Consider the following 284,334-nt stretch of genomic DNA (forward strand, 5'->3'; position numbering starts at 1 on the left):
TTGGCTGGATATAGAGTTCCAGGTTAGATACCATTTCCCCCCAGAATTTTGAAAGTATTGTTTCCTTGTCTTCTGGCTTCTGGGGTTGCTATTGAGAAGTCCACCATCATTCTGATAGTCAGCTCTTGGAATGAAACCTATTCTCTCTGTTTGTCTGTCAATCTCTCCAAGTTTATAGGCACAGCAGTGTGCCTTGATGTGGATCTCTTTTCATCCTCCAGAATGGAAAGTGTGGACACGAGAATTCCCTGTCCTGACCCTACACTTCAGAGAGCCCTCCAGTCATGCTTTCTCCCATAGGATGAAGTGTCTACTGGCGACTCAGAGCCCATGACCTGATAGCAGCCTGGGTGCATACCTGGAAACGCGCACTATGGAAACGCCCATAGTGCTCAAAGTCCATTGCCAGGACCCACGCAGGCATCTTCTCTAGATCTGTCCTGGGGACAGAGCACACTGCAACTTGTTCACAATGTTATGCCTATGAAGTGACCAAGAAGCAGCTTTAACAGAAATGTATTTTGGAAATATTTTCTTCCAGTACATTACTTGCTTTTCTATTTTCTTTATGGTGTCTTTTGAAGAACAAAAGATTTGCATTTTAATGAAGTCCAATTAATCATTTTTTAATTTTATGTATTGCACTATTGTTGTCATATGTAAGAACTCTGACTAATCCAAGATAGCAAAGATTTTCTCCTGTTTTTCTTCTAAAAGTTTTATTGAATTTATGTGTTTTTGCTTTTTTTGTAAAAAATAAAATTCCTTTATTGGGTAAAATATAGCCACTTAAAATTTTGAAAAACTAAATTTATTTTAAAATACTTTGGAGTGGGGAGGAGAAACCAATATAGGATGACATTGTGAATAAGTGTTAAACTAGGTAATAGGTGAGTAGGAATTCATTATACCTTTTGTAGGTATGGGATTATGTGAACCGTGAACTTCCAGATTTAGAAAAGGCAGAGGAACCAGAGATCAAATTGCCAACATCTGCTGGATCATCGAAAAAGCAAGAGAGTTCCAGAAAAACATCTATTTCTGCTTTATTGACTATGCCAAGCCTTTGACTGTGTGGATCACAATAAACTGTGGAAAATTCTGAGAGAGATGGGAATACCAGACCCCCTGACCTGCCTCTTGAGAAATCTGTGTGCAGGTCAGGAAGGAACTGGACATGGAACAACAGACTGATTCCAAATAGGAAAAGGAGTATGTCAAGGCTGTATATTGTCACCCCGCTTATTTAACTTATATGCAGAGTATATCATGAGAAACACTGGGCTGGATGAAGCATAAGCTGGAATCAAGATTGCCGGGAGAAATATCAATAACCTCAGATATGCAGATGACATCACCTTTATGGCAGAAAGTGAAGAAGAATTAAAAAGCCTCTTGATGAAAGTGAAAGAGGAGAGTGAAAAAGTTGGGTTAAAGCTCAACATTAAAAAAACTAAGATCATGGCATCTGGTTCCATCACTTCATGGCAAATAGTTGGGGAAACAGTGTCAGACTTTATTTTTTGGGGCTCCAAAATCACTGTCAATGGTGACTGCAGCCATGAAATTAAAAGATGCTTACTCCTTGGAAAGAAGGTTATGACCAACCTAGACAGCATATTAAAAAGCAGAGACATTACTTTGTCAACAAAGGTCCGTCTTGTCAAGGCTGTGGTTTTTCCAGTGGTCATGTATGGATGTGAGAGGCGGATTATAAAGAAAGCTGAGTGCTGAAGAATTGATGCTTTTGAACTGTGGTGTTGGAGAAGACTCTTGAGAGTCCCTTGGACTGCAAGGAGATCCAACCAGTCCATCCTAAAGGAGATCAGTCCTGAATATTCATTGAAAGGACTGATGCTGAAACTCCAATACTTTGGCCACCTGATGTGAAGAACTGACTCATTGGAAAAGACCCTGATGCTGGGAAAGATTGAAGGCAGGAGGAGCAGGGGACAACAGAGGGTGAGATTGTTGGATGGCATCACTGATGTGATGGACATGAGTTTGAGCAAGCTCTGGGAGTTGGTGATGGACGGGAAGCCTGGCGTGCTGCAAAGGGTGTCACATGAGAGTCAGACTCGACTGAGCGACTGAACTGAACTGAGCATGCACACACATACATATTGGACAGAGGAGGTGGTAAGCTACAGTCCATGAGGTTGCAAAAGAATAGGACACAACTTGGCGACTAAGCAAAAACAACAACAGCAACAACAATACATATACCCATTCTTTTTCAGATTCTTTTCCCATGTAAGTTATTACAGAGTATTGAGTAGAGTTCCCTGCTACACAGTAGGTCCTTGTTGATTATCTATTTTATACATTGAATTTGAATTGAAAGTACGTACTCAGACAGATACTGCTGCAGCTTAGTTGCTTTAATTGTGTCCGACTCTGTGCGACTCTATGGACTGTAGCCCGCCAGGCTCCTCTGTCCATGGAATTCTCCAGGCAAGGATAGTGGAGTGGGTTGCCGTGCCCTCCTCCAGGAGTTCTTCCCAACCCAAGGATCGAACCCAGATCTCCTGCATTGCAGGCGGATTCTTTACCATCTGAGCCATGAGGGTGTATATGTTAATCCCAACCTCCTGATTTATCCCTCCCTGTCCATCCTCTTTGATAACCGTAAGTTGTTTTATAAATCTGTGAATCTGTTTCTATTTTGTAAATAAGTTCATTTGTATCATTTTTTAGTTCCCACAAATAAATGATGTCATATGATATTTACCTCCCTCTGTATGACTTACTTCACTTAGTATGATAATCTCTGACCACTTTTGCCTTTTCATTAGTGTTTATTAGTTCATTGACATATGATGTAATTATTTCAATGGTTAGATTTAGGTATAACATTTTACCATTTGTTTTAGTTTGCCCTTTCTCTTTTTGTTCCAGTATTTCTCCTTTCCTGCCTCTTTTTGTAGTAACTGAATATTTTAATGATACCTCTGGGTGGTATTTCTTTAGTAAATTCTCTGGGGATTGCACTGTGCCTCCTTAAGTTTTCCCAGTGTACTTAAGAGTGAATGCCATGCTGCTGCTCTGCAAATGTAGAAACCCTGTGACTGTACAGGTCCATTTTTCATTCCCTACCCCCATCCTGTATGCTTTAGTTTTCATGTTTGCTATATCTGCACCCATTGTAAACCTCACAATCAATACAACCCTTTAAATTTTGCTTCAAATAGTTACATGTGTTTTAACAGAATTAAGAGGGAAAATATTCTTTTCTATTTCCCCACATGTGTATACCATTATCAATATCATTCATTTCTTTCTGAAAATTCAGTTTTCCAGGAGATACAGTTACTCCTTAGTCAGAAGACTTTTCTTTAGCAATTCCATGGCAAAGTTTTGCCAGCAATATATGCTCTGAAGATTTTCACTGAATTTTCACTGAGTACAGAATTGGGGGTTGATAGATTCCTTTCTTCCCTCTTGATCTAAAGATGGCATTCTCTTGTCCTCTGGCCTCCACTGTTTCTAATAAGAAGTCAGTATCATCCGTTCACGGCTCGTCTATGGCTTCCTTTGCCTCTGAAGTCAGTGTCTTCCAGATCCTTGTTGCGCTATATCTATTGTGTCACTTTTTCTTTGTCTGCTTTCCAGACTCTCTCTTTATCTTTGATTTTTAACAGTTTGACTATGAAGTGCCTGAATGTAGTTTTCTTTGTACTTGTCTAGCTTAGGTTCTCCTGACTTTTTTCAATCTGTGAGTATGTCACCAAATATAGGAAAATTCCATTCATTATTTCTTCAAAAAATTTTTCTGTCCATTCTCTTTCCTCTCCTAAGACCCCAGTTACTCATGTTAGATTGTGTGATCTTGTCCCACAAGTTACTGGAGTCATTTTTTTCATGCTTGTTTTTTCTCTCTAAGCTTCAGTTTGGGTAGTTTTGTTACCCTGTCTTCTGGTTCACTCATCTTTTCTTCTACAGTGTTTCATCTGCTCTCAAGTCCATCAAATTAATTTTTAGTTAAATTATGTTTTTCTAGAATTTCCATTTGGTTCTTTTTATTAGTTTCTGTACCTGTCCTCTGTCCTGAGACATACTGTATTCTCAATGTGTGTTTATCTATCTATCTATCTATCTATCTATCTATCTATCTATCTTTATATGCAGTTTGTCCTTGAGAACAATTATTTTATGGACTGAATTGTGCCCGTAATTCACGTATTATAGCTCTAACTCCCAGCTCTGACTGTTTAGAGACAGAACCTTTAAAGAGGTAATTAAGGTTAAATGCACTCATCTCACATGCTAGCAAAGTAATGCTCAAAATTCTCCAGAACAGTATGTGAACTGAGAACTTCCAGATGTTCGAGCTGGATTTAGAAAAGGCAGAGGAACCAGAGATCAAATTGCCACCATCCACTGGGCCATAGAAAAAGCAAGAAAATTGCAGAAGAACGTCTACTTCTGCTTCATTGACTATGCTAAAGCCTTTGACTGTGCAGATCACAACAAACTGTGGAAAATTCTTCAAGAGATGGGAATATCAGACCACCTTACCTGCCTTCTGAGAAACCTGTATGCAGGTCAAGAAGCAACAATTAGGACTGGACATGGAACAATGGACTGGTTCCAGATTGGGGAAGGAGTTTGTCAAGGCTGTATATTGTCACCCTACTTATTTAACTTATATGTGGAGTACATCATGAGAAATGCCAGGCTGGGTGAAGCACAAGCTGGAATCAAGATGGCCAGAAGAAACATCAATAACCTCAGATATGCAGATGACACCACCCTTATGACAGAAAGTGAAGAGGAGCTAAAGAGCCTCTTGATGAATGTGAAAGAGGAGAGTGAAAACGCTGGCTTAAAACCCAACATTCAAAAAACTACGGTCTTGGCATCCGGTCCCATTACTTCATGGCAAATAGATGGGGAAACAATGGAAACAGCAAGAGACTTTATTTTCTTGGGCTCCAAAATCACTGCAGATGGTGACTTCAGCCACGAAGTTGAAAGACACTTGCTCCTTGGAAGAAAAGCCATGACCAACCTAGACAGCATATTAAAAAGCAGAGACATTACTTTGCTGACAAAGGTCTATCTAGTCAAAGCTATGGTTTTTCCAGTAGTCATGTATGGATGTGAGAGTTGGTCCATAAAGAATGCTGAATGCTGAAGAATTGGTGCTTTTGAGCTGTGGTGTTGGAGAAGACTCTTGAGAGTCCCCTGGACTGCAAAGGGGTCAAACCAGTCAACCCTAAAGGAAATCAGTCCTGAGTATTCGTTAGAAGGACTGATGCTGAAGCTGAAACTCCAATACTTTGGCCACCTGATGTAAAGAATTAATTGACTCATTAGAAAAGACTGTGATGCTGGGAAAGATTGAAGGTGGGAGAAGAGGACGACAGATGACAAGATGGTTGGATGGCATCACCGACTCGATGGACAGGAGTTTGAGCAAGCTCCGGGAGATGATGAAGGACAGGGAGGCCTGGTGTGCTGCAGTTCATGGGGTCGCAAAGAGTTGGACACGAATTAGCGACTGAACAACAACAAGTTTGAATGAAGTCATAATGGTTAGCTGCTAAGCCCATAGGATTGGAGTTCTTATGAGAAAAGAAAGAGAAATCAGGTACGTGCATGGACAGGGGAAAGGACTTATGCGGCCATAGCAAAGATGAAGCAACTATCCACAAGCCAGAGAAACCAACCCCATGGCACCTTGATCTTGGACTTCCAGAATCTGGAATTGTGAGAAAGTGAATTTCATTAGGTAAACCATCTAGTCTGTGGTATTTGTTACAGCAGCCCTAAATGTCCAATGCAAGTTATAATAATTGTTGTAGCATCCTTGTCTGTTAATTCTAATGTCTTGGGGTCAGCCTCCATTGATTATCTTTTCTCTTGAAAGTGGGTCACATTTTCCTATGTTTTTGTATGTCTAATAATGTTGAGCTGTGAATGATATATTGCAGAGACTCTGAATCCCATTATCTTCCTCTGAACAGTGTTTTTATTAAGCCAACATTTAACTTGGCTGGATTCTGTTTGCAAATTCTGTCTTCCCCATAGTGGGCAGCAGCTGAAACCTCAGGTCAGTTCTTTTAGCCTTCACTTGGTGCCAATGCATGCATTGTTTATGAGTCAGCCAAAGGTTTGAGCAGTTTATACACAGAATTTGGAGCACTCCATCTCTTTCTGTTCTTTCCAGGTTTTCTCTCCTTCCTTTCTAGCAGCTACGCTTGTCACAAATCGTCCTCTGTTTCTTCAGCCCAGTAAAGCTATGAGTTTTCTATTGGAATTTTAGCCATCTGGAATGGTGGTTACTGCAGCCTCCCCTCAGGCTAGAAACCATAAAAAATGAGAAGTAGCTAATGCAGTTCCATTCTTTCAAGTGTTGATGCCCCTCCAGTATTGCTTTTGGTTTCCTTCCAGAGCCTTTAAGTAGGTGCTTTTTTCAGTGTTTGGTCCAGAATTTGCAGTAGTGTTGTGCAGAAGGGTTGATCCAACAGGGGCTCCTTGCCCATACCTGAGTAGAAGTCCTAAATATCACTGGAATCAGTCCAAGTGTCTCCACTTCCTTTGCCTGAGTCTTAAGCTACCATTGCAAGAAGACTAAAGCAGTGACTCCGAAACTAGTTTCTCCTAATACTTTCTCCCCATTAAGCTCATTCTCCACATGCTTAGAGCACTTCCGTAGGTTGACCTTGGATCCCCTGTTCCTGCTCTCTCTACCTCCTGGGTGTTGTATCCACTTCTGTCTTCAGTGGCTGTCTCTGTGCTAATAACTCCTGAATGTGAACCTCTGGTCGAGTGTCTCTTAATGAATGCGTCCTTTTGTTTATGTCAGCGGATCCTTTAACCTATCATGCTCTTAGAGGACATCATTATTTCATGTCTTAAAAACTAGTTTTCTTGGGTTCCCTTTCACAATGAATGCCTTCACTATCCACTCATTTTCCCAAATGAGAGATCTAGAAACCATTCTTTTTTTTTTTTAATTAATTAATATTTTTTTGGCTGCACTGGGTCTTCGTTGTGTGCAGGCTTTCTCTAATTGCAGTGAGCCAGGGCTACTCTTCGTTGTGGTGAGTGGGTTTCAGTAGTTGTGGTGCACAGGCTTAGGTGACCCACGGCATGTGGAATCTTCCCCCACCAGGGGTCGAATCTGTGTCCCCTGCATTGGCAGATGGATTTTTCACCACTGGACCACCGGGGAAGTCCTGGGAACTGTTCTTGGTCCCCTTACCTTCGTACTTAATCTCCAAAATTTCTTGGTATTTATCTCCTAAACCTCTCTCAACACTGCCTATTTTCTCCATCTTCATTTCCACTGTTGCCACAGTCTCTAGCCTGGGTTCTCAGCAAGTGTCTCCTAACTGGCCTTCCTACTTCTCCTCTTGTCACTCCCATCCCTTCTACACAGCAGTGGCCAGAGCGACATTTTCGTGCTACTAAAGGCAATGGCACCCCACTCCAGTACTCTTGCCTGGCAAATCCCATGGGTGGAGGAGCCTGGTAGGCTGCAGTCCATGGGGTCGCTAAGAGTCAGACACGACCAAGCGACTTCACTTTCTCTTTTCACCTTCATGCATTGGAGAAGGAAATGGCAACCCACTCCAGTATTCTTGCCTGGAGAATCCCAGGGACGGGGGAGCCTGGTGGGCTGCCATCTATGGGGTCGCACAGAGTCGGACATGACTGAAGCGACTTAGCAGCAGGAGCAGTTGCCCTTAGTTTTCCATATACATTTTTGAATTTTTATTTATTTATTTTTGGCTGTGCTGGTCTTTTGTTGCTACACGGACTTTTCTTTCGTGTGGCAAGCGGGAGCTACACTAGTTGCAGTGTGCAGGCTTTTCACAGTGGTGGCTTCTCTTGTTGCAGAGCACGGGCTCTGGGGCACGTGGGCTTCACAGCTGTGGCGTGTGGCTCAGTAGTTGTGACTCTCAGGCTCTACAGCACAGGCTCAGTAGTTGTGGCACATGGGCTTAGTTGCTTTGCACATGTGGGATCTTCCTGGACCAGGGGTTGAACCTGTGTCTTCTGCATTGGGAGGTGGATTCTTTACCACTGAGCCACCAGGGAAGCCCTCTATAAACATTTTTTACACAGCTTGTAAGTTCCCTTTTAAAAATCTTGCTGGGGTTGCATTGAATCCATAGATCAATTGGGGGAAAATTGACATATTAGCAATATTGAGTATTCTGGCTTATTCTATTAAGTTTGCTATAACAAAAAAAAAATCACAGATTGAGTGGCTTATAAACAGCAGAAATTTATTTCTCACAGTTTTAGAGGCTCGAAGTCTGAGATCAGGGTGCCAGCATGGTTGAGCAAGGGCCCTCTTTCAGTTGCAGGCTTCTCATTGTATCCTCACATAAAGAAAGGGGTGAGGGAACTCTCTGGGGTCTCTTTTATAAGGACACTAATCCCATTTATGAGGTCTCCACCCTCATGACCTATTCACCTCCAAAGACCCCATCTCCTAATACTATCACATTAGGATTTCAACATATAAATTTTAGAGGGATAACAGTCAGATCGTAGCAATCTCTCTCCTCATTTATTTAGGTTTTTAATTTTTTCAGAAGTGTGGTATGGTTTATAAGGTATGGGCCTTGCACATTGTTTTTGTTAAATTTATTCCTAAATATTTCATATTTTAATGCTATTTTAAATATTATTGCTAGACTTCCCTGATGGTCCAGTGGTTAAGAGTCCTCCTTCCAGGGCAGGGGACTCCAATTTGATCCCTGGTTGGGGAGCTGAGATTCCACATGCTGCAGCAGCTAAGCCTGCTCCCTCCAATGAAGACCCAGCTCAGCCAATAAAAAAAAGTTGAAGTCCAAATTATTCATAAGTGCTTTAACTACTGTAGTTTAACTTAAAACATAAACGTTATCATTCATTAATATCAATTTCCAGTTTTTTGTTAATGCTATTGAGTTTTTTGGTATTTTTTTGCTATTGAGTTTCATATATTGACCTTATATCCTGTAACCTTAATAGACTCACACATTAGTTCTATTATTTCTTCTAGATTCCTTAGGATTCTGTGTAGAAGCAATTATGTCATCTCTGAATAGTTTTACTTCTTTCTTTAAGAAGTGAAGTTTGCATTTCATTTCCCGTCCATGTTTTACTGTGCTGGATAGGACCTCCGTTAACTCTTATATAAGATGGGTGAATATGGACATCTTTGCCTTGTTTCTAATCTAAGAAGGAGATAACTCAATCTTTCACCACTGAACATGATATTAGCTGTAGGTTTTCTGTAGTTGTCTTTTATGGGATTGAGGAAGTTCCACTTCTTTTTTAAAGTTTTTTTTTTTAAATGAATGTATGTAATCCCTTCTTGTTTTGAAGGAGTGCTTTTCTACTGATTTGCTAGTTCAGTTATTCTTTTTATATATATAATTTTATTTATTTACTTTTGGCTGTGCTGGGTCTTCGTTGCTGCGAAGGCTTTTCTCTCATTGGAGTGAGCAGGGGCTACTCTCTAGTTGTGGTGTGCGGGCTTCTCATTGCAGTGGTTTCTCTGGTTGCGGAGCACGATTTCTAGGGCATGAGAGCTTCAGTAATTGCAGTGCATGGGCTCAGTGGTTGCATATCCTGGTCTCTAGAGCACAGGCTCAATAGTTGTGGCTTGTGGGCTTAGTTGCTCTGCAGCATGTGGGATCTTCCCAGATCAGGGATCGAACCCATGTCTCCTGAATGGCAGACAGATTCTTTACCACTGAGCCATCAGGGAAGCCCGTGCAAGTTCTACTTCTACTTCAGTGTTCTAGTTTGCTGAGAGTTCTTTTTCTTTTGTTTTAGAAAAAGATGATGACTAGGTATTGAATTTTGTAAAAAAAAAATTTTTTTTCTGCATCAAAAGAGATGGTCAGGAGGTTTTTCTTTTGTAGTCAGTGTATGAGTGTCCTGGAACTGCCATAACAAATTACTGCAGGCTTGGGGGCTTAAAACAACAGAAATTTGTTCTCTCACAGCTCCGAAGACCACAAGTCTGGAATCAAAATGTCAGCAAGGCTACACTCCCTCCAAATGGTCTCGGGAAGCTTCTGTTCTTTGGTTCTTCCAGCTTCTGGTGGCCCTGGTGTCCCTTGGCTTGTAGCCATGTCAATCAATTCCCTTATGTCTTTGTCTCCTCTTATGTGTCTCAAATATCCCTCTGCCTTTCTCTCTGTCTCTTTTTAAGATTCATTTATTTATTTACTTATTTTTGGCAATTCTGGGTCTTCATTGTTGTGCTCGAACTTCCTCTAGTTGCAGTGAGCAGGGGCTGCTCTTCAGTACAGTGGGCAGGCTTCTCATTGCAGTGGCTTCTCTTGTTGCACAACACAGGTTGTAGGTGCATGGGCTTCAGTACTTGGAGGCAAGGGGGCTCAGTAATTGTGGCTCCTGGGCTCTAGAGTACTGGCTCAGTAGTTGTGGCACACGGAGCTTAGTTGTTCCACAGCATATGGGAATTTGCTGGACCAGGGATCAAATCCATGACCCCTTCATTGGCAGGCAAATTCTCAACCACTAGACCACCAGGGAAGTTTCTCATGGTTCAGATGGTGAAGAATCTGCCTGCCAGTGAAGAAGACACAGTAGATGTGGGTTCAGTCCCTGGGTTGGGAAGATCCCCTGAAGGAGGAAATGGCAACCTGCTCCAGTATTCTTGCCTGGAGAATTCCATAGACAGAGGAGCCTGGTGGGCTACAATCCATGGGGCCATGAAGAGTCAGACACGACCGAGTGACTAACACAGACCACCAGGGAAGCTCTCTTCTGCCTTTGTCTTATAAGGAGACTGGTCACTGGATTTAGGGACTACCCAAATAATCCAGAGTTATCTCCTCATTTCAGGTTCCTTAACTTAATCACATCTGCAAAGACCCTTCTTCTAAATAACATCACCTTTACAGATCCTAGGAATTTGACATGACACCCTTTAGGGACTCTTTCTAGGCCCACCACAGTCAGCTAATATGTTAATTGCCATGACTGATTTTCACATGTTAAACCTGGCATTCCCCACTTGTCATGATGTATTAAATTGCTTTTTGTGTCTATGTTCATAACTAATATTGATCTGCAAACTTTTTTGGTAATCTTGCCTGATATTGGTGTAGAGGAATGAAGACCTCATGAAATGAAATGACTTCCTCTTCTATTTTCTGGAAAACCTTGGGGACAATTCATTTTTTCCTTTAAATGTTTGGTCAAATTCATGAGTAAAGCCACCAGGACCTGAAATGGTTTTTGTTGGAAGGTCTTAAACTACAAATCTAATTCATTGACATTAAGTTAAATTAAATTTCAGAAATTAAATCCATTTCACCTTGAGTGACCTTTGGTAGTTTGTGTCCATTCCTTCTAAGTTTCTGGTCTTGTTGCTGTAAAGTTTTTCATAATATTCTTTTATTATTCCTCCCACCAGGCTATGTTTGGTTTCTCCTCTTTAATTCCTGATATTGGACATTTTAATTTTTTCTAGAAGTTTATCAATTTTATTGATATTTTCAAAGAACCAGCTTTTGGTGTTATTGATTTTCTCAGTTGCATTTCTATTTTCTTTCATTGATTTCCACTCTTTATTTTATTTTCTTCTTTCTGCTTATTTTGGTCTTAATTTTCTCTTTTGTTTCCAGTTTCTAAGCTTGTAAACTTATTTCATTGATTTGGAAGCTTTTTTCTCGTTTCTAATGTAAGCACTTAATGCTGAAAGTTTTTCTAAGCACTATCGTAAGTACATTCCACACATTTTGATATGTTATGACTTTATTTTCACTCACTGCAAAGTATTGCCAATGTCCCTGTTATTTCTTCTTTGAAGCAATAGGTTATTTAAGATCGTGTTACTTAATTTACAAACATTTGGTTATTTTCCAGATATCTTTTTCTTATTCAATATTTATTTCTAATTTCAATGATGGTCAGGAAACACTGTATACGATTGAAATTCTCTTATTCTTCTTCAAACTAGTTTTATGACCCAGAATGGATGAGTACATTGCCAAGATGTTCGGCCATTCAGAAATCATCACCAGCATGAAGTTCACCTGCGACTGATCACAGTGTCCGGAGACAATTGCATCTTCGTCCAGCATGTGGGCCGCGAGATCACCAGCTGCTTGAAGCAGCACTTGCTGGAGATCAACCCCCAGGAGCAGCAGCAGTAGAACACAAAGGATAGGAAGGGGAACAGCTGGCCCAGGCAGGAAACCAATACCCAGGCCTGAGATGTGCTTCCTGAGCCCTGGAGAGCAGATGGGGAATGAGGCAGACGAAGAGTGTGAACCCGAAGAGGTGCTGAAGATGCCGTCGAAAGAGAGCTTGGGTCCAGATCTTCAGTGCCTGCTGATCAACGGCATGCTGCCACTCTGGGCAAGGCAGCTGGTGAGTCTGCCTGGAAAGCGGGACACCGAGGGGCTAACACAGTATGGTGCCCTTCTCCATGCCCCTTGTTTTTCTGGGAACCCTTTCCCCTTGACATCTCTGCTTTCCTTGGAGAACCCCCGTCCTGCTTCCAGTCTCTGTTTTACAGCCTTTCGTTCATCCCACATGTATTTACTGCATGCCTACCCTGTGCTTTTGACGCTATTCATGGGGTTCTCAAGGCAAGAATACTGAAGTGGTTCTCCTTCCCTTCTCCAGTGGGCCATGTTTTGTCAAAGCTTTCCACCATGACTCATCTAATTTGGGCTAGAAGTGTTTCCCTGGTAGCTCAGTGGTAAAGAACCTGCCTGCCAATGCAGGAGACTTGGGTTCAGTCCCTGGGTTGGTAAGATCCCCTGAAGGAGGAAATGGCAACCCACTCCAGGATTCTTGCCAGGAAAATCCCTAGGACAGAGGAACCTGGCGGGCTACAGTCCTTGAGGTCACAAGAGTGAGACACAGCTTACAACAACAAATGGACTATCTGGGTGAATGTTTCATGGGTGTTTTAAAACAGCACGTGTTCTACAGATGTTAGGTACGTGTTCTGTAAGTGTTATTTTAGTCAAGTTTGTTGGCCATGGTATTTAAGTCTATATCTACATTGAGCCTCTGCTTGCTCTGTCAATTACTGGCAAAAGTATGTTGAAATCTCCAAGTCTAACTGGATTTTTCTATCTATTTTTCCAGGTCTGTCAATTTTTTGAATTCATATGTTTTGAAGCTATTCTATAAGATGCATATACTTTTAGTTTTATTATATGCTTTTAATTAATTGATATTATCACTGTAAAATGTTCTTCTTTATCCCTGGTAGTATTCCTGGTTCTGAAACCTACTTTGTCTGATATTAATATAGTCACTCTAGGTTTTCTTTTTTGAAAATGTATTTATCGAAGTATAGTTGATTTGTAATGTTGTGTTAGTTTCTGCTGTACAGCAAAATGATTGTTATATATATGTATATATATCCTTTTTCATATTCTTTCCATTATAAGATTATAATGGATTATAATGGTTATTATAAGATATTTACTTTAGCTTTTCTTTTGATTAGTGTTTACATGCTATTTTCCCATCCTGTTATTTTTAATTATCTTTATCTTTATAACTAAAATATAATTAGAAATTTGAAAGAAAATTTAAAATTTGTAGTAGCACATAGTCTTATCTTGTCTTTTCACCCAATATAATGATTTTTTCCCTGTTAATTGGGGGTGTTTAGGCCATTTACATTAATATAGTTTTTAATATGGAGCAGGAATTAATAAAATAGAAAGCAAAGAACCAAGAAGTAGATAAAACACCAAACAAAAATTGGTTTTATAAAAAAATTAAGTTGACAAAACTCTTGTGAGACCGATTAATACACAAAAAATAGAGAAAATACAAATAAACATAATATTAGATTTTTTCTTAAAAAAGAGAGCTTTCTGAAAAACTTCATACCCATATGCTAAAAAACAGGTAAAACGGGCAATTTTGAAAAATAAGTTTATATGTGTATTAACTTATAACCTTAATATTTGATTCAGTAGTTAAAATTCTATCCATAAAAAATCAAAACCAACAAACACACATAAAGTTTGTCATATAGGTGAATTGTACTGAACACTCAAGGAATGAATGTATCCTATCTTATACAAACTATTCTCATACAAACTATGAAGCAAACTATTCCAAGAAGAAAAAATGAAGGAGAGCAGTTCAAATAATTCTATGAGACAAGAACAATTTGAATAGAAGAAATTACTAACCAATCTGATTTATAAGATTCAATGCAAAATCCTAAATAAATATTAACAAACCAAGTCCAATAATGTATTAAAAATGATAACAACAACAAAAATATGATAACAACAGAGAAACAAAATCAGATTATGATCATGTAAGGTTTATTTGGGAATAGAATGGAGGTTTTTTAAACTTTTATTTATTTATGGCTGTGCTGGATCTTTGATGCTATGTGCAGGCTTTCTCTAGTTGTGGCCGGTAGGAGCTGCTCTGTAGGTGCGGTGCATGGGCTTCTCATCGCAGTGGCTTCTCTTGTTGTGGAACATGGGCCCTAGGGTGCACGGGCTTCAGTAGTTGCGGCTTGAGGTCTCTAGAGCTTGGGCTCAGTAGTTGCAGGGCATGGGCTTAGTTCCTCTGAGATACATGGGATCTTCCCAGACCAGGGATTGAACCTGGGTCACCTCCTCCAGGGCAGTCCCAGAATAAAGGTTTAACATTAGAAAATCTGCTTGTGTGTTTCACAGCATTAACAGATAAAAGAAGAAAATGTGTATTAATCTCAAATTCAGAAAAACTGTTTGATAAAATTCATCACTCATTTGAATAACCCTCAGTAAATAAAGATGAGGAGAGCAGTCACTTTAACCTGAGAAAGCATCTACTGAAACCTAGATGAGTATGCTAAGATCCAAGTCCTAATGTTCTCCTGCAAACTGGTTCACTTTCAGCTCTCTCCATCTCAGTTAACAGCAGCTCTGGCCCTCCAGTTGCTCAGAATAAAATTGAGAGTCATCTTTAACCCCTGTCTTTTTCATTCACCCTGCTCCTAATTCACCAGGATGCCTGGTTGGCCTTCAGAATACATCTAGAATCCAATTACTTTCACCATATCCACTGTTAGTACTAGACAGACCACTAACACCTAGCTGAAGTGTCCTTCCTGGAATTCTTACTTCCAAGTTTGCCCCTTCGACACTCCCATTTCTATTTTCAGCGCAACATACAGAGAGATCCTTTAAAACACACACACACACAACAGTTCACTCATTTAAAATGTGCAATTCAATGGCCTTTAGTGTATTCACACAACTGTGCATCTATTATTACAGTTAATTTTAGAAGATTTTCATTATCCCAGAAGAAATCTGTATCCCTAAGCCAATAATTCCCCAGCCTTCACAAAAGATCCCCTGGAGAAGGGAATGGTTTCCCACTCCAGTATTCTTGGGGCTTCCCTGGTGATTCAGATAGTAAAGAATCTACCTGCAATGTGGGAGACCTGGGTTTGATCCCTGGGTCGGGAAGGGAATGGCTACCCACTCCAGTATTCTCACCTGGAGAATTCCATGGACAGAGGAGGCTGGCTGGTTACAATCCATGCGGTTGCAAAGAGTCAGACATGACTGAGCAACCGATACTTATTATTTTCAAGCCAATTATCGCCAGTTCTCCAGCCCCCAAAGCTACTGATCCACTTTCTGTCTCTATAGGTTTGTGTATTCTGGACATTTTGTATAAACCGAATCATACAATACATGGTGCTCTGTGATCAGCTTCTTTCACTTAGCACATTGTTTTCAAAGTTGATCTGCTCTGTAGCATGTATTTTATTCCTTTTATACTTGAATAATATTATGTTGTATGAATAGACCACATATTTTTGGTGGGCATTTCCACTTTTTGGCTGTTATAATGCTGCTGTGAACATTTATGTACATGTATAGATATGTATTTTTATTTGTCTTGATTATACACATATACCTAGGAGTAGAATTAGTGGGTCAAGGGGGAACTCTCTGTTTAAGCTTTTGAGGAACTGCCAGACTGTTCCAGAGTGGCTGCATAATTTTACATGTTCATCAACAGTGTATGAAGGTTCAATTTCTAATCATCCTCACCAGCACTTGTTATTGTCTGTTTGTCTTATTCCAGCCATCCTAGTGGGTGTGGAGTGGTATCTCATTGTAATTTGATTTGCCTTTCCCTGATGGCTAATGAAGCTCAGCATCTTTTTATGTGCTTATTGGCTTATTGGCCAGTTATACATGCTCTTTTCTGAAAAATTTGTCAATTTAGATCCTTTGCCCACTTCTAAATTGAACTTTTCATCTTTTAAAAACATTTTATTAATTATTTTTGGCTTCTCTGCGTTTTCATTGCTGTGTGTGGGCTTTCTCTAGTTGCAGCAAGCAGGGGCTACTCTCTAGTTGTTGCACACAGCCTTCTCATTGTGGTGGCGTCTCTTGTTGTGGAGGATGGACTGTAGAGTACTTGGGCTTCAGTAGTTGTGGTGCGTGGGCTTAGTTGCTCCACAGCATGTGGAATCTTACCCAACCAGGGATCAAACCCATGTACCCCTACAGTAGCAGGCAGCTTCTTAATCACTGGACTACCAGGGAAGTCCTGGATATATTTCTGAGGGAGAGCTTACAGGATTTTTAAAAATTAAGTTGCATATAAAGTGAGAGAAAAAGAAGACTCAAGAATTACTCCACATTTTTTGGCCTAAGAATCTGGGAAAATTGAGTTGCAATCAACCAAAAAGACATTGGGTGGAATAAGTATTGTCAGGAGGCACATTTGGGACTATGTTAATTTTGAGATATCTTTCTGGCCTCTTTCCGGAGTTCAGTTTGGAAGGCATGGGCATTCAGTCATGGGTATTTCCCTTTCTTGTTCTGACTTCCTTCACTCAGGAGATAATGTCTAGGTCCATCCATGTTGCTGCAAATGACATTACTTCCTTCTTTTTTATGGCTGAGTGGTATGCCATTGTGTGTATGCACCACATCATCTTTATCCATTCATCTCTCGATGGACATCTAGGTTGTTTCCATGTCTTGGCTATTGTCAATAAATTTCCAGTATATATATCTTCTCAAAGTATAGTTTTATCTGGATATGTGCCCCAGAGTGGGGCTGTACGATCACATGAAAACTATTTTTCGTTTTTTGAGGAAACTCTCTACTGTTTTCCATAGTGGCTGTACCAATTTACATTCATATCAATAGTATAAGAAATTGCTATTTTCTCCACATCCTCTCTAGCATTTGTTATTTGTAGACTTTTTAATGTTGGCCATTCTGACTGGTGTGAGATGGTACCTCGTTATAGTTCTGATTTGCATTTCTCTAATAATTGGCATCCATCATGTTAACTTACACTTGTCCCCACACTGACACTCTGGATCCTCCTTAACCTACCTTATTACTTTTCTGCATAGTGTTTATCATCTTCCAACATATGTTGGAACTATGTTGTGCAACTACATAGTGTGCTGCAACTAAGACCCAGCACAGCCACATAAATAAGTAAAAAAAAAGAAATCCACGTTGTGTTTCTTGCAGAGCTTTGTAGAGTCTGGGTTTTGTAGCATACCCCAGTGTTGTATGACATGTTCCTCTGTCCTCTAGTTTGCTTGCTAATTGTCAATAAAAAATCCAGTGTTTTTAATGGTCCTGGAAAAACTTAGCTTAAAATTCACCTAGAAGAGTAAGTTCAGTCGCTCAGTTGTGTCCGACTCTCTTCGACCCCATGGACTGCAGGTTGCCAGGCTTCCCTGTCCATCACCAACTCCCAGAGCCTACTCAAACTCATGTCCATTGAGTCAGTGATGCCATCCAACCATCTCATGCTCTGTCGCCCCCTTCTCCTCCTGCCCTCAGTCTTTCCCAGCATCAGGCTCTTTTCCAATGAGTCAGTTCTTCTCATCAGGTGGCCAAAGTTTTGGAGTTTCAGCTTCAACATCAGTCCTTCCAGTGAATACTCAGGACTGATTTCCCTTAGGATGGACTGGTTGGATCTCCTTGCAGTCCAAGGGACTCTCAAGAGTCTTCTCTAATACTACAGGTCAAAAGTCTAGAACAGTAAAGGGCTAAGAATAGGCAAGACAGGTTTGAAAAGGAAGAGTTGGCGGAACTCCCCTTACTCTAAATTAGAAACTGTAGTAGAGGTGGGGGAATCCTTTCATTTGACCTCTGAACAGCTCAGGGGGTTAGAAGCCCCAGAGAACTCCTTTACCCCTTCTACCATGTGTGAACAGAGCAAGAAGACAGCCATCTATGAATCGGGAAGCAGGCTCTCACCAGACACCAAAACCACTGTCACCTTGATCTTGGACTTCCAGCCTCCAGAACTATGAGAAAAAAATTTCTGTTGTTCATAAATCATTCAGTCTATGGTATTTTGTTCTAGCAGCCTGAATGGAGTGAGGAGTAAGGCAGAGCAGGATCTTGAGTTATTTGTAAACTTTATATTATTCACAACAGCCAGAATGTGGAAGCATCTTAGACAACCATCAGTGGATGAGTGGATACGTAAAGTGTGGAGTTAAATATATAAGTGGTGTGGTGGTTGTCATTTAGTCCTTAAGTCGTGTCAGACTTGTCACCCCGTGGACTGTAGCCCACCAGGCTCCTCTGTCCATGGGACTTCCCAGACGAGAATACTTGATTGGGTTGCCATTTCCATCTCCAGGGGTTCTTCCTGACCCAGGGATCGAACCCGCGTCTCCTGCACTGCAGACAGTCTCCTGCATTGCAGGTGGAGTCTTTACTGCTGAGTCTCCAGGGAAGCCTGATACATAAATACAATGGAATATTATTCAGCCTCAAAAAGGAAAGAATTCCTGACACCTGCTACAACATGCAGATGAACCTTGGAGTGGAATGATGGTTGCCAGGGGCTGGAAGATCAGGGAATGGGGAGTTATTGTTTAATGAATACAATTTCAGTTTGAGAGGCTAAAAGACTTGGATGCACAAGTCATATTTGGATGAACCATATTAATTTGTTGGGGGCGGTGAAGGGATCAGAAACTGTCAGGTATTGACAATTTCACTTGGTTCAACTGAGTAAAAATACTCAGTAAAAATACATCTTGACAACTTCCCTATCAGTCCAGTGGATAAGACGCTGCGCTCCCAAGGCAGGGGGCACAGGTTCCCACAGGAGAACTAGTATCCCATATGCCACATCAGTTCAGTTCAGTTCAATTCAGTTCGGTCGCTCAGCCGTGTCTGACTGTTTGCGACCCCATGGATCGAAGCACGCCAGGCCTCCGTGTCCATCACCATCTCCCGGAGTTCACTCAAACTCAAGTCCATCGAGTCGGTGATGCCATCCAGCCATCTCATCCTCTGTCGTCCCCTTCTCCTCTTGTCCCCAATCCCTCCCAGCATCAGAGTCTTTTCCAATGAGTCAACTCTTCTCATGAGGTGGCCAAAGTACTGGAGTTTCAGCTTTAGCATCATTCCTTCCAAAGAACACCCTAGGGCTGATCTCCTTCAGAATGGACTGGTTGGATCTTCTTGCAGTCCAAGGGACTCTCAAGAGTCTTCTCCAACACCACAGTTCAAAAGCATCAATTCTTCGGTGCTCAGCTTTCTTCACAGTCCAACTCTCACATCCATACATGACCACTGGAAAAACAATAGCCTTGACTAGATGGACCTTTGTTGGCGAAGTAATGTCTCTGCTTTTTTTCACATAGCATGGCCAAAAATCCCCCCAAAACACATCTCATGTGGTAACCATATACACCAACTTCAAGAAAGTGGTGGCTTTGGGGGAGAGAGGAAATGGGGGCTTTAGTTCTGTGTCTGACATGTGATTCCTTATATAAATAAGTAAAATAAAGGTCTGAAGCTGATGTGGTAAAATGTTAATAGTGCCTACCTTAACAACATAGACAGGAATATCCATGCATTATTTTTTGTAACTTCTTTGATAATTTTCATTGAATAAAAATTAAAGTGGTGAATGGGAGAAGTGAGTCAGGTCAGTGTAGACAACTGGGCCCAGCATCTTGACTGGGAGTGGAGGAGAAGGGGCAGAGTCAGGGCTGGTTGCAAAGACTGTACATTCATGGAGGAGCAGAAGCCCCTGGGGGAGGCAGGGATTAAAGGTTCAGGAAAGGGAACAGTGGGAAGCCACCCTAAGACCTCCAGAAGAGAGTCAGGACCCATTCCCGGGAAGCGGGGCACATGCGGCGGAGCTGGAGTAGAGACAAGTTTGTTGCCTCTCTTTGGGGCCCACTGAGCATGAGTGTCCGCTGGGGTCCGAGGCAGGAGCCCGAGTCGCACATTCCTCAGTTCTCCTTCATGAACATCCTCTCTCTCCACTCCAGCCTGTGAATCTGGGTCTCTGTCTTTTTCCCTCTGAGTTCACCCCGCAGCCCCTAATTGGGAAATCCAGCCCCACCCCCGGACCTTTTCCCTTGGTGCCACCACACAGATCCCCTTTGCACTGTCCCAACTGGCCGGTGACTTTTGTTCTTTTGCTGGGAGCACCTGCCTCCCTCTGTCTTTCCTTGTCTCTCTTCCTTCTTCCCAAACGAGGCTGTTAACCAGCTTGGTTGAGACAGAGGTCATGTACCCTGTGATTCACCCAAAGTGTAGATTGCAGTGGTTTTCAGTTCTGAGTTGTGAACCACCATCATCATCAACTTTGGAGCATTTTCATAACCCTAACACAAACCCCGTATTTTTGGCCACCATTCACTGTCTCCCCCTCTCCCCAGCAATCCCCCACAACAGCTAATCTACTTTCTGTGTCTATGGATTTACCTATTCTGGACATTTGAATAAGTGGAATCATACAATATACAGTCTTTTGATGACTGTCTTCTTTCACTGAGCATCGCTTTCTTGAGGTCCGTCCATCTTGTAGCTGTGTCCATACTGAATTCCTTGTGTGGCTGAATAATACTCCATTGTGTGGCTATAACACATTACATTTATCCATTCATCAGTTGATTAATGTGAATGAACTTTTCCCAGGTAAACCTCTCCTGATCTGTTTCTACCTCTTGCTCCTCTCCTGGGCCCTGAAGCATCCTGTAAATGGGGATTCCTTGGTGACATGGCCTCTGAGACTGGAGAGAGCAGGCAGGCTCATGTCTGCAACCTTATGGAGCCCCTTAGTGACTGAGTGGCTCTCCTCTGGGCCTTATTCCCTCCTCTGTAAAAAGAGGACAGTGATGTTTCCATCCAGGGTTGTGCGAAGTGCTGATCTGAGTGGAGCATATGGCAGGGCGGCCTGGGATACAGAAGACACTCAACACTGCTGGGTCCCTTTTGTCTGTGTCAACCTTGATCCCGGGCTAAGGTGGGCAGGCGGGAGCCATACTTCCTCCCGTGCTGTTCCCCCACCCATGTCTGAATGCTGTGTTCTTTGACAAGAGTCAAACTAAGGGGAGAAGACGTAGAAAGGAAAGAAACAGCAGATATCAGGAAATACGAGAGGAATGGAACAAAAGGATACAAGTGAGACAGAAAAAGGGCTGTAGAGCAGGTATGTTTCAGGGCTGGGAGGCCAGAACATGGGGTTTGAAGACCTGTGTTTCAGGCTCAGGCCTGATACGTCCAGGTCACTTACCTGAGTCTTAGGGACAAGTGCCCTCCATTTCCCCCTCTGGGAGTGCGAGGATGGCACAAGCTCATGTGCCCACTGTTGTGTAAACCATTTACCCAGGAATTCTAAGGGCCTGGAGGTATTCCTACTGACCCAAGCAGGCCCTGGCTGAGGCCTCTAAGTGACCTGACATGTTGTCCCCTCTGTGGGGAAATGGCCTGGAGCTGCTTCAGGCTGGAATCCAACCTTCTCAGTGTCCTTGAGACCTCTAGGCCTCAGGGGAGCCTGACACTGTTCATTCATTCATTCATCAAATTTTACAAACCTGCCTCCTGCAGGGCACTGTGCTGTGAAGACCTGGCCTTCTTCCTCACAGGGCTCCCAGACTTGTGGTGAGAGGGACACACAGGCACATTCAGATACAGGCTGCTGCTGTCCCCTGTGTTACTCTGTGACTCTAAACACCTCCTGCCTTCTTATGCAGTGACTTCTTGAATGTTTGTTTCTGATTTCCAGGACTTGCTGTTTGGCCTCTTTGAATAGATAGGGATTTCTTTCTGTATTCTTTGCCCAAGAAGTTAGTGCAGTGGCAATGCCCTCAGGAGATTCTCAAGGGATATTTGATAAACAAAAACAGGAAGGATAAAAAATGAGCATGTGTGTGGTATACCTTCACAGAAGTATGGCACAAGTGCTGTGGGAGCTCTAAACTGGGCTGGGAGGGCTTCCTGGAGCAGGTGATATTTGAACCAGGTCTTGGCATTAGTTAGTTTGCCAGGTATATGTATTCTCAGCACAGGGAACAGCGGTTGCAAAAGTATGAAGAGGTCTGAGTGGTAAGAACTTCCTAGTGCTTGTGTGGGTGTGGGGGAAGTAAGGATGGAGTGAGGCATGGATAATGGAAGAGGGATGCAAAGGGGGGCAGTCAAGATTTTGAACAATATACATAAACAGAAAAAAGTAGAAAGATCATTCAGTCTTTTTATTTTTTTAGTTGAGGTATAGTTGCTTTACTATGTTGTATTAGTTTTTGCGGGTACAGGAAAGTGAGATCACTCAGTCTTGACACTTGAAGACCATCACAGACACTATATAAGCTGTTTCTTTGAAGCAGTTTTTTTCTCTTTCCAAGAAGTTAACTCTGGTGCTGAATGGGGAGAAATATAGTTTTCAAGGGATGCTTAGTGGGGAGATGCCATTGGAGCCGGGGAGTGGGAGGAAGAGCGGTTTGCCCAGGTAAAGGACCTGGGAGGCAGGTTGCTCGGTGGGTGGAGAGGGAGGGAGGAGTCGGCGCTGACTCACAGAATTCTGGCTTAGGGAACAGGTTGCTGGTGATACCTTTCAGATAAGGGCTTCGGATGAAGCGCTGGCAAGTTTTGAGAAGCAGATAAAAAGAACCGAGATGTGTGAACACCTCAGATTTTTGTGGAACCATCCTGTGGGGAGTGGCCAGGCGGGCCGATCCCCCTGGGACTCCACACCTGTCTGGAGCACCTGAGGGTTCCAGGAGGTTGTCGGGGGACGGCGAGGGTAGCGCACCAAGGCCGTCGAGGCCCTAAGCCCTGATGTAATGGGGCCTTCTGGGCCTGGGACAGGCTGAGCGCGCCCGGCTGGAGGACAGCGCTCACCACCTCGAGGCAGGTTGAGGGTGTCGCACCTGGCGCCCCCGGGGCATCGGGCTGCGGAACAGGGTCTCAGAAGCCTGGCGACACCCCTCACATTTCGTGGGGGCGTTCGAATTCCGGCCCCGCCACTTCCTGCCTCAGTTTCCCCACTGCACCCGCTCGCAGGCGAACCAGAGGGCAATGTGTAACCTGCAGAGGCCACGACACATCTCTGGCATCCGGCGAGGGGAAGTGGCCAGGCCTAGTCGCGGGGCAGCGGGGAGAGAAGCCGGGACCGAGCAGAGTCGCCCTGCGGGACAGGCGGGCCCTGTCAGAGCCGACTCCACGCCCAGGGGCCCGGCTTGAGGCCAGGCCGCAGCTAGAGCTCTCACCGCCCAGTCGCCGTCAGAACAAAAGTGGCGGCGGTGCCGGCACCCGGCGCCCCGCAGGCCCGGCCCTCGCCCGGCAGCCCGGCAGCCCCTCCGCCCGGCGGCACGACGCAAGGCAACCGCGCCTTCGGCCCTTTCCGTCCGAGCGCGCTCGGCTCTTTCCGCCGCGGCCGGCGCAGGTGGAGGGGGCGGGGCGGGGGCCGTGCGTAGTGACGCCGCGGGGGGGTGACGCACCGGCGTGCCCCGCCCCCTCCCCCTCCCCGTTCAGGCTCTGGAAAGAGAAGAAAAAAAACTTTCTTTTTTTTTTAATTGAGGAATCAACAGCCGCCATCTTGTCGCGGACCCGACCGGGGCTTCGAGCGCGATCTACTCGGCCCCGCCGGTCCCGGGCCCCACAACCGCCCGCGCACCCCGCTCCGCCCGGCCGGCCCGCTCCGCCCGGCCCTCGGCGCCCGCTCCGGCGGCCCCGCTCGCCTCTCGGCTCGGCCTCCCGGAGCCGCGGCGGCGGCGGCGGCGGCGGCGGCAGCGGCGGCGGCGGCGGCGGCGGCGGAACGGGGGGTGGGGGGGCCGCGGCGGCGGCGGCGGCGGCCCCGCTTCGCGCATTGTTTTTCCTTACGGCGGCGGCGGCGGGCCGCGGGCGGGGAGCGGAGCCCGGAGCCCCCCGGTAGTCGGGCCGCGAGCGAATTAATTAAGTGGGGCGCGGGGGGGGGGGGAGCGAGGCGGCGGCGCGGCGGCGGCACCATGTTCCCGGGGACTGCCTGAGCCGCCCGGCCGGGCGCTGTCGCTGCCAGCCGGGCCCGGGGGGGCCGCCGGGCCGCCGGGGCGCCCCCGCCGCGGAGTGTCGCGCTCGGGAGGCGGGCAGGGGATGAGGGGGCCGCGGCCGGCGGCGGCGGCGGCGGCGGCCGGGGGCGGGCGGTGAGCGCTGCGGGGCGCTGTTGCTGTGGCTGAGATTTGGCCGCCGCCTCCCCCACCCGGCCCTGCGCCCTCCCTCTCCCTCGGCGCTCGCTCGCGGCTCGCGCTCGCTCCTCTCCCCTCGCAGCCGGCCGGGGCCGGCGCCGACCCCAGCCCCGGAGCCCTCGCCGACCCGGCCGCCCGCGCTCGGGGCTGTTTTCGCGAGCAGGTGAAAATGGCCGAGAACTTGCTGGACGGACCGCCCAACCCCAAACGAGCCAAACTCAGCTCGCCCGGCTTCTCGGCGAATGACAGCACAGGTGAGAAGGGGGCCGGGCGGGGGCCGGGGCCCCGGGGGTTGCTTGTCAGCCCCATCCGGAGGTGAGTGCCCCCGGGAGACCCCAACTCGGCTGCGGGCTGTGCGGGGCCCGCGGAGCGAAGGCCCGCGCAGCCCCTTCCCCCGGACCCCCGCCGCCGAGGGGGAAGTTTGTGGGAAGACTGTCATGGGGCCCGAGTGGGGCGGCACATGCCCGGTGCGCTTGGATCGCCCGGAGCTGGAGAGCCCTCCTCGCCGGGAGACCGAGTGGTACTTCCAGGGAGGAAAAGTAAAGTGGAGCGTGTGTATTCTGCGTGGTGATTCCGTCTGCCTCCCACTGCCGCCGTGTGTCCGTCCACACAAGCGTGGCTGGCTGGAGAGATGACAGCGGAGGGTACGCTGGCTAGTGAGAGAAGGAAATAGTGCTGCCGAAAGGAATTCCGAAGTGTTTTCTGAATCGGTAACATATACACAAGGCTGCGACCAGAGGACTTTCCTAACAGCAGCCAGCCTGTGAGTTACCACTTACAAGTTACTTGGAATGTGCTTCCTGGGAAAATGCTTAGTGCTATTTTGAAAACTCTTGTCGCTGGTCACCTAAACCATTCCATTTTTCGCAACGCAGAACTTCTTAGCAAGATGTCATAAAAGTTGCTGTGGAGTGTTAATTTCACGTGTATAACTTCGGAAGAAAGTTAAACAGCAGATTCATCTGGGCTGCAGTCTCCAGGGGAGCTTGTGTTCTTACAATGTACACATATATATGTATATATATAAATTATGTTCAGGAATGTAGGAATTACCATTAAAATTTATTTTTATCAGAATATTGAGAAAATCGTTTAAACAGCTTGTCTGGAGACTTTCCTCGGTACTCCTATCAGTTACCTAAGAGAAGTAGTTTAGTTTTCTGTAGGTTTAATGATTCTGGGTTCTTCTGGGCTGGTTCACGGTAGCGTTATGTACTAGTTGTGTTTCCTCTTTCAGAGCTGTCCTTTGCAGTAAAACACAAACTTGTGCTCTGCTGCCCATGATTTGATTCCCAGCGCTGCTTGCATTTCTCCACTACGGTCTTGCAGTAGCAGCATCTGAAAATCAGTTTATAATGAATGGGTCCAAATTGAATTATATTGCTGCAGCAGTGCCTTCAGATTTGCAGTAGACACAGCTGTTCAGCTTGTGCAAATATTTCTTTGACTGACCACTAGTGTTTTTCTACTAGTGGTCTAAATATCTCTCCTGTTGAGACAAAACTTTGTGGCTGCAGTTTTAATACAATGCCTAGACTATTATTTAATGTGGAAGTGACAGAAACAATCAAAAACAAAAAAACATATCAGTCATGAGATTCTTGTCTGGTTGAAATAAATTTGTTAAGCAGTGGAGAGGAATGAGTAAGTCTGGTGGGTGATTTTAAGTCACTAATAATACTCTATTTAAAAGCTGATAAAAATTGAGTTTGATGTTAATTTTTTAAATCGGCTTATCTGAAGTGAGAGATGTGGAAACAGGCAAGAGTTAAATGCTCTGATTTCACTCCATGAAAATACTATGATTTTACTGCAGAATAGATCTTTGCTTCATTAATCTTGACATATTTGAGTGAAAAATCTTTGAACATACGAAATGTAGATCTTACCAGACAAGTTCGGCCTTGAAGCTTGTCCTCTGAAACTGGTAACTTTTGAATGGCTTTGTAGCTTTGCTATTGTTAAATGAGGTTATTTTAGATTTTGTTTTATAAAGAGGGACAAATTGGTAACATGATACTTTTAACAGAGAGGCTTGTTGCACTGTATACTTTCAGCTGTTTCCAGGATGGTGCACAGTGGATTGGCCTTTGGGGCAGTTCTGTTCCAGGATGGTTAGATACTTAATGTGCTGCTAATCACAACAGAGTTTTATCAAAAAGGATTTTCTACTCTTGACCACTTTTTCCCCTTATTTGACCCTTGTAAGGCGCGGAGGCTCTTTTGTGAATGTGGAACCAAAAAGTCAGTTTTTAATGACTCTGTTTAAATAATCCAGAGAATAAATTCACCATTATATTTATGTTGGGCCCTTGGTTGCATATTCGTCACCGTCACATTGTTGTGAAATGGTCCGTTAGTGTGGGGGCCATGGAAGGGATCACCGTTGAACATGTTAAACAAGGTGTAACTTTGTCTCCCATAATTGCTAGTCTAAAATAGAGATTTTAAGGACATATATTAAAGCAAATAAAGGACTAAAGGAATTACATTACACACACAGAGTGGAAGCATTTGAATAGATGGAAAAGCAGGGAGAGACCTGGCAATAACATTCTGAGAGACTCAGCGTCATTTTAGTGAGGGGATGTGTGTATGTGGTTTCTGGGATGAAGTTCGGCCAGGCAGAGCAAGGTGTGTTCCCTGCTCGTGATAAAATTTGAGGGAGAGGTGCTCCGAATGGGAAGAGCTGAAGGGTTAGGCGAAGCAGGAGGTGGCCTTGGTGGCCTGAGAAGCAGGAGGGACTCGGACGGTCATGATCCAGTGTGTGTCTCTGGGGACTGGCCTGTGGAGCCATCCTGTCCGTTAGCTGAGTCTGATGGGTAGGCCCTGGGCCCCGAGCATAGTACACCTGATGCTGGGGAGCTGACCAGCTAGGATGCTGCCTGCAGGGCCCTTGCAGTCCAGCTGGGGGAGTGTGGATGTGCACAGGGTCCAGAAGTAGCCTTTTCTTGTTTTACATTGAGGATGTAGATGCTTTTTCACAATTATCATCTTCATTTACTTGGCACCCTTTATAAGCAGTGGGACTTTGTGTTGCCAGTATATAGTTTGTTGTGTGTTTTGGAAATTTTTGTGTTTAATATTTCCAAATTAAAACAGCGTATTACTGTCTTGCAGCAGCAGGGATTCATCATTTAACAGTATGGAAGAAAAATACCTAGGCAAGCAGTAGAGGTTTTTTTTTTTTGGTCAGCTTTATTGAGGCCAAATATACATTCAACAAATCTACTATAAAAGTTTTGTAGAACTGCCTTCTGAAAGTTGAATAGGTATATTTCATCTCGTGCTATATATGTGTTGCTCGTGTGTATTAGTTGCTCAATCATGTATGACTCTTTGTGACCCCATGTATGGTAGCCTGCCAGGCTCCTCTGTCCATGGAATTCTCTAGGCAAGAATACTGGAGAGGGTTGCCATTTCCTACTCCAGTAAATGTCCCTAAGCAGTTGTGGTTATATTGTATACTGTGAAACCCTTTAAATGCAATAGAAAACTGTATTTAAAGATACTTGGTGTAAATACCATTACCAACCAAAATGCCTTTTACAGCAAAATGATGACCTTTTAGGTTTACATCTCAAGAGTTCTTTTCTCCCCATCACTTCAGTTTGATCCTCAACAGCATCCTGTCAGGTGGGAAGGGAAAGTACTGTTTCTGCCAATTCCAGGTGAGAAACCAGACTTGAGAGAGGTGATCTACTGAAAGTAATGCAAAGGGTGAAAGCCAGAACCTAACCTAGATCTTTAAAGTCTGTATATTCATCTTATGAATCTGCATCCAGAAACAGAATTTCCTTGAATCATGAACTCAGGAGACTACATACTTGGCAAGTTTCAGTAGCATAACTCCAGCAAGTGGGGAAAGTTTGTCAGCAGCTTTACGGGGATGTGGGGGGGGGGGGGGGGCGGGGGTTGGGAGTGGGCAAGCAAGAGTATGCTCCCCTGCAGGGGTATGGGCTCCCACTTCCCTCTGTTCTGGCCCTGCAGGATGTTATCCAGGGTGTACACAGTCTCACCTGTTTATTGCAGTGGATAATTGAGGACCAGTCTCAAGTTATTTCATCTGTTTACTACGTGCCATCTAAATAGGAGCTGTGAGTTTTTGTAGAGACTTCTAGGGCTAGGACTTTTCATGTCTTTGTTTAGCTTTTACTTGGTAGAAAAGTAGGGATTCTTGGATAACTGAGAGGGATGAGGACAGTGGCCACATTTGAAGTTGCTTGTGTGTGGGGGGGTGGTAAGTATGAATCCCACCAGGGGAGTTGTCACAGTAGAGCAAAAGATTGGGAATCATCCCTGTTTAACGCTTGAATTTGATTGTGTGATTCTCCAACGTGGTTGAGAATGACTTGTAAAGGGACTTAGGCTTAATCCTATAGTCAGAAGTTAATGCTTGCATTGTTAGCCTGTGTTTTTACAACTTCTGACTTGTGCCATTGTCGTTGTGTGACAAAGTATGTGATTACTTGGGGCTATGTAAGTGCCGACTTTGTGTTTTCACTTAATGTGTTTGAAGACAAAATAGTTAAAAATTATTTTGCCAAAGCATGCCTTCCTTCCCTTGTTAAGATGAAATGTTCCTTACTGTGAGCTGTTCAATATGAGGAAGGCTTGCTTTCAGCCAGGTTAGTTGTTGGTGTATCCTTAGTCAGGACAGCATTTCTTTATCTCATTCAAACCAGCTCTTCGGTATATTCCAGGGACACGTAAGGAAGTGTTGCTCAAGAGCAGATTGGTGCTCAGGAGAAATTGGGCATGGCTGAGGCTCTTGCCTGCAGACTTCTCCGCAGCCTTCGTGTGCTCCGGGCTCTGAGCTTTGGAGGGGCTGCAGCATCATTCCCAAGTGCGTGGGTTACAGACCTTTTCTGTAGAGGGTCAGAGGACAGAATTTTGGCTCCGCAGGCCACGTGGTCTTTGCCACAGCTGCTCACTCAGTGCTGCCACTTCAACATGCAAGTGGCTCTGGGTGGTATCCACGGATATGCCAGGAAACTAGTAAAACTCTGGTTTCAGAAACCGGCAGCCAGGGGTTTGGGCTTGAGGCTGCAGTTTGTGACTCCGAGGTGATGCGAGACTGGTGCTCTGAGGATCTTCAGTTTCCTCAGGTGTGGAATAGAACAAGCATCCCCTTCCCCAGGGGCTGGGTGAGATGACGTGTGAGAGGTGCCCGGCGACAGTGCTGTCTGGACCGGGGGAAGCGGGTGCACTTTGTAGCCACGTTTGCTGGTGGTTCTGGAAGCAGTAGCCCCATGCATGCGCCCACACAGGACACCAGTGGGCAGGTCTGTTGTAGTGAAGCATATAGCCAGAAATTCTTCCATCAGCACTATTGATTTTTTTGCCTCCATTTTCAACTATTTTTTAATAGGAACACGATGGCCATGAAATTTTAAAACTGCCAGAAACTTAAGCAGTGTGGTATGTTCTGAAAATTCTTACTAATTTTGAAGCATATGTCATGGACTGTTGAGGCAGCCAGCGTGTGAATCTGTTTATTTAGTGTGTGTATCACACTTCCATCTGAGGTGCCCCTTATGCCATAAGTGTACAGAGGATCTGGGTGATGCCTTCTAGTAGCTTAGAACTGTGTTGATGAAGAGAAGACTAAGAAACAGAACTTGAGAAAAGAATGTGAAATGCAGTTAGATGCCCAAATGCACAACTCAGAAAGGGCAATTGAAGGAAGCTTCCCTTATTCACCTGCTTTTTACTGAGTGCCCCTTGTGCAGAAGCCCAGGGCTGGGTGTCCGGGTGAGGGTGGCACCAGAGGCAGGCCCTTGGTGTTCTTTTCTTTGATGCCCGCACCCTGGGAAGTCTGCTGGTTTTCTACACTTTCTGTGTGCTGGGAAAAGCGCTCTGGCTACTCAGAGAATTTCATCTCTATGGGTGTGATCTTGGCCCATGGCCTGCACCTAAGTCCTTTCAGGTTGTCCCAGCTGGTCTCTCAGATGCCCTCAGGCTCCTGGCCATGCCCTCTTGATTTTCAGCACGTGTGCCCAGTGTCCCCTGAGCCCTTCCCCTAGTGGCACGGCCCTCATCAGAAGACTGTCCCATATACCTGGGGGGCTCTCAGGATCTGGAGTGGTGTCTACAGCTCCTGCACAAACTGGGGAGCAGGGGGTTGAGGGGTGCCACACTTTCCCCGTCCAGTCTAGGCTTAGCTTTCAGGAATTGTCATGTCACAGCAAGGCATCGATGCAGGGTGTCCACACTTACACCAGTGCCTGTTGGGGACACTGGTGACTTTCCGTGGGGCTGTGATTGCCAACAGGGGTGCTGGGGAAGAGCCATGTGCAGGGGTTGCCCAGCTCAAGCTTTGACTTGAAGAGTTGTGAATCAGAGATTGGAGTGGGGGGTGGTTCTTTAGGAAAGGCATGGAAGTAAGCAAAAGTGGCTTTTTTTTCCATGTTCTTAGACAATACACAGAATGACTGCTGCTGATTTAGAAAATCTGCCTTTAGGGTGTTTTCTTGTTCTAAATTTGGGAATTAAGGCTATTTTTGAGCTCTATGTCTAAAAGTCAAATTCCTGTCTTTTAAAACCTTACCCTTAGAAAGACTTGGATATCATCCCATGTGACAGTTTCCCCCGTGTTTCATTTCCATTAATCAAAAGAATGTTTAGTTGAACTATCTCTAAGAATAGTAAAATCTAATGCTGAAGAAATTTTCACTTGGTTAAATCTGACTTTCCTATTTCTAGATGTCCCATCTGCTGCTGTTTGACAGTCTCTTAATTTGCCAGTCTTTCTAATACACCTGTGCCTTAGTTTATGTAGTAGATGTTTTTTAATAGTTGTAGCTGTTAACGGGGTTGTACAATTCTGTTGTGAAGTAAAATCTTTATATAGTTCAAAAGCTTCCTTTTGCACTGCCCCCCAAATATTTTGAATTTTTTTAAAATCAAAACTGTACCACCTGGACATGTTTTAATTTTGTGGTTAGAATACCCAGTGAAATCACAAGAAAAATAAGCTACTATTCTTTATAATAGCCTGTAGAGTGAGGCTTGGGCCATATTTGAATAACGTGGATTTTGGTGGATTTATCAACAAACTGCATGATAACACTCAGGAACTATAGAAATATATCAAATAATTGGGGTTTGCTTTGACAATTATGGGCTATATGAGTTTGACCCCTATTTCTTTGCGTTGATTGCTGAGGAAGGCTTTCTTGTCTCCTTGCTATTCTTTGGAACTCTGCATTTGGGATGAGTATATCTTTCCTTTTCTCCTTTGCCTTTAGCGTCTTTTCTTGTCTCAGCTATTTGTAAGGCCTCTTCAGACAACCATTTTGCCTTTCTGCATTTCTTTTTCTTGGGGATGGTCTTGATTACTGCGTCCTGTATAATGTCACTAACCTCTGTCCATAGTTCTTCATGCACTTTATCAGATCTAATTCCTTGAATCTATTTGTCACTTCTACTGTATAATTGTAAGGGACTTGATTTAGGTCGTACCTGAATGGTCTACTGGTTTTCCCTGCTTTCTTCAACTTAAATCTGAGTTTTGCAATAAGGAGTTTATGATCTGAGCCAGAGGAAAACAGTAGAATGGGAAAGACTAGAGATCCCTTCAAGAAAATGTGAGATACCAAGAGAACATTTCATGCAAAGATGGGTACAATAAAGGACAGAAATGGTATGGACCTAACAGAAGCAGAAGATATTAAGAAAAGGTGGCAAGAATGCACAGAAGAACTATACAAAAAGATCTTAATGACCCAGATAACCATGATGGTGTGATCACTCACCTAGAGCCAGATGTCCCGGAGTCCGAAATCAAGTGAGTCTTGACTTGAAGTGTCACTATGAACAATGCTAGTGGAGGTGATGGAATTCCAGCTGAACTATTTCAGTCCTAAAAGATGATGCTGTTAAAGTGCTGCACTCAATATGCCAGCAAATTGGAAAACTCAGCAGTGACCACAGGACTGGAAAAGGTCAGTTTTCATTTCAATCCCAAAGAAAGGTAATGCCAAAGAATGTTCAAGCTACCACACAATTGAACTCATCTCACGCTAGCAAAGTAATGCTCAAAATTCTCCAAGTTAGGCTTCAACAGTACGTGAACTGAGAATTTCCAGATGTTCATGCTGGATTTAGAAAAGGCAAAGGAACCAGAGATCAAATTGCCAACATCCTTTGGCTCGTAGAAAAACCAAGAGAGTTCCAGAAAAACGTCTACTTCTACTTTGACTATGCCAAAGCCTTTGACTTTGTGCATTGCAGCAAACTGGAAAATCCTTAAAGAGATGGGAATGCCAGACCACCTGACCTGTCTCCCGAGAAACCAGCATGTAGGTCAAGAAGCAACAGTTAGAACCAGACATGGAACAATGGACTGGTTCCAAATTGGAAAAGGAGTACATCAAGGCTATATATTGTCATCCTGCTTATCTAACTTATATGCAGAGTACACTGTGTGAAATGCCAGGCTGGATGAAGCACAAGCTGGAATCAAGATTGCTGGGAGAAACATCAATAACCTCAGATATGCAGATGATACCACCCTTATGGCAGAAAGCAAAGAGGAACTGAACTTCTCAATGAAAGTGAAAGAGGAGAGTGAAAAGTTTGGCTTAAAATTCACCATTCCAAAAACTAAGATCATGGCATCCAGTCCCATCACTTCATGGCAAACAGGTGGGGAAATGATGGAAACAGTCAGAGACTTTATTTTCTTGGGCTCCAAAATCACTGCAAATGGTGACAGCAGCCATGAAATTAAAAGATGCTTGCTCCTTGAAAGAAAAGCTATGACCATTCTAGACATCATATTAAAAAGCAGAGACATTACTTTGCCGACAAAGATCCATATTGTCAAACCTCTAGTATTTCCAGTAGTCATGTATGGATGTGAGATTTGGACCATAAAGAAAGCTGAGCACTGAAGAATTGATGCTTTTGAACTGTGGTGTCGGAGAATACTCTTGAGAGTCCCCTGCAAGGTGATCAAGCCAGTCCATCCTAAAGGAAGTCAGTCCTGAATATTCATTGGAAGGACTGAAGCTGAAGCTCCAATTCTTTGGCCATCTGATGCAAAGAACTGACTCATTGGAAAAGACCCTGATGCTGGGAAAGATTGAAGGTAGGAAGGATGACAGAGGATGAGATGGTTGGGTGGCAGCACCAACTTAATGGACATGGCTTTGAACAAGCTCTGGGAGTTGGTGATGGACAGGAAGCCTGGTTTGCTGCAATCCATGGGGTCGCAAAGAGTTGGACACAACTGAGTGACTGAACTGAACTGAACTGAGTTTGACCCAGTTCCTATGGATTAAAATATTTTGAGTGTTTGTCACTTGATTAAAAGTAGAACCTTCTAACCATGACTCAGAGTTGAAGGAAATGTCAGAGCTTTTTATACTGGGAGGCAGGCAGTGTGGTAGTGAGGAAGGAGCTTGGCTTCCACTCAGTGGACACTGGACCTCAGTATGCAGCTCTTAAGCTCTTTGACTTGGACCAATGACTGTACATTAGAACTTGGTTGGGGAGGATGGATCTCATGTCTAAAAGGGAGTCTTTCCCCCTAAAATTTTGCATTTCTTCTCAGTTTGATTAGCTTTGCATATTGGGCTCCTGTGGGCTTCCCAGATCGTGCAGTGGTAGAGAATCCACTTGCCAGTGCTGGAGATGCAACAGACGTGGGTTCGATCCCTGGGTCAGAAAAATCCTCTGGAGTAGGAAATGGCAACCCGCTCCAGAATTCTTGCCTGGAAAAATCCCACAGACAGGAGCTTGGCCAGCTACAGTCCAGTCCTTGGGGTTACAAAGAATCAGCCCTGAGTTAGCGCACACAGAGACAAACAGACAGACACACATACACGCATGGTTCCTGTGGTTCCTGTCATTTAGCCAGTTGTAGTGGCCCTTACTATTGTATCATTGTATGGGAAAGTACTAGATTAATTTTCCTCCTGGGCTGGTGAGGACAGGCTGATGTAGGTGAGGGGTCTGACCCAGAACCAGATCCGTGGACGTCCTCGCTGAGCACACAGAAGATGCCGCCGCTGCCGGTTCCCGTAGAGCACGAGGGCCAGCGCGGCCTCCACCCCTGCTGGCGGAGGAGTGAGTGAGAGCTGAGATTGAAGTCCCAGGACATGGGTGCGAGCGTGACACATTTCACTCAGTCTGTGTTCGTAGTTTAAAATTGTTCTTTATTGGAAAATTGAAGTTTAAATGCAACTGTTTTTCTAGTATTGCTTCAGAACAGGGACTTGACTTAAGTTAGGACTTGCAGGGAAAGAAAAGTGAGCACAGAGAAACTATATAAATGGTCTTTCTTTTTTAGAAAACAGAGTTAGGGGAGAAAGCGTCCTTTGAGTCACTATCCAGTTTAGTCAGGCTGATTGGTTGAAAGAAATATCAGTGAAATCTAATTTCCTCTTTGATTCAGCAGCCACTGATCTTGAAAGCGGTGGATTCAGCCGCTTGCTGTTTTGTGGAGTTTTCTGTTCCTGCAGATTCTGTAATAGGAAGTGACTTCAGTGGAGTTTACTGTTTTTTCCATTCTAGATTTTTGTTGTTGTTCTTGTTTAGTTGCCGAGTTGAGTCTGACTCTGCGACCCCATGGACTGTAGCCCACCAGGCTCCTCTGTCCATGGGATTTCCCAGGCAAGAATACTGGAGAGGATTACTATTTCCTCCTCCAGGGGATCTTCCCACCCCAGGGATTGAACCTGAGTGTCCTGTATTGGTAGGCAGGTTTTTACAAACTCTGAGCCACCCACATATTTTAGGTATGGCAGTTTATGGGTTTTGCTAGTAAAGATTGCCCCATGGTGGACAGAGAATTTTTCTCCCTAATTGGTGTTCATCTTTACATTGGATCTTTTTTGAATTTTATTTAGTTGTAATTTTTATTGGAAATAACAAAAGAGGCATGAAGCATCGGTAGCTTGTCTGTGCCGTTTTGGTCGTGCCTGTACTGCTGTTGGGATTGTTTTTTGTTTGAAGAGCAGAACCCACCCAGAGTTGAACTTCTCTTTTAAAAATCTCTGAGAAAATCATATTGAAAGATCAACTCATTGTTTTAGCTCACAGTGATGACTTTTTCAATCTGAAAGTTGAAGGAAAAGCTGGTTCCTTCTCAACAGTAAGAGTGGTTTTGGACATTTCCTTTGTTGGAAACACTATAGAGTTCTCGTGCTGGGAAGTCCTGTTGAACTTTCACTGCCAGTGGCCACCTTCTAGACCCACACCCCCAGGACTGGGTCCACTGGACTCTTGTGGCTAGTGAGTGCTTAGACTGTTAGTAGTGTGACTCGGGAATGACATCTTTATTTTTATTCAATTGTAATTAATGTAGATGTTAATAGCCACGTGCATCTATTGGCTGCTGCATCAGACAGCACAGCCCAAAGTCATGTTTGTTGTTGTTTAGTTGCTGAGTTGTGTCCAACTCTTTTGCGACCCCATGGACTGTAGCCCGTGGGCCCCTCTGTCCATGGCATTTTCCAGGCAAGAATACTGGAGGGGTTGCCATCTCCTTCTCCGGGGGATCTTCCCAACCTAGGGATCAACCCCGCATCTCCTGCATTGGCAGGCAGATTGACTTACCTCATTTGCTTAGAGTGTTCTTTAAGATATAAGCCTGAAGGCCAAGTCCCTCTAAAGGGACCAACTTTTAAAGATGGAAAACATTTTTAAAAATACACTTTGGTTTAGATTCCAGATTTTTCACTCATGTAGAAAGTATTCTAGTGTGAGTCAGCCCTGGAAATCTAGGGGACACGGTGGGCCCAGGGTCTGCCTTCGCAGAAGGCAGCTCTGTCAGCGGCGACTGAGCGCCTTGGAAAGGAGGCCCCGATTGGGGCATAGCAGAGGCTGTTCGGAAGGGTCCTGGTAGGCCTTCTGGAGGAGCTAACCAAGACCTGAGGATGAATAAGACATGAGAGGTACTATTCCAGGCATAGGGGACAGCATAAATAGCAAGTGTGGTGGTCTGGAGGTATACACTTCTGAGCAAGTAGTTTTTGCAAGAGCCAGTTTTGTTTTTGTTTTACATTCAATAAATTGCCACTTGGAGGCAGTGTGGTCTTGCCTCTGAGAGGGGGAGACTGCTGGTGTCGTTCGACCCTGGTGGGCCTGGGCTCCAGTCTCAACTGTGCCCCTCTTTATTCTTTTATTCAACAAATATCAAAATGCTTATATAATTCACATTATCTATGTGTGCTTATTATGTGTGGACACTGCTTGGCTGTGGTTATATCATTGTTGCCCCGTCTTCTTGGACCTCAGAGGGTAGTGGTGTGGTCAGGCAGTCCAGCAGCCCTACCAGTGCCTGTCTTAATTGCAGACTGAAAGCAGTGTCGTGATGGGAAAGAGCCAGGTGTTCCTGGCTGGCTGGTCAGGGAAACTCCTTAGAGGAAGGGCACTGGAGCTTGTTGCAGGACAGACTATCGGGGGAGTCAGGCTGGGCACCTGAAGGCAAGGTCACCTCGTGGGAAGCCTGCAGTGTTGGCCCAGGGAATCCAGACTGTCCATTTGGGGCTTAAAAAGTAATTCAGAGTTTTAGAAACCCATCACATTCAGGGTGATTGGAGGAAGTGACTGTGACTTGTTCTCCAGGAGGCTCAATCATCTTTTTCCAGGTGTATTTTCCATCCAAGTTCATATGTGCAGTGACAGCTGACAGTTGCCTTCTCACTCCCCAAACTGTATTTGTGGGAGCAGGAAAAAGACCCTATGAACAGCAAGCTAAGAATCACAGTTGACCCTTGAACAGTGCCGGGCGTCGGAGTGCCAACCCTTCCTGCAGTCAAAAATCCATATAAAACTTGCCTCTATACCAGTTCCTTCACTGTGTCTCCCTAACGCGGGTCCTCCATACACATGATTCTGCATCCTCAGATTCAACCAACCACTGTGCAGTGATGTAGTCTTTACTGTTGGAAAAAAATCTTTGTGTTAAGTGGGCCCGTGCAGTTCAAGCCCTTGTTCAAGGGTCAACTGTAGTGTTCTTATTCAAGGTATTAGGAAATTTTTATACACACAGGAGGTTTTTGTTTAAAAAGTGTTTTGTTGTTGTGTTTTTTAAATTCTTTTGACTGGGTGACATATTCATAGTGTTCCAAAAAGTACAAAAGGCTGTTTAGTGAAAAGCCTTCCTCTCCTTTTTCCAAAATCACCAGTTACCCTCCCCATAGGCAACTAGTGTTTCTTGTATGTCATGCAGGAGATACACTGTGTATGTAAGCACAAGCTTCCTCTGCTTACTCCTTTTTCCCACAGTGACACATGGCTATGTTGATCCAGTCTAGGTGCATTTCAGACTGATGAATATCTCAGAGCTGTTAGAAGTATTAATAATTGAAGAGCAGGCATCATTGTAAAAATCCCTTTTTTTTAAAATGTTAAAATGTTTTGGCGCTGTACTTAAACAACACAATGATTTTTGTATTTGTGCTATACTTTATAAATACGAAGAATCGAAGTTTTAAAAATTAATCTCGTCTCAAAGGGTATTGGAGGTTTTGTTGCTATCATCATGTTGCACATCACGTGACCCTGATTGACACCAAAGTTCTGTTTTATGGTTTTTTCCCCAGTTTCTGGAAAAAATTCTTTAAACCTGTGGTTTTTATTAACCACCTTACTAGTTGACATACACATACCTGTAGCTTAACACAACCTACTTCTGCACCAAATAGATAAAGTAAAAATCAGTCTCTGGCTTGGTAGGACTTCTGAGAATATTCATATTCACTCCAGACGTTTCTGTTAATTTAGTCAGTTAGTCTAGATATTGCGGAATCTTAACGGTGACACAGTTGTCCTTCAGAAGAGGAGGAGCTGAGCTCTCTGCCATCACACATCTGGTGAGGGAAATTGATAGGTATTTAAGATGGAAGATAAATTTCAGAATTGTTAAATAGGATGGAGAACAGAAATGATAATTAGACCCTTTTTAGGGGTAGAAAGATATACTAACGCGTGCATAGAATATTCTCAGAAGGAAATCCCTGGAAATTGTTTTTCTTAGGTGTGGGAGTCCTCCACTTTCACTGTATATTCTTCCAAATATATATATTTTTAATTTTAAAGCATAAATATATTGTTTTTAAAATGAAAAACTAGTTTAAAAGTAAGTCAAACCCACAGCAAAACATCTTTAGTATTTGTGGTTGGAAGAATCTGTGAAATGGGGAGAACTCTAATTCCCTCTTGTAACTGGTTAATCCCTCTTGTAAAACCTTTAGATCTGTAGCAGGAATGATTTGAACAGAGTGTAAACGAACTTAGAAGTGTTGTCCAGGGATGGGAAAATATAATTGTGTTTTAGTGTGGTGTCCAGGCATCACTTCCTTTGTCACAAGCTCTGATTTCAGCAGAATCCTTTTGTTAGAGATATTTTCATGGATGTGCTTGAAGCTGCAAGACCTGACAGCCAACTAGTGTTTCTTCGAGTATCCTGAAATAAGGTCACCTTTCCCAGCATGAGCAGTGCATTTTTACTACTGCATTCGGTACAAAACATTATATGTAGATTATCACGTTTCTTTAGAGAAAAGATAGTAGTTTTGAAAAGTCCTTCTTTAAAGTACTTTTTAGTTTTCTGCCTTTCAAACTCATTTGAATGCTAAAAATATTTTAAATATTGAACCCATTTCTGATTTCATCCTCAAACTGGAAACACTTCCAAGTGGAACCAGGAGCATCTGGAAGCATTCCAGGTGTTATCACCTGGGCTGAAGCTAATCGCCTGGGTCTGGACACCCCAGGGGCTGCCTAAAAACGTCAATTTCTTTAATTAAACGGCTAGTTCACTCACACTCTTCAAAACCCGACACAACTCTGTCAAGTGAGAGCCTCCCCCGGTCCCCTCGGTGGTTTCCTCAGGGGTGGTTTCTTCAAGCAGAGAGCGTGTTTGCAGCTCCCTTGCCCCTGTCCTGCCTTTGTCCTCTTACTGGAAGCTGCACCCTGTCCACATGGTTGCCTGCCTGTACACAGCCACACGTGGAGAGCTTCCCTACTCTCCCTTTCTGCAGTTGCTTGGTTCCCGTTGTGTGAGAGGAGCTGTGATTGGTTCAGTCTGTTCCCCACTGGTGGATGGTCGGGTGTCCAGTCTTATCAGTGCCGTAATGAATAGGTCTCCTCAGCTACATGTATCTGTGTAGAACCGATTCCTCAAAGTGGAATTAATGATGGAAAGGAAGGTGCGTTTGTAATTTTGAGTGAATCATCCAATTGTCCTCCAAGAGTTTGTATGTTGGTGGAGCCTTAAAGCTTTAAAAGCAGCACACTCAAACACAGTGTAGACATAATTGGGTATTTTGTGTATGTTATTAATATAGTTGATAAATACTCAAGTTATTCTTCAGCTTGTGATTCCGTATCATTTTGTACCTCTCAGTCGTTTGTGATTTATCTGTAATTTTATGGCATACCCTTTTTTTCCCCTTAAGACAATTTTTTAACACACTTTCAGGTTCAGAGCAAAACTGAGGGGAAGGTTGTATAGAGATTTCCCACATATGCTCCCTCCCCTTACCCATGTATAATCTTCTCATTATCCACATCCCCCACCAGACTGTACACTTGGTGTGATTGATGAACCTTGTTGATACATGATAATTATCCCGAGTCTGTAGTTTACTTTAGTGTTCACTCTTGACTTGGTACATTCTATGTGTTTGGACGAAGGTGCAATGGCATGTATCCATCATTAGAGTACCATGCAGCGGTTTTTCACTGCCCTAAAAATCCCCTGGGCCTCCCTGGCGGTTTAGTGGTAAAGAGTCTGCCCATAGTGCAGGAGATGCAGGTTCGATCCCTGGGTCAGGAAGATCCCCAGGGAGAGGGAATGGTAGGGACATCGCATGCTAGAGGAGCCTGGCAGGCTCCAGCCCATGGAGTCACTTAGCGACTGAACAACAGCAGATCCCCTGTGTCCGTCTAATTTTCCCCCCACCAAAAAAGCAAACTCCCGGCAATCACTGATTATTGTTACTGCCTCCATAGTTTTGCCTTTTCCAGAATGTCATATAGTTGAAATCATGTAGTATGTAGTCTTTCAGATGGTATTCTTTCATTTAGTAACATGCTTTTCAGCTTCCTCCATGCCTTTTCATGGCCTGATAATTCACTTTTTTTTTAGAACTGAATAATATTCCATTGTCTGGATGTTGGTGTACTTTTTAGACTAAATGCATTCATTTCTCTCCTAGCCCACACACACTTCCATATGTTGTACACTGACAGCTCTAAGTTCAGAATAAGGCTGTTCTTCTTTCTCCTGACATGGGACTGCTGCCTACCAGCTGCAGTTCCCAGCATTTGGGCCAGGGGACCCGTTTCTGGCTGGCTGCTTGCTTGTACGTACTCCGTGGCCGGTAGTCTGAGGTGGCCCAGCCCCTGAGGTTAGGGGTTGCTCCTGCAGAGCCCGAATCCTCGCTCTGCCCCACATCCTCCTCCTCTCGGACTTTTAACTAGGTTGCCAGCACTGCCCTTCTCTGCCGGGATGCTGGAGAATAGTGAGCCCCTTTCTACAGGCCAAGCTGTCTGGTCCCCATTCCAGGGCTGCTGGTGGTTGATGGTTGGTCTGATGGTGGCTGTACCTTCTGACAGTACCTTCTTGCCCACCTTTGTCCCAGGAAGGCTTTTCTCCTCTCCTCAGGGCTGAAGGAGACACAGACCTCATTTAGGAAACTGTAAATTGTCCTAAACTGTCTGGGAAATGGCACTCCCCCTTCCCTGGGGCTTCTGAGGGAATCAAATGAGGTCAGAGGCTGGCTGCAAGTCCAGGACTCTCCTGATTTAGGGTCCAGTGTGACAGAGAGCTTCCACTCAGTATAATCTTATAATCCTTTCATACAAGTCTGTGGTGAACTTGGCCATCCCTGCCTGGAAGGAAGGCCTGAGAGCAGGGACTTGCTCCCCTGAGGAAGGCCTGGGAGGAGGAGGATCACCTGGCCAAGCCCACTTTGGCTCTTGGGCAGATAGTGATCTTGAGGAACGGCATTTTTGTTGTTGTTGTTGTTCAATATAAAATCATTGTTCAGAATAAAGTAAAACCTTATTTTTACTAATTTATGTATTTGCATTAAATATTGAAGCCTGAATCATAGATGATTTTAGAAATAATTTGCTTTTAATTATTTCCTAATAGTTACTGTAACCAAAAAAAAAAAAAGCAGGGGTTACATTAGATGTCTTTTAAGAGTGTGACTAAATGGCTGAAGTTTATTTGTAATGGCATAAATGCCAATAAAATCGTGCTTTTTTCTCTTTTCCTTTAGATTAAAAAAAAATTTATTTCTCCATTGTTGGAAAGTTGTTCCTTTATTTATTTGCATAATCTTTAAGAATTTTTGAAGCAATATGAGCATTAAATATAGTAGAATTGTCAGATTATTAGGGCGTTACCATACAGAAGAGTCAGTTGGTAGCACAAACTCTGTGCCAGGCGTAGGTGCCAGGTCCTTGCTGTGCATGCACCGTTCAGTCTTCATAGCAACTGTGGAAGATGGGGCAGTGACAGTAATAATAGTGACTAATATTTATTGAGCCCTCACTGCATGTCAGGCTAAGTGCTGTGTACACAGTGTATGACTTAATTCCTTCTCCAGTGATCCTAGAGGCAGGTACAGTTTTCCTTTCCAGCTTAGAGCTAAGGAAGCACACAGAGCGAGGAGGCCGGACCTGAAGGAGACTCTGGCTGGGTGCTTCCCTCGCTGCCCCAGACCGTGCCCCCTCTGTTGTTGGTGTCTGATTAGCAGTATATGAATAAATGCACTGACGAGGCCTTGAATGGTCTCCAGGTCATCTAAGACTGAAAACCCTGTGAAAAGGTCTAACATTCTGTGGATGCCTCTTCTTTAGATGTGAGCTTTTTCAGGATGCATTGCCCTTTTTGGATCAAGGTGATTTTTCTCTTTATTTTAATCCAGTTTTGACTCAGGAATTAAAATTCTTTTTGTAAAAATTTCCAAGGTTGATGAATAAAGATGCTCAGCTTTTGAAAGATTTAAGAGATGATTTAATAAAGCCGAAGAGAATCTAGAGAATTCTGAAAAGACTTTAAAGAAAGCAGACCTTTTTCATGGGACAAAAGGGCTGCAGAGAGAAATAGGGGTAAATGGGGAAGAGAAAATATCCTTGGGAGGGGAGTTTCATGCTCAGAAGTAGAGAAGCACGTATACAAAGCAGCGTCTAAACTCTTGGGTAGTTTATTTCCAATACCACCATCTCATCTCCATTATGCTTTTTAATCTTTTCATCACCGGTAGGATAGAGGATCATTGATGCCAAGATGTAGCCAGAGAGGGAAATAGACTTGGCTGGTTTTCTGGAAGATAGGCAGCAGGAAGAAGGTGTAAAGAGGAGGATGAGCAAAATAATGTAACATTTCAAGAAAATTCATTGTTGAATTTTGTTCTTTTTGTTTCTGTTTTAGGAAAATAGTAATAAATGTTAAAATTACTGCTTGCCCTCTTCGGCTAGACAAAGTAACTTGTTAACATTGATACTGTGTATCATCTGTAGCTCAGGCACTCTTCTCGGGCCTGCGGCGCTCTCTTTCAGCTTGCAGTTAGCTGTTCGGGCTCCGCTGCTAAGCATGGGGTGGTAGGCACTGGCCGCTGACCTAATCCCTGTGTTTGTGGCGTTCACAGCCTCATGAGTTGTAACAAGAAGGTGATAGTACGATTTTAAGATTCACCCATTATGTCTGTAGACTGTGGAAGAGTTCATACTTCTGGCCAGTACAGAGTGTAATAAACTGGTTTGTACACATTTTGAGAGAAAAATCAGTTCTGCCGTTGTGGAGGATCTGGGGTTCTGAATGCAATTCAACAAAAATAAGGTATTATGACAGAAAGAGGAGAATTCAGAAAACCTGAGGGAAGAAGTGTCTTCTAGATGGTTTCTTTAATTAGCTGATGCATTTGAAACAATTCCTTTCAAACAAAACTTTTCAGATGTTGCTGGCTGGAAAGATTGAGTCAGTCACCTGCCAGGTATTTGATTTTGTAAAATGAAAAGCCTTTTCCAGTGCCTCTGATAGTAGATCATTCCTTAAGGTGAAATGCTGCCTTCTGGTCGTGATGCATCGGAATGGGTCTTGCGTCATGGGGGGGTGGGTCAGTGTTTGGTGTGACTGTCCCCAGACTGAGGTCTCTGTGGTCCTGCGTGGTGAAGCCCTCCCGCTCCCGAGGCGTCGGGTCTGCTCAGCTCTCCTTCCTGAGCCGCTGCCACGGGCGCCGCAGCCTCGCCAGGTGTGGTGGAGCCTGAGCGCCCACAGCTGCTTTTCCCAGGTCAGTTTAGCTGAGAGGCACAGGGGAGCTTGGACCTGGTGGAGATGGGGAGGGAAGAGGTTCAGCCCTTCACCCCTCCTTCTCCCAGTGCCTTCCAGCCACAAATGAAGAGTCGTTTGTGGAGGTTGACTCCCCAAAGTGTGTATGTTCTATCTTGAGTTCCTTGGTGCAGCTGGAAAGTCCCGAGGGGGCGAGAATTCCTGCTCCCGGCTGTGGCTGCGGAAACAGTGTCTGCTGTTGGCTGTGTGACGGGACTCATCTTCTGCTGAGGGTGACCCTGGAAAGCAGGTTGATCCCGAATCTCTTGCAGCCTCAGCTTTGCCCTCTCCTGGGCCCATCCTGTGCTGATATGGTGTAGAGACATGAACTTCCTGGGATTGGAAGTGGTGGTGCTCAGTCTTGAATTTTTGGAACTTCCGATGATTCAGACTGGTGTTTGCCCAACCTGTATGTGGGGACACTGGGTGTGTGGAAATCACAGCTGTGTTGTGTTGCAACAGCCTCCTGCTTCGCTCTCCTGTGTCATGTTTTGTTTTGAACTAGAGAACAGGGAAGAGTAATGGTGAGGAAAGTATGATGGTGTGAGTGTGGATATGCCTTCCACAAGCACTGCACACCCCCTTCTGTCTGTTACAGAGCCTGTACATCGTGTATGTGGCTGTTAGCATGTTCATACATGTTTGGACTGGGCAGGTGAGGACGCAGCAGAGTCAGTCAACCTTTCCTGCACCCAGACAGCTGTGAGACGTGCTTGTGCTGAAACAGGATGAGAAAGTGTGGCAGACCAATAAAAACCAAAACCAGAAACGAGGCATAGACATAACACCTGCCACAGCCATAGAAAGTGCAGGTGCCCTGGGACTAGAGCAAGACAGAACCAGAAAAGAAAATGCATCAGTTTGAGAGTGGCAGCATGTGGTGAACTTTTAAAGGTAAGGAAGTTTTTGTGCAGGATGGTGTTAAGATAACTGGTGTCAGTGGACATAACTGGCGTCAGTGGCAAAGCGCCCCTTTGCAGCTCTCAGCGCGTAGCCCTGGGATACCATTGTCCCTGTTTCACAGTTGAGGGAATTAAGACGCAGAGATTAAGCTGTTTGCCCAGGGACACGGGGCTGATTGACTCAGCCAGGATTTGAACTCCTGTGCTCTGCCTGCGAGTGTTCTTTCTGCATTCCCATTTCCGACTCCCACTTCCTACGCTGGACTAGGGACCCTGTTGTTGACCTTGCTGCGGTTATCTGTTCTTCTGAATTTACCTACCATTGTCCTGGCCTGCTCACCCTCTCCTAGAAAAGTGCTTTGGGACTCTTGGAAGAATCAGTCGGGAGCATCCGCAGGCTATTCCAAACTTGGAATGTACAGTATTTGTAGCTCACTTCCTTCTTCTGGTCTCTAGTGCTTGACACTACATCCCCTCCTGGCAGGTAAGAAGGAAACCTTATGTCTGTCATAAGTGGCTTCCATTGTCTTTGTTTAAATGAGTTTCATTTTCTTGTTCATAGATTAAGAAACATTGCATTAAACATATGCACACACTCGATTTTTCTAAAATAGTGGTCAGTAGAAATGTGTATAAATGTGGAAGGCAATAAATACAAATGTTAGTTATATTAGAGGGTTGTTCTCATTTATTTCTACTATATTTCATGTGGTCTTTGTGTCTGGAGACCTTGGTGAATCTCCAGGTTAAGGACAACACAGTGGCATGAAAGCTGTGAAATGGAACCCCCAAAGCCACGTGGAAGCACAGGAGCTTGGAGGTCGCCTGTGGGAAGCCGTGGTCAGTGGTTCTCTTTGCTGTCTTGTCTTCTGTATCCAGAAATCCTGTTGTCGCTTCGTAATTAAGTGTCCTTGAGCCTGAGGAAGCAACCCCACACTTGGGGCACTCTACAGAACAACTAACCTACCCTCTTCAAAAATCTCAGAGTTATGAAAGACAAAGTCTAGACGTCATTTCTAGAATAAAGGTGAAGACAGAGACATGACAACCTAAATGTGTTGGGATCTTGAAATGGGTGGTTTTTTTTTTTTTTAATTGTTTTGCATTGTGTTTTTTTCTTCTTTTTCTGAAATGGATTTTGCAACAGGAAAAAGAAATGTGATAAAGGACATTTTGGGAACAACTGGCCAGATCTGAATAAGGGCAATCAGTATTAAGTGCCATATCAATGTTAAGTTTCCTGAATTTGTCACCTGCCCTGCGCTTGTGTAAAGGGTGTTCTTGGGGGCACGCAGTAAAGTACTCGGGAGGAAAGGCGAGGCTCGTGCTGTCTGCAGCTGCTCTAGAGGTTCTGCAAAGCAGAGTGTATGTGCAAGGAGTGTCTAGTCCCTCACAGTCAGGCAGGATGAACTAAATATGTGTTCGAGGTGGCCTATGAGGCATGCACGTATGGTGAACTCAGGAGGTTGAAAAGGGACTGGTTGGTTTTGTAGGAGGAGTCTCCGTAGTTACTGCTTGATGTGAAGGAGGGCTTGGATGTGAGGTTTTCTAGACTGAGAGAAAGTGCATGCAGAGGAGAAAGCGTGCTGATGCAGGTGCTGGCTTGTGGTATTGTGGCTGGGAGGTCGGGTGCCCCAGCAGGTGTTGAGGAGAGTGAAGGAGTTTGAACTTCATCCGTAGACATGATGAAGATACCAAGATGCCTTTAGCTGCAAGTCTCCTTAGACTGTAGCTGGAATGGCTTCAGTGATAGGAGTGTATTTTCTCTCCTTACAGGAAGTCTGAAGATGGTGGGGGTGGGGGATGGTTCCAGGATCGCTGTGTTAGCCTAGAGATGGCTTCATGGACCTGGGTGCTTGTGTTTGCCCTGCAGCCATCCTTAGCGCACGAGCCCTGTCTCCTTTCCTGGCTGAAGAGCGTTGCTGCAGTTCCAGAATGAAATCTAGTGAAAAGCGGGAGGTCATCTTCTGAGCATATCTCCAGAATGCCTTGGCCCACTTGCCTTCCGTTTCCATAGCTGGGACTGTGTCACTTGCCACGGGGAAGGTGGTCTGGTGGCTTTTGCTCCTTGGACTGGAATGTGTTGCCCTTCCTGAAAGGAACATCCCAGGCAGCCCGCTGAGGAGCTGGTTGGGGAAGACAGTCACAAGAGTCTGCACCTTGGAGAAAAAGGTTTTCAATTTTCTAAAAGTGGTTGGTGGCAGGAGGAGTGGCTTGTTAAATTTTATAAGAAGCCGCATGCACACGTCACCCCCCGTTTTACCCGTGCACCTATTTTTGGCAGGTTACTTTCCAGCCACTGCCCACATGCACGCACTTTGGTTCTAATCTTACTCTGTGTGCCATTCTGCATACAGTTTTCATTTGCATGTTTTTATATAACACAAACATTTTCCTATATTTGTAGAGTCTTCATATGTTAATGGATGTATAATGTTCTCCTGTTTCTATTGTACAGCAGCTTATTAAACCTCTATTATTGGATGATAGTAATAATAATATCTGAGGGATCCCCTGGTGGCTCAGCAGTAAAGAATTCGCCTGTAGTGCAGGAGCCACAGGAGCCGTGGGTTCGATTCCTGAGTCAGGAAGATCCCCAGGAGGAGAGCATGGCAACCCACTCCAGTATTCTTGCCTGGAGAATCCCATGGACAGAGGGGCCTGGTGGGCTACAGTCCATGGGGTCACAGAGTCAGACATGACTGAAGCGACTTAGGAAGCACACACAGAGAGCCAATACTTTCTGAACCCTTAGCACCCACAGGCACTGTTTAAGTGATCTACATGTATTAATTCATATAGCCCTCACAGCAAACCTTCAGAGGTGTAGTAGCCATTATCACTCCCCTTTTCTAGATGAGGAACTGAGGCACAGAAAGCCTACGTGACTTAACCAAGGTCACACAGCTGGTAAGTGGGGAGCAGGAGGCAGAGCCGGCATCCAGATACTGGCCCTCTGGGTCTTGAGCTCTGATAACCAGTAGGTTAAACTGCTTCTGAGTATAGTCTGTGTTTATATTGATGTTACAGATAATCCCACGGTGACTGTATTTCTGCACATCTTGTCCTTTGCACTTGCACACATGGCCAGGTTGTTGTTATTTGAACAGTGCGTGGTTAGTGAAGGACTGGGGATGACATATATAGGCCACATAAGAGAAGTGTTACTTTGAGAGGGACTGGAAAAAAGGAGTTGCTATAATTTTCATGTTTGATTACTGAAGGATGCTCTCTTCTGTTTACTGTTTTATCTTCCTTTGTGATACTTACGTGCTTGTATATCCGTTGCACATTTATTCCTGGGAGGTGTGCTTTCCATCTTTATATAAGATTTACTTTAACCCTTTCTGTATAATTCAAGTACTTTTTAAGCTCCTATTTTCTTTTACTTTTAATTCTTCTTAATTTCTGTGTATATCTTTATTTCCTGCGGCTTTAGCACTTTGAGGAATCTCATTTTCGGTTAAGGCTAGTTTTTTTTTTTTTTTTAATAACTTACTTCTTATATATATTCACTTAAGGCTAGGCTTTAATTTTCTCAAATTGCTGTTGGTCTAACCTGATGCCCAGTTACTGTTTTACACACATACATTCTTGAAGCATTTTAACATAATTAAGCAAACTCGTTAAATTTCCATTGTATTCCTTTAAATTGTATTTGCTTTACCCCACACTCTTTATTGTTGTAGAATATAGGATAGAATCTATCGTTTTAGATAGCCTTTGTCTCATCTCTGTTTAACTTTCCCTTCTTCAGAGTTTGAAAAATATTTTTCTGTTTTATTTTCCCAAATGAACTTTCAGATCATTTTGACATTACTTGTAAGGCATGTGAGTGTTCCATGTTAAGTGCCCCTTTAGGTTAAGCTGGTAGTAACGTATGACAGTTGGAGAGAGATTGTGGTTGCTTAGTTTCTCATTTCTGATTCTGTTTCATTTCTAGATTTTGGATCATTGTTTGACTTGGAAAATGATCTTCCCGATGAGTTGATCCCCAATGGAGGAGAATTAAGCCTTTTAAACAGTGGGAACCTCGTTCCAGATGCTGCTTCCAAACATAAACAACTGTCCGAGCTCCTGCGAGGCGGCAGCAGCTCCAGCATCAACCCGGGAATAGGCAATGTGAGTGCCAGCAGCCCCGCGCAACAAGGCCTCGGCGGCCAGGCCCAGGGGCAGCCCAGCAGTGCCAACATGGCCAGTCTGGGTGCCATGGGCAAGAGCCCTCTGAACCAGGGAGATTCTTCGGCCCCCAGCCTGCCCAAGCAGGCAGCCAGCACCTCCGGGCCCACTCCTCCTGCTTCCCAAGCACTGAATCCGCAAGCACAAAAGCAAGTGGGGCTGGTAACCAGCAGCCCTGCCACGTCGCAGACGGGACCTGGGATCTGCATGAACGCAAACTTCAACCAGACCCATCCAGGCCTCCTCAATAGTAACTCTGGCCACAGTTTAATGAATCAGGCCCAGCAAGGACAGGCGCAGGTCATGAATGGATCTCTTGGGGCTGCTGGCCGAGGAAGGGGAGCTGGGATGCCATACCCTAGTCCGGCCATGCAGGGGGCCACGAGCAGTGTGCTGGCTGAGACGTTGACCCAAGTTTCACCGCAAATGGCCAGTCACGCGGGGCTGAGCACCGCACAGGCCGGAGGCATGAGCAAGGTAAGCGAGCGTCAGTGCTCTGCAGGTGTCCTGCTAACCAGGGGAACATTCCTGCCCCTGCTTCTCGAAAGGGATGGGTTTGGTGTTCCGTGTCCTTTCCCCAGCATATGGATCCCTGCCGTGTCTTTAAGGTGGAAACTGTTGAAGAAGCCAGCGGTAGGTTAGCCTGCACGTCAGATGGTTGAGAACACAGAGAGGGAGTTGGGGCCAAGGGCCAGTTTTTAGCCTCTAAGACAAACGTGTGGAGATGGGACCACGTGGTTGAGAGGCAACTTCGCGGGGAGTTGGCCTTCTGTGGCGTCAGTGGGCCCGGCAGAGGCACTCTGCCGTCGCCTCCCGCCGCCAGCCAGGGCAGTCCTCTTCATGCCTTTCCTGTGTTACAGCCAGCTGGCCTAGTGTCTTTTGCCAGCCTCTGTTTTACCAGTGAGGAAGCTGGGTTCCAAGCTGGTTAGCTCCTGCTGGGCTTAAGAGGGAGAGGTGGCATGGTAGAGCCAGGGCCAGTATGGGGCTTCGGGTCCCAGAGGAGACTCAGAGCAAGGGTTCTCCAGGTGGGCTCCCAGGCAAGTGGCGTTAGCACCACCTGGAGCCTGTAAGGCACTCAGAGCTGCTGACTTGGGGGTGTGATGGCTGTGCAGTGTAGAGCTCTGCTCCTGAGAAGGGCCATGCAGCTGGTGTGCAGTGTAGGAACTGAACGTGGAGAGCAGGGAAGGCAGATGCCAAGGTGGAGAGAGACCACTGGGAAAATGAGAGCGGACAAGGGACAGAGGATGCGGGCTGCCGTAGTGGCTTAGACGGTAAAGAATCCGCCTGCAGTGCAGGAGACCTGGGTTCAATCCCTGGGTAGGGAAGATCCCCTGGAGGAGGAAATGGCAACTCACTGCAGTATTCTTGTCTGGAGAATCCCGTGGACAGAGGAGCTTGGTGGGCTACAGTCCATGGGGTCGCAAAGAGTCTGACATGACTGAGCGACTGATACTTTCACTTTAAAGGGACAGAGCACGGCTGACCCACCCGATGCTGACCCCGGGACGCGCTAAGGAGGCCAGGTGCTCCCCCCAGTGCCCCTGTGTTAGGCGGTGTTTGGTGCAGCAGGTTCCAGAACAGCAGAACTGTTTGAATTGGATGAATCCCAGATAAGGGAGAGGGAGAGGCCAGGCCGAGCAGTTTCCCCCTGAGGTTCATGCCGGCACTAGGTGAACCGTGTGACTGGCTTGGCTGAGAAGAGGATTTTTTTTAACTGAAGAAGTAAAAGTGAAGAAATTCTAAACATTCAAATTTCATTTATCTCTTTTGAAGTGTTATTAAGGGAAAATGTGAACTCAAATTTTTGTTGTCCCTGGTGTTTAAAGAGGGGTCTGTGTGTGCATGCACATTTTAGAGTTGAATTGAGAAGAGATTTCTTTGGGTTTAGGCTTCATGGGTAGGTTTGATGTTTGTTCCTTCCTGATTCACTGGTCATTCTGTTCCACATGCCCAGTTACGAAAAGGTATTTTGGAAAATTTAAGTCACACACAAAAATAAACAGGGCTCCTGAGTAATCTTAGAACTTATCGAGGAGTTTTCTTTAAAATGTGTATTATCTGTCCACATTTGCCACATTAGATAACTAAAAGAGAATTTTAAAAGACGAATGTTCATTAATCACTGTAGTAATGTCAGATGTCACAGAGCCTCTTGTAAGAGGATGAGAGCAAAAAAGGCAAATAATTGTCTTAGTGTTTTATGAAAATAGTTTTGACCCCTGAAAGGACCTGAGTCCCTTGACCGCATTTGGAGAGCCATTGATTGTGTGTGTGTGTGTTCATGTATTCCTAAAAGTTGGACTTGGCATACCTGGGCAGAGTACACTGTCACATGTACATAAGTGATTTCCTTGGTCATCAGTGTCCACTAGATACTCAGTTTTCCTGTGGTTGCATGTGTCGTGATTTGTTACTACAGAGTCCCCTCCCCCTGAATTGAATAACCTATCTTTTACTCAGTTGCTGTGGCTCTTAAGAAGCTGTTAATCTCTAGAATTCTTACAGTTTATTTGTTGACACATCTGGCTGTTGTGCTTGTTGTTTGTTCTGGGAGTTTCCTGCAGTCTGGGCATTGCCGATCATGTCTCCCTCGCTCCATGTTCTCCATCTGCCCAGCGTTTTCATTCCTTTGTACAGCGTGATCTGTCTCTATACAGCAGTGAGTGTTCAGTGTGAGGACGGTAAGCCACATGACTGTTGTGGCACAGCCATCTCCCATCGCAAAGAGGCTGATGGCGAAGAAGGGGTGGGAGGTGGTTGAAAGTTGTCGTGGCCTTTGGCTGGGACAGAAGAACTAGCAGCGGTGGACAAGAGCAAGAGACGCGTTCATTTTAAGCTGGATGAGATTCTAGATGCACAGAGGGAAAAAGAAACTTTTTAAAAGGTAATTTTGTTAAAAAAAATTATTGGTGTGAAGGATATGCAGATTTCCTATAAAATAATGTAAATGGTAAAAAGAGCAGCCCCTCTTCTGCTTACAGGTAACTGCTTCTGTACAGATATATTAACACAGGTCCTTTTTTAATATACGAAATGGAGCCAGACCACGAGATGAGCACCTTGCTGTTTTAGGTAACAATAGACCATGAAATGCCTTTCCATGCCAGTGGGCACAGATTTTTCTTGTTTTCCTACTGATAGCAAGGTGGTGTATTTTATGATGCACCATAGTTTGTGTGCCCTGATGAGCATTTGGATTCTTCCTAACATCCCATTAGTCCAGGCTGCGCTGCAGCGACTGTCCTCGTGTGGGCATACCCACATGCACTGTGAGGGACATTCTGAAAAGTGAAGTTACTGGGTCAAAGACTTTGTTAACAGTTTTGTTTTTAGAAAGTAATCATGCGTATGGTTTAAACAACTAAGTCAAATTTTTTTAAAAATCAGCGTTAAGGATAAGAACTTAAAAGTTAGTCTCCCTTAATTTTTGACCTTTGGTTCTCCCAGATTCTCTCACCAAAGGCAGCTACTATTTCTTATCTGTCCTGCCAGAGATGGTTTGTATATATACAGGCACAGAGAGGGTGTGTGTGTGTGTATCACTTCTAAATATAGTATAGTATAACCTCTCCCCTCCCCTGTGCCCCCATCGCATACATGTGTGTGCACGCATCCTTTCTGCCCCTAAGCAGTGCAGGTAGGAAGTTGTTGCACGTTAGATGGAGCTTTCAGTTCTTCTCATGCGGTATGGCAGGGGCCCTGATTTGGCTGTATGCCCCAATAGCTGTATGTTTTGATGCTATACGTTTGAGTCTTGATTTGTGTATATATCTTTGTATAGCTGGATGTATCTGCTGGAGAGATTTGGGGGGTGAAATTTCTGGATTAAAGGATATTGACATTTTTAATAAGCATAGATATTTAAGCACAGATCCTCTCCAAAAACATGCAGATTACCCCCTAACCAACAGCAGATGAGTCCCTGTGCCTCAAATTCTCACCAGCACTGATACCTTTTTTTTTTTTTAACTGATTTGCCGTTGCCTTAGGCACAATGTCTTGTCATAAATTCATGGGCCTTTCTATTTTGCTGTTGCTCATATTCTCTGTCAGTTTTTCTGTTGTCTTATTTCCCATTTTTTCTTGTTGGTTTGTACTCTTAATATTTTTGCATATTAAAAGCTAAAATCTAAAGACAAAAAATTAGAAGCAAAAAGCATATAAAGTGAGATGACAGAAGCAAAATCAAGCATAGTGTGTGTGAAAGTCGCTCAGTTGTGTTCAACTCTTTGTGACCCCATGGCTTATACAGTTCGTGGAATTCTCTAGGCCAGAATACTGGAGTGGGTAGCCTTTCCCTCCTCTCCAAAGGATCTTCCCAACCCAGGGATCGAACCCAGGTCTCCTACATTGCAGGCAGATTCTTTACCAGCTGAGCCACCAGGGAAGCCCAAGAATACTGGAGTGGGTAGGGTATCCATTCTCCAGTGGATCTTCCCGAGCCAGGAATTGAACCGGGGTCTCCTGCATTGCAGGTAGATTGTTTACCAACTGAGCTATCAGAGAAGCCCTAAAAATATGAAGTGACTCATTTTTTTTTTTCTGAAAGTATAATTTTTTTTTAAAGCTAAAGTCTTTAAACCTGCCTCTTGAGAAATCTGTATGCAGGTCAGGAAGCAACAGTTAGAACTGGACATGGAACAACAGACTGGTTCCAAATAGGAAAAGGAGTACGTCAAGGCTGTATATTGTCACCCTGCTTATTTAACTCCTATGCAGAGTACATCATGAGAAACGCTGGACTGGAAGAAACACAAGCTGGAATCAAGATTGCCGGGAGAAATATCAATAACGTCAGATATGCAGATGACACCACCCTTATGGCAGAAAGTGAAGAGGAGCTAAAAATAAAAAGCCTCTTGATGAAAGTGAAAGAGGAGAGTGAAAAAGTTGGCTTAAAGCTCAACGTTCAGAAAACGAGATCATGGCATCTGGTCCCATCACTTCATGGGAAATAGATGGGGAAACAGTGGAAACAGTGTCAGACTTTATTTTGGGGGGCTCCGAAATCACTGCAGATGGTGACTGCAGCCATGAAGTTAAAAGACGCTTACTCCTTGGAAGAAAAGTTATGACCAACCTAGATAGCATATTCAAAAGCAGAGGCATTACTTTGCCGACTAAGGTCCATCTAGTCAAGGCTATGGTTTTTCCAGTAGTCATGAGTGGATGTGAGAGTTGGACTGTGAAGAAAGCTGAGTGCAGAAGAAGTGATGCTTTTGAACTGTGGTGTTGGAGAAGACTCTTGAGAGTCCCTTGGACTGCAAGGAGATCCAACCAGTCCATTCTGAGGGAGATCAACCCTGGGATTTCTTTGGAAGGAGTGATGCTAAAGCTGAAGCTCCAGTACTTTGGCCACCTCATGCGAAGAGTTGACTCATTGGAAAAGACTCTGATGCTGGGAGGGATTGGGGGCAGGAGGAGAAGGGGACGACCCAGGATGAGATGGCTGGATGGCATCATGGACTCGATGGACATGAGTCTGAGTGAACTCCGGGAGATGGTGATGGACAGGGAGGCCTGGCGTGCTGCGATTCATGGGATCACAAAGAGTCGGACACGACTGAGCGACTGAACTGAACTGAACTGAAAGTCTTTTAATGAGGGAACATGTTTCCCCCTTTTTTACTTTCCAGAATGGCCACATAGTTCTGAGTTTTTACCAAATGGACGTTTTCAGTTTTTATAGAAACAAATTTATCTGTGTTTTCCTTTATGTCTTTTGGGTTTTATGTCATGTTTGGAAATTTGTTTCTATTCTAAAATGGAGTATTATATATTTTTTCCCCTTATACTTTGGATCTTTAACCTGGAATTCATTTTGGCTTGAGTTTCTATATTAATAGAAATCTAACTTTGTATACATTTTTCCAAATTAGTTAGCCCAGTGCATTTATTTAGTATTACTAATCTGTCTTTTTTCTGAGTTGTCTTACCCTGTTCATGCAAGCTTTGTCTTTCATGTCTTTTCATGAGTCTTATGTTGCTCAGAAGCATACGATAGTTTTCTTTATATAAGTAATACACCTTTTTTTTTATTCTAAGTTAGTTTCTGGATGTATTCATGGGTTTATCCTTGCTTTTGAACATGAGTTCTATTTCATTACTTAATTGACTGTTGTTTTGATATAGAAAAGATGTTAACATATATATGTCACTTAAGTCATCTGGCCACTTGATGGAATTCTCTTGTTCTAATACTTTTTCAGGTGATTCTCTTAGGTTTTTCCTGGTAGACAGTTATCTTTGGCATTATTGGTACTTTTGTCTTCTCCTTGGCAGTATTTCTACCAGTGTTTATGCTCTTGGGCATCCCTGTCTTGTCTCTGATTTAAATAGAGATGTATTTGGTGTTTTATTATGAAGTGTAGCGTGAGCTTTGGTTTTCAGCCTTTTTAAATTGGGACATAATCTATTCCTCATTTGTTGGATGTTGGATTTTATCAGAGTCCCTCTTGACATCTATAATTATTAGATGTGATTTTTTTTTCTCCTTTGTTTTATTTATGTGGCAAATTATCTCAGATTTCTTACTGTCCAGTTGAACCACCTCTGTAATTGTGAAATTAAGTTAATATTTTGCTGGATTTTATTGGCTAGCATTCATTTAGAATTTTTGCTTCTCACTAATCAATAGTGAGATTGATCCCTGATTGTTTTTTGTGTGTTTTGTCAGGTTTTCGTATCAGAGTTATGTTAAATTGCTCAGAGTTTGGAAGCTGTTCATATCTGTTCTCTGAAACAGTTTGGAATTTAAATGATCGGTTCCTTGAAGAACTGAGAAGCTTCATCTGTACAAAAGCTATATGGGCCTGAAGTTTTTTCCTTAGAGGGTGACTTAAGATCTTTGACAATACTCCATTAGACTCTTGGTCTCAAGTCAGTATCTTTTTGTTTTAGAAAAATTTAAGTTTGTTTTTATTCTGAGGAAAAACTCAAAGCATTTAACTTCTACCCTTCATTAAAAATAAAAAGTGGGTACTATTCCCATTTTGCAGATTAGAAATAGAGGCACACAGAATGGAGAGGAGAAACTATTTAAATCACATCATTCTTTGTTAACATTATTGGCATGTTGTTGAAATGGCTTGTATTTTCTTTTTTAAATGTTTTCTTTAAGAGTCACACAAAATTAGGAATGAGAAAGTGGAAATAATCACAAACATCATAAAGGGCTTCCCTTGTGGCTCAGCTGGTAAAGAATCTACCTGCAATGCAGGAGACCTGGGTTCGATCCCTGGGTTTGATCTCCAGCCTTCCCCTGGAGAAGGGAAAGGCTACCCACTCCAGTATTCTGGCCTGGAGAATTCCATGGACTGTATAGTCAGTCCATTAGGGTCACAAAGAGTCGGACACGGCCGAGTGACTTTCACTATCACTATCATCCAGGCTTCGTGGGATCCTATCCTGGCTGTGCTGGGTGATCGTGGGGAGTTACTCAGCGCCCCTCTGCTCCCTCCTCTCTGTGTGCCTCCGTTTCAACAATAGGCAACCTCGTGTGTTACCTTTTTGGTAGCGTGCTCTACTTTTCTGCAGAGAATCAAAACTTGTCTTTTAGGAGGAGAGCAAAAAATATATTTAAAGTGGGGATTGGAAGCTATATGCAAGTTCTCTTGCCTGGAGGTGTTGTTGCCGTGTAGAGAGGTGGCAGAGGAAGCAGACACTGGTAGGAAGAGGTAGGTATTGTGGAGTATCTGGGCAAGGGGTCCAGAGTCTGTCCAGTTCCAAGGCTGTTAAGTGCTTTTGCAGCCTCGGAAATCTGTTCAGTCCTTTCTTATAAGTAATGTAGAAGAAATAAGGGACCAAGATAGTTTGTATGGTAAGCCCTCTTCACAAAGGGTTGGATTAGGACTTGTTTTTGATAAAGTTCTTGGAATATTCGTCTTATTTTAGAAAGTAGTCAGAAAACAGGGGCCTGGCTTTCCTTAGAGCTGTGCTATAGGTGAAGGTTTTGATTTAGATCTAGACTCCCTGGTCAGTCAGCCAGCATTTTGGTTAGATAGGATAAAGCGGTGGTCTCACACTTGGCGTCCAGCACAGTCACTTCGGGCTTGCTAACCCAGCATGCTGGGGCTCCCCAGAGTTCCTTCTTCAGTAGGTTTGGGGTGGGGCCAGCTCCCAGGTGACCGTAGTTGGTGCTGGTAGGGGACTGCACTCCGAGAACTGCTGTGGGATGGATTAGCAGCATGTTGTCACTAAGGGAGGAGTGGGGCCAAATTGGTCATTGGGAATGAGTGACCCACCTTCTCTATTTGGAATGATGACTGAAAATTTCTCACATTTAGTAGCAAGAGAAATAATCCTGTACATTTGTCTGATGCTTTTCTCTTTTTCATGTTATTTCTTTTTACTATCATCTCATCTGATCCTCGGAGAAGGCAGTGGCACCCCACTCCAGTACTCTTGCCTGGAAAATCCCATGGACGCAGGAGCCTGGTAGGCTGCAGTCCATGGGGTTGCTAAGAGTCGGACACGACTGAGCAACTTCACTTTCACACATTGGAGAAGGAAATGGCAACCCACTCCAGTGTTCTTGCCTGGAGAATCCCAGGGACGAGGGAGCCTGGTGGGCTGCTGTCCATGGGGTCGCGCAGAGTCAGACATGACTGAAGCGTCTTAGCAGCAGCAGCAGCAGCATCTGATCCTTGGTAGCAAATAAGGACATTTTTTTGTTAAGTAAATCCTAATTTTGCCTTTTTTAAAAAGATCACAGTGGAAGTAAATGGTGAGTTTATAGAACAAAAGGACTGAAAGCTTAGAAATACTCCAGTGAGCTGTGGTATGATTATAGAGCTATTGTAGGCACAGGTTTTGGTAAAAATCTTCAGCAGTCTTCTACTGGTTCAGTCATCTTATCATGACTTTCACGGAGAATATGTGAGTCAGGATGTGCTGAACTTCCCATGATACGTATGCATGAATTTATTTATAAAAACTTTTAAATGAGATGGTATATATGTTGGTCATGGCTTTGCAGAGAGTCCTGGCCTGCTGCTGCTTCTGTCCTCGCTGTTGTCTCACCTTCATCTTCAGTGGTGGTCCAGCCTGCCTCCCCACATGGAGTGCAGCTGAGTGCTTGCGAGCAGAGGTTGGAATCTGGACTTGCTGCATCACTAATTATTAGCCGTGGGAAAATCATGTAATCACTCTGGGTCTTAATTGTTTGTCTTTTAAATGAGCATAATAGTAATATCTGCCTTTGAGAATTGTGTAGATTAAAAGAGGATAGTAATATCTATCTCAGAATTGTTATGCTGATTAAATGAGGTGGGGTATGTATAGTTCTTGGTGTCTGGGTTTACTGAAAACTTGCAGAGAAGACTGGGTTAGTTAGCTGGCCAGATGCTTTCTTACCTAAAAGATTTGAGATAATTAACATTTGAAGTGATGAGAGTGCTTTTCTGCTGTTTTCAGAGAATTATTTTTTAATTAAAAACAAATAGTTGATTGAACAAAAATTGTAGGTCTAGAGAAAGAAAACACTGCCAATAATCCTATCACCCACTTCATAATTGGTATTAACTTTTTGATGTTTTCCCTAGCAGTCTTTTATCCATAATTACTTACATCTTTTTAAAATCGAAGTTGGAGTTACCTTTCTTTTTTTCAGTTAACTTTATAACATTATTTTCTGTAGCACAAACTGAATGTTTTGCAGAATAGCAACATTGAGTTCTTTGATTTGATAGGTCTCTAGGGTGACTACTTGGAAGAGCATACTGGTAAGAAAAACCAATCAACCTTACTACTTTCTAACTAGAGGTCAACAATTAGGATCTGGGGTTAGAGACCTACATGTATTAATTTTAAAAATACTTACTGTTTTACTTTTATTATTTTTAAAAGTACAATTTGCGTAGAGTGAAATGCACAAGATCTGAAGTGTTAACAGTTTAATTTGTCAAGACTCACGCTGATGTTATCCATACCCCTATCCCAATTCAGGGCGAATCATTAGCCAAAAAGTCCCTTGGTATTCCTCCCTTTTCCTGTTCTCGCCACCCATTTCTTTCACCATGGATGAGTTTTACCTGTTCTCAGACTTTATATAAATGGAATTTGGTAGTGTGGTGTTTGTTTTTGGTGAGGCTTCTTTTTTGCTCAGAGTGTTTTTGAGATTCATCCATGTTGTTGCCTGAATTCAATAGTTCTTTTTACTGTTAGTGTTCCACTGTGTGAATATACCATGACTGCTTATCTAGTTTCCTATTCATGGACATTGTGGTGGTTTCCAGTTTGAAGCTGTTAAGAATAAAGCTTCTGTGAACGCTTTTGTATAAGTCTTTGTGTGGACATATAAGTTTTCATTTCTCTTGGTTAAATAACTAGAGATGGAATTGACTGGATAAAGAGGGGTCTGTTTCTGGACTCTAGTCCAGGAGTCAGCAAATTTGTAGCCCATGGGCCAAATTTGGCCCATAACCTAAGAATGGTTTTTTTATTTCTAAAGCCTTGATTAAAAAAACAAACAACTAAAGAAAAGAATGAGGGATGGAACCCGTTGGTTACCTGCTAAGACTACACTATGTACTAACGACTTTTACAGAACGTCTGTCTGCCGCCCCTCTTCTGGTCTCCTTATGGCTGCGCTGGGTCTTTGTGGCTGCATGCTTTCTCTAGTTGCGACACAGAGGGGCTGCTCTCTAGCTGCAGTGTGGGGGCCTCGCACTGCAGCCGCCTCTGCTGTTGCGGAGCACGGGCTTTTGCGCTTGTGGGCCTCAGTAGTTGCAGCATGTGGGCTCAGTAGTTAGGGCGCATGGGCTTAGTTGCTCCATAGCGTGTGGGATCTTCCTGGGTCAGGGATCAAATCCTTATTCCTGCATTGGCAGGTGGGTTCTTTACCACTGAGCCAGCAAGGAAGCCCTGGTCTGTTTATTTCTTTAGCTTTATAGTAAGTATTAAAAACAAATTGTTTTATTTCTCATTTTCATTTGTTTGATGTCTAGATTTTGTCTAGATTGTTTCACTTGTTTGTTGCTAATATAGAGAAATAGAATTGATTTTTCTTTATTAACATTATATCCTGTAACTTTTCTTGACTTACTTGTTAGCTCTACTTATGTGGTAGATGCCTTAGAATTTTCTAGGTCACGTTGTCTTTGAAAAATAAAGAATTTTACTTCTTCCTTTCTAATTGGTGTGCTTTTTATCTTTTTGGCTTCACTGCTCTGCCTGAGACCTTCAGTACAGTGTTTAATGAAAGTGTTGAGAGCATGCACCCCCTGTCTTATTCTTGATCTGTGGAGGAAAACAGTCTTCCATTAAGTATGGTGTTAGTGGTAGGCTTTTAAAGATCCCCTTAGTCGAGGTGTTGCTGAGCCTTTTTATCGTAGATGATTGTTGAATTTCATCAAATATTTTCCTGCATCTGTTGAGAGGATCAGGGGGCTTTTCTTCATTCTGTTAATGTGGTGAAGTGCATCTTTCTGAATGTTGAACCAATCTTACATTCCTGAGATAACCTCCCTCAATTGTGATATGTTACCCATTTTATGTACTGTTGGATCTTATTTATTAAAATATTGTCTTAGGATTTATGCTTCTATGTTCATGAGGGATATGGGTCTGTAATTTTCTTAGAGTATCTCCTGATTTGCTTTGGTATCAAGGCGATGCTCTTTTGTTCTCTCTTCCTTACTTTTCTATGAGAGGTTAGTATTGTTTCTTTAAATATTTAATAAAATTCACCAGTGAGACCATCTGGGTCTGGAGTTTTCCTTGTGAGAAGATTTCAAATTATGATTTGATTAATTTAATAGGTATAGATTATTCTAATTTTTCATTTCTTCTTGTGTTAATTTTTTTTCAAGGAATTTATCCATTTCATCTCAGGTCTTAAATTTATTTAGCAGTGAAGTACTCATGCTGCTAAGTCACTTCAGTCGTGTCCGACTCTGTATGATCCTATAGACGGCAGCCCACCAGGCTTCCCCGTCCCTGGGATTCTCTAGGCAAGAACACTGGAGTGGGTTGCCATTTCCTTCTCCATGCATGAAAGTGAAAAGTGAAAGGGAAGTCGCTCAGTCACGACCCCATAGACTGCAGCCTACCAGGCTCCTCCATCCATGGGATTTTCCAGGCAAGAGTACTGGAATTGGGTGTCGTTGCCTTCTCCGAAGTATTTATAATATTCCCCTAATTTCCTTTTAATGGCTGTAGAATCTGTAATAATGTCCAGTGTCTCCTCTTTCAGTCTGATATGTTTATGTTTCTCTCATTTTCCCCTGATGAGTCTGGAGAGGAATTGTCAACTTGATTGATATTCTCAGACACCCAACTTTTGACTTGTCAATATTCTTTTCTATGTCATTGATTCTCTTTATTTTCTTTCTTCTGCTTTGGACTTTTTTTTGCTCTTTATAACTTCTTGGGGTAGGTGCTTAGATCCTTGATTTTAGACCTTTCAATATTAACATTTGAGCAATAAATTTCATTCTAAATTTGCTTTACACTGCATTTGATCAATTTTGATAGAGTTTTATCATTTAGTTTAAATATGTTAATATTTTACTTGTGATTTCTTCAACTCATATTTTTTATGTAGAAGTGTGTTGCTTAATTTTCAAATATTTGAGATTTTTGCAGATACTATTTTGTTACTGATTTCTTATTCCATTATGGTCAGAGAAGGTGCTGAATATGATTTTTGTCCTTTGAAATCTCCTGAGGCTTGTGCTATGGCCCAGCATATGGTCTGTCTTGATGAATGTTCTGCATATGCTTGAAAAGAATATGCAGTTGTAGGGTGTAGCATTTGTAAATGTCAGTTAGAGTAAGTTGATTGTGTTCAAATCAGCTACATCTTTACTGATTTAAGTTAATATACATTTTGGATTATTATGGCTTCCTGATAAGTTGAGTTTTGTATCATTCTCAATGTTTCTCTTTATTTCTGTTTTGTCTCATTAACACAGCTTCTCTCATTCTTACTAACATCTGCAAAGGATGCCTTCTTTACCCTTTTGTCCATGTCTTTGAAGTGTGTCTTTTGTAAAGAACATGTAGTCAGAACTTGTTTTTAATTTATTCTGACAGTCTTTGTCTTTAAGTGGAAGGTTTAGTTTATTTACATGAGATGTTGATATAGTTAGACTTAGGTTGATATCTTGCCATTTGTTTTCTCTTTGTCCCTTCTGCATTTAGTTCTTTTTTTCCCTCTCTCTTTGTTCCTTTCCTGCTCTCCTTTTGAAGGCTAATTCCAACATCTTTGTTATCTCTGTGTTTGCGGTCTTTTTGTTCGTTTTTTAAAAATATATAATTCCCGGTGATGGGTCATATTTTCCTGCCTCTTTGCATGTTTAGTTATTTTTGATTATGTAGTAGACATGGTGGATATGTTGTTGAGTAAGAGTTTTGTTGTCTTTCTTTAGAGAGTGTTGGGTTTGTTCTGGGAGACATTTGACTCTGCCCTTCGTATTCCTCTTGGGTGCTTTTCCTTCAGTGCAAATAATTTAGGAATGATTTGATTCTAAAGCCCAGCCGTTAACATATCTCAGACTTGAACATATCTTTGGGCAGGGCTTCCTAAACTTTATAAGGATTTGCAGATCACCTGGGGATCTTATTAAGGTGCACATTCTGCTTTGGGAGGTCTTGGGAGTGGGGTACTGTGAGTCTGCTTTTCTTACCAGCTTTGGGAGGGTCAGGTGGTGTGGCTGTGCCATCTAGGCACTGGGATATCTCTCCGTCTTGATGGTATAAGCACAAATAGGGTGTGTAATGGGTGCCCATTGGTGACCAAATATAGCACATTTCAGAAGTTATCTTTCATTTCTTTCCTTGTTTAGTGCATAAAGTTAGGAAGTACTAAACTTAACATTCTTTGTGTAAATGGGTCCAAAGCAAGACTTCAAGGATCGACTTCTCCAAAATGTTTCTGCAATATTTTGGAAAGAGTTGCATTTACTGTAGACAGTAATTTGCTGTCCATCTGTCACCAAGTTAAAACATTTAGGGTTTTTATGTTGATTACTGTGTAATACTTCTGGCATTTTCAGAAGTATATAATGACTATAACATAAAATTGCAGTATGATCCTTTTATGAAGAAGGATAACAGTTACTGTGTTTACTCTTTTTTGAACTATAGTCAGAGAAGAGCAGGCAAGGAATGACGTTTCTGGGGCACCGGTTATACTGGACTCTGTTCTAGGTGTCTTTGCAGCGTAATCTTGATTCTTCTCATGTTTAATAATCCTGTGAGGTACATGCCATATCCATTTTGCACATGGAATAAAATATTCTGAGCCACTTTTCTGTCTCCCAGGAAATTATTCAAGATGACACATGTTAGAAAGTGGCAGACTTTGACTTACAACCCATCCATGTCTGACTCCAAAGTCTGCATTTTTTCTTCACCATTTTTTCTGTGATATACTAGGATTCAAAATAAGGTGAGAAAGTGCATAATACCCAATTTTCTGTATATGAATCAGATTTGACCCCCATCTATAAGATTTATAGAATAGATAACTTGGAGAGTGAGTCTGATTTCCCAGGAGTACTTTTTGTTGTACAAAAGGATTTGCTATTTACATCCTTTTAGAAACACACCCATGTGTACTGTACTGTGAGCCTTCCCTGTGGTCTGATTGGGCTGTAGCTCTTAATCTGATATAGTAATTCAGCCAAGCAAGATTGGCAAGACCCATAACAAAGTTGATTTTTCTTGCTAGTGAAAATTTTTTACCTCCCATGTGGGAGGCCAGCATGGTTATAATCACTTTTAATGTGATATTTTGAAGTCATCTTGCCTTTAAAAAAAATGTTTTAAATAATACTGCTACTATGGCAAAGAAAGGTTTATTTTTTTTATTTTCTGGGTTTTCAAATTTTCAGAACACACCAAAGAATGATAGAATCAATATGTTTCTGTTAGAATTAGCATGTTTATATTTATCAGATTTTTTCTTCACAGTCTTTTTTTTTATTTCACTTTCTAAAAAATTTCTTTTTATGTTGGCTATACCACGAGGCTTGCAGGATCTTAGTTCCCCAACCAGGGACCAGACCTGCGCCCATGGCAGTGAACCACCGGAGAATTCCCTTTTCATTTTTAAAGTAGACATTTTTTAAAAACAGATTTAGATTTGTAGAAGAACTGGAAGATGGTTTTACGGATTCATATACCTCTTCCTCTCCCCATTTCATTTTCTCCTGTTATAACATTTGTGTATTTGTTACAACTAATGAGCCAATATTGATAACAAAATCCATACAGATTTCCTTAATTTTCCCCAATGTCCTTCTTTCTTAAGGATTCGACACCACATTAGTTACGTCTCCTTAGGCTCCTCTTGGCTAGGACATTTTCTCCGTCCTTCCTTGTTTTTGATTATTTTGACAGTTTTGAGGAGGACTGGTAGGGTATATTTAGAATTTCCCATTGTGATATAGTTGGGGTTTTAGACTCACGATGTTGGGGAAGGAAGATCATAAAGTGCCATTCTCATCACTTCACGGCAAAGGTGCATACTGTCGCCATGGCTGACCACAGGGCTGTGTGGCTCGCCTGGACTGGGTCGTGGCTCCGTTGTGCTGGGCCATCCCCCCTCGCATGTAGCCAGTCGTCTTGGAAAGAAATCACCGTGCCCAGCCCACACTTAAGGAGTGGGGTTGGCCTCTACCTCCTTTATGGGGGGTGGGGCACATCTGTCTGTGTAACTTGTTTGGAATGCTCCTGCATGGGAGGTTTGTCTCTTCTTCATAGGTTTTTTTTTTTTAATAAATAAAATAAAATCTAACATTAAAAATCTACATGTCTTATGTATGTTATACATGGCACACTATACATATTCATCTCATTTTTCAAAAACTTGATATTATTAAAATTGATAATATAGATTTCATTCATTTATTTTAAATATCTGTCCATGCGACTTTTACAATTCTTCCTTAAATTTTTTGTATTATAGTTTTTCTGTATTGTTTGTGCAGGTTTTTGAACTTTGTGCAGGTGTAACACTTTGAAAACTTTGTCTTTTACAGGTACTTGAAGCAGTGGGTAGAGTTGAATCTGAGATACAAGAAATATTTGTTTTAGTAATTTTTAAAATGAAGATTACTCACAAATGGAGTTTTCCCCCAAGCATTTTTTATTTTTCTTTGCTCATGTTTATGACACTTGGTAAAATGAACTCTGTGCGTGCAAACATTCCTTTTCCTCCCTTTGGTTTTGTGCTGATGAATGAGTACCCTTCTTGACTATTTTAAAGAACGAGTGTCCAGAGTGCTCCAAACACACCAGGTCAGAGCTATCGGTTGATTGTTGATGACATTTTCTGTTCAGGAGGTGTAGGTAATTAATAGTGGATTATAATTCCAAAGTCATAGTTCTGAGTTAGTACACTTGTGCCCAGTATTATATATTTTAGTGGAGGAATGTGGCGCTTGGGTTTGTAGCTTTTGGTGAATGGCGTATTGCAGTGGTGGTTTTGTTATTTACTTGGTGGAAACTTCATATCCTCAGTAACAAGCTATTTCATTCGTGTTTTTCTGCCAAGTTTTTGAAGAATGAACTGGGAGACAAGCCATCTAAAGTCCTAGAGTAAGAGATAGATGATACTGAGAAATGCCAACTTCAGACATGATATTGGAATCACTGACTTTAAATTGTTAACAGTTATGGTGCATGCCCGCCTGTTTTCAGTATTGTAGAAAATCTATTCACTTTAGAGAATCCTGTCTGAGGTTAGAGATTTTCTGTGCTCTATTTTTGGAAAGAGATATTAAAGCCACCTCAAAATTGCACAGTGCTTTGTGGTTTTCAGCACATTTTCCTCTGCACTATTCCATTTGAGTCAGAAACAGGAAGTCTGGGCAGCCCTGTGTGCCTAGTGTACAGGGACCATGGTCTCAGTGGTGGGCGGCCATGCCGATAGGGCCACGGGGAAGCGCTGGGTGTGGTGATAAGGGCCAGACCGGGGGAGGTTTGGAGTCTTGTTTTCTCCCCAGAGAACTTGGCACATTTTGCTTGAAGATTGACTATAGAATGGGAGGTGCTGGCCAGCTTGGCAGTTGTCGGTGTGGCTGCACCTCGGCAAAGCTACTGCTGCACGTGGGTTCATTGAAGGAAAGCTGTGGGGTGGGAGTGGCTGGAAGCTGCGTGGCCGTGACTCTCGGGTCAGTCTGTCTGGATCTGACTGGAGACGTCACAGCAGTTTCCATTCCAGTCTATCATGTTGCAGGGCTGCTCTTGAGAGACAGAGCTTACCTCTTATAAGTAATTATCAGCATTAATAACCAGCTTACTTCTGTTCTTCCCAGTCTTGATGTTCCTTTTAATTAATACCTGGATTTGTCAGTCAGCTCCCAGCCAGATGGCTGATCATCTAGTCCGATCATTGTGGGTGTTTGAGTGGAGAGACTTTGAAACTGCGAGAGTAAGTCCTCTGTGGTGGATACCGGGGAATGTCTTACCGTGTTCTCGTTCGTGGTGCTGATCCTGAACCGCAGCCACCACTGATGAACATTAGTGGTTACTGTTCAGCCCGCTTCTCGGGGCCCATCTAAGTTGGCCCACCTGAGCTGTTTGTCTACCCGCCACCTCCCTCCCCAGACTCCATTTAGCAGCTGGAGTGGATGCCACCTGCTGGCAGCGCACACGTGTTTCCTTGTAGCTTGTGTCTCTTGTCTTGGGCTCGAGAGGACGTGGCCCCGCATGCTCTGCACCGCCACCAGCCTGCACTGTCCCCTTGTAGAAGGTGCTGATAGATGTCATTCTCATAAGTGATGAGCATGTCTATCACCACCACCTTTCACTTCCACTGTGCCGAAGGTCAGAGCATCATTCCAGGAGCTTTGAGCTCAGAGGCAGATGGGCATCAGTGAGAGTGGGCAGGTGTGATAGATGCTGGACCAGCTCCTTGCTCGGAAGGTTTGCTCCCTAAACAGGCACTCTCCACTGTCAGTGCATCTCACTGTCGAAATCTGGGAGCCAGACACGTTCTGCTGAGTCTCTCGTGATCCTTTCTCTTGCCTGCTGCTCTCCAGAGCTCAGGTGCCAGGTGGAGTCAGAGGAAATGGTGTTCCTTGCTGCCTGGACCAGAGTGCAGAGAACAGGAGTTCTTTGTGCCTTTGTTGAATCAAGAGTCACTCACGCAGTTTCCAAGTTGATAAACATTAGCAACTGGAGCAGCGCACAGTGTGTTGCATCCTGATTGGCTGTCAGCTGCATTTGCTTCTCTTTTCCCTCCTCCCAGCCGTTCTTGCCAATGGGAGTGTAGATGTCTGAGTGGCTGAGCCTCATTCAGGCTTTTTTATGGTCACATGTATAATACATTAGAGCAAAGTGTGACAACCTACAGCCATGTTACAACTGTGGTGGATTTAATTTAAATTCCCACCCAGGAGTAATCTCTGGCAGTCATAATCAGTTTGATCTACCTAGTTTTATTCAGTGTCTGGTGACAGGTTAAAATTAATATTTTAAATACAGCTGTGCAGCCCATCAGTGGGTCATATTATTGTGAGCAGTCAGAATGTTTGCGTAGAGAATGACTTAAACACAACTTTTCCTCCTTAGATAAAATAATGCTTTGTGGAGAGAATTTCAATAATATAGAAAATGTTTAAAAAATAAAAACCACCTCTAAACTCTTCATTAAATATTTTGGTGTTCTCTTTCATGCTCTGCATGTATCTGTGTGCATGTGTTATGGGGATTATATGTTTTTATCCTTTTTTTTTTTTGAACCTAATGTACAAGGGCCATTTTCCCCTTGTCAGTAAAGGGTGAGTTTTATAGTAAAAGAACTCTTTTACCTTAAATGCCACCGCCACTGCTTTACACTGATTTTGCACTTTGCCTTTGCGAGAGCTCTCACACAAGTTTCTCTAGGAGTGAGGTGCAGAATGTGGAGCGTTGCGGCGCCTCTGTGTGTCCTCGGAGCTGTGTGTGCCAGTGCGTGACCAAGAGCACACCGCTGTACCCAGTGTGCTTTCATCAGGAATTGACACAGCTCGGACTTTGGTTAGAAGTAGAGCCACATGTGTTTGAAACGATGACGTGTCTTTGAGTGTGTTTTATGGCTTGAGATTTATGGTGTTTAATAAGCTGGGCAGGACTTGACTTCATCCCCTTCGTTCCTCCTCTTGCAGCCGAGGAGGCCCCAGAGAACACTGGGCTCGTGTCCTCCCCTGCCTCCTGGGACTCTCCTCCTGCCCCGCCGGGAAGCTCAGAGCCTGCCTGTTTCCAGAGCTGGTTCAGTTTTCCTGCCTTGGTGGAGAGGAAGAGCAGAATTCTGTGAAATGTCAGCTTTCTTTCTCTTTCAGATTCTACTGGAAGTAATCATGGGGTCTGGTCCCCTGCAGTTTTCTTTGCATATTCGGTCCCATCTAAGTTACCTCTCCTTCCCCTGAATTCCCTTGTTACCTGTGTGAGCTTTCTCCTTGTTCCTCTGTTGTCTCCCGTCTGCTGTGTTTCTTCATTCTTCGGGTAGTTTGTAAATCCACGGAGGAGGGTTCTTCTTGGCCTAATAGAAGAGTTCTCCCCATAGAGGGTTGGGGCAAGGTTTATTGAAAGCTTGGCATTCTCTTCTGTTGTGCTGTAGCTTAGCTGCAGTGTAAATTAAAATTCATCTTTATACACGTTCATTCTTTATAAAATATAGTGCTTTGTTCTCATGTTTTTCCCTTTTCTCTCCTACTCTTTTATCATCTTTTCCTCTTTCCTCCTCTTTCTCCATAACCACTGTGGGCTGGGCTTGGTTTTGATTCACAAAGAGGCTGCTTTCCCACCTTAAGAAAATATTAGGACTTGAAGAATTAGGAGAAGTGACCAATTTTGAGTTTCATCGCCCTCATCTTGTCTTGGTGGTACTTCCTGTAACACAGTCTGGGAGATGGTGTGAAGGATGCGAAGCTGTGGAAAGCCTGGCGTCTGTGGCAGGAGTGCCCTGCAGAATCCAGTCTCCTGGACAGGCCACTGGCCACCCCACAGGGACCATGGCCTCAGTGAGATCCTCCCAGGCCAGGGGCCGCACTTGGCCACGCAGACTCCGAATCTCCAGCTTCCTGTCCCCGTCGATAGCTGGGCCTCCCAGGATGTGGATATCAAGACGATTCAGCGTTGCTTTTGTCTGTCTGTTCTGGTGCACCGGGTCTCTGGCTGCCTGCGGGCCCTCTCCAGGTGCAGTCGTGGGCTTCTCACTGCGGTGCCGGGGCTTGTTGCAGAGCACTGGGGTGGCTTCAGTAGTTGGGGCTCACGGGCTTAGTCGCTCTGTGACATGTGGAATCTTTCTGGGTCAGAGATCAAACCCGTGTCCCCTCCATTGGCAGGTGAATTCTTAACCACTGGACCACCAGGGAAGTTCCACACTGATCTTTTAAAACCAGAAGGGTCACTGGTTTTAGGATCCCAGGGAACTCTAAAGATCACCAAGTGGCCATCTAAATGCTTCGTGTCTTGTGGCTGAGGAGAACTGAAACTTGGAGGGAACAAGAGTCTCAGTCACACAGCTGATGAGAGGCAGATTCAGGATTGGCCCCCCTGACCTTGGCCTGGTGCTCTGCTTGTGAATTAGTGCAGACTGCACCCTAGAGAGCTGGTGTCTACCTGTAGTGACCTCTGAGGGATACCAACACTATTAGGGCATTTTTATTGCTAGATGTTTCTGGAACAATTGGGCAAACACAAGTGAGGCCACCTGAGGCCTTGGTGGTGATCTGCTGTCCTGTCATCTTCCCTTTAGGAGCTTCCATGTTCTTTCTAAGTCACACTCTGCTCACACACCATCCAAGGGCAGTACCATGAGCGTCAGTACGTACTTCTTTCCACCCGTTTTCCAGTTGCAGTTTATTAGTCTAAGGGGAGTCTTCAGACCTGGGGGGCTGTGTGTTTCCCTGAATACTTTTAAAGCTGGAGGCGTCATGAGAGTTGAGTTCAGCAAGGTGATTTCTCCCATGCTCAGGGTCTTCCACCCAGTTCTCTCACTCCAGGTGACTCTGCACAGCCAGGTGATGGCTTTGGTGTTGCGACCCATTGCGTATTCTCTTACTCTTTATTTGCCAGGTCGAGGTACTGGAGGGATTCCAAGAGCGAGCGGGTGATAGCAGACAACTGAATACAGCCGTGTCTTCCATGGAAACTGTTTTTCTTGGCTCTCTCCCAACACTGTCAGGTTGCCAAGAGAAAATGCATTTGGCTTTACAAACGATATGGCCAAACTCTGGGTTAGTCCTGGGTTGTTTGGTTTGTTTTTTGTTGTTTCATTTCTTTGGTCATGGAAAAGAATGAATACTTCTGGCTCTTAAATTATTTGGCATATTTTTGCTCATGGCATACCAAATTGTGTTTTTACACACTTTATATGAATTTGTGGTTTTATGTGTAGAGCAACGTGTGAAGAAAGATGCTAAAAACTTCAGGTTAATAAACCTGTCAGGTTAGGTCGGAGCCACATCAAAGGGAGCGTTCCTCGCTTTGTCGTGGCCAGCTTATGAGCAGGCGCCACTTCAGTCTCTTTTTTGTGGGAATGTTCTTTCTTACTCAGTTCTTCTATGTTTTGATTTAAACTTCAACCCAGGAACATTAGTCTAGGGTATTTTGACTGTATATTGTTTCTGCTTAAAATCTATTTTAAGTTCAAAGTGAACATTCTAACTTATTTTTTGCTGGCAAACAATCTAGAATGAAAACTGAAAATTTTGTGATTTGCTAGGACAGTTAGAACACAGTTGTCTGTTAAAAGCGTATCTACAACTAGTAACTGCACAAGATTTGTTTTTGTCACAAGTTTATTTCATGTTTCTCTGAAAATGTCTCATCATCAAATGCCAGTAGTCCCAGCTGGCTTCTCCCTCTGATCCTGCGTGTTTGAACCACTCTTCACTATCATGCATTCTCTGAAAAACGTTCATTGGTTTTATTAGTATTATGCATCTGGTGTAAAATAATTCCCCCCGGAGCCAAGTTGTAACACACCAGCCAACACCTACAGCACCTGCTGTACATGTCAGTCACTCTTCTTGTGCTTCGTGTATGTGAGCCCACTTAATTCTAACACGACTCTAAGTGGAGGCAGCACCTCCTCTTATCTCCATTTTACAGACGATAAAACTCGGGCACAGAGATGCTTAAGTAAATTATCCAAGGTCACACGCCAGCAAGTGGCAGGGCCACCCTCAGACCAGGTAAATATCCCCAGCGTCCACAGACTTAACCACAGTGCCTTACTGCCTCTCAGAGTGAAGTCTTGTTTGTGGCTGTGTTCCAGTAAAACGTTTGTTTGTTTTTTCAAAAATAGGCTTTGAGCTACTCTGGCCCTGGGGCCGTGGTTGCTGACGCCTGGTCTTCGTGGACTGAGCCTGTCTCTGTCCAGCGGTGCCCAGAGCTCGAGGCTGGCAGTGTGAGTCCGGGTGGCTCTGTGGGAGCAGGGGGTGACCCGTCTCTGCCGGGGGCGGGGCCTCGGGGCGGGGTGGACGAGCCTCTGGCAAGTTCTCCAGTGACTTGCTGTGTTCCTGAGCTCTCTGGGCCACCCTTTCCTCATCCACAAAGTGTAAGTTTTAACTAGATTCTCTCTGAGGCCTTCCAGCTGACAGTTTTAACCTGTCCTTTTGTCCCTCCTAAAGTTATCACTGAAGGCTGTATTTTGTTTTCTTTTTCCTGATCAGCGTCAGTTACACACACACACACACATGCACACAGATGCACACACATGCGCGTGCAGTACTTCCTCTGATCTTTCTGCTATGTAGTGTGGTTTTCAGTATGTATCAAGGTGTGAGGAAGAATTCAGCTTTTGAAAAAACGTGTTTAATGGGCTCATCAAAACCACATCAGACTCAGTATCGGCTGCCGGCTGACGTGCTGGTGGGGCCATGAAGAGAAGCCTGCTTCTGGCTGTCCTGCCCCTCTCCTGGACATCCTCCCTGTTACCATCTTTCTTGATGCGCTCAGCTGGTCACCCAGTGTGTCCCCATCAAGCTGTTAGCTCCTAAATGGTTGTGATCTGATCCTTCCTGTGCGTGTGTGTTGCAGGAGGCCGTTTGGAGACGGAGACTGGGGAGAGTTCCTTTGTGAGGGTGGTGGTTCTGTGAGTGGTTGATGTCTCTGGACAGGAGTCTGTTCCTGGGAAAGTCCGTGTACGGCGGGGGTGTGTGAAGTCTGGGGGGAGCTTGTCCTCCCGTGAGACTCCGGGAGCTGCCTTTCCCAGGGCAGGTGTCCTTTTACTTTAGGGGATCTTAGGACCCCTTTTGAGAACCTAATGGTGGATCTTTTCTTTCAGAAACGTATATCACACAAAATGTGTACAAGCACGGCCGCCCTAGTACCCCTCCCCGCATCGACTGCCCGGCGGGCTCCGGCCTGCCCTCTCGTGCCCGGGGAGTTCGGGTGGCCAGTTGCAGGGAGGGGGTGCTGCACTGTGAGGTGGCCCTGGCTGCAGGGAAAGAGTTTCTCCGTTCCCATTCCCTCCAAAGGGGTGGGAACACTGGCTTGCTGCTGTGGTGGAGACTCTGCTGGGGAGGAGCCTGCGTGACCACGGTTCCTCCCGCCTCACGCCTGAGTGAGTTCTCTGGTGTTCAATTACTACCTTACTTGATTCCCGGAGTGAGGGCAGCAGCAGAGATTGGGTTAGTGTAGTGTGTGGAGAGCATCTCCTTGTGCTCTGGGAGCTCACAGCTTGTGTTCTTATCAATAATGTTGGTAGTTGTCATAGTCTGACACAAATAGAGGATGAAAATATTTGTTCCCACACTGAGGTCAGCAGAGGAGGCCGTTGGCAGCCAGAGGGGACTGTGGGCGCTGATGGACCAGGGTTGCAGAGCGCTGGTGGGAGGCTCTGGGCTGGAGCCTGGCTGAGGCCTTACACCAAAGCAAGGGGTTTGCTGGCCTAGGGCGTGCAAGCGCAGAGTGCTGTTGCACAGCCAGGCTGGGGTGCTGTCGCGGGGCACAAAACTGTGTTCATCCTGTAAGACCAGCTTCGAGTGTGTGCTCTCTTTGTGCTCAACCTTTCAGCACAGGCCAGTGAGTCTGTTGCAGCCAGTAGCTGAGATCCTCATGTTGACTGTTTGAAAGACAGAAAGGAGCCTGTTCTGCCTCCTCGAGTGCCCCCTGAACCCAGGGGTGACCCTCATCTGTGCCTGGCTGCGGTGACTGGGTCACAGTGCTTTGACCACACCTCCCCGCCGTCGCCCCCGCCCTCGGTGTTGATGTTGGGGGTTCTGTTATTCCGGGCCGGGCTGCAGGATGTAGTGGTCTCTTGGATGTTCGTTTATTTGGGTTCTCTCCCCAAATACTAATCAAGTACCCACTATGTACTGGGGCCCATGGACACAGAGCAGACATAGATTCCAGGAAGGCAAGACATTTCATCCTGGTTTTGTGCCAAAGACAGATTTAGTCTAGATTGTCATAAATATTATCATGACAAGTAATTGCACGGAGCTGTGTCCTATTATAAATCTTCCCAGTGTGTCTGCACCCTGTGTCTGTCAGAATGGAGAGAGCACGTCTGCTCTGTCCTGCTTCTGGGGTAGCGGTCACTCACCTGTTGGGCCAGCAACTCAGAACTTGAGCTGTTTTTGACTGATGGACCAGGCGCCGTCACCAGAATTGGCGGCCGACACTGTCTTTGTTTTGCATGCTGTGTGTGCAGGCGGTGTTCAGGTTTGCTGAACTGAGCCCTGAAGACCGGCTTCCTCATCTGGTCTCGTGCTTCAGAGCCCTGCCATCTAGGGCGGGCACAGGCGCCAGTGCTGACACCACTTTTGGGGGGCAGGTTTGGGGGTTGTCTTCCTGGTACACATGGCTGTAGTTTATGTGTCTTTATTCTCTTGGTGAAGTGATAAACAGCTAGGAAGTAGGTTCTCAAATGATTGATAGATAAACTTGATCATAGGAATGCTTTTTCATGGGAAACTTGGTAGACTTATAAAGCAGTATTTAATTTAGATTTCATTCTGGGAGAAATTGTCTTTTTCCAGTACTTACTATAGTTAACTTTTCCTATTTTCTAAGATTCAACTTGAATTAAACGTTTAAAAGGGCTCTGGAAGAATAGAGTGAAAGGGTATTTTAACATGTATGGGCTGTTGCTGAAGGAGGCAGAATATAAATACTATTGTATAGGCTTTAATTTGTTCATATATAAATTGCACCATTAACTGAACAGTTGCCTGTTTCTGCCGTTCTACTTTTTGAATTTTATTGAGAAGACTATGTGCTGGTTTTGGAGCAGCCTTAACCAAAAATCTGATAAACTTCAGTTGAAAATAAAGTAAAGTTTACTAAGTTGCTATCAAGTAACTGTTGGGAAATTAAAAGAAATATGTAGATTTTATTGATTGGAGTTAGACAAACATCTTGATTTATACAGTTTCATCGTGAGTGTGGGTGCTAAAAAAACCTGTGGTGACTAGACTTGGGAATGTTCAATCTGATCAAAGGAGAGTAGATACAGACAGGAAATCAAAAATCTGGAAATCTCTGGACATGAAAGGGGTTACTCAGAACTGCAGGCTAGGACTGGAGAGCAACGTTCCAGTTCTCCCAGGCTCTGCCAGGAGATAGCTAGGACCAGGAGGCCTGCTTGGCCGAAGGCTGGGGGGACTGTTAAAGGACTGTCCTTGCCTGCCCTCTGTTAGCTCTGATGTTGAAGAGGGTCTGGCCTGGACCAGGGAGCTGAGGTTGACCTTGGAGCCTGATCCCGTGGGTAGCCAGGACTCACTTTGGTTCATCTTTGGAGTGTGGTGTCATGAGGGTGGGATTTTCCCCTATTTTTAAAACGCATCTTCTCTGTGAGCTGGCCATTCCTTACCTGAAATCTCTGATCCTTGACTTCACCTTGGTTCTTGCCCCATGAGGGTAGAACCCACGTTGAGAGGTTTCCTTCGCTATGGGATGGCCAAGAAGAAAAAGTGAGAACAAATTTCCTGATGAAGCCTGTCAGAGTTCACAGCACTGGTGCTTTGCCTCAGCGACTCACCAGGCAAGTAGTAGCCAACCGAGCAGACCACATATCTACCAGGTGTTCACCCTGGCAAGGTGTGCGTGTGAACACCGTGCAGATATTTGCAGCACCTTAGATGTTTTTGACAAGCCTGATGACCTTTGAACCACATGGGCCCCCTCTGGCAGCTCGTGGGCCTCCTGGCATTCACTTTTCGCTCTGCGCTGAAGGACCTGTCTGGGACAGTTGGATCTGTGCAGGGACAGATGCCTTTACTTCGCCCCCCCCTCCCCCCCCAGCTCTGCCCATTCTGGCTCATCAGTACCAGAAACTTCAAAAGAACATTGATTTTTCTTGTTTATCAGATTGGTGGTTACGAGAAGCGAGCTCCATGCATGCAGGGAAATTGCACTCTGAACCAGGCTTGGCTCACAGCAGCACCCAGTAAACGCTGGCTGGCTGTGGGCAGAGATTCATGGAGGGCGAATAGATAACACGTCTCCCGACATACTTGGTCCTAAATAGAGAAATTTCAGATGAAATTTAGGAAATGGAAATTACAGCTACTTTTTCCACAAATTCTTGGGGCTCTGAGAACAGTGCAATAAAACAGCAATTCAGACCTTTTGGCAGTCTAATGGTTAAGAATCCACCTGCCAGTGCAGGGGACGTGGATTCGATCCCTGGTCCAGGAAGGTCCCCCATGCCTCGGGGCAACTAAGCCTGTGGGCCACAGCTACTGAGCCTGTGCTCCACAGCAAGAGAAGCCACTGCAATGAGAAGTCCCTCACTGCAGCTGGAGGGCAGCCCCCACGCACCACAACTGGAGAAAACCTGTGAGCAGCAGCAAAGACTAAGTGCACCCAAAATAAATAAATGTTTTTTAAAGCAGAAATTCTACAAGAAATGATGATTATGTAGCCTTAGTTTAGTGTAACGCTTCCCGAAAATACAGGGTTTTGGTTCAGTTCTTCTTCATTTTAGATAACAACTGCAGGAACCTAGCTGAAAATCAGAAATGTCCTTTATGTTAAAAAAAAAAGTTTGTATGTTAAATCTCTCCTTGATTAAGTCATGTGAATTTAAAGTGGAATCTCCTTGTGGGCTTTGTGGAGCATTTGTTTTTACTTCAGTTTACTCAAGTTGACTTTGAGTTTTAGTTGTTCAAATTCGTTTCAGTTTACTCAAAGCAAATAGGGCAAAAATGGTAGCTAGGATGTGTTTATGTTCAAAAAATGAGAGTATCAGCTGTGAGGGTACGTGTGGAAACCACCAGTACCTATGAAAATGCCAGACAAGATCTTTTTGGTTACAGTCATTTGGTTTTGTGTTTTTCTGTGGATATTTCAGCAGAAAAGCCTCAATTGTGTTGAGCATCTATTTGTTTGCAACCTAGAATTTTAGAGCCGAAAGAAATAATGCAGTTGCCTTGTGCGAGACGCTCATCTCTGAGGTGAGGGAAAGGAAGGAACCTAAGTTAGCCTGTGTGAACGGGCTGGTGCTGCAGTCACCACGTGAGGTTGGTGGAGAGAACTGAGCTGTGATTTCTTGAATGGAAACTTTCCCCTAGGGAAGGGGGGGTGGTCTTCTCTTCGGGGGACTCCTGCCTCCCCGTTGCTAAACCTCAGATGCACCAGGACCCCAGAAAAGTAGAACAGGCAGTAGGGAGCAGATGGGCTGTTGCAGCTTCGTGAGAGAGCAAAGACGGGCAGGCTAGGAAAGCCCGTCTCTCAGTAATGCGTCTCTGCTGCTGCTGCTCCAGGGGGCAGCTGAGCAGCAGCGCCTCCCGTGGTGACTCACACATGTGGAGGTTGGAGCTGAGGGGTCCTGGTTGTGGCCTCTTGACTGCAGGGGACCCCCCCGAGGGGGTTGCTGACCCCCTCCCTGAGGCATAGGTGGAATCTATCCTCCCCACTCTTGGCTTTGTCTACTATTTAGATTATTTTATTTCACTGCCAGTGCAGGAGACATAGGTTTGATCCCTGGATCGGGAAGATCCCCTGGAGAAGGGAATGGCTACCCACTCCGCTATTCTTACCTGGGAAGCCCCATGGACAGAGGAGGCTGGCGCGCTACAGTCCTTGGGATTGCAAAGAATTGGACATGGCTTACCGACTAATAAGACTTTATAATGGAAAACTCCAAATAGGTACAATATTAGAAGGGCTAGTATAACAACCCCCCCGCACCTGTCCCTGGGTGAGGAGTCACCAGTATTTGTCCAGTCACTCTCTAGGAACACTACCTCTTGCTTCGCAAGGTTATTTTAAAGCAAACCCCAGACATTATATCGTTTCTTTGTCAGTATTTCTACTGTGCATTTTGAACTGATGGAAACTTAAATCTGATTGAGGGAGGTGGTAGCTGAAAGAAGCTACTTACAGAGTAATTAAGGATTAAGCCGAAGGAGCTACCCTTTGTCAGTGACTCGAAAAGGTTTTGTTTCCACATGATCTTTTGACTGTCAGTGCCTCAGTCAGCATGGGGGCACGGAGAGGGAGTCAGGCTTAGGGGTGAGGGTAGAAGAGCATGGGCTCTGGGGTGATGTTTAGGAGGAGGGAGCAGACGGGATGCTGGGAGCGGCTTTGCTTGTCTTCTGTCTTTAGGCTGTAGCCGTTTGAGCAAGTTGCTCTGTTCATAATGCTAACTGTGAACCTTGAGAATGCACCTTTAATTTATAATTGAAATGAAGGTTCAAAAGGGAAGTAATGATTTTTGCTTCAGTGGGTCACAGTGAACGTTTCTGAGACCCTTCCTTTCATAAGTGGTCATGTCAGGACTGCTGATGTTGCTCTTTCTGTTTCAGATGGGAATGACTGGTAACACAAGTCCATTTGGACAACCCTTTAGTCAAACTGGAGGGCAGCAGATGGGAGCCCCTGGAGTGAACCCCCAGCTGCCGAGCAAGCAGAGCATGGTCAACAGCTTGCCTCCCTTTGCCGCAGACATCAAGAACGCTTCAGTCACCAACGTGCCAAACATGGTGAGTCGCCCTTGGTCTCAGACTGTGGATCTCCAGTGGGCGCTTCGGTGTGTGGATTCTTATCGTGCGACAGTGAAGATCTAAATCTTAGAAGTGTGTTGTGGGTGATAGGAAAATACACACACGTATTTCCTGTGTGTGTGCTGTCTCCGTGAGTTTAATTTTCTATGATGAGCTGCCCGTAAGGGGCTACTAAAGATGATTCAGCTGGTCCCCCGTGGTCCCTACCAGGAGGGAGGGGTTCATGAGTCACTTTGACTTTCCTCCAGAGTCACCCTCTCATTCAATAGGAGAGCTGAGAGAATGGGGAACATGGGCTTTTTTGCCTTTTTTACACTTCCTGTCTGTCAGAGGTTGAGGCTGTCAGTAGAAGCCCATCAATTTGTGTCACAGTCAAATGAAGGACATTTATCTCAGAGAACTGTGCCTTGTCTTGAGACGTGTGTGTGCTGTCTGACTTGACAGATGGCTTCACGTGTCTTCATTCTCCCTGAGATTTCCTGCGTATAAAATAGAAACTGTCCTTGTAACTCTTGATCTCACTAACCCAGGGATCAGTGGGAAACAGCTCCTTTGTGCTGCAAGATGGAATCGCTTGAGGTCCAGCCACTCACGGGAAGTGTGTTCTTCTGTCGGACCTCACTGTGCACACGTGGCCGCTGCGCCTCTGATGTGCCTTTGCTGCGGGGTCAGGGCCTGCAGCAGCCACTCTCCCTTCCCTGGGCTAGCCCCGGGGCTGCCAGCCACGCTGCTATGCGGAGCCATCTGGGCTGACTCAGAAGAAAGCTGGGGGTTATATTCAGAAAAGGTGGTTCTTTGTCTTCTGATTTTTTAAAAACTTTAATTTGAAGTATTTGTTGTCAAGATATCCCAGAGAATTCCTCTATCACTATCACCTGCTTCCCTGGATGTTAGCATCTTCTGTAACTTGGGACAATTTGCCAGAACTAAGTACTTACAGTACTTAGGAGTCTGGAGGTTGTTGGAAGCAGAAAGAGCTAGGTCTCTTTCTCTTTTAGATAAAAATCAGGAAGTGGAGTGATACCGAGGTGTCCTCATCAGGTTTGCTCTGTTTGCCACATTCTCACATCTTAAAACAAGAGAGAGGAAGAGTGATGAGGCTTGTCCTCAAGCTGCTCCGAGTTCCGCCCGCTTCTCCTTGTCGGCATCCCTGTGACTCTCCTGGGTCTGCTTCTCTCCCTCCAGTAACTGTGTGTGGCCAGGATGGCTCTGTTCGCAGCCAGGCAGATCCAGAACTTAAGGCAGAGCCCACTGCTTCTTCCACGCCCCCACCCCCACCCCCCACCCCCCAGCCCCGCTCTCCCTGGCCTTGCCTTCCGCAGTCCTCACTGGGGGACAGTCGTGTGGACTTCAGTGCTGCTGATTGTCCCCTGGGTTTGCTCAGGAACCTGGAGCACATTTTGGCTTCGGGAGTAAAAGCGTTAGCTTTTCACAGACATCCTGTGTTTTTCGTCTGGGAAACTGGGACCCAACTTTTTCCTCCCTTTTCTTCTTTAAAATTTTCTCCAGCCCCACTTTTTCACCCTCTGTCCTTCACGCACAGTCTCGTGGCAGAAACCCTTCCCTGTGGTCCTCTGCCCAGCTCTGCGGCTCCAGGGACTGAATTCCCGGGACTGGTGCGCTGATCAAGGGCAGGGTCAGACCAGACGGGAAAGAAGCTTCTCTCTCCACCTGCGCATGGCCTGGAGCTCTGAGCTGTGGAAGGGCTTCTGTCTGCTGGCACTTCAGAGGTTTCTCCGTTGCGTGGGCCGTGCTGTATGTTGTGGGATACTTAGCAGGATCCCTGGCCTTCACCACTCAGTGCTCCCAGCCCTCCCCTGTTCCCTTCCTTTCCCTGCCTAACCCCCACCACCCTCAGCCAGCCCCAGTTGAAAGCCCCTGCCCTGGAGAACGGTTAGGGGAGGCAGTAGTGATAAAATCTCATCCTTCTGTCTGTGAAGCGAACAAATGAGACCAGCTCTTCCCCCCACCCCAGCCCGCTCCTTGGGCCCCTCTGGACAGCATGGTGAACTGGGGCAGCGCCTTGGTCTGTGCCAGCCTAGCCACTGCTTTCCCACGGGGACCTGGGTGGACCCGGGAAGTGACGCACAGCTGTTGTCTTCGGAGTAAGGTCCTCAGACGTTCACCCATGAGGCGCCAGAGCTTTGCCAGCATGTATGTCTGAAGCCTCGGCCTTCGCGTTGTTGGGTGCGCACAGGTGCTGGCGGGGACCGTCAGAGGAGCAGGGCGCCAGGGCGTGTCACTTGCCTGGTATCCAGGTGCTTTCTCACCGTGTGTTCTATGTTACTCTTTCACAGCCTCTTGAAAGACATCATTCACCTCCCATTGTACAGATGAGGAGGCTGAGGGTTTGACTGAGTTTATTCAGGGCTTGTAGCCTGTTGTCTGCAAGGGCCAGAACTCTTTCAGTGGTCCTAGCCCTCATGTTTTAGGGGCTCTGAGCTCTTTGGGGGTGTTTATATCACTTACATCCGTTCCTCAAAACATATTTGGTGGTCTTCCTTGAACTTTCTAAATTGTATCCAGCCTGTTGGAGCTCAGAGATTGTTGTCTGCAGGAAGGAAGCAGTTACCAAAGACTTAGGTCTCTTTAGTTTAAAAAAAAAAATAGAAAAATTTGCACCTTGAATGTACTTGTGGTTTTTGTCATGCTTTGGAGTGACCTTGTAAAACCCAGCGAGGCTCTGTGTGCCGCCTGGGTGAGTTCGGGCCTGTGACTCCAGCTCACCTGGTGCCTTGGGTGAGCTCTCTGTGGAGCCATTGAGGCACTCGGTCTTTGGCCAAGGGGCTCGTGCCTGTCTCCTCTCCATCACTGGGGGTGCAGAGGAAGCCAGGGGTGCAGACAGTCCTTCAATTTGCTGCTTTTGTTGAGCACCTTTTCTGAGCCCAGGTGTATCTGGAATGTGGCTGTGAGTGATGTAGAGCTCGCCCCCATGGAATTGCGGGGGTGGGGGGCAGCGGTGGTGATGGAAAACAAATAATCAAAGACAGACTGCCCAAGCAGGTCTGAGTAGCACACAGAGGTTGAGGTTGACACGGGGACCTCCTTAGGTGGAACCATCAGAGAGAGAGCTGCACCAAGAATGGGGTTTAAGGGCAAGTTCGGGAGGGTGAGCAGAAGCCATGGAGACCCCAGGGCTCTGGAAGAGCATGGATTGTATGGGAGCCAGCGGAAGTCCAAGGAAGGATGAGGGGGAAGTGGTGTGAGGTGAGTACTGGGGGCTCAGCTGGAGCGATCTCAGGGAGGCTGTGGGTGGCAGTGGCCGCTGCAGTGGTCCAGGCTAGAAGAGACAGGTCACAGTAGGGACAGGGGAGCAGACAAGAGTCTCCACTAGAGTGGGGTCACCACGAGAGATGACTTGGTGGGTGGTAGGGCCATTTACAGGGCTAGCAGAGGAGCAGGCTGGGAAGAGGGTGACGACAGAGAGGGCACTCGCAATTCCACCGTAGACCTTTTCCTCTTGAGATGCTTGTGAGACGTCCAGGTGAGGAGGCCAGGCAAGTGGACGGACATCCAAGTAGGGTGGCCACTGTCCGGGGGGGCTGGCGATGTCCCTGAAGGTGGGAGAGGAGACTGAGAGGGGATGGTGACTGTTGGGGTGGTGAGCGAGGTGAGGGCCGAAGATCGCCAGGGGAGTGTGCAGGTAGATGTGTGGGTGGTCAGGGAGCATGCCGGCTGTGCGGCCAGTAGTCATGGAAACCTGTGACTCACCAGGCTCTGAGGTCTCCCTCTGGGATGTGCTGCCTGGAGCTCCAAAGGGCACAGAGCTCCCCTTGCAGATGGGGTCCTTGTTGAGGGCATCCATATCGCCAGGACAGCATTCAAGAGCAAATGCCACATCTCCCTAAATTTTCACATGGATTTCATTGCAGCTCTGTCTTTCGGCCATTTTATTTGTAATTTCTTAACTTTCTACAGATTTTTGAAGTTGTTAGAATTTTTACCATATTATTACACTGTATTTCATGATTTTAAGATCCACTCCCCCACCCCCCCCAACCCCGCCACATTGTAGCATCTTTGAAATCAGGATGTTTTTTAGAAATAGTCAAGTTTTAGGTCTAATAAGACTCAGTATGTATGCTATTGTTTATAATGTGAATTAAAAAGAGTTACAACTGTTAAATATATGCGTTCACTATCCAGTTTTCTAGGATTGCTCACATGGATGTAAGAATTTCAAAATAATATGAATTTTACTGATGAAGAAGAGTGATTTTGGTGGGGGCATAGGTTGGATTGTCTTCCTGTAGCCTGGCTTGAAGGTCCACATGGGCTGTCTCAAAGGAGAGGTTTGTCCGGGCCGAGCGGAGTTGTCCCAGGGCAGTCCTCTGGAAGCGGGGGCCACCTGACCCCTCAGTGACATTGCCTTTCTTGCCATTTTCACCTGAAAAGGTCATAACAGAGCATGGGAGCGTTAGCAGGAAGGGGGTGGAATTCGGGTATCAGCTGGAACTGGATTGTCCATTCTGCTGTTTGCTGACCTGTGGGGTGTGGGGTTGTTTTGAAGGGGCCCCGTTTCAGGTGGGGCACCCCTGGGTTTATCTCACCTGAGAAGGTTTGGTGACCAGAGGGCCCCCATCGTCAGTTTCTCTCTGGAGTCTGCTCTGGGCGCCCCACTGTGGTCTCCCACAGGGTTATTTCTAAACAGGAAGTTCATGTGTGTTGGGGTTTTTTGTTGTTGTTTTGAGAAAAACTAAGAACTGTATTATGGAGGATTTGCCATTCCGAACTTGTGGCGGAGGAGGGACTTCCCTGGTCGCCCAGTGGCTGACTCTGTTCCTGCTGCAGGGGCCCCGGGTTCAGTCCCCATCAGGGAACTAGATCCCACATGTGGCAACAAAGACTGAAGACTTCGTGTCACACAACTAAGACCTGGCACAACCAAATAAATTAATTGATTTTAAAGACAGAGTTGTAGTGAAGGAAAATAATCAGGAGTGCTGCTCATTTAACACATTATTGCTTGGGGGATTTTTACAGAAACTCACACCTAGGGTCAGCAATTTGTTACGTAAGTGAATGTTGAAATGTCTCTGGTCAATAAAGTTCAGATAACAAAAAACGAATTAATACATCTCTGGTCAGTAAGTTGTTAAAATTGCTCACAAAAGGAAAAATAAAGTACCTCATGGGAGTGGTGTTAGTTCTTGTGTCAGAGAATTGGAACCTGAAGGCTCTGGACAGGCCCCCCAGGCAGCTGCTGGTTCAGGTCTCTGAAGTGGGGGAGGGTTACTGAGCAGGCTGCTCCGTGCGGAGGAGGGTCCGGCTGGAGTGAGCTGGGGGCAGCGCCGCTGGCAGCTCATGGTGATGCGCCATCAGCTCTGGCCCTTCCGGGACAAGCTATGTGTCTTGGAGTTGGTTGTCTGCTTCACAGTGAGTCAGCGGACCCACTGCATCAGAGTGACTGGCCGCTGGGCTGCCCTATGTCCTTCTAGTTCGGAATCTCTTAGAGGACGGGGGAGGAATCTTTTTGTCTCTCACTGTTATTTGTGAGACTTTTCGCTTTTGTCTTTCTCAGTTTTCCAGTGTGTGCCACCTACTTCCCTCTAAGACGGTTCAGGATAATTGCCAGGTAGATGGACTTGGTCTTCCTCTTGTGGTGGGACTACACTCCTCCAGTGACTCTGGTGTAGATTAGGCTTCCAGAGACTCTGTCCCCTGCGGTGTCAGGGACCTGATGCCCAAATGCCCACTGGGAGTGGCCTGCTTTGTTAGTCTTTGTGTCCACTTCAGCACTTCGGAAACCTTCACTCTCTCCCTCCCCCTTTTTGTCTTATTTTCTCATCATTTTCCATCTTCCATATCCAGTTTCCAGTCACTGAGGAATCAAGACTTGAACTGATTGAACTTCATGAACCCAAGCGTCTCTCCCTGTCGTCGTCTTTGGCTCATCCTAGTTTTAGCTGCCCTTTAAATGCGCGTGTGTGTAAAGCATTGTCTGTAGTTCCTTGTCCTTCACACGCATGGGTCTAAAATCACTGGCACTCTGGTGTTTCCCTCCACCCTAGGCCTAGGGAGAGAGCTTCCAGCACTCTCATCCTTCACTGGAATGACAAGTGAGTAGTCTCGTCAGCTCTTCACTGTGAGAGCAGTTTCTGTTGAAAATCACTCTGTGGCCATGAATTATGCCTCAGTAATTGAACTGGAATACAAGGGACAGTGTTGGGAAGTAAGTGCTTCCCTCTCACTATAAGTCCTCCAAGTGTTCTTGTAATTTTAGGCATTTACCTTTCTTATTCTCATCACCTCCACCTCTAACTTGAAGATGAGAAGATGAGTTTATGGGCCTTTGGAGAATAATTTTTAATCTAAAATTCTTACCAGCACCTATATAAATCCTTTCTACTATTTAAACTCATCCTTTTTTGTTTTGGCAATAAATATTAGCCTGGGAAACATAGTCTTAAGTCCAAAATATGATGTGTTGCAAATATAAAAAAAGCTGTAAATTGAGAAATAATTTATGGTATTCTTTGATAGTAGAGACCAGCTGTATTGGTTGTACTGGTATTGGAAGTACTCAATCAGGATCATTTAACTGGGTTTCCCTGGTGGTCCAGTGGTCGGAACCTGCCTGCCACTGCAGGGGACACAGGTTTGATCCCTGGTTTGGGAAGAGACCACATGCCGCGGAGCCCCTACACCCCTGTGCCACAGCTGCCGAGCCTGTGCGCTTAGAGCCGCAACAGGAGAAGCCGCTGCAGTGAGAAGCTCCCACACTGCAGCTAGAGAGTAGCCCCAGCTCTCCACACCAGAGGAAGCCTGCACGCAGCCACAAAGACCGGGTGGAGCTAAAAAAAATCATTTAACTTCTTCCCAAGACTAGTTTCCATTAACCATGTCTTTTCTAGAGCCTAATTAGCATAGCCTTTTCTTCAATGAAGCTTTCTAGGTAAAACAGCATAAATTATCTCCAGAGACATTCAGGTCTTTGACTTCATGTAAAGTAGAGACTTAGTAGGCAGGTTCTTCGTGTCTAAACAAGTTGTGCCCAGTACACACACTGGTGTCAGAATTTCTGCCTGCCCGGTAGCAGCAAATACAGGGACTGTACCAGGAGTTCTGGAAAATGAAGTGACTGTTTTAGGAAGAACTCAGTAGATACCTTAAATGATTATACCTATATATAAATTTTTTTTTAATTTAATATTTTTTTTAAGAGGTAGAACTCAGTAGGCAGCACATTTAATGGGTCTGGAAGGAGACAGTCGCAGCTACCAAAGATGTGAGCGCAGTGTCTGTCTGAAGAGTCACAGCTGACTTGGTGTGGCCCCAACTTCCCAAACTTCTTTGCACCTTTTCCACAATTATCTGAAATGGTGCTTAGGCTTAAGCCACCAAAAGCTAATTTGTCTGTCAAATGATTAATTTGCCAAGTTATCAAAAACTTACTGTAATAAATGTTCTTAAAGAATATGTTCATATAGATGGGTGGTCAAGAAGATGATTCCTTGAAAGTTGTGCGTGCTGAGTCGATTCAGCCATGTCTGCTTCTTTGCAGCCTTATGGGCTGTAGCCCCCAGGCTCCTCTGTCCACGGGGTTCTCCAGGCAAGAACTGGACTGGGCTTCTGTGCCCTCCTCCAGGGGCTCTTCCCAGCCCAGGGATCGAACCCCCATCCCTTGTGTCTACCTGCACTGGCAGGCAGATTCTTTACCCCTTGAGCCACCTGGGAAGCCAGCTGTTAGTAGATGGGTAATTCTCGTGGACTGGTTGTACAGTAACGGGGCCTGATGCCCGTAAGACCTCGTAAATCAGTTGAGACGTGTGGATCTGGTTGGCCTGTCCCCTTGGCTGTTGGAGCAGATCCAGCAGCTTTTACCCTCGAGGTTTCTTTGCACAGGTGTACTTGACCACGCAGCCCCCGAGACAGATCGACTCTCCAGGTGGACAGGAGTGACGCTGGGGCAGGGCAGAGAGTAGGTCTGTCCAGTTGCCTGTCCTGTGCTCTCTCGCCCATGAGTTTTCTTTCTTGAGTTAGCCGTTTTTTCCACTGTGAAATCAGTGTTTCTGATTTGGAAGATTGCTTAGAAATCATTCTGGTCCACCTTGATCATTTTTAGTTGTTTCTTTATTGAATTTAAATCTTAAATTGCTAGGTAATCTTATTTTTAAAAAATCAGCAGACACCAAACAAAAAGAAGACACAGAAACATTATTCTATCTAAATAACTGTTCTGTTTCTTACCAGTTGATTTTTATCATCTCAGGTGATTATCGCTTCTTCCTGGTTTGATAGCTGAAAACATTTAATGAGCATTTTCTCTATTTTATGACTGCAAAGCTTTGTGTAACCAGCTGTTCTAGGGTCCTTCTGGGGGAATCAGAACAAGCAGATATTGCAGAACAACCCTCTGTCCCACCTGGGGTTCGCTTTGGTGTCATTTCCTGCCTTTTAAGTGGAGACTGGGGAGAAGTAAAGTTTCCAGGTGGGTCAGGGGAGGATGTCAGAGAAGTAGGGGTCTGGACTGCATTCGTTACGTGGAAGGTCTGGGCCAGGCTGATCTGAACGGTTGTCTGTGGGAACCCAGCCCTGCAGATGGGGGACGATGGCATGTGGTCAGAGGAAGCACTTTCGTTCACCGTTCTGACTTGTCACTTTCTGCTTCTTACTGTTTGCAGAGTCCTTTGCAGACATTGTAATCTATTCTTGGATATGTCATGAAAAATAACTTCTTTTTCTAGAAAGAATCCAGGATAAACTTTACACATACTCCTTGTGCACATCTGTGATCCTGTTCTTAGGATAAAGGGCATTTAAAAAAAATGAGGTTGGTGCTGATTACTCAGACCTATGTAGCAATGACAGATCTAGTAAAATACAGCAAGCTCCTTTACAATTAAGAAATACACCAGAATAAACGTAAAATGTTTGCCTTTCAAGGCCGTTTAATGGACAGGGGTTTAAATAACGGTTGAGTTATGATGCCAGCAAGATACGTGCAAAGAACAAAAGATCTAGCAATGAGATGGGGTGAGTGGGCTGTGCTCTCCAGAGCCCTTGGGTTGTACACTTTATGTTCACCTGCTCTTACTCATGGTTCAGAATGTTGACGGTCAGGGGGTCGTGATGGCAACACTGTGACTCCTGTTCCCCGGTAACCTTCCCCTTCCACCGTTAGGAACTGCATGTGAGCTGATGGGAGTTACCAAAATGTATTGCATGAATTGTAAAGCTTGTGATGGATACTGTTGTATTGCCTTCCAACAAAAGCCAGGAAGCAGGTCACTAGTATCCCATGATGCTCCCAAGGCTGGGGGTTATCATTCGGTCCTTTGACAGGAGGAGATAGTGTCCAGTTATTGTGATTTGCATTTCTTGATTACTAGTAAGAAGGAAAGTATGTGTGTTTAGTATGTGTTTGTTTCTCAAGTTGTTTAGTTCCTGTCCTTGGCCAGTTTTTCTTTATAAAAAAACTTAATTTATTTATTTTAATTGGGGGCTAATTACTTCTCAGGATTGTGGTGGTTTTTGTCATACACTGACATGAATCAGCTGCAGGTGTGTGTGTCCCCCACCCAAAGCCCCCTCCCACCTCCCTCAGGTTTTCTTCTACATTCTCTTCAAATGCTTTATGAGGCAAGGTGGGCAGCCGTCTGACAAGGCGAGTGCAGAAGAGTAAGGAGGTGGGAACTCCCCCCGGTCCACCACCGCCCATGCGCTGCACGGGCCTGCGTTAGGCCTCCCTGGGCTGGGGGTGGGCATTAAGTGAGCTGCTGCTTGTTGGGCACCCAGCACTGAGTCCTTGAGAAGTGGAGACTGAGGACTGACACCGGCACTGTCTGCTTTGGCTCGTGTGTGTCGCGTGGTCTGCCTAGTTTGTTGGTCGCTGTTAACGGCGGTCTGGCCCAGGCGCACTCATGGTACTCATGACTGCCGCTGCATGAGAATCACCTGTGAGTGTCTCTCCTAAATGTTTCTTTTTATTGTAACTGTAAAGTGCATCCGTGTTCATTTTGGAAAACCTTTAAGAAGTATAAAGCTGTTGTAAGGAAGCCTCCTCTGTGGAACTTGAATACAAACGCCTCTGCCCCCACCGCCCCTCCAACCCCCATCTTGTGAACGTAGTCTCTGGGAGGCATGAGTGGGGAATCTGTATTTGAAGAGGTTATACTGGGGGCTAGTTAGGAACCACTGCTTTATATATTTTTATGAAGGCCTGTACCACTTTGTAGGACTTTTACAGTTTTTTTTTAATATTTAATTGTTCATTGTTTTCTACTGATTCTTCTGATTTTCCTCTCAAAGTGGGATTTTTTTTCTTGTTTGTTATAAAAATAGTAGACATTTCTTGTAAAACATTCAAACAATGCATGAAGTTGATAAGGAAAAGCTGAATGACTTTACGGTACTATTTTAATAGCTTTCTTCTGTACCCTGATATGTTCCATTTAACTTCACTGGCAGCGTGAGGGTCTGCGTTATTTCTGGGGTCTGTGTGCGTGTTGTGGCCATGCTGGGTCTCCGTTGCTGTGCGGGCTTTCTCTGGTTACAGCAGGCAGGTGGGTCTCCGTTGCTGTGCGGGCTTTCTCTGGTTGCAGCAGGCAGCTGGGTCTCCGTTGCTGTGCGGGCTTTCTCTGGTTGCAGCAGGCAGCTGGGTCTCCGTTGCTGTGCGGGCTTTCTCTGGTTGCAGCAGGCAGGTGCTGCTCTCTGGTTGTGGCGTGTGGGCTTCTAAGTGCAGCGGCTTCCCTTGTTGCAGATCACGGGCTCTCGGGCAAGCGGGCTCAGTAGTTGTGGGGCATGGGCCTAGTTGCCCCAGATAACAGTGATTCTATCTCACAATGCTTGGTGGGTCAAGGATTTGGTTGGGGGTTGGCTCCAGGCCTTTGTATTCCATGTGGCTTTGACTAGGCTGTCCTCAGGTCCCCCTTACTTTTCATGCCTGCATCTGATTTCATGAGGTCTGTAGCCATAATTTTTCTTAATTGGTCTGTCTTTTCTAGACATTTAGGGAAATTTCCGGTATTCGGTAATTTAATCAAATTGTCTGTCTTTGTACACAGATTTTAGCACACTAGTTCGGCTACTTCCCTAATAATAAATTGTAAGATGTAGAACCACTGGATCAAAAGGAATGGACATTTTTCGTTTTTTTATCGTGGTCATATTGATAAGTGAAAGATGCTTCTTCGTTCTAATTTCGTTTCTTTGATAATTCGTGAGATAGAAGTCATTTTAAAACAGCTCTATTGATATATGATTGCTCTCCCGTGCAGTTCCCTTCTTTAAAGCACACAGTTCAGTGGCATTTAGTGTTTTGTGCCGCCATCACCAACCATGTTCAAATTTAGGACATTTTCTTGTTTCAAAAAGAAAGTCTGTACCGTTAGCAAGTTCCTCCCATTTCCCCAAGATCTTCAGCCGGATGCAGCCACTGATCTCTTTTCTGCCCCTGTGGATCTTCCTGTTCTGGAGATTTCATCGAAATGGAATTATACAGTATGTGGTTGTTTGTGACTGGTGTTTTCACTTCGCACAATGTTTTTGAAGTTCATTCATGTTGTAGCATGTACTGTACTTCCTTTTTTGTGGTTGGGTTATATCCTTTTTTTGATATACCATGTTTTTCCAATCTCTACTGGATGCCCATTTAAGTTGGTTCCATTTTTTGGCTATTAGGAATCTTGCTGCTGCAAACATTAGTGGCCATGTGTTTGTGTGAACCTATGTTTTCAGCTCTCTTGGGTGTATGCTTCAGAGAATTGCTGGTCCAGATGGTAACTCCAGGTTTAACCTTTTGAGGAACTGCCAGAGTGTTTTCCCAAGTGGCTGCACCCGTTCACACACACTCCAGTAGAATGTGAGAGAGAGCAGGTTCTTCTCCATCAGCACTTGTTACTGTCCGTTTTTAAACTGTAGCTATGCGGCAGGTGTAAAGCAGTACTTCACTGTGGTTCTGATGATAGTTAATGGTATCGAGTGCTTTTTCATGGATTTCAAGTTTCAGTAAACATACCAGTTTTTTCATGCATTTCTCTGTATATCTTCTTTGGGAAAATGTCTCTTCGTATACTTTGTCCATTTAAAAAAATTAGGTTCCTTTTTTTTTTTTAAATCATCGAGTTTTAAGAGTACTTTGAGTGTTTTAGATATAAGTCCCTTATCACATCTGTGATTTGCAGATGTTTTTTCCCATTCTTTGGGTTGTCTTTCACTTTCTTGATGGTGTCTTTTGAAGCTTAACAGCTTTTAATTTTAATGTGGTCTAGTTTATTTTTTTCATTACCATGGTTTCTGCTTTTGGTTATATACCTAAGAATCTATGGCAAGATAGAGTCCTCCTTCATTTTTACCGTTTTCCAAAATATTCTTAGTTATTGCAAAAAATAAAGTTGCCTAAAATTATAAAGTACTTTTGGGGGAATTTGCAAATTTTGTTCTGTATGTTTAAATGGAGGTTCTTGTCTAAGCATTTTTCTTTTAATTCTCTTCTCCCGCCTGGACAGTGGGGACTGAGCTGGGAAGTTGGTAGAATCCGAAGGCTGCTTCTGACAGATTTTTGCAGAAGTTCATACAGCTCTTCCTTCTTATTGAGTACCAGCCTCAGAGAGAAGGAAATTAAATTTGCCCCACGTTTGTAAGCACTTTGCAACCTGGACTAGCCTCATGCAAGCCCGTGGAGTTACATGGGGAAGGCTAACCCAGGGACACGAGACTTGTCTGCTTCATGTTGCTGATGACTCAGCTTCATCCTCCAGTTTGTTTTTGAGATGTGTAAACAGTGTGTAGACTTACTAAATAGCTGCATGTAGATGGAGAATAGACCAAGACTTGAACATGCTGTATTTCCACATGTTGAGGTTTCAACATACCATCAAATACAGTTCAAAATGTGTGCTTGAGAACATCACAGATGAGAAACAATGTGTTAATTTTTAATGACTTTAAAAGTCTTTTATAATTTAATCCTAAGATTGAGACTTTTTTTAACCAGGTTTTTATATGATACCTCTTTTTACGTTTGTTTATTTTGTATGTAGTATTTCTGTATTTTAAGAAATGACAGGAGGACAACTGGCTTGATTCTTCTAGACATCAGTATTGTGAGAAAGTAAAGGCAGGGGAGGGTAGCAGGAGACGAAGAACCTTAAAGACGGTAACCAGGTGGAGGGTGTGGGCCTGAAATGGGTCCTGATCTGTGCACACCAATTCTAAAAGACTGTTTGGAGACAAGTTGAGAAACTTGTGTATGGACTACATGTTAGAAGATATTAAAGAATCCTTCATTTGGTTATATGTGATAATGGTATCTTTTCCTTTCTACTTTTCCACTTGTTTGAAATTTTTTTGTAAATGCAAAAGAGACCTAACCAGGTATCATCTTACATTTCCCATATTCTTCTGTTCTTGTTGATTTTCGCTTGGACTTTGTAGTCCATGGAAATGAGCTAATCGATGCAGAATCGTTTAATGTAGGTACTGAATGCTGCAGAGGGCATAGTCACAGGCTGTTTGTTTATTGGAGCCTTATTTTAAAGTGTCAGAAAAAAGAGGAGTGGCTACAGTGTATGCCCAGTCATTGGAGTTTGGATAAATGAATGTACAGCCACATGTTCACTACACATCATGCTACAACTTGCTGGTACGGGGCAGAACCTAGAATAAATACCAGTTCAGTTCAGTTCAGTTCAGTTGCTCAGTTGTGTCCGACTGTTTGCGACCCCATGAATCGCAGCACGCCAGGCCTCCCTGTTCATCACGATCTCCTAGAATTCACTCAGACTTATGTCCATCGAGTCCGTGATGCCATCCAGCCATCTCATCCTCTGTTGTCCTCTTCTCCTCCTGCCCCCAATCCCTCCCAGCATCAGAGTCTTTTCCAATGAGTCAACTCTTCGCATGAGGTGGCCAAAGTACTGGAGTTTCAGCTTTAGCATCATTCCTTCCAAAGAAATCCCAGGGCTGATCTCCTTCAGGATGGACTGGTTGGATCTTCTTGCAGTCCAAGGGACTCTCAAGAGTCTTCTCCAACACCACAGTTCAAAAGCATCACTTCTTCGGCTCTCAGCCTTCTTCACAGTCCAACTCTCACATCCATACATAACCACTGGAAAAACCATAGCCTTGACTAGACGGACCTTAGTCGGCAAAGTAATGTCTCTGCTTTTGAATATGCTGTCTAGGTTGGTCATAACTTTTCTTCCAAGGAGTAAGTGTCTTTTAATTTCATGGCTGCAGTCACCATCTGCAGTGATTTTGGAGCCCCCAAAAATAAAGTCTGACACTGTTTCCACTGTTACCCCATCTATTTCCCATGAAGTGATGGGGCCGGATGCCATGATCTTTGTTTTCTGAATGTTGAGCTTTAAGCCAACTTTTTCACTCTCCTCTTTCACTTTCATCAAGAGGCTTTTTAGCTCCTCTTCACTTTCTGCCATAAGGGTGGTGTCATCTGCATATCTGAGGTTATTGATATTTCTCCCAGGAGTCTTGATTCCAGCTTGTGTTTCTTCCAGTCCAGCGTTTCTCATGATGTACTCTGCATGTAAGTTAAATAAGCAGGGTGACAATATACAGCCTTGACGTACTCCTTTTCCTATTTGGAACCAGTCTGTTTTTCCATGTCCAGTTCTAACTGTTGCTTCCTGACCTGCATACAGATTTCTCAAGAGGCAGGTCAGGTGGTCTGGTATTCCCATCTCTTTCAGAATTTTCCACAGTTTATTGTGATCCACACAGTCAAAGGCTTTGGCATAGTCAATAAAGCAGAAATAGATGTTTTTCTGGAACTCTCTTGCTTTTTCCATGATCCAGCGGATGTTAGCAATTTGATCTCTGGTTCCTCTGCCTTTTCTAAAACCAGCTTGAACATCAGGGAGTTCACGGTTCACATATTGCTGAAGCCTGGCTCGGAGAATTTTGAGCATTACTTTACTAGCATGTAAGATGAGTGCAATTGTGCGGCAATTTGAGCATTCTTTGGCATTGCCTTTCTTTGGGATTGGAATGAAAACTGACCTTTTCCAGTCCTGTGGCTACTGCTGAGTTTTCCAAATTTGCTGGCATATTGAGTGCAGCACTTTCACAGCATCATCTTTCAGGATTTGAAACAGCTCCACTGGAATTCCATCACCTCCACTAGCTTTGTTCGTAGTGATGCTTTCTAAGGCCCACTTGACTTCACTTTCCAAGATGTCTGGCTCTAGATTAGTGATCACATCACCATGATTATCTGGGTCGTGAAGATCTTTTTTGTACAGTTCTTCCATGTATTCTTGCCACCTCTTCTTAATATCTTCTGCTTCTGTTAAATCCATACCATTTCTGTCCTTTATCAAGCCCGTCTTTGCATGAAATGTTCCCTTGGTATCTCTAATTTTCTTGAAGAGATCTCTAGTCTTTCCCATTCTGTTGTTTTCCTCTATTTCTTTGCATTGATTGCTGAAGAAGGCTTTCTCATTTCTTGCTATTCTTTGGAACTCTGCATTCAGATGCTTATCTTTCCTTTTCTCCTTTGCTTTTTGCCTCTCTTCTTTTTACAGCTGTTTGAAAGGCCTCCCCAGACAGCCATTTTGCTTTTTTGCATTTCTTTTCCATGAGGATGGTCTTCATCCCTGTCTCCTGTACAGTGTCATGAACCTCATTCCATAGTTCATCAGGCAGTCTGTCTATCAGATCTAGGCCCTTAAATCTATTTCTCACTTCCACTCTATAATCATAAGGGATTTGATTTAGGTCATACCTGAATGGTCTAGCGATTTTCCCTACTTTCTTCAATTTAAGTCTGAATTTGGCAATAAGGAATTCATGATCTGAGCCACAGTCAGCTCCCGGTCTTGTTGACTGTATAGAGCTTCTCCATCTTTGGCTGCAGAGAATATAATCAATCTGATTTCGGTGTTGACCATCTGATGATGTCCATGTATAGAGTTTTCTCTTGTGTTGGAAGAGTTTTCTCTTGTGTTGCTATGACCAGTGTGTTTTCTTGGCAAAACTCTATTAGTCTTTGCCCTGCTTCATTCTGGATTCCAAGGCCAAATTTTCCTGTTACTCCAGGTGTTTCTTGACTTCCTATTTTTGCATTCCATTCCCCTATAATGAAAAGGACATCTTTTTGGGGTGTTAGTTCTAAAAGGTCTTGTAGGTCTTCATAAAACCGTTCAACTTCAGCTTCTTCAGCGTTACTGGTTGGGGCATAGACTTAGATAACTGTGATATTGAATGGTTTGCCTTGGAGACAAACAGAGATGATTCTGTCGTTTTTGAGATTGCATCCAAGTGCTGCATTTCGGACTCTTCTGTTGACCATGATGGCTACTCCATTTCTTCTGAGGGATTCCTGCCCGCAGTAGTAGATATAATGGTCATCTGAGTTAAATTCACCCATTCCAGTCCATTTTAGTTCGCTGATTTCTAGAATGTCGACGTTCACCCTTGCCATCTCTTGTTTGACCACTTCCAATTTGCCTTGATTCATGGACCTGACATTCCAGGTTCCTATGCAGTATTGCTCTTTACAGCATCGGACCTTGCTTCTATCACCAGTCACATCCACAACTGGGTATTGTTTTTGCTTTGGCTCCATCCCTTCATTCTTTCTGGAGTTATTTCTCCACTGATCTCCAGTAGCATATTGGGCACCTAATGACCTGGGAAGTTCCTCTTTTGGTATCCTATCATTTTGCCTTTTCATACTGTTCATGGGGTTCTCAAGGCAAGAATACTGAAGTGGCTTGCCATTCCCTTCTCCAGAATAAATACCAAGCCAAATTTATATAAATAAAACTATTGGTCAAGGTTCATACATACAAAAATGACTGGGAGGAGAAAAACCTGTCTGCACTTCCGCAGTGGACTCCTGGCTCTCAGGATTGCAGGTGTTAAGTATTTCCTTAGTTCTTTTGCTTTCCACATTTTTATAATCGCGGAAATAGACAGAAGGGAAAGAGGCTGTTTTCCCTCAGGCGTTAAGTGCTTCTCCACTCAGTACACTCAGCCTCTTGGCTTGAATTTTGCGTTTGTTTTCGTTCCTGATTAGGGTTCTAGGAGTTGTGCTCTTGAGTGAAGCCAGGTAGCTTTTCTACATAGTTATTTTATGAGTTCTCATCAAGGTAAAGCCAAAACACAAAACACTCTTTTTACAGTGAACTTTGGTTTATAAAGAAATATGTTTTTACTTGGTGTTCTCCTAGTTGCAAATGTATATAGTTTTGATTCTTCATTTGAAAAATCAGAGCTGTATTGTACTTGGTGGGAGGCACTAGGTGTTGTAAAATGAAGTCAGAAGTGTGACTTAATCAGAGCAATAGATCAGAAAATCCCTGAAATATGGATTATATTGTTGCATGTTAGGAACATTACATTTCTCTTATTTCAAAGTTTCTTTAGTAAATTTCTGAAAAATATTGGTAGTTGGTAAAAAGTAAGAAGTTCTACAGGTCCCCTTTCCCGTGTTCTTTGCAGTTAAGAGGTATGGCTGATCTGGCCTACTATTTTGAAAGGATGAAAGTAACTAAGCTCTATTTCTGTATCTTTAGCAGATCATCAAATACCTAGAAAAAATATTGTCTGATGTCTGAGTGAAAATTTTAATGGAATGCAAAGCATTAGTGATTGTACAGGATGGTTGTATTCAAGATAAATGCTGTCTTAATCTTTTAGAAGTAATGAATGCTGCAGGTGTTGTCCTTCCAGTCAGAAGACTAGAAATCTGCAGGGTGGCTTTGATTTCTCTACTCCGTCAGATCTTCTCAGTGGGTTGGAATTGGTCAGGCCTTGGCGATCTTTTTATTAGGTTGAATCCTATGGAATTGCCAACGTTTGGTCATTTGGCTTAGAGAAACAATAGTTTCATATGGTTCAACCTAATATAACAGCGTTTTCTGCACTTGTATGTATTGTAGCGTGATAAATTGCCAGTGAATTAAAAGAACCTCACCAGCTGCATTCTCACTGTGGCCTAAACTATCACTCAGCTTTACCCTTAGTTTGAAAAAATAGTTAATGAACATGAATTGGAACTCTGAAAGCTTATTAAAATGTTTGTGTTAATTTGTTTTATTTTAGTCTCAGATGCAAACATCAGTGGGAATTGTACCCACACAGGCAATTGCAACGGGCCCCACTGCAGATCCTGAAAAACGCAAACTGATACAGCAGCAGCTGGTCCTACTGCTTCACGCTCATAAATGTCAGAGGCGAGAACAAGCCAACGGAGAGGTCCGGGCCTGCTCACTCCCACATTGTCGAACCATGAAAAACGTCTTGAATCACATGACGCATTGTCAGGCTGGGAAGGCTTGTCAAGGTAAGTGCTGTTTGCTCAGGTCCTGGTGGCAGAGCCAAGGGTGGACTTGTCTGGTATTCTCTGGCACCTCTCCTGTTGATAAGGTTCCCACCTCCCATGTCCCCATGTGCTGACCAGTCAAATGCCTCTAGACGCTCACCTGCGCAGGAGAAAGGCGGTGTGGTTCTACAACGTTCCGTGAACTTTCGCTGGTGGGGCTGTGCCCTGCATTCGTTCTTTGCTGCATTCCTCTGTCACGGAAGACCTGTGTCCCCTCTTGAGCACTCCTTCGCCACACATGTCTAGATCAAGCTCTCTTTTTCACAGTGTAGTGCGCACACCTGCCTGTGCCTGCCTTTCCCCAAGCCTAGAGCATCTGTCTTGCAGTCATTTTGTGCGCCCAGCCGCCAGGGCCGCTACTTCGCCCTTCCGCCCTTCTGTCTTGGCTCATCGGGCTCCCGGCCCGGTTGTCCTGGGGACCTGTGTGTACTGCCCACCCCTGCCACCTCCTTCCTTCCTCTCCAGAGGGGAGAACCATGCACACACGTGTCCCCTCTCTGGTCTTCACACAGACACCCCAGTTCTCCTGAAGAAGCCTCCCTTCACTAATGGTTCTGCTTCCCTTTAATCTTTATCCTCTTTCTGTCTCTTCTCACTTGTGCTCCTAACCTTGGGGAGAGTCTCCCTGATCTCCCTGCTTCCCCTTGTGACACTCCTGAGTCCCGGGTGTAACCCTGTCCTGATGGAGAAGCAGAGGAGGGTCGTGCTGGACCTTTAGGAAGAAGTGGAAGCGAAGATAGAGACAGAGGGACCGGCCGCAGCTGCCGTCTCCAGTGCTCTGAGAAGTGCCCGGGCCCCCACAGGGTCTCCACAGACCTCTCATTTACTTCACTATGTTTCTTCAACTCTAGTGTTTAGACGGTTTCATCCTTGAGCATTATTAAACATAATGTAAACTCTTTATTGTAAATAGTGACATTACAGAATTATTATTTGTTCTGCCTTTCATTCCACTTGTGTGGTATTTCAGGCCAAGTAGTTTTGTTTTGTTTTTCATTTGTGGGCTGAACCTTGTTCACCATCATTCATAACATTGCTTCTCTGGAAAGTTTTTGTTTGGAATTCTCAGTAGTCGACTTACAAACTACCTGGAAAGCAGCCTGTTTGTAAGTTGAGGACTGCCTGCACCGTGCTGCAGTTACACTTGTGATCATTTTTTATGGAAGCTGGCCTTATAATGTAGGTGTAATTGAAAGCGTGACGATTTGGATAGAAAAATAACATCTCGTTGTTTTTCTGGTCATAGTTGCCCATTGTGCATCTTCACGACAAATCATCTCTCATTGGAAGAACTGCACACGACATGACTGTCCTGTTTGCCTCCCTTTGAAAAATGCCAGTGACAAGCGAAACCAACAAAGTAAGTGAGCACTGGGGGTAGAGAAGCTTGGCGATAAGACACAGAGAACACAGAGGAATAGGCAGGAAGCAGGGCAGAAGCTAGTCGCCACACCGCATAGTGGGAGCTGGGGCGCCAGGGCGGAAGCCGAGGGGGAAGCTCAGCGCAGCCAGCACTCGGGCGCCCCACCTGCGCGGGGTGCGGTCACTTTGGAGTCCCCGCCCCGCCCCCAGTGCTGGAATCCCCTGCCCCACCCACCCTGGACTCGGCCACAGCAGAGCAGTGAGCGCAGAAGAGGGATGTCACCTGGATCAGAGAGGCGAGAGCTGACGGGATGGCTCTCTGAGCTTCTTGACAGATAGTCAGGATTTGTCACTGTAATGGCAGTGACTTTGGGGTGAGGGGTGGAATAGACTGGACACTTTCTGAAATCACTCTAAAGTAGTTTTGAGTACGCTTTGTTCTAGAAGAGTCAGTCAGGCTGTGTTGGTGTGAAATTCCACGTGCAGGTGTTGTGGAGGCGATGCGGTTCCCAGACCTAGCTGTGTAACTGACAGTTCATTCAGCGCAGATGGAGGGCCTCTGCACCAGGACTGCCACGCCCCAATTGCTGCCCTCGCTTCGCCATCTTTCCATTGGTCTGTGTGCCCTTAGCGGGTGGTTAGGCAGTGCCTCCATAGGAGGCTTTGTGTGGCTCCCGGGGACGCCCATGGGCATCGGAGCAGGGAAAGGATGAGCGTCTCTCCCTGATGTTAAGTCCCTTCTGGTCATTTTCGAGGTCCAGCTGTGCTCTCAGGGTGTGTCTCTTGGTATGGACAGGTAGGCCGTGCCCTTGGCTCTTGTGTGCTCGTGGGCTGGAGCTGCCCTCGGAACTCCAGCACCGTCTGCATCTTCGCCGCCGCATCTGGGCCATCTCACCCCACCCGCCCTGCTTGTGGTTACCTGTCCATTACTCTCGTTCTTCTTGGGCAGACCTGTTGCTGCCTCAGAACACGTGTGCTGCTTTTCTTTCTGCTTGTTTCCAAATGGCACTGGGAAAGGTGCTTGAGCCCGCTAGGTCCCACTCCCTCCCGAGCGCCCCCAGCACCCCACACACAGGGGTGTCCGTGGCCCAGGAAAGCGGGCCAGGGCCACGGGCGATCCTCCCTCCCTTGCTCCCCAGTGGAAGCAGTCATACTAAGTTTCCTTTAAAAGTCACTTTCTTAAGTCAGTTAAATTATACTTTTATTAAGCAAAAAATGAATTAATACACAATTTTCTAGGACATTTCTTACATAAAGTGAGGATCTAGGAATCTGTGTCTTCTAGAAGCAGATATTTGAGACAACAGTTCTAGTGGACTACAGTCTGAGTTTCTTCCAAGTTAGTGTAAAATGTTTTATTTTTTACTAACACGTTGTGATGGTTACAGTTTCTTATGTTTTAGGATGTGTTTCAGTTGTAGTGTTTTTAAGTGTCAAAATATTTATTGTCGAGTTTGTGGTTGTAACAGTATTCATTCCATGAATAATGAATTAGGATAGTGTTCTTAACCTTTAATTTGGGACTGTAATTTTCTGAGATCCTTTGGTTTTTAATATGTATTGCCATGACAGTTGTAAACTTTTGAGATTTCTCTTTTTAAGAAACACTTTGTGTGGTTTTTATTTAAAAAAAAAAAGAAATGAGTGTGGGGTTTTTTTCTAGCATCTTTATAACTGCCTGCTTGTTGTAATGATTGATCCAGAGTGAGCCCTCAGAAGTGGTAAACCACAGTGTTTCTCCCAGTCATAACGTAAGGTGTTGTCAGGGTGATTTCACAATATAAAGTTATGGGGCGTGTATAGACGAACTCGTGCAAGGTTGTAGCAAATTTTCATGAAAGAAATGAAAGTGGGGTATTTTAGTGTGTATTTTGTGTGTTTGTATATGTGTTTGTTTCTGATGCTTCTCAAGTTAGGTTTCTGCTCTGAGTGTGTTCCTTGGTTCCAGCACTATGGTTTTGCGAGGACAAGGAGTTTGATAGGATGAGTGAGAAAGTTGCAGCAGTGTCTTCTCTGTAAACGTTTGTTGCTGTTCCTCCTCTCTCGAAGCAAACTGTGCCCATCGTGTGTGAAATGGGCTGTAGCAACAGTGGGGAAGCATGGCTCTGCCCTTCCAGCAGCTGATGGACTCTGCCCAGTTGCCCCTTACACAGCTCAGGATGAGGGCTCCAGTCCTTCCGCACAGTCAGAGCGCCACAGCCCTCTCAGCACATGGGCAGCTTGGTTCCTCCACGTCCACAGCTTCGAGCAATGTGGACAATGTGTGGCTGTTGTATTTACTGTTGGAAAATGTCTGTGTAAGCGGACCCATGCTGTTGAAACCTGTCTTGTTTAAGGGTCAGCTGTACGTTGAAAATGATGACAGTGGCATCAGTCTGGGACTTCTTGCTGGTCCAGCGGTGAGGACCCTGCACTTCCCCTGTAAGGGGTACAGGTTTGATCCATGGTTCAAAGAGCACATGAGGTTCATGAGGTACGTGGTTCATGAGGGCACAGTAAGATCCCTCATGCTGCGGGGTGCAGCCAGAAGTGAAAACTGAAGCGACAGTGGTGTCAGTCAGAGGAGTGAGGTAGAGTCAGTGGTGTCGCCAGTCCTGGGCGGGAGGGTCAATGTGCGTAGGAGGTGGGGCTGGGCAAAGCCCAGCTTCAGTTAAGTGACAAGGGAAGAACTTTCTAGACAGCAAGGCTGACATGCCTGCAAGGGGACACCTCTGATTGCACTCAGAGATTCCTATGCAAGTGAGGTTTGTAAGTGGGTGGTCAGGACCCCCAGGGATCATCTGAGACCCACCTGTGTCCACCGAGGCTGTGCTGTCCAGGCGGGTTTTCCCACAGATGCTCGCCATGCCTGCTGCACACACCCTGCTTCTCTAACTCCTCCCGTTGATGTCTCTACTGAGATAGCCTGCCCAGGCCACCTGTGGAGCCTACCCAGGGGCCACTGAAAGGAAACCCAGACTGCTGTGGCCTGTGTGGAGGAGATTACGTGTAATTTTTCCCACAAGTTATTGTCCAGAGATTCTGCAGTCACTGATCCTGCATTTTCAGCCTTTATAGAGATCGTCAGGTTTTATTGACTAATGAGGAAGTTGCAGGGTGTGTATCTAGCGTCAGTCTTGGCACCTGACTCCCAGACCTGTGCAAGGTGGCTGTGGCGGCACAGACCGGATTCCCTGTCTGAGTTCATGTTGCCTCCTCAGGGGGTTTTGCTGCTCCGCATATGGTCCTCAGCCCAACTGCAGGCGCACCCCCTTGTTGCTTGTTAGAAACGCAGAGACTTGGACCTTCCCCAAGGCTTATTGTGTTATTAGACTGCATCTTAACAAATTCCGCGTGTTTGCCGCTCTGGACGCCTCGTAGGACGGAGCGTCAGTCCTGGAGCTCTTGAGATAGTGCGTGCCCTGCTCTGGGCACCCACAGGTTTCCCAGCTCAGAGCAAAAGGACTGACAGAATGGGTGCTGCAGGATCAGCCCGGGGCCACCCCAGCCTGCCCACTGCCTGCGGCTGCCTGGGCCTCCACTGGCGTCTCAGTCAGCCTCCCCAGACCCATGGCTTGAATACCTCTGCTGGCTTGCCACTCACTACTTGGCCCTGCTCTGTGATCCAGCTTTGCTGCTGCTGCTGCTAAGTCACTTCAGTTGTGTCCAACTCTGTGCGACCCCATAGACGGCAGCCCACCAGGCTCCCCCATCCCTGGGATTCTCCAGGCAAGAACACTGGAGTGGGCTGCTAGTTGCTTCTCCAATGCATAAAAGTGAAGTCGCTTGGTTGTGTCCGACTCGTAGTGACCCCATGGGCTGCAGCCTACCAGGCTCCTCTGTCCCTGGGATTTTCCAGACAGGAGTACTGGAGTGGGTTGCCATTGCCTTCTCCAGTGATCCAGCTTGAGGCCCCTCTGATTGTTTGAGTTGCCTGCCTTCACGGTATTGAGTCCTGCTTAAAACATGCCCCCCCCAGATGCCTACTTGGTGCTCCACAGGCACTCGCAGGCTAGGCACCTGCTTCACCTCCAGGCTTTCCAGAGACCACCAGTGTCTCTGTGACAGCCCGCAGCGGGGGCGGGGGGTGGGGGTAGTGAGGCCGCCTGTAGCTCAAGTACCAGACAGCCCCTGGTGATAGCCTTCACTGGAGGCGCTTTGTCCTCGCTCTTCCGGGCAGTGCCAGGTTGCCAGTTCTGAGCTGTTTGGCTTCTGAGGACACCTGCTGCAGGGTGTGCGTTCTTGCTTGATGGTGGCTGTGATGGGGGCTTGGCCCTTGGTTTGGGTGTCCCTCTGCCCTGGTACACGGGCCTGGGACACCCTGTGCTGTGGGAGCAGCTCTGCAGAGACGTCCACAGTCCTGAGCAGACTTGAGCTTGACTCTCTTGGTGGAAATCCAGGTGATGACCAAGTAGTGGCTGCTTTGCCTGCCTCATGGTGTCCCCTACCAACCTGACAAAGTTTTGGAATTCAGCGTGTCCATTTTTGTTGGCTTTCCAAATTGAGCGCAGTTTTATTGAGACTAGTTGGGGGCTGGAACTTGTGGTGAGCCGCGTGTTGCACAGCAGCAGTGGCTAGTGTGTGTGGAGCCTGCCCATGGGCCAGTCTCTGTGCCCACGGGGGCGTGAGTCCTGGACAGAGCCAGCTGTGAAACCCAGCCCTTTTCTGTCCTTAATAGCTGCAGCAGAAGGGGAGCGGGAGCACTCTGGAGAGTGCTGACTGATGCTCGGGGAGAGGGGCCACGCTGTACTGAGATGCAGTAAGACACTGTGGCGGGATATTACGAGCATTGATTGTGTGTGAAACGTAGCCTTAAGCTCTGAGAAAGGAAACAAGATGTAAAAATGGTAAAAAGAACAAGAAGTGTTGGTATCTAGAGGTAAATATTGGGAGTTCCCTGCGATCCAGTGCTTAGGACTTGGCACTTTCACTGCAAGGGCCTGGGACTAAGATCCCTTAAGCCATGCAGCATGGCCAAAATAAACAAAGAGGTAAGTATCAATAATGTGTAAAATTGATTCATGCAGCAGGCTGTATTCTCAATGACACCAGATACGTGGAGCGTTGCTGTCTTAGCACTCCTCACGTTTTTGCTCAGTGCTGCGGTGCTGGGAGGACGCCTGCTCCGTGACTGCAGCTTGAGGCGAGCGCCCTGGTGGGAGGAGAGTTCTGTGAGGCACACGCAGGTCCTGCTGCAGGGAACATGCAGGGAAGAGGAGATGGTCTTGATCGTCTTGATCAGAGACCGCTGTCTCTGATACAGAACCCAGGGCTGCAGCCTTTCATTATTGGATAGGGATGTTGCTCTCCCAGCAGACCCTGAGCTCCATGAGCGCAGACTGCTCGCTTCTGTCCTGTTGTCTGTCTGTCGTGGAGTCTGTGCTTGGAAGTGAGGGAGGGAGCAAGTGCAGGAGTCGCAGGTGTCCAGAGAGGAGCAGAGGCCCGGAGGCCACGGGGAGAGCTTGGGGGTTCAGGGAAGGCCAGCTGCTGCCCGGACGCCAGCAGGGTGTTTACGGAAAGCAGAGGCATCTTGAGCTTGTAGGACTTAGAGTTTGTGGTGGCTTTCACCAGGTAACTCCCCTTCCAGCCATCTGCCCCGTAGGAAATGCCTGCGTTCCTTGTCCCTGAAGCATAGATGTTATCTCATAGCTGGATTTGGACTCAGATTGGGCCATGCCTGTTTGTCAGAGACCTTTTTATTTGTTTGTATTTTGTTTTCCTTGTCTCTAAATTAGTTAGAAATGTCAAGTACCAAATGCTTGTCTTCAGATAGATATGTTTTCTTTTAAAGTAAAAAAAAAACACAGTAATGTGTACTTTAAGACATAAATGCTTTTAACACACACAAAAATTACATTGACCAAGTCAGCAGCTTCCATGAGAGGAGGAAGTCCGTAAGTAGTCCATAAGTGGCCTTGAGCTTGGGAGTGGCCCTCCTCCTGGGATGGGGAATTTGGGGTAAAAGGATGGCATTTGGGGAAGTGTGGACATGAGTGGATTTTAGTAGAAAGAAATCATTGTTGAGGCACTGCTATTGCGTCTTCACCCAAAACCCAAAGCCTTGTACACCTTGTTTCTTTAAATTCCTCTCTCTCCGCAGTTGATCAGTATGCAAGTCAATGTAGGCCTAGGTCTGTTCCTCCTTACACTGCAGAGTAATAGAAAAACAAGTCATCTTAGCATTGTCACTTTCCTTTTTCCACTGTACTTCTTTTAGACGAGTCAGCATGTCAGTTTCAGTAGTACAATGGCATGTGTTTAAAGTTTCGTGGAGTATTAACTATTAGGAAAAATACCTTTAAAAATATTATACATGACTTATTTAAGAGCTACATACTTGTCATAAAATGTACCTTGGAAATTGCTTTTCATTTATAATAATGAGGTGCTTGGTGTGTATAATTGTGTCTAATGAGCGTTAATGAGTTTGAGATCTGAATATTCATATTAGAAAAGTTAAATAGTATGGAATATGTAATTATCAAGGGCTTTTTTTTAAAACACATTTTGGTTTCATTAAGTTACTCAGATAAGTGTTTGAGTTGTTTATGTTATAATTGTGCTGATGGTGATGTGAGGATATTATTATTACAGTAATGGTCTGAATTTTAAAGAAAAATTTTGTGATAGTGTTTTATGTCTCAAAGATCTTATGTTATAGTATCAGTTTTATAACCTGCTGTTTATGACATGACTCTGAAGTTTGGGGAAGTTGGAAAGAAAGGAACTGTTAAAAATAAGAATCAATGGTATGATGCAGAACTTCTGCCATATGTTGAATCGATTAGGACATTTGGACGATGGACAGACAGACGGACAGATGGGTATTTGGGTCTTCTCTGTTAACTTTGAAGCCCTTGGGAATGGAGCTCTTTATGTTGCTACAGATTTTCCTCAGTCAGGCACGGTATTTCTTGAACAGCTTCACATAGCAGAGAGCTTAGCATCGTGCCCTCCCACGTAGGAAACTCGGAGCAGAGAAAGGCGTGGTGTTGCCTGGTCACTGTACGTCACGGGTTCAAGGAAATGCAGTTTTGTTTTTTGGAAGATTGTGTCAGAGATCGTAATTAAGTTACTGTTACTTGATACCTTTAGTAATTAAGATATTAATTAGGTTAATAAGTAACAGAACTGACCAACTAGGCGTCTCCTCTGCTCCTCCTCCTCTTCCTCCTCTGTGCCTGTGCACTGAGCAGTGAGGGACCCCGAGGAGCAGCAGCAGGAGGGGCTTCTTAGCTCGCCTCAGTGGAGGCTGATGACCCCCAAAGAATGTATGTTTTCCCATGTTTGCTGTTTCCCCAGAACAGACTTCTTATGAGGCTCTACATTTAATACACGCTGACCTTGATTGTGTGATCGCTGATTTTCTGGTCCGTTGTTTTCTAACATAGAAGCTTGAATTCTCTTCAGATTTTTGTTCTTCAGGTGCCGCTGTGCAGATGAAATTAATAGAACGGGCTCCTTCTGTCTGCACAGTTCCTTTCTTGGTAGCGGGGTTCCAGTGCTTCATGATATACATAGGTGGTCTTCTGATAAAATTTTACTTGTTTTTCAGTCGTTTTTAACTCACTTGTAGACTTTTCCCTTTTACTTATCTCTTGTGTTTGTTTGTTCTTATAGCCATCCTGGGGTCTCCAGCTAGTGGAATTCAAAACACCATTGGTTCTGTTGGCACCGGCCAACAGAATGCCACTTCTTTAAGTAACCCAAATCCGATAGACCCCAGCTCCATGCAACGAGCGTATGCTGCTCTTGGACTCCCCTACCTGAACCAGCCCCAGACGCAGCTGCAGCCTCAGGTTCCTGGCCAGCAACCAGCACAGCCTCAAACTCACCAGCAGATGAGGAGTCTCAACCCCCTGGGTAGGTGAAGGGACTCTCGAGAACTTCCTTGTGCAAATGCAGTGTCGGGAATGACTAGCCTTCTGGAGCCAAGGGCTATTTTCAGCTACTGTTTTTACTTTAAATTCAAATTTTAAATTTAAATATATATATATATATATATATATAATAAAATTCAAATATATATATTATGGTGAATGGTGTCTTTTAAATGATTAAAATAAAAAAATTCCGGGAAAAGGCTAAAGTGTCAGGTACACTGAAGATGTTACAGGCTTGTAAGATGAATCACATTTGCAAATGAACCAACATTTTTGTCACTTGTGTCTGGATAGTTTTCATAAAGGGCATTTCACATGGCTCAGAATGCAAAATCTCACAGGTTGGGATTAGGGCAGTACCACTTGTCTTGACTCTGCAGCTCCTAGCATTTCTTGGTTGTGGACTACGTGTGACTAGAGCCGACCAGTTTGAATCCAGACAGGGTAACAGGGATCTCAGAACAGGGTTGCTGTGGTGGTTTGGTTCTTTTCCTAATAAAGTATTTTCACTTTAAAGATACTTCATCTGTTGCGTGTTGGGAAAAAGTTGCCTTAATGCATCTCTGACTCCTGCTGGCTAGAAGACTGGGTTGGAGTCTTGAAATGTCCCTTCCAGTCTGACACCACTTCTGTTGGTGGTATAATCTGGGACAAGACTGTTAACCTGCATCCCACCTTTCTCTTACTTTGGAACGAATACTGTAGACAAATTGACCTTTTGTCTTCTTCATGTGAAGTTAATTTCTATGATTTTTATCTTCTGATATGCAAAACAAAAAGATGAAGAAGTGTATGTGACGGGAATGAAGCCAGAATCAAAACCGAAGCTGCAGATGGATCATTTCTGATTTTTTTCCACAGCCGCCAAGCATTCATGCTGCCAGCCAGCCTCCGTAGAAATGCTCTTCTTTGGTTTTCAAGTGCGATGGGAAGCAATTGAATTTATACAATTTGACCACCATTATTGAAAATATAACTCCCAGAGTTCCTGCCATAGCATTTATTATTATGAGTCATAAGAATAATTTTCATAAGAATCATTTCTTTATATGTGACTTATCTGTTATTAGGACTTTGAGGTGTATAATTTAGGAGCTGGTTGATTCCTTTTCTTTTTGTCTTTCAGGAAATAACCCAATGAACATTCCAGCAGGAGGAATAACAACAGATCAGCAGCCACCAAACTTGATTTCAGAATCAGCTCTTCCAACTTCCCTTGGGGCTACAAAGTAAGACCCTTGTTTTGTTTGGCTCCTGTCTGAGTGACAGTCACATGTTAAAGTGGGCTGGGAACCACATAGAACTCTGGTTCTTTCTAAAGTGTAGGACTGTTTCCCTCCCTCCCTTCTCTCTCCCTTTCCCCTCCCTCCCTCCCTCTTTCTTTCTTTCTAACAGATAACAAAGTTTAAAGTCACATATGGTTGAAGACCCTTAGTTGGATGAATGGCATGTGAGTCACTTTTCTAGTTGGATGACCTGTTCTTCCTCTCCCCTCAGCCCCCTGATGAATGATGGCTCAAACTCTGGGAACATTGGCACCCTTAGCACTATACCTGCAGCAGCACCTCCTTCCAGCACTGGCGTTCGGAAAAGCTGGCATGAACATGTCACCCAGGACCTGCGGAGCCATCTAGTGCATAAACTGTACGTGGCCCTCTCGCCTGTTACTCACATGTGATGGAAGCACTTTGTGACTGATGGCAGTGTGATAGTTTTGCAGTTTCCTGGGTATCTGATTTAACTCCCAGGTGTTCTTTTGTGTCCCAGGTGATCATACCCTTGCAACTGAAGGGAGTCACGTGCTTGTTTAGGGAGGCTGGAGGATCCCAGATTCTGAGTGCCCAGTGGATCCTGGAAAGGAATATGAACTTTGACCCATGTCACAGGGGCAGGCCTGTTTTCTAAACTCTCAGTGCACGGGGAGCTGGGACTCACTCAGAAGCTTGTCTTATTTTATGGCTCAAGGCTATAGTTGTGGGGAGCCCTGAGAATTGCAGGAATTTGGGCCTAGTAAGTACGGATGGCTTCACAATATCATCATACAATTAACATGGGAAATTAATAGTTGATTTCTCCAGCAATTTAAGTTAAATGAAGGTGACGTTAATCAACTCGATTCCGATGGAGTTTTCTTTTTTATCTCCTTCATTATTTTAATCAAAAATTTTTGTACTTAGTAATTTAAAGATTAGGAATTCAAAATCATATTATTCTTGAGTTGGTCAAGCACTTATTGTTAATAGCAAAATATTGTTGTGTTTGATTTGTGGATAAATTGGCAGATCAGCATTGTCTCCAGAGAGTGACTGCGCATGAACTAGGCAAGAGATTGGGGGTCTCTCAGCAATGTACTGTGCCCAGAGGTAGATGGCGGTTTCTTCTCTTCCCTGGTCACGTCTGAAATGGCAGGATGTTGACATTGTACTAAAAGTAGGTTGAGAGTACGTGCTGTCCTTTCAGTGTGCAAGCCATCTTCCCGACACCTGACCCTGCAGCCCTGAAGGATCGCCGCATGGAGAACCTGGTGGCCTACGCTAAGAAAGTGGAAGGGGACATGTACGAGTCTGCCAACAGCAGGGTGGGTCAGCGTTCGCGTTCCAGCCGCGTGGCCCCCGGGCGACCTGTGACTGCAGGTCTGGACGTGGGGAGGAGGGGGGCTTCCATCAGCCTGCTGGTCTCCTCGCCTGAGGACACTGACCAGGGAGATGTCCCAGTTAAGACTTGAGGTCCTCCCTGCATACCTCTCTTGGTTTGTAACTGCAAAATCTTAAAGTGTTCCCACTACAGGGGTAAATGAGATATATGAAGTTTTTCTAATCTGTGGGTATACTTTATAGTGGAGTGTTGTTATACTATGTTGTCACCTGTGTCAGTGAGTATGCAAGAAGAGGTTGAGCTGTGGAATGAACTGTCATGAGGACTTAGGACCCCCTGACTGTTAAGTCACATAGCATCCCTGGGCTTTGGTTTATGAGTTAGAAGTGCTGAATACTTTACCCAGTGTAAATAATTTTAATTTAAAAGTTCATTAGTTTGTTAGACCCTACAAAACCAGATTGAATGTTGCTGCTTTTTAGGATGAATACTATCACTTACTAGCAGAGAAAATCTACAAGATTCAAAAAGAGCTAGAAGAAAAGCGGAGATCGCGTTTACACAAACAAGGCATCTTGGGTAACCAGCCAGCCTTACCAGCCCCCGGGACACAGCCCCCTGGAATACCCCAGGCGCAGCCTGTGAGACCTCCAAGTAAGACTGCATGTCCCGCCCCTGGTCTGTTCCCTCTGTGTCTTTCTGCATTTGGTGTGTGTTTCTCAGCACACAGAATTACATTCCCAGGAAACCTGTTGCTTTGAAAGCATGTGGTAGTGGCTGTGTGCTGTGGTGGCCTATGTTTAGACGTTGAGTCTCACAGAAAGGCCCTTTAAAGGGTGTGCTGGCATCAGAGTGCACAGCACTTTTGGATCTGCTCTTTTCTTTAAATCTAAAGGATTATTTTAAGTAACCTCCTTTTTTTTTCTGCCATTGTAGATGGGCCCATGCCTCTGCCAGTGAATCGTATGCAGGTTTCTCAAGGTATTTAACTGTTGTTGTAAATCATATTTTAGCTTAACATTCTGCCACACAAAGTTTATTGGTTTGTCCTCTTCCCTGTGTATTTCTTTCTCTCCATTTTTCCTTCAGTTTTTCTTTTCTAATTGCTTCCCCCACCCCCCCTACCCCAGTGATGAGCATGGTGCATGTCCACAGGTAGTGTGAACATCTGTTTCATTTGGAAGTTTGGAGATCACAGCAAAGCTCTCCAAGGAGATCAGAAGTAGGAGTTCACTTTTTTTTTTTGATGGACAAGAGGAAACATTTCTCTTGGAAGAGTCTCAAAAAAAAAAAAGCATTGTAGGAGGGGGAAAGAAGCATTTCTGAGCATTTGTAAGTAGGGTGTCAGGCCTATCCTAAAGCCCGAGCACCCTGATTAGGGGGGTGGGAGGGACGGGTGAGGCTGCTCTGGGCTAATGAGCACAGGCGCCATGCCTACCAGGCTGACCGAGGAGGGCCTGTGCTCCTGGCAACTAGTCTGAGCAGCTTCCAGAGGTTCTTTCTCAAGTTGAGAGTCTTTGGTCGTGGTTGAAGCAGTCATTTGAGTTTGGGGGTGAGGGTCATTTCAGAGCTTTTACAGCTCTTGGCAGGTTGAGACCTGAACAGTAGGATGTTTCTGCTGATTGTGAAATGAGATGGTGATATTATCCAGCAGATTCCAAAGCAGGGCCTTGCTGCTGTGTGTGGAGTAGTTCAGGGAGAGAGTGGTCATTCTAACAGCTGTGGTGATCGTCCTTCACACCACACCAGACCTGGTAGAGCTGCTGATGATACTGCGAAGGAAAGTTTTCAGGGACTTGTTCAGATGAACCAGATGTGAAGAGTGAAAGAAATCAAGAAGGCAGAGAAATTGAGCCTTCGGAGGGACAGGGTACTGTATCAGGGACAGGGTGGATGAGTCTGCTGCTTCGGGGTCTGAGAAGGGGGCTGTTGAGCAGAGTGTGGACGGAGGAGCCTTTGAAGGAAGCGCTTGCATGCCCCTGTCAGCGGCACGTCCAGGTCTGTGGAGAGGAACTTGTTACGGTGCCGCTTCTTCATGCATCTTTTTCGCTTGCTCAGTAAAATCTCCTCTTGTCAATAAAACCCTTCAGAAGAGCAGGGCCCTTTGTTCTGTGGGCTTCCTGGAAAGTCCTGGTTACTCAGGGGGACATTTCTCACTGGTGCTGAGGGGACCGGTACTCTTTGATGCCCTCTCCTGCTCCACAGTTAAGGCAGTGCCTCAGGATTCTGTTCACGGCCACAGGACTGGGCTAAGTCCTGAGACTTACTAAAGCAGCATTTACATTGAGCTCAGAGTTCGCAGAGAATTGTGGGAAATTACAGGCAGAGAGGCTCCGTGGCCCAGAGTGGGGTAGCGGCTGGGGAGGGTTGCAGTTCGCGGTGTGGCACCCCTGGGAAGGCCAAGGCAGCCATGAAAGTGAGATCTTTCCAGTCGGCAGAGAGGAGGCTGAAGCTGAGAACCGCCAGCCCTTGGGCACTTTCTAAATGCTTAATGTCCTTGCAAAATTAAAGCCAAGTTTTGAGTCTTATCCCAGATTCTAACAATAAATGTAAGCCCAGCCAAAGAGCTGGAGGGCCTGGGGTGATGGGAGCGGGCTTCCTGCCGGGAGTCAGGTGGTCCAGAAGGTTCTGAGGGGCTGGCTCAGAGGGGTGCCCTGGCCTCAGCAGACCTCCTCCATGCGTGGTGGGTGCTCCTTCCCACCGCCCCGCCCACCCATCTGCCCCGTCACTCGGACCCTGGGATGCTCTGGTGCCGAGTGCTGCCTGGGCTTCAGCTGCTCGCAGCTTCCCTGACGCGCTGCCTTCCTCTCCTCTCGCTGCCCTGCCTGCTCCCCACCCACCGCCTCACCACCCCACGGTGGTGCCGTTGTTCCTGGATCTGAGCAGTCTGTTGCTCAGCCATCTTTTCTGATTGACTGGTCTCCTTTCAGTTGTGTATGTAGTGTGTGTGTTCCATCTTATTTGGCTTCAAGTTTCTCTAGCAGATCGTCATTCTGTTTTCCTGTGGGTGCTTTTCCTAATGAACTGTTGTGGGTGCGTTTACAGGGATGAATTCATTTAACCCAATATCCTTGGGGAACGTACAGTTGCCACAAGCGCCCATGGGACCGCGTGCGGCATCCCCCATGAACCACTCTGTCCCGATGAACAGCATGGGCTCTGTTCCAGGGGTAAGTGCGTGTCCTCCGCTCAGCTGTGCTGAGACGGGCTTGCTGCAACAGGACAGTTCTCCCACGGGAGCTTGGAGGTTGGGAATCCTGTGGCGCTTGTTCCTTTGGATTGTGTTGTGCTTTGGCAACTCCATCTCGTCCTTTGGTCCTTATTACTATAAGCATTATTTGACCGTCACTTATTTTTACTGAAATGAGAGATTCCTTGGCACCTGTGACTTTGTGAGAAGATGGGAGTTCTGGGGATGTGTGACAGAATGAGAGGAAAGGTGTCAGCATCCGCTGGCTCTCAGAGCGCCCTCTCCTGAGGCTGCTTTCTAAACTAGTCCGAGAACTCCTAAAAGGCATATGTGAACTTTACACTATGGCATGCTGTTGATTTCTGTTCAGAGGACTGTGTGGAGCTGGCTCATTAGAGACCTGCGTGGAAAAGTGTGCAGAATGCCTGGGAGCCGGGAGGTCTTAGTGCGTGGGGGGGGGGGGTCCCCTCATGTGACGGGGGGAGTTGAGGATTCCCCTCTCTTTCTATTCACCCTGGAGACACAGGCCCTGCAGCCCTCTAAACGCAGTGGCTCACACTGTCTTGTAGATGGCCATTTCTCCGTCCCGAATGCCTCAGCCTCCGAACATGATGGGCGCGCACGCCAACAGCATGATGGCCCAGGCGCCTGCACAGAGCCAGTTCCTCCCGCAGAGCCAGTTCCCGTCGTCCAGCGGGGCGCTGAGTGTGAGCAGCGTGGGCATGGGGCAGCCGGCGGCGCAGGCTGGTGTTCCACAGGTACTGTCCATCGTTTTAGTTGTCATTTTCTTAATTTTTGTTTGTATATTTTAAATTCTAAGCTTCACATGTGATCCTGCGAGACGCTGGTTTTTGAAGAGGGAGGGAGGAAAAATCCCTTGAGTTCACGCTTATTGATTCAGCACCTGTTGGTCTAAACTGCCCAGGCGAAGTCCAGCTAACTGGGCCATTTGAGTAGTTCCCTTCTTGTTGAGTGTGTTTTCACTCATTCAATATAACGCTGGCGGGGACTGTTTTCCACTCACCTTACTGCCTTTCCCCGACTTCTATTAACTGTTGGAGTGCATCAGATTGCTGCTGTGTACAAATGTACACATATTTAAAACAGACCAACTGTTCTCCTGAGAGGTCAGATTCATTATTTAACTTAACATGAATAACATTGAATAAGAGGCAGTGACTACACTAGATTCACTAGGTAAATACTTATTAATTAATTGTTTTTTAAAATTTTATTTGTTATTATTTATGTTTGGCTTGCTGAGTCTTCCTTGCTGCGTGCGGGCTTTCTCTAGTTGCAGTGAGCGGAAGTTACTGTCGGCGCAGTGCCCAGGCTTCTCACCGGGGCGGCTTCTCTTGTGGAGCATGGCCTCTAGGCTTGAGGGTTTCAGTAGTTGTGGCGCGCAGGCCTAGTTGCCCCACGACATGTGGAATCTTCCCCGACCAGGGATAGAACCTGTGCCCTCTGCACTGGCAGTTGGATTCTTAACCACTGGGCCACCAGGGAAGCCTGATGCCTATTAATTAATTCTTAATTTGCATAAATTTTATTTCTCTAGCAAAGAGGTCGACAGGTTCGTCCTGTAGATATTTTCAGCTTGGTGGACTGTGGGGGAACTGCTCTGCTCCACTGTTGTGACACAGAGGCAGTCATAGACATGTGCATTCACACGTGAGTGAATGGAGAGGCTGCTGGCCAATAAAGCTTTATTGACAGAGACCAGCAGCTAGCTGGGTTTGGCCCTGGGCCCTGTGTGGTTGGCAGATCCCTGCTCTAGATTCAGAGTAGCTTTTTAGTTGGCCCACAGGTAATTCTGAAGCATGTCCCTAGTTGAGAACTACCATACTTAAACATTTCAGTGTTTGAGTAACTCATTTTTTTATAAAAGACAAATACCTTTTCCAGTGGTCTTAGCTGTTGGTGGATATTATGGAACATGAGCTAGTAACTGGAGTGTATGTGTGTTTGTTTAAGCCAGAGATTTCTACACTTATGTAAATCAAAGTCTGATTACTACAAAAGCAGGTTACTATAAGTGTGCAGGTCAATGACATGGTACAAGCGGAACGTTCCCATGTAGTCAGCAGACCTCATCTGGAAACCGTGTCAGGTTCTCATATATTTAATTCTTTATGTCTGCTGCCACATTGTCAGACGGAGGGGAGAACAGTTTTAACTCTCTCTTTTCCTTCTGCCTGTCAGGGGCAGGTGCCGGGGGCTGCTCTTCCCAACCCCCTGAACATGCTTGGGCCCCAGGCCAGCCAGCTGCCTTGCCCACCAGTGACACAGCCGCCGCTGCATCAGACCCCGCCTCCCGCCTCCACGGCCGCTGGCATGCCGTCTCTGCAGCACCCAGCAGCTCCCGGGGTGACACCCCCCCAGCCAGCAGCGCCTACCCAGCCATCAACTCCCGCGTCGTCTTCCGGGCAAACTCCCACCCCGACTCCCGGCTCCGTGCCCAGCGCCAGCCAGACGCAGAGTACTCCTACGGTCCAGGCAGCTGCCCAGGCCCAGGTGACCCCGCAGCCTCAGACCCCAGTGCAGCCTCCATCGGTGGCCACCCCGCAGTCATCGCAGCAGCAGCCGACACCCGTGCACACGCAGCCCCCCGGCACCCCGGTGAGCCCCTCGGCCTGCGGCCGTCTGCCCACAGAGTTGCAGATGAGAACTTGCCCCTGAACAATTGGTCGTGAAGCACCACAGGTCTTGGTGCAGCTGCACAGCATGTGTGTCTGCAACCTGATGGAGCTGTAACAGGCTGTATGTTCGTTCCAGAATGGGCTCTGGAGGCCAAGTTTGGCAGGACATGACTTGTGATTATCTTCCCAGTTAAACCAGCTTATAGAAATCAGCAACTGAAAGAGCTCGTACATGGGTCCTCTGTAGAATATTTGAACTATCCATAGCAACATCACCTGTCACAGGTGGTGATCCCTGAGGTTTAGTTGTCTTGAGGGTTTGGTAAACAAGTCAGGTTTTTAATTGTACGTACTTTGACCTTATCCGTCAGCCTTGTTTTCCAGCTGGAAGCTCGCTCTTTTTCATGACAAAATGGCACAGCCAGGTTAGCACTTCTGTGGCTCAGATCTCCCCACTCCTCCGGGGAGGTGGCAGTGGCAGGGTCACAGCACATCCTGTGTCCCAGTCCTGTGCTCTGCTGTGGCAGCCGGCCGGGCCCCCCAACGTGGGGCCATCCCCACCCACCCCAGGGGCCCGAGGCTACTGTTTCTCACCGAGCCATGGTATCTGTTTTCTTACCAGCCTAACTTAAAAACTTCCTTCCCCCTGAAATGCATTAACTTTATTTGTGGGGACTGAGGATATTTATTTATAAAATGTCAAAATTAATCCCAAGATGAGTCCCAAGATGACACTTTTTATTTTTCCATAGGGAGTGTTCTTCTTGTTTCTTATTTTATATTATCTCTGAATAAGGTCCCTTTATAATGTTATGTTTTGTTTGTTTACTTAAAACTCTTATCAGGTAAATCTTTGAAAACTTGAGAGTTTTTTTGGAGATTTCATCTCTTAATGTTTGTTTACTCCTCTACCACTGTTCCTGCAGTTAACAGGCTAGTTATACACTCTTGTTCCAAGTGAAGTGAAGTCGCTCAGTCATGTCCAACTCTTTGCGACTGCATGGACTGTAGCCTACCAGGTGCCTCCGTCCATGGGATTTTCCAGGCAAGAACACTGGAGTGGGTTGCTATTTCCTTCTCCAGGAGATCTTCCCAGCCCAGGGACTAAACCTGGAGCTTCCTTTGTGGCTCAGCTGGTAAAGAATCCGCCTGCAATGCGGGAGACCTGGGTTTGATCCCTGGGTTGGGAAGATCCCCTGGAGACAGAAAGGCTACCCACTCCAGTATTCTGGCCTGCAGAATTCCATGGATTGTATAGTCCATGGGGTCTCAGAGTCGGACGTGACTGAGCAACTTTCACTTCACTTCACTCCCAAATTGTAGATAGACGCTTTACCGTCTGAGCCACCAGGGAAGTCCATATAGGTACCTTACTCCCCTTCTGACAGTGTATATACACATATTTATTATTCATCCTTTTAACAAAACCATTAGTATCATTGTTGGAAAGAATTGAATTTAAAATAGGTTCTCTGACTTATGTAGAAAATTCCCAGAAGATAATTTTCTATCATAGTGTAGAAAGCTTCTGCTCTCGCATCTCTGCATTGTTGGCAAGAAGTCAGTTGTGTCTCTGCCTGATGACTTCTCTGGAACTCTTCCTTTAACTCTTGCATTCTTCAGTTCTCTCAAATAGGGGTGCCTATTAGGTTAGTATTGAGAAAGATTAACATGGATCTGTGTTGGGTGAGCAACAGGGTTTAAGATCATCTGTGTTGTTTACAAAGATAAGTGATTTTGGTTTCCCCACAGCTTTCCCAGACAGCAGCAAGCATTGATAACAGGGTCCCCACTCCATCCTCAGTGGCCAGCGCCGAAACCAACTCCCAGCAGCCAGGCCCCGAGGTGCCACTCCTGGAGATGAAGGCCGAGATCAAGACTGAGGACACAGAGCCTGATGCTGGGGAGCCCAAGGGAGAGCCCGGGGCTGCGGTAGGTGCCTTTCCTGGACATGGGTGGATGTGCTGCACACGGAGGCGCCAACACATGCCGTGTTTCACTACCCCACTCAGTTATGGTTCACGTGCAGAAGAGATTAGAAACAGATTGGTTGTTTATTTTTAGACATTAGGTATGGGTTTATTTTTATTTTGCCAGAAGTGAAGAGCACTGGCTTATATTTTAAATGTTTAAATCATCCAACAACTCTTTCATTGCTGTTCCTCATTCATTTATAATTCTCCAGAGGCAGGCTGCTCACGGGGTGTGTTCTTTTACTAATTAACCTGTGGCAGAAGTTGAAAACTGGCAGACCGTGGGCTGAACTCAGCCTATAAATGTATTTTGTTTGGCCCACACAGTATTTTTAAAATGGGAAATTACAAATAATACTCTAGACTTCTGGCTTTTCTTGAAAAATGAGGAGCTTTGCCAGCACTGTGTGGCAGCAGAGCAGTCTGGGTGGGAGCTCCAGCGTGTTGCTCAGGCGGGTCACAGCCGCTCCAGTTTGCGGAGTGCCCCCCTGCTCCCCACTGCCTCCCTCCACGCTTCCTGCTGTTCTCGTGGGCTTCATCTGCCAGGCCTCTGAGCAGTTGGACTTTCCATCCTTCCCGCAGTTTTCGAGGGAATTCTTGTTCCAAACTAGAAATACACATAAAACTACTGAAGAGGTAGTGGTATATGCAGTGTGTGTTTTTAAGCCTGTAATGCACTGGCACTGTATTAAAGTGACTCCCAGGCATTCAACCTCTCCTTGTGGGAGAGAGAGAATGATCGATGTAGCTCTGACTCGGGGAGGTTTTAACAAGCCTGTAGAGACTTTAAGGGCCTTCCGATAAGGCTGGGTGATAACAAAAGTCTCTCATAGTCATGTATCTGTGTCTGTGACTCTGTTTTTCCCAAGATGATGGAGGAGGACTTACAAGGATCTTCTCAAGTTAAAGAAGAAACAGACCCAACAGAGCAGAAGTCAGAACCAATGGAAGTGGATGAAAAGAAAACTGAAGTGAAGGTCGAAGCTAAAGAGGAAGAAGAGGGCAGCACCAATGGCACAGCCTCTCAGTCCACGTCCCCTTCGCAGCCTCGCAAGAAAAGTAGGTCATGTTCTCGGGGACTTACGTGGTGCTGCTTTTCCATCATGTTAGGAGTGCATTATGTGGATGCAAAGCTAAAGCAAAAAAAGAATTCCATCCCTTCCTGTTGCCCTTCTTACTGGCCATTCCCCCAGTTTTAGAAATGGTGACAGCTGGACTCGAGGGCACCGGCCCACAGGGTCTGTGCTAGGGCTCTGAGGGGCAGCCCACACCCAGCCTCTCCAAGGTGGTGCTGGCTTTACTTGGCATGCCGTGGACACCCACTGATGGGCTCCAGTGATAAGGTGACCAGGAGCTTAATGTTGGAGAGTTACTACCATGGCACCACATGGGCCATTAAGTTTGTAGGTTTCTGCTGGTGCAGATGGAACTGAATCCAGAGTCGGGCTGGGAGCACAGAACCAGTGACCAGTGCAGCGGGAGGAGGGCGGCAGAGAAGGGAAAATGCTGGAGTTCTGAGTAAGCAGGCTGAGCCAGGCTCATGGTGGAGGTCAGATAGAATCCATCTGAGATGTGTCCAAAGTAGGGAGGAGGAAACAGTGTCAGAAAATTGTCAGGTGACAGAAATGTGAGACGAGGCTCAGTGGTTCAGGGGTGCAGGTGATGCATTTAGGAATGATGCCAGAAAAACTCAGAGGCTGATGCTGTACAGTCCTGCTGCCCTGGGACCCTGGGGATCACAGAGGACAGTAAGCCTCGGGCTTGTGGTCTCAGACCTCTTTACACTCCTAAAAATTGACCATCGCAGAGAAGTTATTGTTTGTATGGATCATCTATCACTTCTACTCTGCTGGATGTCTTTTTAAACATTTATTTAAAAGTGAATCTGTTTCATGGCACCCATAAGTAACACACTTCTGTGAAAAATAACTTCCACAACAAAAATAATTGGAATGGTGACATTGTTTTTCACAATTTTGTTTCTCGGAGAATTAAGTGAACACAGCTGGACTCTCATATCTACCTGTCCCTTCACTGTTGTATTCTGTTGTTTGAAGGACATGGAGAAAATCCAGCCCCACTCAGATAAGTAGCTGATAGACAAGAGTATTTTAATATTTAATAGCCTTTTCAGGTACTTGTAGATAATTCTTTCTTGATACTACACCAAAATTCAACAAGTAGAAGCTTCTTAAAGGCTGCTTGCAGTGTGAAGTCTGAATCCATAGCCTGGAATTTCTCGTGCTCCACAATTTTTCTGTTTTGTACTCAGACTGGCTCTTTTGCCATTGTATGACTTTTTTTTTTAAGCATGATCCTTTGGTCATTTGGGAATTTGGCTCATCTTCCAAATGTTGGCATACTTTATTATGTGATATTTTTTAAAAATCACATTTATTAATATCACTGTGACTCACTTTAAAAAGTCTTGTAAACTTTGACAAGCTGTCAAGCTTGTGTAGCAGATACAAGTTTTTCAAAAATTCTAATTTTTTGATGAAAGTCCAAATTTTATCATTGGTAGCAAATAGCATCAGTTGTCCTGGAAGTAACTGGTGTACTTTGTTCATTTTTGAGAAAATGTCTGTCATGTATCCAGATCTGAGTAACCATAGCTTGTCTGTCAGCCATTCTCTCTAGTTTTGTGTGTTTGTGAGAAATTGCAGTTACTTCAGCTCTTAGCTCAGCACTTAGACGAGTGCTTTCTCTGAAGACAACGACTGCCTGCGGCAGAAATGCTTTCTGACAGCTTCCCGGTTTGTCACGCAGAATAAAAGAATATGTAGCCAAGGGCTGAGACTTAATGAAAGTAAGGCTTTTTGCTCCTTCATCAAGGACATTTGTTAAGTGCAGATGGCATTTAACCTGTGTATGCAAGACAGCCCTGAAGAGCGCATGGCCACTGAGTCAAGTTTGGAGCTGCAGCCTGGTCATGTTGCCGCGCTGGTGTCCACGGTATTCCCTGTTGCTCTTGCCCTTTCTGTGCATATGTCAACACACAGTGCAAAAAGCGAATGATGACCTAGTGTTACCAGGAAATATCATGAATTGGATTTCACACACCCTAGAAAACCCCTCAGACAGTGCTAGAACTTTCTGCAATGATGGAAGTGCCATATGTCTCCCCTCTCTGTAACCTACCTCTGCCTCTGAGGTGGAACCAGCTGTGTGTGGCTCCTCAGCACTTGAAGTGTGACAGGTGTGCCTGAGGAAGTGGGTTTTTTACTTTATCTAATATTAATTCATATCCATTCAGGTAGCCGCACAGGCTGGTGCGGTCCCCATAGACAGCACGGGGATCCCCAAGTCATCCGTGGGCCATGCTGTGGACACTGCTGATGTGGCCCCTCTGGTTGTCTGGAGAAGGTTTCAAGCCAGAGAAGTGCAGTGACTTGCTCATGGGACACCGCACTGGTCGGTGGCAGGAACTTGTTTCAAGTACAGCTCCTGACTGCTACCTCCACTCATTTGGAGTCTTGTCACATCAATGTAGTGGTTAAAGACAGGAGTTAGAAATGACTTTTCCTTGCCATAGGTTTTAAATGTTCAGTGAATGAATGAGCAGTTGTCCAGAGTGAGACACGTGTAAGCGCTGTAAGAGATCAACTCCGGAAGCCCAGCAGGTCTGGGGCAGTGCGTCGGCAAACCGTCCGGGCTGCCAGGGAGGGCGTGTTTTGGACTGTGTACGTCATTGGGTTTTTGTGGCAGCTGCCGGTGCCTGCCTTGTGCGGGGAAGGCAGCCACAGACACACATGCACAGATGAGCATGGCTGTGTTCCGATAAAGCTTTCTTTTGGAAGACTAAACAGTGATTTTGTGTAATTCACGTATCATGAAATATTATTCTTTTTTTCCCTAACCATTAAAAAACTTAAAAACTATTCTCAGTTCCCAGGCCCATACAAAGGCAGGCAGCTGGCCAGATTTAGCCTGTGGGTCATGGTTTGCTAACCCCTGATTTAGAAGAATGAAGAAGCTATTGATTAACTAAAGAATTGTTTTCTTATAAAGAGTTATTCAAAGAAAACCAAGCTCTGTAAAAGCAGACTGGAAGAAAAAGGGTTAGCTGAGGGCAGGGTTTGCCTGTGTTTCACAGCTCCACGGGGCACACCTGCTCTGGACATGGCTTTGCGCCTGCAGGGGAATGTCTCTACTGGGTGACCCCGGTGCTCACTGACCGCCAGGCAATCTGCAGCGCAGGGGGCCAATCAGGACACCTGGGCAGTCCCTGCTGTGGTGGCAGTAAGCCCTCTAGAAACTTCCCAGCCAGTGCCTGTTTCTCTCGTTGTACTCAATACAATTTTTACGGTATTTTAGTCTGATTTATAAATTTACAACTTACCATGCATCCGTTCTAGAAAATACTTTCAAAATCCAAAAAACTATAAAGTAGAAACCTCCTATCACTTAGGACCTGAGCCATCAGAACCCGTCGCAGTATTTGCCTCTCTCTGATGATTGGGCTGTGCACTGGAATGTGTGCTAGCGAGGGTCTTAAGACACTCACTGCCTTCACGGTTCCCGCACCCTTGGAGTTCACGAGGGGCTTGTGTGAATGAATGGCAGCCAGTGTTTATGCTTACGTCGGTGACACCACGGAGTGTAGTAGGAAGTGAGTGGGCCTGGAGCTTGGAAACGTGGTTATTGATTGCTACATGTGCAAGGCGGCAATAGAGAACTTTTGGGGAGAATGCATATTTTTGTAGCTTCCTTATGTTGTACGTTTGTTGGTGAGGTTGTAACAAAACCATCTGTCTCAGGTGGTCTGAGTTTATTTCCGCCCAGGACAGAGAAGTTTCTTCTGAAGAGAAAAGGCCCATTCTGGTGAAAACGGCTCTGTTTCCACACATTTGATCGGTGAGGCAGATTTGGAAGTTAGCTTCAATTTTTTTCTGTTCCAACAGAATTTGGCATTGGAAATCTTTTGTTGAGCAAGCAGACTTCTCAGTGTGGTAGTTTTGCCTCGTGATGTGGATGCAGTTTTAAAAACCTTAGTGTGACTGTGTTCTCAGAACCCTTGCATGGTAGCTTGAGAAAGTGCTCACGGCCAGGAGGAAGGTGACTTGGGCCTTCTCAGAAGCAGCCCAGCTTCCATTGAAAAGCTCTGCAGGAGGAGTCTGGATGCCTTGTCAACAGTGTCGTTTCCTGTGTTTTCTAACTGCAGTCTTCAAGCCGGAGGAGTTGCGCCAGGCTCTGATGCCAACCCTGGAAGCTCTGTACCGACAGGATCCAGAGTCCCTACCTTTTCGGCAGCCTGTGGATCCCCAGCTCCTGGGAATTCCAGTAAGTGGATGTCGTGAAAACACTGTGGCTTTTCCAGTGTGCTTCAGGAGCATCCATGACACTTGCTTAATCTCTCTAAATTGAGTAGAGTAAGATTTTTTTCCCCTGAATGTAAAGAAATTAGTTCTTTGTCAAAATAGTAATGTACTTTTGTCTTACTAACTGAAATGTGTGTGTTCCCCCACCCCATTCCATTAAGCCCCAGGGTCATGGGGGGATGTGGGGAGATGGGGAAGCCCAGCCTGGGGCATGCAGCCTCTGTTGCCTTGCTTTACTTGTGGCTAAGACTTTGTCCACAAGAGTGGGTTTAAAGAATTGGTGGTGAAAGTCCCTTATAAACCACATGGGCCTCTCACTTTGGTATCCCTGGGTGCTCTTGCAAAGGCCGTGGTGAACAAATAGGTTCTATTTAGCCTTATTACTGTTTTTGTGTTTGTCTTGTTTCATTTTGCTTGCTAGGACCAAAAGTAAATCTCTAGAAAAACATACTGTCTGATAAATATGCTCACCGTTTTAATTCAGTCGATCAAAATCTTATTTTTAAAATCTGACACTAAAGGACATCTTTTATTAAAGTATTCATTTAATCTTTTTTTCTTTAAATTTGCTTTTGAAGTAATATGATCGCACTTAGAAATAGTAACTACCATCATAGAGTAAAACCAGAGGAAGGTCAGGAGTTGCTCTCTTTTTGGTCACTCGTTAGGTTACACTGGTACTTCCTGCTGTTTTAAGGTAAAGCTGCCAGATGAGGCTTACATTTGGGGTTTGGGATCAGCTAGACTGAGACCCTTTTGTCTTTCAGGATTACTTTGACATTGTGAAGAATCCCATGGACCTTTCCACCATCAAGCGGAAGCTGGATACAGGGCAGTACCAGGAACCCTGGCAGTATGTAGACGACGTCTGGCTCATGTTCAACAATGCCTGGCTCTACAATCGGAAGACGTCCCGGGTCTACAAGTTCTGCAGCAAACTCGCAGAGGTCTTTGAGCAGGAGATTGATCCCGTCATGCAGTCCCTTGGATACTGCTGTGGACGCAAGGTACGGTTGGAATATTTTTGAATTCAGCCAAAGAGGATGTTATGAGGATATGATGGACTCGATACTTGGGCCACACCTGTATATTGAGAAGGACCCAGATGGAGTCCAGTCTATTGTAAAACAGTTGCTTGTCTGAAGCTAGAAGTGTTTATGGGTCAAACATTCCTGGCTGCCCTGGTGTCCATTCATCTATCTGTAATAAATGTCCCTTAGACACTAATTCTGTCCCATTTTATCCAAAAATATCTTCAAAATTAACAAGAATCATTAAAAGACTACTCAGTGTACTAACAACTAATTTACTAGCTAAATCTAGTTCTCCATATCAGACAGAGCATTACATGACAGTAAATGCATTTATTTTTAATATTTTCTCCTTTGTTTTTGCAGTATGAGTTTTCCCCACAGACTCTGTGCTGCTACGGGAAGCAGCTGTGTACAATTCCTCGAGATGCTGCCTACTACAGCTATCAGAATAGGTAAGCACTGAGCAGTTTTCTGAATTACGGGACAAAAAGAAGGTCTTAGGGCAAGGCACGCTCATCTGATTGCAGCTTGCTTACATTATTTATTTCTTGAAGTTTCAGTGAAATAGGCCGAAGTTACATTGCTTCTCTCTTCCCAGTCACTCAGTTAGGCCCAGGGTCTCTTAACTTAAAAGCATGCTTGTATAGTATAGAATTTCAACTCAAAGCTGCTTGCTGCACTCTTTGGATTAGGAACATTCATTAAGCCATAATGTCACCATATGAGAAAGAATTGGAGTTGAAGTTAACTCTAATAAAGGTTGATGGGCCTTTTTCAAGATACTAATAAAGTTGAAGCCTTGTATTTTATCAGTCTGACTGTAAATATTTGCCTAGGTAAATTGACCTGCACAGGCTGATGGAAAGACTTGTGTTTATGCTGATTCATTAAAGAATTGAGTTTATGAATGACTCCCTGTCAGGAGGTGGCCTTTTCAGGGCTTAGTGAGTGACAGGGATGCTTGAGAAATCTTGGTCCTTCTCTTGAAATGTGGAGATGGCCAAAGAGTAGATCTCTTGTCTTAAGTAGAAGGAGAATGAAAATAATTTTTGTTGTTGATCCCCTTACCTAAATATGGCTTCCTGGTTTGGGGACTTGTCTTGAAAATTAAGCTCCGAGGTATCCATGGCTCTAAGTATCCATAGCACGAGGGCATCCTGCCTTGAAACGGGTGGTATTTCTTGGTCATATTCAGTTACCTTGCCTCCATTTCATGAACTGACAACTGAATTCTTTATGTGACCAAGATGAAGCTTCGTGCCTGTTCTTTGTCTTTAGGTTCAGGTATTAAATGTCAGCTTTTGGGTCTGATGTTTGATTATTTTTATCTTACTTGCTTGTAGTAATTGCATATGTTCTAACACTTCAGAGAAGATAAGTACAAGGCTTTTTATTTACTCAAGGGTACGTGCAGAGGCCTGAATGATTTGGAAGTTATTTTTCTTCTAATTACATTTTTTAAAATTATTCTTTAAAAAAATATGTAGGGAATTCCCTGGCAGTCCAGTGGTTAGGATTCAGGGCTTTCACTGTGGTGGCCTAGGTTCAATCCTTGGTCAGGAAACTAAGGTCCTACAAGCCGCATGGCACAGCTGGGAAAAAAAAAAAGGTTAAAATTTTAAAAATCTCACCATATTTAAGTTCATTAACAGCTCCCATCAAAATGCTGTTGGGGGGAAAAAAAAAAACTGTTGACCTAAAAATATCTTAAGACAAGATTTCTAAGCCTAGTCTGGCTCACTTATCCCAGTGAGATGCTGGTTCCAGGAAAAGATGTGAGTCCCCAACAGGCATCTCTAGCAGAAGTGCTGCTGACACAGCTGTCCTGATGAAAATATTTCAACATTTGGAATTTAATTTCTGCTTTAGCATGCTCTTCTATCCCTGGAAGCATTTTAATACTAAAAGTTTGAAATGATATCATAGCCTTCGTAGTGGAGTCTCTCACCAGTGTCAAGTGTTGTTTTGGGAGTTCTGGCCCCTCCTTTTACAGTTTTAGCCCAAAGACCTTTGGCATAGCCCAGAACCTGCTTGTTGATGGTGTGGGCACAGTAACACCCCCATTTGACACCCTTAGCTGTCAGTCTCCAATGAGACAATGAGTAGGAACTCACTTTGGGAACTGATAGGTGCCAGACAAAGCAAAGTCATGAAATTTTAAGGAAATAGGTTAAAATGAACTCTGAAAAATGCCCCCACTAATTAAGTCCAGAAGGAAAAGCAGACAGCAGAGTACTTAACCACCATCTCTCCAGTTTGGGGCCTTTTCCTTGTGGGCTTCACTGTTCCTGGGTCCTTTGGCCCCCACCTTTGCTGAGTTGCACAGACTTTGGCCATATTTAAGTGGAGAGCAGTTGTAGTTCAATAGGACAGATAGCATCAGCGTCCACTACTGCCCCCTCAGAGGGCGGTGTTGATAGAAGGATTCTTTTGAAAGTTTTGAAATGTCCAGTTAGATTTCTGTGTAGGATTTAATTTTACTGAACAAAAGTGATGTCTTTTCCTTAAGAGTAGAAACATAAATAAAGGAGTTCTTTTTTACATAAAAGACATTTTAAGAGTGTGAGCATACCACTCCTCAGCTGAATCTCACAAGGTGTGCTTCCTGGAATACGGAAATGGAAGCGACACCGTGTTGTGAGTCTGAAAGCAGTGGTCTAGTTCTGTGATGGACATTTCAACTGCTTCCATTTTTATTCTTAGCCTTGACTGTTTAAGAGAATGCTGTGGTGTTCTTTTGAATAATTGTTTTGGCGTTTATAGTTCTAAACTATTGGGCACTTAGAATAGGAAATTCTATGAACCGTTTAAACAAGTGAAACTAATTTATAAGCTAGTGTATGGTTACATTTTCACTTGTTGCCATACTTCGAAATTTTTCAAGTAAGTCATGTTGGGAAAACCATTCTATAGATTTTTCCAGTTATTACTGATAGAGGAGAATAGATATCTATTATCCCAGTTATTTGTGTATACTTATATGGTACTTAAAACAATCTGCATTTGAAAATTTACTCCATACATTCAGTTACCCTTACCGATGAACTGTGCAGTGACACTTGCCAACTTTAGGTACCCAGATGTACATCGTCATCAGATCCTGTGAGGCATTTCTCCTTTACAGTTCCATATTCATCAAACTGCTTCCTTCATGTCAGGCAGAAAGTCATCTAGGCTTTTACGGCTGGAAAGAACCATTATGTATTTCCAGGGTAAATAAAGATGGGGCAGGCTGGCATTAACATCTGCCACCTGCTGATTCCCGAAGTGGCTCCTACCTGCTGGACCAGATGGGTGGCTGTGCCCCCTCTGTGGGCTGTCGTCATCTCAGAAGGGTGCTCCAGGGAGGCCCAGGCCCTTCCCCTGTCCTCGCCCCGTCCACCTGAGGAAGTTTGATTCTCCAGCATCTCCACCCTGGCTCTTGGACAGGCACTCTGTCCCTTCCAGTTTCTGACCCGGAGGTTCTTAGGGAAGGGAGTTAGTTATACGCAGACAGCGTAGGTTTCTGCAGCCACCCGGGGGCTGCCATTCAGCCACCCGTGCTCTGTTCTGGGCCAGTTTCCTCCAGTGGAAATTATGGGTTTATGATTCCTGTTCTGTAGATGTTGCTAGGTGTCATGTCCTGCTTGAATAAAAGCAGTGAGTTGTCCAGGATTTTAAAACCATTTAGACTCACGTGTAATTATTGTGGCAATTTCATTTCAAAATGTGTTCAATAGTCCTCTTCAAGCTAGCCCACAATGGCCGGATGTTTGCTCATAAAGAATTGGAACACTCATTCATTTTAAAAGGGTTGCAGTTTGGCTTTGAAGAGATAACATTGTTGCATATTGTTCTGATTGCTGCTTAATTGGTTTACAGTATCTATACTTTAATTCTTTCTTGCCAGTTACGATCATGCCCTCCTACACATAAAAATTCCTTTTATTACATGATTTCAAGGCTCTGTAAAAATATTTACAAAGTAGTGAATAGCCAGAATATTACTATAGTTCATTCAGGGAAAGAGATACGAGATACATAGTTTTTGAAAACAGCAGTGTTAGTCTATTTATTCCTGGTCAGTTTTTAATCTTGGCAGACTTTGTTAATTGAATTAGTTCTGAATAAACTGGTCCGAGCAGGAAACTCCCAGTTGCTACACACAGTGAATCTGTCATGTTCATCAACAGTCTGAAAAATTGGATAATCTTGAAATGCGTGCATGCTAAAGTTTTATACTTTTAATTCATTGTATGTGTTTAGTCAGTGAAATATGGCAGACAACAATGCTCACTCAATGTGTTTAATTAAGGTTAGGATTAGAACTTGTGGGGATCTGTTTTAGTGGTAATGGAGACAAACTGGCCAGGCAGTGGCCTGAACCTCAGTCATTTGTAGCTACACGTGTGTGTGCGTGTGCGCATGTGTGGCTGTGTGTGTGGCTGCAAGCTGCTACATCTCCTCCTACCTGTGTGGTTCCATGTGGCGCTCCAGTCTCGTCACAGTGTCTTTAACACTAATCCTCTTGGCATCTTGTAGATGTACTTTTGAGCACTAAAACCGCATCTTATTGTGCTGCCATTGCTACCATATATTCATCCTTTTTGCTTGTGCAGTTCACCTCATTCGGCTTGTTTACTTCTGCGGTATTCCTCTGTGCCCATCTTGTTTTTTGCAGCATCACATGCATTTTTGTTGATTTCTCATTTGTGTCCTTTCCAAACATTTTTAATAGTTTTTATTTAAACTAATCTTATTTGGTACCTTGAGCCCAGGCTCTATGTTATAAGAAATTCGGGTGATGGATAATTTCTCAAATGCAGATTGTGCTTTAAAGATTAACTTTAAATTTGCTTAACTTGGATTGTTCCCAAGTCAGAGCAATCATTGAGTATCTCAGATTGATGAATGATTGGTTCCAGTACCAAAAAGTTTAAAGTCAAAGCATAGAATTGAATTTTAAGATTGTTCATGGATTTACATATATTGTATTGCTTATACAATATATCATAGTTTGTTCTCTGTATATTCTTACTGATAAATGGCTGGAAAGTCTTTGACCCCGATTGCATTTCTGTTAAGTGTTTGTCTAGAGTATGGATTTGGTTTCATTTCTATTGTAACTCAATTAACTAAGTGAGTAACATGAGAAAAATAACAGGAGAAAATTAAAACCAGTTCTGGGTGCTCAGCATTTTCATACCTTTAAAGATCTGGCTTAATATCGGAAATAAAATCTATGAATTGCTGTCAAGCATAAATTTCCCATTTTGAAAAATAAAACTATTTCAGTTTAAATTGCTCTTTTAAGGACTTTTGTCAGACTGTTTTGTTCAAGGTAAATTTTTTCCATCTCAAACCCTGGAGTTACATTTGGTTTTCTCTAAGTAAGAACAAAATCCAAACTCCTAAATGTAGGCTCCTTGCAATTCTAGTATTACCAGTTCCTTGAAAATATTTGCATTTTGGAGCTGAATGAGCCCGTTGTTAGTGATGATGGCCTGGGATGTATGCAATGAGACCGAATGCTAATCAATGCTTTGCCTTGGCTTTCTGCTCTGTGTTGTCTTGGTGTTTGCGTCTTACCTTTATGTCTGTGCTATTTGTTCCCTCCCCTGTTCTCTAATCCTGCCCTTCCCCACCTGCCCCTGTTCCTTTCATTGTCCTCACTGACCCATCAATCAACCAACAACGCCCCCCCTTCGTCGTGGTGATCTGCCCTGCTCTGATTGGTGGCTTCGTTGCTTGGGTGGCTGTGTGTTATGATGGACCAGTTCACCCAAGTATGGCCTTCTTGCTGACAGGTATCACTTCTGTGAGAAGTGTTTCACAGAGATCCAGGGGGAGAATGTTACCCTGGGTGACGACCCTTCACAACCCCAGACGTAAGTACCGTCCTGTCATTTCTCTTGGGGATGACCCTGGATTGTTGTTTTCCTCTTGTCCACGACTAAAAGGGAAGCACCACTGCTGCTGTGACTTTTCTGTTGTGTATTTTTCATAGTAACTGTACCCACATTCATACTTTACAGTGTGGCTGAATCGCAGTGCCATGCCCACGTCCTTCCCTCCACCCAGGACCTTGATGCTGTAGCCCCCGTTGAGTCCCGGGGCCTCTTGTAACCTTGCTCTATATCTCTTCTTCCAAAGCACTTGCTTTTTCCCAGTGGCTGTCAACTTCCATTTGGGGGGATTGTAAAATTTCCTTTATATCTAAGAAACCAGATAATCCTAGTCACAGAACTGGCAGTAGCAAAAGTTAGTCTTGTGTGCATACCCCGTCTCCAGCATTTAGTTGATCTTCCCCTGAAGCCTCTGTCCTTGAAGTTGCAGAGGTAACAGAAGCCAGGTGGGGAGACCCCAGCGAATACATGTATCTCCTTCCTTGCTGGAGGCTGGACACCTGCTCACAGCTCCAGCACAGACAGGTGTGAGTTAGTTCATTTATTCCCTCCCTGAGTTCACCATTTCCTGCCTGATGCTTATCCTCTGATGGAGTAGAAAGATGTCCAGAATGTAGTGAGAAAAAAAGCAGAACCAGATCCTCAAGTTGGATGGTCAAGGGGCCATCCAGACCTGCCAGCCACCATAGCCACCCAGGACTGCCAGCACTGTGCCTCTGTCTCTCCTCCTGACTCTGCCCTAAGCCCTGCCACCCAGAGAAGTCTGCTGGCGCAGCTGCCCCCACAGGCAAGAGGCTTCCCAGTGACGAGGTTTCCAGCACTGTTCCAGTGACATTTACTCTGCAGCTCAAGTTTACTTTATCCAAGTGCAGAACAGACCACAGGCACCCGTAAGATATATAAACCAAAATGTCAGAAATTCTACTTACTCAGTTTCTCTTTCTATCCCCTGTCATCTAATTCTTCGGTCCAATTGTGTGATTAATAATTGGATTGTATAATTCTGCGAATCAAGTAATTCAATATACACTGATGACAACAAAAGGACAATAGAAATGAAACACTCAGCCCTTGAAGAATAAGTAAAACATCCCCCAAGTACATGCTGAAGGAACATTGTAATTGGAAGAATTGGTTATACCAGTCTTGGTCAGATTCAGTAGCCATCCACCATATACATTTGACTGGGAATTAGCAGGTTTGAGTCTGAACATAATTTTCCCACCATATTTTGACTGACTTTACTTAAATCTTGTAATAAGTGTTGATGAGCATTTTGAGGAAATATTTGAAGGAAGAAAAAAAAAATGGTGGTGCTTTCTGTGGAATTAAATTTTATATGTTCATGCCATCATTGCATCTGCTTGAGAGTTCTGCTGACCATCATTTAATTTTTATGTGAAGAACTAGTTGTAGGATAATATTCCAGAGATCCTATAGTTTATACACAACAGATAAAATTTAATTAACATTTTTCCTCTTTCCCCCCCAAATAAGGACAATTTCAAAGGATCAGTTTGAAAAGAAGAAAAATGATACCTTAGATCCTGAACCGTGAGTATACAGCTATTTCTTTCTGACTTTTAGGTTTTAACTTTCAGATCAGGAAAGTTCCTCCATGTGATTGGGTTGCTATGGAAGACACTGAAATAAACATATTGCCCTGGGTGGAACTTTCTGTGTGGATTTACTCCAAATGCGGGTTCTTTTTTAACTCATGCAAAAGATGTGTGTCTGTAGCATGCTGTCCAGCTGCTGAATTTTACCAGTGAGACGAGTAGGTGGATGTTTTGGTTCTGTTAGAACCTCTGTAATAACTTGGTCATCATTGTCTTTAAGAAGGCATTTAGTGTGAATCTTTAGAGACTAAAGATAATATTTGGTGAAGGGGTCCTAGTATCACTTAAAGGGAATTTTTAGAGAAACTCTTAGAAACCAATTGTAAAAAATAAATAATGGGAAGCCTGGTGTTGTGTTGGATTGGCCAAAAAGTTCGTTCAGTTTTTCCATATGATGTTACAGAAAAATCCAAAACAACTTTTTGGCCAACCCACTTGTGCTTGCCACCATCTTTGGTATGGTATGTTTTCAAAGGTCATTGTCTTCAGTGATCAGTGAGAACACTCAGTTTGTAAAGTTTGCTTTATAATAACCCCTTAAAGAGGCCTCAGAGCTCCTGTGCTGTGGCACCTCCCAGGTCCCCAAAGCCAAGTCCTGAGGGCATCCCAGTGTGTGGAGACACCCGTTTTGTTCTGTCCCCATGGTGAGTGCCCATCCAGGGCCACTTGGTGAGCAGAGGCTGCAGCCCTGCTAGGCATTTGATAATCGTGGCCGTGGTGCATCCAGAGCTGAGAAGCAGGTCCTGCCCTACCTAGGCTCAGCTTCCAGCGAGAACACAGACATCACTCTGTGTCAGAGCTGCCTCAGTCTCTCCTGCCAGCCATGCTGGTGGGGGTTGAGCAGGGAGCAGTGAGGGAGGGCACAATGAACAGTTTGCAGAGCGCCTGGTGCATGAAGAGCTGGCTTCCCGTCTCTTTGTGAAAAATGTTTACTTTATATTGGAGTATAGTTGTTTTCCAATGTTGTGTTCGTTTCTATATTAACTTTACAATTGCAGAATACTTTATGTTGAGTAGTAGGTACCAGACAGTGGGGAAGACACAGATGAATAAAGGGGGCCTGGCCTGCAGCCATGTGTCTTCTAGTAGGACAGACAGATGGCTGGTAGCACAGGGAGCAGGAGGCACTAAGGTGGTCCAGAGGGAGGGGCCCTGGCCCAGGCAGAGTGGCATCCTGGAGAAGGTGGCACTCACCTGGAGGGGGCATGGGTGGGAGTGGGCAGATCGTTGCAGACACAGAGCAGGGAAGGGGCCTGGGGCACCAGCAGCGGTGCAGGGAGCGCAGGGGGCGCCCCCGGCACAAGGAGGCAGGGGTGCTGGGTTCCCTGGCGCCTGACTTTCGATGTGGCTGCAGAGGTTTTAAAGGACCACATGGGGGGGAGGGCGGCCTGGGAAGAGCGCTCGGGGACAGCGGATGAGGCCGCTGCCGTGCTGCCCACTTTGCCTCTGAGTGTCCACCTTTCCTTCAGCAGAGCAGGGACAGAGAAGCTGGGTTAGGTTTGATCTGTGGTCGAAGGCTCGTTCTCAGCAGGGGCAAAGGGTGGGCCCGGGTCGGGCCACGAGCGGTGGTGTGAGAGCATGCCTCAGGTCTCCGGGCCCAGTACCTAGGCTGGGAGGGGGAGCTGGGGCCCCAGACGGCCTACAGGAGTGCGGTGCTCACTGGCCCCTTCAGCCTCCGGGTGTGAGTCGTCGTGGCCCTAAGGGCACGGCCGAAAAACCAGGCTTTCACCTTTAAGCTTGTTTGGCGATGAAGATTCCTAGGTGAGGAGAAAGGGTCCGGGTGAGGAGGGTAGGCGATGAGGTGAATCCCGACCTCTGCAGTGTTTCCTTGAACAAAGGCCATCATTTCCCACCCTGGTGACTGATTCAGAGCAGACATTTCCTGTGCGAGGCGAAGAACAAGAGCTTGTAACACTGACAGCATTGTTTTTTGCTGTTGAAGTCCATTTAGGCATTTGTAGTCGTCTGGAGCAAGCACTGGTCTTGAAAATGTGACCTGTAAGATAGGCCTTTGTCATAGCAGTTTTTAGAAGTAAGTTTTCATTTCTGGTTACAAAAGAGATGAGGGGAAGAGAGGAATGAGGCATTGGTACAAAGAAGGGGAAAAAGTCAGCTTTTCCTGTAGAACACATCCTACTGATGCGTGTTTCAAATATGGCCGAGTCAGCCAAGAGACACGTGAATGCCGAGGAGTCTTGAAGTCCTCATGGTGACAAGGTGTGAGCACAGCACTCAGGCTCCATTGTGCGGTTCCATGTGTGACAGGGCACTTCTTTGTCTTCTAGTTTTGTTGACTGCAAGGAGTGTGGCCGGAAGATGCATCAGATTTGTGTTCTCCACTACGACATCATCTGGCCTTCAGGGTGAGTAACTTCCTGGTGATTTCCTGAGACTCCAGGAAAGGGAGAGCACTCTGCACAGAGTGGAGGGGAGGGCACTGGCGGCTGCTGTGCCTCTCGACGTCACCAGCAAGGATCCGGCAATTAGAGGGATGGCTGTTGGTTCTAAATTTAAGTCTTAAGTGTTTGCCTGCTTTAGGAATTGTAGAATCAAAGCAGTCTGCCTCTTCACTTTTGTATAATGATGTGATGTAAATTGCCAGCAAAGTATTTTAATGCTGCATTTCACTAGTTTGGCAACATATACTGTTTTATATAATCAGATCACACCCATTATTTTTTTGCAGCTTTGTATGCGACAACTGCTTGAAGAAAACGGGCAGAACTCGAAAAGAAAACAAATTCAGTGCTAAGAGTAAGTTGTGGAAGGGTTTCTGTTCCTGGTCTGTACATTTTAGAAACATGTACTATATCATGGCTTCAGGGCTTGCTTGTCCCGGGTCTTTTTCTGTGGCTTTGTTTTCTAATACTTGTATTTTTCTTATCTTACCCTTGAAGAGAGTCATTTAGCTTAATCTTTATGTGAAAGTCAGCTTTATGATCAGACTGTGTTTTAGATGGAAGTTTAGAAGCTTACTTATATAGTAAACTTCGTGAATTCTGAGAAAATGTCATCAGATCCTTCTCAGGAAACTTAGAAGTAATGCACGGACACACCTCCTTTGGTGATGGGCACACTCAGCCCTGGGTACGTGCGCAGGTGTCTATATGCCCACCAGTGGGCGTGGGCCCCGCTGTTGTGAAGGGTGACCCTCTGGGGCCCTTGGGAGTCAGCCAGCATCACAGGGCCGGCTGGAGCTGGGCTGCCCAAGGGCTGCGTGGGTGTGCCACTGCCACATTGGTGTCTGCGTGGAGCGCCCTGTCGCTATAGGAGTAAACTGTTCCTAAGTGTATGGCGTGTCATCTTCGTTAGCTCGGCTCTCGAGTGCTGGGGCCACCTTCTGTAGCTTGACGTTCCCAGCCATCCTTCTGCTGAGTCAGCAGCAAACCTGAATAAGAAAAGTCCTGAAGGACTTCCCTGGTGGCCCAGTGGATAAGAATCCACCTGCCAATGCAGAGGACATGGGTTCAATCCCTGGTCTGGGAAAATCCCACACACCTTGGGGCACCTAAGCCCAGGTGGCACTACTCAACTTGCACTCTGGAGCCTGGGAGCCAGTTACTGAGCCTGCACGCTGCAGCTGCTGAAGCCGGCACACCCCAGAGCCCGTGCTCTGCAACGAGAGAAGCCACCACAATGAGAAGCTCTCACGCCGCAACTCAAGAGTAACCACCATGCGGCACAGCTAGAGAACGCCTGCATGCAGCAATGGAGACCCAGTGAAACTGAAAAAAGTAATTAATTTTAAAAGGGAGAAAAGAAAAGCCCCTGCAGCAGTGCTTTCAGAGCTCAACCTGCCCCCAGACTCCTGGCTGCTCTCACTTCTCTCCAGCAGGACTGGCGGCTAGCACACTGCTTGGGGTCCTCGGCCAGAGCCAGGCTGACGAGAGTAGAAGAGAGATGGGATGTTGCGGGGGTCAGCGGGTGGGAGAGAGGGGTGGCAGGCAAGAAGGAAGCCCCTCAGAAGCTCTCCAGATCGGTGTTGACTCAAGTTCAGACTGTGTCATTCCCAAAGTCCACTTATCCGGTCACTTAAACTCTCGTCAAGCCTTTTGAAACATTGATGAAATCACCAGCTGTTGTAATAGCTTTCTTTAGATCGGGGTTTCTGTACTGACATTTGGGCCAGAAAAATCTTTGTTATGGGGGCTAGCGTTTGTAGAATTTTAGTAGCAGTGTGCTTAGTCCCTCAGTCGTCTCCGACTCTTTGGAACCCCATGAGTCGTAGCCTACCAGGGTCCCGTGTCCATGGGATTCTCCAGGTAAGAATAACAGAGTGGGTAGCCATTCCCGTCTCCAGAGGATCTTCCTGAACCAGGAATTGAACCCGGATCTCCTGCATTGCAGGTGGATTTAGCAGCAGCTGCCCACTAAATGCCACTGCTTCCCCTCCCCACCCCATGAACAGTGGCCATCAGAAATGTCTCCATACGTTACCAGATGTCCTGGGCAGGGGATGCAGATGAGGACTCATGCTTTAAAGGATTCATTCCGAGTGATGTCACTAAAGTAGTCAGCAACTTAGAATCACTTCCCTGGGCCAGAGCCTCACTGACCAAAATAGAAATTGCTAGGAGAGCTAGTTCTCAACAGAAGAGCAGTTGCAGCCTGTAGAGAGGTGGAGGGGTGAGGCAGGACAGGGGAACCTGAGAGCTGGCCCAGCCCCCACCCCCACCCTAGAGCCCAGAGAGGCAGAGAGTATGTGGACCTTTAAAACATTGGTGTAGAACATTGACTTACAGAAAAGGACCTTAAAAGTGCAGCGTCTCCCCTTGGTTTTTGATATGAGCATGAATTAGCATCATCTTTGCAAGCATCTGTCAGTCACGAGAGAAGTTGCCTCCTGGGTATCTGCACTGACTTGGTACAGGGGCGCAGGGGCCGTCTGTCCTGCCCCATTTTATGTAAGGAACTTGAGTGCCTTTGGGTTTTGGTGTCTGTGGGACTCCCGGAACCTGTCAGTACCCCATGGATGCGGTGGGACGACTGCATTGAAAATACCTTCCAGCTGCTGGTCAGCTCATGTGATGCTAACAACTGACCAAAACCACCTCCCCACCTTCCTCCACTCAGCTGGTTAAAAGCGCAAAAAGTAACAACTTCGAGTGCTTTGGAGGTCAGCGTCAGAGTGTTCTTACTGTGTTTGGTTATGGAAATCCTTCCTAAGAAAGATGCAACCCAGAGGTCAGAAAGCACAGGCCGAAGTGTTTGATCACATAAAGAGAAATATGAGGCCTCCATCATGTGCCGCTGACAGGCATGTGCATGATGGGGTACGGTTTAAAATGTCCGTTTTCAGACCCAGCAGTTCCCCTTTGACCCACGTCTCCCACAGGAATGTTTGGGGATTTACTGCTGTGCATTGTCAGGGAGTCATGGTGCATGCAGCCGCGATCTCATGAGGGAAGGGGGTGGGCCTGTGGCAGGACTTGGGTGGCCGTCTCAGCTGCCCTCCCTTCCTAGACTGGAAGCCACCTCCTGAGGGAACAAAACCTGCTCAGCAGCCACGTGCATGGGAGCACTTGGGGGTGAGAATGAGAGGGTTTTCTTCAGGGTCTTCACAAAGATAGACGAGGTGGTTGTGAGCCCTTTGCACCTAATTCCGTGTTTCTCAGGATGGCTGAGAAGCCATGGGCAGTCACGGGAGTGGGGGTGCAGAAGTTTATACTTTTAATGGGGTTTTTATTTCATTGCCATTGTTAAATTTTTTTTCTTTAAATCACTTTCATTGAGGTACAGCTTATCTACCCAAAAACTCCACCATTGGTGTGTTTATTGCAGAGACTGAACTTAGAAAGTCTAAATTTTGCAGGTATTTCTTAACTTCAGTAAGGAATCAAGCCATGTAATTATAAATATAAATTCAAGCCATCTTATACACAGTCACTGTCGACCTTTTTGTAGTTTTCCCCTCCAGTTTCTTTCTGCACATGCACAGCTTTTTCTGCCGTGAACTGTGTGTGTAGTTACGTGCTGTGTAGCTCCTATCACAGGGGCCACTCCTGGGAGAGCAAGGGTGCAGGAGGAATGGGGGATGGAGGCCACCAGGAAAGGGGCCTGGCCAGTCTGCATCCTGGGGCAGCGGCTCCTGCTGCCCAGCTTCGGAGCCCTCACAGGACTGGACTGGCTCGGTCATCTTAGATTCAGCAGCGGGACACCCCTCGGCGCTGGGCAGGAAGGGGCATTCGTGCCAGCCTGCCTTCCAAGGAGAGCAGCCTCAGGCTTCTCTTTTCTGTTAAGAGTTCTTCCAGAGTGGGAACCAGCCTCAGGGCACAGCTGAGACCCCGAGCAGCCATATGGGCACAGCCAGGGCAGAGCCTGGTGTCACCAGGACCTGGGCACGTGGGGCAGGTGGCAGGTGGACCCTATGTAGCCTCCTCATGCCTGCTCCCCTGCTTAACCCTGGAGCCCGTCTTCTTTCAGATTTGGGTCCACCTTTGTGGCTCTTCTGCCCCTTAGACTTGGAAAAAGATGGAAATTTGGGGCATTTGATAGCAGTTTCCAGTGTGTGGGGTGTCTGAGACTCCAGGGTTCACCAAATGCTCACCTCATAGGATCTCATGAGATCCCTTCTGTATTTGGAGAATGTCAGTCCTTAAAATATCAGACTACCCTGGAAAGAAAACGTGGATTCTGTAGCCTCGGCCCTTCCTGAGCCATCTCATCTGCCTCTTCTGGATTTTGCAGGACTACAGACCACACGGTTGGGAAACCACCTGGAAGACCGAGTCAACAAGTTTTTGCGGCGACAGAATCACCCCGAAGCCGGGGAGGTGTTTGTCCGTGTGGTGGCCAGCTCAGACAAGACGGTGGAGGTCAAGCCAGGGATGAAGTCACGGTTCGTGTGCAGACATTGTCCCAGTGGACACCCTGCCTGGTTAACCAGAGCCCCGCTTTCTGGCAAGGCTTTAGAGTCTGGCAAGCATAATTTGAGAGCTTTTCATCAATTAGCATGTAGCCACCCTTCTCTCAGCGTCCCACAGTCTTCAGGGAACGTGAAATTCCTGTCCGAGTGAGGCTGTCACAGAGAATGGGGGTGCAGCTCTGAACTGCCTGGGCCAGTGGTCCAAAGGGGCGACCCCACCTGCAGTTCGCCTGCACCACATGGGTCAGAACAGCAAGTCTTGTCTGTGTAAACGGTGATGCATGCAAACAGAAGGTTCTTTGTTCCAGGTTTGTGGATTCTGGGGAGATGTCAGAGTCTTTCCCGTACAGAACCAAAGCACTCTTTGCCTTTGAGGAGATTGACGGGGTGGACGTGTGCTTCTTTGGGATGCATGTCCAGGAGTACGGCTCTGACTGCCCCCCGCCAAACACAAGGTAACCCTCAGCCCCTTTCTGATGCGTGTGTGCCCTGTGCTATGTCAGTGAACAGGACTCTCAACATCCTGGAGAACCGCTTCAGCAACCAAACAAGTTAGTTTGGTTTTCCCCTAAGCCAGTGAGAAGAGAAGGGTTTTGATGACTGTTCTGTGTTGAGTACATGGGTTCTGACCCTGATCTTGCTGTGGCCCCTGTCCCACCTGGGGCAGGTAAATGTATGGAGAAGGGATGGGGACTGCTGCCGGGCCTGAGTGCTCATTGATGGACCTGTGAAAACATCTCACCTCTGCCAAGAGTTACTTCCTGTTCAGTCAGGAATCTGGGTGCATGGGAATCAGAAGTGGCTTTTGCTAGTGGTACCGGTCTCACCCAGTCGTCCTCACGGTGAGAGATGATGTTGCTGCCTAGTTCAGGGGTGAGACGGGATTCCATTCTATCGATTGGTAGCAGAGGTTGGTGGTGGTGATTTTCTCGTGTCTTGTTTGTGGCCAGTGTAGATGCTATCAGAGCAGTTTATTTCTAGAGCTTTCTTTGGATGCTGGTGTTTGGTTTCACCTTTGGGAGATAACCTGAACTTCCGATTAATTTCTCCCTGCCTGCTTCCCCCAGGCGTGTGTATATATCTTATCTGGACAGTATTCATTTCTTCCGACCCCGATGCCTCCGAACAGCCGTTTACCATGAGATCCTTATTGGATATTTAGAGTATGTGAAGAAATTGGGGTGAGTTGAATTCAGATTATCCAGAACTAATAAAACTCTGTTTTTAATTTTCACTGTGGCATTTATTTTGTGAAATAACAAAAGTTTTTGTTTTTTAAGGTTTTCTGTGTTTTTATTTTGGTGTCCTTAGATTCAGAGACAACCCTTCCTGACGTCGTCTTGGGCCATGTGGGGCTGGGGCTTTCCCTGCCTTCTGTGTTCTCGCATTCTAGTCTGTTTTTAACACTTTGTTGAGGCATATTTTACATATCATACAATTCACCTGTTTCACTTGTACACTTCAGTGATTTCTAGTAACCTCAGCAAGTGATAGAGCCATCACCGCAACGGTTTCAGAATGCTCTCACGCCCCACTCCCACTCCCATAAGGCCCCTGTGCCCATTTGCTGTTCATCCCTGTTGGACCCCTGTCCCCAGCTGATCTCCTTTGTGTTGTTTTCCTGGGTAGTTACTTCTGTCCCTGCTTTGGTGCCTGTGCCTCGCCGTTACTCCTGGAAGGCAGGGATGTTTTACTCCCTGCTTCCATCTGAGTTGTGTGTGTCCTGCAGGTATGTGACAGGGCACATCTGGGCCTGTCCCCCGAGTGAAGGAGATGACTACATCTTCCACTGCCACCCCCCTGATCAAAAAATCCCCAAGCCGAAGCGCCTGCAGGAGTGGTATAAGAAGATGCTGGACAAGGCCTTCGCCGAGCGCATCATCCATGACTACAAGGTGCGCGTGCCTGGGGAGGGGGCAGGGCATCTTCACATGTCTTTCTCTGTGCTCCCATGGGTTAGAGTTAATAGCCACTTTAGGAGAAATGTAAAGCAAAAATTAAAAAATTTTTTCAAGCATAAACTTAGGCAACTTCTCTGCCGTCTGTGGAGACTCACAGATGGCAGCTTGAGAACAGAGGCGACACGGCCTCTGAGGCCATGCGGTCCTTCCCCTGCATTGTGGCCCAGAGCCCCTTCCTCCCCAGAATGTTGTCCAGGCCCCCTTGTCTCACTGCTGCACTCGGTCATTCTCTAGGACATTTTGAAACAAGCAACTGAAGACAGGCTCACCAGCGCCAAGGAGCTGCCCTACTTTGAGGGGGACTTCTGGCCTAACGTGCTGGAGGAGAGCATTAAGGAGCTGGAGCAGGAGGAGGAGGAAAGAAAGAAGGAGGAGAGCACCGCAGCCAGTGAGACCACGGAGGTAATGCCGGGCCACGTGCTGGGGCTGCGCTTCGGCGGCCGGGTCCTCAGGAGGGGGCCTGCCTCATCTGCGGTGGTGTTTCCGCACAGCCTCACTGCATGATCACCCACCGCGGGGCCTGCCTGGCCCTGGGCCGCAGTCCAGCTGTGTTGCCCAGCTCCGCAGAGATGCATGACCTCCTGGGTGGACAGGGGCCCTCGCTCTGGCTTCTCTGGGCAGGACGGCCAAGTCTGAAAAATGGAATGATGAGAGGAGGGCATCCCGCAGGGAGCCCGGGAGAGACGGGCAGAGGTGTAGACGGGAGTTGTGGTCAGGAAGCAGTCTGTTCACTTTAACACTGACTTGAGGAGGAGACTCTTATTTGCAGGCCTCATTCACTTGCTCTGTTATAAACCGCCCCTTGCTCTCCACTGGGCACTTGTGCATTTGTGCCCTCACTTGGGTCACTCTAAGCACCCACCGTGTACAGGCACCATCCTGAGGGCTACAGTGGGAACTAGTGAGAAGCAGGAGAACAGGCGCATTGGTGGTGCACCCTGAGGTGGTGGAGGAGACAAAGGGAAGGTGGATGGGGGCTTTCAGGGGGCCTTGTCTGGGGAGGTGGTACGTGAGCAGAGACTGGGGAGAGGAGCCCAGGAGATCCAGGGGAAGGGCCTCCAGCAGGGAAAGGAAGGTGTCAGAGTCCAAGCTGGGAGCACATGTGCCGTGTTTCAGATGCTCAGGTAAGAGCTGATGGTGGTTTAGTTGGACGTGAAGCTGTCAGCAATGAGAAACGTAGAAGACTAACAACCCTAAATTTAGGGCGCGTGAGGACAGTTCTGTTTGAAGGCCACCTGCTAGGTCTGGGCCTCAGAGCTGAGACAGTGTTACTGCCTCTCTGAGGGGAGGTTGACATGGAGCACTCTGGGGGACGACCATGAACTGGCTGTGGACCCCCTCATCTCGAGAGGCTGCTGGTTGCTGACTGCGCGGCTCTGGGGCCCTGGGGTCTAGGGCAGCCTGAGGAGCTGCATCTGGAGCCCTGGGCTGGGGGTTCGTGTCTGCGGCTGCTTCTGGCCGCCTTGTGTGCTTTAGGGCGTATCCTCTTTGGAACACAGCCACCCCAGCCCCTTCCAGAATGGAGAATGCCTGGGTGAGGATATGATGAGCTCTCATATCACAGGTGGGCCCCAAGGAGCTGTGCTCATCGTCCTCGGCCTGCCAAAATTTTGCCGGGCCTCCCTGGAGGCAGAACGCGTGGGCCTGGAAGATCGGGTGATTTAGGTCTGGAGGTGCTGGGAGGCTGCGCTGGTCACCGCCATGCCCACTGGGTCCACATCCACCCACGTCATCTTCCTCCCAGCACTTACTCTGAAGGCAGCAGTGTTCGTGGCCTGTGAGCAGGCAGGTTGCAGTCCGCTTGGCGGTCACCTGCCTTAGCCCGGCTCCCTGGAGCCCCCGCAGCCAGGAGCTGGCAGCCTGGTGCCTGCCGAGCATGGAGCAAGGGGCAGGGTGGGGCCGACAGCCATGTGTCTTGTTGCAGGGCAGCCAGGGCGACAGCAAGAACGCCAAGAAAAAGAATAACAAGAAAACCAACAAGAATAAAAGCAGCATCAGCCGCGCCAACAAGAAGAAGCCCAGCATGCCCAATGTGTCCAACGACCTGTCCCAGAAACTCTACGCCACCATGGAGAAGCACAAAGAGGTGGGGGCCAGCAGGGAGGGGTGGCTGGACACCGAGCGGGGAGCCCCCGCCAGGCAACACCAGGTGCTGCTCACAGCCGTGCTCAGCCCCGGCGACAGCAGGAGGCGGGCTCGGTCCTTCCCTTCACAGGGCTGACATGGCTCTTCCCTGCACCCCCAGGTCTTCTTTGTGATCCACCTCCACGCTGGGCCCGTCATCAACACGCTGCCCCCCATCGTTGACCCCGACCCCCTACTCAGCTGTGACCTCATGGATGGGCGGGATGCCTTCCTCACACTGGCCCGGGACAAGCACTGGGAGTTCTCCTCCTTGCGGCGCTCCAAGTGGTCCACGCTGTGCATGCTGGTGGAGCTGCACACCCAGGGTCAGGACCGCTTCGTCTACACCTGCAACGAGTGCAAGCACCATGTGGAGACGCGCTGGCACTGCACCGTGTGCGAGGTGAGTGCTCCCAGGCTGCGCACGTGCTGCCTGGGACTCGTAGTCGACTTCTTCCAGGGAGAGAAGGACCAGATGAGGAAGGCTTATCTGTGCACCAGTCCATTGTTGGTTTTGAGATTGTTTTGGGTTTACACAAGGGGCCTGGATGTGGAGGGGTTCCTGCCGTGTGTCCGTGCCACAGTACCCTCAGGGTTCAGCCTGGGACCTAGTCCAGGCCACATGTCCTGGAGTGGGGGTCAGTCGGTGAGCTTCCCTCAGAGACTGTGTTTGTGCCGACCTTCCCAGGGTGAGGAGATGCTCACAGGACACCATGTTATTTTATTCTCCATTTCATTAGCACCAGCCCAGTGTCTTGGACATAAGCAGGCCTCTTGGCGCAGGGCGGGGACCCAGACGGGAGAGCACAGCGGGTCCTGGTTACACTTGCGGTGACCCCAGCTCTGCCCATGCCAGGAGGCCGAGGATGCTGGGAGCCTTACCCTTGTGGAGGCCTCAGCCCCAGTGCCCCTGAGCTGCCCTGCAGAGCTCTGGGGACACCTCAGGGACACTCAGGGAGTCTGCCACGGTGTGGGCCAGCAGCTCAGGAGGGGCACAGGGACTGCCAAAAGAGAGAGTGGCCAGGGTAGTGGCCTCTAGAGCTTTCTGGGGTGCAGGTGTTCCCGGGAGGGAGGCTCTGGGGAGCAGACGTGTTCGGCATCTTTGAGCCTCTCATTGAGGGACTGGGTGCAGGGGCTGCTGGTTGCAGCTGTGAGCTGACTCGTCCCCTGTCCTTGCCCACAGGACTACGACCTCTGCATCAACTGCTACAACACGAAGAGCCACACCCACAAGATGGTGAAGTGGGGGCTGGGCCTGGACGACGAGGGCGGCAGCCAAGGCGAGCCGCAGTCCAAGAGCCCCCAGGAGTCGCGGCGCCTGAGCATCCAGCGCTGCATCCAGTCGCTGGTGCACGCCTGCCAGTGCCGCAACGCCAACTGCTCACTCCCGTCCTGCCAGAAGATGAAGCGGGTGGTGCAGCACACCAAGGGCTGCAAGCGCAAGACCAACGGCGGCTGCCCGGTGTGCAAGCAGCTCATCGCCCTCTGCTGCTACCACGCCAAACACTGCCAAGAAAACAAGTGCCCCGTGCCCTTCTGCCTCAACATCAAACACAAGCTCCGCCAGCAGCAGATCCAGCACCGCCTGCAGCAGGCCCAGCTCATGCGCCGGCGGATGGCCACCATGAACACCCGCAACGTGCCTCAGCAGAGCCTGCCTTCCCCTACCTCAGCGCCGCCCGGGACCCCCACGCAGCAGCCCAGCACGCCCCAGACGCCGCAGCCCCCTGCCCAGCCCCAGCCCTCGCCTGTGAGCATGTCACCAGCCGGCTTCCCCAGCGTGACCCGGACTCAGCCACCCACGACGGTGTCCACCGGGAAGCCCACCAACCAGGTGCCAGCCCCGCCGCCCCCTGCCCAGCCCCCACCCGCGGCGGTGGAGGCTGCCCGACAGATCGAGCGGGAGGCCCAGCAGCAGCAGCACCTGTACCGGGTGAACATCAACAACGGCATGCCCCCGGGGCGCACGGGCATGGTGACCCCGGTTAGCCAGATGGCCCCCGTGGGCCTGAACGTGCCCCGGCCCAGCCAGGTCAGCGGGCCTGTCGTGCCCACCCTGCCGGCCGGGCAGTGGCAGCAGGCGCCCATCCCCCAGCAGCAGCCGATGCCGGGCATGCCCCGGCCCGTGATGTCCATGCAGGCCCAGCCAGCCGTGGCCGGGCCCCGGATGTCCGGCGTGCAGCCGCCCCGGAGCATCTCACCCGGCGCCCTCCAGGACCTGCTGCGGACCCTGAAGTCGCCCAGCTCCCCGCAGCAGCAGCAGCAGGTGCTCAACATCCTCAAGTCCAACCCTCAGCTGATGGCAGCTTTCATCAAACAGCGCACGGCCAAGTACGTGGCCAGCCAGCCTGGCCTGCAGCCACAGCCCGGCCTCCAGGCCCAGCCTGGCCTGCACCAGCAGCCTGGCCTGCAGAACCTGAACGCCATGCAAGCCAGCGGGCCACGGCCTGGCGTGCCTCCGCAGCAGCAGGCCATGGGCGGCCTGAACCCCCAGGGCCAGGCCCTGAACATCATGAACGCAGGCCACAACCCCAGCATGGCAAGTATGAATCCGCAGTACCGAGAGATGCTGAGGAGGCAGCTCCTGCAGCAGCAGCAGCAACAGCAGCAGCAGCAGCAGCAGCAGCAGCAGCAGGGCGGCGCTGGCATGGCTGGGGGCATGGCAGGGCACGGCCAGTTCCCACAGCCCCCGGGCCCCGCGGGCTACCCCCCCGCCATGCCGCAGCAGCGGGTGCAGCAGCACCTCCCCATGCAGGGCAGCGCCATGGGCCCGATGGCGGCTCCGATGGGGCAGCTCGGCCAGATGGGGCAGCCTGGGCTGGGCGCAGACAGCACCCCCAACATCCAGCAGGCCCTGCAGCAGCGGATTCTGCAGCAACAGCAGATGAAGCAGCAGATGGGGTCCCCAGGCCAGCCAAACCCCATGAGCCCCCAGCAGCACATGCTCTCAGGACAGCCTCAGGCCTCGCACCTCCCCGGCCAGCAAATGGCCACGTCCCTTAGTAGCCAGGTGCGGTCTCCGGCCCCTGTCCAGTCTCCGCGGCCCCAGTCCCAGCCTCCACATTCCAGCCCGTCGCCACGGATACAGCCCCAGCCTTCACCGCACCACGTCTCGCCCCAGACTGGTTCCCCCCACCCAGGACTCGCAGTCACCATGGCCAGCTCCATAGATCAGGGACACTTGGGGAACCCCGAACAGAGTGCAATGCTCCCGCAGCTGAACACCCCTAACCGGAGTGCGTTGTCCAGTGAGCTGTCCCTGGTCGGCGACACCACGGGAGACACCCTAGAAAAGTTTGTGGAGGGTTTGTAGCATTGTGAGAGCATCACTTTTTTTTCCCCCCCTTTCATGTTCTTGGACCTTTTGTACTGAAATCCAGGCATCTGGGCTCTTTTTATTCCTAGATGGAACTGCTACTTCCAAGCCATGGAAGGTAGATTGCTGTTTAAAGAAACAATACAAAGAATATATTTTTTTGTTAAAAACCAGTTGATTTAAATATCTGGTCTCTCTCTCTCTTCTCTCTCTTTTTGTTTTTGTTTTTTCGTTTTTGTTTTTTGTTTTGGGGGGAGGGGGGTTTGTTTGGATTCTTTTGTCGTCATTGCTGGTGACTCATGCCTTTTTTTAACGGGAAAAACAAGTTCATTATATTCATATTTTTTATTTGTATTTTCAAGACTTTAAACATTTATGTTTAAAAGTGAGAAGAAAAAAATAATATTCAGAAACTGATTCCTGAAATAATGCAAGCTTATAATGTATCCCGGTAACTTTCAGACGTTGCGGGAAGATTTTTTTCTATAGTGAACTCTGTGGGCGTCTCCAAGTATTACCCTGGACGCTAGGGATTGGCTCCTGTGTGCACACACGTACACACCCACACACACGTCTATCTATACATACTGGCTTAAGCCAAACTCTTGTCTTGCAGATGTAGAAATTGTTGCTTTGTTTCTCTGATAAAACTGGTTTTAGACAAAAAATAGGGATGATCACTCTCTTAGACCATGCTAATGTTAATAGAGAAGAAGCATTCTTTTCTTTCTTCTATGTGAAACTTGAAATGAGGAAAAGCAATTCTCGTGTAAATCATGCAAGCGCTATAATTACTATAAATAAGAAAATTCAAGAAGATCCAATCACTGTATAGAATGGTAAAGCACCAACTCATTTCTTATATCATATTGTTAAATAAACTGTGTGCAACAGACAAAAAGAAGGGTGGTCCTTGAATTCATGTACATGGTATTAACACTTCGTGTTCGGGGTCTTTTGTTATGAAAATGCTGTTTTCAACATTGTATTTGGACTATGCATGTGTTTTTTTTCCCCCCATTGTATATAAACTACCGCTTAAAATTGATATAAATTACTGAAGTTTTTAACATGTATTCTGTTCTTTAAGATTCCTGTAAGAATGTTTAAGGTTTTTATTTATTTATATATATTTTTGGAGTCTGTTCTTTGTAAGACATGGTTCTGTGTGCTCACGGAGGAGAGGCGGGGGCTGTGGTCCTGCCAGCTGTGGGGGGGGCAGCCGGACTCGGCCGGGGCCGCGCAGGTCCTGCTTGGCTGCCAGCAGAAGAGCCCCAGCCAGAGCCGGGGGCGCCAGTGGGCCTGAAGCAGCACTTTGTCTCCCTTCCACTCCCCGTCCCAGCCACCCCGACCCCCACCATACCCCAGTTCCTGCCTGCCAGTCCCAGAGCTCCTGCAGAGGGTGTCCTGGGGACTGGAGGGAGTCCGCAGCCCGCCCCTCACCCTGGCTCAGCAAGGGAGGACGCCATCACAGACCCCTGGGCTGGGCTGGGCTGGGCACACGCAGCGCCGGCCTGCCCCTGCCCACCTGAGGGGCTGCTCTGGGGGCCGCCGGGGGCACGGTGCAGAGCACTGACTGCCAGCCCCGCCGTGATGAGAAGAGGCCTCCAGCTTCGAGCGACGCTTGCACTTGGCCACCACCCGGTCCTTCCCCTATCTCTGCTCCAGTTCCAGGGGTCCTTACTGAGGGGCTGACACGCAAGATCCTGAGCGCTGTAGAAATGACATCTCAGAAGAGGACCACCAGCAGGAGAGCTGAAGTTCCTTCCCTGGTCTGCATAGTCCCTCCCAGGGCACAGGCCAGTAGAGTCCTGCCTCCCATTCCCTCAGCCTCCAACTGCGGGGGTCTAGGTCTAGGGTCGTGATGTTCAACTTGGAAATCATGGCCCAAATAGCTCTCCTTTTGGCCTTCAATTCATAAGAAATATTTCCAAAATAATGTGAGTTGAGAGTGTAAATTTGAGAAAACTCTGTTAAGAAATGAGTTGTGACACAGAGCTTTGAATCTTGTTCTAATATTGTAGATCTAGTCAGATAAGATTTCAGACTACCATCTTCGCCACCATCCAGCCCCACCCATCGCCAGAGAGAAACAAGGCCAGACCCAAGGCCACGTGCCATCCCTGCTCCAGCCCCTCTCCCTGGTTGCCTTCTGCAGCGATGAGAGCACCCTGGGCTGTCTGTGTTCACACAAGAAGTGTGGGCCTTCTGGGCCCTGGAGAAGCAGCTTCAGGCCCACACTCCAGCTGCACAGCCCTTTAACCTGGCCAGTGGGGAGTCTCTTAGGTCATCCTGGAGTCCCAAGCTCTGTACCAACCTCATCCTCTTGGAAGTCCCATGCAATCTTGCCAAAGGATGCGGCCGAGGGTGTGGTCCGGATGCTAACCCAGCATTTGGCGCAAGGAAGTTTCTGTGAGCCAGAAAGCCCTGACACGGTATCTCACGTGCTGTCTACTTAAAAGAAGATGAAAGCCCTATATTTGTGATCAAAAAGAGGAAACTTGAAATGTGTTGGTGTTTATAATAAAAGCTGGTAAAACTGCTTGGATTCAAAGATGGTTCCAGTTGGCTAATGACCCTGAGAATTAGCTTAGCAGCCACTCATAAGATATAGGGGTTCAGTTGATTTTGTCTAGTCATGTGTTCATATGTTTTTGAGAATTGAGCATGTTAAAAACAGAAGTTGGCTGCAATGTCTGGGTAACAAGGTGAAGAGCCTTCTAATATCTCCGGCTGAAGACATATAACTTTCTTTTGATTGCCATTAAGTGGAACCAAAAATTTTATTTGAGCCAAAATATGCTTTTAGAACTACATGAGAAAATAAGCTACTTTTGGCAATTACCTGGTCAGTGGTTAGGGCTCCCCATGTCCACTGCAGGGGGCACACGTTTGATCCCTGGTTAGGGAACTAAGAAACTGCAAGCTGTGCAGCATGGCCAAAGAAAGCTACCCTGAAAAAGCAAAACTGAGTGAAGGAGGTAGCCAGGAAGCCCTTGACCCAAGGCCAGTGTTGGGAAGTAGACGCTGTGTGTATATGCATGAGCAGGTGGGGCTGGGGTCAGTGTCCGCCTGGGATCACAAAGCCACACTGTTAACTCAGTCAAGAGCATGGGAACTGGTCAGTCGTTAGATACTAACGTGAGTGTAGCACCCAGGCTGACACAGACAAGGCTGAGAAACTTTGACAAGGAGCTGGTGGTGCAGTGGTGACCAGGGAGTGCTCGCCTCTATATAGACGATGGACTTGGATCCAGTGACTAGATTGTGACTGAAATTACTTCACTAAACTGAAGGATTCAAAGGGCACTGACAGAACACCCTGAGGAAGCGGTGCAGGTGTCAGAGGATCCAGAAGAGACCTCGGGGTGGGAGTTCCCTTGGCCGTGACCAAGCCCTTCTGCCTTCCGAGCCTCGTGAAAGGTAGGAACACTAGGTAACAAGTGCTATTTAGATGTGTGTCCACCCCTCTGTAAGGTGGGAGAACAGAGGCAGCATCTGGCCTGAATTCATGAGCACCCAGGGTGGACATGAGCCCCAGTCAGACTCACGCCTTGTGCTGGAAAGGAGCTTTTCCTCCAGCCTTGAGAATCGTCCCATGACCCGCCCCCCCCCCCCCCCGCCATTCCACAGGTTCGGTGTGAGCCCACTCTGGGGTACCCTGGCGAAACGGGCACTGTGGTACAGCGTAGCCTCTTGAACATCACTGACAGTGGTAGGTGGTCACAGGTCCTCACAAAGGACCATGTGGCTACTTTGGCACCAGAGAAGAAATGATGACAGCGTTAGTCAATGGTAGTGCCACAGCTTCCAGTTCCCGGTGTAGATGACCCCCAACCTACCTCCCACCTGAGGCCTAGAGAGCGCTTAGGTGTGGAAAGGGGTTTAATGTCTGGTCATGGGTCCCCATGGCTTGTAAACTTTTTATAGTGGTGATATATAAGCAGATCGATGATATGGATCCAATAAAGCGTCCTCGAGGAAGGTGGTGATATTTAGGGAATGTTGCAAGTAAGTTGAGGGCCCTGCATCCCACAGGTCATTCAGAAAACTGTCCAGAGAGGATACTCCCGGAAAGGATGGCAAGGGGCCTGTGGGGTCCTTTGAGCCCACTCAGGCTCCCCTCACACCTGGGCACAGGGTTGGGGCCACAGAAGCCTAGGGGTAAGGCCACAGAAGAGGGCTGCCTCTTGCCACTGCACGGAGGAGAGTCCTGGGGACCAGATGCCAGCACTGCAGCTGTGCTCCCAAAGCCAAGAGATGTAGAGAAAAGAGCAGGGGGCCCGCGGGGCCACTCAGGAGGCACTCAGAGCTGACAGGAGCTCAGCCGCCAGAAACGGGATCACCGTGAGAGTGAGGTCTCCACCCTCGAGAGCACTGGGGACTCTCGGGTTCCTGCGGGGCCGCTTCTCACTGTTCCCCGCCCTCCAGATACTTGAGTTCTGAGCTGTGGTTTCCTGGGCGAGGAGGAGGGGTCCTCATGTGGGAAGCGGGCAGTGGGAAGCCGCAGCCGCTTTCCCCCAGGAATGAGCACGCCTGCTGCCTCCAGCTGATGTTCAGAGAAGCACTGGTCTGTCTACTCAGGAAATGTTTATTGATTGGCTTCTGACCAGCGACAAGTGAGGCAAGGCTCAAAGACGGGTCCAGTTGGTCTCCGTCAGGTCGAGGATTGCAGGCTGTTCCGCTGTTGAAGAAGCACACGATCCTCTATTGCCGTGTGTCCCGAGGGACAGTGCTTCCTTCTCAAGTTTAACATGCGTGCAGATAGATTATCCGGGATCTTCTAGCATCTTGATTCTTACTGGTGGATGGGAGTTTATGTCAGAATTTCCTTCTTGTCTAAATAATATTCCACTGTACGTATAGAGCATGTTTTGTTTACCCATTCATCCATCAGTGGACACGGGTTGCTCTCACTTGGCTATTGTACTGAATAAAAATGCAGTGGGCATTTTTCATGGCCCTCAGCTTACCTCTAGGGGAAGGCAGTGACTTCTGCGAAAGGAATGAGCAGCCTCACAGTGGCCACAATGACAGAGAGAGATTGAGGGGTCTCCCTCTGCCTACCACTCCCTCCATTTCTCTCTCTGCTCTCCCCAAGCGACTCCCCACCGGTCTCCATCAATTCAACTCAAGTACTTCTGCTTCTACTCATTCTTTTCCTTCTTCCATTTTTCTTATTCGCGTAGGGCCTGAAATCTGATCATGACCTCCTCAAGACTGGCTTGGATCCCTGGGCACTTAAAAAGCCACAGGTCCCTGGGTTACCAGGGGACTCAGTATCACAAAATCTGTGACTGAGGGTATATCTCTGAAGGTCACAGGCCAAGAAAGGACAGAGGGCCCTGGTAGGTGTGTCTGGAACCCAATAACTTTGCCCTGGGTCCCCCATGTCTTGGCAGAGGCCGGCCCACCCGCCCCCCCCAACTGAAGCCTAGGTTTCCCTCCTCCCTTTGCTAAATACCACTTCCTCTTTTTGTAATAAGAGGGCTTCCCAGGCTAGATCTATTGCCCCATCGACCAATGTGTCAGCACTTACCAGAGACGGTTTCCTGAGTGGAGTGAACAACACATGAAATGTGAGGCTGAGATCCCTCAGTTCAGTGACTTCCTGGGAACCCTATGTCTGGGACTAGCTCTGTGTCTGGAGTGTAGTGAGGGAGGGATCAGGCAGGGGTCAGGTTATGCAGGACTGAGGCCGAGGGAGGAGTTTGGAATTGATTATGTGCCAGGAAATCCTTGGAGTGCCCTGACTGAGGAGTCTACCATCTGTGGCTGTGCAGAGAATGGGGGCGGAGGCGGGGTGGTGGTGGGCGGGGTATGGTGTCAGTGAGGAGGCTGCTGGGGTCTCCACGTGAGCAACCTCCGGCTCTTCCATCCAGATGGGCCAACCTCTTCAAAGTTCCCCTTCTCAGCTGCTTAAGCCTGGAACTTGGCAATCATGCTTGACACCTTCCTCGTGTGAGTATTCCCTGTCACATCCCCTCCCGCGCGGCCTCAGCTACGTCCAGGCCCCACTGGAAGACACTCTCCCAGCTCCTGTCCTTTGCAGATCCTGTCACAATCTCAACTTGTTTCTGTGCAGTTATTTACCACTCATTTGTGGCAGCCAGTCTTCAGTGTACCTCAGTCATCAGGGGGCCGCCTGAGCCCCACTTCAGGCGTTACCGGAGAATCTGAGTTTTACATAGCTTGGAGCTCTGTGACGCTGACGGTCCGAATCCGCAACCAAATTCACCTCCAGGAGGGCAAGAGAATCGGAAGGAAGGCATAAGCCCAGTTTTGCTGGTGGGCCTTGGCTCCAGAGTTTTGGTGTAAGCAAGCCAAGCCTGAAATTCTCCTTTTTCACTCTTTTTGGCTATCTGGCCTGACTTGGGTGGAAGAGACTGACTTCCAGCGGTCTGGACCAGAGGCCGGGGACAAAGACCCCGAAGATGTTAACTGCTTCTGCCCCGGAGCTGCCTTTTCACGGTGTTCGCGGTGGGTGCGAATATCTGCACCGGGTTTCTGGGACGCACATACGGAGGCCCGGTTGGCGGGCTAGTGCGCGGGCGGCCCCGCGCGCAAGGCCGTCGCCCTTGACAACGTGACACAAGGTCGTGGGGGTCCCGCCCCCAGGCCCGACTGTCCCCGCGCTGGCCGGCCGCGCCCGAGCCACAGAGGGCCCCGCCCACTCGCCGGCGCGGGCGGCGGACGGGCAGCCGGGCGCGCGCCGTGACGTCACCGCGCCGCGCCCGGAGAAAGCCCCGCCTCTCCCCCGCCCCGGCGCGCGTGGCTGCCCGGGACGCCGGAGGAACGACATGGCTCGCGAGCTGCGGACGCTGCTGCTGTGGGGCCGCCGCCTGCAGGCGCCGGCGCTGGCGGCTGCCTGCGGAGGTGAGGGCGACCGGACAAGGGCGGGTGGGAGGTGAGCGGGGGCGGGGACTCGCGGAGCCTCCGGGTCCCCACAGCTTCTATTCTGTGTGGGACGCGCGGTGGCGGCTCTCCCTCACGCGGCGCTGGAGGTTCTCTGAGGATTATGCTCCCAGCACGCTGCGAACGCTGAGCGCTCGGTGCGTCCTGGGGGCAGCTAACTCGGTCCGAGCTGCGGGTTTCTCCGGAGGTGACGGGGTTGAGCCCGGGCCCGCGTGACTGCCTGCAGTAGAGGCTGCTCCCCAGCGACCTGGTCAGGCCGGGTTGAGGCGGAGGGGCCGCCGGCAGTTTCGGGGAGTTGAAACCAAAGGGCGCGTGTGCGCTGGCAGCGGGCTTCACCCGGGGGATTACCTCGGCCCCTTGGCTGCGCTCGGTTCCTCCCCTCCCCCAAGTGGAATGGCTCCTTGTCCCATCGACACACCTGAGGGCCCGCTCGGCCCGGCGCGCGGCGGCGAACCAGAAAACCGGCCCCGGGCCCTCGCGCAGCCCCGGACTCTGGGTTGTTGACCTCCGTAACCCAGGGCTTGAAATTGGGAGGTGCTCAAATCAATGTTGGAAAAAAACCCATGACCGCAGTCCCTTCTCTCACTCCCCACTCGAAAGTCACGGCGGGTGAACGTCTTGGCGTACCTTCCTGGTTCTGCACACTCAGTTACACACATATAAATACACACATCTAACGATTTTTACGTAAAATGGCCTAAACCGTTTATGCTTTGTGCTACAGATTTTTTTTTTTAAGCTCCAGGATGGCTTACGTATGTTTTCTGTTTGTATGTATCAGTTTACGACTTTACAAGGCCGCGTAGTATTCTGTGTTACGGACGACATATCATCGTTTACTTAACATTGTGCTGTTGGCGGACGTTATAAGGATGATTTCTGAGGGTTTGGTTTGATTGGCGGGTTTTGGGTTGTTTTGGTGTTTTTTTGTTTTTTGTTTGTTTGTTTGTTTTTGCTCTGGTCATTACAGTGCTGTTTAGAATGGGCGAGTTACCATGCATGGCATTTATTTAGAATTTTAGAATTGATGGTTCACAGCGTGTGCATATTTAAAATGTTACCTGATATTGCCAAATTACTGTCCAAAAAGGCTTAAGCAATTTATATTCCCATTAGCTGGGAACAAAACCACCTATAGCAAGGCATCTTCTCCAACACTGGGTATTAGCCCTTTTCCAAACTTGTATTATATATTGTTTAACATATTTGCATGGGTAACAGAGTGTTTTCATCTGTTTTACAGCTTTTTCTGTTACCTAAGTTTAAAATGTTGCAGTCTCTTTTTTTTAAACAATCATACATTAACAGATAAGACAGCTGTAGTTTTTATGACCGTTACTTATATCCAACATCTTCCTTCCTTTGGAATTTATTTCCTGTTTTACCAGAGTATACCCTTGTGTTAGTTATGCAGAAAAAGACAATGGGTTGTATATTTTTTTAAGCCCGACCATGTCTAAAGTTATTTTTATTTTGCCCTCATACTTATAGTTTGGATGGGTATTGCATTCCAGGTCAAAATAATTTCCTTCAAAGACTGATAGTTGTCTGTTGTCTTCTAGCATCTTCATTAAAGGGGAGCAGTCTTGTCAGTTTGATTCTTACATTTTCTGGTAGCTGACTTGTCTCTCCACCCTGCTCCCCTTGGGAGAGAAAGAAAGGAATTTTCTTTTCTTTTTACTCCTCATGTTCTAAGATGTTCTGATCATGTGTGTTTATAATTCATTCTTTGTACCATTCTTTTTTAAAAATTTATTATTTATTTACTTAGGTTGCGCTGAGTCCTTATTGCTGTGGGCAGGCTTTCTGGAGTTGCGGTGAGCAAGGACTTCTCACTGTGGTGGCTTCTCTTGTGGAGGTTTTAAGTGTGCAGGTTCAGGAGTTGTGGTGCAGGGGTTTAGTTGCTCCGTGGCATGTGGGATCTTCCTGGACAGGAATCGAACCCGTGTCCCCTGCATTGGCAGGTGGATTCTTAACCACTGGACCACCAGGAAGTCCTGTATCATTCTTACTCTTTTGGTTCGCATTGCAAAAACAAGACTGTGAGGCAGCCACAGTAAGAACGGTTGGTGCTTAAGTTGACTTTTCTATTCTCTACCATCTGGAGCCTTGGCTGGCATTGGCATTTTTCTTCACAAGAGTTCAGGCAGACTTCTGGAGTTCCAGGCTGTTTTCAGGATGTAGGGAGTCACTTGCCAGTCAGATTTCCCTCTCTCAGTAAAGCAGCTGTGTGTGTGGCTAATTTAACATGATGATAAAGGTGTTGATGGTTAACTGCTTAAACTCTGAATGGCAGTACCGTCTGTATAAGGTGCTGGGACTTAGAGCCAGCACCAGAGAAGCCTGTGGACAGAGGAGGGATCTGTGGCCCACTGTCCAGAGGCGCCAGGTGGTCTTTATCCAAGGGGGACTTGGTTAGGATGAGGGGCCTGAGTGGTCTGCAGTCTGCAAAAGAGCAGACCAACCCAAATGTAATAGATGAGCAAAGACCTAGTTAGTTTCTGGCGGAGGAATTGATCAGAACTAAGAAGGAAGATCCCCAAGCTTCTTGCTCCTCCTGGGCATACAGCTTCAGGCTGCAGGAGGTGGGAAGTTGGGGTGGTGAGTAAAACACTGAAGGAAAAATGAACAGTTCTCACACCCCACTGTCAAAATACCAGGTTGTAACAGGACAGAGGAGGGACTGTTTCAGAGACCAATGGTGCTCCTCTAAAACCAGGATACCAGCTCAGGATCAGTGAAAATGTGTCCACTTCACTCTCAAGTGAGATGCTCAAGTTCAAAGCCAGAGGGTTTTCCTCTCCTGCATTCTTGGTACCTTCAGTGCAGCAGCTAGATTTTTTTTCTTTCTTTTTGAAAAATTTAATTATTTATTTTGACTGCACTGGGTCTTCATTGTGGCATGTGGACTTAATTGCAGCATGTGACATTCCCCAACCTGGGGAAGTCCCCAACTCCCTACGTTGGAGTGTGAAGTCTTAGCCGCTGGACCTCCTGGGAAGTCCCCTAGAATTTTTCTCAAACACCCTCTAATCAATCAGTCCTGATACAGAACAGTAGCGTTTTGCTAGGAAGCTGCTGTTCGTTTAGTCCACACCGAGATTTACCTGTAGTTCTGTAGCATTTAGTAAAAGTAGATTTCCGGATGTTTCTGCTATTGCTGGTTATATCTGCTAAAGCCACTAGAAATTAAAGGTGATGAAAGTTGTAGCTTGGAGAGCCAGTGTCTACTTGGGCTCATTATTTCCACTTGATTTTTGTTGCTCAGAGATCAGGTAAATTGAATTTAGGAGTACCTGAGTCGTGGGTGTAACTAATTTTGAAAGAATGGCTGTTATTTAACAGCTGTACAATCAAGAAGCGTGATTAGGATATTAGGAATTAATTTGAGATAGTCAAAATGAATACCATATTTGAAAGGAACAAGCTGCGGTAAAGAAGGTGGCGCAGTGGTAAAGAAGTCACCTTCCAATGTAGGAGAAGCAGACCTGGGTTCGATCCCTGGGTCAAGAAGATCCCCTGGAGTAGAAAATGGCAACCCACTCCAGTATTCTTGTCATGGAGAATCCCATGGACAAGAGGAACCTGGCGAGCAGGCTACAGTCCATGGGGTCAAAAAGAGTTGTGCGTGCCTACATGCACGCGTGCACACACATACAGCAATACTGTTGAGGACAAAATAGTTGGTGCGGGTCTTCCTAAAGAGCCGGGGTAGGGAGGTAGCGGACGTGTGCTGGGAAGGTGGAGTGAGCAAAGCATGTCCTATGGTTCTTCTGAAGTTTGCACACACCGACATCCCAGCATTTGCAGGGAGTGGAGTCCTGGGGGGATTTTCCATGAAACTTACTTGTAGAGTAGTAAAACATTTCATTTCAACGTTTGTGATGAGAAGTCTTTCTAAAAGACTTAATCACAGATGCAGCCTAACAGAATCTTTGATATTTTCAAGGTCGTTGTGAATGTTAATTTAGGGTCCTCTGTTGTAACACACAGACCCCTGCAGGACCGCTGGGCTGTGACATCTCCTCTGTCTAAAACGTCCCACACTGAAACTGCGTCCTGAGTGTTTCTGTTACTCATTTGAACTTGCCAGGCCTCTGGAGCTGTGTTCCCTGCTACTCTCCATTTTCAGGTGAGGGTTGGAAAGCTAGATCAAAAATTTGTTAGCAATTTTTTTTTTAAAGGAGAGGAGAATTCTAGGCAGGAACAGGATATTCTTGTTTAACTGAAGCTCAGCATGTGGATTTTATGTGTTGTATTTTGGCTGTTCAGAAATGCCCTTCCCTTTATGTTTCTTTATATTCAGGAGTCGATGTTTCTTGATAGTGTCAGTATTGCTTAGTAGTGAATGATTAGAACAGGTCATGAAACAGTAAGAAGTAGTGAAAATGTTCAGGAGTGCTAGAGATAAGAACTAGAAAATTTTAAAGGAAAGAAATCTTTATTTGATATATACATAGAAAGTGAAGAGATTTCTGTCTAGAATATTGATACACTTTAAACAGGACTTACCTCAAGTGGTTACGGAACTTAAGAAACAAAATTCAGTTGTGAATAGCTAACCTGAGTTATCTGGTGAAATTTGAGAGATAATGGAACCATCCAAACCAACTTACTGAAAAGCAGAGAATTTCATGGTTACAAACATAGAGCTTAAAACTGTGGTAAAATAGTTGGCAGTGTTATGGGAAAAAAGCCTGTATTTTCTCTTTTTGGGAGAGGGTTAATTCTTCTTTTCATTGATCTGGAAGTACCTTTAGTTTGCAGAAGTTTAAACTTTATGAGTAAATTTATTAATTTTTCTTTTTATAGAATCTGAAGCTTTAACTTAGAAATGTTATGTTGATATTAGATGAGTGGATTTCAAACATTTTTGTCACGTTTTCCCAGTAAGAAATGCATTCATATCATGACCTACTGTACAAGTATCATACTGTACAAATACATATACATCCTTAGCTGAAAGAGTTTTGTAAATACTTAATCGTATTATGCTATGTGTTCTTTTTAAAAATTTTTTATTAGAGTTTTATTTATTTATTTATTGGCTGCGGTGGGTCTCCATTGCTCTGTGGGCTTCTTTCTAGCTGCAGCGGGCGGGGCTGCTGTCTAGCTGGGGTGCACAGATTGCTCACTGCGGTGGCTTCTCTTGTTGCGGAGCGCAGGCTCTAGGGCAAGCGGGCTTCGGTAGTTGTGGCTCACGGGCTTCCTTGCTCTGAGGCAGGGGGATCTTCCCATATCAGGGATCGAACCTGTGTCCCATTCATTGGCAGGCAGATTCTTTACCACTGAGCCACCAGGGAAGCCCTATGCATTCTTTTACTTTCAGTTTCATTAAACAAACAAAAATTCTGACCTAGCTCACTGAATTGGCTTCATAACCAACAGTCTTGACCTGCATTCTGACAAACACTGTGTCCTGTGGCTGTACCTTCCGAGGAAATGACCGCGTATTTATCCAAGGGCTGTGACCTCAGACCGTCACGGCCACTGCAGTGTGTGCTGGCAGTGTGGCAGCAACAGTTCTGAACATACCCGCACAGTGCCTGCAGTGGGCCTGGGGCTGCCCGAGTGCTCTGGGCACCCAGGAGACGAGATGGGCGGGAGTCTTGGCCTCTGCAGTGCTGCCGTGGAGTGCGGTCAGCACGGACGAGAGCGTGCTGTGGGGATGCCATGCGACAAGCCCCATGAAGAGACCGGAGTGGGAAGGGGATCCCAGTAGAAGGGGCGGTTGTAGGGGGGCCTTACGAGCAGGGTGGCATTTAAGCAAAGCCTGGGAGGAGGTGATGGTGTCTTGGGAAGGACATTCCAAGCAGAGGGAGTAGTCGAGGCCAGGGCCCTGAGACAGGACTGGGCTGGCGAACCAGGGGGCAGGGCACTCTTAGCGAGGGGGTTAGCGTCTCGCTGTTTTCCTCAACTGTACGGGGGAGATGCAGGCAGTTGGTAAGGGGAGGTATGGAGTTAGAGTTCAAGCTAACGTCATAGCAGTTTCCTGAGAAAACTGCTTTCTGTTTTTATTAGTGAGAAGGTAGTGATGTTTTCTGTAACAGCCTGGAACAATGAAAAATCTTCCATCTGGACTCTCAGCTCACTGCCCAGTGGTTCGGAAAAAAGTCTCTGTGGCAAAGGGGTGTCCACACCCCGCTTCCCTCAGAAAAGAAGAGGGGCTGCCCCAGGCAGGACCCTGTGCACTCAGCCCGTCCCACTTTGTGCTTGCTGGGTCTTGATGCCCAGAACCCTGGGGCCATCATGTGGCGCTCTCTCCTTCACTTCAGTCCGTTCCATTCAGTCACTCAGTCGTGTCTGACTCTTTGCGACCCCATGGACTGCAGCACGCCAGGCCTCCCTGTCCATCAGCAACTTCCGGAGTTTCCTCAAACTCATGTCCATTGAGTCGGTGACACCATCCAACCGTCTCATCCTCTGTCATCCCCTTCTCTCCCGCCTTCAGTCTTTCCCAGCATCAGGGTTCTTTTCCAATGAGTCAGCTCCTCACATCAGGTGACCAAAATATTGAAGTTTCAGCTTCAGCATCAGTCCTTCCAATGAATATTCAGGTCTGATTTTCTTTACGATTGACTGGTTGGATTTCCTTGCAGTTCAAGGGACTCAAGAGTCTTCTCCAACACCACAGTTCAAAAGCATCAATTCTTAGGCGCTCAGCTTTCTTCACAGTCCAACTCTCACATCCGTGCGTGACTACTGGAAAAACCATAGCTTTGACTAGACAGGCCTTTGTTGGCTAAGTAATGTCTCTGCTTTTTAATATGCTGTCTAGGTTGGTCATAACTTTTCTTCCAAGGAGCAAGCGTCTTTTAATTTCATGGCTGCAGTCACCATCTGCAGTGATTTTGGAGCCCCCAGAAATAAAGTCTCTCGCTGTTTCTATTGCTTCCCCATCTATTTGCCAGGAAGTGATGGGACCGGATGCCATTATCTTAATCTTAGTTTTCTAAATGTTGAGTTTTAAGCCAACTTTTTCACTCTCCTCTTTCACTTTCATCAAGAGACTCTTTAGTTCTTCTTCACTTTCTGCCATAAGGGTGGTGTCATCTGCATATCTGAGGTTATTGATATTTCTCCCAGAAATCTTGATTCCAGCTTGTGCTTCTTCCAGCCCAGCGTTTCTCTTGATTACTCTGCATATAAGTTAAATAAGCAGGGTGACAATATACAGTGTTGATATAGTCCTTTCCCAGATTGGAACCAGTCTGTTGTTCCATGTCCAGTTCTAACTGTTGCTTCCTGACCTGCATACAGATTTCTCAGGACACAGGTCAGGTGGTCTGGTATTCCTGTCTCTTTCAGAATTGTCCACAGTTTGTTGTGATATAGTCAAAGGCTTTGGCATAGTCAATGAAGCAGAAGTAGATGTTTTTCTGGAATTCTTTTGCTTTTTCGATGATCCAACAGATGTTGGCAATTTGATCTCTGGTTCCTCTGCCTTTTCTGAATCCAGCTTGAACATCTGGAAGTTCAAGGTTCACATATTGTTGAAGCCTGGCTTGGAGAATTTTGAGCATTACTTTGCTAGCGTGTGAGATGAGTGCAATTGTGCAATAGTTTGAGCATTCTTTGGCATTGCCTTTCTTTGAGATTGGGATGAAAACTGACCTTTTCCAGTCCTGTGGCCACTGCTGAGTTTTCCAATTTGCTGGCATATTGAGTGCAGCACTTTCACAGCATCATCTTTCAGGATTTGAATTAGCTCAACTGGAATTTCATCACCTCCACTAGTTTTCTAGGTAGTGATGCTTCCTAAGGCCCACTTGACTTCACATTCCAGGATGTCTGGCTCTAGGTGAGTGATAACACCATCGTGCTTATCTGGGTCATGAAGATCTTTTTTGTACAGTTCTTCTATACACCTTCTTGCCACCTCTCCTTAATATCTTCTGCTTCTGTTAAGTCCATACCCTTTCTGTCCTTTATTGTGCCCATCTTTGCATGAAATGTTCCCTTGGTATCTCTAATTTTCTTGAAGAGAATCTCTAGTCTTTCCCATTCTACTGTTTTCCTCTATTTCTTTGCATTGATCACTGAGGAAGGCTTTCTTATCTCTCTTTGGAACTCTGCATTCAAATGGGTATATCTTTCCTTTGCTCCTTTGCCTTTCACTTCTCTTCTTGTCACAGCTATTTGTAAGGCCTCCTCAGACAGCCATTTTGCCTTTTTTGCATTTCTTTGTCTTCACGTAACCCTCTCCTGATGGACCTTTAGGTGGTTTGCCAGCTTCATTCCTTTTTTTAAGTCACTGGCAGCACTGCCAACAGTTTTTTGCCCTTCGCCAGTGCTAGCACAGCAGTACTTTATAAACGTTTGTCAGTCTGACAGTGAAAATGTTACTGGTTTTACTTATTTTTTTAAAACTTGTTTAGTTTTGGCTGGGCTGCGTCTTCATTGCTGCGTTCAGGCTTTTCTGGGCTGCGGCGCGTGGGTTACTCCTGAGTTGTGTGCAGGCCTCTCACTGCGTTGGCCTCTCTTGCGGATCATGGGCTCTAAGGTGCGCGGGCTTCCATAGTTGCAGCGTGCCAGCTTAGTTGCCCTGTGGCGTGTCCCTCCCAGGATCAAACCCGCGTCCCTTGCATTGGCAGGTGGATTCTTAACCACTGGACCACCAGGGAAGTCTTCTATCTTGTTTGAAAAGGCAGTTTTTTAGTTACGAGTGTGGTAATGCATCCTTTTCTATGATTCAGAGCTATTGATGTTTCTCTTTCGTGAGTCGCCGTTCTTCTCTTGTACTTGGCCTCCTTGTGGATCTGTTAGTGCTCTTGTTTATTAAGGAAACCAGCCCTCTGCCATGTGTTTCAGACTTTTTTGTCTCCAGTATGTTTGCCCACTGACTTAAATTTTTTTAAAGTGTGGTTATTGCTAATTGATTTTGTTTATTCATTAAAATTTTGTATTTTTTTCTGTTGATATGATTGACATATAATCATATAATTGTTATGTTAGTTTTAGTTGTACAACATATTGATTTGATATTTGTATGTACAAAATAATCATCATAATTAGTTCACATCCATCACCTCACACAGTCAAAATTTTTTTTACCCCCTTTTAAGGTCTACTCTGTTGACCTTAATTTTCATGTTGTCCATAAATGTGTGGGCTATGTGTCTTTTTCTTGGGCTGTGTGTCTTATTTAGACAAATTTCCTTACTCTCAGGTCATTAAGGAAAACTCTCAAATGGTCAGCATCATTAGTCATTTGGCAGAGAAAGGCAAGTCCCTGCGCAAGGAGGTGGCGCATCACACTCACCGTGGTGGCTGTGATAAAAAGCACAGCAGAAACAAGCACTGACAACGATGTGCGGAAATTGAAAACTTTGCCCACTGCTGGCAGGAATATAAAATGTGCAGCACTTTGGAAAACCAACCATCTTTCTGTCCCTCAAATGATTAAACATGGGCTACCCTTTGACTGGCAAGTCCACTCCTGGGTTTACACCCAGGAGAATTTAAAAATTGAAACTTGTACACCAGTATTAATGGCAACATTGTTTATAATAGCCAAAAAGCAGAAATGGCGCAATTGCTCATCAGCTGATGAGGTAAACATCATGTAGCCTATCCGTATAATTGATACTATTCAGCCATAAAAATGAGGGACGTGTGCTGTGCCCTCCAGCATGGTTGAACCTGGAAGATAATCACGTTCAGTGACAGAAGCCACAGACAAAAGACCATGTATGGTATGATTCCATTTATGTGAACTGTCCGCAGTAGGCAGATCCATAGAGGTGGAAGGTGGTTGCCAGGAGCTGGGGGCATGGAGAACGGGAAGTGACTGCCGATAGGTGTGGAGTTTCTCTCTGGGGTGATAGTTATGGTGATGATGGTTTTGTAAGTATACTGAAAGTCATTGAATTGTGCACTTTAAGTGGGTGAGTATCTCAATAGGGCTTCCCTGGTGCCTCAGAGGTTAAAGCATCTGCCTGGAATGTAGGAGACCCGGGTTTGATCCCTGGGTCAGGAAGATCCCCTGGAGGATCCCATGGAGGGAGGAGCCTGGTAGGCTACAGTCCATGGGGTCGCAGTTATTTTGCTTGCACGCATGCTCAGTTGCGTCTGACTCTTTGTGACTGAATGGACTATATCCTGCCAGGCTCCTCTGTCAGTGAAAGTTTCCAGGCAAGAATACTGGAGGGGTTGCCATTTCCTTCTCCAGAGGATCTTCCCAACCCAGGGACTGGCCCGTCTTCTGCATTGGCAGGCAGATTCTTTACCGCTGAGCCTCCCGGGAAGCCCAAAGCTATTTTAAATATTTCTTCTAATTACTTCTAGTACTTTTAGCTTTTATTTTCCCTTTTATAGTTCATCTAGAATTTATTCTGATATAATAAGTGAGGGGAGAAATTAATACGGTAGCTTGAATGTGTTTTAACATTTTATATTTCCTCATGTTTTTCAAAAATGTCTTGGCTGTATGTGCACTTTTATTTTTCCATATGAATTTTAGGATTTGCTTAAATAGTGAAAAAAATCCTATTTGATTTTTCAGTGGGATCATGTTTTTAAAAATAGACTAATTTAGAGAATTGGCACCTTTAAATACTTACTTTTACTATTTAAGGGCATTTCCCCAAACTTTTTATATCCCTTTATAAATGTGTTTTATGTCTCTAGTAACTTCTTTTTAATGTTTTTTGTGATTGAGTACTTTTTATAAAGAATGTTGTAAATAAGTTATTTTGTAAATAGGTTATTGATACACATAGCACAATTCAAAAGATACAGAGGAGTGTGCAGTGAAAAGCATATCTCTTCAGCTGCTACCCTCAGCCACCAATTCCCCTCCTGAGAGCAGCCCCCTCAGCCCATTTCTTGGGTGTCCTCACAGAGACACGCTTGGCGTATGAGAAGAAACATACACACATACGTGTATTTAATCACCATGGTAACAAATGTAGCCCACTGTTCTGGACCAGGTGTTTTCTTAGTATTTCGACCCACGTTGCCTCATTGTTCTGTGTTTCAGAGTATCCATTATATATATATTATAATGTATTTGCTAATCCTTTACTGATAACACTCTGCCTGGTCATTGGCCCCTGACTCCTGGGGGGACCCCTACCCCAGAGTCTCATCTAGTATGTCGTTTAGGGGCCTTCTCATGACCCCGACATTGACACTTGGTGGGAGGGGGCTACCCCTTTTATGACAGCTGTATTTTTTTAGTTTGCTATTTTGAGTAATTAAATATTTGATTAGAAAGATACTGCTTGAGAAGTCTTGCTCTCAGTTTTGTCCCCCTTTCCTTCATTTCCCTCTTCATAGGTCATCACAATCGTTCGTTGTTTGTGTATCCTTCGTCTACCTGCCAGTGTCAGATGCATAGAGTAGGCTTCCCAGGTGGCACTAGTGGTAAAGAAGCCCCTGCCAGTTCAGGGGACATAAGAGATGCAGTTGGACCCCTGGGTCAGGCAGATTGCTTGGGAGGGCATGGCAACCCACTGCTGTGTTCTTGCCTGTGGACAGAGGAGCCTGGTGGGCCACAGTCCATAGGGTTGCAAAGAGTCAGGCACGACTAAAATGACTTAGCGCACACAGCACACGTGCAGATACACGTTTTTCTTCTGTCAGGATATGCACTTCTCCATGTTCTGCTATTCACTTCATAGATACTGGAGAGCATTCTGTATCAGTACACAGTTTGCTCAGTCTTTTTTTTAATAGCCACATTATAGTAGTGGGCCTGTGTCGGAAGGCACCATCACGTATGAGCCCTCCGTTGATGGACATTTAGGTGGTTCCCAGGAATTTGCTGTAGTATATGGCCTTTCATCTCTCTTTGTATTCAGGTTCAGCTGTATCCACAGAATAAAGTCCCCAAATGGACTCTCCAGATTAGAGGTTTGTACTCTTGACTTGATGTGAGAGTTGGACTGTGAAGAAAGCTGAGCGCCGAAGAATTGATGCGTTTGAACTGTGGTGTTGGAGAAGACTCTTGAGAGAGTCCCTTGGACTGCAAGGAGATCCAACCAGTCCATTCTGAAGGAGATCAGCCCTGGGATTTCTTTGGAAGGAATGGTGCTGAAGGTGAAACTCCAGTACTTTGGCCACCTCATGCGAAGAGTTGACTCATTGGAAAAGACTGATGCTGGGAGGGATTGGGGGCAGGAGGAAAAGGGGATAACAGAGGATGAGATGGCTGGATGGCATCACTGACTCGATGGACGCAAATGTGAGTGAACTCCAGGAGTTGGTGATGGACAAAGAGGCCTGGCGTGCTGCAATTCATGGGGTCGCAAAGAGTCAGATATGACTGAGCAACTGAACTGAACAGAACTGAACTCTTGGCCGACGTGGCCAGATCACCTTCCACTGGCCTCAGACCGTTTCCTACACCCTGAGTGCTGTCTCCACAGGGTCACCAGAAGTACGGTCTGAAAAAGTAATAGCTCTGCGGACTTACTGTCATCTGAGCTGGTGAAGCTTAACCGTGGTTTGAAGTAGAGCAAAATGCCAAAGCGGGGGCCTTCACTCAGGAAGTATTGATTAGGTTGTTCAAGGCCTGCCAGATTGCCTTTCCTGCAGCTCCTCCACTTCCCACCTGCAGGCCGGGCTACACTGAAGGCTTATCCTGCCCTCCCAGCCTTCAGGGAGAGCTGGCCCCGGCCCCATTACATCCCACAGGCCCCATTACATCCCACAGGCCGAGCCGCGGGGGGCTGCTCTGCTTAGGCTGGTTTCCAGAGGCTCGTGTGCATCTGTTTGCAAGTCCAAAGTGACCCAGCGGGGTGGAAGCTGGTGGTTAGCTCCCCACCCCAAAGTCTGTCGGCTTCCCTCCCTCATTCCTTACCCTCTCCCTCCCTCTCCTCTTTCCTTCCTGCCAACCTCCCTTCCACCTCCCTCCTGTCCTTCCTTCTTTTGGTGAAAGGCATGCCATCTAAAAAGGAAGGCATGTTTCTAAAAGCAGCATAAAGGAATCCCCGTTGCCCACCTCAGGAACAGATGCCACCTTCCCTCTAGGGCACTGTGCGCCCTCCCGATATGTCCCTTTCTCTCTCCCCCCAGAGGTGACCGCTGACTTGAACATTCTGGATCTTACTCCCTTGCTTTTCTTCTTACTTCTGCATGTGTGTATATGGATAGATACACATACGTACATACACAGTTTGTTGAAATCATCCTGTGTATATTCTGCTGTGACTTTCTTGGGTCAGCGTTGTTTTCGTAGCTTTATCCGGGGTAATGTGCATCGCCTGCTTCCTCGGTTGTTACTGTACCTTCACTTCTTTAGGTGTGATTCCTGCCGGAAGCGTGTGTACTGTTGGACCGTTTGGTGTGCTTCAGGTGTTGGCTGTAAGATGCGCCCATGGCACGTTCTGTAAGATTCCCTCACGCGAACGTGCTGCCTCTGGTTCCTCCATCCTTGGCACAGGCATGGGGCTGCTGCTCACCCAGGGCTTCTGGGTGTGTCCTTGTGCAGGCATCCTGCCCGCGGGCGCACGGGTGCATTTCCATAGGGTGCGTGACTCATGTGGAGTTGCTGCATTTAGGGTGTGTGTTTTTAATCCGCACTTGACTTTTTCAGAGTGGATCTGGGTTTACATTCCATCAGCTCTGTGAGACTCCCCACTGTGCTATATCCTCACCAGAGCTTGGCATTTCCAGATGTTTTAAATGTTTGTCAGTTTGATGGTTATGAAATGATATTTCAGTTGTGATTTTTAACTGCCTTTTAATGGATTGCTAATAAAGTTTTTTCTGTGGCTTATTAGCCATATTTCCTTTTCTGTGAAATGCTGTTTTTATTTCATGTTTTTTTTTGCTTCTGTCTTTTTCTTCTTGATTGTAAAGAATCTACCTGCAGTGCGAAAGACCCAGGTTCAATCCCTGGGTTAGGAAGGTCCCCTGGAGAAGAGAAGGGCTACCCACTCCAGTATTCTTGCCTGGAGAATCCCCATGGACAGAGGAGCCTGGCAGGCTGTCCAGTCCACGGGGTCGCAGAGAGTCAGACATGACTAAGCAACTAACACTTTCACATATGTATTTCTTATGGGTGCTAACCTTTTATCAATAATACCCTTTGTCAATTGTTGCACATGTGTTCTCCTAGTTTGTAGCTCACCACTTCACTCTCGGCCCGATGTTTGTTTTTCAGAGGGAGATGGAGTTTTTGTTTGTTTTGATGAACAGAAGTTCTTAATTTTAACTTTGTTAAATACCAGTCTTTTCCTTTATGAATTATCTCAGTGTTCTGTGAATGAAGGTACATGGGTCAAACTAGACTTACTATTTTTGTAAATAAAGTTATATCAGAGCATGGATATGCCATTCTTTCATGTGTTACCTGTGACCACTCTCCTGCTGCAGCAGCAGAGTTGAGCAACAGGGCTCACAACTCCTAAAATATTTACTGTCTGGCCCTTTAAAGATATCTGCTTTTTCTATGAGAGTTGTTCCCTAATTTCTACCAAATGGAAATGGATGAGCAAGTCTGTCAGCACCTTTTTCCCATCAGCACCTTCTTTTTTTAATATTTATTTTTATTTCTTTTATTTGGCTGTGCCAGTGCTTAGTTGTAGCACATGGGAGCTTTGCTCTTCCTTGTGGCATGCGGGGCCTTTAGTTGCAGCATGTAGGATATAGTTCCCTGACCCAGGCCCCTGCACTGGGAGTGCAGAGTCTTAGCTACTGGACCACCAGGGAAATCCCAGAAGCCTCTTATTTGCAGCTTTTATATTTCTCTCTTTTGGTAAACTTGCTCATGGATTTCATTTTCCAGATTAGCAAAGAGTTGCAAACTAGCTATCACAGGCTAATTCTGGTTATAAAACAGTTATGTTTGGTTCAAACCTTTTAAAAAAGTAAATGCAAGCGTTTAAAGTCAGATTTGACATGAATATTTGAGTTTCTGATTTCTTTTGAAAAATTAAAAGTTCAGAGAGTCGGCCTGCGTGCTACAGTGGTGACCCTCTCTGAGGGCGGAGGTTGGCTGCCTCTGCAGACGCCGTCCTTACAGCTGTGCTCCCAGTCGCTCCTTTATTCCGAGCCCGTTACTACCGTTTCTTTTGCCGCATTATTTTTTTGTGTAGTAGAGTTAATTTTATTGATTGACTGTTTACAGGCCTACTTCACTTTATAGTGCTTTGCTTCATTGCATTTCACAGATAATTGCATTTTTTACAAATTGAAGATTTGTGGCAACCCTGCGTTGAACTAGTCTGTTAGCACTGCTGTTTTGATAGCATCTGCTCACTTCATGTCTGTGTCTCCCAGTATTTCAAACCTTTTCATTATTTTTATATTTGTTACAGTGATCTGTGATTTTTGATGTTTTTGCTCTTGTGATCGTTTTGGGGTACCACAAACCACAACCTGTAAAAAGTGTGGTAAAATGCTATCAAATAGCATCACATACTACAGAGAAACCTTTGTGAAAGGGAGAGATTGAGAAATTGCCACAGGCACTCCAGCTTTCAGCACCACCACCCTCATCAGTCAGCACCCACCGACATCAGAGCAAGACCTCCACCAGCAGAGAGATTGGGACTTGCTGGAGTCTCAGATGATGGATAGCATTTTTTTCTTCTTTTTGCTTTTTTTTGATGGGTAACGTTTTTTAGCAATAAAGCATTTTTCAATTAAGGTCCATACCCTGTGTTTTTAGACGTAATGCTGTTGCACACTTAATAGACCATAGTATAGTGTGAACATAGCTTTTATATGCACTAGGAGACCCCCAAATATGAGTGACTTTATCTCGGTAGTTGCTTTATTGTTGTGGTCTAGAACTGAACCTGCAGTATCAAACCAGCCTTGCATCTTTGAGGTAAACCTACTTGGTCATGATGTAGTATCATTTTTATATTTTAATGGGTTTTCCTTGCTTATATTTTATTAAGGACCTCCATGTCTGTGTCCATGAGGGATATTGGTGTATTATTATTATGGTGTGTGTGTCTATATGATGTCTTTGTCAGGCTTTGATATCCTCAAAAATTGAAGAGAATCAATTTCTTGTTCTATTTTCTGAAACTTTGTGTAAGATTGGTGTTATTTCTTCCTCGTAACTGATAGAATTCAGTAGAAATTCAGGGCTTCTGTAGAATTTGTGACAATACCCTTTATGGTATTTATGATGGGTATTCTCTTCTTTCTTCATCAGTCTAGCTAGGAGCTTATCCTCTGTTGATCTTTGTCAAGAATCAACTTTGGCTTTGTTCATTTTCTCTATTACTTGTCCATTTTCTATTTTATTGATTTCTGCTCTTTGTCATTTCCTCCTTTCTCCTGTGTTTGGGTTTAATTTTGTACTTCTTCTTTGTTGTTGTACTTTAAGGTGATCTCTCAGGCCGTTGGTTTTAAGCCTCTTTTCTAACATAAGCGTTTAAAACTATAAGTTTCCTTTCATTATCATTAACTATTAAATGTTACCTAATTTCCCTTGTAATTTCTTCTTTGACCCATGGATCATTTAGAATGTGTTAATTTTCAGATAATTGAGGTTTCCTAGATATTTTATTTTATATATGCTGCTGCTACTAAGTCGCTTCAGTCGCGTCCAACTCTGTGCGACCCCATAGACGGCAGTGCACCAGGCTCCCCCGTCCCTGGGATTCTCCAGGCAAGAACACTGGAGTGGGTTGCCATTTCTTTCTCCAATGCGTGAAGTGAAAAGTGAAAGTGAAGTCGCTCAGTTGTGTCTGACTCTTCGCGACGCCATGGACTGCAGCCCACCAGGCTCCTCCACCCATGGGATTTTCCAGGCAGGAGTGCTGGAGTGGGGTGCCATCGCCTTCTCTGATATATATATACACACACACACTTTTATTTATTCATTTTTGGCTGTGCTGGGTCTTTGTTGTCGCTCAGGCTTTCCTCTGGTTGCAGGGAGCAAGGGCTCTTCTAGTTGTGGTGCGTGGGCTGCTCGTGTTTCGGAGTGTGGGCTCTGGGTTGCGCAGGCTTCAGCAGCTGCAGCACGTGGGTGCAGTCGTGGCTGTTCTCCGGCTCTGGAGCACAGGCTCAGCAGATGTGGGGCACAGCCTTAGCTGCTCCGTGGCAGTGTGGGATCCTCCCAGATCAGGGGTTGAACCCATGTCTCCTGCATTGGCAGGCAGATTCTTTACCCCTGAGCCAGCAGGGAAGCCCAGTATTTTATTATTATTGATTCTAAATTAATTCTGTTGTATTTAGAGAGCTTACTCTGTATGATTTCGTTCCTTCTAAAATTTATTGAGACTCTGGCCCACTTTATGGTCCATCTCAGTGAATATACCATGTGTACAGGAAAAGAATGTTTTCAATAACTGTACTTTGCAGTTGCTAGGTATATAGTACTGGATGAATACCCATCAGGCAAGTGTTTCCTACTGTAACTCGGATGATCTGTGTCTTGATTTGTTTTTTTGCTCTAGTTCTGCCATGTATTGAGCCAGATGTCAAAATCTCCGGCTATGATTGTGCAATTGTGCTTTTTCTTTTGATTCTTTCAGTTTTGATTTCATTTATTTCGAAGGTGTTATTAGGCAAATATGTTCATGATTAAGTTTTCCTGATGAACTACATCTCTTTAAAATTTATTTAGTTGGAAGATAATTACTTTACAATATTGTGATGGTTTTTGCCATACATCAACACGAATCAGCCATGGGTGTACATGTGTCCCCCCATCCTGAACACCCCTCCCCGCTCCCTCCTCACCCCATCCTGCTGGGTTGTCCCAGAGCACCGGCTTTGGGTGCCCTGCTTCATGCATCGAGCATGCTCTGGGCATCTATTTTACGTGGTAATATACATGTTTCAGTGCTGTTCTTTCAAATCATCCCATCCTCGCCTTCTCCCACAGAGTCCAAAAGTCTGCTTTTTACATCTGTGTCTCTTTTGCTGCACTGCATGTAGGATCATCATTACCATCTTTCTAAATTTCATGTATATTTGTTAAAATACAGTATTTGTGTTTCTCTTTCTGACTTCACTCTGTATAATAGGCTCCAGTTTCACCCACCTCATTAAAATGGACTCAGATGTGTTCCTTTTTATAGATGAGTAATATTCCAGTGTGTATATGTATCACAACTTCCTTATCCATTCATCTGCTGATGGACATCTAGGCTGCTTCCATGTCCTAGCTGTTGTAAATAGTGCTGCAGTGAACATGGGAGTATGTGTCTCTTTCAGTTCTGTTTTCCTCAGTGTGAAATCCTCACTGCCCAGCAGTGGAATTGCTGGGTCGTATGGCAGTTCTGTTCGCAGTTTTTTTAAGGAATCTCTACACTGTTCTCTGTAGTGACTGTACTAGTTTGCATTCCCACCAGTAGTATAAGAGGGTTCCCATTTCTTCACACCCTCTCCAGCATTTATTGTTTGTAGACTTTTTGATGGCAGCCATTCTGACCTGTGTGATACCTCATTGTGGTTTTGATTTGCATTTCTCTAATAATGAGTGATGTTGAGCATCTTTTCATGTGTTTATTAGCCATCTGTATCTCTTCTTTGGAGATATATCTATTCTTTTGCCCACTTTTTGACTGGGTTTTGTTTTTCTGGTATTGAGCTGCGTGTATCAGTATCAGTTCAGTCGCTCAGTCATGTCCGACTCATGCAACCCCCTTTGCAGCACGCCAGACTTCCCTGTCCATCACCAACTCCTGGAGCTTATGTCAAACTCATGTCCATCGAGTCGGTGCTGCCATCCCACCGTCTCATCCTCTGTCGTCCCTTTCTTTTCCTGCCTTCAATCTTTCCCAGCATCAGGGTCTTTTCCAATGAGTCAGGTCTTCGCATCAGGTGGCCAAAGTATTGGAGTTTCAGTTTCAGCATCAGTCCTTCCAATGAGTATTCAGGGGTGATCTCCTTTAGGATGGACTGGTTGAATCTCCTTGCTGTCCAAGGGACACTTAAGAGTCTTCTCCACACAGCTGCTTGTGTATTTGGGGAATTAATTCTTTGTCAGTTGTTTCGTTTGCTATTGTTTTCTCCCATTCTGAAGGCTGTCTTTTCACCTTGCTTATAGTTTCCTTCATTGTGCAAAAGCTTTTAAGTTTAATTAGATCCCAATTGGTAATTTTTGTTTTTATTTCCATTGCTGGTGGATGGGTCATAGAGGAGCTTGCTGTGAACTGCAACTTTTATTATTCTGATACAGTCTTCTTTTTCCCTGGTAATACTTTTTATTTTGCAGTCTACTTTGTCTGATCTAATGTGGCCACGCCCACCTTTTTTATCCGTATTTTTACCTGAATTTTTTTTTTTTTTCATTTATTTCCTTTCCAAAAGGAAAATCCCACCATACAGCATGTGGGATCCCAACCAAGGATGACACCCACACACTCTGCAGTGGAAGCCTGTAGTCTTAACCCCTGGACCACCAGGGAAATCCCTGTTTTATATTTTAAGTGATTGTTTTGTGGTGGTGGTTTAATCACTAAGTCTTACCCAACTCTGTGATCCAGTGGACGGTAGCTCACCAGGCTCCTCTGTCCATGAGATTTCCCAGGCAAGAATCCTGGAGTGGGGTGCCATTTCCTTCTCCAGGGCATCTTCCCAACCCAGGAATCGAACCCGTGTCTCCTGTGTTGTAGCTGGTTATTTTGTGGACAGTGTATAATTGGGTCTTGCTCTATCAATTCTGACAGTCTTTGCCCTGTAATTGGAGTGTTTAGTCCATTGACTTAAAATGTATTTATTGATAACATTCAGGCTTATCTCTATTGCTGTTATTTGTCCCTCTCTTCTACCTTTCCTGTAGTCTTTTGGATCAAGTAAATATTTTTTAGAATTCCATCTTGGTTTACTAATGCTTTTTTAGCTATACCTCTTTGTATCATTTTTTTTTGGTTGCTCTGGAGAGTGTAATGTTCACCCATAACTTCTCATAGTCTATTTAGAATTAGTATTGTAATACACCATAGTGAAAGTGAAAGTGAAGTCGCTCAGTGGTGTCTGACTATTTGCGACCCCGTAGACTGCAGCCTACCAGGCTCCTCCGTCCATGGAATTTTCCAGGCAAGAGTACTGGAGTGGGGTGCCGTTGCCTTCTCTTGTAATACACCATATAGACTGTAAAAACCTTGCAACTATATGGGTGCTATGTTACATTTGTTACATGCAGTACATATGTTATAAACCCCACAAGACAGTGTTTTAATTTTTGGTTTAAACTTCGGTAAAACAGTGTTTTAATTTTTGTATATATTACATACTTTCAATTTATTTTAATTTTGGCTTTAAACATTGGTAAAACAATGTTTTAATTTTTGCATGTATTTTAAAGAAACTAGAGAAAACTTCTTTAGTGTTTACCTAGGCTACTATTTCTGATGTTCTGCATTCTCTTTGAAGATCCAGGTTTCCATCCCATAGCATTTACATTCAGCCTGAAGAACTGTAGCATTTCTTTTAGTTCAGGTCTGCTATTTATGAGAAGATACTGTACCATTGTCTTTCAGCCTCCATCATTTCTGTTGAAAAGTTAGCTGTCATTCAAATTATTGTTTCCCCAAATAATGTCTTGTTTTTTTCTAGTTGCTGCCAAGATTTTCTCTATTTATTTTGTTTTCAACAGTCTGATTACAATGTGCCTAAGTGTTTTTCTTTGATACTATCTTGCTAGTGGTTCACTGAATTTTTGATTCTGTAAATTTGTCTTTGACCAAGTTTGGGGAAATTTTCCAGCTATTATTTCATCAGATATTTTTCCTGCCCTATTCTCTTTCTCCTCTCCTTCTGGGATTCCAAATGTTAAACTCCTTTCTGTTGTCCCACATATGTCTGAGACCCTGTTCATTTATTTGTAATCTATTTCACCTTGAATAATTTCTGTAAATTTATTTTCAAATTCATAGACTTTCCTTTGTTGTTTCCATTTGGTTGTTTAGCCTCCTAGTTAATTTTTAATTTTCAGATATGATATTTTCTATATGCAGGATTTCCGCTTGGTTTTTCTTTTATAGTTTATGTCTCTGAAATTTCTCATCTTTTATTTTGAGCTTATTTTAGCTTATGACATGTAGTATCATTATGATGGCTGTTTTAAAACCCGCGTCCACCAGTCTCCATTGACTGACACTTCCCTTGAGCAGGGGTTCCATTTCCTGTCTCTCTGTTTGCTGAGTGACTTTTCATTGCATCCTGGACATCGTGAATGTCGCCTTGTGGAGTTTCTGGATTCTGTTGTGTTCCTCTGAAGGGTAGTTATTGTTTTAAAGGTGGATATTAATCTGGTTGGCCCCAGCTGCTAACATTTTCTCTTAGGCAGTGTTTGACCCATTTTTCCTTAACTGGACTGCTTGCGGTTTGGACCAGAGGTCAGCCAGAGACTTGGAATTATTATTCCCCAAATTGGAGGCTCCCTCTTTCTGGGCTCTCCCCCCTTCACTGTCCATATTCTGTGGTTTTCCAAATCTCTCCTCTGGCTCTTTCGGCCAGAAAAGTACACATCGTGTGTGTTCTCTCTTAGAGTGTCTGCCACCCTTTGTTGAACCTGCGCCTATTCTGTGCTCTTAACTTTGACTCTCCAGAATCTCCCTGCTTTGTTGACTCTCCGGGGCCTTCTGTAGTCTTCTTGTTCCTAAGTTCGTGGTTGATAGGATACATGTCAGCCATACAGGAAGTGGCACTCCACGCAGTAAAGACAAAAGTGAAATTGTCTTAGCCACATCACACTTGAGAAAGTGGGAGATTTGGGGATATGTAATTCCAGAAAAACAATCAGTCCATTTCTCACAGCTTAAAATAGTGTGCGTGTATCTAAAGTATGTAACTTAGAGGCCATTATGAAGCAAAACCATAGTGAAACTATGGCTGATGTATAAGAAAGATAGATTTTTTTTTTTTAAAGAAAACAAAGCAAAAGAATATACCCGGTGTGTTTTGACTCACGTGCCTTGCTTCATGAACCCCTACTGGCAGGTGCATTTTCAGTTGCTGCTTACTAGTCGGAATGGCCTTGCAGGATCACTACCGCCATCTGTTGGCTGATTGAATGTGCTTCTGCTTGACTGTAGTCATGTTTTTGTTGATAAAAAGTTTCAAGACTTAAAAAAAAAATTCTTCTGCATCTGGATGCTTTGGCCTATAGAGAAATATGGATGTTCTTGCCTTCAGAGAGTTTGACACTAAGCGATATAAGCTTGTTCCTGCCCTAATTTGGTGAGATGTTATATATTACGAAAAAGTTGATAGAAGAACTTATACAAACTGGCTTGTAACAAGTTTTAAATTAGTGGCATGGAAAATAAGTGCTCTGATTTATAGTAGAGAGAGATTACTGTGTACTGGGAGGGAGGCCTGATGAAAGTGGGGGGCCTCACACTGGGTCCTGAAGCAGTTTAGGTGGAAAGAAATGGCAGGTAGAGGAGGCAATGTGAGCACTGGCGGATGTGTGTCAGAGTCACACCGTCTGTGCTTCCCATTTGGTGATCCCAAACCACCAAACAGATTCAGATGTTGTAGCCTGACACTGAGGTTTGTGCTTTTTCCCTTAGGGTGTAGGGGGGAGCGTGAGGACAGAGTGTGTTTGTATCTGGTTGAGGCAGGCTTATTGCACTGTTGGTTTATTCTTAAAATCATTGTAGAAAGTTCGGTTCAGTCAGTTCTGTCGCTCAGTCATGTCTGACTCTTTGTGACCCCATGGACTGCAGCTCCCTGTCCGTCTCCAACTCTCGGAGTTTACTCAGACTCGTGCCCATCGAGTTGATGATGCCATCCAACCATCTCATCCTCTGTCGTCCCCTTCTCCTCCTGCCCTCAATCTTTCCCAGCATCGGGGCCTTTTCCAGTGAGTCAGTTCTTCACATCATGTGGCCATAGTATTGGAGTTTCAGCTTCAGCATCCGTCCTTCCAATGAATATTCAGGACTGATCTCCTTTAGGATGGACTGGCTGGATCTCCTAGCACTTCAAGGGACTCTCAAGAGTCTTCTCCAACACCACAGCTCAAAAGCATCAATTCTTCGGCGCTCAGCTTTCTTCACAGTCCAGCCCTCACACCCATGCGTGACCACTGGAGAAGCCTGAAGAAAGTTCAGTTAACCTGAAATCAGACCTGCTCTTGACAGCACTATAATCTTGGGATCTAAGGGAAAGTCTTAGAATCCTGGTTGAATATATGGGTTGCTTTTTTTTCTTTTTTCTCTTTTCTCAACTCTGAGGATTTATATTATTCCAGTCATAAACAACATATTAAATACTCAAAAATATTCTGAATATTAGGTGGAAAACAAAAGGAATAGGAAAAATAAGACATGGGAAATGGAATCTTGAAATAAGGAAGTCCTTTCCTTTTTTCTTTTTTTTAATACTTTACAATACTGTATTGGTTTTGCCATACATCAACATGAATCCACCACGGGTGTACCTGTGTTCCCAATCCTGAACCCCCCTCCCTCCTCCCTCCCCTATCATCTCTCTAGGTCATCCCAGTGCACCAGCCCCAAGCATCCTGTATCCAACCTAGACTGGCGATTTGTTTCTTACATGATATTATACATGTTTCAATGCCATTCTCCCAAATCATCCCACCCTCTCCCTCTCCCACAGAGTCCAAAAGACTGTTCTATACATCTGTGTTTCTTTTGCTGTCTCACATACAGGGATATCGTTACCATCCTTCTAAATTCCATAAATATGCGTTAGTATCCTGTATTGGTGTTTTTCTTTCTGACTTACTTCAGTCTGTATAATGGGCTTCAGTTTCATCCACCTCATTAGAACTGATTCAAATGTATTCTTTTTAATGGCTGAGTAATACTCCATTGTGTATATGTACCACAGCTTTCTTATCCATTCATCTGCTGATGGACATCTAGGCTGCTTCCATGTCCTGGCTATTATAAACAGTTCTGCGATGAACATTGGGGTACACGTGTCTCTTTCAATTCTGGCTTCTTCAGTGTGTATGCCCAGCAGTGGGGTTGCTGGGCAAGGAAGTCCTTTTCAAACAAAAAGACTAATTCCCTTAATATATAAAAAGTTTTTACAAATCAATAAGGAACAATGTAGTAGAAAATGATCAGAGCATATCAACAGTCCATTAATGAAAAAGGAAATAGAATATATTTTAAAATATGAGTAGATGTTCAGTCTTACTCATAAGAGAAATGTAATAGGAGAGAAATAGAAAAACTACATTAAAATTTTTACCTGACTAATAAGCAAAGATCCAAAAGTTTCATAACAACGCCATCTTGGCAGTAGCATTTTGAAATATTTTGTACTTTACAGAGATGTTATAGAAATAGTACTCAGTCTTCCCCTAGTTTCCCCTAATACTAGTATCTTTGATGGCCGTGGTATAATTATTGGAAACTGAAATAATATGACACAGTGCTACTCAGCCATACACCAGTCTCACTGGGCTTTCGCTGTTTTCCCATCCATGTCCTTTGCTGGCCCAGGACCCTCCATACTGTGTACTTGTGTCTCTTCAGCCTGTGTTGTTCCTTCAGGATCGCGACACTTTGGAAGAGTCCCGGCCCATTACTTTAGAGGGTTTCCTTCTATCGGTGTTTGGTGGTTTCTTGATTGGCTTGAGGTGTGGTTTTGGTGAGAACACAACAGACAACAGCCTGTGCCCTCTCACGCCACCAGGAGTTGCTGTGTGAACACGTCTCATTCCTGATGGTGACGACGACTGTGGCCACTCGGTTAAAGCTGATCTGCCACTTGCTGCACCGTGAAGTGCCATTTCTGTCTTCGACGCCGGGGTGGGCGGGCATGCTGCAATCCTGCAGGTTTCTGCTTGGTGGCCACCCCTCGGCCATCTGGACTGTCACCTGTCGGGCGGCGGTGGCCTGCTCCCATGATTCCTCTTACTTCTGCTGCTGTCAGGAAGAGGGCCTCTCCTCCGCTTACTGACTGTTTCTGTGAGTGTGGACTCCCGTCTCTTCTGTTCGCCTGCTGCCAGTCCACCGTCACTGCTGTGTTGCCCAGGTTGTCCTGCGTTTCAGCACTGGGAGCCTGTGCCCTCCTGGCGTGTCCCGTCACCGCCTCTGGCGCCCCAGGCATTCCAGGCTCATCCAGTGTGTTCTCCAGTGGCCTCGGTTTCTTCTGTGGGCGAAAGGCATTGCACACTAGAGGTCTGAGTGCCAGGGAGGGCGGCCGTCCGCCTGTTTGCCCAGGCTGCAGCATCTCCTGGGAGCAGGCCAGGCTGGCCGCTCGCTCGCTCTGCTGCGCGGTGCCGCTGCCGCTGGGCCTGTCCCTGGACAGAGTCAGCAGGCGCACGTGTGTGCGTCGTCACACACTTGTATGCACCGTGACGTTTATGTCTACGCTACACTGGTGCCTCCACTTGCAGCATGACAGGCTCACCCTGGCTTCCCCGCCCTTGACTTGTGCTCCCGCGCTTGGTCTGCTGCTGCTGCAGTGATTGTATGCTGTCCTTTGTGAGCCTAGCTTTCCAGTGTACGCTTAACCCTTAAAGAGCCCCCTTTGAACTGCGAGGGTCCCCTTGTGTTTACCCGTGAGTAGGTACTGCAGTACTGCGCAGTCCGCAGCTGGGTGGAATCCACGAGTGTGGATGTGGTTGTGTTGGAGGGCCAACTGGAGGGCCATACTTGGGTTTTCACCTTCACGGGGTGGGGGTTCTGTGCCCTTAACCCCCCGCCATGTGACTTAGGTGGGCTCTCTCAGGGCGGCTGTGTTAGTCATCGTACAGTTGTGCATGCTTGTTCCTGTTTGCGTTTCATTTTATGTTCTCCACACACTCTGGTTGCTCTTAACTATTTACTCTTTGGGTTTGTGAAACACGACCGTGGTTCTAAGAGTCAGGAGGGAAGAGGATGCTCAGAAATGTCATTTCCCCTCAGCTCTGCTCCCTCATCCCCACCCTTCCTTTCTCCATTCTAATCCCACACATCTGTTATGGGTCAAATCGCAAATCCCCCAAAGATGGTGAAATTCTGACCCCAGGACCTGTGAACACGATCCTGTTTGAAAATGGCATCTTTGCTGAAGATCCAGTTAAAGATCTCTAGGATGGGCCGTGATCCACTATGATGTGTCCTTATAAAAGGGAATTCCAACCCAGGGGCAGACACGAGCCGAGGAGGACACCGCCGTCTCCCAGCTGAGGTGCCCTGAGGCCCCCGAGGCGGGGAAGCGGGTAGAGCGGGGCCCCCTGCAGCCCCGCCAGCACTTGGGCTTTATTCCTTCAGCCTTCAGAGCCGGGAGGAGGTAGACTTCCGTTGTTTCCGTGGCCTCGTCAGGGTGCTCTGCCACAGCAGCCCCAGGAGGCAAACAGCCCGGGTACCCAGTTTCTTGTGGTTTAAATCGTGTGCCCCAGAGATGTGTGCACGCCCTCATCTGTGAGCGTGACCTTATTTGGAAAGAGGGTCTTTGTCGATATAATAAGATGAGGTCATATTGGGTTAGAGTGAGCCCCAAACCCAGTATAACCGGTGACTCAGGAGAGAAATTTGGACACAGAGGAGACCCTCAGGAAAGAGAGGCTGTGTGAGGACAGAGGCAGAGATGGGGGCGAGGCAGCCACGAGCCCGGGGGAGGTGTGGACAGACTGCCCTTCGGGGCCCCGGGAGGACTTGGCCCTGCCGGCACCTTGGTTTTGCACTTCTGGCCTCTGGAACCAGGAGAGATGAAGTTTCTGTGGTTGTAAGCCACCCTGTCCCTTGTTATGACAGCCTTAGGAATTGAATACACAATCTCATTAGCTTCTGGTTTATCCTTCCTGTTGCTTTTGCACAAACGAGTAGAAACGTGGATATTTCCCTGTATCTCTTTCCTCCATGAAGGGTAAATGTGCAATAGATAACTCTTGATCACCTGGAGCATTGTTTTCAACAGCACAAGACAGGAAACAGTTTAAACATCCATCAGTTGAACACTAGTTAAATATTCATTCAGTAAGTGGATTATTATTTGTTCATTAAAAAGAATAAGCAGCTTTATATGTACTAAAACAGAGCACATCCTAAGATGTGTTCTTTCTTTAAAATGTCATTTACTTATTTAGTTCTGGCTGTGCTGGGTCTTTGTTGCTGCATGGCTTTTTCTCTAGTTGTGGTGTGCGGAGGCTACTCGAGTTGTGACGTGCGGGCTTCTCATTGCAGCGGCTTCTCATTTCAGAGCTCGGGCTCCAGGGTGCGTGGACTTCAGTGCTTGTGGCATGTGGCTCAGTTGCAACTCCTGGGCTCTAGAGCACGGGCTGAATAGTTGGACACATGCTTAGTTGCCCCTCGGTATGTGGGATCTTCCTGGACCAGGGCTCAAACCCATGTCTCCTGCATTAGCAGGTGGATTCTTTACCACTGAGCCACCAGGGAAGCCCTAAGATGTGTTCTTGATAAAAATATTTATGCACAGAAGACTGGAAATAAAATGTGCCGGTCATAATCCAACAGCCCCTTCCCCAGTCTGGGAGCAGGTTTAAAACAGGTAGTTTCTGGGGGTCTGAAAAGGAGAGGCGCCGTTATCCACTGAATTATTCAGTTTCGTGTGATTTCTGGTTTTCTTTGGGGTTGAAGATGGCTTACAACTGGGCGTGAGGGAATGTGACCTGTTCTTTCCTGACAGGACCAAGAGGCAGATGATGAGAAAAGGACCGAGAGTCCTTTGAGCAGGGGGTAGGACAGGAAGCGGGGCAGGGCTGTGGCCAGGGCTCCTTCCCCAGGGTGGGTGGCTGCAGGCCTGTGGGCCGGGACGAAGGGGTGCGCCCTGGAGGTCTTGGGTGCTGCTTGGTGGGGTCCTGGAAGGCCAGCCTGAGGCCCTTGGAGTTGGTGGGGTTGTGTTCAGGAATGAGTCCCCTGAAATCAGAAATACCGAGATGGAGTTGGTGTCAGAAGATGAAGGTGTTGAGTTTAAGAGATGGGACAGGTTGCATGGAGCAGTGTGCAGGCAGGGGGCCACCTGGAAGGCCAAGGACCCTGGGTATGCCAGGGCAAGGGCGGCAGAGGAGCTGGGGAGGCTCGGGCCAGGGTCAGCGCACCCGCGAGCCACTGCTGGAAGGAGGCGCCCTGGGACACCACACGTGTGCATGCACACACACAGCCCTTTACACACACACACACACACACACACACACACACACACACTGTCCTTTACACACACACAGAGACACATACACACACAGACACAGACACACACGGACAGACACACACACTGTCCTTTACACACAGACAGACACACAGGCTCTCACTCTCTCTCTCTCTCTCTCTGTCCTTTCCTGAGGCCCCTGAACAGGGAGTGGTTGTTTGATGTAAGAATCTCTAAAATACTTTCAGTGTCCTTGGGCTTACGTGGAAGCATCAGGAACACTGCCAGTCTGTGCTTCCGGGGCTGCCTCCCGTCTTCCTCTGGGGGCCTCCCCGTCACTCCCAGTTTCAGTGGTCCAAGTGCTTGTACGTGGAGGGCAATGCTCCCCGGAGAGCTGAGTCCACACTGCATCCTGAGGCCCAGCCAGGTCTCGCATCCCTCACTGATTTCAGCCTGAAGTCCCCTCAGTTTAAAGCAGAGGGTCCCCAGCTTTTGTGGGGACCCAGGAGCACTGTCCCGGGAGGGGATGCGGTGTGGGTCACACAGTCTGCTGGCGTCGTACGTCCTGCGTCAGCGCCATCTGGGACCACGGGGACCCCAGCAGCCCTGCCTGGGCTGGTGCAGACTTGAATGCTATAACCAAATGCCACTTAATTCCAGAAGAAATACCCCAGTTTTTTAGGGGGAACAGGTTAGCTGTGTGGATTAAGTGAACAGTGCAGCTAGGCCAGAGAATTAAATATTCAAACTATCTGGAAACTGAATGTTTTCTAAGTTAGGCTGGTTTTAAAGGTATTCCTCATATAGGTAAAGGCTAAAGTGTGTGTTATCTATAAATCCAAAAATAAGCTTAAACAGAAGGCAGATATTTACACCTTGTAGGAATGTGGAAGCTGATAACATTGATTTTGAAAGCCACGAGTTACTTCTAACTCATTCCTTCCTGAGCGCCACACGTGTGTAGTGTGTAACAGGCAGCTGCAGCTTGTCGTGGCCTAGACTTTGACACAGAGTGTCCTGTGTTAGGAGCCTTCAGCGTGCTGGGCAGTGAGCCCCTCTACACAGTGCCAGCCCCCGGCCAGTGTCTTCAGGGTGCTGGTGAGGACTGGCTGAATTCTGCCCGTTGGGTGGAGGGGCCGTGTGTCTTTCTGTGGCGTCCGGCAGCCACGCCGGGCCGGGGTGCAGTGTCATGGGGGTGGGTTTTCCTTCTCCCCGCGCAGTGGTTCCTCGGTCCACTGGTGCTAAAGGGAGTTACTGAAGAGTAACTGGAGAGACACTGAATCCCACTCCTAGTTATGAGGCAGAGGAGATCATGCCCTGGTTTGCAGACTTTAAATGCACTAATTTAAAAGACTCTTGTGGACAGGAGAAGAAAGGACTCAATGAAGATTTTTTGGAAGATGACGGGACAGTTTTGGAACATGCACATCTAAAAATTTGTCTCCCTCTTAGGGAGTATTTTTTCTCCTTTTTCCATGTTAGTTACACAGTAAGGAAGGCTGGCCTGTCGTTATTTCTGGCTCTGGGAGGGTCTGCGAGCATGGAGGCACGTTGAGTTTGGTGAGTTTGTGCACCAAATCGGGGCGCATGTGGGAAGTGGCGTCAGAAGGTACCTGCCTGTTCCTGCCATTCTGCCCCTAGTTCTCTGCGTTCTTGGTATTTGCCATGTGTGGGGCGGTGTTAGCAAAACTACCTGCCGACTACCGGCTAGATGCACTGGCTAGATGCGCGGAGCTTGTCACTTCTGATTTCTCCAGGGTGACACTGGTCTCTGGAGCCGGCTTTGGTGTGAACAAATCAGGGTATTCTGTCCTGATGTCCTGTTAATTCTTTCTTCCTCATGTTTGTCTTTTCAGGAAAACCAGTTCTGTGTCCCTGGAGGCCCCCAGCTCAGTCCTGGGGTCCCCGGCGAAGCCTGGCCTCGAGCTTCCACGTGGGACGGCCTTTCAGCTCCCAGGCTGCTGAGGACCAGGCGGAGGCGGGGCCCCTGCACTCGGTCATCAGCAGCTCGGAGACCGTGCAGGGTGAGGCTGGTGCAGGGTTGGGGCGTTCGGTCAGGGGCCCCGGAGAACGCTGCCTCCCGCGGGGGTACTGAGGCAGAAGCTGTGCTTGAGGGAGCCACGGCACTCACTTCAGAAGAAGGAAGGGCTTGGTTGGAGGGAGGGGTCCCAAAACAATGCCTCCTGCATTTCCGGCTTCCCCGGCGCTTCTGACTTCCATCCTGGCGCGTTTGGCGCCCTCTGGTGGTCACCGGGAGTTGGCGCAGGCGCCTGCACATCTGCTAATGATCACCAAGCGGACGGAAGCTCAGCACGGCCCTGCATTCCCGGGACGTGTGGAGGGCAGGCTCTGGAGCCGGTCCTGCCGCGAATCCGTTTCTGGCTTTCAGATGAGACAGCAACAGAGTATTTAATGCTTGGGTTAAGAGGAGTGAAGTTTTCTCCTTTGCTTTCTAAATGATTAATCTGGAAACCACTGCATTCAAGAATCGAATCCGGGGTCTGGTTGTGGAGGCAAGTCGACAGCTTCTCCAAGCAGCGGGACCTTAGGCCTGCAGCCTCTGGCGAGGAGGGTGGGTGCGGGCTTGTCCGCGCTTCTTGGGGAAAGGGAACCCCTGATCTGCTCTTCTGTCTGAGCCCCAGATGGTTGGGGTTTTTTTGTTGTTGTTCACTGTTTTGAAAAATGTTTAAAACTCCTTATCTTAAAGATTTTTTTGAATGTTGCAAAGCATGTTCTTCTGTGAAAAAAGACGTTAAACTTTCCTGGTTGCGTCTGTGGTTCGTTACTAGGTTCTGCTACCAAACACGAGTTCCAGGCTGAGACGAAGAAGCTCCTAGACATTGTTGCCCGTTCCCTGTACTCAGAAAAAGAGGTGCGTGCCTGCTAATCACTCCCAGTGCTGGCTGGTTCTGTTGGCAAGACTGTTTCTGTGCTGTCCTTGGGAAATGCCAGCTAGTGGGTTAGCAGTGAGAAGGCATTAAATTTGGACAAGTACTGATCTTGGCTACCAATAAGAGTATTCTTACCAAAATCCATTGGGGTTTATGGACAGATATATCCAGGTAATTCTTTGAGCCACACTGAACCTGGGAAGTAATGCATTTTGCTGTTAATTTTAAAGTCTCAGGTGTTGGTGTGGGGCCTTCCCTGCTGAGGTCCATTTCTGGGGTGTTGCCCACGGGCTCTGGACCCCAGATCCATCTCCCTCGTCACCTGGCCTCACCAGCCATGGTCTGTGGGGCTGAAGGAAGAAGACCCCCCTGTGTAGAGCAGAGCAGCAAGGAGCGCCTGGGGCCTTTGTGAGGAGACAAAGCTGCTCCAGGCTGATAGGCTGTGGTTCCATGCTCGTTGTTGCTAAAATGCAGAGAATTTGAGAGGGGTAAAGCACAGCTTGGAGAAGGCAATGGCAGCCCACTCCAGTACTCTTGCCTGGAAAATCCCATGGACAGAAGAGCCTGGTAGGCTACAGTCTATGAGGTCGCAAAGAGTCAGACACAACTGAGCGACTTCACTTTCACTTTTCACTTTCATGCATTGGAGAAGGAAATGGCAACCCACTCCAGTGTTCTTGCCTGGAGAATCCCAGGGACGGAGGAGCCTGGTGGGCTGCCGTCTATGGGGTCGCACAGAGTCGGACACGACTGAAGCGACTTAGCAGCAGCAGCAGCAGCAGCAGCAGCAAAGCACAGCTTTCCAAAATGAAAAGACTTCCAGGAAGTATTTCCAGGTCTCGTCCTGCTAAACTCCATCCCCAGGTGGCCCCGTGACACCCAGCTGCTTCTCTCTCGGGGCCAGGTCAGCCCTCCCATGTGCTGCGTCTGACTGTAAGTGGAGCTTTATCAGAGGAGAAGGGCTGTGCACACCCAGGTCGGTCGTGGGGCCTGAGGCCCCCTTTTCTCCTGAACATGGGAGGTCTGGTTTGTGGCAACCCACTAGATTAAGTGAAGCTGGTGAGCCCTTCATGGAGAAGAGAAAATATGTTTTGAGGATATTTTGACATCCCTGGGCAAGAGTTGAGAAGTCGTCTCACGAGTCCCTTGCAGTTGGCAGTAATAGACTCCTAGCTCCAAGCTGATGCTGAGGAAGGGGCAGTAGAGTCAGAGGTGACAGAAAGCTGGGCCAGGGGAACATGATCCACCTCCAGTCATCCTGTGGGCGGCTCTGGAGAAACTGGCTTTGAGTACAGCGGGAAGTCTTTATCCGGTTAAATGCTTCCCCCCAGCTGGTAACACTGCTGCAGAGGCTGCTGACAGATAGGTCCTGCAGCACAGCGTCTCATCTCCATTTCCATAGGTGTTCATTCGTGAGCTCATCTCCAACGCAAGTGATGCCTTGGAAAAGCTGCGTCATAAGCTGGTGTCTGAAGGCCAAGCGCTGCCAGACATGGAGATTCACCTGCAGACTGACACCGACAGAGGCACCATCACAATCCAGGTGCCTCCCCCGATGGGCCAGGAGACGGGCTGCCTGTCTGTCACGCCTCTAGGCTCCCAGTGGCCTGCTGACCACCTTGAACTGAATATAGTTCCCTGTGCTGTATACAGTAGGCCCTTGATGTTTGCCTCCTATATATTCCCATTTGCATCTGCTCACCCCAAACTCCCAGTCCTTCCCTTCTGCACCTGCCCTGTCCCGTGGCAGCTGCAAGTCTGTTCCCTATGTCTGTGATTCTGTTACTGTTTCATAGATAGATTTGTGTCTTATTTTAGAGTCATATCTAAGTGATACTGTGTGATAATTGTCTTTCTCTAATCTCTCAGTCCATCCATGTTGCTACAAATGGCATGGTTTCATTCTTCTTCATGGCTGAGTAACACTCCATCGTGTGTGGGGAGGGGAGGGGCACACACGCCACATCTTTTCCATCCATCAGTCGATGGACATTTAGCTTATTTCCAGGTCTTGACTATTGGGAACAGTGCTGCTGTGAGCATGGGGGTGCGGGTATCTTCTTGAATTGGAGTTGTATCTGGAGATATGCCCAGGAGTGGGATTGCTAGATCATGTGGCAACTCTATTTTTTTTTTTTTTGAGGAACCTTCATACTGTTTTTCATAGTGGCTGCACTGATTTATATTCCCATCAACAGTGTAAGAGGGTTCCCTCTTTGAAGAGGAGCCCCATCGTTCAAAGATAAGTACTGTTAACATCTCAGTATATGTCTAATAGGGTTTGTCTACATATCCAAACAGGTTAAAAAAGTTTTTTTGACCACTCTGCGTGGCTTGTGGGATCTTACTTCCCCAACAAGGGATTGAACCCAGGCTCTCAGCATTAGGAGCATGGAGTCCTAATCACTGGACCACCAGGGAATTCCCTTAACAGATTTTAAACCACGTAGTATTTTTTATGTAAGGTGACCCTTGAACAGCACTTGGGTTGGGGGGGCAGGCCCTCCTCACAGTCTGAGATCCACACAGAACATACAGTCTGTCCTGTGAGTACCCAGTTCCTCCACGTCTGCGGGTCTTGCTCTGCGTCCCCAGACTCGACCAGCTGCTGCTGTTCAGGGGTCAGCTGTGCTCTTCTTCACGTTTTTGACCGTACTTTTACGGCATGTTATTGTATATTCTCTAGTGCTGTACTTTAATTACAGCTGTTTGGATTAACAGTCTTACTGTAGACACAGCAATACTTTTGGTGGCTATTACAGTTTAGGGTCAGAAAGTTAGAAAGGCAGAGGTGGGGTTCATCAGGCGGTGGACCTGAGGGCCATGTTCCCGAGGTAGCTGCTCTAGGCCCTGCTGCCCGCGTCTCGGGGGGGCGTCCGTCCCTGTGGGCCTCTTCCCAGCAGGCCTGGCTCTGCCACTCAGAACGACCACTGGTTTGTGATCTTTGGTCTGCTCCTCTCTGCTCTGTGCGTGTGTGCCTTTCTTGCCGCTGCTGCTGTTTTAAAAGTATGTTTACGTATGATCAGGTCCCTCAGGTTCACGTGTTCAGGGAGTTTGGACTAACACACACAGTAGTGGGCCCACCATATCACTGGGGTCATCACCCAGCATTCCCCACCCTTCCTAGCCCTCATCAGCCACTGACCTGCTTTCTGTTGCTGCGGTTTTCTATTTTCTACGATTTCATACAAACATAGTTGCACAGGAGGTGGTCTCTTGAGTTTGGAGTGTCACTTGTCACGGTGGTTTTGAGAGTTCGTGCAGTCAGGCGAATCAGTAGTTTGTTCCTTTCTGTTACTGAGAAGTGTTCTGCTGTATGAAGGCATCACAGCTTCACCAGTCTCTTCACCAGCTTCTCCAGTGAGCACTGGAGATGATAGGGATCGAGCTGCCATGAATACTTCAGTCTTTGTATGGATACACGTTTTCATTTCTTTCGGGTAAATACCTTGGAATGGGACTGCTGGGTTGTAAGGAAAGTGTCTATTTAACTTTAGAAGAAACTGCCAACCATTGCCAAAAGCTGGTGTCCCATTCTGCGTTCCTCCTGGTAGCACGTCCTTGATGCACTCGTCATAGTTGGTCTTTAATATCAGCCATTTTAGTGAGCGAGCAGTGTCTCAGTGTAGGTTTAGTTTTCATTTCACTAATGGTTGGGGACCCTGGTGGCTCAGAGGTTAAAGCGTCTGCCTGCAATGCAGGAGATCCAGGTTCGATCCCTGGGTCAAGAAGATCCCTTGGAGAAGGAAATGGCAACCCACTCCAGTATTCTTGCCTGGAGAATCCCATGGACGAGGAGCCTGGCAGGCTATAGTCCATGGGGTCGCACAGAGTCGGACACTACTGAGCTACTTCACTTCACTTCACTTCCCTAATTGTTATAAGTGTTTACCATTCATGTATCTTCTTTGTGAAATGCCTTTCAGATTTTTGCTCATTTTTACTCAGGTTGTTTGTCATTTTTTTGCATTGTAAGTTCTTTGTATATTCTAGATTCGAGTCCTATATCAGATATACTTTGCAAATATTTTCCCCTAGTCCCTGACTTGCCTTTTAATTTTCTTAGGTAGTGGCTTTTGAAAAGCATAAGTTCTTAATGAAATGCAGTTTATCACTTTTATGTTTCATGCTTTTAGTGGCCTATTAAAGGAGTCACTGCCTGTTCTGCAGGGATAGAAAGGCTTCTTCCTGTCTTTTCTTTTTTTTTTTTGTCTTCTCTTTTAGCGGTTTCACGGCCTTGGCTCTTACACGCAGCCCTCTGATCACGTGGTGTCTGCGTGAGGGAGACGGTCTGGGCGCTGCTCCGCCCGTGGCTGCTGCTTGTCTCGGCACCGTTTGTTCTTCCCGTCCACAGTGGTTTGTCTTGGAACCTTTGTCACAAATCATGTGACGCTGTGAAGCTCTTCCTGGACTCGGTTTTGTCCCTGTATCTAAGTTAGTCTGTCCTCTGGTGAGGTTTCCCCACTAAGGCCTGGCTGGTGTGACTGGAATCCGCCTTTCCTGACAACCCTGTTGTGATATCACGGGCCGTGAGCAGGTCCGACTTGGGTGCTTGTACCTGGTGCTCCGCACACGCGCCCTGGTGTTCAGCCTGTTTGTCTCCTAGGACACCGGTGTCGGGATGAGCCAGGAGGAGCTGGTGTCCAACTTGGGAACCATCGCCAGGTCCGGGTCGAAGGTGAGGCCCCCGCCTTCCCTGGGGTGCTACCGCCACTCCCCTCAGGTCAAGCACTCTAAGGGCAGCTCTGACCAGGGCTGGTCCCAGATGCGCTAGATGCCAGCTTGAGAGGACTGTCCACCAGCGCGTTTGTGCCATTGGGGTCCCTCTGTCCAGGATTTCCCTGCATCATCATGGGGCCCTCAGAGGTAGTTTCTTATTTGTTGGATGGACCGGCTGGAGTGGGTACTTTTCCCACAGCTAGAGACTGGCTGACCCCAGGTTCAAAGCCAGTCCATCCCCGCCTGACACGCCCCTCTGACCAGCCTCACCCTGCAGGCCTTTCTGGATGCACTGCAGAACCAGGCGGAGGCTGGCAGCAAGATCATCGGCCAGTTCGGTGTGGGCTTCTACTCGGCCTTCATGGTGGCCGACAGAGTCGAGGTCTATTCTCGCTCAGTGGATGCAGGCAGCCTTGGGTACCGGTGGTTTTCAGATGGGTGAGTGAGTGAGTGGGTCCCATGTCACCCATCGAGTGTCCCCCAGGCCCTGGGGCCACCAAGGCACCTGTCACCCGCCACGCAGAGTGGGACTCCAAAGCCTGGTCTGGAAACCCCAGCAGCTTCTTGGGCTTCTATGGGAGGCCTGAGCCCCTGCTCAGGGTCTTGACTCCTTTTGCTGCTGGGTCCTGCGCTGCTCCAGGGCACGTGCCTCTTCTGAGGACATGTCCTTGATTCCTCAGGAGTGTCAGGGTCTGGCCCCTGGCCACCCTACCTCCTGCTGGCTCACCACATTCTGGGCTTGCCTCATGGGTGGATGTCCAGGAGCATCTCAACTTTTCACAGAGGCTGGCACCTGCCATGGCTGAGGTCAACTGTGTGTTTCCTAAACACCCAGACTTCATTTCTGAACCTGCATTCCCGCCCTGCCAGGGCACAGCCCGTGTCCCTCATCAGAACAGAGATTTCTGTTTTGTTCCATGAAAGTGGGGCCAAGTCACCTGGGATGTGAGATGACAGGGTGCCCCCTCCACTCCAGCCCCCACGTGCCCCTGCTCTCCAGAGGCAGCACCCAGCCGGGGCTCCGGAACGTGGAGGTCTCACAGGAGGAGGTCTCCCAGGGTGTGGCGCTTGCCGGCCATCACAGGGAACTTGAGGCCCAGAGGTTGTGCTCATGAGCAGGGACCCCGCACCCCAACCCCAGCACCACTGTCCCCGGGGGAAGGGGTTGCAGCTGGGTTCGGAAGCGGCGAGGCTCTGGCTTCCTTTCTGTTCGAGTCCTGGGGCCACACCGGCCTTGTCAGCGCTGACGGATGGACTCACTTCCCCTCTCCCTCTTAGCTCTGGGGTGTTTGAAGTTGCCGAAGCCTCAGGAGTTAGAACTGGGACGAAAATCATCATCCACCTCAAGGCTGACAGCAGAGAGTTCGCCAGCGAGGCCCGGGTTCGAGGTGAGCATGAGCCTGGGCCTCCGGGACAAGCTTGGTGGGGGCTCAGGGTCACATCTTCGTCCCAGTGCAGTGTGGTGTCGCTGGCCACCTCCCTGGCCTGAGTCCAGGCTCCGGACAACCAGAGTGGGCGCAGTGCCAGGTACGCCCCGCTGTCTGGGTCTCACTGATGCTACTGAACGTGCCCAGTGCCTTCCAGTGGTCACGTTACCCTGTGAAACCCTGATTAGGCTGCCAAGAGGTGTGGGTGTCTCACGGTGGCCTAGGCCCCCTGACCCGGTTCTGGAGCAAGTTCTGCTCCCCTTGGGGGAGGGCAGGGATGAGGCTCCCGGAGCTTTTGTGTCTAGAAGCTTCCGGTATTCATTGTTTCTGTGTCTTCCAGATGTGGTGACAAAGTACAGCAACTTCGTCAGCTTCCCTTTGTACCTGAACGGAAGGCGCATGAACACCCTGCAGGTGAGGCCAGCTGCCTGCGCGCTCGGCCGCCATGGAGCTGAGCCGCTGTCTGTCGGGTCGGCCAGGCAGATGGGCCTGCGGTGGCTGTCCGAGCCCCATCGTGGGATGTTCTGGGCAGGAAGGGCAGTGAGACCTGTGGGTGCAGGTCCACGTGTGCCAGGAGTCACCTTCACGGCGCATGCCCCACGCTTCTGGCTGTGTTCAGTCACTCTGCCCTCAGCACCGTCAGTTCTACACCGTCAGTTCTAGAAAAGGTCACCCCTGCCCACCCACCCCAGAAAGAGACCCCCACCATCACCAGCCCCTTCCCTGAGCCCCCAGTAACCACAGTCCACTTCCTGGTTGCTTATTCTGGACGTTTCATAGAAATGGAATCAGACATCACGTGGCCTTCTGCATCTGGTGTCTTACTGTGTTTTCAGGGCTCAAGCTGGTGGGAGTGCCTTGGCGCTCTCTCCCTTTCCGGCTCAATCGCCTTCCCTGAGCCTCTCACCCCCCGGCGGTTGGTGCTGGTCATGTGCAGCCTCGTCCAGGTTTTGCCTCCTGCTCACTCTTCCTGATACTGCTGCACACGGGGCACTGGTTCCAGAGCCGTGTGTGTGTCCATGTGTCTGTCCAGCACTGGGCACCGCAAGCTCCGCCCACACGTTGTTGGGAAGGTGTGTCTGAAACAACATCCCTGTTCCTCCATTTCCAGGCCATCTGGATGATGGACCCCAAGGACGTGGGCGAGGGGCAACACGAGGAGTTCTACCGCTACGTCGCGCAGGCCCACGACAGGCCGCGCTACACCCTGCACTACAGGACGGACGCGCCGCTCAGCATCCGCAGCATCTTCTATGTGCCGGACGCGGTGCGCACCCCCACCTGCCCCGGCCCAGCCCTCAGCTCGAACCCAGCCTTTCTGGCTTTGAGAGCCTGGAGCCTGTTTCTCTCTGCTGAGTGTGCACGCGCGTCCCCGGGACCTGTCAGGAAAGCAGAGCCCTGGGCACCCCCTTAAGCAGGTCCCCGCAGGGCTGTGTGCAGACTGCAGTCCTGGTCAGGAGTAGGCTCGGCAGACAGTGACCCTCTGGCACGCGCTCCACTGCCGATTCAGTGCGAGGGCCCATGGGCCACACTGAGACAGGCATGTGGGGCTGGGTTCCAGAAGCTGCAGACATGGAAACTTGAATTTCTCTTACTTTTCACATGTCATAAGGTGCTCTTTTTTGCTTTTTTCCTACCATTAAAAAATGGAAGGAAGAACTGTTCTAAGCTGCGTGAATGGTCGATCTGGCCTGTGGGCTCTAGTTTGCCGACCCCTGGCCGCAGCAGGTTTGGCTCTGTTCAGAGGATCAGACCAGTCATCGTGTTTATGGGGGGCAGCAGCTGTCCAGAGAGGCCCCGCCTGGTCCAGAGCCTTGGTGTCAGGGCCAGCCTCTCTGGGCACCACATGTACGCTCCAAATCTCCCAGGCCAGGCAGCCTCAGGAAGGGCCCCTGACTGTGGCGCTCCACCTCTGCAGGGCCTGCTCCTCCTGACACTGTCCTTGCTTTGCCTCCAGAAACCATCCATGTTTGACGTGAGCCGGGAGCTGGGCTCCAGCGTGTCGCTGTACAGCCGCAAGGTCCTCATCCAGACTAAGGCCACAAATATCCTGCCCACGTGGCTGCGCTTTGTCCGAGGTTCGTATCTGTGCCCAGCGTGTGGCTGAGGCCCTGCAGCCCTGGGAACAGCTCCTCCTGGGAAGGCTCACCTGTGCTGAGCTCGGGGGCGGGGGGTGGGGGTCAGTGGGGGAGCCGCATTCTCATAGCCTGGGGCCTCTTCTTGAGCTCCCCGCCTCCAGACACTGGGTTCGGTTGATTGATCCATGACAGTTTTATGATTTTGAGCAAAAAATCTAGGAGGTGGCTTTCAGAGAGTTCAGTGGATGCTGAAATTGTAGAAACTGTCCCGGCAAAGGCTTGCTGGCCTTGCCTGCTTTTCTTCCGACCCCGTGACCCAGGTCATGACCTGGACACAGTGTGGGTGAATTCTGGGACGAGGGGTTGGGCAGGGACGCCCCCGAGTATCCGCTGCTCTCACCCACGCGTGGCCACCTGTGTCCAGGTGTGGTGGACAGCGAGGACATCCCCCTGAACCTCAGCCGGGAGCTGCTGCAGGAGAGCGCGCTCATCAGGTGAGTCAGCAGACGTGGCGCCACCTGGACAGGCCTGCTCTGCCACCATAGGTGTGCTGGCTCTAAGCTGCCCAGCCTGGAGCACAGGTGCCCGCGGAGCTGCGGCGGGGGCACGTGCAGGTCGCCTGTACTCTGCCTCGTGGTTCCCTTCGGTTTTCGTGATGTGTTTGGGGACCGACGTGTGGAAGTGTGGCCACTACGTGTCCCTCCCTCAGCCGAGCCCCAGCCCCGGGGTGGCCGCAGCAGGGAGGCTCCAGAGGCTGTCCTGGATGGACGAGGTGGAGGACAGGCCCAGAGCCAGGATGTCTGACCTCAGTCCAGGAGGTCACTGATGGTGGAAAGGAAGCAAGGGCTGGGCCTGGGACCCGCCTGGAGACGTTGCTGTTGGAATCCACGTGGGCAGGGGTGGCCATCCTTCTCATCTCCCATCCTGACGGCAGCCACAGCTTTGGTCTGCTGAGTGTTTATTCTCCCCCAGACCGTCCTAAGCCCCTCCTGGGTGCAGCCCCTGTCTCCTCGGGGGTGCGACCCACTAGGTCTCCATGTCACAGTTGTGGAAACCGAGTCACAGGGAGGTCACTGCCACCAGGGAGTGAGCCTGGATTTGAGCCCATGTCTTTTGACTGCAGCCACGTGCACAGCCGGAGCTGGGCTGACCCAGACGCTGGCGGGACCAAGGCTGCAGGCGTGGGCGTGTCCAGCCATTTGGTCACTGCTTGCAGTCTTCCAGGGCTGGGTTGTCATCTTTACCAGCAGAGTCAGCCTTAAGTGAAATTTTTTACAAGAAGCATGACACAGAATCCATTTTCCCTAAGCCCTGGGAGAGTCAGCTGTCCGCCACGTGCCCACTGGCCCCGCGTCTCAGGTGCGCTTCTAGAGGACACACGGCAGGGTGGACCTGCCGTGTCTCCACAGACAGCCCACGCTGCACACCTGTTGTGTCCTTTGCAGCGAGAGGGTCCTGTCCAGGGTCACGCACACCTTTAGCTGTGGCGTTTCTCTGGCCTAGAGGCTGGCTGAGTTCCAGTCATTCCCTGACTCTCGAGACCTGTGTGTGTCTGAGGTCCCCGGGATCTCCCAGGTGGCCCCAGCGTGGGTCTTGATGCCCCACGTGCTCGGGTGCAGAGGGAGCACCATGTGCATCCTGTCAGGCGGCGAGACGGGAGCTGTCCCCTCACTGGCACTGACATTTGACTAAGGGGGTGTCTGCCAGCCCTCGCAGGTGAAATTCCTCTTTTTTCCTCTATAATTAGTAATGATATGTGGGACTGGTATTTTGTAGCTGTGGGTTCATTTCTTATACTTTTCTTAATATTTTTACAAATTATTTGCGTGATTGGATTTCCGTTTTACTCAGGAGTTGTGGTCTGCTACTGTCATTGATGCCCGAACTGCCCCAGGTTTAGCAGGAGCTCGCCCGGGCTGACTCCTTTGCCCCCATTGTGCTTTGTCTTCCACCTTCCCATCTGCTCCCAGCAGTGTGGAATCTGCCCGATTACCCCCAGAGTGTTACCTCTCCGGTCCTCCCCTTAAAAAAGCCTGCCCTCCCCAGCTCTGCAGCTCCCTCACTGGCTCAGGCCCTGATGCCACCCGCTGTCCCCAGCCTGTGCCCTCTTTTGGGGTCCTTGGGCTCTGACACTGTACGCCAGGCTTCCCCAACCCTTGCCCTGCATGGACACCTCTTCGTCCCATCCAAGCTACTGTGGCTCCCCTGACAGACGCAGGCGCTGCCCTGTCCCATTCTCCCCTGTGGCTGATGGACTGAGTTATTCAGGATGAGAGGGAAAAGAGGAAAAGCTGAAATGAACGTTAAGTGTTACTGTTTCCCTACCCTGAAAAGCAGATGGTAATTTTACCTTTTTAAAGGACGCGCAGAATACTGTTTAACCACGTGCTCTCTTGGTCGCTGCCGCGGCGCACAGGGTCTTCTGTTGCAGCGCGTGGGCGCACAAGTTGTGGCTCAGGCTCCGCTGCTCCGTGCCATGTGGGGGCCCAGCTCCCTGACCAGGGGCTGAGCCTGTGTCCCTGCACTGCACAGTGGGTCCCCAGCCACTGCACCACTGAGGAAGTCCTGAGGCAGAATATTAAGGAAGTAAAAACACCCCCTAATCCCACTAAAAAAGTTGTTCAAAATTTTATGCCATTATGTAATGTTCTGGTAAATATCCAGATGCAAAAATTACCAATTTTGTAAAACTGTAGGCACGTATAGTGTGTCCAGGATGAAAAGTGAAAGTGTCAGTGTTCAGTCGTGTCTGACTCTTTGCAACCCCAAGGACTGCAGCCTGCCAGGCTCCTCAGTCCGTGGGATTCTCTGGGCAAGAACACTGGAGTGGGTAGCTGTTCCCTTCTCCGTGGGATCTTCCCGACCCAGGGATCAAACCCAGGTCTTTGCACTGCAGGCAGATTCTTTACCATCTGAGCCACCAGGGAAGCCTCTATCCAGTATAAACCAAAATTAAAATATACTCGCATGGATCATAATTATGAAAAATATAACATACAACAAGTAGTTTTTTGCATACTTAGTACATATATGTACTCTGTAATTTATCCATACTGGGATCTTTCTGGTTTTTCTTTCAACTCAGGCACTTTTTCAAGTCATTAAGAATCATGTTGAGGGTGTAATTTTTAATGGCGTGTAGTTTTCCATCATTCATTTCAACCTGTTCTCTCCTGTTGAACACACGCTTGTTCATAATTGTGTTTCATGTGCTGTGGTGAAAATCCTGGTCCATAAATCTTTACCAGCTGAGCCACAAGGGAAGCCCTAGGGGTTCCTGCCTCTAGGGGGCGCCTGTCCCCTTAACTGGAGTTGACCACAGGTCACCCTTCCTTGCTGGGATGTCTTCACTCTTCTGATTATTAGGTGGCTAAAGTCCTTCTGTTTGATGGTATTCCGTGAAAGTTGCTTTCTTGTAATAAGTGCTTTTCTGTTCTGTAGAAAACTCCAGGGCGTTCTGCAGCAGAGGCTGATAAAATTCTTCATTGACCAGAGTAAAAAAGATGCTGAGAAATATGCCAAATTTTTTGAAGATTACGGCTTGTTTGTGAGAGAGGGAATTGTGACCACAGCTGAGCAGGAGATCAAGGTAGGGTCTGGGTCTCGGGCCTTCCTCTAGGTGGCCTCGGACCATGGAGGACACCACTGAAGAGCAGACACCTGCTGGGACGTGAGGATGGGCAGCCGCACTCCCAGGGGTCAGGCCTCTGGACCCCACAGGTGGTCCCGGCAGGCCCAGCTCCGCCAGGGCCCCTGCCTATGGCCAGAGCGGTGGAGGTGTGCACCGTCTCCTCCCACAAGGGCCCCGGGGGACTTGAGGTCACAGAAGCAGGAACAGGCCAGGTGCCTGGTTCACGGGTGGGGAGGGCAGCTCATGTGATGGGGCAAAAGTCCTTCAACATGGGCCAGGGGTCAGTTAACTACATAATTACTTAAAAACAGTAAGATTGTTCCATAAACATTTTGGGGCCACTTTTAAGTTGTAATACAAAAGAAGGAGGGTGACTGACTGCCTGGGGTCTCGGGTGCTTCTGCAGGCCAGTGAGGGTGGGACAGGGGCTGAGTGCCCAGGCTGCCAACCTGCGCACCCCTCCAGCACCCCGGTTGTCCAACAGCTCAGGCACCACCTGCTTGGGCTCCACGTGTGCCCTCTGTGTCTGTGGGAGCGGCACCCAGGTGGGGCCAGAGGCTTGTCTAAGCCCTTTATTGGTGTCTCGTGTTTGTTAGGATCTGTAATGAGCACCAGAGCATGAACTGAGCCTCTGCACTTAAGAGTCTGGCTTGCGGGGTGGGCTCCCCGATCCCTGTCTGCTCCCCTTGCATGTCACCCTCGTCTGGACTGTGCCCTTTGGGCACCGTGGTTTGTCAGATGAGGCGGTAGTGTAGACATGGCAGGGTTTATCATCAGGACACGACCAGGCCCTAGCCTGTCTCTGCTTCTCCGTCCTCATCGATGACTCCACCCGCGGTCACATACACGTCTCACCCAAGCAGAGACAGACACACCCCTCCTTCCAGGGTCTGTTCTCCGAGTCACACACCCACTTCGGTTTGCACACTGCTGTGAGGAGGGCTGGGGAGCATGGACATCACACCCACGTGCCCTGCTCCGCGAGAGAGGGTCTGTGATTCGGGACAGAGGGAGGCTGCTGGGTCTAAGAGTAGCTCTGTCACAGACAGGGCCCAGCCACTCCTGCGACCGTGCACGCGGCTCACCCAGAAAGGCCTGCTCAGCGAGGCCCTGGGCCAGCTGGAATGGATGGTAGGGGGTGTCCAGGGCCCTGCACTGGAGTCCCCAGGTCCCCCAGACCCTGGGTCAGCCCAGTGTGCCACCCCAGGCCAGGCTCCTGCAGCAGCTGCCTCAGCTGCAGACACGGTGGGTCACCAGAGCCGTCCTCTTACTGGAGGCCCCTGAGGTCTGTGCCCCTCGGTCTGGCGGCTTCCAGAGCCAGGACCTGGAACTCCAATGACCCGGCCTCTGGCATGTGCAGGAGGACATCGCGAAGCTGCTGCGGTACGAGTCGTCAGCACTGCCTGCTGGGCAGCTGACCAGCCTCCCGGACTACGCCAGCCGCATGCAGGCCGGTACCCGCAACATCTACTACTTGTGTGCCCCCAACCGGCACCTGGCGGAGCACTCGCCCTACTACGAGGCCATGAAGCGGAAAAACACGGAGGTGGGTGAGCCGGGCCCCACCCCTGTATCTGCCCTCCCCTCCAGCCAGGTCAGAGGGCGGGGGCCCTGAGCCCTGAAGGAGGGGCATGCTCACTGGGAACTGACGGGCTGGGCTGGGCCAGGGACCAGGAGAGCCACGCGGTGAGCCGTCCACGGGCAGAGGCAGGCCCGAGCTGCCGTCTGATCCCCTCTCTAGAAAGTGACACGAGGGTCTCTCTATGAACATCCTCTGCGTTCCTGCTCGCTGAGGGCTGTCTCTAAACCACTCACTTTATCCAGGGGCCCTGCTCCGTCGCGGGCGGAGGCTTGCCCACCTGATGACGCCATCTCGGCCCAGACAGGTTCTCTTCTGCTATGAGCAGTTTGATGAGCTGACCTTGCTCCACCTGCGTGAGTTTGACAAGAAGAAGCTGATCTCTGTGGAAACGGACATTGTCGTCGACCACTACAAGGAGGAGAAGTTTGAGGATGGCGCCCCAGGTCAGCTCGCTTCCCTGCCCTCTGGGCTCAGGTGTGGCTGGTGGCCTCGGGGAGCGTGAGGCCGAGCGGCCCGGGGAGCTGGCTGTTGGCCTCACGGCCTCTTCTGCTGCAGTAGTGGGTGTGGGAGGTTTTCTTTTCAATGTGTCTTCATAAGACTGATGAAGCTAAGAGAATCAGAAGTTTTAAGGCCCTAATAAAATATATGCATATGGGCCTCAGGCACCCGAAAAGCATCCTTTCTGAGGTATGAATCTTATCAGGTGTTTTTATTTTTTAATATTTATTTGGCTGCACCGGGGTTTAGTCATGGCACTCAGGACCTTCAGTCTTCGTGGCAGCATGCAGGGAACTTGTAGTTGCAGCATGTGGGATCTGGTTCTCTGACCAGAGATTGAACCCGGGCCCCCTGCATTGGGAGTGTGGAGTCTTAGCCACTGGACCACCAGTGAGGTCCCTCATCCGCTTGCTTTCAAATGCAGACCGTTTTGGTAGCTCTGTGGTTGTGCCAGTCGGTGGCTGGCAGAGTGGAGGGACCCCACGGGCAGAGGGTTACGCAGACAGCCCGAGCTCACCCTGTGCTTGCCTGTAGCAGGAGACCGCCTGTCAGAGAAGGAGACAGAGGACCTGATGGCCTGGATGAGAAACGCGCTGGGGTCCCACGTCACCGACGTGAAGGTGAGGCTCTCCGATGGGCCACCAGCCAGCTGCCGTGACCCTCCATGACCACACAGCTGGCCAGCCTGCCATCTCTGGGCTGCTGGCCTGGCAGGCGCTCTCCCAGCAGTGGTTGGAGCCATGGTGTGAGGTGGAGACCAGGCATGTCACTGCCACCCCTGCACTCGTGTGCCCTCTGTCTCACATGTAGTCACAAGTGCCCAGGGGTGCTGCTGATGCGGGATGAGCAAGCTCGGCTTTGCCTCCACTTTGTAGAGCAGATGGAACCAGGAGTGGAAAGTAAGCAGTTGAGAGCCTGGTGGTCAGAGAAGAGGGCTCCCAGTTGGTCTGCCTGGTGCAGGCCTAAAGGGGCTGTAGTGGCTGAGGCTACGAGAGCATGCCATCCTGCCTGGGCTCTTAGTGGGGGTCTGGGTTGGCTCTACTGAGCTAGGGACCCACCAGCCCAGCACAAGGCTGTGGGAGAGTCACCAGAGAACAGGCATCCCTTGCTGAGGGACGTGTCCAGCGCGGCCGCAAAGCAGGGCAGGAGTCCGGATGACCGAGAGCGGAGGGCAGACCAGGGCCCTGTGGGAGGCGGCAGGGGGCCTCTGGGCCACTGGGCAGGGAGCAAGGCTTCTTGACACAGCGCACGTGTCGTGCCCGTGCTCTGCAGCAGCGGCTCACTGAAGGTGGCCTGTGAGGGAGGCAGAATTCTTGTCCGTTTCCTATGAAGGAACAGGCACGGTGCTTCCCTAGGTCAGCAGGCTGTGAGCCCAGCAGGCCCAGGAGTCTCTGGTATAAGTCAGGAGGCCTGTAGCCTGCAGGGCTGCCGGGAAGGTGTATTTGATGAAATAAAGGCCAGAGGGAGCCACAGGGCAAGGCCGGTGAGAGCACTGTCTCTTGGAAGGACAGAATTAAGAGAGAGAGGCGGGGTCTGGAGACACAGGGTCGCTGTAGGACTTGGCAGCAGCCCCTGTGAAGCAGAGATATACAGGTAACACCAGGCAGGATGGACCTTGGAGGCTAGTTGATAGGTTAGAATTTGGCAGCTTTGGAGTGTAAAAAAGGAAAGTTCCCAAGCAGCGTGCAGTCAGGCCTCCTCTCCTTAGGGGGTGATGGGGAGACAGGGAGGAAGGCGCGCGACTGTCCTGGCTTGTCACCTGAGGAAGCCTCATGTCTGTCAAGACCCAGCCAGGGCTCCCCTCACCTCTGGCTGTGCCTGCAGGTGACTGTCCGGCTGGATACCCACCCTGCTATGATCACGGTGCTGGAGATGGGAGCCGCCCGGCACTTCCTGCGCATGCGCCAGCTGGCCAAGACCCAGGAGGAGCGCGCACAGCTGCTGCAGCCCACGCTGGAGATCAACCCCAGGTGAGGCCGCTGGGGCCTGTGTCCCGCTATGCCTAGGGAGCGTGTGTGCTCCCTTCTGACCCACCGGGTATTCTTTGAGTTGTATGAATCCGTGTTCTTTCACTTGTAACACATAGAGAAGTACATGAGCTAATGAATAGTTTGGTTAATATTTGTAAACAATCATGTTTAAGAAAACTAGACCTTGCCTGCGCCCAGAAGCTCCTGTTTCCCTCCTACTAGAATTGTTCCGCACCCCCCCCGCCCCCCACCCCGGCCAGGGGGAGCTGCAGTCCTGACTTCGGGTACTTGTGCATCGTTACACACGAGCTCAGTTCTCCGTTTCTGAGCGGCGTGTGAAGGTCAGTCAGCCCGTGAGCCCACCCCGTGGTGGGGGGGTGACTGTGGTTTGTGTTCACAGCTGAATTGCATTCCAGGTACAAGTCTGCTCGGCACAGTAACTGTTCTGACAAACACTGGGGTAGTTTCTGTTTAGAGGCTGTTGGGAGCAGGTTGCTCTGAATGCCTGTCCTCCACCTGGGGCGCGGAAGGGCTGTGTCCTAAGCTGGGCTGGACCAAGCCCAGGGCTTCCAGAGGGCAAAGTGTCAGAACCTGGTCCTGCGAGTGAGCCTTGGGCTTGGCTTTCTCTCAACAGTGCCGCCTTTGTATATTTCATCAGCTGCAAATATCTTCACTTACTTTTCACTTGTCTGAAGGTATCTTCTGAAGAGAAATTCTTTATGTAATTAATTTTAATATAATCAAATGTATGCATGTCTGATGCTTTCTGGGGTCTTAGGAAATCTCTATTTCAGATATGTTTCTTCCCCTGTATGCCTTTCGTGTTCGTGGAGCCTGTCTGGGATCCATGTGGGGGGTGGGCAGGGATACACTTCAGGTTCATGGAAACATCTGTTGCCAGGACTGTTAACTGCTTAATATCTCCACTCCTGCTGATCTGTGCTGCCTTCTCAGAAGAGTATTTTTTTCTTTAGCATTCTTGTACATTTTTTATAGTTATTTGATGTCTTTTTTTTTGGTATTTTGAAATTTCATTTTCTAACTGGTGCTGTTGTATATGGAGGCATTTTTTATTTGGAAACTAACTTTGTATGCAGCAGTAATCTTTTAAATGAAGCACTTAAGTTACCAAAAATGTTAGAAAAAGTCCGTAGTTTCCCACCACCACAATCACTGCCCCTATTTGGTGTATTTCTTTTGGACTTTAATCTATGGGAGCTTTGTTTTTTAATATAGTATGTGTCTGATTTTTTAATTTACCACCTTAGCATATTTTTCCTCCTTTTTAAGCATTAATTTCCTTAAAACTATTAGGGAGTAGGGGAAGGTGCCTTTTCCAGCTTCTGAGCCAAATTACTAGCCACACGATTACTAAGTGGAAGATCTGAATTGGCTAATGGGTGGCCACGCTAAGTGTCAAGGGCCTCTCCACAGCCACCCCCATTGACAGGTAGGCATAAGCGATACAGGCCTGCGTAATGGGTGTGTGGCTCCCAGCGCTGAGTCCAGCAGAGATGGGCACTGACTGGACACCCACTGGCTTTAACTAGTTCTGGCACAAATGTGGTTTTATAAGATAGCTGTGCAGAGGGCTCATTTGCTATTGCCAGAAGACTTTAACGCATTTGCTCTAAAATTTGTTTATATGTTCCTTGAGTCTTTAGAATTCTCAACCATATGGAGTTCGTGGTGGGACACCTCCAGTGTGGGGTCCTCACCTTGCAGATGTTGCTGCTGTGAACAGTGCTGGGAGGGAGGGAACCGCAGCGTCTCAGACGGGGCACCACAGATACTGCCATCCTTGGTACCTTCCCCCAGTGCCTTCAGTTTTATCAAATACACACCATTTCTGCCATTCAAAAAATGAAAATTATACCTTATAATTTTGATGTTTCCTATTGTATTTTCTGCAGAAAAAATTTCAATTTTTATGTAGCCAAGAGTCTTCTCTTTCTGACTTCTTTGTTTGTATTTAGTCTGAAAAGGCTTTCTTTCCCCTTTGAAGATTATCAAACACTTCTTTCCTGTTTTCTAGTATTATACTTTGCTTTTAGTTTTTACATTTAATCCTTGATTGGTCTGGAGATTATTTTGGTTCTTGGTTCAAGGAATCACACAGGAAGAAACTTGCTTCCTGCGTGCTGCCCAGTTATCCTGTCTTATCAGGTACTAATAAAATTGCTGTATGGATTTGACCATTTATACATTGTCCACTTTCTTTACCTCAGGAGTATATATAGTTTTTATATTAATAGCAAAACTTTTGCCAGGTTTTCTGGGTATAATCTATAATCAATTATAGAAGTTTTTGTGTTTTTTGACACTGAACTATTCTTTATTACCGTTATTGTTGATGCAATGTTCTAGTAACCCCAGCATTTCAGAAGAGTCACTCCAGGTCACAAGCCCTTGTGCTTGGTGTGCACCCCAGCTCTGGCTAACGTGTGGTTTCTGTGTTGCAGGCACGTTCTGATCAAGAAGCTCAGTCAGCTGAGAGACAGTGAGCCTGACCTGGCCCAGCTGCTGGTGGATCAGGTGAGGCTGCTAGAGCGGGCAAAGAGCAGGCTGAGGCTTTGAGGTTTCCTCTAAAACCCTGTTTTAAATAGAACAACTCTCTTCCCTTCTTCTCTTTGCATTTGAGGTCCCTGGGTTGGACCCAGGCCTTGCTCCCCCTCCCACTGACAAGGTCTGCCCTGCCTTTCAGATCTACGAGAATGCCATGATCACAGCGGGACTCGTTGACGACCCTCGACCCATGGTTGGACGCCTGAACCAGCTGCTTGTCAAGGCCCTAGAGCAACACTGATGGCCGCGGACGAAGGCACAGATACAACCGTGGGGCAAGGCCGCCTGCAGCCAGTCACTAGGGAGTAGGGACACACACGGGAACGACTGGGTGCGCAAATGACAACACCTCCTTTTGAGCTTTATTTAAATTAAAAGGCATTTCTTAGTTTTAGACTTTCTTTCCAGACTGAGAAAGTGGGGCGCTCTGGTGACACAGCTGCCACACTTAACAATGGAAGTGGGTCAGGTGAGGAAAAGCCTACCTTCCATCCCTCGCCTCAAATTCCAGCTGCTGCAGGGTGGTTGGGGGCATAGGGGGAGGGACGGCACTGGGTTCCTTAAGCTCCACCCTCCGCTCTTAACTGTGACGAGTCAGTTGTCGTCTTCAGCTCCTGGCGTGGGGCAGAGGTTGTGGACCCCAGAATGGACTTACGTCAGCGTCACCTCCACCGGGTAATGGTCACTGATGGCCAGGGCCTGTGGGAAGACGGCAGTGAGCACAGGGACCCCAGACACCTAGTCATCTACAGTCGTGCGCCTGAGGTGGGGTCAAGACTGGCCCAGGGCCATTGGTTTTCTCAAGTCAACAAAAAAAAAGGACAGATACTTACCATCTCGTTGCTCAGTCCATATGCAGCTTGGAAGTCAAAGGGAGCGGCCGAGCCAGGAACCACAGAACTCTGGAGCAGAGACCCTGCAACTACGATCCTACAGCAGCAGACATGAGAGAAAGTCCCCTTGAGCCCAGGGTGTGACACACTCTGCACTTGCACCGTGGGTCCTGGCCTGTCCCCCCAGCTCATCTGGGTCTGCTGAATGTCACACAACCTCAACCATGCTCAAATGCCACTGTGGAGTTGGTCGGGCCCCAGCTCAATGTTGCCCCAAACTGCACACCACTGACCAACCTCCATTATCTACCAGTGTCGTATTCTCCCTAAATGTGCTCCAACCCAAAACTAAGAAATGCCTTTCCTAAGTCAGGAGGGTGAGCATCTGGTCTTGGGAAGCACTTCTGAAGCTAGTCGCAGAGGCACCCCGCTCACCTGTCATAGGCGCAGTTTGTGGATGTAGCTGTGGTGTCGGCACTGTCAGGAATCAGCCACTGGAAGGTAGAGCTTGTGCGCAGGCGGATGGATGACCACTGTGAGGATGTCACGTAGCTGCAGTCAGCGTTGAAATCGCCCATCAACATGACGTCCTGCCAGGAGACAGCCACAGGTTGGCCCAGGGCATGATGCATGATGGAGGCCCCCAGAGCCCAAGGCAGGGAGCAGGGGCGGGGCTCACGTTCAAGTCCCACTTCTGCTGGACATCCAGATAGACGTCGTAGAGAGAATTAATCTCAGCCACTGCATCTGATGGGGCCGAGTGCAGGGGAACAATGGCAAATTCCTTGACCTCTGTGGAGACAGCAGAGCGGGTGTTGGCTGGGGTGGAGGATGACTGAGACACCCCCCCTGAGGGTGGATGTCTTCCTAATCAACTTCAGTGCAAGGCCAAAGGGGCTGTGGGGTGCAGCGCAAGGCCAGCGCGTCCGGGGCAGGCGCACTCACTGGTGGAGGGGGATGAGAACTTGACCACAGCAGGCTCCCGGCTGAAGCTGTCGTTCCCGCAGGACTCGCAGCCGTCGTCGTACTGGTAGGTGTCCAGCACGGACACCTTGTTGGGTCTGCAGAAGGCCAGGCCGGAGGGTGGTCAGCCTGGGCTCAGGCAGCATGCAGACTCACTGGCACAGAGCTCCCACCAAGGCCTCCTGCCTCTGCATGGGCTCAGGCCTCGAGGGGCACAGCCCAGCTCAGACCCCTGCTCTGGGGGCCCCAGTTCCTGCCCCCAAACCCGAGGGGAGGGGCCCACGGGCTCTAGGCGACACTGCAGCCTCTTGTGTGCCCGTGAGGCAGAGGCCTGCAGCGTTACCTGAACACAAAGAGGTAGCGCTCCTTGTAGCTGTTGCGGCCCAGCGGCTCACTGACCACGTAGTGGTAGGAGTTTGGGTCATCCCTGGATTGAGGAGACAAACGTCCCAGTCAGGAGTTTGTGGTGGGGCAAGTCCCAGGGACCTACCCCACACCTGTGTCCCTGTGGCTGGGCTCCCCCCGGGCCTCCTGGGACTCCACTTCACCCACTGGTTGAGATCGTCCAGGAGCTTCCCCACAGCCACCAGGTGGCTGTCTCTGACCTCCTGGATGAGGGCGATGTCGTAACGACGCAGGATCTGGGGACAAGGCCACGGTGTTGCTGAGCAGGCAGGCGGAGACCGATGTGTCCGAGCCTGCCTGCTGTGGGTCCCAGGGCTGAGCTGCTGCCCTCGCCCCGGACACTCCCTGTCACAGCCTGGCCTGGGGCCCTAACACCAGCCAGGAACACCATAGCAGTAACATGGGCCTGTCCCTTGACAGGTGGGCTGAGACCTTGATGCCCCCATCACCACCACTGCCAGTCACCCTCAGGACTGATCACCGGCCCAGGATTCCAAGGGCCTGTTAGACGGCCCACCTCCAGCTTCCCCACCCTGAGGGCCCTGGGGACAGATCTGGACTTACCCGCACAATATAGCTGGAGAGCGTAGCATTGGACATCTTGGTCTCCCCGAAGGTGCGGATGTTGAAGGCAGCTATCTTCAAGGACAGGCCCAGCTGCAGCAAGCCAGCGAGGGCGAGCAGCAGCCCTGTCAGCCTGGTGCCCCTCATCCTGGAGCAGGAGGGAGAGCCACGTGTGGGCTGAGGCAGCACAATGGGCACCCTTTCCTCCCTGAGCCCAGCTGGACAGAAAAAGACCAGGGCAAGAGCCAGATGCTAAGGACCACATAATGGGCCCTAGATCTCCTCATTCCTCACCAGCCTGCAGATGAGCTCCACGAGGGTTGCCAGCCCAGGAAGCCACTGGCAGTGTAGTGCCAGCTCACTGCCCATAAAGGGCAGACACCCCCTCCACAGGACTGGCTAGGGTTCTCACGGTCAGGCGTCCTCCACCTATGGACCACAAGTCACCCAGCCTTTGGGGCACCGGGCACACTCACCTGAAACCTTTCACAAAGAATTCTGCCAAGAATTGGTATTCTTCAGTACCAATTTTCTCCTTTGGCTGCTTAAATAATACTCACGAAGTGTTAAGAAACACAAGCGGGAGCTGCTGCAGCTCTGCACAGGAATGTTCATCCCACCTGGGGTTTTAAAGGTTCAGGCAGCTGTGCCCTTTCCCAGGGCATCACCTGGAGGACACGGAACAATAGCCCTGCCTGTGTGCCTTTCTCAGCAGATGGGTGACTGGCATGTGTTTATTTTGAGAAGCACAGGTCCTTGCTTCTGTAAAAAGCACCTGATGATATTTGCACTTGATTTTAAAAAGTCATTCAACACAGCCAAAGGCTCTCTGGCTTTTGCACATGTTGCTCTCCCAGGGATGGGGAGCAGGTGCCCTCGAGGGCAGGGCCCCAGGAACACTCCAGCTGCAGGATCTGAGGTGACCTTGGTGCCAGCACAAAGCTCAACTGTGCCTGTTGCAAATGGAGCCCATGGCGGTGGCTCTGTTCCAGAAACCCCTCTCCCCAACTCCAGCTTTCCCTGTGGGGGCTTCAGGGCCGTGGGCACCAGGAAGGGGCAGTGGCTGCAGAGCCCACCTTAACTGCTAGCAACGGAGAGCCTGTGTGTCCAGGCGCAGGTGACAGGAGCAGGTCACAAGAACACAGTCAGGCAGCAGATCAGGGTCAGGCCTTGGGTCCAGTCATTTCTTGGAATCCTTTGCCTTCCCATTTGTATGCACTTCCTGTGGCCGTTGCAACAAGTCACTACAAACTTGATGGCTTAAAACTGTAAGAAACTTACTGTCTAATAATTTCAGAGGTCAGAGATCCAAATCACTGCCCTGAGCTGAAATCAAAGTGTCACAGGCTGCACACCCTCTGGAGGTTCTGGGAGGCCCTTCCGCCCACTTTAGCTTCTGGAGGCTCCTGGTGTCCTTGGCTGTGGCCGCATCAGTTCACTGCCTTCTGTGTCAATTCTTCCCCCTCAGAGAAGTAGTTGAGTCAGTGTAGGGTCCTCCCAGATAATCTGGGACCATCTCCGTATCATGAGATCCTTTTTTGCTGTGTGATGTTTCCAGGGATTAGGACATGGGTGTATTGGAGGGAGGGTGGCATATTCAGCCCATCACCCCATCAATGGGGGCTCTGCCCCATTAGGGAGAGGCTGTGGTCTCCAACAACAGCTCTGCAAGTAGGAAGCCTGGGTCCCTCCCTGGAATGGAAAGGCCTTGCTGTGGCGGGGGTGTGAGGTGTGTGTGTGCAGGGCTACAGGGGACTGGGGTTCAGGGAGCAGAAGTAGCCTGAGAAGAGCGGTCTTCAAGGACCAAGGTCAAAATCACAGAAGGGTCATGAAGGAGGAGGACACAGGGGATTAAAAACAACTCAGAAAGTAAACCAAGACCAGAACCCCCTGAAGTAATGAGAACATGCTGATGGACAGCTCTGGCCATCAGCAGGAGTGCTAGTCAGCTTGAATCAGCATCTACAATGCAGGTTACATGGCCTTGCCCTCAGGCTGCCAGGAGCCCCCCTGTAGCCTTATGCAAAGGTTGGATTGCTCACTCTCCTGTTTAAAATCTCCAAGACTGCAAGAGGATCAAAATCAAGATTCTAACCACTAACCAAGACCATCACTGCATCCAGAACAGGTGCCTTCCTTCCATGATTTCTTCCCTGGACACACAGGTGCAGATCTTTGAGGGGAGCATGGGAATAAACCAGTAGGTGGCACAGCCATGGCTCACACAGAGGGTACCTGGACCCCCCCAGTTTTCAAGGACACAGGCACCTCATCAACCAAACACTGCCCCTTACGTGCCAAGGAGCTGCCCTCCCTCACCAACCTGCCAGAAAAAAGGTCCCAACTATGGCCTCACTTGCATCAAGTGCCCAACTCCGCTGCCACACCAGTGGCCCTCAGTTAGGCCCACAAGAGAGGCAGGCAGCTCAGCCGGGGAAGAGCCCAGCAAGGAGTCAGGGGTGTGGGGCCCAGTCCAGGCTCACCCACTGCACCTTCAACCACTTTGAACTTCAATATCTTCAACTCTAAATAAAATGGGGATAAATCCATCACTGCTTTCCTCTTAAGTTTGTCTTAAGGATCAATAGATAGAACAAAAACATCATCTCACATCTTTAAACTTCATCCTATCCTAGACCACCACTTCCCTGGTGGTGCAGTGGCTAAGACTCCACGCTCCCCACATAGAGGGTCCTGGTCTGATCCTTGCATGCTAAGACATGCAGGCAAAAAAAAAAAAAAAACACCCAGTGAGCACCCCCAAGAACTTGGGGGTGGAGGGGCGTGACTTGCACACCAGCATGTGGCCCAGGAGACGAAGGTCCACAGGCCCAGGGGCAAGAAAGAAGCGCACGGAGCAGCAGGGCACGGAGGCGCCTGCAGTGAACCTGCAGGATGCATTTTACTTTGGGGGAAAACGGTGACACTAACCATCTCCCAACACTCCAGCGTTTCAATATGACATCTTGAGACATTGCTTTGTGTGGTTTCATGTCTGCAAAGCTAGGTTTCTGGCAGTTACTGAAAAGGCAATTACTGTGTAAGTCAACACGGAAAAGGCAACAAGGGTAAGCATGTCCAGTTTGATTCCAAAATTCAAGAAGAGCCTGACAGGCAAACGTTCCACTCCTAAGTAATTATGGTTACTTAAAAATGCAATGAAAAAAATTTATGTTTACATTATTTTCCAAATATCTATTATAAGTTGTTAAGATATAGATACTGTACTTAAAACTGTTTGGACTTACTATTTAAAAATGAAACTGTTACTTCTTTGGCCTGTGGGTCCCTTAAAATATTTACTGACCTTAACTAGGGGTACTCTCAGAGTCTGGGACCCTCTAACACACACAATGGGGGTGCCCCCTCCCACGATGGCCCTCGCCTGCCCAGACGCCTCAGGCTCACCTCGGTCCCTGCTTTTCCTCAGCTCCACCCACCCTGGTTCTGCAGCGCCTGTGCCTGCCCTTCCCCGAACACAAGCAAACCCGCCCACTGGTCTCCTCGCTCCCAGAAACTCCCCACAGTCCAGTCTCCACACAGCACCCCCACATCTTGTGAATCAGATCACCCTATTCCCCTGCTTAGACTCTGTCATGGGTTCCTCCTGTCCTTTAGGGGAAAGCAGGCACCTACCAGGGGCTGGGTGATGCAAGCTCAGGGCCCCACTCTGCCCCCAGGGCTGCCCAGGTTCCGCTCATGGTGCCACCTCAGGAAGGTCGCCCTCCCCCGACCTGACCCTGCCACCAGCATGGTCCCAGTGTCACCTTTTCCATGACCCTTATCACTGGTTTTCTTTTAGTGTGTTTGCTCTTACCTGCTTATACTCACTGAAGGCCAGCCTCTACTATTAATAGAACATAAGCTGCACAGGAGCAGGGACCTCGTCTGTCTCATCCCCGAAAGATGCCTGAAGGGCAGAGGCCCTGTGCTCACCTGCCCCCCACCTCCCACATGAGAGAACGTCCCGTCCTCACGGACCCCCCCGAGAGAACCTGGCAAGGCCTCCTGTCCTGAAGCACAGGGGACACTGCAGGGCGTCCAGGCGGCTTCTGGATGCTCGGCCTGAACTCATCAGAAGCTCCCAGGAGCCAGTGGCTGTTGTGCCCGCCCTCAGCCAGGTCTGACATGGATCCCTTCTCTCCTCTCAAGAGGGGTGCTCGCCGGCTCCAAGACAGCACTCTGAGGATGAAGGGGCTTCCAACTTTTACCCGAGATAGTCAGTGTCTCTGCTGGGACACTGCTCTAATCGGGGTCCAACAGATGGTGTAGCTCAGCACTCATCACTCAGCTCAGCCACTGGCCTTGGCCCATGACCCCACCTTAGCTCACCATCCCTCGTGAATTTATTTCTGTTCATTATAAGGAAACCATTAACCCAGGACGGAAAGTTTCTCAGAACAGCATGTGCATGAATTGCTATCATCCACAACAGTTTCAGAGTCACGCTCAGCACAGCCCCGACCCCGCCCCCTCACCCAGCTACGCCAGTGCCCACTGTGCCACTGCCACAGGCCACACCTGGGCTCCGTGGCCCACCGGCCTGGGGGCCAATGTGTGCACCTTCTGCACATCACAGACAAGCCTCCCCTGGCTCCTCATCCCACCAGAGGCATTTTCCAGGGTGTGTGCTGTGAAGACTGGCATACCTTTAGACTGAGCCCATGAACAAACAGGTTCAGGTTCCAACGCCTGAGGCCCTGAGGGATTTAACGAGAGTCACGGGGCTCCACTGACTAGACGCCCAGTGAGCTGGTACCATTTCCAACAAGGCGGAGTGAAGAGCGTCCCCTGAGTGTCCAAGCCCCCTCAGTCTCTCCCGAGCACAGAACGCCTCCTCAGCAGGCTCTCCTCCATCCAACGGGTCTCCAGAAGGGTTCAGAGTCCAGGACAGTGTGGGTAGTAGCGGCCAGTCATGGCAGGGTCTACAGAGAGATTTTCTACTGATTTATCTTCCAGTTCACTGGTCCTTTCTTCAGCTCTCTCTCATCTACTTTTAAATCCACCTAATTGAATTTTAAATTTGCTACTGTACTCTTCTCTTTTAGAATTTTCAATCTTTTATGAATTCTAATTCTCTGTGAAACTCTCCATTTTACCTGCTTCAATGTTAATCAGTTATTTTAAACTCTATGTCTGCCAACTCCAGCATCTTAATCTTCCATGGGTCTCTCACTCTTTCCTTTCTGTCCCATTTATCAGGGTATGTAGCGACTAGACGCAGAGTCAGGCGCTGTGTGTGACATGACAGACCGGGGAGGCTGGGACAGTGTCTCCCTCCAGGGGGCAGCGGAGAGGGCCGGCCACTCAAAGTCTGAGCAGAGAGACTGGCATTTTTAGGGCTGTTCCTCCTGGCAGGCTCTCAACTCTTCCTGGCACCATGAAACTGCCAAAGACCCAGCTCTGCTCCATACGCACCTTCTGCCTCTCTGGCCTGCTCCCTCTCAGGGATCTCTGCCCTCAGATCCCACTGCCTCCACAGCTCCCAAGCCCCCAGAGCTCAGTCTCCCCAACCCCACAAGATTAACTGGGGCTTTGCTGGGTTCTCTGCCTCTGGGCAGCTGCCCCTGCCCAGCCCCCAACAGAGAGGCTGATGTAGGAGGCAGACTCACCTCTTCAAGCTCCCCTCTGTGTTGCGGGTCCCAGGGTGGCGCTCCAGTCCTTTGAGCAGGTGCCTTGAGTCCTCGGCAGGACTGGTCTGCTGTTAGCAATTCCATAGCCAGAAGCAGTCTGTTTGTTACCTGGAATGTATCACTGAAGTAGAGAGCTGGAGGCTCTGGTGGGTAACTAGGCAAGCTGGTCTGACTAGCAGGCTGTGCGTGGACATCTCTGAGGTAAAAAGCAAGAGAATGCAAGCCAATGAGAGAAGATCAGAAGGAAACAGACCATCCTCTCTGCCCAACCTCGTCTTTGGGACTGAAGATCTCTGTATCCTGTTTGAAACCTAGAGTATTTGTTCTCATCACCCCAGTCCTAAAGGTGAAGATGGCACAGGGCGTGCTCTACAGGCTGTCCTGCAGCCCCTCAGAGAACGGCAGCACCTGTCCTGAGCTGAGGTTCACCAGCTGCAGGTGGCCAGCTCCAAGCCTCTTTCCTCTCTGGCGACTCGGGGGCAGGTGGCGATGCTATTTTCTGAAAACTCCAAGTACCTGCTGTGCTTCTCCCGGGACCAGCCTGGGGCTTCTCTACAGACACTAGAATGTTTCACACTGACGGTCTCCACACAGGTGTCCCGCGGCTCCTGCGTCAGGGCCTCTGCACTGCTCCTTCCCTCGGACCGCAGGGCTCGCCCCTCCCTTGACTCGAGCCTCTGCCCAGACGCCACCCACTGCGGCACCCCACTCAGCAGCAGGCTTCGTCCCATCACTGTCTCCCTGCTCACTCTCTCCTGCCCACGGTCACAGCCAACAACCGCTGTACACTCAGCCTCATCCCCTGGGGCCAACGCAGCAGCACCTGAGCATGGCCTTGCTGAGTGACAAGATGAAGGCCAGTCAGCGGCCTGCTGGACAGAACCAGGGCTGTAGCTGCTGCAGCCTCTTCAGCCCATTTAAGTGTGAGCATCTCACCCAAGAGGAACCCAACGTGGTCCTCCCAGATGACTGAGTAAAGGAAGCTTCTGCACTGGGCCAGGCTCCTCAGCCTGGCAGAGATGGCCGCCTCCTCGGGAACTGCAGGGCTCTGGGCAGTGGCACTGATCTCACCCCATGTCTATACCAGCATAGAAAACACGTCCACTTACCTGTGAGGCTGGCTTTCCAGACGCCTTCCCCCAGGGCCTGCATAAAAGCACAGTCGCGGGTCAAGGGACAGGGTCTCAGGCAGGAGCAGCGATGACCTCAGGAGACCAGGAATGAGTCCAGTCCGATTCATTCCAGCCAAAGCCAGAGTGGCCTGAGGTGGGTGGCCTTGTTGGTCTGGGTCCCCAGTGCCCAAAGACTGCTGAAGTCGTAGCAGGCCGCAGAGGCAGCCTGTGCAAATGCCTTGATAACTGGTTGTTTCCTCACTTGGGCTCCTATGAGGAGACACTGATCTTTGCAGGAGCCTCAGCCCACAAATGACATGGCACAGGAAGCTTCTAAAATGCAAATCTGCTTCAGGAACAAACCAAGCTGCCACCATGTCACTCCCTCACGGCCTGTGCCATCTCGCTGGTCCCATTCACACGTGACTAGTTTAAAAAGAAGGAAAAGGGGAGCGTTAATAATGTCAGCTGAGCGATAGGACACCCAGCTGTCCTGAAGTTTCATTAAGCTCCTGACAGGCTGTTTCATGTGTGTGCTTTACTCACTTTTTCAAGACAGAGTAAGACGGGCCCCTAAACAATCAGGAGACCAGGCAAGAGGCAGTGTGATGTGTCTTCAGCCAATGCATGAGCGCGAGATAAGGATCTGAGAGGGGAGGGAGACCAAGACCCCGGGCCCAGTGGTGCGGGGTGGGAGGGCCCGTGTGGGGCACCCATGCAGCTTGAGGGATCTCAGCTCCTTGGGCAGGGAGCGAGCCCAGGCCCATGGCAGTGACGGTGTCACGTCTTCCCCACTGGACCTCCAGGGAGCTCGGGGCTCCGTGACCAGCCACAGCCGACGTGGGTTCCAGGCTACAGCGCAGGGAAGGGAAACAGACCCAGCTGTCCTGTGCGTGGAGGAGACACGGGGAGGTCAGGGAGGCCCAAGTGGCTAGAATGTGTGGAACAGAATAGTGGGGAGCAGGGACTGTAAAGAAAACAGAGCTCCAGGATCTACAGGGCACCCCCTCAAGTCTTCACCTAAAGACAAGTTTGCACCTGTGTGAGAAAAACTGAGGAGGCTGGAACAAGAATCCCTGGAAAGGAGCAGATAGAACCACCTCTGGAGCTCACACAGAAACAGGAATAAACTGTGCCCCCACAAGCCACCAGGGAACGGCTCCCTCATTCACACAGTACTGCCTGGCATCCCCAGAAGGGCTTCACCCTTAGTAATGAGGCTAAATTATCTGTACACCAAAGGCAGCTCTGGATCACCCTAACACAGCTCAGGAGCAGTTCTCTAAAGGATCAACTGATGACAAGGAACTTAACTGCGTGCCAGACCAAGATAAATACTATTTGAAGGAATACGACAAAACAACATAAATACATAATGTCCAGTATCCAATAAGGAAATGGGCAGGCCTATTGGTCAGGGGACAGAAACCACAAGGTATTTTAAACAAGGAGAGTTTAGCATAAAGAGCTATTAACTACTTATAGGAACTGACTAAAATGAACCAAAAGGTATAAAATACTCTAGGGTGCAGAGAGGATTCAGAGCTGGGAGACAGCAGTTTACGGGATGGTGAAGTTCACCAGGCTGAGAACCATCTGAGACGCTGCCAACACAATCAGCCTGGAAACTGTCTGCAGAGAGTTCTGCACAGCCCCAGGGTGGAAGGGCTGATGAACTCACCAGAAAGCTGCCAGGAGACCAACTCGGGTACCCGCGGAACATGCCTGGCAGTGCCTGTTCCCTTTCAAATATATGAAGAGCCTCATCACTGGCACTCAGGCAAGTGCTGCTGAGTTGGTCGCTAGGACACTGCCTGAGAAGGTGCCACAGAAGCTCTCTAAGGGCTCAGCCGATGTCACAGAACAGGAATGAGCAAAGCGCAAAGCACCAGGACACAGGCCCTTTCTCCTTCAGCCCCTCCAATGACAAAGGCTGGCATCAGGCTAGCTGGCAAGGAGGGTAGTAATGCTCCACTAACACAAGCAGGCAATGAAGGGCGGATAGACCAGGCATGTGAAAAAGAAGAAAACATGACTCATGACCATAGGAAAAAGCAATCAACAACAGCTGACCTGGAAGTGACAGATACAAAGGCATTATCAGACAAGGACACGAAGCAGAGGGGATGTGACCATAAATGAGAAACAGAAACTATAGAAAGGCCTAAATGGAACTTCTAGAGATGATAATAGTATCTGAAATGCAAAACACACAATCTGGGATGAACATCAGATCAACACTGAAAAAGATCATACAACTCAAAAACAGCAACTGAAAACTGTTCAAATAAAGGCCACAGAGGAAAAAAAGGCATCAGACACTGACAAGCAATCCAATGTACATGAGTTGGAATCCCAGAAAAAGGACAAGGAGGCTCTTTAGTTTTTCTTCATTTTCTGCCATAAGGGTGGTGGTGTTATCTGCCTATCTGAGGTTACTGATATTTCTCCCAGAAATGAAGCTTCTGCTTCATCCAGCCTGGTATTTCACATGATGAACGCTGCATATAAGTTAAATAAGCAGGGTGACAATATTCAGCCTGGATATACTCCTTTCCCATATGCTCACTACAAAAATGTACACAAAAATGTATCACTACAAAAGATCAACTAAAGGCCAATCGACACATGAAAAGATGCTGGTTGGTGGGAATGTAAATTGATACAGCCACTATGGAGAACAGCAGGAAAATTACTTAAAAAACTGAAACTATCCTATGACCCAGCAATCCTACTACTGGGCATACACACTGACAAAACACAATTCAGAAAGACAGGTACCCCAGTGTTCACAGCAGTCAGGACGTGGAAGCAACCTAGGCATCCACTGAAGGGTGAATGGATAAAAAAAAAAACTGGAAAATCCACAAATATGTGGAAGTTAAACAACATGCTCTCATACAACCAATAGGTCAAAAGGGAAATCACAAGAAAAATTAGAAAGCACACTGAGACCAATGAAAACACACACACCAGAACTTTGGGATGCAGCAAGAGTAGGGCTAAGAGGGAACTACAGAGCTATATATGTTTCCATTAAAAAAGAAGAAAAGTTTCAAAGCAGTAGTCTAACTTATACCTTAAGGAAATAAGAGCAACTAAACCAAAGCTAGCAGGAGAAAGGAAATAATAAAAGAGTACAGCATCAATAAACAAAGAAAAGGAGAGTCCAGTTGTATTTCTACACACTAACAATGAAAAGGCAGGGGAACCAGAGATCAAATTGCCAACATCTGCTGGATCATCGAAAAAGCAAGAGAGTTCCAGAAAAACATCTATTTCTGCTTTATTGACTATGCCAAAGCCTTTGACTGTGTGGATCACAACAAACTGTGGAGAATTCTGAAAGAGATGGGAATATCAGACCACCTGCCTCTTGAGAAACCTATATGCAGGTCAGGAATCAACAGTTAGAACTGGACATGGAACAACAGACTGGTTCCAAATAGGAAAAGGAGTATGTCAAGGCTGTATACTGTCACCCCGCTTATTTAACTTATATGCAGAGTATATCACGAGAAACGCTGGGCTGGAAGAAGCACAAGCTGGAATCAAGATTGCCGGGAGAAATATCAATAACCTCAGATATGCAGATGACACCACCCTTTCAGCAGAAAGTGAAGAGGAACTAAAAAGTTCCTTGATGAAAGTGAAAGTGGAGAGCGAAAAAGTTGGCTTAAAGCTCAACATTCAGAAAACAAAGATCATGGCATCTGGTCCCATCACTTCATGGGAAATAGATGGGGAAACAGTGGAAACCGTGTCAGACTTCATTTTTTGGGGCTCCAAAATCACTGCAGGTGGTAACTGCAGCCATGAAATTAAAATGACCAACCTAGATGGCATATTTAAAAGCAGAGACAATACTTTGCCGACTAAGGTCCGTCTAATCGAGGCTATGGTTTTTCCTGTGGTTATGTACGGATGTGAGAGTTGGACTGTGAAGAAAGCTGAGTGCTGAAGAATTGATGCTTTTGAACTGTGGTGTTGGAGAAGACTCTTGAGAGTCCCTTGGACTGCAAGGAGATCCAACCAGTCCATTCTGAGGGAGATCAGCCCTGGGATTTCTTTGGAGGGAATGATGCTGAAGCTGAAACTCAAGTACTTTGGCCACCTCATGCGAAGAGTTGACTCACTGGAAAAGACTCTGATGCTGGGAGGGATTGGGGGCAGGAAAAGGGGACGATAGAGGATGAGATGGCTGGATGGCATCACTGACTCAATGGACGTGGGTCTGAGTGAACTCTGGGAGTTGGTGATGGACAGGGAGGCCTGGCGTGCTGCGATTCATGGGGTCGCAAAGAGTCGGACACGACTGAGCGACTGAACTGAACAATGAACAATCCTGAAAGGAAATTAGGAAAACAATTCCACTAAAATAGCATCAAAAGATTTAAAATACTTGGGGATAAACTTAACCAAGAAAGTGAAAGACTTAACACACTGAAAAGTAAGCATCATTGCTGAAAGGAATTGAAAAAGAACACATGAAGACACAGAAAGACGCCGTACCTCACGGGCTGGAAGCTTTAATCAGATGTTCAGCTCAGTTCAGTCGCTCAGTTGTGCCCAACTCCTTGTGACACCATGAATCGCAGCATGCCAGGCCTGCACTACCCAAAGTGATCTACCTATTTATGCAATCCCTAGCAAAATCTCAGTGACTTTTTTTTCACAGAAATAGAAAAACCTACCTTATCGTTTTCCATATGGAATATCAAAGGAACTCCCCCCCACCCGCCGAAGTATTCAAAACCACCTTGAAAAAGGACAAAGTTGGAGGTCTCACACTCCCTGACTTCAAAACTCTGTCCAAAGCTACAGTAATCAAAACAGCATGATACTAGCATAAAGACAGACGCACAAAGTGCACAACGTTGGGACTGGCAGGGATTTCTTGGATATGACACCAAAATCACCCACAAAACAAAATACAGCTAAATTGGATTTCATTAAAATTAGAAACTTTTGTGCAAAGGACCTATCACAAAAATGAAAAGACAACCACAAAAGGGGAGAAAACACCTGGAAATCATTTATCCCATTAGAGTCTGGTATTCAGAATATATAGAGAACTCCTACAACTCAACAACAAAAATCAAACAACCAAATTTTTTAAATGGGAAAAGAAAAAAACTTTTTGTAACGGGCAAAGGACTTGAATAGACATTTCTCCAAAGATAAGCAAATGATCAATAAACACATGGAAAATGATGAGAGAACTGCAAATCAAAACTGTGACGAACTATCACTATCTTCCCATTAGAATGGCTACTATATTTAAAAATTATAAGTTTTATAAGGATGTGGAGAAACTGGAATCCTTATGCACCACTGATAGGGATGCAAAATGGTACAGCCAGAGCACAAGACAGTATTGAGATTCTTCAAAAAAAATTACACAGAATTACTATGATCCAGCAACTTCACTCCAAGGCACCCAGAAGAACAGAATGATAAGAAAGTTCTGAAAATGGATACTGTGTGGGTAGTGGTGATGGTTGTACAACAACGTGAAAGCATTTAATGTCACTGAACTGTACACTTAAAAACGGTTAAATTGTAAATTTTATATTACATAAATTTTATCACAATGAAAAACCATACAGCTAACAGTATACTTAATGGGAGAAATTAAATGCTTTCTCACTAAGATCAGGAAGAAGGTAAGAATGTCTATTTTTACCACTCCCATGCATCATCATACTGGAAGTCCTAGGTAATACAACAAGAAAAGGAGATAAAAGTTACACAAATCAAAAAGGAAGAAATAAAATAACATGACATGAATTATCTATGTAGAAAATACCAAAGAATTAACAACAATTTAAAAAAACCTCCTCGAACTAATAAATTACTATGACAAGGTTGGAAATATAAGATTAACTGACAAGGGTCAACTACTTTCTTATCTACCAGCAACAGGACTTCTGGTTTCTAGTTCCGCACGTAAGGAGGTTGGACGTCACCACTCTGTCCTGACAAGTAGTAAAAAGCTGAACTGACTGAAAATCAACAACTTTTCTTGGATCCATAAAGAGGAAGACACAGGGCAAATCACTGTCCCCAAGTCTGAGAGACAGACACAGGAATACAAGAACCTTAAATGCACATGACTAAGTGAACAAAGGCAATCTGAAAAGCCCAGCTGCCTGTTTCCCTGGTAGCTCAGATGGTACAGCATTTGCTCGCAATGTAGGAGACCCAGGTTCAATCCCTGGATCAGGAAGACCCCTTGGAGAAGGAAATGACAACCCACTCCAGTACCCTTGCCTGGAAAATTCCATGGACAGAGGAGCCTGGCAGTCTACAGTCCATGGGGTCGCAAAGAGTCAGACACGACTGAGCAACTAACACACACACACACACACACACACACATATCTGAGTGTGATCAAGGGAGGGCGGGACACACACACACACCCCCCCCCCATCTGAGTGTGATCAAGGGAGGGGGGCGCGCGCGCGCGCGCGCGCACACACACACACACACACACACACCCCATCTGAGTGTGATCAAGGGAGGGCGGGGGACACACACACACACACCCCCCATCTGAGTGTGATCAAGGGAGGGCGGGACACACACACACACACTCACCATCTGAGTGTGATCAAGGGAGGGCGGGACACACACACACACACACACACACACACACACACACACTCACCATCTGAGTGTGATCAAGGGAGGGCGGGACTCCCGTATTCTGCCCAGTCCCTAACTCAGAGGCGAGCTGAGTGGACCCCAGGCTGCTGCCTTCCCTCTCCCAGCTTACCACTGTTCTACCCACAGCTCTAGAGCCCTGGCTTAGACATTTTTGCCTGGGGTAGAAATAGGCCAGAAAGCACTGACTCCTAATTTCCTCCAAAGGAACTGATTTCATTTGCAACAGACAGGGAATCAGTTCAAGCTCAAAGGTGCTCTCAAGAAAGTAGAGGGTGTGGTGAAAGGCAAGGGACAAAGATAGAGGCTAAACCACAGACGACGACACTACACACTGACAGCACCAGACAGTCAGTACCTAAATCAGACTGATTATAATCTTTGCAGCCAAAGATGGAGAAGCTCTATACAGTCAGCAAAAATAAGACCTGGAGCTGACAGTGGCTCAGATCATGAAGTCCTTACTGCAAAATTCAGACTTAAAGTAAGTACTAAAAACCACTAGTCATTCAGGTATAACCTAAATCAAATTTATGATTATATGGTAAAGTGACAAATAGATTCAAGGGGTTAGATCTGACAGAATGCCTAAAGAACTATGGACAGAGGTTAGTGACACTGTACAGGAGGCCATGATCAAACAGTCTCCAAGAGAAAGAAAGGCAAAATGGTTGTCTGAGGAGGCCTTACAAATAGCTGAGAAAAGAAGAAAAACAAAAAGCAAAGGAGAAAAGGAAAGATATACCCATCTGAATGCAGAGTTCCAAAGAATAGCAAGGAGAGAGAAGAAAGCCTTAAGTAAACAATACGAAAAAATAATAATAATAGAGGAAAACAACAGAATGGGAAAGACTAGAGAGCTCTTCAAGAAAATTAGAGACACCAAAGGAACATTTCATACAAAGATGGGCTTAATAAAGGACAGAAACAGGTCTTAATGATCCGGATAACCAAGACGGCATTGGTCACTCACCTAGAGCCAGATATCCTAGAGTGTGAAGTCAAGTGAGCCTTAGGGCGCATTACTACAAACAAAGCTAGCAAAGGTGATGGGATTCCAGCTAAGCTACTCCAAATTCTAAAAGATGATACTGTGAAAGTGCTGCGCTCAACATGCCAGCAAATTTGGAAAACTCAGCAGTGGCAACAGGAATGGAAAAGGTCAGTTTTCATTTTGATACCAAAGAAGGGCAACACCAAAGAATGCTCAAACTACCACACAACTGCATTCATCTCACATGCCAGCAAGGTCACGCTCAAAATCCTTCATGCAAGGCTTCAAACAGTATGTGAACCAAGAGAGAACTTCCAGATGTACAAGCTGGATTTAGAAAAGGCAGAGGAACCAGAGATCAAATTGCTAACATCGATGGATAATCGAAAAAGCAAGAGAGTTCCAGAAAAACATCTACTTCTGCTTTATTGACTAGCCAAGGCCTTTGACTAGGTGGATCACAACAAACTGGAAAATTCTGAGAGAGATGGGAATACCAGACCACCTGACCTGCCTCCTGAGAAATCTGAATGCAGGTCAAGAAGCAACAGTTAAAACTGGACATAGAACAACAGACTGGTTCCAAATTGGGAAAGGAGTACATCAAGACTGTATATTGTCACCCTGCTTATTTAATTTACATGCAGAGTACACTGTGTGAAATGCCAGGCTGGATGAAGCACAAGCTGTAATCAAGATTGCTGGGAGAAATACCAATAGCCTCAGATATGCAGATGACACCACCCTTATGACAGAAAGTGAAGAAGAACTAAAAAGCCTCTTGATGAAAGTGAAAGTGGAGAGTGAAAAAGCTGGCTTAGACTTCAATACTCAAAAGAGTAAGATCAGGGCATCCATTCCCATCACTTCATGGCAAATAGATGGGGAACAATGGAACCAGCGACAGGTTTTATTTTCTTGGAATCCAAAATCACGGTGGGGTGACTGCAGCCATGAAATTAAAAGACGCTTGCTCCCTGGAAGGAAAGCCATGACAAACCTAGACAGCGTATTAAAAAGCAGAAATATTACTTGGCCAACAGAAGTCCATTTAAGTCAAAGCTAATGGGTTTTCCAGTAGTCATGTATGAATGTGAGAGCTGGACCATAAAGAAGGCTGAGCGCTGAAGAATTGATGCTTTCCAGTTGTGGTGCTGGAGAATATTCTTCAGAGTCCCTTGGACTGCAAGGAGATCAAACCAATCAATCCTAAAGGAAATCAACCCTGAATATTCATCAGAAGGACTGATGCTGAAGCTGAAGTTCCAATACTTTAGCCACCTGATGCAAAGTGCCCCCTCATTGGAAAAGATCCTGATGCTAGGAAAGATTGAGGGCAGGAGGAGAAGAGGACAATAGAGGACGAGCTGGTTGGATGGCATCATCAACTCAGTGGACATGAGTATGAGCAAACTTTGGGAGACAGTGAAGGACAGGGAAGCCTGGCATGCTGCAGTTCTTGGGGTTGCAAAGAGTCAGACACGACTGAACAACAAAAACCATATGCTGGCCAGTTTACAAGAGACAATGAGGGGACAGCACAAGCGGGGAGGAGCCATCCTAGGGTTATAAAAAATATCGATAAAATAAATCACCGACTTTACAACCTATCCCTTTAAAGAAACCAAAATTTTGTAGGATTAGCTGGTAGAGCAGTTTGGGTATCCTAACTGTGTTTAGACCATTGCAAACAATGGCAGGAACATGGCTGGTGGATAAACAAGGCCCATAAGACAGAAATGGGCCTCAGGGGAAAGAGTTGCCAGTCCAGGCATTATGAGATGAAATTAATTCAATTTTAATGAGAAATGGGATTCAGAGGAACATAATTTAGTAAGTAGAATTAGCAGATTAGAGGGAGTTCTCCTGCAGAAGGAAAGCAAAGGATGGGCATCAGCCTGGAAAGATACAAGACTATAGCAAAGTGGGTCTGGCCAATCCAACAAATAATTTGGGATAAATTCAACATTAGGACCAGCATGGATGGGCCTCTTGACTACTTTAATACAGATGGAGCTGAATAGGCCATGGGACAATGGCCCTCCAAATCCATGGAAGTTCTCTGGGAGCACTTATTATAACCCTGAAATAAACATTAATAATAAATAGCACATAAAAAACCCTACAAGCCAAACTCAATGAACATAGACGCAAAACATTCCTTTAAGAATTATATATGCAACTTCAAACAACAGTTCATTGAAAGATCAATAGTTGGGCTCTGAAGATGGCTGTAGTGGTCGCATACCTTCTGAGTGTTAGTCGCTCAGTCACGTCCAACTCTTTAGAACCCCATGGACTGTAGCCCACTAGGCTCTTCTGTCCATGGGATTTTGCCAGGCAAGAATATTGGAGTGGGCTGCCATTTCCTTCTACAGGGGTGTTCCTGACCAAGGGATCGAACCAGGGTCTCCCACACTGCAGGCAGATTCTTTACCTTCTGAGCTACCAGGTAATTCCTTTCATACATTCTGGTTCTTCCCAAATCACTACATAACACAGATTTGAAAAACAAATGCTTATGAAATATTTATAACAAAAACAGATGAAAAAGTATCTGCAAGAACCTGAGGCCCCAAAACACAGGTAGATTTATTTTGTATACCTACAATACAGTGTCCACTACAGATAGATATATAGCCATACCCCACGTGTGTTAAGTGCCCATGTTAGAGAAAGCAGAGATAAATAACAGCATGTCACAATAAGTCTGAGATGATGAAAAACCCAAATAATCAACAAGTGTTCACTGAAAATTATACTGAGCCATTTTGAGAAAAGCCACTGAAACTGGGAATGATTTTGCCTACTCCAATCTGCAGTATATATGCAAGGGGCCAGTGGAAAGGCCTAGAAGGGTCTAGCATCTATGACTTCTCAAAATTGGTCCACCAAGGGCTTCTGTCCAAGAAGGGCCCCACACTGAGAAGAAACTACTGGCAATGGAATAAAAACAGGGCAGGAAGCAGACAATAAAGATGAAAAAAAAGAGAGGGTCCAGATAAAAGTGGGCGAGGGAAACAAAACTGAAATCTCAGAAAGTCACTATTTTTCTTTTTAACAATGGCTGAACACAACAGAAGAGAGAGCTCTGAAAAGAAAGGAAAGCTATCTGAATCAAGCTTCCTTCTAACAGTTCAGGAAAAATGAATACACCCAAAAATGAAGTATAATGATGTGGAACACCATATAATATTACTATAAGGAAAAAGAAATTGAAGAGCAAAATAACATCCCTGCAAACAAAAAAGCATGTCAGGAGGAGGACACATTCCAAAAAACGGATCAGAACTGTAATATACTATTTCAAAATAAGCTTAAAATCACTAAGAATATTATACAAGCCATGAACGAACATCATAACTCAGGTTTTCAAAAATTCAGAAATGAAGAGACAATTTAAGAATTAGAAACAAAAGGAAAAATTCATTTCAGAAATAAACGTTAAAGTAGAAGAATAAGAAAGCAAACACAATGAACACTAACTTATGAGGAACAGCCAAGAGTTTTCCCACAATGGAAACCCTCGTGGCTCAGCTGGTAAAGAACCCGCCTGCAATGTGGGAGACCTGGGTTTGATCCCTGGGTTGGGAAAACCCCCTGGAGAAGGGAAAGGCTACCCACTCCAGTATTCTGGCCTGTGTAGTTCATGGTGTTGCAAAGAGCTGGACACAACTGAGCGACTTTCACTCACATGAGGAATAGCAGGTTTAAAAAAAGGAAGACTTTAATGAAAAACAAAAATAAACGAAGAAAGATAAAAATTATTTAAGAGAAAGTGACAAATGTTGAAGGCAGGCAAAGAAGAAACCACACACAGACAACAGTCGCTGGGGAGGAAGCTGAGGCCGGACCAGAGTAAACGCTGGAGACAACAATGAGCGCGTGACTCAGAAAGAGATTACCTGCACACATTTCAAATAATTTTCATCAGAATTTCTGTTAACATTTTATGCAAGAAAATGGAGTCACAGATTTAAGATCTCAAGGAAAAAACTGTGATCTAAGGATTTTCTATCTAGCAAAAGTGACCTTCAAGTATTCACAGCACCAACTGTTCCCAATATGCCAAAACTTAGGGAATATTGTCCTCTTGAGTCCTAAACAAAGACTATACTAGAGAACAAGCAAGAGTGAGTAGAACCCATCAACATAAGGAACTGATGAGCCAAATATGTTCCTTGTAGATCTAAGACTAAATGAGGGTTAGAAGAAAGATAATATTATATAATGGCTACATAATCTGACAATGTAGATAGAATACTTGGTAAGAAAAAAAAGCAAGAGGAGACTGGAAACAGCACATGCAAAAAATTTCTGTAATGTTTTCAGTAATCATAACCAGCTGTGGTAGCATTTTATAAATAGATGCTGTACGTGTAATGTGGGATAAAACTAATGAGTAATTCCAAAATGTCTTATTCCTATCCACCCCATGTCCTTGAAAATCAGGATTCCTGACATGGAGATACATATATCAGAAGTTGTTAAGTAAAAACCTTGTAGTCCTGAACTTAGAAACAGCATGAAGAACTCACAAGGTATTTTATCTTAAATATACTTCTCCTCTCTAATCACTAAAAAGGTCAGGAAACAACAGCCAGCCCAGTAGCAAATAGCATTCCTTATACCTAGATTGAGGTCTTGAAATACCATTTCCTACTAAATGAAACCAAGGTTTCTTAGAGAATTAGCTGATTCCAAGTCTGGAAGCAAGAAATGTGTAACATGAGTCTAAACATCTAAATATATGTGGAGGAATTCAGAATGTGCCACCCAAAAAGAAGCCACATTGGCATATTGGATATTTTGAGTTAAAGGCATTTGAAAACATTAAATAGAAGAAAAACACCCTGACCTTCCTTCTTTTTCTTAAAAGCAGGAGATGAAATTCCCATATGAGAGATGGCCTCCCTATACCAGAAGGAAAAGTAACATTCTTTTTTTATTTTTGGAAAGTAACATTCTTATTCTCAAGGACAAGAAGTTGAGACAGAATTCTACACAGACAGGCCTCTTTAAAAATAACTCTCTTTTAGCCTCCCCATAAACTGTAGTCATCTTTCTAAATCACCTCCCTTTGTTCAACTTAATATAAAAGCAAGCTAAATTTAATAATTTCTTTGGGTCGTCACTCCTTAGGAGGGCTCCAGGGTCGCATAAAGTTTCTATTAAATAAATTGTGCAGACTTTCCTCCTGTTCATCTGTCTCATGTCAATTTAATTCACAGGCCCTGCCAAAAAAAACCCTAAGAGGATAAGGGTAAAATCTCCCTCCTCTACAACAGATACAGGAAGCGATCAATGACTACGAGGACTGTGTCAAAAGGATCCAGGAGTCAAGTTAGAGAGGCTTTCACTGGCCAAAGAAGAAATAATTTGAGTTTCAATAAGGATAGCTACTTCAGTGAAGTGAATGAAGTCCACCAAATAACAAATCTATAAACTGATAATGGTATTTTAAAAACATGAATCACAAGTTGGAGGAATCACAAGCTGGAATCAAGATTGCTGAGAGAAATAACAACCTCAGATATGCAGATGATACCACTCTAAAAAAAATGAAGAGGAACTAAAGAGCCTATTAATAAGGGTGGAAGAGGAGAATGAAAAAGCTGGCTTAAAACTCAACATTTAAAAAACTAAGATCATGGCATCTGGTCCCATCATTACACGGCAAATAGAAGGAGAAAAAGTGGAAGCAGTGACAGATTTTATTTTCTTGGGCTCCAAAAATCACTGCAGATGGTGACTAGAGCCATGAAATTAAAACATGCTTGCCCCCCGGAAGGAAAGCTATGGCAAACCTAAACCGTGTATTAAAAAGCAGAGACATTCCTTTCTGTATAAAGTCTGTGTATTAGAAGCTATGGTGTTTCCAGTAGTCATGTACATATGTGAGAACTGCACCATAAAGAAGCCTGAGTGCTGAAGAACTGGTGCTTTCAAACTGTGATGCTGGAGAAGACTCTTCAGGGACCCTTGGACTGCAAGATCAAACCAGTCATCCTAAAGGAAATCAACCCTGAATACTTATTGGAAGGACTGATGCTGAAGCTCCAATACGTTGGCTACCTGATGGATGAGATGATTCACTGGAAAAGACCCTGATGCTGGAAAAGGTTGAGAGGGAAATGTTAAAAGCAAAAGGTGAAGGGGGTGACAGAGGATGAGATGGTTAGATAGCATCACCGACTCAATGGACATGAATCTGAGCAAACTCCAGGAGACAGAGGACAGGGAAGCCTGGTGTGCTACAGTCCATGGGGTGGCAAAGAATCAGACACAACTTAGTGACTGAACAACAAAAAAATTTTAAAAAGAAAACTAACTGGTAATCTTCTGAGAATGACAGAGAACCAATTCATTAATTTGAAAACTGGGTAAAGAAAATAATCAAAGATTTATCCTGCCTTTCCTATATGAACTATAGCACAAAGAACCCAAATACTAGTAGATAAGGCTGTCCTTACAAAATTATTCCAGACAATATAGGAAACCAAAGTTATAATCAGAACATCACCACTTCTTGTGGTTATGGTGCAGCTGGCTTAGCAAATATCAGCGTTATACAATGTCACACGAGGCAGAAGCCTAGGCACGGAGCACGGAGGGCTGCTGTCATTTAAAGAGACCAAAACCCAACACTGTAAGCCTTCTGATAAATAAATAAGCTATGATACTAGGAGTTAATCTATTGGCAAGACTATAAAGTCTCTGGATCCAGCTGGAAATTTGCAGGAACTATATAAGACAGAGCAACATGTCAAACTATACTACAAATATGCTAATAAGCAAAATCCAAACCTGTGGAAAACTCCACAAACCAACCATCTGTGTGCTTCAGCAGACACATTATAAGGAAAACAGAGCAACTGAGGGGAAAGATGTAGACTGAGAAACTGTGAAGTCATATAAGGGTCTTCCCTGGTGGCCCAGTGGTTAAGACTCCATGCTACCAATGCAGGGGTTCCAAGTTCAATCCCTGGTTAGGGCACTAGATTCCACACGTTGTAACCAAAAAAGTTAACATGCTGTAACTAAGACCCGGTGCAGCCAAATAAATAAATACATAAATATTTTTTTAAAAAAGATGAATATGACGTAATGGTTGGGAAAGGTCAAAGAAGATGCCTAGGACATAACTCATAAATGTTCTTTTCTTCCTAGAGGTAAATTCAGTGTTTATTTGGGGCCAGTTCAGGTTCGAAATTAAAGGTTCCTTTATTAATCACATGGAGCTTTCAATCTATGAAAATGTTACCCAGTCACATGAATGTGACTTAATGATGTGATAAATGATATGACTGAATGAATGTGACATCATGTGACAATATGACATGTGAATTTTTGGAAAGTCATATTCATGAATTTTCTGCATATTTATTGCCAATCTACCTGATGAAATATGAAGGCAACAAATGGAAATTAGAATTTTAAAACACTGAAGATAATGCTCTATTTCTTAGGTTGGATGGTAGATACACTTTTATTCATGAACATTCTTTAAACTACTTATTTTCTTAGAAATGCGCATCACAATAAATGTTTTAAATTGAAGAACTGGCCTTCAATCATTAGTGCTTTCTCCTAAGAACTGAAAGTTGATTCTTATTACATCAACTGGGCAAACTTTTAAAATTAAAAGGTCTATTAATATAACCATCAAAAATAAGCAAACATACACTGTAACATGTATCCTATTATATGTATCACATGTATATTCCATATTTTGTCCATCCATGCATCCACTGATGAGCATTTGAGTTGTTTCTACCTTTTGGCTATTGTGAGCAGGAGTACACATTTTTGATTTAACACCTTTTTTTTTTTTCCAGTTCTGAGCAAAGACCAAAGAACAGAATAACTGAGTCATATGGTAATTCTATGATCACCCTGTTAAAGAACCACCAAACTGGTCTCCACAGCACCTGTACCATTTTGGACCTCTAGGAAGGAATGAGGGTTCCAATTTCTCCACATCCTCACCAATATTTATTTTCTGTTTTGGAGGTCTTGACTTTTTTTTTTTAAATTTTTTATTGAATACATCAACATGAATTCGGCACGGGTGTACAAGTGTTCCAAATCCTGAACCCCACCTTGGCTGTCCTAGTGAGTGAGAAGTGGTATCTGATTGCAGCCATGAAATTAAAAGACGCTTACTCCTTGGAAGGAAAGTTATGACCAACCTAGATAGCATATTAAAAAGCAGAGACATTACTTTGCTAACAAAGGTCCGTCTAGTCAAGGCTATGGTTTTTCCAATGGTCATGTATGGATGTGAGAAGAAAGCTGAAGTGCTGAAGAATTGATGCTTTTGAACTGTGGTGTGGGAGAAGACTCTTGAGAGTCCCTTGGATTGTAAGGAGATCCAACCAGTCCATTATAAAGGAGATCAGTCCTGGGTGTTCTTTGGAAGGACTGATGCTAAAGCTGAAACTCCAGTACTTTGGCCACCTCATGCAAAGAGTTGACTCATTGGAAAAGACTCTGATGCTGGGAGGGATTGGGGGCAGGAGGAGAAGAGGACGACAGAGGATGAGATGGCCAGGTGGCATCACTGACTCGATGGACATGAGTTTGAGTGAACTCAGGGAGTTGGTGATGAACAGGTAGGCCTGGCGTGCTGCGATTCATGGGGTCGCAGAGTCAGGACACAACTGAGCGACTGAACTGAACTGAATGACTAATGATGTAAGCATCTTTCTATATGCTGTTAGCCATTTATAATTTGTATATCTTCTTTAGAGAAATGTCTATTCAAGTTCTGTACCCATTTTCTAATTACGCTGTTCCTTTTTGTTGTGGAGTGGTAAGAGTTCTTTGTGTATTATGGATACTAGACCCTTATCAGATATGTGATTTTAAAATGTTTTCTTCCATTCTGTGGGTTGTCTTTCCCATCTCTTGACAGTGTTCTTTGATGCACAAAAGCTTTAAATTTTCATGAAATCCAATTTATGGATTTTTTTCTTTTGTTGCTTTTTTGTATTTTTAGTGCTCTATCTAAAAACCAACTGTCAAATCCAAGGTCATGAGAATTTATCTGTTTTCTTCTAAGAGTTTTATGGTTTCACTCATAGATTTAGGTCTTTGATCTGTTTTGAGTTAATTTGTGTATATTCTGCTGTTGTAACACCATCCATTCAAGAGATTCTTCTTTCCCATTGAATGGTTTTGGAATCCTTGTCTAAATCAAATGTCCATGATGCATAGGTTTATTTCTGGGCATTTAGTTCTATTTCACTGCTCTGTATTTCTATTCTTATGTCAGTAGCAAAGTTTTGATTACCATAGCTCTGTTGAAAATTTTGAAATCATCCCCCAACTTTGTTCTTTTTTAAGATTGTTTTGGCTATTTAGGACCTCTTGCAATTTCATATGAACTTCAAGATCAGTTTTTCTGTTTCTGAAAAAAGAATATTGGGATTTTTGTCAAGTATTACACTGATCTGTAAATTACTTGGGGGAGTATTGTTATCTTAACAATATTATGTGGAAGATGATCTGACTTAATTTTAACATCAAAATTATCAACTTTATTAAGGAAAATGTTGTTTTGCAGCTGAGGCCTGTACATCTGCATGGAATCTCCTCTTAAATTCATCAAGCAAAATTAATAGAAACATGTATCACACAAAAAGACCAGTGGTAGACAGAAATGCAGTATAACCTAGAATGACTTTTGTATACTTCGAGGTGTAAAGCAATCATTTCCCCTCTGGATTTCAACAATTTTGGCAGTGCAGCAAACAGGATTATACAATAGTAAATAAAACCTTATATGGGGACTTCCTGGTGGTCCAGGGGTTGGGAATTCGCCTGCCAATGCAAGGGACACAGGTTCAATACCTGGTCCAGGAACTAGGATCCCACATGTTCCAAGTGTGCCACATACTGAGCCCATGTACCCTAGAGCCCATGTTCCAAAAGAAGCCACTGAAATGAGTATCCCCTGCTCACCACAACTAGAGACAGCCTGCGCACAGCAATGAACAGCCTGTGTGCTGCAAAGACCCAGCGCACCCCAAATAAATAAAATTTTAAAAAGCTTATATGATCAAAGAACTGAGAATGCAGACAACTCTTCCCTTGTTCTGCCCTCTCCCTAACCCCTGCCAAGACAAATGAGAGGAAGCTATGTAGGTTTGGGGATTTACAGCCAAACCACAGACCTGGGAAAAGAGCCTTTCACTTCTTCCACAGAACTGTTTAAAATATTAACTCAGTGGAAGATGTCACAGTTTCCAAAAAGGAACATATTCCAGGAGGGTAAGAAAGTGATAATCATAGCATATTCAACCTTCGCCTGTTTCCCCTGGATCCCAAAATTATCTACTCCTATGGGCTTAGAAAGCAGCCTCTCCTTGGAATACCACTCCTTTCACTGGCTCTACATTTTCCCACAAACTTCTGCACTTGCTCTCTTTCTGATATACCTTGTAAAGTTTATCAAACATAAGGGCAATTCTGACCTTTTAATACACTAAATGTCCTTTCATGACCCTGGCAGTAAAGTTCTGCCACAAATGCTAGCAGGGAACAATCACAAAGTATTACCACTGAACGAACAGGGACCCAGTAACATTGTTTTTGGACACTGCCCCTCAGCTTAGTCACATTCGGGGACTCCTGCCTCATTTCAGTGGGAGACTGTGAACCTCAGAGCTTCTGCTAGAGCTAAGTCACAATTGGGTCCAGGTCAAGGGGGCTCCCATGGTTCATCTTGGGTCAAAAAAAATTTGCCCCAGAACTTTGTTTCTTGAAGGGAGGAATCATGTCTAACCCTAAATTCCAATCACCTCCTCGCTCAGTTTTTGGCATCTCTTTTATGTTTAGCCAATAGGATTTGCTCAGTAGGTATTGGCTAACCATAAGAATCATCTGTGAAACTTTCAAATGACAGGTTGGGAAACCTATCCAAGACTAATTTAGCAGGTCTAAGGGTGGTGTCCAAGCATTCCAGTTTAAAATATTCCACAGGTAAATAAGTTGAAAAGCTAAGGTTTAAGGAGCACTCTCCTCTCTAAACTACACTTTGATAACTCTTTTGTTTAAAAGAATAATATGGCCAGACTTGAACAGGCAGCAGGAGAGAGAAAGGCAGGGGGGTTTTCTTTCCCAGGCTTCCAAGAGATTTAAATCCTAAATGAAAAAATAGGTACCACCTTCACAATTGTCCTTTCTTCACATCATCCCAGCCATGTTCCCATGCATTTATCATTTTTTTCCCCAGTATAGTATGATGTTTTGCCATCTTAAAAATCTTGCTAGGAAAAAAAAAAAAATCTTGCTGGGGGAGGGAGAGACTATCCTTTCCAAGACTAGCTAATTCCCAATGATTGTAATCACTTTCCTAGGGAGCAGTCTCTCATATGCAAATTCATCAACTCATTTCTCTCTCAAAGATGAAGTCAATATTGTCCCTGCCTTGGTCATCCCAGGCCAGGTGCTAAGCAACTAGAGACCACCTCTATAGACCAATACAGTCCATGGAATTCTCCAGGCCAGAAGACTGGAATGGGTAGCCTATCCCTTCTCCAGTGTATCTTTCCAACCCAGGAATCAAACCAGGGTCTCCTGCATTGCAGGCAAATTCTTTACCAACTGAGCTATCAGGGAAGCCCATAGCCCAAAGTCCACAGGGTTTATTCTAACTAGCCAGTCCTAAACCCTCTACCCTGCTCTGCCTTGCCTTTTTCAGGGAATAAGGCTCCAACCTAGGCTTTCCTCTCATTCCTGCTTCTGACTCCTGACCAAAACCTTCCCTATGTGGCATGACATGCCCTCTCATCTCTGGAAATTAATAAATTTTTTTTTCAATGGCCCTGGCTTCTCCTTGTTGTCACTCAGTCACCTCTTACAAATCAAAATCCCTCTAGTACAAATGAGACACTCCACTGCTACCACATTTGCGATGTCTACTTTACTAATTCAATTGGAACCTATATTACAAACTAACTTAGGTTTCCAAAAGCAGACAGCAAATACCACCTCCTAACTCCTTCATATGGAGAAAGTTCTTGAAAGCCCTATTTGCATTTCACATTTGAAACTCAACACTCAGAACTAAATGTAGTATGACCCAGCAATCACACTCTTAGGTACAAACCCAGGAGTTCTGAAAACACACACATACATACATGAAATGTTCACACGGCCATTAGTTATAGTAGTTATAGTATAAAACTATAGTTATTTGCGGGGTGTCGCGGGGGCTCTGGGCCGGTGCTGCAGCGGCCCGCATGGTGGGGGCTTCCCTGGGGGGCTGGGGGAACCTGGGCTCCGACACCCACCCTGCTTCTGTCTCCTGCTCCTTGCTGTGACCTCTGATAGCCCTGGCCGCGGAAGGAGGAAGCGACGTGCCTTCAGCCTGCCTGCCCCTCATAAGAAGCGGAGATGGAGGCTCCCAAGAAGGAAGACATTCTTCTGTTGGCTGATGAAAAGTTTGACTTCGACCTTTCGTTGTCTTCTTTAAGTGCCAATGAAGATGATGAAGTCTTTTTTGGACCTACTGGCCATAAAGAAAGATGTACTGCTGCCAGCTTAGATTTAAATAATCAGCTTCCCGAAGAACCTCCTTTGCCAGCTTCTGAAAGACACTTCACCTGGAGTCCGCTCACGGGGGAAAAGTTTGTGGAAGTTTATAAAGAAGCTCACTTACTGGCCTTCCAGACACAAAGCAATGGCAGAACCAAGGCGGCCCAGGCTGCCCAGTCTAAAGACCCTGGGAGCCAGGAAGTGGAAGGATTCATACAGGAGTCTAAACTCAAAATAAACCTCTTTGATAGAGAAAACGAAGTGAAGAAAAGCCCCAAGTCACTTAAGTGGGAGACATACTGCCTGTCGGACGACCTCTGGAGGGCATCCCTGCTCTGGGGCACTCAGCCCGCCTCCAGCGCAGCCCCGCCAGCCACTCCTGCCCAGACCAGCTGCCCTGAGATGTCGGGGCCGCCGCCCGCCTCGTGCCCTTCTCTGCCAGCAGAGCCCAGTGCTGCTCAGCCTCCGAACCAGGCCGGGGCTCAGAAGAAGGTCGTCAGCAAGTTACTGCCGCCCCGAACCTCGTCCTTTCGAGGAAAGAGCCTTCATTCGGCCGTGGAGAAGCCTGCGAGACAGAAACCAGCTAGTCCTCCCAGGATGAAAATCCAAAATGAAAAGGACACCCACAGCAGCATGCCCCTGGACAAGCTCAGCACCACCCGGGACGTCGCCAGCGTGCCAGCCAGTGGAAGCCACTTGGTCCCAGGCAAGCGGTTGCTCCCTTGTTCCAAACAAGTCTGGGCCAAAGAAAACCATGCTAAAACCACGTGGCTGTGCTGGCGGCCTGGGAGGAAGGTCCTTGTCAGGGTCTGTCTCGGGCCTGAGCTCTGCTGCGTGTGCTTCTCCTGAGACTGGCAGAGCTAAACCAAGTGAACGTCCAGGCATCTCTGAGGACAGTGCCCGGTCAAGCTCCAGCCAGACGGGCAGAATGGGGCTCACCCTGCCACGGCCGTCCCTGAAGGCGAGCCCCAGGTGCACGGCCTACAGGCAAAGCCAGAGGCCAGGGGCTGTGGAGTGGACAGCGGAGCAGCCCAGGGGGCCCCCCAGAGCATCTCTCCCCCAGCCCCAGACCCCGGAACAGGGAGGATCTGGGCTGAGCTCTCACTGTGGTTTGTCACAGTCTTCTCAAAGGGATAAGACCAGGAGTACAAGAAGGCGCGATTCCTGCCTAAACTCCAAGACAAAGGCTGTGGCTACCCCTATGAATCAATTTAAAATTCCCAGATTTTCTACTGGTGAGCCCTCAGCTGGTACGACGCCAAAGTCCTGTCGGGCACAGTGGCCGCAGTCCTGCACGTTGGTGGGGAGGGTGGCCCATAGCACTCCCGTGAGGTGGTCCTCAAGCCACACAGAGCCTTGTCAGCAGCGTGAGGATCCCCATGAGCACGAGGTGCCTGTCGGCCCTGCCCACGCCTGCTGGCCGCCGGCTCTCCAGCCTCTGGCAACCCCGACTGTGGCCAGGCTTCTGGCTTCTCCCCTGCCTGCATCTGCTCGGCAACTCTCTTCTGAGCCCCAGAAAAAATCCACAGTGAGAACTGCACCCGCCAGGGAGGGCGACAGCCAGCCTGCGTCCAGGCGCCCCGACTTGTCCCTCGATGGCAGCTGCTCACCACCTGCTGTGCCACAGGCACTGGACTTTTCTCCAGAAAAGAGTGACTCTACTTTTTCACAAAGTATCACCACAGAAGTACCTGGACGAGGAGCAGCCCCCTGAAGCCACAGCCCTCAGTGAAGCTCTCCTCGTGGACCTCAAACTGGATCAACTCAGCCTCACCGGGGAGGCTGTGGCCACAGCCCTGGACGGCCGCCCGCTCACTGACTTCTACAGGAGCCCCGAGGCAGCCGTGGCCCCGCGGTCTGAAACTGGGCCCCTAGTCGACCTCGTGACAAACACCCCAGAGGCAAACAGGAAGGCCGTGGCCAAGCCCCCAGACAAGGTGGGACAGCTCACAGACTTGGCTTCCCCTCTGATCCTGCTGAGCCCCGAGGCGGACAAGGAAAACATGGAGTCTCCGCTCCTCAAGTTCTGAGTGGAGTGAAACAGTTCTTTGCACTTCACTCAGTTACAAGAACAGTCCTAAAGTGGTATTCAACTGTCAGAGATAAATTTTAGAAGAATTTGTGTTGGAAAAGTTGTAAAATGAAACAAAAAGCTAAAAGCTAAGTAAAGTTACCGTGCCTGGTGCAGGCTATGGGGTTGGGGGGCGGTGTTTGGCCACCTGAGGTCACTGCAGGCCACTGGCCTCCATCCTCCCAGCCCCGCTTGAGTGCTGGGTGCAGAGTGAAGAATGGGTACGCTCCGGATGAGTCTGGATTTTTTGCATGTAAAATAGCAAGTGACCATCTTTAAAGTTAAGATTGTATGAAAAGTTAAATATTCTAGTTTAAGTTAAACAGTAAAGTAAATGAAAATGGATTAAACCACCAAAAAAAAACCAAAACCTATAGTTATTAGTTATAGTAGCCAAAATGTAGAAACAACTGATAAATGGATAAATACAATGTGGTATATCCATACAAGGAAATACTATCCGGCCTTCAAAAGAAATGAACTGATTCATGCTACATGGATGACCCTTAAAAACACTACATTCCTTAAAACCCAGTCAGAAGGCTTATACAATACAATTTACATAACATATACACAACAGGCAAATGCAGAAAAGGAAAGTAGATTGGTGGTTGCCAAGGGAAAGAGTAAAGGGGAATGAGGCTCATGGGTACACAGCTTTCTATTTGGGGTTATAAAATGTTCTAGAATTAGACTGTAATGACGGTTCCTGCCTCCTGAAAAATTTGTATGCAGGTCAAGAATCAACAGTTAGAACTGGACATGGAACAACAGACTAGTTCCAAATGGGGAAGGGAGTACGTCAAGGCTGGATATTGTCACTCTGCTTATTTAACTTATATGCAGAATACATCATGTGAAATATCAGGCAAGATGAAGCACAAGCTGGAATCAAGATTGCTGGGAGAAATATCAATAACCTCAGATATGCAGATGAGGCCACCCTTATGGCAGAAAGTGAAGAACAACTAACTAAAGAGCCTCTTGATGAAAGTGAAATAGGAGAGTGAAAAAGCTGGCTTAAAACTCAACATTTAGAAAACTAAGATCACGGCATCTGGTTCATTCACTTCATGGCAAACAGATGGGGAAACAACGGAAACAGTGAGAGACTTTATTTTCTTGGGCTCCAAAATCACTGCAGATGGTGCCTGCAGCCATGAAATTAAAAGACGGGCTTACTCCTTTGAAGAAAAGCTATGAGCAAACTAGACAGCATATTAAAAAGCGGAGACATTACTTTGCCGACAAAGGTCCGTCTAGTCAAAAATATGGTTTTTCCAGTAGTCATGCATGGATGTGAGAGTTGGACTATAAAGAAAGCTGAGCACCAAAGAATTGATTGATGCTTTTGAACTGTGGTGTTGGAGAAGACTCTTGAGAATCCCCTGGACTGCAAGGAGATCCAACCAGTCCATCCTAAAGGAGATCAGTCCTGAATATTCATTGGAAGGACTGATGCTGAAGCTGAAACTCCAATCCTTTGGCCATCTGATGTGAAGGACTGACTCACTGGAAAAGACCCTGATGCTGGGAAAGATTGAAGGCAGGAGGAGAAGGGGATGTCAGAGGATGAGACGGTTGGATGGCATCACTGACTGGACAGACATGAGTTTGAGTATGCTCCGGAAGTTGGTGATAGGCAGGGAAGCCTGGAGGGCTGCAGTCCATGGGGTCACAAAGAGTCGGACACGACTGAGCGACTGAACTGAAGTGACGGTTCCACAACCTTGTGAATATACTAATAACCAACACTGTGAGAGTGAATTTTATGATATGTAAATTATAACTTAAAAAAAAAAACCTTAACTGTATCAATTTCCCAAAAACTACTCCTCCTGTATTCGTCACTTCAGTAACTGAAACCACGTTCCCAGAAACTTAGAAATTCTTTCCCAGAAACCCACAAGTATTAACAACTAATTTGGTCACGGCAATTCAAACGCCTCAATATTTCTCCTTTTCCCCAGCTTCAACTCCTAAATCCAGGACGCCCTCATTTCTTGCCTGCATCACCGCAGCCTTCTGATGAGCCTTCAGGCTTGCCTCTCCAGACCAACTTTCACACTGCAACTAGAAACTCCTTTAAAAACAGTATCTATGTCGGCTCCCAAGGACCCCAGGTTGAAGTTCGAACCCTTAATACGACTTCTAAGGTCTCTCAGACTTCAGTCCGCGGCGAACCTCTCCGGCTTCGTGAGCCCCTCAAATCCTAACAACGTGCACCTGGGAGCCTGGAGAGGGTGGGCATCGCTTCACCTTCCCGCCCGCACAGGGAAACCTGCCCCTCAGGCCTCAACCTGCTCGCAAGCGTCTCCGGGAGGAAGCCCGTGCTCGGTCGCTCGGCTCCCACTCCCGCTCTGGCGCCCCCGTTTACCTGTCGGCTCCTGACGCAGATGCGCTCAGGGGCCGCCAATGAACCGGCATACATTTCCGGTGTGAACCGTGGTGCACCCAAACTTCAACTTCAAACTGCGGCGGAGCCCGAAATTCACCTCGACTCTTCCTCAGCACTTAGTAGACTTCGCCGGGAGCCGCCTTCATAACCTCAGCCGCGCGGTCCTCTGGCGCCGCGCTCCGCCTGGTCCTGCCCCGCGCGCTTCAGGAACGCTCTCAGTCGCGCGCGCCGGCCGCAAAGGAGGATGGGACTCGAGCCTCAAGGATCCCCCTGCGCCCGCGCAGCCGCAATTATCCGCCGCGCATGCGCAGGGGCTTGGGTCGCCGTTGAGAAGGTGCTGCGGCCGCGCCAGAGGTAGGAGGAGTCGGGCTTTGAGGCCGGGAGTCTGCACCGGGGAGAGGAGGTCCGGCCGCCTCAGGCCTTTCTCGGTCTCCTGAGAGAAAAGAGCCTTCCTCGCCCGCTGCCAGCCGCGGTTAGAGGCAGGAGCCGGGCTTAGGTAGAGGGGGCCAGGGCTGTCTGAACGGAAGATGGGTGGGGGGATCCGGATACCCATGGGTCACGGCCCGGGCGTCCGACTGGCGATCGGAATTCGCCATCTGCCTTTGTAGCCGCCAAAGTCCTTGGCAGCCCCTCCCCAGATGGCAACCCGTGTGTCACCGGATTGGGGGAGGCGGGGGGTCCGCCCCGCACCTGCCCATTCATTCTTTACGCGTCTGCAGTGAGCACGGCCGCGGTAGGTACCAAGCTGGGTAGGCAGAGTCCCCGGCCCTCTGGAAAGTTGCCGTCTCGTTCGGATCTGTTACTCCTTAGCAAATACCGATAGAGCGCCTATGGCAGATACACTGTTTTAGACTAATACTGGTAGAGATGTCGCTACTCAGGGCGGTGTGGAGGCTGGAGTTTGCTCCAGCTACCACGTCCAACAGTTTGCTTGGCTTGATGTTCCAGGCGCTCAGACACGCATCTCTGCTTCTCTGTGCAGCCTTTGCTCCCACCACTTTCTCTGGTGCCAAACTCAACAGATTACTGTCGAGCACTTAAGTCAGGCACCTTGTCAGCCAAAGAGAATACAAAATGAGTGCGTGCCCTCCTGAAGTTTTGAGCTTAGTAGGGGACACAAAACAAGCTACTGAATAAAAATATAAGAGCTAATGCCCTGGAACCACACCGCCTGAGTTTGATCCCAGCCTGCCTCTTGAAAGGCTGTGAGAACTTGAGCCAGTTTCTCATTCTTGTGCTTGGTTCCTCGCTATAAAGAAGGGGTGTCAATAGGTCCTACCTAGTAGAGTTGTAAATATTAAACTAGTTAGACTTGTAAAGCACTTGGGACAGCTGCCTGCACAGTAAGCATTCAATAAATCTATTACATGTGATTATAACATGATAAACGCCACTGTGAAAACTGTGTGATGATAGAAAATAAATGGGAGTGGAGAGGGTTCAATTAGATAAAGACTGAGAAAACAAGCTTCTCTAAGGAGATGGAAGATGAAAATGAGCTAGCCATGCAAAGTAGATTTTAGGTGTGTGTGTCTGCCCCACTCTGGAAAACTAGATGATTAATGGATTACCTGGACCGTGGAAACTGCCTTATGGTATCTGAAATGAACACTCTACCATTGGGTTATTCAGTTTTGATTTTCAAAACTCCACTAAACTGTGCCAATATAAATAATCATGCCGGTAAGGCCCAGCCTTTGCACATGGACAGCGTTCTGGTCACGTGAGTTAGGAGAGTTGCTGGGGTGAGAATAGAGAAAAGTGACCTTTTTCTGATTTGGAAACATTGGTTCTGTCAATGAAGGATGAGCCTGCTGTATTCCTGTCTTTGGTTTCTTCCTGAGCGTTCAAGTGCACATTCCCTCTTTCTCTCTGTTATTATATTTCTTGCTGATAGAGCCTCTGAGAGCTGAAGGCCTTGGACCAGAGATAGTTTTTCTGGATTCAGGGACCATCTTGATTCTGTGGTGACCGCTCTTCATGGGATTCATTCCCCAGACTCTGTTTACTCTTCCAAGATGCACACATTTTTCTGCCCATGGAAGAACACGCTTTGACACGTCTTTAGGTCCCTCTCCCCTGTTGCTTTGTGGTAGCCTGTAGGATGATTAGTTTGTGTTAACCAGGCTATAGCTGAGTATTTGACAGGGCTATTGTTACCCTAAAGACTTTTCCCATACTCCACATGCTCTTGTACCTTCCTGGGAGAAATGGCATAAAATGACAATATCTATCTAATTACACTTAAATGCTTTTGGTTTTTCTCAGGTGAAAACTTAAATGGACCAAATGTGCTTTATCACCATGGAGATCCTGGAGAATCACCTGAGCACCAGGGCCAGGTGTATTCTCTCTGGGAGGTGTCTACTGGACAACAGACCCTTTCAGATGTGAACTTTAATAAAGGTAAGCTTTCAGTGTGCTGAACAAAGGTTCAGTTTGAAGAAAGACATTGTTTAAAATTTATTTATTTATCTTTCTTGGTTGTGCTGGGTCCTCACCATTCTTGGACTTTCTCTAGTTGCCGTGAGCCAGAGCTACTCTTCATTGTGGTGCATGGGCATCTCATTGTGGTGGCTTCTGTTATTCCAGAACCCAGGCTCTAGGCTCACAGGCTTCAGTAGTTGCCACACGTGGGCTCAGTAGTTGTGGCCCATGGGCCGAGTTGCTCTGCGGCACGTGGGATCTTCCCAGACTGCGAATCAAACCCATGTCCCCTGCGTTGGCAGGTGGATTCTTATCTGCTGGACCACCGGGAAGTCCAAGAAAGACATTTGAAATCATTATGGAGAGAGGGAACAATACATCCTGCTCAACTGTGCAAACTCTCCAGGTACTACAGTGAGAAGCAGCTAGGAACCATAATGAAGCTTCCAGTGTGAATGAGGCCTGGCTAGGCTCACACTCGGGTTCACTTTCTCACCTGTGCACAGGCCCGCATATCGACCCTCACTTCTCCGAAGACCAGCCTGAAAACCTTCAAACCCGTCAGATGATGGATGAGTCAGATGATGACTTTCAGGAACTCTGTGCCAGCTTTTTCCAAAGGGTGAAAAAGAATGGCCCCAAGGAAGTGTCAAAGGAAAAGAAGACACAAAAGGCCTCCAATGGCACCCAGATAAGAAGCAAACCAAAAAGGACCAAACCAACTGCTTCTAAGAGCAAAACCCCGCAAGGCCCCACTGAGAGGAAAACTTGCCCTGGCAGCCAGGTCCCGCGGACTCAAAAGCACAGGGCACCCAAGAGGCCAGAGACTGAACCAGCTCCCCCTGAAAACACCGAGGGAGGTGTACACACTTCTGCTGTACTCCAGGATAGCACATGGAGCACCCAGACAGGTAACAGTCAGAACCTCTGCCAGAGAGGACACCAGAGGTGATTTGTACCATTTTAAACCAAGGATCAGAAAACTTTCTGAAAGCTAGTAAGTTTCTTTGGCTTTGCCGGCCATACAGTCTCTGTCACAAACTATTTCTTAGACGATGTGTAATTGAATGGGCTGTGTTCCAGCAAAACTTCATTTACAAAAATAGGCAGCCTGCCCAAGACCATAGTTTGCTGACTCTTGTTTTAAACAATAATCATTAAGAAAATAATCATAACCATTGTATGAATTCTCTACATGATATATTTGGGGCCATCTGCTCTTTCATTTTCCTATTAACGTTTACATCATGCAGTTAACATGAGTTTGTGTTTTTTTTTTTTTTCATGAACATAAAAATAATGCTACTTCTCTCATTTTCTTGGGTTCATTCCAAAGTGGGTAAGTTACAGTGGGTGAGCCAATTTGGTTAGACTGCTGAGAAGGTAGAAGGCATATGCCATCTGGGTTTAGAGTCCCAGGAGACTCTTCTTGTCCTTCCTATCTCTTCCAAACACCTTTTATTCTTCTCTGTTTATTTGTTTAAAGCAACTTGCTCACCCTGCTGCCCTGGTGTATTAAACCACATGCTCAACATACATTCTTCATGCAGAACTGAAAACCAGCCTTGCGTATATAAGACAGCACAAGATCTTTGGACTCCTGAGTTCTGTTTCTAAATTTTTCTCACCTTCACTTCCTGATCTTAAATAATGTTTTTTACCTTTGTGGTCAGCATGACCTCCCCAGTGCAGTGGTGGTAGAGCCTTAGCTCACAGAGACTGTTGTAAGGCTTCATTAATGTTGCCAAAACATTTTGGTCTTTCATGCTTCCTTTGAGAGTATAGTGAAAGCTATGCTTGATTTCCCCCAGAACACTGCACTGCTCCCCCCAAAAACACACCTGCGAGGGTGACATGCAGCATCAGGGGCTGCATGGATCCCCCCAGAGGTCATCTTCAGACACCAAGTTAAAGGAGAACTTCTGACCTAGAAAGATATGTGTCTGTCATTAATAACTCTTTAATAACAGCTTTATAGGGATACAATTCACATTCTATAAAATTGACCCCTTTCAAGTGGATGGTTCAGCGACTTTATTCAGAGTTGTGCAGCCATCCCCACCACTTAATTTTAGAACATGTTTATCACCTCAGAAATGTGCCCCCTCCCATCACAGATACATATGGCAGGGGTGTTTTTATCACCACAAACAGTGAGGCTACCAAAAAACAATCAGTACTTTAGAGTTATACCTAATGTAGTCAGTAAAGGACCCATTTGAAATCTGAGGTCTTTGAAACTAGAAGAACCTTCGGTTTCTCCTGCTAGAACTGATGCGTGTGAATGTTCTCCTTGCCAGAGGCCACCACGGACAGCCTCTCGCAGCCCCCTCCTTCCTGTCTGACTGCAACGGCGCCAAGTCCCTCCAAACCCAGGGCGGCAGAGCTGGTGCTCCAGCGAATGCAGCAGTTCAAGAGAGCAGACCCCGAGCGCTTAAAACATGCTTCCGAAGGCAGCTCGCTCGAGGCTGCACCTGAAGAAAATGTCCCAAAGGGCCCTCAAGATGTGATGGCGGTGAACGGTATGAAGGAAGCACTGTCTTCCCAACAGGGTTGATGTTGGGGGAAAGGGGTCAGGAAGGAGCCTGCCTTCTCACCCAGGGGTGGGCCTTCTGCCCCACTCTCTGCCTTTGCCACTCTGGCCAGAGAACAGAGGGTCCCCTGGGTCATTTCTCACTTAGCTTCTTTGAGAAGGTACCACTTCCTCTTTTTTCATTTTGACTTATTACAAAAATTTTCCCATTCAAAAGAATCAGAAAAATATATTACAATGAAATCCCTATGCCCTCAATCTAGATTTAACAAACAGTGGACATTCTGCCACACCTTTTTTTGTCTCTATAAATGGACACTTCTTCCGTACCATCAGAAAGCAAGTCACAGACATCATGATGCTTCACCCCTAGACTCTCCTACATAACCACAATTCCATAAACACACGTGAGTCCAGAACACTGCCTGCTCACATTCACATTTCCCCGGCTGCCCCAAGGACTGCTTCTGTAGCGAACTCTTCCTGAACGAGGGTTCGTCACACGCTGCTTATAGCCGTGGCTCAGTAGTGTCTCTGGTCTAGACTCTATAACAGTCTCTTATCTTGTCCTTGTTTTTTGTGATACTGACTTCTTGAAAAATCCAGGACAGTTGTCTTTTAAAACTCCCCACTTCGTGGATTTGCTTGTTTCTGCCTGATGTCATTTAACCCTTTCCTGCAGGGAAGTGCCATCTGCTGCACATTGTACCACCCCAGGAGGCTCATACTGTCAGTGGCGCTTTATCCCCTAAACAGCAGTAATCCTCACCCCTGGTGAAAATACACAAAAGGAAAAGAAATAGGAAGAAACTATTGACAGACCTGCAGCCAGTAAATCCATAGTTTCCCGGTATTTACTTGCAGGTTTCACCTCAGGACTACTGAGCATTGTCAGGCTACCCCAAAGGCCCATGCAGGTGACACAGTGATGTGGCATCAGTCCTTGGTCCACGGGGCACCAAGGGGTGCAGAGGGGTCACTCAGCCAATGCATGAGCCCAGCCCCTGCCCTGCATGTGACTGAGTTGTTTCCATCAGTCTTCTTCACATCATACCCAGTAATCAGGAGAGAGAAACCATTTCTTTGTTTAAAAAAAGTACTGGACCAAAATGAAGTGTGGTGCTTTTCTGGCTTTGTTCCCAGGGCACATCCCACATGAGTGCCAAGGGTCTGCTCCAGCAACATCAGGTATGACAGGGCCACAACAGTGGGCACAGCTGCCTTGGGCACCATCCCAAGATTAGAATCAGTCCATCCTCTGGTCTGATGCCAAGAAAAACCAAGAGCAGCATTTGACTCTGACCTGGAGGGGCAAGAAAAAGTCAGAGCAGTAGGAGAGGTTGAGCTTTAAAGAGGAAACCTAGGATTCCTTGCAGTAGGAGCCTTACAATCCTGGGATGCCCAGGGTTGTCACTTTAGCAGAAATGGGAAACAAAAGGCAAATTCTTCAGGGCTCTGGTGCTCAGAGAGTGGTCCTGGACCAGCCATAGTGGCCTCGCCTGGAAGTTGGCCGAAATGCAGAGTCTCAGGCTCCACGTAGCCCCCCAGAGTGCCAGCCTCCCGACCTGCACTTTAATGAGCTTCCTGAGGGTCCTTGTGCCTGTTAAAAGTTTGGGGAGTACCCTGCTTGGTGTCCGGTCTCCCTGGGCTGGGTCTGGGCTCCTCATGCCCCACCCAGCGTCCTTGTCCCGTGAGGTCCAAGGACGAGCTGGTCCTCATGGGTCCTTGTGTCTCCACAGGGTGTGGACCCGGGCTCCCCGCCACAGAAAGTGACACTGCAGTGGCCTTGGCCCTCCAGCAGGAGCTTGGGCAGGAACAGGCGTCTGCACCCGACAACAGCCTGGAGGAGACGGGGTTGTTCTTTTGCCAGATCTGTCAGAAGAACCTCTCAGCCATGAATGTGACACGGAGGCAGCAGCATGTGAACCGGTAGGAGCAGCTCGGCTGTCACCTGACTGTGCTCACCTCGCCCGTAGATGTGACCAGCTCCAAGGCTCCTGTGGAATCTCCTGGGCTCCAGGGGGGAGTCTTGAGATTAGTACTTCAGTATCAGGGTTGGTCCAGCCTTGCTTTTTTTTTTAAACAACAGCTTGAGAGATAATTTGTGTGCCGTGCAATTCAGCCATTTAAAATGACCAGTGCAGTCATGTTTACTTAGTGCATTCAGAGTTGTGCAGCCGTCACCACAGTCAGCCCCAGACCCATGAAGCAGGCACCCCCATTTCCCTCTTTTCCTCAGCCCCTGGCAGCCACTCACCTGCCTTTGGTCTCCAGGGACTTGCCTGTTCCAGACATAAGTGGACTCACAATCTGTGGCCTTTCGTGTCTGGCTTCTTTCACTCAGCAGAGTTTGTGCCGTCCGTGGTGTGCTGTCTCAGTGCTTTCCTCCTTTTTATGGTTTGATGATATTCTGCTGTATGGATGGACCGCATCTTGTTCATCCATTCTTCCACTGATGGACATCTGTCTCCACCTTTTGGGTTTTGTGAATAGAGCTACTGTGAACACGCTTTTCATGTATTTGCTTGAGTATCTGTTTCCGGTTGCTGGGTCATATGTTGACTCTGGTGACTCTGTGTTTAATATATCCTAGCTTTCTTCAGGCACCTCTGCTCACAGAAACCTCAATGCAGTGTCTGGAGGCCGACTGCAGGCTGTGGGGAGGGACCAGCTTGTGGGGGGAGCAAGCCTTGGCCCACAGCACGACCACACTGACCTGAGCCCTGTCTACAATCACATGGCCAGGGAAGGGTGGTCCCACCTTTGCTGTCTTCCTCCAGGTGCTTGGATGAGGCTGAAAAGGCACTGAGATTCCCCACGCCTCAGATCCCTGAGTGCCCCCTCTGCGGCAAGCCATTTCTCACCCTGAAGAGCAGAATCAGTCACCTGAAACAGTGTGCGGTGAAGATGGAGGTCAGCCCGCAGCTCCTGCTCCAGGCTGTGCGCCTGCAGGGGGCTCAGCCCGCGGGCACCTCGGGCACTCCGGCACCCAGGTAAGTCAGAGGAAGAGGAAGAGAGATCAGAGTATGTTGATTTTTTTAAAAAAAGAAAAAGGCCTTTTGTAGTGGTGGAGGACAACAGAGCGCTGATTCTGGAGATGAAACGCTTCAGAAGAAAACTGGGCACAGTCTCCACAGGGACCGGGAGGGGACAGCGCTCCATCCTCAGAGGCTCGGGAACAGACCAGCTGGCATGGACTGGTTTCCACGAGTCCTTCCTGAGATCCCCCTGTCCCTAACAGTTTGAGCACAGAAACTGCTGATCCTTCTGTATGTTGAATCCACGTTTACCCATCTCCTCTCATTCCCCCCGCCGAGGAGAAGGGTTCCAGCCCTCCCAGGTCGAACGGGGACCCTCAGAGCAGGAACTGCTCACCCCTCTAGCTCATTCACCTTTCGGTCTGGTTGCCATTTAAGCCTCAGTGATGGAGCTGGCTGTCTGAAGCGGAAGGGAGCCACCACCAAGAAGGAGCCACGGAAGAGGCGGAAGGTCCCTGAGCCCGAGGCGCCCTCCGAGGACCTGTTGGTAGCCATGGCTCTGTCCCGCTCAGAGACGGAGCAGCAGGTGGTGCCGGCCGCGCTCAGGCTGGGGAACGCTTTTGCAGAGAGGACGAGGCTAGGAGCAGGTGCGGCGGCTGAGTGGGGTGCTGAAAAGCCTGGCCGCGCGGCAGCTGCCAAAGCTTCCCCTGGGGTCCCCGGTGGGAGGACGACTCCGTGCTGCTTCTGTTTTTTCTCCAGAGAAGAAGACCCACAAGAAGAAAGCCCCCACGTCCCCCCCACAACTGTTAGTCCAGGATGCGGAGACCACGGGCCGGCAGATACAGGACCGCCTGGCCCAGCTCCTGTCGGAGGAGGTGGAGCCGTCCAGCACGCCGCCACTCCCCACCAGCAGGATTCTAGAGGAAGAGCTGGCCAGGGGCAGCCGGGCCCTGCGACCCCCCGGGGGGGCACAGAACCTGCTGTGGGAGGCCAGTGCCCTCACCGGGGCTAGGGCCCTGGAGTCCTTCTACACGGCCAGCCTGGTGCCTCCTCTGGTGCCCCAATGGCCTGCCAAGGTGTGCTCCCTTCCGGTGGGGCAGGTGGGCTCAAGGGGAGCAGGTGGCAGCTCCGGCTGCGGCACCAAGCGCAGAGGGGAGGAAGCCGGGTGCCATGGTGTGGAGTCTAGTGTGTTGTCTTTGCAACAACCAGATGGTTCGCACAGTAGGAACAGGGAGGCCCACAGGTTTCTAAGCGTTAAGATTCTGGAGAGTTCAGAATGCAGGGTCCCAGGTCCTGCTCCGGACTGGTATAATCTGCCTGTGATGGGACCCAGGAACAAGACAGGCCTGTGTACAGGAATCGGCACTCACCTGCTTGAAGCAGTTTAGATGCCACTAGGAGGGCGGGGGCCCTGCCAAGACAGAGGTGCCTACTGACGGGTAACAGCGACAAGCTTCCCAAGTGGCTCTGGCTGGGGCTCGCTTCCCAGGGACCCTCAAGGTGGTGGCGGCTGTGGAGGCCACATGCTCACTCTGGTTCACCTACTTCTTTCAGGGTCTCACACAGGAGCCCGTGCGGCTGCCACAGCCACCCAAGCTGCCAGAACTGAGTGTGGGAACACCCGCTTCTGCCCCTGGCACCCACCCCGTGAGCCACAGCCTCCGGAGCCCAGCACCCTCCGCCAGCCAGAGGGAGCGCCAAGCCCTGCAGGATCTGCTGGAGCTGGCGGGAGAGGGGTTGCCTGCCAGCCCATGCAGCAGGGACCTGGCCAGCTTAGGGGGGGCTGCAGGTGAGACCCTGACCCTCAGGGCCTCCCCACCCCGGTACCAGGGCCGCGATGGCCGCTTGGGTCCACAGTCCCAGTTCACCCTGTCGGGAGGAGGTGGTCTCTCTGGGTGCTTTCCTTTCTCCTCAAAGGTGAATGTGACTCAGGCGAGTCCGTCAGTTTTCCTTCAGCTTTGACTGAGGACAGAGCCTTCTGCCAGAGCGAGTGGTCGTGAGGGTTGATTTCGGCTTTCTCTCCAGAGTACAACTCTGTTGGGCAGGGGTGGCGGTGCAGGTGGCCTCTGGACAGTTCGCCTTCCATGACGACATCCTCGGGTCGGCCAGATGATGCTCTTTCCCAAGTGGTGATGATTTTAACCTGCGAATCCTTTTAGGGATGGACTTGTCACTCGGTGGCCTTCCACTGACTGGGTTTGTCCTGCCAGCCAAGGAGAAGTACCCGGAGGAGGGCGGCCAGGCTTCGGTGAGCACGTCTGGTCCTGCTCGCGGCTCCATGGTCGTGGCTGCAATGCTTGTTGTATGTTCAGTGCGGCCGGCTCACAGCCAGCCTCCAGGCCCCTGCAGAGTCCACGGGCGCCCCTTGACGGCCTCTGAGCTGAGCCAGGTTCTGTCGCTTCCATTGTTGAATCCCAGGGGCACCTCAGTAGGCTCCCAGGGCCAGGCCCGGGGAGCACCCTTGCTCTGTGAGGGTGCTTCATCCAGCCAACGGGACTGACCAACTGACTCGTGAGAGTCCTGGAGGCCTCCAGCTAACAGTTCGTGTTCTGTACTGGTGACTTTCTGGGTTAGAAACTGGGTTTTCCTTAGAGAAGGTGTCATCCCGTGAGCACATTGGTATCAGCCGAGCGCTTGTCACCAAGTTCTCCCTGGGGATGTGGCACCTGTCAGAGAAGGGACATGGACTCCTTCTAGCCAGCCCCACAACTGCTTGGGCTCAGGTCCCACCTGTCACATCCGGCTGGGCTGATGGCTTCCTCACGGAGACCTAGCAGCTGCTGACCCTGCCACTGCATCCTGGCGAGGCTGTCACCCACGCCTCTCCATGCGCCGGGCCTCCATCTTCACGGGCCGGGCCTCCTGTCTAGGCCAGGGAATTGGGTGTGACAGAGAACTTGAGAAAGGACTGGGTCTTGCTGTTCCCTGTCTCTGAGGGCCTGAAGGTAACCTCATGGTGGAGCCCGACATTGGACCTGGTGAGGCAGGAGGCCCTCACTGGCTGCCTGCACCCCTTACGTTGGGCACCTGCACGGTTCGGGGGCCCACAGGTGGGAGTGGCCGCTCTCCCCCTCTCGTTGCAGCTCGCCCTTGGTCTGCTGGTGGCTGACTTCAGTGCCATGGTCAACAACCCTCACCTGAGTGACGTCCAGTTTCAGACAGACAGTGGGGAGGTGCTCTATGCCCACAAGTTTGTGCTCTATGCCCGATGCCCACTTCTCATGCAGCATGTGAGTGCGTGGCCAGGCGGCCTGCTCCCCCTTTGCTCTTGTCCCTCCTCCCTCCCCTCCCTCTCACCCCTCCTCCCCCTCCCCCTCCCCTCTGTGCCCAGCCTCTCCCTCTCTTCCTGCCCCTTTCCTCCCCACACCCCCACTCTCCGCCCACTGCCCCTGACCTGTTCTTCCCCTGATGCCATAAAGGTTGTACTTCCCTGGAGAAGACAGGTTTGAGGTCAAGAAGTGCTATGAGGAGATGAGCTCAGGGCTGGGAAACATCAGATTTCTTGTTCCATTGAATAAAAATCCTGTTTTCCCTAGAACTGTTTCCTTTTCCTCTATTTACATATCAGTAAAGTCTTATGGAGAAGGAAATGGCAACCCACTCCAGTGTTCTTGCCTGGAGAATCCCAGGGATGGGGGAGCCTGGTGGGCTGCCGTCTGTGGGGTCACACAGAGTCGGACACAACTGAAGTGACTTAGCAGTAGCAAAGTCTTATAATCACCTTCTGTTTTTTTCTGCCATGCTGTGTGGCTTGAAGAATCTTAAATTCCCCAACCAGGGATTGAACCCTCACCCTTGGCAGTGAGAGTGTGAAGTCCTAACCACTGGATCACCAGGGAAGTCCCTAACTGACCTCATTAAGGCTGAGCTGCTATGACATTTCTGTGTTGTCATATCTTGACTTGAACGTGTCATGGACTTGAACGTGGCATCACAAGAATCCCGGAAACTGCTGTCAGTCTCGTCAGAAAGTTCTGGTGCCTTTGATAGGCTTGTCAACAGAGGACTGACTGGCTCCTTAAGCCTCTATCGCTGACTTGACTTTGGAAACAGACAGGTTTTGTGCCCTAACCTGAAGAATTCCTGGTCAGCTAAATGGAGTGACTCTGGCTAATGCCCGTCCTAGGACGAGATCCAAGGCGCCAGAACCTCCTGAGGCCGGTTTTGCCCCGGGTCACGGCTGTCCCGTCAGTAACTCTTCCATGTGCATCTGTCCCTCAGGTAAACAGTGAAGCCTTCCTGGCCGAAGAGGATGGTGACTTGAGGCGCCAGCGCGTGCTGCTGCGTGACGTCAGCACCGAGGCCGCCCAGGCATTCCTGCATTACCTCTATGCTGCTGACACCATCCTGACTCCCCAGCTGGCCCCTGACCTGCGCTCTCTGGCCCAGAGGTCTGGGCTGTTCTTTCCACTTACTTCTCGGTTTTTGACAGTAACCGACAGGGATTATCTGGTTGATGGCCCATGAGAGGTCAGGGCTGAGTCCTTCCTGTACCTTCTAATCCCAAGTTTATGGCCAGTGGTGACCTTGAACAGGGTGTACTGACCAAGATTCTGGCCACAGGGAACACTTGGAGGGGAGCCCAGTGGCTTTCACTCGCTGGGAGTGACGAAGGGGTGGTCTCAGGCCCCAGCCCCAGCAACACCACCCCTCGGCAGTTCCGCCACCAGAGCTGCCCAACGGCCACCCCTCCAAGTCTGAGAAGGCGGACGTCAGCAGGATGCTTGCTCTGACGCTCCTGACGCTGCAGCTGCCTGGTCTCTCCACCCCCGTGTCCTGGTTCCACCTCTGGGGTGGAACCTGGGGAGGGGCGGGCTTGGCCTCCGGGGTCTCCAAGGTGCCGATGAGATGGCAGAGCTCCAGGCAGGCTGGCGCACGTGTCCGGGCTGACCCAAACCAGCCTGGGCGACCCCGTGTGTGTCAGTCCCGGTGCTTTAGGTCCGGTCACAGAACCCCCCAGCCCCGCGGTCCCACCTCAGCTCACTCTCAGGCTGCACAGTGAGGCTAGTGGACCCTCCCCAGACGCTGTTTCTAGAGCTGAGTGGCCTGGGGCATTGCTGGGCGTGGACATGGGCACTGTCTCTGCAGGGGAGTGGGGAAGGGCCAGGGAGAGTCACGGCCGTGGGGACTCCTGCCCTGAGCCTCCTGAGCCAGGGCGCTGCCTCTGCGCAGAGGGTTGGTGACGCGTGGCTTTCCTCTTGCAGGTTTGGGGTGAGTGAGCTTGTTCACCTGTGCGAGCAAGTGCCCTTTGTGATGGATGCAGAAGGTGGACAGGCAAAGGAGCAGGAAGACGACGCTGACGGCAGAGTGGAGACTTTCCGAGAGCTCCTGCACTTTGTGTGGCTGGGTGAGGAGGAGAGAGCAGAGGCCCTGCTGAAGCCGGAGGGCCGCGAAGAAGACAGAGAAAAGGTCAACGAGGAGGAGATGGAAGAAATTTATGAATTCGCAGCTACTCAGCGAAAGCTGCTCCAGGGGGAGAAAGCTCCAGAGCCAGAGGAAGCAGCTGACCTGCTCGGGGAGGATGGTCCAGTTCCGGGGGAAATCCTCACAAGTGAACAGGATAAAGAACAGCCAGAAAATGCAGAGCAGGTGGAATCATCCGGGCAAGGAAGAGATGAGACCCCAGCCAAATGGGGAAACACGAGACAGTCCACACTTCTGCCCCCCAGCGACCAGGCTTTGAACGGGGGAGAGAGAGCAGAGGCCCCAGAGGGAGCACTGGCTCCTCCCTGCTCCTCCAGCCCTGCCCAGGGCCGGCCAGAGAGGGAGGAAAGCGCCCCTCTGTGCTCAGCTGATGATGATAACGTTCAGCAGCCTTTTTCATCACCTCAAGCTGGATACTCTGAACTCTCCCGGGTGACGAGCGATTGGGAAGAAGGAAACAGGACCATCCAAGAAAGGGAGGTAGAGGGGTTCCATCCCCCTGCACACCAGCAGGCACCCCCCTCACGCTCATGCTTCTTCCCACCGCAGCCCCATCAAGGCCAGAGTCCTCGCCAGCCACGTCCTCACACTCGTCGCCCCAATGACCTGTCCCCACCAATACTCCAGTTGCAGGGCACAGCTTCCAGCATGGCCTCCCAGAACTTATCACTGAAGCCAAAGAAAGCCAGGCGCCTTCCCTCGTCACGTGAGGACCCAGGCCAGAAAGACAAGGAATGTAGTTCCGCACTGGAATGCAGAGGTAAAGGGGTCCTGATCTTCCCAGAAAAATCTCCACCCATGGATCTAACCCGGTCAGGACCTGGCCGCCGGAGCTCCAGGCCTGAGACCTCTCCCCGCAGCATGAACAGAGAAGACGAGGTGATCCTGTTACTGGATTCAGATGAAGAGCTGGAGCTGGAGCAAACCAAAGCAAAGTCATTTCTGAACAGTCCCTTAGAAGACAAGAAAGTTCTGGAAGTCAGCGCCAAGTCCTCTGAACTGTTTTCCATCATTGACCTCGACGCGGAGCAGGAGCCTCCCCAAAGCCCACCAGGAAGCCAGGCCCTGCTGCCGCGGGAGGTGGAGGGGCGGCTAGGGGCCAGCATCAACGACAGCACCACGGACACCTCGTGGCTCGTGCCCGCCACCCCGCTGGCCAGCGGGAGCTGCGACTGCTCCTCGCAGACCCAGATCACAGGCCTCGGGGCCAGGCCACCAGCAGACCCGCTGGCTCTGCCCAAGCCCAGGACCCTGTTAGAGAACAGGGACGAACCCGAAGCCACGAGTAAGTTTTCGGTCATCATACCCCAGACATCGTCCCCACACCTGGGACCCGCCGCTCCTGGAGGCTCTGATGGGAGAAGGCAGGCCTGCAGCAGCCCATTCAGCCCCCGCCGCAGACTCCTCCCACGTGCTTCTCTGGCTCCCCGGCCCATCTTAGGAGGCCTCGCCAACCTCCCCAGGCAGCTCCCGAAGTGCCTGCCTCCTGCGCGGAGCCCGGCAGCTCAGGCTCCCGTGAGTGAAGTGGTGGAGGTGGAGGACAGTGAGGACGAGCAGGAGGCAGCCTCCCAACAGGCAAGCAGCAGCCCCCTGCTGGACGGTGACCCCCCGCTTCCAGCCGAGGACTGGTGCTGGCACATGGAGCCCCTCTCACCGATCCCCATTGATCACCTGAACCTCGAGCGGACAGGCCCCTTGAGCACCAGCAGCCCCAACACCAGGGCAGAGGGTGCCCCAGACAGCAGAGACTGCCACTCCCCGGCACTGCTGGGGACCACCCCAATCCGAGGGAGCTACACTGGCCGGAGGAAGTCTCAAGAGAAGTCCTCTGGGGCTGGCTCCCCTGGGAGCCACCGGCAGAGCTTTCTGAACTCAGCTCTGTGGGATGACTGGAACGAAGAAGATCAGAGGTCCTCAGAGGTGGCTCCTCTGCCCCAGACGCCGCGCACAGATGGAGCCCAGAGGTCACACAAGTTACAGACGCCAGGTGAGTAGTGGGAGGGTGTTTGTCTCCGTTTCATGCTGAGGGGCATGAAGTCATAATGACAGCGAGGGGCGGCCAGCCCTCCCCTTGCCTGCCTGACCTTCTCCACGGTTAGGGAGGAAAGGCCTGCGGTCAAACATACACTTCTTAAGCTAGTAAGTACAGGGGCATCCTAAAGCTGCCTGGATTCTGCGCTCACCTGGGCACCTATTAAGGATCCCTGTCTGCGGCCCCGCTCCAGAATACCTCACCAGCACTTCAGGGAGACTGATGAGCCCCTCAGGTTCATCTTAAGAGCAGAAACGTGTGGCTCCTCAAATAGTCAAACAATTGCCATTATCACCAGGTCATTGCACTCCAGCATTCAAAGACTTGAGATCGGGACTCAGACACATCCTGCACACTCATGTTCACAGCAGCACTATTCACAACAGCCAAAAAGTAGGAACAATGCAAATGTACATCAGCTGATAAGTGAATAAAGGGGGTCCATCCCAACAGTGAGTCTTCTCAGCCATACAAAGCTCTGACACAGGCTACAACATGGACGAACCTTCAAAACATGGTGCTCGGGGAGAGAAGCCAGACTCAAAAGGCCACGCCGTATGATTCCAATTATGAGCTGTCCCGATGGACAGGTCCACAGAGAGCGAAAGTAGATGAGTGATCGCCAGGGGTGGTGGGGGCGGAGAACGGGGACAGACCGGCATGGAGCTTCCTCTGGGGAGTGAGATGTTTTACAGCAAGAAAGAGGTGGGGGCTGCACAACGCTGTGAATGGTCTGAGTGCTACCGAATGGTTCACATGAAAAGTTACGTGACCGTCATCTCAAAAGAAAACCAGGCCAGGTTCCACCCCAGGGCTGCTGCTTCAGGAGGTCTGGGGTGTGACCAAGAATTTGCATTTCTAACAGGTGCCCAGGTGGCATGTGAGAACCACTTCGGGAGACTTGAGACCAGGGTATCTTAGAATCTGAGGGGAGATTCACGGGGGTGATAGACTCTCTGAAATTGTATAAAGAACCTTGTGCATTTTTCAGGAGACAGAGCCTGTTATTTTCATTGGTGTCTCAAAGGGCTCCATGCTCATAAAAAGGATAAGAACCAAAGTCCAGATGTACCTAAATTGTCCCTAAGTTGTCTTTTAAATATTGATTTAAAAAAAAAAAAGCATTACTAAGATGTTATTCACATACCATAAAATTCACCCTTTCAAATGTACAATTCAGTACTTTTAATACAATATTCTACAACTGTCTGATTTCCAGGATGTTTGCATCATCACCTGAAAATAAATCCTGTCCCCATAAGCAGTCAACCCACTGCCCCTTCAGCCTGACCCCTGGCCCCCACTTACCTGCCTTTGAGCCCCTAGCAGCGTCAGCACCACGGAGCCCTGGCCTTCCCCGGGTGCTGTGTGATGCTTCCTGACGGGAAGGCAGGATGCCAGAGTCAAGCGGGGAAGGGTGGACATCACCGCTCTCCCAGAGCGAGGGCAGCGCAAGCAAAGTATCTGGGTGACACTCCCAGAGTCAGAAGAGGCCCTCCTGCTGAAACGTGTTTCTTTTGTTCTGTCCAGAAGGTGCTGATCGGAAGAACTTGCCCCCGAAAGTGCCCATAACCCCAATGCCAAGGTACTCCATCATGGAGACTCCAGTGCTGAAGAAAGAGCTGGACAGGTCAGTGTCCTTCTGGAAAGCTCGTTCCGAGCAGACCCTCCCTCCCATGTGTGTCCAGGCTCAGCGAAGTGGGAAACAGGAGGGTCTGCTGTGGGGGTCCGCTCTGGGCTCTGGTGGCAGGAGCCTCTGGTTGGTGGGGGCTGTGCATGACTCGGCTCTTCACCTACTGTTCCTCATGTGACTCAGGGCTGAGAAACATGCTCCTCCAGGTCACTCGCTGGGGACAGGCCTCCATGTGCCACGTGGGTGGGAATGGGACTCTTGCCTTAATGGTCTGAGGATAGAGACCCGGTTTTTTAAAAGAACATCACAATTATCACATTCCAGTGAATTCCGCTGTTCATCCTGGGCCCCAGGGAGGTCCTTGCTACCCTGCCACTCACAACTCAGAGTGTGGTCCTTCTGGATTATTCCTGAGTCTGCTCTATGGGTATTCAGGATGGATACTGAGCTCTGAATGCTCATGAGTCAGACATTTAAGATTTAAGTACACAAGGCCACCAGTTTAATTTGTTGATAACTGCTCTTTGCTGAAGTGCACCTGTTTCCCCATTAAGGTTTGGGGTCCGCCCTCTGCCCAAACGCCAGATGGTCCTGAAACTGAAGGAGATATTCCAGTACACTCATCAGACGCTGGAGTCAGACTCCGAGAACGAGGGCCAGTCCTCACAGCTGCCCTTGGAGGCTCCCTGCAGCCAGACCTACACCACCCAGACCACTAAGGCTTCAAGGGCAGCTGGCCACACCCAGCTGGAGGCCCCTCCTGGCCGCGTTCCCCAGAGGTCCAAGGGACTTGCCAAGACCAAGGGCCCCCAACATCACAAGCAGCAGCCTGGTGGCAGCATCTCTGCCCTGAGCGTGTCACCAGCCAAGGAGGAGCCTTTGGACCCTAGTGGGGACGCCCAGCTCCCGGCCTCGCAGGAGTCCAAGGCCACGTCTGTGGACAGCGGGGACAGCTGCTGCAGCTCGCAGAGGTAACCGCGTGAGAACACGGCCGGCGTTCATAGGCCCTCTGACCCCGAGCCTTGAGAGTTGGCATAAGCGAGGCTTGACAGCCGACACTCAGAAATCCCAGTGGCCTTCTGGCTTTGGACGACAGGAGACTGCGGTGGGGTTAAAGGTCAGCCCCCTGGGCCTCCCAGGCAGACCTCTGGGGCTCCCACACACTCGCCCACAGGTGGGGCCAGCCTAGTGCGGCTGCCCTCGGCATGAGATCCTGGCTGAGGGCGTGGTCCCGCTCAGGCCGGCAGCTACCGTGCCAAGGACATAGCAGCCTGGGGCTTCCTGCCGCCCCAGGGTTATCCCTGCCACGTGCCGGGCTTGCAGGGGACACAGACACACACTCCTGCCCTCAGAGAGGCTCCTGGTCTTGGGGTGGAGGTGGAAAGAAGGGGTGTTGCAAGGTGTTACCGTCTGGTGCTTTTCAGCTCATCCTGTGAGTTTGGAACGGCCTTGGAGTCTGTGGGAGAAGAGGAGGCAGGCGAGGAGGTGGTCAGCGCCTCACAGGCGGCCGTCCAGGCAGTGGCCACAGAGGAGGCCGTGCGGCGCTATATCCGCTCCCAGCCGGCCCTCTACCGCAAGGTCCTGCTGTACCAGCCCGTCGAGCTGGCGGAGCTGCAGGCTGAGCTGAAGCAGCAGGGCATCCACGTGGCCTCGGGGAAGCTGCTGGACTTCCTGGACACCCAGTGCATCACCTTCACCACGGCCGCCACCCGCAAAGAGAAGCTTGGGAGGAAGAGGCAGCAGCCCGCGGGCAAGAAGAGGGGCAGAGCCCGCAGGCCCGCCCCTCACTCCCCAGTCCCAGCCGTCAGCAGCCTGTGAGAGCCTGCGGCTCCTGTCCATCCACAGGCCAGGCCCCCGCGGTGCTTCCGGGTCTTCTGACCACACTCTCCCCCTATGAGTGACTGTCTTGGAACAGCCTGCTTTCAATATCCTGGAGTGTCCTTAGAGTGGTTTGCTGGATTTAGGGCCCAGCCACCCCCCTCCATTGGTGCCCACTGTTTGTCTCCACATGTGTCAGGAGGGGTGATGGGCCACTGCCAGCTGCCAGGGTGAGGCCTGAGTCAGGCGTGTCTTCCCCTCTGTCCACCAGTCACAGGTGTCCGTGTCCTGAGACAGGCGGCAGGTCTAGCCTGCCCCAGCCCTGTCTTCCTTCTCAGTACTCGGGCCTCCACCAGCAGACCGACTGTCCACAGGCTCCAGGTGCTCTGCTGGCCCAGCTGTCCTGCCCAGTCACCTGTCATTGTCACCAGCAGCCTCCAAACCGAACAGTCCTGAAGGCCAGCACAGCATGTAAGCCCCCAAATAAACAGTTCTTTGTTACCTGGTTTTGCCAGTGCGTGTGGTAGCTGCGGAACACAGGTGAGGGCTGAAAAAGAAGAAAAGTTTGGTCTCTACGTCCTTGTGAATGTCTCGTCTGTTTCAAGTACAGTGTGGTTGATTTTATATGATGTGCAATAAAAACATAAAGGCTTTACTGAAAGCTTCTAGATGCCACACTCCAGTAACGGGCTGTGGGGAGGGGCCCCCAGCACCCCCACACGTCTCCATCTCTGGGGGACCCAGGCCTGCTGGTTATTACTAATAGAGGTTTGTTCCCTCACTCAGGCACACACTGCCCACCCACACGCCCACAGTCAAGAGTCCTCAGCAGGCGCTGAGCTCTGCCCTCTATGCTCCCCCACTGGTTTGTTACCTACAGGCTCAAGCCACCCACCTGCAGGGTCCTTCCCCCTGGGTCGGAATCTGCATTTTAACAGGGTGTGTTTGTGAAGCTTGCTCTGGCCCAAGTGCCAGGCCCTGTGGAAAAGTGGGAACAGGCCAACACCTCTGGTCACCTAGGGAAGGCCTGTCCTGTGCTGGCTGTGATGGTCAGCGCTTGGGGTGGCCCAAAGGGACAGCTTCCTGGAAGAGGGGTTTGTGAGCTGGGCCTCAGCAGCATGCAGCGTTCGGGGAGGTGAGATGGGGTTTCTTGAACATGTATTGTGTGTCCTAATTCATGACCAGGCAGAGGGGGACCTGGCCTTCCCTGTGTCTGCTGCCTGGGGGTGGACAACAAGAGAGAAGCTGGGGCTCAGATCCCCACTTGATCAGACCAAAGAAGCTACCATGTGTGTCCTGTATGAAGGGCCTGAGGCCTCCTCCCCTGTGGGCTGTGTTAGGAGAACAAGATGAAGTCGGGCAGGAGGGAGCTAACCATGTCCTCACCTGGGTCGCTGGATGGCTGGGAGACCCTGAGGCTCAAGTGCACAGTCCAGGGTCGGGGATGGGGGTCCTGGGAGCCTCCCTCCTCAGACAGCATCCCAACTCATAACACTACCAACTACAGGTGGATAAGGAGGCATTGGGGGAGGGATTAAAGTTGATAAAAAGCCAAGGGAAGGTGAGCCTGGGGGCCAAAGACCCTTGAAGACCCTGGCCTGTGTGGTCTGGCTGGGGCATCCCTGGAGGCCAGCAGGAGTCAGCAGTGGGCCTGGCCAGGCTCAAGGCACAGCCTGAACTGAGTGCAGAGCATGGAAAGGCGGTTAAACCAGCCAATACAGGAAAGACCACTACATCCAGATAGTCGGTGGCGCCTGGGTCAGCATGACATTCAGGCATGAGGGACTAGGTCCAGCTAACTGACTGAAAAGGAGCCAGGGATGAGGAGCTGTCCTCCCACTGCCCACAGGGAGCCGAGGCCCGGCTGGCCAGGGCACAGGAAGGACGCACATTGAGCTCCAAGCAGCGGAACCTTCGCCCGTCGGAGGAAATGATGGGACGCCCATGCTGCACTGTGATGTGACCTCCCGGGTGGGTTCCACTTCCTGTGGCCTGGCCTTGGCCTGGACAGGGCCACTCACAGCAGTCGAAGGAGGCCCACAGCCCAGCTTGAGCTGGGCCCAGGCAAGGGGGCCCCGGGGGCCCGCACAGCCCCAGAGAGGCCCCTGCAGGCAGGAAGCCTCAGGCTGTGGGCAAGCTGGGAAGGGCCCGTCTGGTGGACCTCAACTCCAGGTGGATGGAAAGCCCCAGAGAGAACCACCATGGGAGACGCCCACCCCAAGCACACAAACACCCCCAGGAGAGCCAGGAGAGGGCCCCGAACTTGTCAGAGCAGCCAGAGGAGGCAGCCTGGGGTTCCGGCCCTGCCAGTCACGTGCCATCCCTTCAGGGGTGGGTGGGTGGGGGATGGGGGAGGGAAGTCGGGGGGGCAGTGCCTACGCGGGGTGATCCCGAGATCCCCACAAAGGATGCTGTTTCCTCCCGTGCCCAGGATCCTGAGCGGTGGAGGGAGGAGCCGAGCAGCCTCCCGGCCTCTGCCGCGTGACAGGCACCCCCAGGCCCCTGTGGTTCCCACATCCTGTGGGCGCCTGCTCTCAGACGCCTGGGCTGTACCGCCGGACGAGGCTGCAGCCGCCAGTCTGCACTCTGCCTGACTGCACCCCAGGGGCGCTTCGAGGGCAGCCTCTGTGTGTCCCCCCAGCACCCAGCTGGCACGTGAGAGGGAGGGAGGGAGGGGAAGGGTGGCCAGGAGGGTGTCCCTGTACAAAGCACTTCCGATCTGCTGTCCTGGTTCCCCCTCTCCCCTCCATCACCCATGCAGCTCGTGACAACACATGCCCCCTCCCACCTCCCCTCACACACAACCTGCTGCACTTATCTCAGCCTACCACCCTCCTGCTCTGCAACCATCGCTGGCTCCCACCTGCTCGCAGAGGGAAGCTGAGGCTCCCTCCCGTCACTCTGCCCCCACGTCATCACCTGCTGCTCTCGGTGGCTTCCCATAGAGTGGTTTGCTCCCTGTCTGTCACCAGAGGATGTCTTGTATTTCTCCTCCTTTGTAACTTTCTCACGTTCACGCTGGGCCGCATCCTTCCCCATCGAGGCAGCACCTGTGCTGAGGTCCACCTCCAGGGGCCTGAGTGAACCGCCACAGCCTGGTGTTTCAGGCGCAGCTGACCTGCCTCGGGGACAGGAAGACACCGCGGGGCACGGCTGAGGCAAAGGTGCTTGTTGGGTGCTAGAGAGAAGGAACGTGGGTGGGGGTGGGGGAGGAGGGGTGACCGTGCGGCCCGGGGCAGGACGCAGCTCCAGCCCTGGCCCGTCGGCTGCCTGCCGTGCAGCCTTGGGCAAATCCCTGAATGCCCCACACGCGCCTGGTTCCCTACCCCCACCCCCCCACCCCACCAAAGGCAAAGGACTGCTGATGTGAGCCTGTCTCCTCTATAGCCTTGGCTGGACCACTTTCCCCTGAGCATCAGGTCCGCAGGGGCACTTGGTCCTCGGAAGAAGCCTTGGCAGCAACCCCTGCCTCTGGCTTTTGGGGTGATGACGAAACCAGAGAGCTGGCCAGAGGCAGCCACGGCTCACTCATTTGTCTATGAGGCTTGTTGGCTTTTGAAATGAGACAGGAAGGAGGGTTGAGGTGGAGCCCCGCACAGGAAGAGGTGAGGAGCCCTGGCTGCCGTGACAGCCGGTGGGCTCGGAGGAGTGCAGGAGCTGGCGGGCCGCATCCCCACTGCCCTGCACGGTCAGCACCGCCCGATCCCTCCGGACAGGGATCACTCCCGCCCTGGACGGATTGTCGGCTGAGGAGCCCAGCTGACCGGCCGCAGAGATTTCCAGGACATCCTGCCCTCCACCCAGCTGCCTCTGTCCACTGGAGCAGGGCGGAGCCCAGAAGTGCCAGGATGGGGCACCCCCAGTCCCCCAGTCTCGGCCTCCCTGGGGAAATGAGGCCCGGGAGGTAAGTTGAGTGCAGAATGGGGGAAGAAGAGGAGACAGCTGACAGGAAGGACCGTAACTCTTAAGGCCTGAACTGCCCTGCGGAGGGCTGGCTGGGGTGGCCCTGGGAAGGTGTCCCTGCGGGTGCCGGGAGCTTCTGGGCAGGATGAGATCAGTGTGGATAAACAAACACATGCCCAAGGGCAGCCCACCACGGGTGAAGGGGACAAAGCCCAGCTCCCCAGGTACCAATGACGGGACGCCAGGAGGAGTAGGAAGTAGCTGGAAAGAGCTGCAGACAGGCAGAGGTGATGCTGAGTAGGGCAGCCCATGGTTAAGCTTGAAATCAGGGGACCTGGGCCCCATCCAGGCAGCCCTCTTCCTCCCTTAAGATGGAGGGGACAACACCAGACCTGCCCGGTGTCCTGAGGACCCAGGGGGGTGGTGCAGGGAGGATGGGGTCGGTCACCCAGAGCCTGCTTCCTAAATGTCACCCTCATGTTGGGTGAGCTGCCTGCAGGGGCCTCCCCCAGCCGCGCCCACGGATGGAGACGAGGCTCATCATTCTGAGAGGGACAGTAACCACAGACTCCTTCTCAGAAGAGGCGCCACGGAGCGGGTTCGGGGTGGCTGTTGGCCTGGGGTCTTTTCCATGGCCAGGCTCCTGGGCTCGGGGCTTCCTCCCTGTCCCCTCAGTGCAGATCCCTACTTCCCCAAGCCCTGGGGCTCACCTTTAGCCATTGCAGGCCACCCTGCAGCGAACACCCCTCAGCAGCCACTGCTGCTGGCCCTGGGACGTCCTGGGAGTGGGGTGGTTCCTGGGCCGCCTGCTGGGCTCCCCTCCTCTGTTCTTACTGGTCCAAAGGTGGAGGCCAGGTTGCAGGGGGCTCTTATCTGAGAAGGGGTGCCAGATGATAGAACAGTCTATTAATTTTGAATCTCAGATTATACAATGAGGTGTTTTTCTCTTTTAAAGTTTAAGTATGTCCCAAGTATTACATAAGATATACTAAAATAATTATTTGGGGACTTCCCTGGAGGTCCAGTGGTTAAGACTCTGTGTTCCCAATGCAGGGGCACAGGTTTGATCTCTGGTCAGGGAACTAAGATCCTGTATGCTGCATGGTGCAGCCAAAAACCCCCCCAAAAATTGAAAAGAATTACTTGTTTAGCTGAAATTAAAATTTCATTAGGTGTCCTGTATCTTAATTTGATAAGTCTGGCAACCCTAGGCAAGGCTTAGTGGGACAAGAAGGATGGGTGTCTGATGAGGAGGGAGTATCTACCCTGGCAACTAATGGGACCCAGAGTTGGGGAGCTCACCCCCCCACTTTCCCAGGCACACGCGGCCGGCCTCTTCCTCCCCACTCACTCCTGCCTGCTGGTGTCCCTTCTTTGTCACTTGCCCAACCGCTCTCTGGCCCAGGGGTTCTCCATTCTGGCTGCTCATTAGAATCATCTGAGCAGCTTTACCATGTGTGCACATAGGCGCCCTACCCTAAACCAGTGGAGTCTCTGTGTGGCCGGACTAAACAGTGGCTTTTCTAAAGCAGTGCTGCAGAGAATGGCCATGTAATCCAGCCACCCCACTTCTGGGTGGACACACGGAAGAGCTGAAAGCAGGGCCCTGAACTGCTCATTTGTCTTCCCTTGTTCACAGCAGCATTGCTCACAAGAGCCAAAAACTGGAAACAACCAGCGTCTGCCCATGGATGGAGGCCTAAACCAAATGTGGTCCATCCATGAAATGGAGTATGATATAGCCTTAAAAAAGAAAGACATTCTAATACACATTACAACATGGATGAGCCTGGAAAACATTATGCTCAGTGAAAGAGGCCAAATATACTGCGTAATCCCACTCACATGAGGAGCCCAGAGTCATCAGATACACAGGAACAGAAAGTGGCCTGGTGGCGACCAGGGGCTAGGGAAAGAGGGATGGGAGCCAGAGTCTCCATTTGGGAAGATGAAAAAGTTCTAGAGGTGGATGATAGTGATGTTTCACAACACTGTAAATGTACTCAGTGCCACTGAATAGAATGCTTTAAAATGGTTAAAATGGTAAATTTTATGTTATATACATTTTGGTGGTGGTGGTGTAGTCACTAAGTCATGCCTGACTCTTCGGGCCCCCAGGCTTCTCTGTACATGGGATTTCCCAGGAAAGGATGTCGGAGTGGGTTCCCATTTCCTTCTCCAGGGGATCTTCCTGACGCAGGAATCGAACCTGGGTCTCCTGCACTGTAGACGGTCTCCTGCGTTGCAAGCAGATTCCTTACCACGGAGCCACCAGGGTACACTTTACCACAATAAAAATTTTAAATTAAAAAAATATACAGTGCTCCAGACAATGTTCTAGAGGCATTAAGCCTGGCCCTTCTCCCACCTGGTGCTGCGTACTCCTGGCCACCACCCCGTCCCCACCAAGGCAGTCAGTTACCCGGTAAGTGCACCTGGACATCCAAAGCAGGGGGGCTGTGTCCAACCTGGGCATCACCCTGACATCACACCGAAAGCAGGACATGGGCCTGGGTGTCCCAGCTCGTGTAAGAAGAGGCTGTAGGAGCAATTGCTTTGTTTTGGTTTACGTATATTTGAACTTTTAGACAGCTGCTAGCATAGCCGTCTCTAAATTGAGGTATAACTTAGCCAGTAAAGTGCTCTTGGAGAAGGCAATGGCAACCCACTCCAGTACGCTTGCCTGGAAAATCCCATGGACAGAGGAGCCTGGTGGGCTGCAGTCCATGAGGTCGCTAGGAGTCAGACACGAGTGAGCGACTTTACTTTCACTTTTCACTTTCATGCATTGGAGAAGGAAATGGCAACCCACTCCAGTGTTCTTGCCTGGAGAATCCCAGGGACCAGGGAGCCTGGTGGGCTGCCGTCTATGGGGTCGCACAGAGTCGGACACGACTGAAGCAACGCAGCAGCAGCAAAGTGCGCTTGGGGCTTCCCAGGTGGTGCTAGTGGTAAAGAACCCACCTGCCAATGCAGGAGACGTAAAAGACACTGGCTCGATTCCTGGGTCGAGGAAGAACCCCTGCAGGAGGGCATGGCAACCCACTCCAGTATTCTTGCCTGGAGAATCCCATGGACAGAGGCGCCTTGCGGGCTACAGTCCATAAGGTCACACAGAGTTCACGACTGACGCAACTTAAGCATGCACACACAAAGTGAGCTCAGGGGATTTTTACATATGTGTACGCCTGTGTGTGCTCTGTCCAAATTAATAGGTGGAGGTGTCCAGCACCTTTGAAGGCTCCCTCACACCCCTGTCAAGTCAGAACTGCTTCCAAGGGTAGCCACTATGTTCACTTCTATCTTTTCAGATTGGTCTGCCCTGATTTTAAACTCCCTGCAAATGGAATCACAGAGGGTGTCTCTTTTGCATCAGATTTCTTTCTCTCACAATGTCTGTGAGAGTCAGCCATATTGTTGAGGATATCAGTAGCTTATTCTTTTTCTTTATTATGTAGGATTTCATTATATGAACGTTCAAAAAAAAATCTCATTCTTTTGTTGATGGACATTGGTTGTTTCCATTTTTCTGGGACTTTGCTGTAAATATTCTGATCTGTGATTTGGTGGACATAATCACTCATTTCTGTTGGGTTTATACCTCAGGGGGAAATTACTGGGTCACAGAAATATGCATATTTAACCTTATTACTAACAAACATTTTTCCAGAGTGATCTTAACTTGCATTTCTCTAATGACTACTGATATTCTCTTTTGTGACATTCTTCAAGTTTTCGGCTCATTTTATCGTTGGGTTTTTGTTTCTTACTGATTAATTAATGTGTTTGGGATGTCGTCTCCTAGTCAGTGGTTTGCTTTCTTGCCCTTTTCATTATGTCTTCTAACATAATTTTATTTTATTTTATTTTATTCAGATATTCCTGAATCCCAAAATACTGCTCTTTCCTTTCATGGTTAGTGCACCTTATGTCCTGTTTACTCTTTACCTAGGCCAAGTTCATAAAGATATTCTCCCATGTTTTTTCTAAGGTTTGACTGTGTCAGCATTCACACTTAGATCTATGATCCAGCTTAAATTAATGTTTTGTGTATGGTGTGAGGTAGGGGTCATGGTTCCTTTTTCCCACATGAACATCCCATTAGCCAACACAGTTTAATGCAAAGACCACCCTTTCCCCACTGAACTGCAGTGGAACCCCATTATAAACCCAGTGATCATATCTGACCAAGTGATCGTATATATGTGGGTCAGTTTCTAGACCCTCCATTCTACTGCACTGGTCTATTTGTCTGCCCTTGTACCAATATCTATAGCTCTATACTAGGTTTTGTGCTTTTTTTAAAAAAAAAGAAGTTTCTTTAAAAATTATTTATTTTGACTGTACTGGGTGTTTGTTGCTGTGTGCAGGCTTTCTCTAGCTGCAATGAATGGGGGCTACTGTCCAGTTGCGGTGGGTGGGCTTCTCACTGCTGGCTTCTCCTGGCTTGAGGGCTCAATAGCTGTGGTACATGGGTTTATTTCCCAGTGGCATGTGGGATCTTACCAGACCGGAGATGGAACCCATTTCCCCTGGATTCGCAGGTGGATTCTTAACTACTGGACCACCAGGGACGTCCCTATACTAAGTCTTGATACTGTGTACTAAAAGTCCTCAGGCTTTGTTCTTCTTCGAAATGATTTTGTCTATTTCAAGGTTTTCTGTTTATGTTTTACAATCAGTTTGCCTCTCTTCCCCCTCTCCAAAAAGCCTACTGGGATTCTGATTGAGATGTCAATCTATTAATCTATTTGGGAAAAACAGACGTCTTAATAATATTAAGTCTTTCGATCTATGAACATAGCAAATCCCTAATTTTAAGTTTTCTTAATTGTTTTATAGTTTTCAGCATAGAGGTCATGAAATTTTTTTGCTAGATTTATTCTTATATATTGGATATTTTTATGGCATTTCAAATTTTTACTTTTCATTTGAGTGTTACTTAGTAAGTAGAAATATAACTGATCCTTTTTGTGTATTGATCTTGTGTCCAGAAAACTGAAGTTCATATATTTGTTCTAACAGTTCTATCGAAGATTCCTTTGGATTTTGAATATATACAATCATGTCAATTATGAATAATGATCAAATACATTTATCTTTTCCTTTTCTAATCTTGATGTCTTTTCTTTCTTTCATTTGCCCTATTGCACTAGCACCTACTTTATAAAAAAAAAAAAAAAGCAACCATCAACCAGGATAGGTTACCCCTGAGGAGTAGAAGTGAGGTTTATATTTTACTTACTTTGGTGTTACTTCCGTGATTTTAGTGTTTTACTTTTATAATTCTATAAGTGATCTTTTTAAATGAGGGGAGAGCAATACATATCAGTTAGCAAATTCTGAAGCAGTTGAGATTCACAAAATAAGAAGCACTTCCTTAATCCCACTGTCATATATTTCCAGCTATCCTCTAGCCAGACAAAAATGGTATCCTATTTTTTTAAAGTATCTTATATTAATTCTCCTTTGCACATTGATTTTTTTTCCCACATAGAAATACACTGTAAAACATACAGGAAGTTCAACAAACTCCAAGTCAGATTAATTCAGAGACCCACATCAAAGACACATTATAATCAAACTTTCAAAAAACAAAACACATATTGAAATCAGCAAGAGAGAAGCAAATCATCACATACAAGAGATCCTCAATAAGATTATCAGCAGACTTCTCACCAGAAACTTTGGAGACCAGAAAAGAGTAGGCTGACAAGTTCAAAGTACTCAAAGAGAGGAACTATCAACCAAGAGTCCTAAAACCAGCAAAACTGTCCTTCAAACCTTAAGGAGAAATTTTGTATTTAATGTGATGTACAATTCAAAAAAATTTTTTCATGGGCTGGCCAAATCCATTGACTTGAAATGTTATTTTTGTCACATTACCAAATCCCTTCCTATATAAATAATATAAATATATACTTGTTCCTGGATCCTATATTATGTTTATTGACTTATGATTGTATTTTTATGCTATCCCACCCTGCTATATACATAGCTTAATAATAATGGAAGATTATGTACAAGATTGCAAGTTCTGTTGGGAAGAAGGTGGGGAAGGGACAGTTAGGGAGTCTGAGATGGACATGTACGCACCACTATATTTACAATGGATAACCAACAGGATCTACTGTATAGCACAGGGAACTCTCCTCAATGCTATGTGCCAGCCTGGATGGGAGCGGGGTTTGGGGGAGAACGATACATGTATATGTACAGCTGAGTCCCTTTGCTTTTCACCTGAAACTACCACAACATTGCTAATCGGCTGTACCCCAATACAAAGTGAAAAGTTTACAGTCTGGAAAAAAAAATTATGGAAATCTAAATAAAGTATGCTGCTGCTGCTGCTAAGTCGCTTCAGTCGTGTCCGAGTCTGTGCGACCCCATGGACAGCAGCCCACCAGGCTCCCCCATCCCTGGGATTCTCCAGGCAAGAACACTGGAGTGGGTTGCCATTTCCTTCTCCAATGCATGAAAGTGAAAAGTGAAAGGGAAGTCGCTCAGTCATGTCCAACTAGTAGCGACCCCATGGACCTACCAGGCTCCTCTGTCCATGGGATTTTCCAGGCAAGAGTACTGGAGTGGGGTCCCATTGCCTTCTCCGAAATAAAGTATAGATTTAGTCAGTTAAAAAAAAAAATGCAAGTTTTTGCCACAACAAACACCCGAAACAACCAAAAGAGAAAAAAAAGACTGCAAGTTCGGTTTGAAGTTAGGAAATCCACAAGTGCAGCTCACAGTTTAAAGGCAAGATCAGTCACGGCACTCCCTCCCGTGGCTTCACACACACACTGAGATACGTCCACACTCCTGAGGACCAGGGCTCAAGCCCCTCTGACCTTGCCTCCTAACCCCGTGGTGAGCCTACTTGCTCGCTGACTGTGCTCTGGCAACCGGCAGGGAAGTCCACATGGTCTCTTCCTGCCTGCTAGTCTCCTGGTTCTCTGCATGACTCTCTCCCACCTTTCAGCTCTCTGGCCACTGGGACTCCCCCTGCCCTCTCCCCGGACCCTGACCCTCTCCATCATGTGCACGGTTTATTTTATTCAGGCACTAACTGCCATCAGAACTGCCCTGCTTAGTCACTTTTCTTCTTGTGCTGTTATCTTCCACTCACACCACACTCACAAGGTAAGGACTTGGTCTAATTGTTCACCGTTACAGTGCCAGTGCCTACAGCACACATCAGGCCCCCAGTAAACATCTGCTGGCTGGATGAATGACTGGAAGGATAATAAATCGTGCGGTTAGATCAATGCCGCTAAAAAGTCATTTGCTCATTTAACAGACAAGCCTAAAAGTTTTATAAAATGTGGAAACATACCTTACGAGACAGGTAGATTATACAGCGCAAATCTTATTGTCAGTGAAACCATGGTTTTTAGTCCAATTCAACGGCTTCCTGGTCATGCATCCCTGGGCAAAGTCGTTGAACCTCTCTGAACCTCTATGTTCTCCTCTATAAAATGGGAGAAACAACGGTAATGAGAATTGTTACAGAACATAAGGAAATGATGTGCGTCCATCCAAGGTCAGGAACACAGTAAACCTTCAACAAGTATTACACAGTGTTAACCTGAATGGCAAGAAGAAAAGAGGAATTGAAGGAATCTTTTCCCAAGAGGAGAACTAATTAGAAACTGGTCATAGGGACTTCCTTGGCAGTCCAGGACTTAAGATTCCACTGCACGGGTTCCATCCCCGGTCGGGGCACTAAGATCGAGCATGCCGCTCGGTGTGCCCAAGAAGTTTAAAAATAAATAGAAACTTTTAGTTAAAAAGAAATAAAAGAAACCAGTCAAAAACATCAGGTCTAACAGTTTGGCCTAGAACTCCTCCTGGGAGAGTCAGGAGTCGGACAAGGATGCCTGCAACAACTGCTGTCCTTCAACACTTCTGGCAGCAACAGTGAGGTTTGGCCACGCAGAGCAAGTGTTCAAAATCAGAGTTGTTTTTAGAGAAGAGATGAAATTATTGTATTGCAGCCATTCAATAGCCTAAAGAGAGGGTTTTTTTTTTTTCTGGTTTATAAATCATTTATTTTTGGCCATGCTGGGTCTTTGTTGCTGCCTGGGCTCTTCTCTAGTTGCGGTGAGAAAGGGCTGCTTTCCAGTTGTGGCTTCTCACTGCGGTGGCTTCTCTTGTTGCAGAGCAAGGGTTCTTCGGGCTCACAGGCTTTAGTAGTTGCAGCACAATCATCCAGTAGTTGTGATTCACGAAAGGGTCAGGAGGCAAGGTCTGAGAGGCTCTAGAGCACAGCTCAACAGCTATGGGAACACGGGCTTAGCTGCTCCTCGGCATGTGGGATCCTCCCAGGTCACGGATGGAACCCGTGTTTCCTGCATTGGCAGGCGGATTCTTTACCCCTGAGCCACCAGGGAAGCCCCTCAAAAGCCTAAAGAGAGTTAACTGAGAAATGATGAAAACTCCTGGGAATACTTAACACCTGGATGGGATAATGAGACTAAAACAACACGAAATCTGTCTTCTTTAACACCAAAAAAATTCATAACAACAACAAGAATTATTTAAAAATACTCGACACAAAGAAGAAACTGGCAAGATCTAGATAAGGAAAACTATAGTTTAGCAATGGATCTAAAGGAAAACCTCAATAACAGCTCCATTAATCCATGCACATTAACACAACTTAAACCAGTATCCTAGCCAGTTTCTTTTCCCCTTGGTTCTTAACATTTAGAAAAATGAAATAAAAGAGCCAGAAGGGACCTGGAGAAGTAGAGGGAGTGTGGCCTTGCCCTGGCCTATTTCTGAAGTCCCAGCGTAGTTCAGCCCAGTTGGACACTTATCTACCTCAAGTTGGCTGCACTAACTCTTCAGTGTCAACATGAACTGAATGCTTGGAAAATACTGTTTTACATATTGCCAAGCTTCTTTTGCGCTTCCCAAGTGGCTCAGTGGTAGAGAATCTGCCTGCCAATGCAGGAGACTCAAGAGACTGATTTGATCTGTGGGCTGGGAAGATCCCCTGGAGGAGGAAATGGCAACCCACTCCAGTATTCTTGCCTGGAGAATCCTATGGACCGAGGAACCTGGCAGGCTCCAGTCTGCTGAGTCACAAAGAGTTGGATGCAACTGAACACACACACACAAACTTCTTTTAGTATTTTCCAGGTAGAAAGATCCATCCCAAATAAAATGCCTGGGAACCCCAATTCAAATCCAAGGTAGAGGAGTATGTTGGATCCTAGGGGCTATAGCCAGTGGATCTCTCTTAAATGAACCCTATCAGGACCCAGAGAGCTCCAGGGCTGGAGGGTGTGGGTCAGCCACTGCCTCTGCCACCCAAGGCAGCAGGTGTATCCTTTGCCCAGCCTCACGTCCTGTTTTCTCTCCTAGGCCCATGGACAAAGGATGGCCGACCCCTGCCCGCTGAGTGCCTGGGGCCCTGTTGAAGGGGCTGCCGAGGGCTGGACACCCTGCCCACTGCAGGTGAGGAAGGGGTCCTCCGGTGCCCTCCTTGGTTGAGGGAGGGACACACGGGGGCGGCCAGCTTTGGCCATGGGATCCACTCCAATCCCCAGGGAGGAAAGGGAAAGTGGGCGGGTGGGGCTTTGCCTCTCAGCGCCCGCATCGCTGTCCCCAGCAGAAAATATGCAGTTCAGGAGGGGCCCCTGTGCTTCCCGGAGACACAGGACACGAAAGGAGCTGAGTGGCTGCTCTGAGAACCAGTTCTCCCCTCCCTTTCGTCTCCTCCTTTCTTCTTTTCTTTTTAAATTAGCAGACTTTAGTTTTTAGAGCAGTTTTAGGTTCATAAAAGAACTGAGTGGGAAAGACCGAGATTTCCCCCTCCCTGCCTACACACACCCACCCCACCAGAGGGGCACGTTGGTTACAGTCGGTCACCCACACTGACACATCACGGTCACCCAGAGTCAGAACCGGCATCAGCGTCACCCCTGGTGCTCTTCCTTCTATGGATTTGGATGAGCACATACACTGCTGCAGTATCACAGAGTTGCTTCCGTGCCTCGGCAATCCTCTGTGCTCCGCCAGTTCGTCCTCCCCAGACCCCTGCCAGCCACTGTCTGGTCACTATCTCCGTGGCTCTCCCTTTTCCAGAAGGCCATGAGGCTGAAACTGTACCGCCTGCAGCCTCTCCCCGTCGGCCTCTTCCACCCTTCCCTTCTTGCCAGTGGACCTGTTCCTAATTAGCCCCGTTTCCAGGTTACAAATGAGGACACCACGGCACAGAGAGCTCAGGCGGCCCGTTCAGTGTCGCACAGACCGTAAGTGGCAGAGCTCAGATTCCAGCCCGGGGCTCCCTGCCCCTGGCGATGCTCCTGGCAGCAGGGCCTACTGTGGCCACCCAGGAACAAACCGCGCCCCCCCCCCAAACCCGTCCTGGAGGCCAGACCAAGGGCCGGCTGCCCACCATCCGGGGAGGGAGAGAGAGTGGGCCTTCATCCCACCCGGGCCCTGAGGCTCAGTCGCCTGTCCCAGGCCACTGGGTGGGACGACAGAGGCCGCAGGCCCAGCCCTCTCTCCACAGCCCCTGGCCGCAGTCCCCGACTCCATGAGGAAGCAGGAGTTGCGCCCAGGCGGGGAGACCGGCCAGGGCCACACCGCCAGCTCCCCGGCCGAGCAGGTGAAAGCCCTGGTGGACCTGTTGGCCGGGAAAGGTGGTCAGGGCTCCCAGGCCCCGCAGCCCCCCAGCAGGACGCCAGAATGCCCACTGAAGCCCCATGGCAATGGTAGGCCGATGGATGGGGATCCCTGGGCCTTTTCCCCCTCCCCTTTCCCCCTCCCCTGTCCCACCCTCCCCCATGGCCTCTGTCCCGCAGACTTGAGGATACAGAGGCACCGGGAGGCCCTGCTGAACAGGACCGGGGTCAGCCCCGAGCTGGGCAGCCCCTCCCCAAGGCTGACCAGCCTCCTGCTGGTGGAGGGCCTGACGGACCTGCAGCTGAGGGAGCACGACTTCACACAGGTGGAGGCCACGCGCGGGGGCTGGTGCTCAGCCAAGACCATCGCCCTGGACAGGCTCTTCCTGCCCCTGTCGCGTGTGTCCATCCCCCCCCGCATCTCCATCACCATCGGGGTGGCCGGAGTGGGCAAGACCACCCTGGTAAGGAACTTTGTTCACCTCTGGGCCCAGGGGCAGGTGGGCAAGGACTTCTCGCTGGTACTGCCCCTGACCTTCCGGGATCTCAACACCCACGAGAAGCTGTCTGCAGACAGACTCCTCCGCTCCGTCTTCCCACATGCTGGGGAGGCGGGCCTGGCATCAGTGGCACTGAGCAAAGTCCTCTTGGTCCTGGATGGCCTGGACGAGTGTAAGACACCCCTGGACTTCTCCAACACTGTGGCCTGCACGGACCCCAAGAAGGAGATCCAGGTGGACCACCTGATCACCAACATCATCCGGGGCAACCTCTTCCCGGAAGTGTCTGTCTGGATCACCTCCCGTCCCAGCGCGGCTGGCCAGATTCCAGGGGGCCTGGTGGACCGGATGACCGAGATCCGGGGCTTCAGTGAGGAGGAGATCAAGACCTGTCTGGAGCAGATGTTCCCCGAGGACCCTATCCTCACGGGCTGGGTCCTGAGCCAGGTGCAGGCTGACCGGACCCTGTATCTCATGTGCACCGTCCCGGCCTTCTGCAGGCTGGCGGGGGCAGCGCTGGGTCACCTGCACCGCAAGAGGCCGGGGCCCCCGGACGCCGAGCTGTGGCCCCCGAGGACCCTGTGTGAACTCTATGCGTGGTACTTCAGGATGGCCCTTGGCGGAGAGGGGCAGGAGAAGGCCAAGGCGAGCCCCCGCATTGAGCAGCTGGCCCACAGCGGCCGCAAGCTGGTGGGCACGCTGGGCCGGCTGGCCTTCCACGGGCTGGTCAGGAAGAAGTACGTGTTCTACGAGCCTGACCTGAAGGTGCTGGGCGTGGACCTCACACTGCTACAGACGGCCCTCTGTGGCCGCTTCCTGCAGCGGGAGGAGACTCTGGCCTCCGCAGCCGCCTACTGCTTCACTCACCTGTCCCTGCAGGAGTTCGTGGCGGCCGCGTACTACTGCAGCGCCTCCAAGAGGGCCATCTTCGACCTTTTCACCGAGGGCGGCGTGTCCTGGCCCCGGCTGGGCTTCCTCACACACTTCCGGAGCGCGGCCCAGCGGGCCATGCAGGCCGAGGACGGGCGGCTCGACGTCTTCCTGCGATTCCTCTCAGGCCTCTTGTCCCCGAGGGTCAACGCTCTGCTGGCCGGCTCCCTGCTGACCCAGGGCGAGCACCAGGGCTACCGGGCCCAGGTGGCCGAGCTCCTGCAGGGCTGTCTGCGCCCCGACGTGGCGGTCTGCGCCCGGGCTGTCAACGTCCTGCGCTGCCTGCGTGAGCTGCAGCACAATGAGCTGACCCGCAGCGTGGAGGAGGCCGTGGCCAGCGGGGGCCTGGCCAGGCTGACCAGCCCCCCGCACCGCGCCGCCCTGGCCTACCTCCTGCAGGTGTCCGATGGCTGTGCCCAGGAGGCGTCCCTGCCCCTGTGCCTCAGCCCGGGCGTCCTCCAGAGCCTGCTGCCCCAGCTGCTCTACTGCCGGAACCTGAGGTGGGCGCTGGGGGCAGGGGCAGCGCAGGGTGGGCGGGAGGAGGGTACAGTGAGGACCGGGCGGGCTCCTCCCACCCCACGCCCCACTGTGTCCCGTCCTGGGGCCGCTGTCACCAAAAACCACGACCCAGGCGGCTTCAAAGGACAGAAACTGCTTCTCTCCTAGTTGTGGAGACTGGAGTCTAAGAGGATGTCGTCAGCAGGGCCATGCTCCCTGGGAAACCTGTAGGGACGGTCCTTGGGTCATTCCTGGCCTTCCCAGCCTGCGGTGTCTGCCGGCAGTCCTTGGCTTGCAGACCCAGGCTCTGCCTCTGAGGTCACATGGCTGTCTCCTCCATGTCTGTCTTCTTGTCGATCTCTCTCTCTCAGGGGACACTGGTCCCCACGCTGGGTTACAGACGACCTCACTCCACTATGACCTCATCCTCACTCGTTATCTGCAATGACCCTATTTCCAAAGAAGGTTGCATTTCTGAGGCACGGGGGTGGGGGGCTGTAAACACCAGTATGTCTTACAGGGGGACACCACTCGACCCACAACACCCCGTATAGCACCCCAGTGCTGACAGAGGCCACGCCCATTCATCCACCCTCAGCCTGTCGTCCTCCGCCCACTCTCTGGACTTCGGTGGTGGGGAGGGGAAGGCTGTAGGACCAGGGCCACTGCAGACCTCAGAATAGCTTCTACAGTCCTTAAAGGAGGGCAGCTGGTGTCCAACTGACACACACAGTGTGGGGGCTGCAGGGAAGACAGCCCTGTGGGTCAGAAGCCCACCGTTTATGCCACTGAACCTCCCAAGTCGCCTGGTGGGAGAACTCTGAGTACGCGGGCGTCCTGGCACAGATCTCTGAGCCACTCAGCTGGGGCTTCGCTGGGATGGAGAGGAGGGGGCGGCAGAGGGTCTCAGCCTAGGTGTCTGAGCTTAGCCCCCACTCCGGTGCCAGGGGCCTCATCCCACCTGCCCACGGGCAGCGGTAGGACCACTCACTACTGCTGTTCCTCCTGACCAGGCTGGACACCAACCAGTTCCAGGACCCTGTGATGGAGCTGCTGGGCAGCGTGCTGAGTGGGAAAGACTGTCGCATTCAAAGGATCAGGTAACACAGACCCAGGAGACCCCACGTAGGGTGCTCACATGTCTCTCGGGGTCTGGGGCTCTTTTCACATCCTCCTCTCTGCTCAAGTGGCCTGTGATACTGTCCAAGAGAGGTATCTACAGGCGTGTGGCTCAAGGTGCAGACTGCTTGTTTCCACCCATTCCAGAAAGTTTCAGAGGCCCAGGTACCTCACTTGTCAGGAGAGAGAAAGGATACGGCAAGAGTCAGATGCTACCGTAGATACATTTTTCCCAATACTGTATGCGCGGATGTACTGCCAGGTCCGATCCACTCTACATTCCTCTCAGAGTTTGCCCTCAGATGGTATTCTGAGCACAGGATTACAGCTTTAAAAAAAAAAAAATCCAAACTTTTAAATTAAAAAATTCATATTAATTAAAACAATTTTAAACATCGCATCTTTACTATTCTAATTAATGACAGTTTATATACTAACTGCAGAGCAGATATATATGCTCATGAAATCTCTCCTATAAATAACATAGTCTGAATAACACCTGATTTGAATCAATGTGATGACCGGCAGCTGGCTTTGGGAGAACTAGGGAAGTGGATTTAGAGAAAATAAGACTCAGAGAGTAACTTTTCATAAGCCTGACATAAGCTTCCAGCTTTTGAAATCATCTTTATCTGAAAAGACAAAAATATGGACTGAGTCCAGACTAAAAGTAAGCCACTGAGGATGGTGGTCACAGTGGCAAGTTCTGTGTGACCTTCAACCTCTGGGTGACATGTGTGACCTTTGTGCCTGAGGAGGGTAAACAGTAGGGGTTCAGGGTTCCCTGGACCACTCCTCAGTGTGTTCGGGGTGCACCCTTTCCAGGTAGATAGAGATGTACATTTTGTTAAAGTCAGCTTCATAGCTCAACCATTTTCCTTTCTTGCTTTAGAGAAAGGACGGGGGCCACGGGTGTGCTGGAGCCACAAGTTCATGCGAGCCACCAGGTCATGAGAGCTGACTGTTAACGTTCTCAGGAATTTTACATGTTGACAGTGCTAGAAATTGGCCACAGTGGGAGTATTTACACCATGGAAATTAGCCATCACAACAAATTAGGGCTTTTGTTATTTTGCTTTTGCCTGAGAGGTGGTTCTCCAGCACAGCCCTGGCTGGAATCCACGTGGTCGTCTGCAGTAACTACCCACCCTCTCTGCTGCACTGTTTGTGTAGAAGCTGTTGCACTCAATTCTGGTCAAACTTCTCCCTGGGGCCCTCTGCTGGGCTTCCCAGGTGGTGCTAGTAATAAAGAACCCGCCTGCAGGTGCAGGACACATGAAACAAAGGTTAGATCCCTGGGTCGAGAAGATCCCCTGGGGGAGGGCATGGCCACCCACTCCAGGATTCTTGCCTGGAGGATCCCATGGACAGAAGAGCCTGGCGGGCTGCCGTCCATAGGGCTGCGAAGAGGCGGACACGACTGAAGTGGCGGAGCACCCACACATGGGGCTCTCTGCTAAAGTGAGGGAAAGGCCACCCACTCTGGCCCTACCATGCCCATCTGCTGGGCCTGGCTCATCTGGTCTCTACCTGCGTCCAGGCCCTGATGATGCTATGGTGCCTGACGGGTTTGCATCATAGGCCTGGAGCTGCAGAAGAGGTGATGAGGTTACAGACCCGCATTAAGCACCCTCTCCTTCTCTTCGGGCAGCTTGGCTGAGAATCAGATCAGTAACAAAGGGGCCAAAGCTCTGGCCAGATCCCTCCTCGTCAACAGAAGCCTGACCACTCTGGAGTAAGTAGGACCCTCACCACTGGGATAGGGGGAGCCTGTGAGCCGTCGTCTGAAGCCCCCTAGGCAACAGTCTCCCCAGGGTGGGCCAGAAGGACAGCTGAGCCAGCCAAGTCTTGGCTCCTGCTCAGCGGCTGGGACTCGCTCACGGAAGCACCAGAATATTGGCCTTGAACCTGGTGTTATCATCTCCTCTCCACACTCAGCCCAAGCCCACTAGTCCATCAGACCCTGCTTTCTTACCCCCTTCGTGTGGGGCCATCATAGGGAATGCCTTCCTCATTTGCCTAAAAAAAGATCTCTGCCCCAGTCCCACCAAACAGGGCTTTCCTGGTGGCTCAGACAGTAAAGAACCCACCCGCAGTGCAGGAGACCCAGGTTCGATCCCTGGGTCAGGAATATGCCCTGGAGAAGGGAGTGGCAGCCCACTCCAGTATTCCTGCCTGGGGAATCCCATGGACAGAGGAGCCTGGCGGGCTGCAGTCCATGGGTCGCAAAGAGTCAGACCCGACTGAGCAACTAACACAACAAACCCTGGCACATTCTCTTCGAGGAGCATGGATTTAAAGATCTGAGTAACTTCTGTTCTGCCTTCCCTCCCCGGGAGCTGGATAACTGGTCCTTTCTCTTCCTCTGCCAGTCTCCGCAGTAACTCCATCGGACCTCAGGGGGCCAAGGCGCTGGCAGATGCTCTGAAGATTAATCGCACCCTGGCCTCTCTGAGGTACGTGTCACCTGCTTGCTGCCTCTCTGCACCCAGGAGGTGGCTCAAAAAACCGTCTCCTCAGGTGCCACCCGTGCAGTGGGAGGTAATTCCCAACAGCAGCCCCAAGATACTGGCTCCCATCCAGTGGATGCCAGGGCATCCTGTGTGCTGAGCAAGTTTCTAAGTCCAGCTCTTCACCGCGCCTGTGCTCAGGGTCTGAATGGGGGAGGGAGGAGAAGAGGGGCAGAGGTACGAGGAGGTCTGACAGGCAAAACAGTCTTCGAGGAAAAGCGCTTGTCTCCATGAGTGGGAGGTCCCCAAGGCCATGACATCAGGATGATCCCTGAGATGCCTTCCAAGACACTGAAATCCCATCTTCCAGATGCTTCCCATGGTTTGCTGAGGTTTGCTGGGCTCCTTTAAGGGGCCAGTGGCTGTATCCATCCTCAGTTGATGGATCAGTGCCTTGATGCCTACTGTCTGTTTGTTTTGCTCATTTCCTTCTTTTTACTGAGGCAAAATTCACATAAAATTTACCATTTTGGAGTGTACAGTTCAAATGTACATTCAGTTCAAATGCAACCAACACCTCGATCTAGTTCCTAAGTATTCACATCCCCCTAAAAGGAGTCCCTCTACCCATCAGCAATCATTTCCCATCCCCCCGTCTCCCCTCAGCCCCTGGCAACTACCAATCTGCTTTCTGTCTGAAGATTTCATGTAAACGGAATCAAACAGTAAGACTTTTTGTTCCTATCTTCTTAACACCCGGTGGAATGTTTTCAAGGTTCATCCATGTCGAAGCATGTGTATTTCATTCCATTTTAAGGCTGAATAATATTCTATTACATGGACCACGATTTGTTTATCCATTCGCCAGTTGTTGGACACGGGTTGTTTCCAGCTATTGGCTGTTGTGCTGTACATATTTTTGTACAAGCATTTGAGGACCTTTTTTTCAGGTCTTCCGGGTGGCTACATAGCAGTGGGATCTGCTGGGTCACAGGTGACCCTGTGTTTAACCTTTTGAGGAAACAGCCCGGCCTGCTTTCCTCGGAGGCCACACTGTCTAATGTTCCTACCAGCAACCGGGATGAGGGCTCCAATTTCTCCACGTCCTCACCAACACCTGGCTGCTACGTTTCAGCTGTAATTCAGACTATCGATGACCTTGTGGTCCAGTTATCAGGGGCTCCTTGTCCACAGCCAGCAGGCAGGTGCCTGGAGAACCCAGGGAAAGCCTGAAGTCAGAGCAGCGGTGGGAAGGGCCAGCTCCCCCACTGCCTGGGTGTGTGGGGTGCAGGCCTGCCAGGTACCCTCCTGGGCTCCACCAGTGATGCCTCTCCTTACCTCCACAGCCTCCAGAGCAACAGGATCAGGGACGACGGCGCCAGGTCCATGGCTGAGGCCTTGGCCACCAACCGGACCCTCTCCGTGCTGCAGTGAGTGGGCATGCTGGCTGGCAGAGAACAGCTTTCTCTCCTCTCTTCTCCTCCCCCAAGGGCCTCTCTGTTTCCTGCACAGAGGGGTGGATGGGACAAGGCCCGGAGGCTTTCTGAGCCATCTGCATGGCCCCTGGAAAACCTGACGTCCACTGCTTTTCTGGAGAATGGGCGTTGGGGGAATAATTACAAACAGAGCCTCCCACCAAGATGGGAAATCCTCTCCACAAATGCAGAAAAGTACGAAACAGCTTAGTTACTGGAGTAAGCACTCAGCTAGCCTGCAGTGAGCATCCCAGGTGATCCGCCAGTGGGTTGGCAAAGACAGAAAGGAAACTCACCCTTTCCTGGAGCCAAGCAGACACAACTCTTTACATGGGGGTTTTCAAAGACCATAGCTTGTCCTCAAACAAGAGAACTGGAATAGCACCGTTTGTCATACTTAGTTTATCCTAAATTTGCCTGTCGTTTGGGAGGGGGAGCCGTCCATGCCTGCCTCCTGCCTTCATGCTGAGGAAAATGAAAACTCCTGTCTTTATGACAAGCAGGCACTTACAGCCAGACCAGGTGTTCCCTTCCTTGATGCGCAGGGTTCAAAGAGATGGCACAGAGGCCCTTACCAAAGACATTCCTAGGCTGTAAGTCTGGCAAGAGGCTAACTTCTATTAATAGCTCTTAAAAAGATTTACATACTCTCAAAGGGACAGGGAAAGGATTTATAATCCCTAGTTTCCTCAAGGAAATACTCTATGGGAGGGGAGGGTTTTTTCTCCCCTTGCTCTTCTGGGACCAAGGAAAGTTCCATTTTGTGTAGATCGCAGTTAGCCTCATACAGATGAGGTCCTGGTCTGCCTGTCCTTCCAGGATGAATATAGGGCTCCTCCTGAAGTGTCTTCCTCCTCCAGAGTTAGTGTAAGAGGAAGTAGCTTCTGCAGACAGGAGCCTAAGCCAGGGTCTGCCCTCAGGAGGACTGTAGGGTTGGGGGGAAGGCTGCTGGTTGGTCTGGATGGAGGCAGACTGCTGAGTGTTGAGAAGGCTGGTCAGGTGAGGGGCTGGTGGGACTTGTATGTAGAAGTCTTCAGAAAGTCTCCAGTTTGGAAGTTGATGGATATTAACAGTGTCCTCTGGTCACTGCTTTCTGGCCCCTCAAGGGAAGGCCCAGCTGCCCTTGCCTCTTTTTTGTTGTTCAGTTGCTAAGTCGTGTGTTACTCTCTTGTGACCCCATAGACTGTAGCCCGCCGGGCTCCTCTGTCCATGGGATTCTCTAGGCAAGAATACTGGAGTGGGTTGCCATGCCCTTCTCCAGGGGATCTTCCCGACCCAGGGAAGATCGCACCCGTGTCCCTGCATTGTCAGCAGGGTTCTTTACAACTCAGCCACCAGGGAAGCCCCCACCAGTAGCCTCTTACTCTTCACATCAGTCTATTAGCAACATTTTGGCAACAATCCAAGGACCCCTCCCCCATGCTGCGGTAAACTTGAACCAGACTATCCTTGGCCTGGGAATGCCTGTGGCCAGGTTTACCGAAGGACCCTTCTCCTTCAGCCTGCAGAAGAATTCCATCGGGCCAGTGGGAACCCAGCAGATGGCAGATGCCCTGAAGCAAAACAGGAGTCTGAAGGAGCTCATGTGAGAAATGCAGAAGGGCCAAACTGGAACCCTTCGTGCCTGGCACAATGCCGAGCTTATCACAAATATTTGTGAGCATGGGGTGGGTAGATGGATGGCTGGCTGGCTGGCTGAATGGGTGGATGGATGAGTCAGTAAATGGATGGATGGATGAATGAGTGGGTAAGCGGATGGATGAGTGAATGAATGATTGACTGCATGGGTACTAGATAGCTGGTTTTGGACTCCAAAACCCTGAGCCAGGAGAATGGAGATCCAGATTCCCAGGAAAGAGTGAGGTCCAACTGTCTCAAGCTCACCTTTACTGACATCCCAGCCACATTCATATAAAGATCACAAATGCCTCTCACTGAAGAGTTGGCCCTGTCCCCATCAAGGAGTCAAGGACATTGCTACCTTGATCTCTTACAAAGGCCACCTGCCAGCCGGCCTCAGGCAGAAGAGACTGTGTACTGGGCACCCTTGAGACCAGAGACAGCCCTTCCCTGGAGGGCTCCCAGACTCTGACCCCTCCTGGCCTCATCCCGCCCGGCTGCCCCACCCATGTCCCTTCTCTTGCAGGTTCTCCAGTAACAGCATTGGCGATGGAGGCGCCAAGGCCCTGGCGGAGGCCCTGATGGTGAACCAGGGCCTGAGGAGCCTGGAGTGAGTCCCCCGGGGGTGGCTGTGGGCAGAGGATGACTCCCCGCCCAGGTTCCCTGGCCAGCAGAGGGGCGGGTCCTGGTAGAAGTCAGTCAGAACCCACCAGGCCCCAACCCCGGGCACTCTGTGCTCCGAATGTCTCTCCATCCGGCCCACCCGGCCAGCTCCCTCTCCCTGGACAGTAGGTTGGTGTTGGTTCTAGAGTTCTCAGAGTGACAAGCACCGAGTGCCCTTTAGGAGCTGGCCTAGGTGGCTGTGGAGGGGGCTGGCTCCAGGGCCCATGGTGGGGAGTGGGGACACCTGGCTGTGCCGCTTTCTCTGGGGGCTGCAGACACATGTACCCTCAGAAGTCATGTGGAGCCGCCCAAATCAAGGCGACATCTAAACTCTGGCACTAGTGGTGCTGCACCCACCTGCCCTCAGCTGGCAGAGGCTGGACTGAGGGGCACGGGAAAGGAATGAGGAGGGCACGGGGGTGGCACAGGGCCCCCAGCCCCCTGCTGCACTCAGTGCCCATGACCCCGGCTGGACTCCCCGCGGGTCCTGAGGTGGCCATGCCCAGGGCACTCTGTCCTCTGTCCGCAGCCTGCAAAGCAACTCCATCAGCGACCCGGGAGTGGCAGCGCTGATGGGGGCCCTCTGCACAAACCAGACGCTCCTCAGCCTCAAGTAAGCCCTGCCCTTCCTTCCGTTCCTTGGCTGGGGGTCTGAAGGGACTCTGGGTTGTGGAGGGAAAGGCTGGTGTTGAGAAGCCCCCACTCCCACCCCCACCCCAAGGGTCTAGGAGGAGGAAGAGCCGCGGTTGGGCAGCTTGGCGCTGGAGCCCTGCCGCCGCCTGCACCCCTGCTCAAGGGGACGGGGGAGGAAGGCAGCCTCAGCGGGCGGGTCTGCCACCCCCTTCCTGAGGGCAAGCCTACACCCACCAAGCACTCCAGCCTGCCCCTCCCCTCACACCTCTGAGGTCCTGGCATCTTATCCTCTTCCTCCTGGACTGTCTGTCCTCCAGGGGACAGTCCTGGGCAGGGGAACACGTGGCTGGCAAACCTTGCAAGGGGGGGTTCCTGGAGCGGGCGCTTCCTGCCTCCAGCCAGGGCCCACCTGGGGTTCCTGGTTTCTAAACAGCCTGAGCACCTGGGTGCTGTGCCACCCACCCCCCAACCCCACCAAAGGCCTCCCCTGTCTATCAGCAGCTCAGGGTCTTCTCTTTCCTCAGCCTTCGAGAAAATTCCATCAGCCCGGAGGGAGCCCAGGATCTGGCACGTGCTCTCCGCACCAACAGCACCCTGAAGAGCCTAGAGTACGTGAGGGGGCAGGAGGGGCTTCCTAAGGCTCTCTTATGCCACCGGGGGCCCTGCCCACCCCAGGCTGGGAGCTGATGGGCGGGCCCTTGGGAGAAGGGCGTGGTTGGGGGCTGTGGCCGGGAGGCCTGGCGGTGACTCTGACACATCCCCCTCTGATGCCGCAAAGTACACAAGGATGGAGTGAGTAGTGACGGTTGCCCTACCCTGAGCCTGCCCCCCTACAACAATATAGGAGCGGGGTGGGGGGCTCCCAGCACAGGGGCCAGGAGTGAGTGAGTCACCAGACGGCTCTGCCACCTCCTGGCAGGTGACCAGGCATGGAGGCCCACCAAGCAGAGCCTGCTCCCTGCCCACCCCCAGGACACATGGCAGGCGTGGCGCCCAGGAGCACATTCAAGTGCCCCAAGAGCCTGAGCCCGCAATCCCGGGGGACAAGATGCAGCCCTGGGGTGGGGCTGGGGACCCAGGAGTAGTCTGGATCCCCAGGGAGCAAGGATGGGGGCTGCACTGCTGGCTCCAGCTCACTTGCCCGCTCCCCTCTGCCCAGCCTGACAGCCAACCTACTCCACGACCAGGGCGCCCAGGCCGTCGCAGAGGCAGTGAGGGAAAACTGCGCCCTCACATCCCTTCAGTGAGTCCACGGCGCCCCCAGCCAGCCCTGTCCTCCCAGAGCGGCAGGGCCCCACTCAACCAGGGGAGGCAGGAGGCCAAGTCGGGCGCAGGGTCCCCACCCTGGCACAGCCTCAGCAGGTTGTGCCCGGCCCCCTGCTCTGTTTCCTGGGGCCAATCCATGGAGAGGCCAGTGGTGGGAGGTGGGTGCCCATGCTGGGCTGTGTCATACGCTCCATGCAAGGGCCCCTCCACTGGCCGGAGTGCACACTGACCCCCTGGGACCAGCCTGGGGGTGGGGGGCTGCAGGAGCTTTGCCCACCATGGCCAGGATCCTAACCCCAAGGATTCCACCCCCTCTGGTCACTCTCCTCGGAGAAGCCCCTTCTTTCTGGAGCTCCAGGACCTCCTGGCTCTGCCCTGGGCCATGTGGTCATGTGTGTGTGTGTCTGCCCAGCCTGCAGTGGAACTTCATCCAGGCCGGCGCTGCCAAGGCCCTGGGACAAGCACTACAGCTCAACACGAGCCTGACCAGCCTCGAGTAAGTGGGGCCTCCAAGGTGGTGGGAGATGCAGAGTCAGCCACCCTGCTGCCCACCGGCTCTCCTGCCCTCAGCACACAGCCTCCTCTGCTCTAGGGCCAGAGAGCATGTTTCCATCTGACTTAGTGTTGTGTGTATATATATATATATATATATTCTTTTTAACAAAATAACAGCTTTGCTGAGATATAATCCACTCTTTAAGGTGTACAAGTCACTGGTTTCTAGTATATTTACAGAGCTGGCAACCATCGCTAAAATAAATTTTTGAACCCTTCAGTCACCCCATGAAAAACCTCATGCTTATCAGCACTCACTCCCCACTTCCTCCCCAGCCCCCTAGTCCTGACAAACACTGATCTACAGTCTCTATGGATTTGCTTATTCTGGACACTTCACAAAATTTAAGTCATAGAATATGTGATCTTTCTGACTCACGTCTTTCATTTAGTGTAACGGTGTCAAGGTCCATCCACACTATAGCATGTATCAGGGCTTCGTCCCTTTTCATGAGTAAATAATACTCCACTGCATGGGCAGACGTGATGCTTATTCTCTCAACCGCTGATGGACATTTGGGCTGTTTCCACTTCTGGGCTATTATGAGTAACACTGCTGTGAACGTTCATGCACAAGTTTCTGTGTGTGGATACATGCTTTTAATTCTCTCGTGTACGCCTGGGAGCAGACCTGCTGAGTGAGGTGCTCGCTCTGTGTTTAACCTTTGAGCTTCACCTGCTTTTCATGCTCCCACAGCTTCCAATATACGCCATCTGGCAGGTCCTTCCGTTTGGCTCTGAACATGCTATTCCTCAGGGTCTTATCCTGGGTCATCTTCCCCTGAGTGATGTCTCTTTCTAGAAGCTCCTCCTCACCCAGGGCTCCAATTCCCCTTGAAGTCCTCTCTCTTGAGCTTCAGACCCCCATGTCCACTGCCCACTCAACTTCTCCCTGGGTGGACCCGGTTTACCTCCCCCACAAGCCTGCTTCTTGGTTCCTCTCTGTTTGAGGTGTTCTGGCCACCAACTGTGCAAGCTAGAAACGCCACCACCCTCACTTCCCACCGCAGCTCATCTCCCAAGTCCTGTTGCTTCTCCTCCCAACATCCCACCCAGCCCCCTCCACCCGCACAGCCGCTGTGCAGGCGGCTAGTGTCACTCACCTGCCTCACTGCCGCGGCCTCCACATCCAGTCGCTCCTCTCACACTGCCGACCAAAGATCTCTCCCAAACGTCAGTCTATCCCGTCCTGGACAAGTTTAGCTGGCTGCCCAGTGCCTGCAGAGTGAAGTCCAGCCCTCAGTGTGGCTCCCACAGCCCTGAAGTTCTGCTTCCTCTGCATCCCTGGGGCCTCACTCCACACTCCAGCAACTTGACCCAGTTCCTCTGGGCTCCTTGGATGTGCCAGGCCCACCCCCATCTCTCACCCGCAGGCTCGGTCTAGACCTATTTCTGCTGAGCAGCCTCTGTGACCACGCTGGGGAGGGCACCTCACACTTGGTGACTCTCATCTCACATGTTCCCCCACCTGAGTTCCAAGAGGCCAGGATTGGGCTTGATGGTCCCCAAGGCACTTAAATGTTTGCTAACATTGTCAATGCAAACTGCTCCCTCAAATGTGCCAATGTCCACTTGAACTAAACTCTTAGTCATTTATTGCTCCAGGGCCTGCCACTTTCCTCCAATGTGGAAGAAAAAGGAGTGGGGGTGGGGGTGGAAAGCTGAAAACACTGACCACCAAGAATGGCTTGAGGACTGAAGGCTTTGATTTTGGGGATGGCTTTGAAAATCACACCAGTTTCTTGTGGACAGTATTTCCATGTGTCCGTTTCTGTTTTGCCTAATGGTCTAGACACACGCAGACTCCAGAACACTGAGCAGTTTTAGGCGGCTATGGGGCAGTGGCCACACAGGAAGTGCAATGATCCCCAGAGATCATTTACTATGGGGTGTGTGCTCTGACTTAAATCTAGAAGGTCCAAGTTCAGCACATCCTGCCAGAGCGTTGGCTCGGGTCCCGTGCACCCAGGGGTCAGGCTCTGCGTTCAGTTTACAGGAGAACGCCATCGGGGACGAAGGTGCTTCTGCGGTGGCCAGCGCGCTGAAGGTGAACACAGCCCTCACTGCTCTCTAGTAAGTCCTGACGTGCACAGCTGGCCCTTAGCCATCCTTCCACACTAAACATCCGTTTTCCCCAGGCAAGGCAGGTGGGTTTGACTTTCTTAATGTTAGTGATTAGGACATCAGACATCTAAAAAGTAAGAACTAGGGGTTCTGGGGGTGTCCCCCAAACTCTCCAGAACACCTGCACTTCCTGTGTCCAGATCTCTGCCTGGCATCAGTGTGGGCAGGAGATGCAGCATTCTCTGGACACACCACAGGCCATCAACTTTCAGCGCTATTTCACCAGTCTCGGCCCTAGGTCAAGGGGGTGGAGATGAAGGGTGAATGCGGATGGAGCTGGGCCAGCGGGTGTGCGGGCTGGGGGCTGCCCATGTGCACTGACCGCATCTCCTCTTACAGTCTCCAGGTGGCCTCCATTGGTGCTCCGGGGGCCCAGGCACTCGGGGAGGCCCTGGCTGTGAACAGAACCTTGGAGATTCTCGAGTAAGTATTCCAGTCCCTGGCTACAGCCTCCTGCTCACGAAGTCAAGCTGTTGACTCAGAGTGATCATATATGGAAGGGGGACATGTACGTGGAAACTCCCAGATCACTTCAACGCCTTCAGAGAGATCAAGCAGCCCCGGCCTCTCCAGCCCCGTCACCCTCTTTTCCTGGGGGTCACTCGTGGGTCCTCTTCTCCTTGGCCTTGCCCAGACTGAACATGTCCCCAGGCCGTTTAGGGGCCCTGGGGAGGGGGCAGTGGCCACTGACCCAGCCTGTGAGAAGATTCGAGCTCCAGCCCGAGCTCTGTGGGGCTCTCGGGCGTGTCTGGTCCTCGCTGCTCCTGCAGTGCTGGGGTTCCAAGCGCACGTGCACCTCCGGGTGGAGGGCTGCCTCTCTGGTCTCCGCCCCTTTCTTTGAATGAACATGAAGGACGAGGGCTCCAACAGACCCCCAGCTTGGGCTGGCTTCACCCCTCCCACGTCCTGCTCCCCAGAGCCAGTCCCTGCTCTGTGCCCGGGAGCGAGGGAGGAGCAACCTCACCCCCCACAGTTGCTGAGTCCACACTGCCTCCACCCAGGCGCCTACGCTCACCTGAAGGGTGCCAGGCTCCCCTCTCGGCTGTCACTGTGCCTGAGATTGCGCCTCAGGGTTCCCGCCTTTCTCAACAGCTTACGAGGAAACACCATCGAGGTGGCCGGAGCCAAAGCCCTGGTGAATGCTCTCAAGGTCAATTCCAGTCTCCGGAGACTCAAGTGAGTGGCTGCACAGATGTACCTGTGCCTCAGGGCAGCCGGCTTCTCTTCTGGACTCCCCCTGTAGCATAATACTTGCTTTCCGCTATAGCTACTCCCTTCAAAATACAAACAGCTGACACTACAGTCATTATTAGTCAGTACTGTGGATGGGTTTGTTCCCTTTCGCGTTTTTGGTCATACGTCCTCTGTGGCACCTGCACGAGACAACCTGGCTGCGTACAGACTTGGGTCTTGGGGTTAAATGCCACTTGGCTCTTGCTATGGCACCTGAGGACCAATGAGGCCCAGACAGGTCCCTCCAAGAGAGTGCCGTGCTGCTTCCTGGGCATCTCCTTCTGTTCTGAAGGGCTCACTGTGGCATTTCCATCTCTTCTCTGCCTAGCCTTCAAGAGAATTCCTTGGGAATGGAGGGGGCAATATGTGTTGCCACTGCACTGTCTGGAAACCACGGGCTCCGGCACATCAAGTGAGTGGGGCTCAGCGGCACCTGCCCTTTCCCACCAGCTTGGTTCACCCTTAGAAGCGCGTCCAGGTTGGGCCCTGCCTCCCCTCTGAACCTTGGAGTCAGCTGACCCCAGTCCGCCAGTAGCTCTACAGGGAACTCCGTATACAAGGGGGCCATTTGGAGCCTCGTCCATGGGACAGTGGAAGCACAAAAGTTTCACCTGGGTTTAGCGTTTCAGGTAGTGACCACCTGCTCCTTACTGATGAGGACCTTCAGGCCTCCAGCCAGTTTCTCAAGCCCTGTCCTGATCCTTCTCTTCCAGTCTCCAGGGAAACCACATTGGAGAGTCTGGTGCCAGGATGATCTCGGAGGCTATCAAGACAAACGCTCCCTTGTGCACTGTGGAAATGTGAGCAAAGCAAGTTCCTGGTGGATCCGGTAGACACACAGCTGAAAGCTTTCCAACAAAAGGACCATTTCTCAAGGGTGCCCTCCTGCGGTCTGGGAATGATGCTGACCCACAAGAGCGCTGGTCTCCTGCAAGGAGACAGGAAAGGTGCTGCCAGAGGAGGATACGAGCCCCTCTCCTGGTCCAGAGTCAGTCCAGGCAGGGGAGAGATGGACGCTCCGCTACAGCACGGAGAACAGACGGTCTTCTGCCAAGGGACTCGGGGATGGGTCTCAGAGCTCAGCAAGAAGCCAGTCAGCGCCTATTTATATCCTGGGGTCTTTAACACGCCCCTACCTTTTCTTATCATGATTGCCCTGGATAAAATCACTCCCTCACTCTGAAATGAACTGCCATCTTCAAGCCCACAAAGAATGTCAATTTGGCATCAGTGACAGAGGGAACATCTTTTTTCAAAAAGAAAAGGCTACAGGAGTATGATCTTTAGAGTCATATGGAAAAAAAATTTGAAGAGAAAGGAAGGCTTTAATTATAGGATTCTGGAGCACAGACAAAAAAAGTTATCCAAGGTTTCTATCATCTTTCACCCATTACAAAATCTCTCAAAGGCAGAGATTATGTCCACTGTATGTCACCTGGCATAGCATACAATATCAATAGCATGTTAAATATCGATGCCTTCATACTATCTTTCTGTATCAGGTTCCCCAAAGCACTTCTGCATCTACAGCTTCCCCATGAGAGCAAGACAACTGAGCTTCCACGTGGCATAAACTCCCTCAGATGCCTTTCAGTGTTGGAAGGAAAATTATTCCAAATGAACATCAGGGGTTCTTCAACTACAAAACCAAGCAAAATGGTTATGGAAGCTATAATTATCATTTTTAAATTTGAACAGGAACTATTGTTCCAAATGTTTCTTTAAAAATGAGTATTTGGGCAAGAAACATCATTGG

At 48.2% G+C, this 284,334-nt stretch overlaps 5 protein-coding genes and 1 pseudogene across 8 annotated transcripts; 5 read left to right on the forward strand and 1 right to left on the reverse strand.

Moving 5' to 3' along the window:
- Nucleotides 1-24,585: 24,585 nt before the first annotated feature.
- CREBBP (CREB binding protein) lies at nucleotides 24,586-145,539 on the forward strand. 2 transcript variants are annotated; one of them, XM_068968313.1, is made up of 31 exons: nucleotides 24,601-24,685; nucleotides 48,577-49,289; nucleotides 77,507-77,683; nucleotides 95,714-95,954; nucleotides 97,240-97,353; nucleotides 104,955-105,197; nucleotides 106,344-106,446; nucleotides 106,715-106,861; nucleotides 107,678-107,795; nucleotides 108,295-108,466; nucleotides 108,749-108,793; nucleotides 110,858-110,982; nucleotides 111,572-111,760; nucleotides 113,205-113,621; nucleotides 115,394-115,573; nucleotides 116,484-116,673; nucleotides 120,779-120,897; nucleotides 121,703-121,942; nucleotides 122,333-122,421; nucleotides 127,756-127,836; nucleotides 129,352-129,408; nucleotides 131,759-131,836; nucleotides 132,160-132,227; nucleotides 136,161-136,311; nucleotides 136,647-136,793; nucleotides 137,406-137,519; nucleotides 138,068-138,233; nucleotides 138,534-138,701; nucleotides 140,224-140,385; nucleotides 140,545-140,826; nucleotides 141,607-145,539. In XM_068968313.1, the coding sequence occupies exons 1-31, from the start codon at nucleotides 24,601-24,603 to the stop codon at nucleotides 143,734-143,736; spliced, it is 7,311 nt and encodes a 2,436-aa protein (XP_068824414.1). In that variant the 3' UTR covers nucleotides 143,737-145,539. The 2 variants fall into 2 exon arrangements, with proteins under 2 accessions (XP_068824415.1, XP_068824414.1); XM_068968314.1 differs by lacking the exon at nucleotides 97,240-97,353 and having other exon boundaries at nucleotides 24,586-24,685.
- Nucleotides 145,540-150,525: 4,986 nt separating this feature from the next.
- TRAP1 (TNF receptor associated protein 1) lies at nucleotides 150,526-200,429 on the forward strand. Its single transcript, XM_068966992.1, has 18 exons — nucleotides 150,526-150,615; nucleotides 180,450-180,617; nucleotides 181,383-181,465; nucleotides 182,887-183,027; nucleotides 186,091-186,162; nucleotides 186,481-186,641; nucleotides 187,482-187,591; nucleotides 187,971-188,044; nucleotides 188,742-188,897; nucleotides 189,588-189,708; nucleotides 190,133-190,202; nucleotides 193,150-193,297; nucleotides 194,700-194,885; nucleotides 195,226-195,364; nucleotides 195,954-196,039; nucleotides 197,244-197,389; nucleotides 199,852-199,924; nucleotides 200,094-200,429. The coding sequence occupies exons 1-18, from the start codon at nucleotides 150,540-150,542 to the stop codon at nucleotides 200,193-200,195; spliced, it is 2,112 nt and encodes a 703-aa protein (XP_068823093.1). The 5' UTR covers nucleotides 150,526-150,539; the 3' UTR covers nucleotides 200,196-200,429.
- Nucleotides 200,347-205,224, reverse strand: DNASE1 (deoxyribonuclease 1). 3 transcript variants are annotated; one of them, XM_068966994.1, is made up of 8 exons: nucleotides 202,720-205,224; nucleotides 202,303-202,391; nucleotides 202,094-202,177; nucleotides 201,733-201,848; nucleotides 201,467-201,579; nucleotides 201,223-201,377; nucleotides 200,788-200,884; nucleotides 200,347-200,653 (listed from the first exon to the last, which is right to left on the reverse strand). In XM_068966994.1, exons 1-8 carry the CDS (start codon nucleotides 202,864-202,866, stop codon nucleotides 200,606-200,608), a joined length of 849 nt encoding a protein of 282 aa, XP_068823095.1. In that variant the 5' UTR covers nucleotides 202,867-205,224; the 3' UTR covers nucleotides 200,347-200,605. The 3 variants fall into 3 exon arrangements, with proteins under 3 accessions (XP_068823095.1, XP_068823094.1, XP_068823097.1); XM_068966993.1 differs by having other exon boundaries at nucleotides 201,467-201,606; nucleotides 201,721-201,848; XM_068966996.1 differs by having other exon boundaries at nucleotides 202,299-202,391; nucleotides 202,720-202,884.
- Nucleotides 205,225-229,526: 24,302 nt separating this feature from the next.
- On the forward strand, nucleotides 229,527-231,697 carry LOC138075289 (G2 and S phase-expressed protein 1-like; annotated as a pseudogene).
- A 4,142-nt stretch (nucleotides 231,698-235,839) lies between these two features.
- Nucleotides 235,840-253,441, forward strand: SLX4 (SLX4 structure-specific endonuclease subunit). The gene is given in 16 exon segments (XM_068968407.1): nucleotides 235,840-235,859; nucleotides 237,014-237,491; nucleotides 237,493-237,511; nucleotides 238,864-239,085; nucleotides 240,836-241,025; nucleotides 241,877-242,089; nucleotides 242,513-242,721; nucleotides 242,834-243,150; nucleotides 243,629-243,863; nucleotides 244,234-244,322; nucleotides 245,158-245,304; nucleotides 246,296-246,465; nucleotides 247,279-249,485; nucleotides 251,061-251,160; nucleotides 251,718-252,134; nucleotides 252,588-253,441. Coding segments are annotated over 16 exon segments (5,427 nt in total). The 3' UTR covers nucleotides 252,982-253,441.
- Nucleotides 253,442-267,133: 13,692 nt separating this feature from the next.
- Nucleotides 267,134-283,582, forward strand: NLRC3 (NLR family CARD domain containing 3). The gene is made up of 18 exons (XM_068969048.1): nucleotides 267,134-267,137; nucleotides 267,401-267,602; nucleotides 267,693-269,442; nucleotides 270,454-270,540; nucleotides 272,211-272,294; nucleotides 272,932-273,015; nucleotides 274,356-274,439; nucleotides 275,986-276,069; nucleotides 276,631-276,714; nucleotides 277,297-277,380; nucleotides 277,925-278,008; nucleotides 278,560-278,643; nucleotides 279,079-279,162; nucleotides 281,211-281,294; nucleotides 281,685-281,768; nucleotides 282,438-282,521; nucleotides 282,907-282,990; nucleotides 283,292-283,582. Exons 2-18 carry the CDS (start codon nucleotides 267,425-267,427, stop codon nucleotides 283,380-283,382), a joined length of 3,198 nt encoding a protein of 1,065 aa, XP_068825149.1. The 5' UTR covers nucleotides 267,134-267,137; nucleotides 267,401-267,424; the 3' UTR covers nucleotides 283,383-283,582.
- Nucleotides 283,583-284,334: the final 752 nt, after the last annotated feature.

This window comes from Capricornis sumatraensis, chromosome 3 (assembly GCF_032405125.1).
Source record: "Capricornis sumatraensis isolate serow.1 chromosome 3, serow.2, whole genome shotgun sequence".
In the NCBI taxonomy this organism is placed as follows: Eukaryota; Metazoa; Chordata; class Mammalia; order Artiodactyla; family Bovidae; genus Capricornis; species Capricornis sumatraensis.

Coding starts and splice junctions, on each gene's coding strand:
- NLRC3 (XM_068969048.1), top strand. CDS start 267,425: ATGAGGAAGCAGGAGTTGCGCCCAGGCGGGGAGACCGGCCAGGGCCAC. Junction 272,295..272,931: donor AGAAGCCTGACCACTCTGGA/GTAAGTAGGACC, acceptor TTCCTCTGCCAG/TCTCCGCAGTAACTCCATCG. Junction 282,991..283,291: donor CACGGGCTCCGGCACATCAA/GTGAGTGGGGCT, acceptor CTTCTCTTCCAG/TCTCCAGGGAAACCACATTG.
- DNASE1 (XM_068966993.1), bottom strand. CDS start 202,866: ATGAGGGGCACCAGGCTGACAGGGCTGCTGCTCGCCCTCGCTGGCTTG. Junction 201,849..202,093: donor CGCTACCTCTTTGTGTTCAG/GTAACGCTGCAG, acceptor GGCCTTCTGCAG/ACCCAACAAGGTGTCCGTGC. Junction 201,607..201,720: donor CTCCACCAGTGAGTGCGCCT/GCCCCGGACGCG, acceptor CCTCCACCCCAG/CCAACACCCGCTCTGCTGTC.
- CREBBP (XM_068968313.1), top strand. CDS start 24,601: ATGGCCGAGAACTTGCTGGACGGACCGCCCAACCCCAAACGAGCCAAA. Junction 95,955..97,239: donor GGCTGGGAAGGCTTGTCAAG/GTAAGTGCTGTT, acceptor TTCTGGTCATAG/TTGCCCATTGTGCATCTTCA. Junction 106,447..106,714: donor ACTTCCCTTGGGGCTACAAA/GTAAGACCCTTG, acceptor CTCTCCCCTCAG/CCCCCTGATGAATGATGGCT.
- TRAP1 (XM_068966992.1), top strand. CDS start 150,540: ATGGCTCGCGAGCTGCGGACGCTGCTGCTGTGGGGCCGCCGCCTGCAG. Junction 188,045..188,741: donor GGCGCATGAACACCCTGCAG/GTGAGGCCAGCT, acceptor CTCCATTTCCAG/GCCATCTGGATGATGGACCC. Junction 194,886..195,225: donor TGAAGCGGAAAAACACGGAG/GTGGGTGAGCCG, acceptor CGGCCCAGACAG/GTTCTCTTCTGCTATGAGCA.